At 40.0% G+C, this 288,358-nt stretch overlaps 2 protein-coding genes across 8 annotated transcripts; one reads left to right on the forward strand and one right to left on the reverse strand.

Annotated features, from left to right (window-relative positions):
* Positions 1-7,948: 7,948 nt before the first annotated feature.
* Positions 7,949-157,375, reverse strand: mcc (MCC regulator of WNT signaling pathway). 5 transcript variants are annotated; one of them, XM_053230472.1, is made up of 18 exons: positions 157,052-157,375; positions 152,272-152,596; positions 123,292-123,431; positions 114,416-114,567; positions 112,365-112,528; positions 104,889-104,969; positions 98,424-98,630; positions 50,043-50,195; positions 43,676-43,765; positions 41,976-42,124; positions 31,325-31,465; positions 29,362-29,462; positions 27,236-27,419; positions 25,169-25,403; positions 24,804-25,010; positions 21,201-21,289; positions 16,637-16,759; positions 7,949-9,119 (listed from the first exon to the last, which is right to left on the reverse strand). In XM_053230472.1, exons 4-18 carry the CDS (start codon positions 114,435-114,437, stop codon positions 8,939-8,941), a joined length of 2,127 nt encoding a protein of 708 aa, XP_053086447.1. In that variant the 5' UTR covers positions 114,438-114,567; positions 123,292-123,431; positions 152,272-152,596; positions 157,052-157,375; the 3' UTR covers positions 7,949-8,938. The 5 variants fall into 5 exon arrangements, with proteins under 5 accessions (XP_053086447.1, XP_053086446.1, XP_053086445.1 ...); XM_053230471.1 differs by lacking the exon at positions 152,272-152,596 and having other exon boundaries at positions 157,052-157,373; XM_053230470.1 differs by lacking the exons at positions 152,272-152,596; positions 157,052-157,375 and adding an exon at positions 150,692-152,258.
* A 44,257-nt stretch (positions 157,376-201,632) lies between these two features.
* fer (fer (fps/fes related) tyrosine kinase) lies at positions 201,633-272,107 on the forward strand. 3 transcript variants are annotated; one of them, XM_034300946.2, is made up of 19 exons: positions 201,633-201,781; positions 222,552-222,825; positions 223,088-223,261; positions 223,430-223,529; positions 224,625-224,808; positions 231,524-231,661; positions 231,735-231,854; positions 232,701-232,823; positions 233,427-233,616; positions 233,999-234,094; positions 234,292-234,495; positions 234,724-234,846; positions 235,164-235,220; positions 235,315-235,430; positions 235,665-235,759; positions 237,714-237,837; positions 262,146-262,300; positions 269,754-269,876; positions 270,706-272,107. In XM_034300946.2, the coding sequence occupies exons 2-19, from the start codon at positions 222,616-222,618 to the stop codon at positions 270,768-270,770; spliced, it is 2,397 nt and encodes a 798-aa protein (XP_034156837.1). In that variant the 5' UTR covers positions 201,633-201,781; positions 222,552-222,615; the 3' UTR covers positions 270,771-272,107. The 3 variants fall into 3 exon arrangements, with proteins under 3 accessions (XP_034156837.1, XP_026778177.1, XP_034156835.1); XM_026922376.3 differs by having other exon boundaries at positions 201,634-201,781; positions 270,023-272,107; XM_034300944.2 differs by lacking the exon at positions 201,633-201,781 and adding an exon at positions 203,101-203,120 and having other exon boundaries at positions 270,023-272,107.
* Positions 272,108-288,358: the final 16,251 nt, after the last annotated feature.

A 288,358-nucleotide genomic window follows, 5' to 3' on the forward strand; every position in this document is an offset into this window, starting at 1 on the left:
GTTGTAGCCTATCCATCTCAAGGTTGACTGTGTTGTGTGCTCTGAGATGCTTTTCCAGACACTGCAGTTGTAAAGAGTACCATGGTCTTCCTGTCAGCTTGAACTAGTCTGGCCATTCTCCTTTGACCTCTCTCATCAACAATGCGTTTTTGCCTACAGAACTGCTCCTCACTGCAAGTTTTTTTATTTTTATAAAATTCTGTGTAAACTCTAGAGACTGCTGTGCATGAAAATCCCAGGTGATCATCATTTGCTGGAAAAACTCAAACCAGCCCCAGTCATGTCACTAGGGTATATCGATGGAGGCTTCTGCCCAAAATAAAATAATAAATAATAAAATAAAAATTCACATGGTTGACTGCTGGTTGACTGCTGGGATACCCCTGTAATGCAAAAAATGCTAATTAAAAAAAATCAATAAATACAGAATATTTAATGCTTGATCTAATATTGATGTATTCATAGCTGCTAATACTGGGTAAGGCAATTGCAATTAAAACAGCCTCAATTCTTCATAGCATGGATTCGACAAGATATTGGAAACATTCTTTTGAGATTCTGGTCCATGTTAACATGACTGCATCACACAATTCCTGCAGATTTTTTCAGGTGCACTTTCATGCTGCGAGTCTCCCATTCTACCACATCCCAAAGGTGTTCTATTGGATTCAGATCTGGTGACTGGAAAGACCACTGAAGAACACTGTATGGGACAACTTTGTTTTGTGACATGGTGCATTATCATGCTGGAAGTAGCCAGTAGAAGATGGGTAAATTGTGGCCATGAAGGGATGCACATGGTCAGCAACAATACTCAAACAGGCTGTGGTATTCAAGCAATGATTGATTGGTATTAACTGGCCCAAAGTGTGCCAAGAAAACATTTCCTACACCATTTCACCACCTCCACCAGCCTGGACTGTTGACCAAGGCAGGTTGAGTCCATGAATTCATGCTGTTGGTGGCAAATTCTGACCCTACCACCTGTGTGCCTCAGCAGAAATCAAGATTCATCAGACCAGGCGACGTTTTTCCAGTGTTCAACTGTCCAGTCAGCCCACTATATATATATATATATATATATATATATATATATATATATATATATATATATATATATATATATATATATATATTTGTTGGTGAGGACCATGCAATTGAATTGTTATTTAGGCCCTGATAAATAAAAACATAGTATTGAATGAGTGTGTACATTATTTTTCCCCTTGACTGTATGTATATATGTATATGTATATATATATGTATGTGTATATATATATGTGTGTGTATATATATATATATATATATATATATATATATATATATATATATATATATATATATATATATATATATATATATATATATATATAGTGACAGCGGGCAAGCAGCCCACGCACATAAAACACAGCGCACAACTGCCGATGGGGTGCTGAAATGACAGCACCACTTCAGCACCCCCAGTGTTCTTCCCTTCACTGTAAATAAAGAGCACAATTCTCTGATTCAAGGACCTGTGATATGTTTTGTGTTGAGATACAGGTCATGCTTGTCACAATATTTTGGAATATATATATATATATATATATATATATATACAGTCAGGTCCATAAATATTGGGACAGTGACACAGTTTTGGTAATTTTGCCTCTGTACACCACCACAGTGGATTTGAAATGAAGCAAGTCAAGATGTGACTGAAGCGTAGACTTTCAGCTTTAATTCAAGGGGTTTAACAAAAATATTGCATTAACCGTTTAGGAATTACAGCCATTTTTACAGAGTTCCTCCATTTTCACAGGCTCAAAAGTAATGGGACAATTGACTGATAAGCAGTTTCATGGCCAGCTGTGGTCTGTTTCCTCCTTATATCATGATAAATTAAGGAGATAAAAGGTCTGGAGCTGATTCCAAGTGTTGAATTTGCATTTGGAGCTGTTCATGGGAACTCTCAATATGCTGTCCAAAGAGATGTTGATGCAAGTGAAGGAGGCCATCATTAGGCTGAAAAACCAAAACAGACCTATCAGAGAGATAGCAGAAACTTTAGGAGGGCCAAATCAACAATTTGGTACATTCTTAAAAAGAAGGAATGCACTGGCGAGCTCAGCAACACCAAAAGGCCTGGGAGATCACAGAAAACAACTAAAGTGGATGATTGCAGAATTCTTTTCTTATTGAAGAACAACCCCGTCACAACATCTAGCCAAGTCAGGAACACTCTGGAGGAGGTAGGCGTATCTTTGTCAAAGTCTACAATCAAGAGATACCTTCATGAATGTAAATACAGATAGTTTACCTCAAGATGCAAACCGCTGGTAACACTCAAGAACACAAAGGCCAGATTAGACTTTGCTAAAAAACCTCTAAAAAAAAGCCTGACCCGTTCTGATGCAAGATTGACTTGTACCAGAATGATGGGAAGAGAAAAGTGTGGAGAAGGAAAGGAAGGGCTCATGATCCAAAGTATACCACATCATCCGTCAAACATGTGGAGACAGTGTTATGGCATGGGCATGTTTGGCTGCCAATGGAACTGGGTCACTGGGGTTTATTGATAATGTGACTGATGATAGAAGTAGCAGGATGAATTCTGAAGTGTACAGAGCTATACTTTCTGCTCAGATTCAGTCAAATGCAGCAAAACTGATAGGACAGCGCTTCACAGTACAGATGGATAACAACCCAAAACATACTGTGAAAGCAGCCCAAGAGCTTGGAAATTAAATGTTCTTAAATGGCCGAGTCAGTCACCTGACCTCAACCCAACTGAGCTGCTTTTCACTTACTGAAGACAAATCTGAAGGTAGAAAGACCCACAAACAAGCAGCAACTGAAGATGGCTGCAGTAAAGACCTGGCAAATCATCTCAAGGGAGGAAACTCAGTATTTGGTGATGTCCATGGGGTCCAGACTTCAGGTAGTCATTGACTGCAAAGGATTTACCTCCAAGTAATAAAAATAATCCTAATATTTATGATTATATTAGTTTGTCCCATTACTTTTGAGCCTGTGAAAATGGAGGAACTCTGTAAAAAAATGGCTGTAATTCCTAAACGGTTAATGCAATATTTTTGTTAAACCCCTTGAATTAAAGCTGAAAGTCTATGCTTCAGTCACATCTTGACCGCTTCATTTCAAATCCACTGTGGTGGTGTACAGAGGCAAAATTACCAAAACTGTGTCACTGTCCCAATATTTATGGACCTGACTGTATATATATATATATATATATATATATATATATATATATTTAAGTGTGATTAAGTCTATAAAAGCAGAACATTTGGCAGTTTGGAGTTCTGGAGCACTCAAGCGTATTATGCCAAGAAGAAAAGATATCATACCAACATTGTGGTGGGTGGGTGATGATTTGGGCTTGTTTTGTAGCCACAGGACCTGGGAAACTTGCAGTACTTGAGACAATGATGAACGAAACTTTATACCAGAATATTCTTGAGACAAATGTGGGGTCATCTGTCGAGCAGCTTAAGCTAGGATGAAATTGGGTCATGCAACAGGACAATGATCCCAAGCAAACATCAATGAACTGAAGAAATGTTGTAAATAAGAGTGGGCCAAAATTTCTTTAAAATGATGTAAGAGATTGATAAACTCATACAGCTTATCATCTATCATACTCATCACCATCTCACCGTTTTATGCAGTTATCCAATCAGCCAATCATGTGTCAGCAGCAAAATGCATAAAATCATGCAATTAGAAAATTATCTAATTAGATCATTAGAAAAAAAAAAATCACCTGGTCATTTTCCAGTCTTCAACTGTCCAATTTCGGTGAGTCTGTGCCCATGATAGCCTCAGATTCTTGTTCTTAGAAGCTGATGTGGTCTTCTGCTTTTGTAGCCCATATACCTCAAGGTTTGTTGTGTTGTGCATTCTGAGATGCTGTTTCTGCTATATATATATATATATATATATATATATATATATATATATATATATATATATATATATATATATATATATATATTACTCTAGTGCAAAACCATGCAGATACAAATCAAGAGCTTCTGTTAATGTTCTCACACACACACACACACACACACACACACATTATATATATACAGTGCTCAGCATAAATGAGTACACCCCACTACATTTGTCAGAAAACTTTTAGTTTCCTTTCAGAATCAACATTTTCTATGAGATACTATACTACAAAATACTCCTACAAATGTGGGCCATTGATTGCAAACAAGATTTGTTAATTTGCACACAAAAAAAGTGATTTTCCTAACAAATTCATTCAAGCCCATGTTGCAAAAGTGAGTACACCCCAATTATAGTCTTAGGAGAAAAGCCACACTTAAGACTACAAAATTCTACTTAACAGGCATTCAACCACAGGTGAGTCTAATGATTCATTTAAGAGGTGTCCAGCAGACAGGTGACTATAAAAGGGCATTACTTAACAAAGAAAAGCCCTTCCCATTTCATGCTGTCAGCAATGGCTCCCCATGGAAGAGAAATGTCCCAAAATCTCAGAAAGGAAATCATTTCTTTACACAAAAAAGGTGAGGGCTACAAGAAGATCAGCAAAGCTTTACATATCAGTCAAAATACTGTAGCAAAAGTGATCCAAAAATTTAAGAAAGATGGAAGTGCAACCATCTTACAGAGACGTCCAGGCCGGCCACTTAAGTTAACATCTCGACAGGAGCGTCTTCTGATGAGAAGGGTTGAAGAAAATCGCCATGCAAGTTCACAGAGGAATGGCATGTTCTGCAGAGGAATGGCATGCATGGGTATCGTCCACGAAGGAAGCCTCTCCTAAAGCCCATGCACAAAAAAGCATGCCTAGAATTTGCTAGGGCCCATGCTGAAAAAGATGAAGACTACTGGGACTCTATACTCTGGAGTGATGAGACAAAGATCACTGTTTTTGGAACTAATGAGTTTAAAACTGTATGGCGTCGTAAAGGTGAGGATTTCAAAGAAAAATGCTTGGTGCCTACAGTGAAACATGTTGGTGGCAGTGTCCTTATGTGGGGCTGCATGAGTGCTGCTGGTGTTGGGGAGCTGCATTTCATTGATGGTATCATGAACTCAACAATGTACTGCTCTATACTGAAGGAGAAGATGCTGCCATCACTCCGTGCACTTGGTTGTCGTGCACTTTTCCAACACGACAATGATCCAAAACACACATCTAAAGCTACTGTTGCATTTCTGAAGAAGAACAGGGTGAAGGTGATTGAATGGCCAAGTATGTCTCCTGATCTGAACCCAATCGAACACCTGTGGGGAATTCTGAAGCGACAAGTTGAGCATCACTCTCCATCCAGCATCCAGGCTCTAAAAGAGGTTATTCTTGAGGAATAGAAAAAGATAGATGTTGCAATATGTTGCCAACTTGTTCATTCCATGCCTAGAAGACTTGGTGCTGTCCTTAAAAATCACGGTGCTCATACAAAATACTTTTTGTTGCGGGGTGTATTAATTTTTGCTTCAACCAATTTGAGTAAAACTGAAGATTTTGTGATCTAAGTTAGATTATTAACCTTAATTTCATGTTATGGAGTTAAATAAGTGTTCAATAAAACTCAGCCTTGTGAAAACTTTGGAAATTGTTCTTTTGTTCATTGAGCTACTGATTAAATTCTTACTTTTTAAAGGGGGTGTACTCATTTATGCTGAGCACTGTATATAATGTGTGTGTGAGAACATTAACAGAAGCTCTTGATTTGTATCTGCATGATTTTGCACTAGAGTAAATATATTATGAAATCTCTCCACTTTAGGTTAGGTTGCAGCCTAAGACTGAGTCAAAGCAGTGACCACTGCATGATACAGAGACATTCTGCCACTGTTTTATAAGAATATTTGAGTTCTGTGTACCTATCAGCAATCCACGAAGAGTGTGAGTCACTCTTTTTATTACAACTGTGTTCTATTTCTGTAGCACCTGTTTTTATCAAGTTCTGCCATCCTTTCCCATAGAACACCAGCAAACAATCTGGGCAAAAAGTAAATATTATCAATGTCACATTAACATCAAAAAAAGATTCATTTGGGGTTAATTTTTTTAAGCTTTGTGACATCTTTATGTGGGTCATAGAGTGCCAGAAGCCACATAAGATAATTTACGATTTGACAACCCTGGTTGAGGTGAGTATGTGTAGCTCCAGTGCAAAACTATTAAATCAGACTGACTGGCCATTCCATTGATAAACATTTATGTAAAAAAAAATTGTAGAACACTTAATTTACAAATAACTTCAAAAATTTGCTTAAGCTCTAAAGCTGTAGCCTATTATTTGTCTTTTCATGGTTGGGACCACTACTTCTCAGGATGACTTCTCATTTACGGGCTGTAGTCAAATGCATCTTGGAACAGGTTTGGGCATGGCCCCTTATTCCAGTGAAGGGAAATCTTAATGCTACGGCATACAATGATATTCTAGACACCTGGGTGCTTCCAAGTTTGTGGCACCACATATGGATGTGATGGTCAGGTGTCCACATAGTATATGTTTAAACTGTCTGGCCCCACTGTTGATACAAGTAATAGGTGGATTCTTTCTGGGTGTGGCTTGGGTGTTTTGCATACATTAAATTAATTAAAATATACATGCCCAACAAGTCTTCTGTTTGTTAGTATGTATATGCAGCCTGTCTGCATCAGTAAATTGGTTTACTCATTCTTTAGTTCAGTAACATGAGACAATTTGTATGATCTTACAGCGATGATACAGCGTAACTGCAAAAACACACGTCATCTAGACATGACATACTGGTTAAAGTCTGAAGGTGTGGGTGAAGGCAGTGGTGATAAATTCTTCACAGTTGAGAAAAGGTTCTTTAGATTCTTTGCTGTTCTCCATATTTAGCTAGTTTGCTAAGCTACTGTCAGTTTGTTTAGATTGGGCTTGGGTGTGGTGTATCATGAACATTATTGGCTCTTTTGTAAATTAGTCAAGTACTTCAACATGCTTCAAGATGACTGAAGTCAAACTGAATTTCATCAGCATTTAAATGTATTTATTTAGCTTACTTTCAAATGCAGATGTGCATTAAAAGAAACTATTTTTTTGTTCTACAAAGGCAAACTGCAGTAACTAGTGATTGCTTGACAAAGCTTCATGAAGTGCTGAAGCTTTCCAGTAAACTGTGTTTTAAAATGGGTAATTTTTTTGTCAGTAAAGGCCAATAAGTAATTTTATGTTCATAATGTAAATATTATGTTCATAACTTATGATAGCCAGGAATTAACTTTAAATAATATATGGTACAAACCCTAATGTAGGCAGAGAAGTGGTGCAGTGGTGCCTACTTTCCTCCTCTATGTTGATAGAGCTATGTTAGTTGCACATTAGTTGTGTTATATAGATCATTGATGTAACCATGGCTGTAAGATTAAACTGAACAGTGACTGTTTCTTTAAATGGGTAGAGAATGGGGCTTTGAGATTGAATATGCTCAAACCTTAGAGTTCTCAAAACAGCCTGCCAAAGTCGAATGCATTCACAAACTGAGGCATTCCCTAACTGAGGCTTCAAGACATCACTGATGACTTTACTACAAGAAAACAACACAAGCATAGATACAGAGCTTTATCTTAAATTGCCTTTTTTGTCAGTATACACTTTGTAGCATAACCTTGCTAGCAGGAACTATGCCAACATTAACAAGTGGAAATAATGTGTAAAACAGCTCCTAATCCAAAGTGCCCTACCAAATGCATTGATAACAGTTAACTAATTTATACTCATTATAAGCTTTATGTATTGCTTAACGGCATTCATGCATGCTTAACAGATGAATAATGTTAGACCATAAGGCATGTGAAGTGGAGGAGTTGCTACAAATTTGTATAAATGTATTTTCAGCAAAACTTCATAATAGACTTGCCCAACACACTAATATAGTCCTGTTCAGTTGTATTTAGATCACTTTATCACACGATTAGACAGATGCCCAAAAGTTTAGTTTCAGTCAAAACTTAATTTTATTGAATAACTCTTTATGGCAGTATACAGATAAGTGTGTGCTTTATCTGGAGAGGCAGACATGAGATCAGCAACCAGGGCTCTACAGTCAATATAAATGGTTTGTGGTTAATAACTGTCCCACAGAGACGATAATCATCAGACATAACAGTTCTCTGATAACCTTTGGCTCAGTTTAGTCAGGTTCTCATCTAGATTTAATGAACAGCAAAATCCAGTGTTATGGTACTTTTATATTTTTACAGCTGAAACATGAATCCATGTATATGAGAATGTGGTTCATGAAATAGTTTTGACTTGTTCATGCACTTAAATTGAACCTCCTGCCAAGACCACATAGAAATCAGAGGAGCTGTGATGCTGCACAGTGACTGACTTAACAGATTATTATTATTATTATTATTATTATTATTATTATTATTATTATTATTATGGCTGCTGACTTCAGAGTTTTGAGTCCCACATTTTGTAATGTTAATACTTGATAAACATAGTTTCGTGTTTTGTGATGTATTTTCTTCAAAGATTCTAGAAAATTTGATGTCTGCAAAGGTTTGCAGTGAAATACTGTAGAACAAGATAGTAATTTGATAAATAAAATACTAAAAGAGGTTGGAGGTGATGTGTTTAGTAATATCCATATAGGCTTTCTTTTAAATTTCCAAAAAAAACCCAAAAAACGTGTTTTAAAAATACTTTCAGCAAAGGTGGCAGGTACATTCTGGCTTATAGCAAGGCTGCCGCCATATACAGTATGTGCCCTGAAGAATGCTCAATGCTCATCTGTTGATTATATTTGGCTCACTCATTGGTTGAGTAGTGGACACACACAAAGTTTTAAGGAGGAATGTGTGTAAGAACACACTGTTTTCTGTGAGCCTGTAGATCAGGATGCTCACCAAACTGTAGTTGTATTTCTCCATGAGAAGAGCCAGAGCTTGTATTATTGAGTCCTGCTGTGTGTATCAGAGAGAGGTCTCATTGGTGTGTGGGTGTGATGTCTCCTCCTCTAGAAGGGTGATGCGCTGTTTGAGCATGCGCACCTGTGTCTCATGTCTCTCCATCATGGCCATCATTTGGGACTCCAGCTTCTTTAGCTTGTTCTGATGTTTCTTTTTGGCTTTCTCATATGCCGCCACCAGGTTACTGTTGACACACACACACATACACACATTCATGAAGTCAAGACCCATCTGTTATAGACTACTGCCTATCACTATATAACCTGCATTATATGATGTTTTTGCACTTTAGCAGGTGCTATGCTTCATGATGTGATATAAACTACTGTCCAACTCTCGCTACAATGTGTCAGTCCCTCTTTACACTGTCCAGCATTGGTAGGGGACCCAGAAGATGTCTGAGCAGATATTAACAAAGTGGTGGAACATTTTCAGCATGGCAGTCATACGGATATGGTAGTCTGTGTTACTGGTAAAAGAAGAAGTGTTTAAAAGTGTTTCAGGTACAGCAAAGTTACGTACGTGTGTTATACACACCTACCTTGTTTGTCACCTGTCAGATGTACAGTTATAGACTGCAGCTCATCTTTTTCCCATGCACAGTGTGCATTAATCACCTTTTACACTTTAACCCAACACCCAGCAGAACCATGGATGTTTAAAAACCCCAACAATGCCTTTCACCTCACAGCAGCAGAGCTGAAACTCATACTGAGCAGCATGTGAAAGCAGTGTGTTTTGCTCTCACCCTGTTAGCAGCAGTGATGGGTGATATATAGTGAGCAGAAGAATTCCATCAACTCCTGAGCAGCCATTTCTTAAAATATTTCCTGTCTGTCCATTACATACATATATACATGCAATACGCACAGACATGGGCTCATTCCTTACCATCAGTCCCCTCAGAGCTGCTCATCAGTGACAGCACACACACACTCAGAGATGGGAATCACAACTGCACTGTCTGATTGACACATAAATTAAAAAAATTAAAAAATTAAAAAATAGCCATTTTGAATGCATTATATAAACACTCCTGGGGGGCACAGGGCACCTCATCATCATCATACATGATATGTATTTATAATGATTGTGAAAGGCTGATCCCAGCTCAGACTAATATGGCAATAAGCCTGTGTTTTGTTTAAATGATGACAATATGTTATAATTTAGCCAGTGAAGCACATACATTTATATATAGTTTATTTCAAATCTGGATTTCTCTGGTAGCTCTATGCAAAAATGCAAGCTGGATCAAAGCAAACACACCATGGCCACTGGCACATGCGAGCTGTGTGTGCTGGCACTGCATCCATGTAGACAGCCAACCTTTATGAAACAGAGAGTTCTGATAGGCACCATCCTGTCCAGGAAGGTGATCACATCAGATGTGTCTCTCCAGGATTGGAGAGCCACTCACAAAGACAGGGTGGTGAATGGAATATGGGACTCACACTTGTGGTCCGCTCAGATAGATAGATAGACAGATAAATAGAAGGACATTGCATTGCAGTTGTGGTAAAAACAAACAATTCCAGATACATAATACAAAAAGAATACAATCAAGTAAATAAGCACAGTACAATAAATCTATTAAGCAGGAGGGGGAGCTTATCTCTATACAAAAAACATGTAAACAAACTCTACAACTACTATTACTACTACTAATAATAATAATGGCAACAGCAGCATCAAAAGTTCTACTACTACTGCTACCATTACAGACAATAATAATAATAATAATAATAATAATAATAATAATAATAATAATAATAATAATAATACACTATTTTATTAATGTAATTATTTAATAAATTATTTGGAACTGCTGTATAAATTATCTTAGAACCTCCAATTTTCCTGGCCCTAAAACATTTTCTGCCCTCTTAGGAGGGCATCATGTTCTTGTTTGGACAGAAAAGACCACAGACAGACTATATCAACCACCAAGAGTCATGTGCCTGGGTTTCTAAATCAAGGTGCTGTACTATATAAACAGGTGGTGGATCAAATATGGATAGATAGGTAAATAGATTTATTTGCCACAAAGAAAAATGCTCAGTGCTTTTATTCCCTGATCAGACACAATGTGCCGGTGGGGGGTGGATGCACTAGCCACCCTTGGCCACAAGTTATCCTGTACACGTTCCCGCTGCATAGAAATCTACTGTCTCAGTGACGCAGGGAGATTTTTCATCCCCATCCTGAGCATCTGGCACTCTGGGCTTGGCCTGTAAGATATCCGACCTAATTACGGTTGGACTAACCAACACTGCCATAGCAAATTCAGAATGGTAGGGCCTCGTCCACTCAGTCTCTTTATGAGAGTAAATGGAAGTTCCTACCACATGGAGTGTTCATGGTATGGGAAATTGCAAGTGGTTCCATTTCAATGTTCAGTCCTGGAAATTGTAATTTTTACAGACTCTGAAAGAGATCTTGAGATGGGCAAGGCATTTTTCACCACTAAGGTGAATTTGGCTGCAATCTCTGCTCCCTCATGTGATTTGTCATTGGTTTTGGACGCCCTGTCAGGCCCACACTTTGAACCACTCCATTAATTGGATCTCTGCTGTTACTGGAGATGGCCTCTGTGATGTGGTATAGTGACATTCACATGCTCTTGCTGGACCCAATGTGCACCCAGTTCATGCCAGGAAATACTGGGTTACACTAAAACTTAACCTGGCTTTCATCCCCAAGGTTTTTAAATTACCTCCCCCTGGAACTATCAGCTTTAAATTCCCTACCATTTGCTTCAGAAGAGCAACAGGCGCTGCTATGCTGTGCCTGGTATGCACAGACATATTTGCGCAATGATATGGATAGAATAGGAAAGCTGATCAGCTATTCTTTTCTTGGGGAAAACCTTTTTTTGGGAAGCCTATAATGATGCAGCATCTGCCCCACTGGATAGCCTCTCAAGTTAGCACACACTATCCAAAGGCAGCAGCCCCAAATTGGTTTATTTGTGCTCTCTACCAGAAGAATGGCAATGTGGGTCCCTGGAGGACTTGTGGTTAGGCCACAGTACTCTCACCAGTGTGGCCTGGGTTCGGTTCCTGGCCAGGAAACCTACCCCAGCCCCTGGGGTTGTGTGCAGCAGTGTGCTCTCAGTGCCAGTCACAAGCCCAGAGGGTTGCGTCAGGAAGGGTGTCTGGTGTAAAAGCTGTGCAAAATCAGATAGGTGGACCAATGATCTGTTGTGGTGACCCCTAATGGGAGCAGCTGAAAGAAGAACAACTAGAAGAATGGCAATGTCTTTGGTCAAGTTTCAGGGAGCTTTATTCAGGACATGTGCTGTGGCAAATTGGGCCTCACCTGGGTGTGAGTGCTCCCACTCTGGGTCACAACATTTTAAGTGTAGGTGTGGCCAAGTGATGCACCATACAGGTCAGGCCTTGAATCACACATGACCAGGTGCTTGGAATCTTCAAACGGTAGCAGTTGGTCTTCAGGATGGGCTTGTCTGGCACTATGGGATTCAGCATATTCCATAGTGAGATACCGAAATGAATGCTCCAAAGAGAGCTTTAGGTTAAGACCAGGCAACTTCAACTGAAGGTAGCTCCTGTTTTCAATTTGTTTGCCAGGAGATTCTTGTCTCTGTCTGCATTTAAATGAAACATTTTTATCATCATTAATTTTAGCACTTTTGTTTTCATCTGTTGTAATTTTCACTTTCCCTATTTGCCTATTTTTTCAAGGAATGCTTTGTTGTTTTTTGTCTAAAGACAGTGAACAAAGGCTATCCATTTCACATCTGCCTAAAATCATCACCAGAAAGCTATTACTAAGGTACATTTAACATGGCAAACATTGAGCTTGTTCACTGTCTCGAGTGCAGGATGTTTAGTCATATATCCTCCATCATTAGCAATAGGTTTATTTATGATATAAATCTATTATAAGTGTATATTAGATAACTCTCTGACAGGAAGATTGCAGAATTAGAGGTGCACATGCAGATGCTAGAGAAGGCTGGTGAGAGTGAGAGCAGCATAGTTGCGGTAGGGGAAAGTCTTAGGCAGAGATAAGGAGCTCCAAACTCCTGCATTAGAGCCTTCATTAAAACATTAAAACAGGCCACTTGAAAGAATGTAAATGGTGTCAAACTAAATTGGTAGTATTCCAAATTGCATGGAGTGCCTTCATAGATAGAAAGGCTCTTATTGCTGTTAGAACATCATATCTCTCCACCCTAATTGAAGATAACAAAAATAATCCTAGATTCTTATTTAATACATTAGCCAAGTTAACTAGGAACAAGACCACCACAGAAGCAAAAAAAAAAAAACAGCTGTATGTAGTAGTGATGATTTTATGATTTTTTCCATGACAAAACTGAAAATATTAGGCAAAAAATTGAGTATTAATTTAAAGTCACACAATTTGATAATTAACTATGTGTAGAACAATTTAACCATCAGTAAAGCAATTAGAATCTTTTAGTCTAATCCAAAAGGCTGAATTAATTTTTCTAATTTCCTCATCAAAATCAAGAACTTGTGTACTAGATCCCCCATCTACACATTTCCTCATACAGATACTACCAGAATTGAACCTCTATTAGAAATAATCAGTTCCTCACTTAACACTGGCTATGTACCTAATCCTTGGAACTAGCAGTTATCAAACCCTTGAGCTAAAAAAACTGACCTAAAGCCAAGTCAGGTGTCTAATTGACAAGCAATAGCAAATCTCCCCTTTATCTCCAAGATCCCTGGAGATCAGAAATCCACAAGATTGTAGCTCATCAGTTAGGCTCATACTTGTATAGGAATATCATTCATGAAATCTTTCAGTCAGGACTTAGGCCTCATCACAGGGCCGAGACAGGTTAAATTGGTTAATGACTGGCCTCTGATCGGGGTTTTGTCTCTTTGCTTGAGTTGCTTAAGTTTATTGTAGCTTTTGATAATATAGATCATAATATTTTTCTAGATAGACTAGAAATTTTTGTTGGAAATAGGGGAATGGTTCTCTTGGCTCAGGTCTTATTTAACTGATCGCTATCAGTTTGTAGATGTAAAAGTATACGTCTTTATGCATACTAAAGTTTGGTGTTCCACAAGGCTCTGTTCTAGGCCCACTGCTCTTTTCTCTATATATGCTACCTGTAGATACAATTATTTGTAAATATGGCATTAGCGTCCACTGCTATGCCAGTAACACACAGCTGTATGTTTCATCAAAGCCAGATGACAGACAACAGCTTAACAAAGTTGAGGAATGTGTAAAGGACATTAGATACTGGATGCTGAGTAATTTCCTCCTACTTAATTGTGACAAGACAGAAGTACTTCTACTAGGACCACAGGCAACTAGAAGCAAGCTTTGTGATTATGCAGTAACACTGGTTGGCCTTTCAAATACATCATGTGCAGTGGTAAAAGACCTTGGTATGATTATTGACTTCACTCTCTCATTTGAAGCTCATGTAGATAATATTGCAAGGATAGCCTTTGTTCATCTCAGAAATATTGCCAAGAAAAAAAAATATAATGTCACTACAAGATGCAGAAAATTTAGTACATGCTGTAGTAATTTAGTAATGCTTTGCTGTCTGGATGTTCCAGTAGTTGCATAAACAAGCTCCAGTTAGTCCAGAATGTTGCTGCTGCTCAGGATAGCCCTGCATGGATAGCATAAAGTTTGCTGTGAGGTTGCTGTGGATGGTACCACATGGATACCCTAAAGATGACTGTGGGTTTTCTCAGTTGGACAGCCTAACGATTGCATTTGCTAAAAGCTATCCTCAAGACTTATTCATTATACAGTGGATAATTTAAAGCTAAAACGGTTATGACTCTAATGGCCATGATGCTTTTATTTGTAACTTGTATTGAATGGCTGCATTCTCTTAATTAGAGGCTGACGTGATGATTGGCTACCAGCATGGGGGCTGTCAATATAATGAAGTGAAGTGACGTGTGGACAAGTACGGTGACCCATACTCAGAATTTGTGCTCTGCATTTAACCCATCCAAGTGCACACACACAGTAGTGAACACCGTGAACACACACCCAGAGCAGTGGGCAGCCTTTTTTGCTGTGGAGTCCAGAGAGCAGTTGGGGGTTCGGTGTCTTGCTCAAGGGTCTCACCTCAGTCGTGGTATTAAGGGCGGAAGAGAGCGCTGGTCATTCACTCCCCCACCTACAATCCCTGCCGGACCTGAGACTCGAACCCACGACCGTCGGGTTACAAGGGGTTTTCTGCCACCTTCCATGTTCCCAGACTTCTCTTGAGTAGGACCGTCCAGGCCTGACCTGGTTGTTTGCACTTTGGCTGATAGATCACATCTATCTGACCACATATAGGAGTAAGTGAAACTCCGAAACCTCCTAAGAATCTTGTATATCATTGTAAATAAAATTAGATAGAGGACTGTTTCTTTGTAATATTTATCTCCTGTTTTTGTTAAAGAGTGAAGGAAGTTGCTGTATTTTCTTTTGGTTTGTAAATAAAAGTTAGGTAGCTCCCTACAATTTAATTTTAAATGGCTTTTGTTTATTGTTGTCTTTCCTCCTCTCTAACCTGTTATCCCCTTTACATGTATCCCCTGTACATATGGGCTTATATGTAAATAAGCCCAGTTCTGGGAGCTGGAAGGGCACGAGTACTTCCGTCTCATTATGTTATGGCCTGTCGGTAGATCAGGCCATAACAAAAGTCTACTGAAATCCAAAAATTACCCCGATGCTCACACTGAAGAGCTAAACACATTTAGCACCGCTTGACTCTATAGTATACAGTTAGAGTAGAGTAATGAATTATTTTCTCACTATCCGGTGTCACCCAGAAGAGGATAGGTTCCCTTTTGAGTCTGGTTTTTCTCAAGGGTTCCTCATGACATCTCAGGGAGTTTTCCTTGCCACCCTCCAGCTTGCTCATCAGGGTAAATCTAAAACTGTATGTCATGCAGATGTCTCTAAAGCTGCTTTGTGACAGTGTCCATTGTTAAAGCATAGTATAAATAAATTTGAATTGAATTGTCCAATTTCGGTGACCTGTGCCCACTGCAGGCTCAGACTCCTGTTCTGGGTAGGACCCCCCTTTGCTCTCAGGAAAGTCTCAATTGTTCATGGTGTGGATTTCACAAGGTGTTGGTAACATTCCTTTGAGATTCTGCTCCATGGTGACTGTATTACATACAGTAATTGCTGTAGTATTTGTTAGCTGCACATTCATGCTTTGAATGTCCCATTTTTCCACATCCTGGTTTTGGTGAACCTGTGCGCACTGTAACTTCGGATTCCTGTTTTTGGCTGATAGGAATGGAATTTGATGTAGTCTTCTCTAGAATCGACATGTGCATTCTGAGATGCTTTTTCTACTCACCATGGTTGTAAAGAGTGGTTATGTTACTGTTTAGGTCAGAGTTACTGTAGCCTTCCTGTCAGCTTAAACCAGTCTGGCCATTCACCTCTGCGTTTCCACCTGCAGAACTGCCCAGGAGATCGGCACTTAATACTTGATAAATACACAAACCAACCCATCGGGCACCAACCACCATGCTGCAGTCACTGAGATCAAATTTTTTCCCCATTCTGATGTTTGATGTGAACAATTACTTGAAGTTCTTGACCTGTATCTGCATGATTATATGCACTGCACTGTTGCCACCGTTGATTGGCTAATTGGTTAATTGCATAAATTAGCAGGTGCATTTGTGGGCATGTGTATGTGTGAACTATTACCTGTTGGCTCGTTTGAGGTCACTGACAAACTCTGCTGATTGCTGGTGCCGAATCTCACTGCTTTTGGTGAGTTTCTCCAGCGCGGTAACCAGGTCCTTCACCCGGACCTTCAGCTTCATTTCCCTGCCAACACAAATACACACACACAAGGAGACAATACTGAGTAGACAGAAACTTTTCAGTGGACAACCTGTTCACATTTTCCAACAGCAAATGGACAAATTTGTCATGAAGCCTTTAAGGGATTTTCTCATTGTTTCCAGAGTCTGAAGCAAGGCTTACATATTGAAATATGGAGGGGAGACACATATAGGGACATCCTGTCTAATAGAGCAAGGGGGGTGAAGAAAGACAAAAAGGCATAAACAATATCTAAAGTCATGTATTCACATATTGTATTGAGTTAGCTGAGGGATTGGTGTGAAGTTTTTAATTTAATTTATGGGTATTTATGGGCACAACTGAAGGCAACATGCCCCAAGAACTAGCAGGAACTGAAAGCAGGTGCAGTAAATGCCTGGCTGAGCATCACCAGGGAATAAACCCAGTGTCTGGTGATGTCTATGGGTTCCAGATTTCTGGCAGTCATTGACTGCAGAATTTGCAACAAAGTAATGAATGACAAAAAAAATTACAAATTAATTGATGATTGTTAGTTTGTCAAATTACTTTTGGGCCCTTAAAAAGGGGGGACCACATACATAAAGTGATGCAATTCCTACATTGTTTACCCAATTTGGATGTAATTACTCTTAAATTAAAACTGTTCTGCACTTTGAGCTCATCCTATTGTGCTTATTACGCTTATAATTTCTGCTCCAATATACTGTGGTAGACAGCTAAAAAAAACAATAAGTTTAACAATATCCAAATATTTATAGACCTGACTGTTTTTCGGCCTGATTGATGCTTAAATTTATTGTTGAATTTCTATTTTTATTGAATAATCAATTTTTGGTCTAGAAAAAGAGTTCTTTTCTGTAGGGCTAATTTACTTAGAAGTGTGTCCCTCATCAGCCAGAGATGGCTTAGCATCTAATAGATGATGTACAGGGCTCTCTGGATGTATTGGAACTGCAAGGACAATTGTTTGTTTTTGCTATACACTGAAGACATTTGGGTTTGAGATCAAAAGATGAATATGAGACAACGGATCAGAATTTCAGCTCTCATTTTCTGATAATTACATCTAGATTTGTTAAACAACTTAGAACATGGCACGTTTGCTGGCAGACCACACAATTTGTAGGTGAGCAAAAGTATTGGAACAGATAATCTTAAAGTAAATAACACTTAATATTTGGTTGCATATCCCTTGCTTGCAATAACTGTATCAAGCCAATGACCCACTGACATTACCAAACTGTTGCATTCTTCTTTTGTGATGCTTTTCCAGGCTTGTACCACAGCGTCTTCCAGTTGTTTTTGTTTTTGGGAATTTCCCCCTTCACTCTCCTCTTCAGGAGGTGAAATGCATGCTCAATTGGGTTAAATCTGGTGATTGACTTGGCCAGTCTAAAACCTTCCACTTTTGTCCCCTGATGAAATCCTTTCTTGTGCTGGCAGTCTTGTCTTGCTGCAAGATGTTGGTAGTTCCTCCCAATTAGATTGGATGCATTTCTCTGTAAATTGACAGACAATATTTCTGTAGACTTCTGAATTCATTCTGCTACTACCAGCATGAGTTACATCATCAGTAAAAATTAGTGAGCCCATTCCAGAAGCAGCCATGCAAGCTCAAGCTATGACGCTACCTCCATTGTGCTTAATCGATGAGCTCGTAAGTTTTGGATCATAAGCAGATCCTTTCTTTCTCCACACCTTGGCCTTTCCATTTCTTTGCCAGAGGTTAATCTTGGATCCAGAACCTTTGTTTTTCATCTCTGTATTTCTTTTTTTTTTTTTGACAATTCCAATCTGGCCTTCTGATTTCTGGCCTGCTGATGAGTGGTTTGCATCTTGTGGTATGGCCTCTATATTTCTGCTCTTGAAGTCTTCTTCGAATGGTAGATTGTACTACCTTCACCCCTGCCCCTGTGGAGGCTGTAGTTGATGCCACTGACTGTTGTTTTGGGGTTTTTCTTCACAGTTCTCACAATGTTTCTGTTATCAACTGCTGTTGTTTTCCTTAGCCGACCTGTTAGATGTCTGGTTGTTAGTATACCAGTGATTTCTTTCTTTTATAGGACATTCCACATTGTTGTATTTGCTATGCCCAATGCTTGTGCAATGGCTCTCATCGATTTTCCCTCCGTTCTCAGCTTCAAAATTACTTGCTGCTCTCCCATAGACAGCTCTCTGGTCTTCATGTTGGCTATCCTTTTTAATAACAGGTGATAACCAGGGCTCAAACCAAGAGTAGACATTTAGGGCTATTAATAGTTTAAACAATCAATCTAACAGGGCATTGTCATAAACTGTCATATTAAAAAGCAAGTTAATATGGTCTGAGGTGTAGCTAAACATGGTTTGCTTTGAGTCATAAAGGAGGAATACGCCAGGAGGATACGCCAGGAGGATAACCCACAACTTTAAAGACAGCAGAGACACAAGGAGCCTGTGGCAGGGAATCCAAACCATCACTGACTACAAACCCCCACCATAGACCTGCGATAATGACATCTCTCTGCTAAATGAACTCAATAATTTCTTTGCACGCTTTGAAGCACACAACACCATGCCTGCACAAAAGACTCCACCTTCTCTTGATGACCAGGTTCTGTGTATTTCTCCAGTGTGAAGAGATCCTTCACTAAGATCAACACCCGGAAAGCAGCTGGTCCAGACAACATACCGGGTCGGGTGCTGAAGGACTGTGCAGAAGAGCTCAAAGATGTCTTCACAGACATCTTCAACATCTCCCTGTGCCAGGCTGTTGTCCCCACATGCTTCAAAACTACCACAATTATACCAGTCCCTAAGAAACCATTCCCATCCAGCTTTAATGACTACCGTCCTGTTGCTCTGACCCCCATTGTCATGAAGTGCTTTGAGCGGATAGTCATGCAACACATCAAAGCCATCACCCCCCCCCCTCTTGACCCTATCCAGTTCGCATATCAGGCCAACCGGTCCACCGATGATGCACTCTCCACTGCTCTCCACTCAGCTTTCTCTCACTTGGAAACAAAAGACGCTTATGTGAGAATGCTGTTTCTGGATTTCAGTTCTGCATTTAACACCATCATCCCACGGCAATTAATACAGAAACTGGACCGGCTTGGCATCAACACCTCCCTGTGCAACTGGCTGCTGGACTTTCTCACCGGAAGACCACAGGCAGTTTGGGTTGGCAACAACACATCCAACACTATTACATTGAACACAGGGGCACCACAAGGATGTGTTCTCAGCCCCCAGCTCTTCACCCTGCTACCCCACGACTGCACACCAATGTACAGCACCAACCTCTTCATAAAGTTTGCGGACGATACAACAGTGGTAGGTCTCATCAGCAACAATGATGAGACAAACTACAGAAATGAGGTGCAACAACTGGCCATATGGTGCACCAACAACAATCTCTCTCTAAACATAGAGAAGACAAAGGAGATTGTTGTCGACTTTCGGAGAGCACACACCCAGCACCCTCCTCTGATCATCAACAGTGCTGCTGTGGAGAGGGTGAGCAGCACCAAGTTTCTGGGTGTGCACATAACAAAGGACCTCTCCTGGACCACCAACACTGCATCTCTGGCCAAGAAAGCACAACAACGCCTCTATTTCCTCCGCAAACTGAGAAGAGCCAGAGTCCCAACACCCATCATGTACACATTCTACCGTGGCACAAAGTATCCTGACCAGCTGCATCACTGTGTGGTTTGGGAACAGCACTGCATATACACACACACACACACCCACCCCAAATGGACAAACCACTTTTACTACTGCTGCTCTCTCTGATAGGAAGAAGTTGGCCAGACTATGCCCTTGCAAGCTCCTAAAGATCACAAAAAACATTGCAAAGGTGCTTCCTTTGAAGTCATAGAGAGAGTGAGAGGTGACCAACACAGAACAAGGAAGCATTAAGTTTGAAATTATTCATTCTTGTTCAGTAACAGCTTTATCCTGGTCAGGGTCATGTTTGATCTGGAGCTTATCCCAGGCAGGCTGGGCATCAGGCTGGCTGGGCATGAGGTGGGAAAACACTTTGGATGGGCAGCCAATATCATTTCTTTTTTTTGCCATTTTAAGTACAATTTATCTTTTCAGCTCTTGTATATTGAGGAGGGTAGATAGTGTGTTCCTGCTTTCCTTGGAGTGTGTTATGCTGCCCTGTTATGCAGTTTTGAAGGATGTGTTTGGCTGGCATCACATGTCTTGGTGAAAGCACATGTTAGCCTTCACCCTCCCTGGTTGGTAGCTGTCATATGACAGGGGAGTGCTGGCTGGTGGGTGGGAACTGGTAGGTGACCAAATTGGGAAGTAAATGCTGAAAAAAACCCTAAAAATGTGCTGGATCAGAATAAATCTGACTAAGAGTTTTGGAACTATTTGTAAAAATTATTTAATAATCCTTACAGATGTGTAGGATGTGTAGATGTGCATGTATGTGTGTTCTCACTTATGGAGGGCATTGGTGAGCTCTGCTGCCAGGTCACTGTCATTGAGGCTTCTCAGCTCTGACACATTAATCACTGAAGAATCAGAGTCCTGAAAACATAGCAAATGTCATGAGGACCAGAAGTCAAAAAAATAAAATGATCAGTAGAACATAGTCATCAGAAATACAGTAGACAGATGCATATAACCAGGGCCATGCAGTTTCAGTTTTTTGCATTTTATTTTGTCTGTGTTCTTCTATAAACTGTGTAATGCAAGAGAGTGAGTAAGTTCCTTAGAAATAACCAAAATAAAAATGTTTTATACAGTTGCATATGGGCATGTGGGAACTTTTTGCCCATGAGGCCCACTTCCCAGTTTATTGACAATGTGTACCCCAACACACATTGAGAGAGATCGGCTGTCTCTAATAACTGCTATGCCAGGCTGTTGTTTGCAGACTACAGGTTGGCATTCCACACTGTCATTCCAAACATACTACTAACAAATCTCCTAGGACTGGGCCTAAACACTACAGTCTGCACCTCTATTATGGACTTACTTACCAGCAGACCCCAGCATGTGTGCAAAAAAAAAGAGACAGGGCAAGTTTCGTCCAAGGTATCGTATAACTTTTCAGAAAGCATTGTTTTCACAACCTTTGCTTGACAGTTGGCACCTTCATACCCATTTTAAAAAACAATTTTTGTTTATTGGTTGGTTTGCTAGTGTCAGAGATCACCAGTGTGGTGTTTATGGGGAAAGTAACAGTAATCAATCAATTATTGTAATGAAGACCAGCTAGTGCTTTGATGCTGAGCACCCCTAATGGTCTGATCCTATATTCGCCCCTGGTTTTCACACAAATATTGACTTGTTAATTTATTACAGTTTACTACTCTTTATTTTATCTGCTTGTTAGGGACACTGGACACGGCTAGCAAACAACTCGCTAATCTCAGTAACATTGAATTTGCATTTGGTAGCTGTTCATGGAAACTCTCAATATGCGGTCCAAAGAGGTGTCGATGCAAGTGAAAGAGGTCATCGTTAGGCTGAAAAATTAAAACAGAACTATCAGAGAGATAGCAGAAACTTTAGGAGTAGCCAAATCAACAATCAACTACGTTCTTAAAAAGAAGGAATTTTGACATTTTCTTCCATTCTTCAATGCAATTTTTTTCCAACTCTGCCAAGTTAGATGGAATATGTGGGTGGACAGCAACTTCAGGTCATGTCACAGATTTTAAATGGAATTTAATTCAATTCAATTTTATTTGTATAGCGCTTTTAACAATGGACATTGTCACAAAGCAGCTTTACAGAAATAAATGGATTAAAAAAATGTTGTAAATATGTGAATTTATCCCTAATGAGCAAGCCAGAGGTGACGGTGGCAAGGAAATACTCCCTGAGACAATATGAGCAAGAAACCTCGAGAGGAACCAGACTCAAAAGGATAGTGCAATTATAAATAAATCCCTTCTATTATTGTGTACTATATGGACAAATTGTGCAAATGTGCAACCAGTATATTCATCACAGTTTTCGCAAGAAGTCCGGTTGGTTAAAATCTACTGTCCACTGATGGAGTCCTGAGTATGAAGCTGCTCGTGGCAACTGCAGCCCCAAAGCCACCACAGCAATCACAGTCCCAAGGAATTACAGTACAGCTCCCCATATGAGATGGATGGAAATGGAATTTAAGTCTGGGTATTGACTCTGCCATTCCAAAACACAAGCCTTCTTTTTTTTCCAAGACCATCCTTTGAAGTTTTTGCCCTGTGCTTTGGCTCATTGTCCTGTTGGAACATATATTTTTGCCCTAAATGCAGATGTCTGGCTGACTGGAACAGGTTCTCCTCAACAATTTGCTTATAATTGGCTTCATTAATGTTGCCTGTGATGACAACAGGCTTTCCAGTTCCTCCTGCTGAAAAGCAACTCTCAAGTATGATGCTACCACCAACATCCTTGATCACAAGAATGGTGTTACCTGTGTGTTGGGCTGTATTTGGTTTGCTCTAAACAGTATTCTTTGGCTTTAGACCGAAGGGCTCAAGTTTAGTCTTCCAGGCCACAAAAGCTTATAAAAGATCTCAGATTTTCTAACATGACCTTTCTCAGAAGAGGCTTCCTGCTAGGCACTCTCCCATAGAGGCCAGATCTGTGATGATCTGATCATGGACTGCACAGGTTCTCCTATTTCAGCCAGTGAGCTCTGTAACCTCTCTGTAACCTCTGCCACACAATCTTAATTTAAGTACTAACACCCAACCCCCCAAATACAATCTGGAACTCTGGAACTGTGCAATTAGCTTAATACTGTGACACTCATCTCTCAAGTGAGCAAACTGTGCAATTTGTCTTAAATGTGCAATTATGTAGATAATGTATGTTGCTGTGAGAGAACATGCAAGTAAGAATTTCTTTGCCTATTGTACACTGTACCTGCACACATGCCAATACAACCTGAAACTTGAAACCATTTACATTTTTAAGCTAATCTGCATAATATGTGAAACCTACTTTTGCAAACTAGTTCTACAATTTTTAATGAATCTTCACAACATTGGTAACACTCAGTAGAGTTACCTGAACTTCAATAATGATCTCTTCATATGTTGAGATCTGTAAACAATATGATCTGTAAACAGTAACCGTAACTCATCCTCCTATGTATTTATGGTCTTGTTAATAAAGTCATATACAAAAAGGTAAAGTATTGAATACTGAATAGCCAATGGAATGGAGATGGGTGTGTCTGTGTGTGTGTGTGTGTGTGTGTGTGTGTGTGTAGGTAATATTTGAATACTAGGACAGCAATGCAGAGTAAAAACATAAATATGTCAATAGTCAAAAATACTATCATTAGCTATTAGACTGAAAAGTGTATTTGCTGTAGACAAAGTTTTGGGGAAAAAACAGCGAGTCATGAGAATGTAACCAAGTAAGAATTGGTACTGCAAGGCAGAGGCATATCTGGCACTTTAGTTTTATACATTTTTTTAATTAATGCAAGCAAACTACATGGGCACAACTACTGATTGCTGGACAGCATTCATGTTACACCAATGTGTAACATTGGTGTAACATTCAGTTCAATTCAATTTTATTTGTATAGCGCTTTTAACAATGGACATTGTCAAAAGCAGCTTTACAGAAATACATAAATTAAGATATAAATGTTAAATTTATACTTTTATAAATTCATCCCTAATGAGCAAGCCAGAGGCTACATGTTAAATATTTTTGATTTGACAAAATTTTGTCAAAAAAATGAAAAATGATTTGAAATGATTTGACAAAAAAAAATGAAAGAAAGTATTTCATTGTGTACAAAATACCTTTTTCTTACATTTTAATGTATATTTTTTTGGCAAATATAAACATATATGTGGGTAAAGTCCAGTTTATTTTAATATACAGTATTTTAGGGCATATCACACTATCAGTATACCTCAGATATTAACTCTGTAAGTTTCTCAAACTTAGGCCTCGACAATGCTTATTTTTTTCAGGGTGGAAAAAAGTAAATAAATAAATAAATAAAAATAATAATACATGCATAATAACACATAAGAAGAATTTAATCTGTTTATGTGTGTGTTTGTGTATGGCTCACTTTGGCATTTTTGTCCTTGGTGCTGCTGCCTGTAGAACTGAGTGACCTTCTGCGCTGTTCCTGTTGCTCCTCTACTTCCGATTTCAGATGCTCAATGTGTACCAAATACGCCTGTTCTTGTGCCTCCCGGGTGCTCAGCTTCAGCTCCAGAGCCTTCTTTTCCTTCTCCAACAGATAAAGTTGAGCCTTCAGCTCTGCCATCTCCTCCTGCACATGGCAGGAAACAGGAAAGCAGGGAGAAAGGCTGTTGGTAATTCAGGTAATACCAGAATGTATGTCCTGTAGCAATGTGAGATTTAGACTGCTTTTGTAGCACCATGTAAAGCCTTGGCACTAACACATGCCCATGTGTAGGCTGAGTATACCTTCATAGCCATGAGCTCCTGCATGAGTACAGCGTTCTCCAGGTCAAGTCGGTGTGAGTCTGCACGAGGTTTGAGGTCATAGCTCAGAGGGTCAATGTGTACACTCTCTAGCTCCAGCATGGTGAGCTTAACAGCCGCCCCATCATTCTTCAGCTGCTGGATGTAATCCTTCAGACGCTGCTCGTCCTCTTTAGAAAAGTCTGTGTCACAGCTGCTGGCTGTGGAGCTGGTTGTGCTGGGAAAAACAAAGAAGTCAGCAGCATATTTAAAAACACACACAGACACACAATCAGTCAGTATAATCCTTTCCATACAGTATTGTGCAATGTAAAGAAAATCTGTGTTCATAAAAAAAAGGCTTTCAAAAAAAGTTGCTATGTACCTTTTTTTTTTTAATAAATGGCAGTAAGCAATAGTAGTGTAATACATACAATATGAGCACTAATGCAGATTAAAGCTTTAGCTTTACAGTACAGGGTTCAGTATAATGGTACTTTTTTGAGTATAATTTCAAGAGCAAATCATAAATGTAGCAGTTTCCTGTTGGAAGACAACACTTCAGGCACCAAATACTTTAGTCAGCAGAAAGTGGAGACAGATGAGTCTCCCTGGCCCAATTTATCAGCTATCTTAATTTTTAAATGCTTAATTTTTAAATGCTTCAAAGCAAACAGTGTCATAATGGCCATAATGGTATGGAAACATGTATGGATAAGCCATGATCTAGCTGAGTGAGCTAGACTAGATAGCCAGATCTTAAGGTATTACAGTAATGAAAGCTCTGTATTAAACTTAAGATGTACAACCCTGGAGTGGAACCCAGTGTGGTCTTCTGCTGTTGTAGCCCATCTGCCTCAAGGTTCAATGTGTTGGGCATTCTGAGATGTTTTTCTGCTCACCATGATTGTAAAGAGTAGTTATTTTGGCACCTGACCTCTCTCATCAACAATCTTCTCTGTCTCTCAGAATATTGCACTGCATTTTCATTGAGAAGTATTCTTTAGCATTACATAAGCAATGAGAAATCACCATAGCACTTTCATAGTACTTTCAAATAAAATCAGACATGGACGTGGCAAGTGGGGATGCTAAGGGCGCTTTCAGAATTCCTTTAACTGCAAATGCTAAAATAATAATAATAACAACAATAATAATAATAATAATAATAATAATAATAATAGATAAACAAATAAGAAACCTATTGTGCTTGATGTTGGCATTTGTGGTTGACATGCAGTCACGAAATGGTGAAATCAGCTAGGTACAGCACCAGGTAATTGCCTAAGCAAATTGCATCCACCAGTTGGGCCCAAGATGACAGTGACTGCAGCATCAAACCTAACCTCAATAAGGGAGAATGTGGCAGTAGCAGAGCCAGGATTTCCTAGCACTGGCTAACTCACAAGCATTTTCAACCAACAGATTTTGATTTCCCAGCCTGGTGTTTTGTTAACAAAAACTTTTCAAAAAGCTTAAAAGCAGGACGATTTCTCTGCTAGGAATCACTATGTGAAAGACATAGATAAAGCTGTGTGCTTTGTGCATCGCTCAGTCATAGAAAAGAAGCTAATCAGTGAAGATAGAGCAAGAGCTGACAACGCGTCTGTGAAAGGTGGCTTACATAATGAGATTTTGGATAGTGGTGACATTCAGGATCTTATGAGGGATTTTATCACTCCACCTTTGGAGTACTGCTGTCAACTGAAGGTAAGATGATTTTTTTTTTTTAAATTGGCTGCCATCTTGCAGTGTTCTCTTGTTTGTATAGGCAACTTATCTATCTGGAAGATGTGTGAATTTGTTTATAGCTTAAAGTTTAGTAGTGCTGCATACTCATTGCTCTTTTTCTTTTATGTGGTTACATTGTAAAATAATCATTGTAATCAACACACATTCTCTGTCAAAAGAAAAATTATTTGCCTATTGTTTGGGTGTGAAGTAATCACGCACATCACATGTAGGCTGCTTAAAATTTCAGCATTCCCAATATAAAACACTTTCCTGTATCCCTGTACACACAGAGTAAATATAAAATATATTTTTATATAAAACACACACCAACAGTACCTGGTGTGGCTGTTGGAGGACAGGCTCTCCCAGGGTTGCACACTGCAGCCAGTGACAGTAAATACGCCTCCACAGCTGCCATCCAGCCGAACCAGCAAATCTTTAGCTGCATTCTCTGCCGTCTTCCTGCAGTCATGAGCTCGCTTCAGCATCTGAGGGATGCTCTCCTCACTGCCCTGTTCTCCTAAGGGGAGCATAAATGTGGCAGATTCTAAGAATATACAGTTATGAATTACTTTGCAACTAATTTCCTTTCAATTACTTAAACCTCAGGACACAAAAGAGAATTATATTTAGAGGACACAGACAACCAGCTAACCTTTAGATAACTACTACAGCAATGCAGTATATTGTTTTATTTAGTGGATACTTTTAGGCCAAAGGTTTACCTACACATAGGCTAATGACATTCAAACTCAATTTTTAGAACTCCACTTTTCATGCATTTCCTGTGTTAAGTCAATTGGAGTAACTACTTTATTTCAGTAGTGAAGTGAAGTGAAGTGAAGTGACTTGTGGCCAAGTATGGTGACCCATACTAGGAATTTGTGCTCTGCATTTAACCCATCCAAGTGCGCGCGCGCGCGCACACACACGCACGCACGCACACACACACACCCGGAGCAGTGAGCAGCCTTTTTTTTTTTTTTTTTTTTTTTTTTTTTGCTGCGGCGCCCGTAGCAAAAATGTTTACATTTACATGTTCAAATGTTTACAAACACTGTTGCTATTTAGTGGCATTACTTTTTAATATTTTTAAATCATTTTTGAATCAAACATTTGGGTTATCCTTCCACAAGCTTCTCAAAATACTTTGCTGGAATATCTGCCCATTCCTCCTGAAATGAAAGAACTGGTGTAACTCAGTCAGGTTTGACGGCCTCCTTGCTCAGACATGCTTTTTTAGTTTTCCATGGGATTCAGGGCTTTGTGATGTCCACTCCAATACTTTCACTTTGTTGTCTTTGGGCCATTTTTGTTACAACTTTGGAGGTATGCTTAGGACCATTGCAACCAATTTTTAACTTTCTGGCTGATGTCCTGAGGTCTTGCTTCAGTAATTTCTAAATAAACCCCAGGACCAGGAAAACACCCCATAATATGATACTGCCCCCCATGCTTCACAGTTGGGATGGTGTTAAAAGCAAAACCATTTTTCCTCCATATATAGTACTTATCATTATGGCCAAAGAATTCAATTGTTGTTTCATCTGACCAGAGAACACCCCTCCAAAAGGCTGGTGATCACCTGCAAGTCTGGCTTTTTTATGCTGGTCTTGGAGTAGGGGCTTCTTGCTTATATGAGAGCCCTTCAGGCCATGGCAATATACGACTCTCTTAATAGTGGATGTACATACTTTTTGATACCTGATGCCTACAACTCCTTCTCCAATCCCTTTTCTGTTGTCTTGGGGTTCAGTTGAACCTTTTGGACCAAAGTTCCTTCATCCCTTGGAGTTAATTTGTGCTTCTTTCTTGAACAAAGTAGTGTCTGTATGGTCCCAAGATTTTTATTTTCATACAGTTGTTTGTACAGATGTTCATGGTAACTTACATTGTTTGGAAATTGCTCCTAAGGAGCAACCAGACTTGTGGAGGTCCACAATTTTTTTCTGAGGTCTTGGCTGAGTTGCTTGGATTTTCTAGTGGTGTAAAGGGCAAAAAAAGCACTGGTTCTGAACTATACATACATACTCCCAATTAACTCCTAATTATGACAACTGGCCAATCAGAAGCTTTAAAATTCATTATATCAATTTATGGAATCTGAAGAATCTGACACAATCAATTTAATGTATTTAAACTTCTGACCCACTGGAACTCTGATATAGTGAATTAAAGGCGAAATAAATCTGTCTCTAATAGATTGTTTTAAAATTACAAAGTAATATTAAAAATGAACAAAGTAAATGCCCTAATTGACTGCAAAATGAAATGTATGGTAACATGAAATGTGTGTGAGTTGTGAATAATTGATCTTGGAAATCTTTAGCCTAGGTGTATGTAAAGGTTTGGCCTCAACTGTACCAAGATCAAGTCACCGCATACTAAACAAAGACTGACAACTTCTTTAAACAACTATAAGTCCTTTATCTATGTGTACTACACATACTGTATATACTTACCCACATTGCTGACTCTAGCCACTCTATACTGGCTCAGCACCAGACCCTGCTCCGTCTCTGCCAGAGCCAGCAGTAGCTCATAGGCCTCGATACACTGCTCACTGAAATATCACATAAACAACTGAAAAAAACTAACAACCAATGTGCAACTGAACATCTCATTTTATATAATTAAAAACAATCTATACGAATTAACAAATTGTTGAATATATAAATAACAAATTGTTGAATATGTTTAATGCCTAAGAGATTACTAAAACAACATAAGAAAATCTCTTCACCTTTACCCTGATTAAAAATGCCATAATCTATAAAATCACATGAATGTAGAATGAAGCACCTTCACATCCTTCTGCCCAAATAGTTAGCCAGCTAGCTAACTGCTAGTAAACTAACTTTAATTTGGACATGAGTAATATTTCAATATCTGACTGCATGTGTATAAAATTTAAAATTATTTTCATTGTCATATTCTCAGCAATTTTTTTAATAGCAGCCTGTCATAACCACCGTTCTCTCCAGGAACTACCAGAATACCCAACCATTAGCCATGCCCCCTCACTGCTTTAGCTCACGTGCGTATAGTGATTGTACATAACACATATCTCAGGTGGTAATGCAAACACAGTTTGAGACCAAAACTTCAAAAAAGTACCACAATTTTAAATGTCACACCCCCTGTGTTCTACAGCCACAGTGCAGGTGTGTAAATGTCTGACCACACACAACCAGGTGAGCACACAATTTGAATCCCAATCCAATTAGTGAATATTTGGCATTATGTAATATATATATATATCCAATTGGCATTATATTTGCAGTATAAGGTTATAAATAGGTCAAAAAAATTTGGACATTGACAAAGTTACTGTTATTTTTGCTGTCAGTATATTGGAGATGAAATTAAATACTTAATATAAGCTTAAAGTGTATTTACTCTGGTGAAGCCTTCTCTTGATTGTTGGCTTTGACACAGACACGACTACCTCCTGGTGGGTGTTTTTGATCTGGCCAGCTGTTGTGTAGGAGTTTTCTTCACCAGGGAAAGAATTCACCATTGTTGTTTTCCATGGTCTTCCAGACCTTCTAGTGTTCCTGAGCTAACCAGTGCCTTCTTTCTGTTTAATAATGTACCAAATTATTGATGTGGCCACACCTTTTTGCTGTCTCTCTGAGGTGTTTGTTTTGATTTTTCAGCCTAATGATGGCTTGTTCAATTGCAGTGAGAGCTCTTTTCACTTAATATTGAGAGTTAACAGCAGATTCCAAATGCAAATGCCACACTTGTAATCAGACTCTAGACCTTTTTTTCTACTTACTTGTAAATGAAATAATGAGGGAATAACACACATCTGGCCATGGAACAGCTGAACAGACAATTGTCTAATTATATATATATATATATATAAAAACAAAAACAATATATACGAATTAACAAATTGTTGAATATATAAATAACAAATTGTTGAATATGTTTAATGCCTAAGAGATTACTAAAACAACATAAGAAAATCTCTTCACCTTTACCCTGATTAAAAATGCCATAATCTATAAAATCACATGAATGTAGAATGAAGCACCTTCACATCCTTCTGCCCAAATAGTTAGCCAGCTAGCTAACTGCTAGTAAACTAACTTTAATTTGGACATGAGTAATATTTCAATATCTGACTGCATGTGTATAAAATTTAAAATTATTTTCATTGTCATATTCTCAGCAATTTTTTTAATAGCATATATATATATATGTTGAATGTACCTCAGAACAATTTGGGTATACTCCATGATCTATATCTCTGACTTTTTTAAAAAGAAAAATCATTAAATAAACATCCAATTAGAAGTCATTTTTCACTAGATTATTTACACCTGACTTCTGAAGCTCCTACTATTATTTAGAGCTCAAAGGGAGGTGAACTGATCTGTTAATGTTTTGGTTATGACTGTGTTTGTGTGTTTATACCTGTAATGCAGAGCCAGGCGCAGCGCTGTTGCATTGGACTCATATTTGCCCATCAGCATGCTCATCCTCTCTGCATTGCTCTTACATTCCTCTAATGTGATGGTTAATAGATCATTCTGGGACTTCAGGTGCTCGATTCGACTGTAGAGACAACAACAAATAATACATTTATTATTGCTAAATATGATATGTTTTTCTACATGTGAAAATGTCTTGGGTGGACGTCTCTGTCACTAAGCTCAGTATACTAACAAGTGAATGTAATCTAGATTTTGAATTTGGTTACAGACAGGAAGACAAAACATGAAACACATTTCAACCTGAACAGAGGATACAGCCACACTGACTAAATGCACTCAAAATATCCCTGCTAATATCATTTCTTCTGGCAGGAATCTCATAACATATATGCAATTGGTATGAAGTATTTTACCTGTCTGTTTATTTTAACTTGAGAAGTCAGAGAAATATGTGTAATTCCATCAAACAACACAGCAGAAAATGACAGAGTGATGTATGATGGTTAAATGTTCATTAATAGAGAAGGGCAGCCGACCTCAGCCTGTGGAACAGTGTTAGTATATGGGATTTTAAAAAGTTCATATTATTTTCGAACTTGTACTTTGTTCACTGCCTGCAATTGCCAGATGCCATGAAAAGTTTGCAGCTATAAAAACAAGTGAAAAACTTTTTGTGAATGCACATATAAAATTTGTGCATAAATTCTTCTGACAATGAAGTTTCACAAAATGTCTAATTTCATGTGCAATTCCGAAATTACAAGCAGAAGCACTGAAATTACGCAATTACTGAAATGACTTTTGAACCTTGTTTTCACATTGCGTAGCTAAAGAGAATGCTACCAACTGACTATGCAATCAGAAAATGGGTTCTATTAACCAATCAAGCATGCAGAGAGAGGGGCAGAGAATTCAGCTCCCCTGTTTCCCTGTCCGGGCACATGTGTCATAACAATTTTTTTCTGTTGCTTGTGTTGAGAGGCTTGTGTATGCACAATCTGAGTGTTTTGTTTTTAGTGTTATTACTTTCTGTTCATCAGACTAAGGTACATTTCATGTTGCTTATAAAATAGTTTGTAATTAAACATGTTTTAAAGTGTAAAATGTTCTGTTGCCAGATGTTTTATTGCTCAATTGTTAGTCAGATAAACTTGCTAATTCCAGCTAATTCCACCCCATATTCAGCATCTCTGTGAAGCATAGCTAGGTTTAATGTCCCAAAGTATCCATAGTACATTTCTTCAGCGATGGCCCATGTAGCCAGTACAAACAGAGAGGTTAACGTTTACTTGCTCTGTACAGAGATACACCAGAAGAGATTCCCCAGTGGGACATGGAACTTCTTTGAGGCCAGCCATGGAAAGGGTGGTATGGGTGGCACATTGAAAATGAAAGCTGACAGGCTTGTTAGCCAAGGTGTGTATATTCTTTAAGGTACTAACTAAGGGTCAATCCACTGAGGCCGTTGAGGAGGCCATAAACGGAATGACAGCAAACCTTCCAGGCATACCAGCAACAATGAGACTCCATTAAGTGGTTACACTCACACCTGGGCAAATTAGTTAGCAGGACATCAGCTGCCTGTGTTCTACAATAGGGAACCTGGATTGTAACTGCTACAATATGAAGAGCTTCAGTTTCAATCAGACAACAGAATCTTCACACAATACATCAGACATCGAGTGGAAAAGTGAAGAAGTTGTGGGGAAATGGTGTGCTTTGCTTTAAGATGCTGTATCCGGGTATCATCTGTGCAGTAAATGAAACACACTGCCAAGTCAAGATTCTTCTGAAATATGAGAGATGACATCCACCATTGCCCCTTTGATGATATAGTGTCCTTTATTCCTGCGCCACAACAAGTTACCTCTCATCACATGGAAATTGTGAGGGATGTATAGGCCACCATAGTATGCCATGAGAATTAAATATAACCTAGATGGCCACAAAATATTTTGTGCAGAAAGGGAAATTCTGAAATGTCTAATATATATATATATATATATATATATATATATATATATATATATATACACGTTAGCAGCAGATAAGATGTACCATTATTGATCCCCCTTAGGGGAAATTCAAGAAAAGTCCTGTAAGTTGTGAGGTGGGGCCTCCATGGATTGGACTTGTTTGTCCAGCACTTCCCATAAATGCTCGATTGGATTGAGATCTGGGGAATCTAGAGGCCAAGTCAACACCTTGAACTCTTTGTCATATTCCTCAAACCATTCCTGAACACTTTTTGCAGTGTAGCAGGGTGCATTATCCTGAAAGAGGCCACTGTCATTAGGGAATACTGTTGCCATGCAGGATCTGCTGTACTTGGTAGGTGGTATATATCAAAGTAAGATCCACATGAATGCCAGGACCCAAAGTTTCCCAGCAGAACATTGCCCAGAGCATCACACTGCCTCCGCCAGCTTGCCTTCGTCACATACTGCATCCTGGTGCCATCTCTTCCCTAGGTAAGCGATGCACATGCAACTGGCCATCCACGTGATGTAAAAGAAAATGTGATTCATCACCTTCTTCCATTGCTCCATGGTCCAGTTCTGATGATCACATGCCCATTGTAGGCACTTTCAGCAGTGGACAGGGGTCAAAATGAGCATTCTGACTGGTCTGGTCTATGCAATCCCATATGCAACAAGCTGCGATGCACTGTGTGTTCTGACACCTTTCTATCATAGCCAGCATTAACTTTTTCAGCAATTTGTGCTACAGTAGCTCTTCTATTGGATTGGACCAGATGGGCTAGCCTTTGCTCCCCACGTGCATCACTGAGACTCGGGCACCCATGATCCTGTTGCCAGTTCACTGGTTGTTTTTCCTTGGAGCACCCCACAAGACCTACTGTTTTGGAGATGCTCTGACCCTAGTTGTCTAGCCCTTGTCAAAGTTGCTCAGATCCTTAAACTTGCCCATTTGTCCTGCGCTCCAATGCATCAACTTCGAGACCTGACTGTTCACTTGCTGCCTAATATATCCCAACCCTTGACAGGAGGCATTTTTCAATGATCTGCACAGAACTTGCCAGCAGACAATAGGCCTATACCACCCCAATGGGCGCTGATGCTAACTTGCTAAATGCATGACAGCCAAGCCACTGCGGCATCTACAAGGGGAACAAAAAATTCCTGGAATTCGAATGTAGTGTGCACACTCGATGTAGTTGCAGGTTTTGTGATTTTGCTCTCAGAACAGCCTCAATTCTTCGTGGCATGGCTTCCACAAGATGTTAAAAACATTCCTTTGAGATTCTGGTCCATGATGATATGATTACATCATGCAGTTCCTGCAGATTTTCAGATGCACTTTCTTGTTGCGAATATCCTGTTCTACCACATCCCAAAGGTGTTCTGTTGTATTCAGATCTGTTGATCGGGAAGGCCACAACACTGAACTCATTGTCCTGTTCATGAGACCAGTTTGAGATTACTTTTGCTTGGTGACATGGTGCATTATCATGCTGGAAGTAGCCATTAGAAGAGGGGTAAATTGTGGCCATGAAGGGATGCAAATGGTCAGCAACAATACTCAAATAGGATGTGGCATTCAAGCAATGATTTGTTGGTATTAATGGGTCCAAAGTGTGCCAAGAATACATACCCATCACCATTACACCACCACCACCATCCTGGACTGTTGACACAAGGCAGGTTGGTTCCATGGATTCATGCTGTTGGCACCAAATTCTGAACCTACCATCTGTGTGCCTCAGCAGAAATCAAGATTCATCAGACCAGGCTACATTTTTCCAGTCTTCAACTGTCCAGTTTTAGTGAGCCTGTGCCCACTGAAGCCTCAGCTCTCTGTTCTTGCCTGACAGAAGGGAAACTTTACATGGTCTTCTGCTGTCTTCTGCTGGTCTTCTGTCTTCTAGCCCATCCGCCTCAAGGTTCAATGTGTTGTGCATTTTGAGATGCTTTTCTGCTCACCACATTTGTACAGAGTTATCTGACTTTGGATAATAGCTATGTACAGTTGACCCTATTTCTGTTCCAGGGTCCACACATCCCCCTAACCCTTATAATCCATTGAAATGTGAATCTGAGAAAGCTACCATTAATATTATTCAGATGCCATTTTCAAAAGGCATTACTGTTCAATGCTCATCGCCTACTTTATCTCCCAGTTTGGCCTCTTGCAAAACTGGCAGTTATCCAACTCAATATCATGTGACTACTGCTTACACCACATGTAGGTCTGCATGGCAGGTCTCCTATTCCTGACAGAGTCAAAACATTAGCCTCTCTAGTTAAGCCTTCAGCTGATACAGGGCTGAGATATGCTATGGGGCTTTCTATTTGAGTAGACAGAATATACCAGATTTGGCCAAACCCTTAACTGATGACCTAAAAGGTGTCCAGCCAGGTAGCATTCACACCACTTGGACCCCAGAAATGGAGGCCTCATTTACTCTGCTTAAATATGCCCTGATCTCCTCTCCAGCTCTGAAACACCCAGACATATTTAAACCTTTTCACATTTGTTCACATGTGGATGTGCACACTGACTAAGCATGTTTTATCCCAAATTCAAAATGACAGTGCTCATTATGTTATTGAGCACTCACACCTGCTCCTATGGAGGTACAGTTGCTCTGCTCATTGGAACTGGACTGTGCAGATTGGGCCCTCAAACCTGTGGTCTCTTTTGTGGGCTATAATCATGTGTTTCTCCACACTCCTCACAGATTCCTCTCCCTCCTCAATAACACTGACCTCAAGTGCCAATCTCTAAACAGCAGCATGCTAAATGGGAATTTGCTCTCAACTCACTGCTGTAACTGACAACAAGACCAATGTTGTTATGCATCTCAATATTCAAGGCTCCACACACGACTGTGCAGACTATGTTATCACAAATAAAGGACATTTTGTTCACAGCTGCTCCTTCTCACATGGAGAGATACTTTTTACTGATGGTAGCAGTTTGTGTTGTGATTCTGACAGACCTTCTTGATGGGCAGTTGTGAATTCTGACCATGTCACAGTCTGAATGGCACTAATGCTTAAGTTGCTGAATGGTGCCCATTCACATGCCCTTGCTTTACTCTGACCTGTCACTGTGTACACAGTCTCAATTTACTCTTTCAAATTGGTACATTTTTATGCTACTTTATGACAAAGGCAAATTTTTTACCTCTTTGTGTTCCCCTACTGCCCATAGAGCCATAATTTAGTTTACAAAAAGATAGTTTCTCTTTGTGACCAATTTCCCCCTAATTATGTTGCTGTTAGTAAATTGAAGGGCCAGAGTACCCTTTCAAAACACAATTCATAAATACACAAGTGTGTTTGTAAATATCTGAATGTTTTCACATTTATGAATTAATTACTTTTTTCTAAAGCTTTAAAATCCATCTCATTGTATAATACATATAATGTTTTAGCATTCTCATAATGAATATTTGAATTATTTTGTACTGTGTTTACCCCTGGCCTGTTTCTAATAAAACTGTAAAAAAAAAAAAAAAAAAAAAAAAATGGCATTTCATGATTCCACAATTGCGGCTGATAACCAGACATCACCTCTAAGTGATGCAGTTTTTTTTTTTATAATGAAGTGTGACATTTGCAAGGTTAGATATCATAAACACCAGGGTAGAAAAGTAAAGAAAAACACGCATTATGTTAGTAGCTTGGTAATGAAAAAGTAATGATAAATCTTTCAGGTTATCGTTTAAGGATAGATTCCTTGTCATATTTCATGTTGGTGCACAGGCTGATATCTCGAGGTCTGTTTGTTTATTTGTTTATATTTGTTGTATTTTTTTTAATGTCATAAATAGTATTTATCCTGACAAACTATATATTTTATATATAAAGGGAGAGAGAGAGGGTGATTTTATAAAATGTACTGCCCTTGCTGATTTTCTCTCCCTTCATTCTCTTAAAGACTGGTGATCACTGGCATTCTCTTGGTGCCTCACCTTCTAATGGGGGATGCCCTGATTATGAGCTTGCTCCTGTTGTGTTTTGATAGACACCATGGATATGTATTTAATGAGGTTCTTTAAATCTCTCAGGATTCACATTTTCTGAGCACTCAAATTACTCGTGCAGTCTTGTTGACAACCCACAATTCTTTGCTTACTGAGCTAGAACTTCGTAGAACTCAATGACTGCACCTATCGCAAATTAAACTTCTTCCCAATGATACTAATATGCCTAAAAGTCTTACAAAAAATAATAAGAAAGAAGACTATTTTGAAATGAATTTTTCAGGTCGGTGGTTAAGCAATTGTCCAGTCTTTTCCAGGTGCTGCATTATGAGGGACTTTATTTTTAGTATTAGTGTTTTTATTTAAATAATATGTTTTGAGTGTTTCTTTCCTTCTGCCTCTCTCAGGGGTGTTCGACAGGGGGTCTGAGTAACAGGGGCCCTCATGGTGGGGGGAGGGGCAACAAAGGTATATTGATAATCCATAATATTATCATGACAACATTACATAGTTATAATATCATGCTATTGGTAGGAATAAAAATTTGCAAGGCTCAATTTTCCATCCGTAAAAATGAGATGTGTTCTTTATTTGCATGGCAGCTGTGCCCTCCCGTGTTAGCGATCCCCCTATCAAAAGGGAAAGTGGTCTGGTCTTGTAGTCTGGTGCAGACTACAAAACATGAAGCCTAAGTCCGTGAGTCCACCAAAGCGTTTTTTTTTCCTGAAGCCATATGAGGCATATTTTTTCAATTGTTTGCTTTGGGAGCGCCGCATATTTAAAAAAGCCAGCAGCGTGACGAGGCGCCGAGCATCTATTCCACGCTGAACGCTATGTGGTTGGCTTCCTAGTCGCCAAGAGTTGAAAAATGTTCAACTTTGGGCAAACAGCCGTCACATCCTACGTGTACAACAACTGAACAACAGGAGAAGTTAATACTGGTCTCTGAGTGTCCTTGTCTGTACCAGATGACATCCCCAGACTACCAGAATATTAATATGAAAAATAATGCTTGAAGGAACATTTCATTTGCCATGGGTCTACCAGGTAAGCAGCAGTCGGCTAGACTCAGCCAGTTGATCGGGAAAAAAGTCCAAATAGCATAGCTTGCTAACTGTCAATAGCTGAAAAACTGCTGTGCCTCCAAAGAGCTCTCAAACGCCCCCAGCCCAGCGTTTTCAGAAGAGCGCCTGGCATTTTCAGCTGGCTAAAAAATTCTTTGGAGGACACAGCCTAAATCGGGTTATCAAGAAAGAAAGGAGCGGAGAGAGAGGGAAAGAGAGCTACAGGAGGGCAGACAACGTCTGACTAGTTTTTTCAGAAGAAAGGTGAGCCTTTGTTATGCAACTTGCAAGAGAAAAGCGTAACGGTAGTAGTGTTGTCAAATATACCAGTACTTTGGTACCAAGTTCATAGTGAAATTGTAAAAATGTGATGACACCAGCCTTTCTGCAGTACTGGTAGTACTGAGTATAGACTTAATTTGGTACCCACTGATAGCCAGCTGCCTTCAAACGGTGCCATGCGTATTTGTGTTTGCACTCTGAAGGGCATCAAAGGTTTTATTTACAACATGTATTATTGCAGTGTAAATGCTGTATAGTGGCACAGACATCATCAGTTTCGTCTGTTTATGCTTGTAGAAGAGTCTGTTAGTGTAGCTGAGGGTGAGCAGAAGGAAGGAGAAAGAGAAGCTGAGGAAGAGAGTAGCAGCAATGATTCAGAGAAGAAGGATGCTGCAGGGAATATAAAGGTTGAGGAAAAGACAAATCAGAAAGCTTTAGCAGAAGACTGTTTGGCAGAAGATCCAGGATTATGGCCTGAAATGCTAAATTATATGCAAAGAGACTCAAGTGTTTGTAAAGTGGCTTGTGCAGGTGTGACAAAGCTATCAGACATGGAGCTGAAAGTTACTGAAGGCAAACCCTTTGCAAATTATCTTCAGTATGCAAAATCAGCAAATGGCCATGAAAAAAATCCAAAGAGACTGGCTAAAGCAATTTACTGCTTCCCATGCCTTCTGTTCTCCCATCAGCTGACCAAACCCTGAATAGCAAAGATGGATTTGGTTGGCAAATATCACCTGGAGAAAAATGAGCAGAAAATTGCCTACATTTAAAAGCAACCCACATAAGCAATGTTACTTGAAATAGAAAAGTCATGTGTATTCCTTAAACTGCAGCAACAGGTGCTGACAGTCACCTCCAAAAACAGTAGCAACAAGAAGTAGAGAAGAATCAAGAAATTCTTGAGAGGCTTTTGGATGTAACCCTCCATTTAGCCTCATGAAATCTTGTATTTAGGGGCAAAACATCAAATTTAGATGATGTCTGTAATGGCAACTTTTTTGGCACAGTTGAGTCGTTATTGCACTACGATCCCCTTTTGCATGAGCACTTAGTAAAAGTGGGAAATAAAAAAGGACTCACAATTAGCTCATTATCTAAGTGCTGAAACACAGAATAAGTTCAGTGAACTCTGCGGCAAAAGAGTCCTCAACAATATCCTAGCAGAGAGAAGGGATGCTATCTATTACTCTGTGATATGTGACTCATCACCTGATATATCACACAGAGAACAGAATGTGCTTATGGTGACATATGTGCATGAAGACAAAGAGAATGGTTTGTGGAAATGGTCTGAGGCAAATGGGCTCAAGACATACTTCAAAACTTTTGATTCTATTGTCCTCACTGTGTGAGTAAAGGTACTACAGTGAACTGAGAAAAGAAACATTATCCTTCAGGCAGGAGACATTTCTCACGATATTGAAGCAGCAAGCATCAAAGCACTGCAAGATGAAATGCAGGGCATCCGCAATGAATGGAACTCCTGGCTGGCTGAGGCCTCCCTACTTGCCCAAGCAATGGAGATTCCTGTTCAGTTCCACAAGGCAGATAGACAAATATGAAAAAGAAAACACATGCCAGATGAGAGCTCTCAAGATGATGCAAGTGAAGACAGTGCAGAGATAGCTTTCAAACACAAGGACTTTTCCTTGCACTTGACAGCATAATTAGTGAACCGAGTACTCAGTTTGAAATATGCGAAACATTTGCTCTCATTCTGACGATGACAGAAATGAATGAAGCTCAGATAATTAAAACAAGTCAGGCACTGATAACAAAATACAACAAAGACCTAACAACTGAATTTGAAAATGAAATCCTCCACCTGAAGTCAGTTTATTCTGCAACATTTCCACCTACACTGTCCCCATTTGAGCTTGTTAATGCCATCTTTAAGATGCAACTGCAGAGTATTTTTGGAGAGGTGTGCATTGCACTGAGGATTTTTTGCACTTTACCAGTAAATGTTGCAGGAGGTGAATGGGGTTTTGGCAAGTTGAGAGTGGTGGAAAACTACCTGAGAATGACAATGTCTCAAGATAGACTGAACAGCTTGGCATTACTCTCCATCAAAAGCCAACTAGCTAAGAAGTTGGACTTCAAAGATCTAATCAGTCCTACCTAACATGAAAACTGGGGAGGCGGTTGGTGTGGTGAGGGGCCCGCCTCTTAGTTCTGTGACAATTGCCCAACATTTGGTGCTACGCCCCTGATCTCTCTACCTTGCTTATACATCACCCTTCTGAGGAGAAAGGAAAGGGCCATGTGAAACTCTCGCAGGATAGCAAGCAGATGATAAAGGCAAACAGATGACGTGCTGGTAACCTCTCTCTGATTGTCCAACAGCCCTTCTACGTAGTGTAAAACCACGAGGGGCAGAAGGTAGAGATTCTGTACCAGAATTCAAAAGACCAAGATCGCATCAGAGTAAATACCCCTTACAGTCGTTCATTTACTGATACACTTTTTTGTAGTTATTTTTATTTACAATGTTCTTATTCATTCCTTGATTGTACTTTGAGAAAAAATGTTTATAATGTTGTTTGTATTGTTGGCTATCCCATAACGATATTGAGAATGCTGTTTTTTCAATGATGACTATCTTTGCCAAAGAAAGGCAGTATACTAATTCATGTGTATATTGCAGAAATTAGATTCGTTACTTCTGAGCGTTTGTGTTCTTCCACAAGTGTTTTTACCCCATATGCCCCCATATACCCTCATAGTTAAGTCTAGTAGATCAGAAATAGTGCTCATACTAAAGATCCTTTCAACACACTTAGCACTGTTTGATTCTATAGTATACAGTTGTGGAAGAGTAATGATTTACAATCTCACTATCCGGTGTCACCCGTAGGACGATGGGTCTGCTTTTGAGTCTGGTTCCGCTCAAGGGTTTTTCCTCGTGACATCCCAGGGAGATTTTACCTCTGGCTTGCTCATTAGGGATAAATCTAAATCTATATCCAGATTCTTGTGAAACTGCTTTGTGATAATGTCCATTGTTAAATGCGCTACATAAATGAATTTGAATTGAATTGAAGTAGTGTAGAGACAAGATCGAAGATTCTCCAAGATGCTCAGAAAATCTTACCAGCCAGTTTCCTTATAAAACTGTACAAAGTATACCTGAGAGCAATGATGTGTTTTTAAATACAAAGGGTTGCCATGCTATATATGGACTTTGTTTAGGTAGAAAACGCTTAATCTTTGAAAGTGTCTTTCCTTCACAGAATTTCTTTACATGTGCCTAAGATTTCTGCACAGTGTGTGTCTGTGCGTGTGTGTGTGTGTGTGTGTGTGTGTGTCTGTGTGTGTGCACCCTGAACCTGTTTAGTCGCTCGGTCTCAACCTCAAACTCCTGGATTTTATTATCTGAGATGGAAGAGCCATGGGAGTAAATAGTCTGGAAGATCTCCTGGATGTTAGAACAGTCCTGCAGAGAGTGTGCCAGATGCTCTGCTACATTAGTGGACACCTACACACACACACACACACACACACACACAAAGAGACTCTGGACTCTATTTTCATTATCATGGCACAAGCATAAAACATAAGCACTCTATGTCATACATGCTTTGTATTTTTGTGAACTGGCTTTATTATATGTCTTCATATGTGTCTAGTAGTTAATTAGGCGTGTTATAAATTAGTTATATTCTGAGTTAGGGCATGCCACCTGTTGGATTTACATTTAGTAGCTACAAATTTTTGATTGTTTTTATTTTTTATGGATAAAATAATTCAGTCTGTTGCATTCAGTTACTAGTTGGGTAAAGTAGCTTACTTACATTGTATTGTAGAACTCACAAAACTGGTTGTAAAAATGGGACATGGATTAAAAGGCTTTGCTTAAAGACGGGAAATTACTAAAAGGGTATTTCCGGAAATAATTGGATTAAAAAAAAACCCTTGGCTGGCAGATTTTGAATGTCACATCTCCTGTTGTGCCACACCAGCCAAATTAGCACAGTAAATTCTGACCACAAAAATAACAACTGGGCAAGAAAAATAAAAAAACTGGCTTGTGCCCAAACAAACTGGTAACACACACTCAGAGTGATGAGACTATACACTGTAACGATGTAATGTTGTACAGTAAAAATTGTCAAAACTCAAGACTAGTGTTCTGCCAATGCATTTTTTAAAAACATCTGCTGATATTAAAGTTCTACCAAATTATTGTCATAAGTGTAGATAAACCACCAATAATGCTCTACAGGAAAACCTCATTTATAAATGTGATGCTATTTTGAACAGCCACAATGCAGGATATGTGCGCTAATTCTTTGCAGAAAATTTGTTTTGCACATGAACACAGTTCACCACTATTTATTTCCCTATACAGCTTTTATCCTTATAATTTTTTTTAACAATTAAAAAATTATTACAGCTGAAACTTTTTGGTTATCATAATTATCTTCTTAAAGGCTTTATTGATTTTATGATAAAATTTTGAAAACCAACAAAACTATCATCACTTTCCTCCTCCAACCTCAGACTCCAAATTTGCGTATTTTGTGACACAAAGCACCTTAACTGAGCCACATTATTCTGTGATTTTGCTACACCCCTCTGAGGCCCATGTCTCATGGTCTGTCCATCAACCTTTCTTTGTTTCTCTTACGTGGTTCATTTCCTCACACAGACTCTCATCAGGAACCATGATGTGAATCAGTCAAATGACTCTGATCATTATGGAGGCAAGATAAATGCATAGTCCTCTAGACTGGCACCCAACCCCTTTCCCTTTAGACTGGCATCCAACCCCTCTCTCTCTTTAGACTGGCACACAACTCCTCTCTCTGTAAATAGCATTCAACCACTCTTTCCCTTTAGACTGACACCCAACCCCTCTCTCCCTTTAGACTCTTTTCCTGCAGAGACTCTCACCAAAGTGAAGTGTGTTATGAAAGGCTGTGCTCTCTACCCCTTTACCAAACCCAAGAGTATGAAGGAACTGTGGTTCAGTCAAATGACTTGTTCCCTTTAGACCAGCACCTAAACCCTGTCCCTTTCCCCTTACCCCAATACTGCTAATCTCTGAGCCCAGCACGGCTCTCTCCATTGACGATGACTCTGACCGGGTTTTGGAAAGCTTTACTCTCTCTGCCACCTGCAAGACATAGACACAAATAAGAATTTATATAGTAAATTGATTAATATAGTAATATACACAGTAAGGTTCAAAAATATTTGGACATTAACAAAGTTATTATTATTTTAGCTGTTTACTACAGTGTACTGGAGCTGAAATTAAATACAGTCCAGTCCAAAAGTATTGGAACGACAAGGCCAGTTCTTTTGTTTTTGCTACACTGAAAACTTTGGTTTGAGATCAAAAGATGAATATGATACTGTAGATCAGAATTTCAGCTTTCAGTTCCTGATATTTACATATAGATGTGTTAAACAACTTTACCTTTGGTGTCAGACCACCCAATTTATTGGTGAGCAAAGGTATAGGATCACATAGTCTTAAAGTAAATTAAAGTAAATAACACTAAATATTTGGTTACATATAACTTGCTTCCAATAACTGAAGGGTTAGGGTTAGGTTTAAACCAGCAATAAATTGACATTTAGTTTTTGTAATGCTTTCACAGCTTATTTCAGTTGTTGTTTGTTTTGGGGAGTTTCTCCCTTTAGCACCCCCTTCAGGAGGTGAAATGCATGCTCAGTTGGGTTAACATCTGGTGACTGAATTGGCCAGTCTAAAACCTTCCACTTTATCCCCCTGATGAAGTCCTTCGTTGTGGTGTTGTGTGTTGTTTTGATTCATTGTCTTGCCACTATTTCTGCTCTAAAAACTTGTGAGTACTCTCAGTGCTCTGTCAAGGCCCTTCAAGTCAAACTTGAACAGCTTGAGAAAGAAAATGTAGAGATGAAAAAGATTAAGTCAAAATTTCCATTTTTTTTACACTACTCATACCTGACGGATGTTATTTCTGTGTGTTCTCAAGTGATTATTCCAGATGAATTAGACAAACTAAAGGCACTGTGACTGTGAAGAGAAGGGAAAGCTCAACTCTCTTAAAGAGATGCAGATATGTAATAATGACTTCCTCCTGATTATTCACAACAGTATTGGTTCAACTGAATGCTGGCATAAAGTTGTCGATTGTCACCAGAATAAGAATGAGTCAGCGGGACAGTACACTCAGCTTTTTGTTGAAATCTTTCTGCTGCATGGAGGTAGTTTGTGTGCCACAGTTGATGAAGTTTTTGGCACCAAAACTCCTGTTAGTCAGTGGGCTGATGGTTTAAATTGTGATCTGTGTAAATTGCTGCCTATTTTAAAATCTACTAGGCACAACTGCACTCTGAGTGAAGTGTCAGAGAGTCTTATTACTTAGGAAAGTGACACCATTGTGAAACTGCTAAGATAAAGAGTGCTTCCAATCTGGGAAATTGCCAACAAACTCAGTGCGAAACTCTAGCATTTCTAGTGTTGCTATTGTCATAAGCACCAGCAATGGGAACAGAGTGGCATGAAATGTGTTCAAAATTCTGATGCAGCTCAGCCAGACTCACAGGGCAGAGCCATCTGACCAGAGGCAGTGGAGCAGGCAACACAGCTGCTACAGCATGCCTCCCTATCCTCAGTCTCTCTTCCTCCTCCTACTTTAAAATAGAAAAGAGAGCATGTGGTGAGAGCATATTTGTGAAGAGAAGGGAAAGCTCAACTCTTTTAAAGAGATGCCAACAGGCTGTATGTAGCTATCTTAGTGAATGATCATAAATGCAATTTCTTGGTTGATACTGGTGCACAAGCAACCATTAAGCTTTTAGTTATGTCAAATGATTTTGGATTCCTTTTAATGAGAACTCTTGTCTACTATGTTGTACTGTACTAATGAATTGCATTAAATTACAGTTATCTATCTGTTAGTGCCTGTGCTCCAGTCATGTTATCATTGCATCTCACTGTAGATTGCCCTTATGTTGTCATTGCCCTGTTGTCTTCAGCTCGTTTGATTGCTGTCACTACACAGAGATGTCACTACCCACAGAACAACTGGCTGGCTGCTCCTAACATTGGCCTTCAATGGGCTTAAATCTCCAATCCCTCATTGTTAATGATGACTGCAAAGTTTGATACACAAGATGAGAGTGAACAAGGTGATCCCTTCTATGATGTGTCTGTTGCAGCCATTAAAAACTCTGATGATAGTCCTGGTGTTGAGCAGGTTCCCCTCCTCACTGCTGCAGATGTACTCTGATGCTCCTGCATTAAAGGTCTGGTCCTGGATGGACAGGGGTGTGCATCTGGATTCTGCTGGCATCTGGACTAAAGGGGAAGATATGTGGCCACTGAGGCATTGTTGCCATATTTGGCCCATCAAATCCACAGTCTAGGACACATGAGTGTCCAGAGCATGGTCCAGAGCATTGATTTTCTTCAACATGGTGGAATCCTAAGTTCTTTTATCATGCATTTGATGTGATGCGGCATTTATGTTGTGCCAAGCTAACAACAAAGCTGCTGCTGAGATCTGACTGCCCACACACTAGAACCTGCAAGACCATTCAAACATTTGCAGGTGGACTACATCACGCTTCTCCCTGTCAGGGAAAACAGGATATGTTGGTAGTGGTCAATAAGTTCTCACGTTCAGTTGAAGCATACGCAACCAAAAGGGGAACAGCACTGCACACGGCCAAAGTACTCATCAGAGACTTCTTTCTCACATGGGAAATAGTGGAGATCATTATCTCAGACCAGGGAAAGTAGTATAAGAGGTCATGAGAATGTTGGACGTTCAACGGAAATTCCACTGAAGTGTCGACTTTCAGCTTTAATTCAAGAGTTTTAACAAAAGTATTGCATTAACAGTTTAGGAATTACAGCCATTTTCACAGGCTCAAAAGTATTTCGACAATTGACTAATAAGCAGTTTCATGGCCAGGTGTGGCTTGTTTCCTCATTATTCCATGAATTCCATTATTCCAAGTTAAGGAGATAAAAGGTCTGGAGTTTATTCCATGTGTTGAATTTGCATTTGGTAGCTGTTCATTGGAACTCTCACTATGCAGTCCAAAGAGGTGTTGATGCAAGTGAAGGAGGCCATCATTAGGCTGAAAAAACAAAACGGACCTATCAGAGAAATAGCAGAAACTTTAGGAGTGGCCAAATCAACAATTTGGTACATTCATAAAAAGAAGGAATGCACTGGCGAGCTCAGCAACACCAAAAGGCCTGGAAGACCATGGAAGGCAACTAAAGTGGATGAATGGAGAATCCTTTCCTTGTTGAAGAAAAACCCCTTCACAACATGTAGCCAAGTCAAGAACACGCTTGAGGAGGTAGGCGTATCATTGTCAAGTCAACAATCAAGAGACGCCTTCAGGAATGTAAATACAGACGGTTAATCTCAAGATACAAACCACTGGTAACACTCAAGAACAGAAAGGCCAGATTAGACTTGCTAAAAAAAACCTCTAAAAAAAAACCTGACCAGTTCTGATGCAAGATGGGAAGGGCTAGTGATCCCAAGCATACCACATCATCTGTCAAACATGTGGAGGCAGTGTTATGACATGGGCATGTATGGTTGCCAACGAAACTGGGTCACTGGTGTTTATTGATGTTGTGACTGCTAATAGACTGCTCATGATGTATTCTGAAGTGTACAGAATTCTACTTTCTGCTCAGATGAGCTTCTTAAGGCAAAGAAATTAAATGTTCTTAAATGTCTGATGACCTCAACCCAGTTGAGCATGCTTTTCACTTACTGAAGGCAAAACTGAAGGCAGAAAGACCCACAAGCAAGCAGCAACTGAAGGAGGCTGCTGCAAAGGTCTGGCAAAGCATTTCAAGGGAGGAAACTCAGCATTTATGTCCATGGGTTCCAGACTTCAGGCGGTCATTGACTGCAAAGGATTTGCTTCCAAGTAGTAAAAAATCATCCTAATATTTATGATTATGTTAGTTTGTCCAATTACATTTGAGCCTGTGAAAACAGAGGGACTCTGTAAAGAAAACGGCTGTAATTCCTAAACAGTTATTGCAACATTTTTGTTAAACCAGTTGAATTAAAGCTGAAAGTCTACACTTCATTCCTATCTTGACTGCTTCATTTCAAAGCCGTTGTGATGGTGTACAGAGGCAAAATTACAAAAATTGTCACTGTCCAAATACTTATGAGCCTAGCTGTGTGTGTGTGTGTGTCTTCCAATTCAATTCAATGACACCCTCACCCTCATTCAATTCTAAATAACAATTGTGTGGTCCTCACCAACTTCTATAAGCAAACAAATAACCTTGGGTGACAACAAAAAACACAACAGATTTCAATATGTAATCATTTTTTCCAAAAAATAAACCAACAAAAAATAAGTACAAGCTATAATTCATGTAGAACCACCTTTAGCAACAATAACTTAAAGTAAACATTTTCTGTTGGAGTTTTTCAGTCTCTCACATCATTATGGAGAAATTTTGCCCCACTCTTCATTGCTTCAGATCATTGATGTTTGAGGGCATTCATTTATGCACAGCTCTCTTATGATCCTGAGACAGAATCTCAATGAGGTTGAGGTCTGGACTTTGACTTGGCCATTACAACACCTTGGTTTTTTCTTCTTTATCCATTCAGATGTCGATTTGCTGGTGTGCTTGGGATCACGGTCCTGTTGCATGTCCCAATTTCAACTCAGCTTAAGCTGCTGGACAGATGGCCTCACATTTGTCTCAAGAATATTCTAGTATAAATTGGAGTCCATCGGTGTCTCAATGACTGCAAGTTTCCCAGGTCCTGTGGGCCACCTTGGGCTCTTCAGTCCAAAGAATATTGTTCCAGAACTTTTGTGGTTTGTTCAGATGCAATTTTGAAAGCCTAATTCATGCCATATTCTTTTTGCAGAAATGTGGCTTTTTCCTAGTCATGCTTCCATGAAAGCTATACTTGTTCAGTCTTTTTCTGATTGTGCTGTCATGAAAAGAAACATTTAATGTGCTTACAGAGCCCCGTAGGTCACATGATGTAGCTCTGAGCATTGAACGGTCTGACCTCGGACTGAATTTGCTGGGATGCCCACTCCTGGGAAGATTTGTAACATCTGTAAACAGTCCTTCTAACTGTAGAATTGTGAATTTCAAATTGTTTGGAAAGGGCATTATATACCTTCCTAGATTGATGAGCAGCAACAATTGCTTCTCGGAGGTCATGGCTGATATCCTTTTTCTTGGCATGATATAGCCACACACCTGAGTGCTCCAGAACAACAACCTGCCAAAAGTACTTCTGCTTTTGTATAGGTAGTCACACTTCTTGATGATTATCTAATCTTTCACACCTCATTAGTAATACCTGGCTGCTAATTACTCGCAAACATTTTGGAAGTAGGAAGGGTGTACTTAATTTTTCAACTGGACAGTTGCAGACTGGAAAAGGACCAAGTGATTTTTTTTTTCTAATTTTCAGCAATCCAGTTTGGCTGAGTCTGTGCCCATGATAGCCTCAGCTTCCTGTTCTTGACTGACAGGAGTTGAACCCAATGTGGTCTTCTACTGTTGTAGCCCATCCACCTCAAAATATGATGATTTGTGCTTGCTGGGATGCTTTTCTGCTCACTACAGTTATAAATTGAGTTACTATATCCTTCCTGGCAGCTCGAACCAATCTGGCTATTTTTCTCTGACCTCTCTGATCTATAAGGCATTTCCACCCACAGAACTTTCGTTCAATCAATGTTTTTTGTTTTTCGCACCATTCTGTGTAAACGCTCTTCTTCAGGGCTTCAGCCATTGTCATGGGAATTGCATATAGTAACAAGGGCCACAAAACTCTGGGAAGAATGGCATGCTGGTAGATACAGGCCTTGAACCTACAAGGGAAACTGGATTTGTTTACCTTGCTGAGCTAAGCCTCAAGTCTCTGCTGGTCTTGTGTATGGCAGCAGCATCCTTCAGGCTGCATTCTAAGAGTTTCCCCTAGGCTCTTGACTGGCTGTTCTGTCAGTATGGGGCTCATGGTTGCAGACAAAGTGGAACTTGTTCACTACCTTTCCTGGTAACACTTGATATCTATGCAGTAAATAACCGAGTATTAAGCAGTAGCTACTGAGTCTCACATTTCTTCTGCAAAACAATGGTTCTTTTATAATAATTACTGATTAATTATGATCACACTGACATTAATTCCCAATAGCTAAGCGTTACCCTTTTTGCTGATAGGACAGCGCTTTACAGTACAGATGTATAATGACCCAAAACGTACCACGAAAGCAACCCCAGAGCTTCTTAAGGCAAAGAAATAGAATGATATTAAATGGCCAAGTCAGTGAAGTGAGTGAAGTGAGTCAGTCAGAAGTGAACCATTGTATGATTACAGCTGTCCTCCCACCTCAATCCCACTGTGTGTGTGTGTGTGTGTGTGTGAGAGAGAGACCTTGGCTACAGGGATGTCATTGCTGCTGCTGCTGGTGCTGAGCTCGCCTGTGCTCGGGTTGATGGCTCGCCCGGCAGGAGTCACACGGCCTGGACTGGACTGACTCCCACCAGACTGGACACTCTGCTGTAGACGAATCTGCAGCTCCCGCACCTACAGAGACAGAGCAAGAGGAGAGGGAGAATTTGAAGGGAAGAAGGACATTTTAGGTTTGAGTAACATTTTAGTGCATGTCCCAGTCTCTACAAACATTGGGGTATTTTTGTTGCATTATTTACAAATAAATAATGTGAGTGTCACAATAAGAAAACAAGATCTACAAATAAAAAGTGAGGTCCACAAATAAATACAAGATACACAAATATTTTTGTAATTCACAAATAAGTATTTGGTTTCCAAATATTCTTTCAAGCACACAACCTCACTTTCCCTGTCGTTTATTTGTGAAATCAGATACATTTATGTGTAGATTGCTCCTTGTACATTTGCACATCACATGGCATTTGTAGAATGGACAGGATTTATTCATGGATTTCTGAAACCTTTCTCACTTTGATTCACGCAGTTTAATCCAAAAACATGCATTTTTTCACTGAGTCTGCTATAGCCAATCAGATAGCAATACAACTTTTTCTAAGGTCCACATTACTCCAACCAATCACAGCAGATATATACGGCCAAAAGTATGTGGACATCTGACTGTCACACCTATATGAGCTCATTAGATAGCTACTTCTGGGAAGTCTTTCTACAAGAATTTGGAGTGTGGCTGTGGGAATTTGTGCCTAATTGGTCAAAAGAGATTTTGTGAGGTCAGGCATTTGATGAGAAGGCCTGGCTTGCAATCGAAGTTCCAATTTATCCCAAATGTGTTCAAGCGTTGAGGGCAGGCCTCTATGCAGGCTGGAGTTACTCCACATCAATTTCATCAAACCATGTCTTTATGGACCTTGCTTTGTGCACTGGGGCACAGTAATGCTGGACCAGGAAAGGGCCTTCTCCAAGCTCCTGCCACAAAAGTGGAAGCATACAATGTTGTAAAATATTTTGCATGCTGTAGCATTACACTTCAATGGAACTAAGGGGCCTAGCCCAAACCCTGAAAAACAGCCCCAGACCATTATCCCTCCTCCACCAAACTTTACTGTTGGCACTGCGCATTCTCCTGGCAGGTAGCATTCTCCTGGTATCTGCCAAACCCAGATTTGGCCATCAGACTGCCAGATACTGAGACATGATTCATCACTCCAGGGAAGATGCTTCCACAGCTCTAGAGTCCAGTGGCGGTGTGCTTTACACCTCTCTAGCCAATGCTCGGCATTGCACAGTGTTCTTAGGCTTGTGTATGCTGCTTCCAGAGGCAGTTTGGAACTCTGCAGATAGTGATGCAACAAAGCATAGGTGATATTTATGTGCTACATGCTTTAGCACTTGGCAGTGCTGGTCTACCACTTTGTGGCTGAGCTGTTGTTGCTGCTAGATGCTTCCATTTCACAATAACAGCACTTACAGCCATGGCAAAAAAAAGTACATCATCTTTCAATTCTACGTTTTTATTTATGAGGACCTAACAAGTCTGTGGTCCTCACCAACTTCTATAAACAAACAAATAACCTTAGGTGACAACAAAAGGACATCAGATTTCAATACGTATTCTTTTTTTTTTTTCAAAAGTAAACCAACATTCAGAAAGCAGGTGGGAAAAATAACAATAATTTGAAGTAAAAGTTTTCTGTAGGAGTTTATCAGTCTCTCACATCATTTTGGAGATATTGTGGCCCACTCTTCTCTACACTGTTTCTTCAGTTCATTGATGTTTGAGAGCTTTCGTTTATGCACAGCTCTCTTAAGATCCTGCCACAGCATCTCAATGAGGTTGAGGTCTGGACTTTGACTTGGCCACTCAAACGCTTTGATTTTTTTTCTTCTTTAGCCAATCAGATGTCAAATTGCTGGTGTGCCTGGGATTATTGTGCTGTTGCATGACCCAATCCTGGCCCAGATTAAGCTGCTGGACAGATGGCCTCACATTTATCTCAAGAATATTCTGGTATAAAGTGGAGGTCATCATTGTCACAATGACTGCAAGTTTCCCAGGTCCTGTGGCTGCAAAACATGCCCAAGTCATCATATCTCCTCCACCATTGTTTGACAATTGGGTTAATGTTTGTGGTTATATGCTGTGTTTGGCTTTCACCAAACATGGTGTTGTGCATGATGACCAAACATCTCCACCTTGGTCTCATCAGTCCAAAGGATATTGTTCCAGAATATTTGTGGTTTGTTCAGATGCAATTTTGCAAACCTAATCATACTCCTGTATTCCTTTTGGAGAGAAGGGGCATTTTCCTAACCACTTTTCCATGAAAGCCATACTTGTTCAGTCTTTTTCTGTTTGTGCTGTCATGAACATTAATATTTAATGTGCTTACAGAGGTCTGTAGGTCACATGATGTAGCTCTTGGTTTTTTCCTTATATCTCTGAGCATTAAATGGTCTGAACTTGAACTGAATTTGCTGGGACATCAACTCCTGGGAAGACTGACAACTGTCTTGAAGGCATTCTATTTGTAAACAATCCTTCTCACTGTAGAATGGTGAATTTCAAATTGTTTGGAGATGGCCTTATAACCCTTCCCTGACTGATGAACATCAGTTGCTTCTCTGAGGTCATGCTTGATGTCCTTTCTTCTTGGCATGATGTAGGCACAGACCTGCTCCAGAACACCAAGTTTTATAGAAGTAGTCATACTTCTTGATGATTAACTAATCTTGTGCATTTCATTAGTAACATCTGCAAGCTAGTTACTCTCTTAATGACTGTGGAAGTAGGAAGGGTGTACTTTCCCCCCCTGGTTTCTAAATGTTGGTTTACTTTTTGGGAACAAATATTTATATTGAAACCTGTTGTGTTTTTTTTGTTGTCACCTGAGGTTATGTGTTGGTTTACAGAAGTTGGTGAGGACCACACAATAGTTATTAAGGCCCTAATAAATAAAACCATAGAGCTGAAGGAGGTTGTACTTTCCTTTTCCCATGACCATACAGTTAACCAGAGCAGGGAAAGGCAGAAGGGCAGAAATTTCATAAACTGACTTGTGGCAATGGTGGCATCCTATGACAGTGCAACATTTAAAGCCACTGAGCTCTTCGGCATGACCTATTCTAATGCCAATGTTTGTCTACTGAGATTGATTTTATGCACCTGTTAGCAATGGGTATAGCTGAAACACCTGAATTCAGTCATTAGGAGGGATGTCCACATACCTTTGGCCTTACAGTGTATATTGAAGAATAATTATCGTTTTTCATTTTTTTTCCATTTAACTTCATTCATAGTTCTTCTTACCTTTTGAAATTATTAGTACGCTATGGAATTTAATTTTCAGACTTACTGGAGCATATACTGTGTACAGGAATTTGTTTGCCAGTGCCTAGGGGATAGTTTTATCTTTGTGCTGACCTTGGGTTAGAAGCCTAGGTAAGATGTTTTGGGAAAGGGCTTTTTGTATGTGGATGGTTGAGGACTGAACCTTGAAGGGATAACACCAGTGTATGTACATGAGTGAAGCTTCAATAAAAAACTATTCATTCTCTCTTCAAGTTTGTGTCTGAATTCTTACTTAAGCTTAAGATTTTTCTAATGCAGTATAACATTCACCCAAAAATACTTCATAATCCATCAAGTGGCGTTGTCGGCAGGAAGCAACTGAGATGCAGTGAGTGCTTTTCTACAGGAAAAAACAAGAATGCATGCATTTGGGAGGTAAGACACCAATGCTTTTTCCTGCTGTAGGAACATTTAATGCCTCAGGCCATATCAAAATAAACTATGATGGGAAGTAAAGTCAGGAAAAGTTTGCAAGCACGTTTTGGAAATTTTGGGTGAATGTTATACTGCATGCATTAGAAAAATCTTAAGTTTAAGTAACAATGTTTCCTAGTGAAGAATTAGTGAATGAATTGGGATTCTGTAGTGTCAAATGTTGAATTGTTGTTGTAACGAATCCGGCCTCTGTGGTTCCCCCTGATCGTCATTAGAGGTCACCATCACCCGAGTATTGACTTTCCCCTCGAAACTACATTTCCCATCACCCCGCGCCCAGCACTGATTACGAGCTCACCTGCAGCCGATTACCGGGACTACTTAAGCCTCCTCCTCTCGCTCACTCTTTGCAAAGTCTTGTTTTGCCCCGGCTGACATTTCTGAGCGTTTGTATCTTCTTTGTTGGATTACCGTGTTTGACCTTGGACTGTTTTTTCTCGTTTCTGGATTCTTTGCTGCCTGCCCTGACCATCTGCCTGTTTGTTTACTCTGCCTTTGTCTCGCCTCTGATTACCCTGTTTCGCTGTTGCTCGACCACGCCTGTACGACTGTGTCTGCCTTTTATTAAACGCTGCTAATGGATCCCCACTCTGTTGACTCCTCGTCACAGTTGTTGAGAGAGCTGTGGAGAGAGCTGTGAGATTGGACGCTACAAAAGACATATATTGATATATGTAAATGAGTAGTGAGATACTGGTATGAAGGAAGTCAGAAGAAGGCCTTGGAAGTGAATTCCTGCAGAAGTATAAAAATTGTCAACAAGTTTTGTCTGCATCTCTGTTCTGTTTCATCTTTTAACTGTGTGTGAATGAAGACATCTGATGTGTGAGCTCTGTGACATTATCGAAGACACAACTAAGTTGATGCGATTTGAAGAGGAGTTGTCTCAGAAATGTGGCATAGCTAGAAAATCATTGTGGTGCATGGAGGAAATCAAGAAAGCATGTGAGAAAACAAAAGCCGCTGATAATAAGCAGAAAAAGCTGAAGAAAGCATTGATGCTTCTGTCGCATATTCGATGAAGCAGTGAGATCCAGACAAAGACTGTGATGGACAGATGAAACAAAGATTATGAAAGCTGCTTTTTGCTTTGAGTCATGTTGTCAGAAATGAAAGGGGCATGCAGTTACAACTAGCATACCATACATTAAGTCCCAAGCAAGTTTGAGCAGCAAATTCAGCAACAGCTTGAGTTGAAAGCAAATTCAGAACAACAGATTTTGTGGTTTAAGACTCGAGTGGCTAAGTTGGAGAAGAGAAAAAGTTGAAAAGCACTTTTTTTTGCTTCTGTGAGCTTTCCCTCTTTCCCAAAGGAGTCCAGTCCAAAGTGGTGAACTGCAATAATCTTGGGGAAAAAGATAAAATGGAACAAGATTAGCACCTGCTGTCAGAGTGCAAATGAACCATTTGCAATATATGAATCATGATTTAGAGAAGCTTGGTGCAATTATTCAGGCAATTATAACATCAATGGGATACAGTGGGAACCTAGGGTGACTTAGTTGCTGGTCTGGTCTGACTTGAATGAGACAGAGAGCCATCAAAGACAAAGATGAGAGAAGTTGATGAGGCTAAAGAAATTTCGGATATTGGTAATGCGCAAGAAGACACCAAGAAGAAGAAAGAAGTTAAGTGATGACAGTGGAGTGGCTAGCCGCTTTATGTCTCAGAGCACCCTCATGTCTGTGTTACCTTCTGGCTCTCCCTTTTAATTATGCTGTCAGAGCTTTTCTTGCCAGAGTCTCTGCTTACACTCTGTGCAAAATGTGCATTTTCTTAACCATTACATGACAAGAGCACACCTAATAATCTGTGTTCTCTCTCTATTCCCACTTCTTCTTCTTTTAGCCACATTGCTAAAAACTGCAGATCTAAAAAGAAAGATTTTGAGAAACTGGAGAGAAAGGAAGACAACTCAAACTTGAATACCCTGGATATGCCAAAAATATGGGGGATTTTTAGAAACCCCTTTCTTCAGGCCCCTGCTATTGCTAATGCAACATTGAGCAGATGGCCTATATGTGTGGGCTAATGTGAATGGTCAAAGACAACATGACTTTTTATTGGACACAGGAGCAGAGCTAACATGCTTACACAATTACAACTGTCTCAAGATTGTTCAGATGATAGAAGCAAAAATACAGCTCAAGGAAGAATCTCTGCACAATACAGAACTGTTTTTTTTTTTTTTTTTTTTTTTTTTTTTTTTTTACAGTTGGGTTGTATCAAGTGGTGAACAATCAGAGAGTAGCAGGCTGGGCAGTGATGTCAGCACATGAAGTGCTTGCTTTAGAGGCTTCTTTACAGCCAGTTCTTCAACACGACAAGCAGAACTGAAGGCACTGATTGCAGAACTGAAGGCACTTATTAACACAGACTCCAAATATGCTTTTGGAGTGGCTCATGATTTTGGGCAAATATGGGAACACAGAGGTTTCTTGACTGATGCTGGAACTCCAATAAAGAATGGACAGTTGGTCCAAGAATTCCTGGTTGCATTGCAACTACCAAAAGAAGTGTCCATCATTACAGTCAAAGCACACATGAAACAAACCACAGAATAAGCAAAAGGGCATGCACTAACAGATGGGGTTGTAAAGTTAGCCACAATGGAGGTGGTTAACAAAGCAGCGGATGATCAAATGATTCAGACAAAGACAAATTTGAAAGACCTACCAGCATGAATACTGACTGAAATCAAAGAACTACAAGAAGACTGTAGTCAAGGGGAGAAATGGTCCTGGATGTAAAATGGAGTAAAGATGCATGACAATGGATTGTGGCATGGAGCATGGAGACAAAGTTGTCACTCCTGCAAAGTTTCTACCATATCTGGCTACACAGATACATTCTGTGCATTACATTGGAGTGGAAAAGATGGTGTACAGAGTGATTGACTGGACCTGGACCTGGATTGACTGGATTGACTGGACCTGGTGGTCACTGTCTGGTTCCAGGACAGTGAGTTCTTGTTGCCAAGCCACAGCATTTGCAAACACCATTAGAGCCAAAGTTTAAGAAACCATATCAGATTATCCTTGTCACTGAAGCAGCAGTGAAGGTGAAAGGAAAACCAAGGTGGATTCATGAATGAAGTTGGTCGATAAACCAGCTGAAAAGAAGGAGCTACAAGACAAGTAAATTAGGTGAACTACTGGTGATCTCACCCTCATTGGCATATGAATGCTTGGTCTTCACAGAACAAGCATGCTAGTCATAAACAGGCCAGAAGAAAGAAGATTCGCAGAATTTTCAGAGACTGAGTAACACTATCACAACATTTAATCCATTCTTATTATTCATGTAGTCTTAGAATTATAATGTGTTTTGTAGAAACATTATAATCACATAACTTTATAGAGGTTTCTATCAGGCTAACCCTTCTAATCACAGAATGGTGTTTCTGAGTGTTTCTAATTGAAGAATCTATATAATTATGTGTTATTAATTGTGTATATTCAGTACATTTTAACAGATTCACGGTTGCATGCAAAAAAGTGAAAGTGTCATTCTTGAGAGTGCTGAGTGTATTTGAAGAAGCAATGAATGGAGGATAAATTACACATTTAATCGAGAGTTAATATACACACATTATGAGACAATAATATACTTCTTGCTCATAGTATGTAATAACCAAGGTAATTCTGAAGTCTTTGATGAACATGCTGGATTGGCTGTAGACAATAATTTCTTGCACAAGCCCTGGGAAGAGAACAATGTTGGATTTGGGGTCTTGTACCCCCAAGTGCTGAGTATATTCACAAACTGCCATTCCATTCTCTTTAAAAGAAACGTCACTATCTTCACGAGACTTGAGTGCCCATACTTTCAGCAAAATCTCACATTTTATTTCAAGCCAGTAATAGCTAACAGGGGACCCATTCCACTAGCTTATGTGCCTAAAGGCTTAATTTGTTTTGAGAATGAAATGGTCCACAAGTGGACCAAAGTTTTTGTTCTCATTACTTGTGTTATGGATCCCCACACGTTGAAATCATTAAGGGCACACACAGATACTTTCTTGCTAAGCACCCCTAAGGTGTGGGCGTGACACCACCTGGCATATAATGGTACTCTGTTCTGTTTGTGGCAGACACGCTTATCATGTGCTACCTACTAATTGGACAGGATCATGTTGCTGGGGTTATGTAGTGCCAGCTCTGAGACCCTAGACCCTAAACGTCCTAAAGCAAAATGTGATTTGGTAATGAAGAAGCTATAGCCAGCCCAACACAACTTTTTTTTTTTTTTTGGAAGCTTTAGTTCCACAATATGGTATAATAGTAGCCCTAGATGAGATTCAAAGAGTTGTTCATACTATGGAGCACACTGTTAAGTCATACTATGGTAGTAACACTGTTAAGGCTATTGCACAATTATCCTCAGAACTGGCAGCAGTTCATAAAATGACTCTCCAAAATCGGATAGACTTAGATATATTATTGGCAGAGAAGAGGGGAACTTGTGCAATTATTGGTAAGGAGTGTTGCCCATTCAGCCCAGACACAGCTAATAATGTTTCTTTTTTAGTTGCAGACATAGACCAGCAGGTGTGTTCTTTGAGGGGGGTGATTGGGCTCTTGGCTTATGGCTGTCCGATTGGGGTGGACCATGGGTTTTTCAGGATCGTTCAAAAGGCCATGCCTATCGTTCTTCTCTTGCTATTTTTCACAGTTGCTGCTGTCATAATGAGTACCTGCATTTCTGGCTGTCTTCAGACATGCAGGATTCACTACACAAACTACCTCAAGACACAGTCACATTTATGAATTATAATGGTCTTCCATTAAAGCACGCATGTAGAACCTCTTTTCTCAGTCTCACCATCAAGCTCAGAAATCTCAGCAATGAATTAATCATTTTTGGTCTGAATAATCAATTATTATTGAATCATCTCATTTAAACCTATATATACAGTCAGGTCCGGAAGTATTTGGACAATGGCAGAGTGTTTGTGATTTTGCATTTATACACCACAACAATGGATTTGAAATAAAACTATCAGGATGTGATCGAAGTGTAGCCTTTCAGCTTTATTTTAGGAGGTTCCACAAAAATATGGCATTTACCATTTAGGAGTTACAGCCATTTTAAGACAAATGAAGCAGATAAAAGGTCTGGAGTTGATATCAGGTATTGAGTTGGCATTTGGCAGCTGTTCGACTGGAGCTACCAATATGAAGTCCAAGGAGATCTCAATGCAAGTGAAGGAGGCCATCACTAGGTTGAAAAAACAACATAAGTCTATAAGAAAGATGGCAAAAACCTTAGGTGTGGTCAAATCAACAGTTGGGTACATTCTTAAAAAGAAAGAAAGCACTGGTGAGCTCAACAACATCGATAGGCCTGGAAGACCACAGAAGACAACTAAAGTGGATGATTGCAGAATTCTTTCCTTGGTGAAGAAAAACCCCTTCACAACATCAACAGAAGTCAAGAATACTCTGGAGAAGGTAGGCGTATCATTGTCAAAATCTACAATCAAGAGACGCCTTCATGAAAGTAAATACAGAGGGTTTACAACAAGGTGCAAACCACTAGTAATATAATTCAAGAACAGGAAAGCCAGAATAGACTTTGCAAGAAAACATCTAAAAAAGCCTCCTGTGTTCTGGAATAAGATTCTTAACCAAGATTAACTTGTACCACAATGATGGGAAGAGAAAACTATGGCAAAAGAAAAGAACAGCTCATGATCCAAAGTATACCGCATCATGTGTCATACATGGTAGAAGCAGTGTTATGGCATGTATGGCTGCCAGTAGAACGGGCCTCACTGGTGTTTATTGATGATGTGACTGCTGACAGAAGTAGCAAGATGAATTCTCAGGTGTATAGGGCCATACTCTCTGCTCACATTCAGCCAAATGCTACAAAATTGATAGGATGCCGCTTCACAGTACACGTGGATAATGACCCTAAACATACTGCGAAAGTAACTCAAGAACTCAAGACTTTTTGAAGGCAAAGAAATGGAATATTCTTCAATGGCCAAGTCAGTCACCTGATCTCAACCCAATAGAGCATGCTTTTCACTTACTGAAGACAAGACAGAAAGACCCACAAACAAGCAGAAACTGAAGGTGGCTGCAGTGAAGGCCTGGCAAAGCATCTCCAGGGAGGAAACTCAGAATTTGAGTTTTGAGAACATGGGTTCCAGACTTCAGGCAATCATTGACTGCAAAGGATTTTCATCCAAGTATTAAAATTACGGTTATATTTACAATTAGGTCACTTTGTCCGAATACCTTTGAGCCCCTGAAAATGGAGGAACTTTATTGAAAATGGCTGTAAGTCCTAAACGGTAAATGCCATATTTTTGTGGAACTTCTTAAAATAAAGCTGAAAGTCTATGCTAAAAACAACATCTTGATTGTTTTATTTCAAATCCATTGTGGTGGTGTATAAAGGCAAAATCACAAAAACATACACACACACACACACATATATATATATATATGTATATATATATATATATATATATATATATATATATACACTGCTCATGTGGCCAGAGTGTGTAGGCAGTTTCTAGATGACAAAAGCATTAATCCCATTGACTGGCCCTCACGTTCTCCCGACCTGAATCCAATTGAGAAGCTCTGGGACGTTATGTATCAGCGCATCCGAAGCCACCAAGGAGCACCACAGACTGTCCAGGAGCTCACTGATGCCCTGATTCATGGAGGAGATCCCCCAGGACACCATCCGCCATTTCATCAGGAGCATGCCCAGACATAGTCGTGGAGTGCATACAGGCACATGGGGGCCATACAGACTACTGATTTACATTATGAGTTGCCATGATGAAATTCATGCAAGTAAGCATTCAGGCTGTAATTTCAATTTTTTACTTTGATTTTTGGTGTGATTTTGAATCCAGCCCTCAATGTGCTGATGACTTTGGCTTCCATTGACCATTGTGACATCATTTTGTTCTCAACAAATTTTCATATATATATATATACTCACCATCTACTTAAATACATTCTGTGTAAGCTCTAGAGATAGTAGTGTGTGAAAATCCCAGGAGATTGCCAGTTTCTGAAAAATTCAAACCAGCCCACCTGGTACCAACAAACATGCCCGGGTTAAAGTCACTGAGACATGTATATAAATATATATATCAGGAAAAGAAAGTACACTCTTCTTCAATTCTATGTTTTCATTTATTTAACTATTGAGTGGGCCTCACCAACCTCAATAAACAAGCAAATAGGCTTAGGTGACAACAAAAAATACAACAGATTTGTTGAAAAAAAAAAAAAAAAAAAAACACATTTGTTCCCAAAAGGTAAACCCACATTCATAAGCCAGGTGGTAAAAAATAGGTACACCACAAGTACAGGTAATCCACAATCATTAAGAGAGTAATTAGCAGCCAGGTGTTACTAATGAAAGGCACAAGATTAGTCAATCATCAAGAAGTGTGACTACCTCTAAAAAAAAAAAAAAAGCATAACTTTTGGCAGTTTGGCATTCTGGAGCACTTAGGTGTGTTATGCCAAAAAAGAAAGGACTGCTCATCAATCTGGGAAGGGTTATAAGGCCATCTCCAAACAATTTGAAATTCACCATTTTACAGTGAGGATTAATTACAAATGGAGAACCTTCAAGATAGTTGCCAATCTTCCCAGGAATGGGCATCCCAGGAAATTCAGTCCAAGGTCAGTATATGCCTTTAATACTCAGAGATATAAAGAAAAACCCAAGTGCTACATCATATGACCTCCAGACCTCTTTAAGCACATTAAATGTTTATGTTCATGATAGCACAATCAGAAAAAGACTGAACAAGCATGGCTTTCATGGAAGGTTGACTAAGCAAAATCCCTTTCTCTCCAAAAAGAATAAGACAGCAATCATGCCATGGTCAAAATCACTGAGATCACATTTTTCCCTATTCTGATGGTTTATGTGAATGCTACCAGAAGCTGCTGACCCATATCTGCATGATTTTATGCATTGCTGCCACACATTTGGCTGATTAGATAAATGCATGAATGAGTAAGTGTACAGGTTCCTAATAAAGTGCTCAGTGAATGTACTGTATTTATGATCTAATTAATTCCATACATGCAAACTCAACGTATCCCTCAAAGTCTTGGGAACGTGACTTGGGTGTTACCATTTCAGAAGAACAATGGACATTTGCTTTAGGCAGGGTCCATTCTCCATCTCCATCTAATGCAATGCAAAGTATTTCACAAAACTCATGTCCCTAATGCCAAGCTGGCAAAAATATTCCAAAAATATCTCTCCTGGCAGCTCAAACCAATCTGGCCAGTTTCCTCTGACCTCTGTAATGAACAAGGCATTTCCACCCACAGAACTGTCACTCACTCAGTGTTGTTATCGTTTTTTTTTTTTTGCCTCATTCTGTTTAAACTCTAGAGACTGTTGTGTGTGAAAATCACAGGAGATCTGCAGTGTCACAGAGATCATACTTTTTCCCCATTCTGATGTTTGTTGTGAACATTAACTGAAGCTCTTGCCCTGTATTTGCCTTATTTTATGTATTGTGCTGCCACATGATTGGCTGATTGGATAAATGAGCAGGTGTACAGGTGTTCCTATTAAAGTGGACGGTGAGTGTGGATGGTTAGGGATTTTAAGACTTTGCAAAATTTGTTCATTTCATAAGTATCTGATGGGAATTCTCACTGATATAAAGACAAATAGAATTCTTTAAACACATTAGTCTCTGACCCAGTAACAATCAATAATGTGCCAGAGGAATCTTTAATCTGTGAAATATGGTATGATGCAGCTTGACGTCTTAACTGGTGTGCCAACAGTCGGCCCACCTTATCGCCATATTCATAATAAAAACTACAAGAGTGCAACTGCAAGCATTCAGCTTCATTAGTGGTAAGGAGCCCAAATTCAGTATTTAGATCGAGTCAGCGCTTTTACATTGTGGAGATGAGCTGTTTGCTCTTAATTGATCAACCTTTAAAATACTAGAAGTGAGTTCTTTGATCCGTGTTTTATGCCTTTTACTCACATATGCTGAATAGGAAATTATCTGACCCCATAGATATGCTTTCAATGATGCCCATAAAAGTGAGAATGTTATAGTACCATTTGAATTATAGCATTGCAATTATCAATAGATGTTTAAATGAAATGATTATAGTTGTCATTGGACAAGAGAATATGTCTAATATTTAATAGCTGGAGATCAACTAATGGCACTAGGAAAAACCAAGAGGGGAGACTGGCAGAGCCACAGTTGGGCCAACATCAGTGTTATGAATTCCTATTTCTTGAGCCTCCTTATTTGCAGTCCATCCAAAGCTATCCAATTGTGTATGCTCATATTCCCAGCTCTTCTCTAATATTATTTCACTGTATGACTAATAAGATGATCTTTTACAGACGTCCAACAAATCATTTTTATTTGAAGTCTACGAATGTCTAAAGGCATTTCCCCCATTTCTACCTGCAATGCTGATACAGTTGATGATCTAAAAGCACCACAACATACTCTCAGACCTTGATATAGAATCACATTTATCTTTTTAAACAATGATGTTGATGCTGAACTGTATATTAGTCCACCACAATCAATTGTTGATTAGATGTACTTGTTTAATTAATTGTTAATTAATGCACAGTAAATTCTTCTTAGTGAGTGACAGTTGGCACCCCAATGCACCTGTAACGAATCCGGCCTCTGTGGTTCCCCCTGATCGTCACCAGAGGTCACCATCACCCGAGTATTGACTTTCCCCTCGAAACTACATTTCCCATCACCCCGCACCCAGCACTGATTACGAGCTCACCTGCAGCCTATTACTGGGACTACTTAAGCCTCCGCCTCTCGCTCACTCATTGCGAAGTCTTGTTTTGCCCCGGCTAACATTTCTGAGCGTTTATATCTTCTCTGTTGGATTACTGTGTTTGACCTTGGACTGTTTCTTCTCGTTTCTGATTCCTTGCTGCCTGCCCTGACCATCTGCCTGTTTGATCACTCTGCCTTTGTTTTGCCTCTGATTACCCTGTTTCGCTGTTGCCCGACCACGCCTGTACGACTGTGTCTGCCTTTTATTAAAACGCTGCTAATGGATCCCCATTCTGTTGACTCCTCGTTACAGAAGACTTCGCCACCTCTCGATCCAGCAGCGGTCTACAGACTCTCTACCGAAGTCTCTGCCCAGGCTAACGTACTAGCCGCCCATCAACAACAGCTAGCACGTCTCACATCACTCACGGAGGAATTAGTAAAAACTTTGCAAGCGATACGGCTACCTCCTTCCGAATCTGCCTCACCGTCGGTAGAGCCAGCACCCCAAGCACCTCCCCCGAGTCATGCTACGGCTAGCCCTCGCTTAGCTTACCCGGAAAAGTTCGACGGCACACCGGCGAAGTGTAAGGGCTTTCTGCTCCAATGCTCCTTGTTTGTCTCGCAACAGCCGGCGCTATATCCCACGGAAGAGAGTCGCATCGCTTTTGTCTGCTCTCTCCTGTCTGGCAAGGCATTAGACTGGGCCACCGCCGTGTGGAATTTCACTCGACCAGCCTTTTCCTCGTTCGAGGCATTTTTGCAGCGATTCCGAGAGGTGTTTGATCTGCCTGAAGGAGGAGACGGAGCCGGTGAACAAATTCTCACGCTGCGTCAGGGGGAAAAAACGGCGGCGGATTTTGCCCTATCATTTCGCACACTGGCTGCACAAACCGGATGGTCTGATGACCCCTTAAAGCTGCTTTTCCGCAAGGGTCTAAACCTGGAGCTACAGGCTGAGCTCGCCTGTCGAGATGAGGGCAAGACCTTAGATCAGCTGATTAATCTTGCCATTCGCATTGACAATCTGATTCGCTCTAGGAGACCCAGCAGGGGTTCGGCGCTTCGTTCACCGAGCCCTCCGCTAATGCCTGAGCAAGAGGCGATGCAGGTGGGGCACGCTCGTATCTCCCCTGAGGAAAGAGAGCGCCGTTATCGTAGAAAACTCTGCCTCTACTGCGGCCAAGCCGGTCATGTGAAAGCTTCCTGCCCCACAAGACCCAAGCAACACGCTCCCTCTGCGGTGAGTCAATCATCTCATATTTCGAAGTGTATTAAGGTACCTGTTAAATTAGCCTTTAGTAATGGGATGGTAGAGACAATGGCTCTAATCGATTCTGGAGCAGCAGGAAATTTTATTGATGCGGGTTTCGCCAAAGCTCATGACCTCCCTCTCATACCTTGTAAATCTCCTTTGGCAGTGGCAGCGTTAGACGGAAGACCTCTGGGCGCCGGTCAGGTCCTACACACCACCAATGACATCTGCCTGACTACTGGCGCCATGCACTCAGAAACCATTCGTTTCTTCATCATACAAGCTCCCAATAACCCAGTTATTCTTGGACTACCCTGGCTTCAGCTCCACGAACCACAGATCTCATGGACTGAGGGTCAAATCATTCACTGGTCGGCCAAGTGTTTTGTACAGTGTCTTCAGACCCTGGAACCAACGTCACTTAAAGCAGTCATCGTTAAGAAGGACCCTCCGCCCTCAGCCAACCTTCCTTCGGAGTATGCTGATCTAGCTGAGGCATTCAGCAAGTCCAACGCTGCCCAATTACCGCCACACCGGTCTAGCGACTGCGCCATCGAGCTGCTCCCTGGTTCTACACCACCCAGAGGTAGAATCTTCCCTCTTTCGCAACCAGAGACTGAAGCCATGAAAGCCTACATTGAGGAAGAACTGGCTAAGGGCTTCATCGTTCCATCTACGTCTCCTGCTTCCGCCGGATTCTTCTTTGTCAAAAAGAGAGATGGGGGTCTTCGGCCCTGTATTGATTATAGAGGTTTAAACGAAGTAACTGTCAAGTTCTGGTATCCTTTACCTCTAGTTCCACCGGCTCTAGAGCAGCTTCGCTCCGCCAAATACTTCACCAAGCTCGATCTGCGCAATGCCTACAATCTGATTCGCATAAAGGAGGGGGACGAGTGGAAGACCGCCTTCTCCACCACTTCTGGGCACTATGAGTACCGGGTCATGCCGTTCGGCCTCGTCAACAGTCCCTCAGTCTTCCAGGCATTCATAAACGATGTATTCCGTGACATGCTGAATAGATGGGTCATCGTCTACATGGATGACATTCTCATCTACTCCGCCTCTCTTGAAACACACATTCACCATGTCAGAGCCGTACTACAACGTTTGATCTCCCACCAGTTATATGCTAAAGCAGAGAAATGTGAATTTCACCAGACTTCCACCACGTTCCTGGGATATGTGGTCAGTCCTGAGGGAGTGGCGATGGACGATCGTAAAGTGCAGGCCGTCCTGAACTGGCCCCAACCTACGACTGTTAAGGAGATGCAGAGATTCCTTGGATTCGCCAACTTCTACAGACGATTCATCAGAGACTTCAGCTCCATCGCAGGCCCCCTGACTTCAATGACCAAGAGGAGGGGAGGACGCTTAACCTGGTCGCCCGTAGCCGACAGAGCCTTTAATCACCTCAAGGACATTCTTGACCCGTCTCTCAGGAGGGGGGCTCTGTAACGAATCCGGCCTCTGTGGTTCCCCCTGATCGTCACCAGAGGTCACCATCACCCGAGTATTGACTTTCCCCTCGAAACTACATTTCCCATCACCCCGCACCCAGCACTGATTACGAGCTCACCTGCAGCCTATTACTGGGACTACTTAAGCCTCCGCCTCTCGCTCACTCATTGCGAAGTCTTGTTTTGCCCCGGCTAACATTTCTGAGCGTTTATATCTTCTCTGTTGGATTACTGTGTTTGACCTTGGACTGTTTCTTCTCGTTTCTGATTCCTTGCTGCCTGCCCTGACCATCTGCCTGTTTGATCACTCTGCCTTTGTTTTGCCTCTGATTACCCTGTTTCGCTGTTGCCCGACCACGCCTGTACGACTGTGTCTGCCTTTTATTAAAACGCTGCTAATGGATCCCCATTCTGTTGACTCCTCGTTACAGCACCCCTGCCAAACACCTCAAAACATTTACTCTTTTCTTACATTTGTCTACTACTTTCTGTATATGCGTCCCAAATGTTAATTTAGAGTCCATCCACATGTCAAGATACCTGATTAGTGATACTTGTTCTAATATATGATTAATATAAATTTAATTCAACTATGGGAGTTTTCTTTTTTTTGATTAGCACTCACTGTCTTGGTAATGTATGCACACAAACAAACAAATTACTGAGTTTGCAGGATTTGGTAAGCTATATTTCTTCCCCAAATGTATTAATCAGAAATATAACATATCAAAGTTTTCATTTTTGACCAAGAAAAAGCAAAGCAAATTTCATCTTCCTACATCAAACGGTTCAGGAGATATTTTGTAGATATTTGACTTTGTAATCAGAAAATTCAGATCTTTTAGTACATACATGCAATGGCCTGAAATTTCAATGACTTGAAATTTCATAGAGGCCAAACAATTTGGCCAATCAAACACTCTACTTGCTACATTTCATATTTTATGCTGATCAGATCAATGACTTAGTGGTTAGCACATTTGCCTCACACCTCGGGGTTGGGGGTTCAAATTCAGCCTCCGCCCTGTGAGTGTGTGTGTGTGTATGTGTGTAGGCAAGCAAACTGTTCTCCCCATGCTTTGGGAACTACCTCCAGGTACTCTGGTTTCCTCGCCCAATCCAAAGATATGCGCTGTAGGCTGATTGGCATTTTCAAATTGTCCACAGCATGCGACTGTGCCCTGCCCTGTGCCCTGAGTTCCCTGGGATAGGCTCCAGGTTCCCCTGCAACCCTGTACAGGATAAGCAGTACAATATATGTGCTTTGAAAATATATGTGCTTTTAAACAATGTATATGTTAATGCTGTAACCATTTGATATCTTGAGGTAACAAATCTCTTAATAAAGTATGATTTAAAAGAGAAAATGGATGGATGTCAACCAAAGGTAATCTTTTTCCTATAAGATAAACCATATAGGAAAAAGATGTGGGAGGACTCAGGAATTTTGCTGATATAACAAGTTTTACTCTATTCCCTACACTCACGAAGCTATAAACCAAAAGGTAAATTCATTTATTATAGCGCCCCCCTCCTGATGAGTATGAGTCATTTTATTTGCCTCAGTAGGGGGTGGCAAATTAGGCTCCCCCTCATTAGAATTGATTAACTTGTGGTGACCAAATTGGTTACAAATGTCAACATTTTTTTGATAATTGATAATTGAGGTTCACACTCTGCTGAGTAGTTTGACAATACAGTTGTGAAGATCAGAAAAAAATCCTGGAACTAGTTTGCAAACATATTTCACATATTATGCAAATTTGCACAAACATTAAGTGGGCAGAACGAAATTCAATTAAATTCAATTCAATTTTATTTGTATAGCGCTTTTAACAATGGGCATTGTCACATAAAATCTTTACAGAAATAAATACATTCAGGATATAAATTGTAAATGTGTGAATTTATCCCTAATGAGCAATCCAAAGGCGATGGTGGCAAAACTCCCTGAGATGATATGAGGAAGAAACCTTGAGAGGAACCAGACACAAAAGGGTCTGCAATTATAAATAAATCCCTTCTATAACTGTGTACTACATTTACTGGTTACACAATTGCACTATTCATGTAGTACACAATTACAAATAAATCGCTTCTATAACTGTATACTATATGGACAAATAGTGCAATTTTGTAACCATTAAATTCGTTACAGTTTTCACATAAAGTCTGTTTTGTTGAACCTATCCACTGTCCACTGATGGAGACCTGAGTGCAAAACTGCTTGCGGCAACCGCAACCCCAAAGCCACCACAGCAATCGCAGTCCCAAACCATTACAGTACAACTGCCCATATGAACTGCAGTCCAAAACAAATATGTTTTCAGCCTAGAGTTAAACAGTGAGATTGTGTCTGAGTACCGAACACTAATTAGAAGGCTGTTCCATAACTGTGGGGCTTTGTAAGAGAAAGCTCTATCCAAGCCCCACAGTTATGGAACAGCCTTCCAATTAGTGTTCAGTACTCAGACACAGTCTCACTGTTTAACTCTAGGCTGAAAACATATTTGTTTTGGACTGTAGTTCATATGGGCAGTTGTCAGGTACTGAGGCACGAGACCATTCAGTGCTTTATATGTTAATAGTAGTATTTTATAATCAATGAGAAATTTGATTGGGAGACAATGTAGTGTAGATAAGATAGGGGTGATGTGGTCATATTTTCTGGGTCTCATAAAGACTCTCGCTGCTGCATTCTGGACTAACTGGAGCTTGTTTATGCACCTACTGGAACAGTCAGACAGTAAGGCATTACAATAATCCAACCTAGAGGTAATAAAAGCATGAACTAATTTTTCTGCATCGTGTAGTGACATTATATTTATTATCTTAGCAAATTTATGAGATGATATAAGGCTATCCTAGTAATATTAGCTACATGAGCTTCAAATGAAAGACTGGAGTCACCACCTCACCAGGGTCTTTTACTGCACATGATGAAAAAGAAAGGCCATCCAGAGTTACTGTGTAATCAGAAAGCTTACTTCTACTGTAGCTCCATGTGGTCCTAGTACAAGTACTTCCATCTTGTCAGAATTAAGTAAAAGGAAGTAAATAATGTCCTTTACACATTCGTCAACTTTATTAAGCTGGTGTCTGTCATCCGGCTTTCCTGAAACATACAACTGTGTGTCATCAGCATAACAGTGGAAACTAATGCCATGCTTATAAATAATTTTGCCCAGAGGTAGCATATATAAAGAAAAGAGCAGTGGGCCTAAAACAGAACCTTGCAGAACACCAAACTTTACCTTAGTATGCATGGAGAAGTCACCATTTACATCTACAAACTGATAAGGATCAGTCAAAGAAGACCTGAGGATAGGGCTGTTCCCTTAATGCCAACAACTTTTTCTAGTCTATCAAGGAGAATAGCATGATCAATGGTATCAAAAGCTGCACTAAGATCAAGCAAAGCAAGCAAGGAGACACAACCCTGATCAGAGGCCAGTGGTAGGTCATTTACCACTTTAACCAGCACTGTCCCTGTGCAATGATGAGGACTAAATCCTGACTGATACATTTCATGAATGTTATTCGTATGTAGGTATGTGCATAACAGCTGGGCTACAACCTTTTCTAGGATCTTGGTAATAAAGTAGAGGACAATTGTTGGACAACTGAAAGGGGTTGAGTCCTTTTTTTTTTAAATCAGGGGATTGATAACTGCTAGTTTAAAAGATTTAGGTACATAGCCAGTTCTAAGGGAAGAACTGATTATTGTTAGAAGAGGTTCAATTGCTTCTGGAATTATGTTTAAAGAAACATGTAGATAAGGGTTATTGTTGATCTGATATTGTTATGTTATTATCTACAGTTATAAAACTGTCTGGTTTAAAATTAATTGTCTGAATTTTTTGCCTGATATTTTCAATTTTGCCATTGAAAAAATTCATGAAGTCATCATTGCTATATAATGATTGTGTGCATGTTTCAGTTGTGGTCTTATTCCTAGTTAATTTTGCTACAGTATTAAATAAGAATCTAGGATTATTTTTGTTATTTTTAATTAGGGTGGAGAGATACAGTACATTGATCTAGCAGCACTAAGTGCTTTTCCATAGCTCAGGAGGCTATCTCCTTCCATGCTGTTTGAAATACTACCAATTTAGTTTGACGCCAGGTACATTCTAATTTTCAAGTGGTCTGTTTTAAGGTGCATGTGTGATCGTTATAACAGGGTGCTAGCTTTTTCTTTCTAATTACTTTTCTTTTAAGTGGAGCTACCTTATCTAGCGTGTAGCAGAACACTGACTCTAAGCATTCAGTTGCCTTGTCAAGTTCTTCATGATCAGTTGGTGATCTATTCATGGTTGGTAACTCTGGGAGATTACGCATAAAACTCTGTGCAGTAGCTGACATGAATGTACGTCTGACGCGGTAACATGGCAAAGTGCATATATTATGATTAAGACACTTTTTGAATGAGATGAAATAATGATCTCAGATAGCTTCAGACTGAGGAAATGTGACTATATTTTCTATATTTAATCCGAATGTTAGCATTATATCAAGAGTGTGACCACCTCTATGAGTGGGTACTAATACATTCTGATTAACCCCTACTGAATCTTGAATTGACACAACCACTGTTCTCAGATGGTCTTCCGTGTTATCAAAATGAATATTAAAGTCTCCAACAATTAAGACTTTGGGGGTCCCTTGGGGTCTGTAAATAATAATTAGCGGAATCGACTGGGTAGACTTATTTTTTGGTGGCTGCGTAATGTTAGTATAAAGAACTACAAACGTGTTGAATTTATGACTAGGTTTTTCTGTTTAACCCCTACTGAATCTAGAATGGATCCAACCACTGTTTTCAGAGGGTATTCTGGATTATCAAAATGGATATAAAAGTCTAAACAATTAATGCTTTGCCTAAAGAAACAACGACGTTAGAGATGAAATCCGCAAATTCACGAAAGAATTCAGAATATGGGCGACTGTAAATAAAAATTTGCGGAATTGACTGGTAGATTTATTTTTTGTGGCTACATATGTTAGTATAAAGAACTTCGAACGCATTGAATTTATGACTAGGTTTCTGTGTGACACCTAGATTATCATTATAAACTGCGACACCTCCTCCTCTGCCAGATTGACTAGGCTGATGTATGTAACTGTATACAGGAGGACAAGCTTCATTTAATTCTACATACTCATTTGGTTTAATCCATGTTTCTGTTAAACACATTGCATTAAATTCCTGATCAGTAATGGTTTCATTACCAATAAGCGCTTTCGACACAAGAGATCTAATATTTAACAGTCCTTAGCTTCAGTTCAAAGGTGCTGGCTGTGCATTCAGTATGATCTAATTTTATGTAAATTAGTTTACTAAAACAAACTTTGAGTATTTCTACATTTCTGCTCCCTAGCCTTGGCTCTGGATTGTCACTGATTAACTGGGACTTTTCTGACTATGAGCTATGCTGCAAGAAATGAGAGTAGTACCTTTCCAAGTGGGATGGACCCCGTCCCACCCTAAAAGGCCAGCCTTGCCCTCAAATCAACTGTAATTATCTATAAAGCCCACCTTTGTTTTCCAGTTCACCATCCAGCAGTTCAGCGTGGATTAATTTCACTAATTTACAATGTTACTCTTAGTAACCTCTGACTGACAAAGGCATATATCATTAGCTCCTACATGAAAAACTATCTTTGAAAACTTGTGCTTGTCTAAGACCCTAAGATTACCTATGTACAGTGAGAGTAAAAAGTATTTGATCCCTTGCTGATTTTGTTGGTTTGCCCACTAATAAAGAGATGATCATTCTATACTTTTAATGGTAGATGTATTCTAACATGGAGAGACAGAATATCAAAACGAAAATCCAGAAAATAACTTTAAAGAATATATTTTAATTGATTTGTATTTCATTGAGGGAAATAAGTATTTGATCCCTCTAGCCAAAAGCACTTAATACTTGGTGGCACAGCCTTTGTTTGCAAGCACAGCGGACAGACGTTTGTTGTAGTTAACCACAAGGTTAGCACACATATCAGGGGGAATTTTGGCCCACTCTTCTTTGCAGATCCTCTCTAAATCATTAAGGTTGGTGGGCTGTCGCTTGGCAACTCGGACCTTCAGCTCCCTCCATAGATTTTCGATTGGATTGAGGTCCGGAGACTGGCTGGGCCACTCCATGACATAATGCTTCCACCTCCATGCTTGACGATGGGCACAGTGTTCCTGGGGTCATAGGCAGCATTTTTCTTCCTCCACACATGACGAGTAGAGTTTAGGCCAAATAGTTCAATTTTGGTCTCGTCTGACCACAGAACCTTCTCCCAATCACTTTGTACATCTTTGAGGTGATCATTGGCATACTTTAGGCGGGCCTCCACATGTGCCTTCTTAAGCAGGGGTACCTTTCGGGCACTGCAGGATTTTAATCCATTGCGGCGCAAAGTGTTGCCAATTGTTTTCCTGGTGACTGTGGTCCCAGCTGCCTTGAGGTCATTCACTAACTCCCGCTGTGTGGTTGCAGGCCGATTTCTCACAGTTCTCATGATCATTGCCACCCCACGAGGTGAAATCTTCTGTGGAGTACCAGACCGAGGTCTATTGATGGTCATGTTATACTTCTTAAATTTTCTCACAATTGCACCAATGGTTGTTACTTTAATACCCAGCATCTTGCTAATGTTTTTGTAGCCCATTCCAGATTTGTGCAGGTCAACAATCCTGTCTCTGAGGTCCTGAGAGAGTTCTTTGGTCTTACCCATGTTGGAGAGTTTGGAATCTGTCTGATTGTCTGATTCTGTGAACAGGTGTCTTTCATACAGGTGATTAGTTAGAACAAAAATACAAATCAATTAATATATATTCTTTAAAGTTATTTTCTGGATTTTCTTTTTGATATTCTGTCTCTCCATGTTAGAATACATCTACCATTAAAAGTATAGAATGATCATGTCTTTATTAGTGGGCAAACCAACAAAATCAGCAAGGGATCAAATACTTTTTACTCTCACTGTATATGCTCCTGGTATACACCTCAATAGTGCTGCTGTTGCCCCTAAACGCCTAGCCAATTTCACGTGCCTTAAGATAGAGTCTTCTATAACAAGAGCTCTTTCAGGTTTCTCAGCGGGTGCCTCAGTGAGGAGAGCAAACCTGTCAGACACGTGAAGCAGAGAGGAGTGATGCTCCCTGGGTGAGCCTTAGCGTTAGCTTTGGCTTTGCCATTATGCGTCTGAGTCGTCACCCATTCGCCCCACTGTAAAGGCTCTAATGCCAGAGTTGGTGGATTACTATCTCCGCCTAAGGCATCCAGACTTTCCCCTATGCTGCTCTCGCTAACCCTCTCTAGAGTCTGTCTGCACACCTCTAACGCTGCAATTTTCTCCGTCAGAGAGCTAACTAATATACGCTTATACAATAAAGCACAAATAAAGCTATTACTAACGACAGAGGAAGAATGACTAAACATCCTACACTCAACACACTGAACAAGCTGAATGTTTGCCATGTTGTTGGTCAAACCTTGGTCGAAGATTAGTTGATATTATTTCACACTGATCTGGCGTGGATGGCCTCCGCTTGCTGTCTTTAGACAAAAATCAAAAGCATAAATCGTATCAACGTGAAACCTGATAGGTAGATGCAGTATCTCAACCGCTACTCAGGAAAATGAGATTGAAATGAGATAGAAATTTATTATCATTGCAATATACAACAGTTTCCAGTTTACCATGGATAACATACAATGTATATACAGTATGGAATAGTATATAATGATGACCTATAACATATACTATGAATCATTCAATTGTATAGAAATAATACAGAATACACAGTATACAATAGAATTAATAGGATGATAACAGACAGTAAAACATCAGTGGCCTAACAGTGTAGTGTAGAATTCAAGAGAGTAATGGTTGTGTGGAAGAAGCTGGTCCTGACCCTGCTGGTTCTGGTACAAATGTCCTCCTGCATGGAAGGAGGTTGAACAGTTTATGACAGGGATGGGAGGAGTCCCTGATGATGTTGCATGCTCTACACAGATATCTCCTGTGGTGAAGATGTTCGATAACTGCGAGTTGGGCACCAATGATGTGTTGGGCAGTTTTCACTACCCTATGGAGCTGCCATACCACACTGTGAAATAGTTGGTCAGGATGCTCTCAATGGTTCAGTGATAGAAGATGGCTGTTGCTTCAGGCATGTGGGGACAGTAGCCTGGGCCAGTGACATGTTGAAAATGTCAGTAAAGACCTGTGGCAGCTATCCAGCACATGCACCAAGCAGACGCCTGGGTATGCCATCAGGGCCAGCGGCATTACGCGTATCCACTTTGCTCAGTGCTGAATGCAGAATCTGCTGAATCTGTTGTGGAGAGTCAGAGGGTATAGTCAACAGTAGAAGGGTCACCATTTATAGTGTGCTGCCTGCTGTCTTGGTTGAAGCGAGCATGGAAATGTTTGAGCTCATCAGGGAGGAAGGCACTGCTGCCTCAGCAATGTTTGTGTAAACATGGTCCAGAGTATTTTCCCCTCTGGTAGAGCAGGAGATATTCTGGTGGAATTTGGGAAGTACAGTTCTCATATTGATTGAGTGATTGAGATCTCTAGCAACAATAAAAGCTCCATCCAGATGTACAAACTGTTGCTTGCTGATAGCTGATTTTTCTTCAATAGCTAGCTTAGCATTAGCATCTGGAGGAATGTAAGCTGCAGTCACAACAATGGCTGAATATTGTCTTGGTAAAAAAAAGTGTCTGCACTTCGTCATCAAATACTCTAAATTAGCAGAGCAATGACATTCAGTTACAGCAGAGTCCATGCACCATGATTTGTTAACATAAACACACAGATCTCCTTCTTTGCTCTTACAAGAGTCCACTGCTGTCCTGTCTGCCCTGAAGACACTGCGACCCTCTAGCTCAATGGTGCTGCTAGGAATGTTGTTGTTGATCCACATTTCCATAAAAATCATGACGTTGCATTCCATAATCCGTTTATGCAGTGTTATCCAAAGCCACAGTTCATCCATTTTGTTCGCCAGAGAGTGCACGTTAGCAAGAAAAATGCTTGGGAGAAATAGTGGATGCGCTTTAGCCTAGCTCTAAGGTCACCTCGCTTCCCGTGCTATTGTTTATCTCTTGGCACTGACACTGGGCTCTCTCTGCCAGAGAGCTGGATCAGCAGTCTATAGTGTCCTGACAATTTCCAGAGGGAGTTGAAAATTGTTGAATATGCCATCTGTGCAGCTGTAACTGATGTCTAGCAGTGCTTGTTGGCTATATGAAATACACACAAGGCTATTCTGAGTGAATAAGACAGTGACACAGAGCCTCGCTTTGTACATACCACCATCTTGGTCTAAATAGATGGCCAAATTGTACCCCTTGGTGGCCCTATAGTGCAAGTGTTTACATTCCTTCATATATCTTGAGAACCGTGATACCTAGAGTCAAATTTTTCCCCCTTCTTATTCCTCGGCTTAAGCCTACTTAAAGCCACTATTTTATGGAATGACAGATTTTTTGCTAATATGAATAATATGTAAAACCTACTTTTGCAAACTAGTCAGCAGTGTGTGAACTGCAATAACATGTTGAGATTTGCAAACAATATGGCTGCCCCATGGGGTCAGATTTAAGTTGAAATAGCTGTTTTTCAGGAACCAAAATTCCAATTGAGCTGAAATTTGGTGTGCTTCATCATCCTGCTAATCTGTAACTCTTTTAGTCATCACTGAATTATAAAAACATGCCTGCTTTCAGCCAATCAGCTTTCAACAGCCACTTTACACTTGCACTGAGCTATCATCACATAAGTATGTTATTGTACGTTCTCTTTATTGTTCTATGTATCTTCACAAGAACTGACCACTGGGGGCACTATTTGTGAAGACTGCTTGGACCCTACAGATCACCATTTGTGGCTATATTTAGGGGTCTGAAGATGCTGGAACCTTTTTGTTTTTGTTTTTGTTCGGATTTTTCTTACATTTAAATTTATGGCATCTGGCAGATACCCTTGTCCAGAGCAACTTACAGAAATGCTTTAAAGCCTCTATGAATAAATACATCCTTATACTGGTTTGTTAGGTCACAGACTAAGAGTACTATCAGTCTAAAAAAAAAACATTTGGCGAGGTAGTATAGTATGAAAAACATACAAACAAGATTTTTTTAAAAATAATAACGTACTCCATGAAGATGTAGGTCTTTAGCCCTCATTTAAAGACAGCTAGTGACTCAGCTGTTCAGATATCTAGGGGAAGTTCAGTTCCACCACCTAGGTGCCAGAATAGAGAAGAACCTTGATGCATGTCTTATTTGTACCTGAGAGACAGTGGGTTGAGCAGTGCTAGGAGGATAGGATGGATAGGAGGCAGTGTGGTGCAGTGCAGGGTGTGATATGTGCTTTAAGGTAGGTGGGTGCTGGTCCATTTTTGGCTTTGTAGGCAAGCATCAGTGTTTCAAATCTGATGGGGGCAGCTACAGGAAGCTAGTTGAGGGAGCATAGCAATGGAGTGGTGTGGGAGAAGTTGAGAAGGTTGAACAAGTTGTGCAGCTGCATTCTGGATCAGTTACAGAGGTTGAATGGTGTGCAGAGACAGACCTGCCAGGAGCAAGTTGCAGTACTCCAGTCTCGAAATGACAAGGGACTGAACAAGCACCTGAGTGACGAATCCTTCTGATGTTGTAAACGAGAAATAGGCATGAGCATGCCAGTTTAGCAATGTGAGAGGAGTAGGACAGTTGATTGTCTGTGGTTACCCCAAGGTTGTGTGCAGTGACAGAAGCTGAGATCTGAGAGTTGTTCAGGGAGATCACAAGATACTGATGTGGGGATGCATCACCTGGGATGAACGGCAGTTCAGTTTTGCTGGGATTAAGTTTCAGCTGATGAGCTGCCCTCCATGATGAGATGTCTGCTAGATATGCTGAGATCCAAGCAGAAATATGAGTGTCTGAGAGAGGAAAGAAGAGGATAAGTTGAGTGTCATCTGCATAGCAGCAATATGAAAACCCATGTGAGGATTTGACTTCACCATGTGATTAGGTATAGAGGGAGAACAGATGAGGACCACGCACTGAGTCTTGATATCACCGACCCTCCATGTGGGAAACAAACCACTGACAAGCAGTGCCATGAATTACAAGATTTGTGAGGATGGACAAGAAAATCTTGTGGCTGATTGTGTCAAATGCTGCTGAAAGGTCAAGGAGGATGAGGACTAATGACAATTTGGCTGATCTAGCGGCATAGAGCTTCTCAGTGATAGCCATAAGGGCAGATTCTGTGGAATGTGCCACTTTGAACCCAGACTGGTTAGGACCTTGGAGGTTGTTCTGTGTGAGAGACAGTCGACTGTAGACAGTGCGTTCGAGGACTTTAGAAAGAAAAGAGAGAAGTGATACTTGTTGGTAGTTGCTGATGTCTACTGAATCCAGAGTGGGTTTCTTCAGGATGGTAATAATCCTTGCTCTCTTCAATGTAGTTGATACATAACAGATGTTATGGAGTCATTAGTGATAGCAGCGATGAAGGGGAGGAGGTCTTGTGAGAATCCACAGCATTGTGGAAGGTATTGGATCCAATAGGCAGGTAGTGGGATTGCAGAATCTCTTCTCTTGATAGATGAGAAAAATATGTCAGCAAATGAGAAGGGGAATCCTGAAGGTGTAGTGTAGGAGTTGGGGTAGGAGTGAAGGTCTGACAAATTTTTTTTCAATCTTTGAAAAAAGGTTAAGAAATTAAGAAAAGATGTTGTGGAACTTGTGAGGATTTTGTGAAGAAGCTTCCAGCTTCCTTGTACATAGAAGGCAGTCTTAGCAGACGTCATATCAGATGAGACTTTGGACAGGAGCGCAGTAAGAGACATGACCTGTATCGAGTTGTGATTTCCTCCACTTTCTCTCTGCTGTTCTTAATTCTCTCCAATTGCTGTGCAACACATCTGATAGCCAAGGAACAGGGCAAGAAATATTCCTGGGTTTAAATATAGAGGGCAGAGGAGGTCCATGGATGAGGAAAGTGAAGAGAGGAAAGTGTCAGTGGTTGATTCCAGGGGTAGAGAGGAAAAGGAGTCAGGGTCTGACGGGTGATAGGGTGCAGGAAGCTACGGAGGAAGGGGGGTGCTGTGATTTAAATATTAATTTTGCTTTTATGTGTACAGAGTTAATGAACAATTACTTAAATATGTGAGTTATGAATGCATTATGAGAGTCTGTGTTTAACTTGTTTTTCTTTGTGTGTCTTGACGTTGAGAGTGTACATGACTGTTATACAGTAAGCACAAGAGATTCTCAAGGACGGTGCAGGTGCCATGAAGATATGAGTTACACCCAAGGCCATCTGTGCTAACCATATCTTGTTTTTGTCTTTGATGCAGAACTCTTGCTCTAGCAGTAGCTTTTCATTCTGTATGTGTCTTTGTTTTATTACCAAAGAGAAGCTGAGTTCTTTGTTCTCTATGCAAATGAATGTGTAAGTCTACTGCTATAAAAATTCTTGTAACCTCAGCCATGGTGAGGTGCATGCTGGTGGAATACATTCTAACTCAGGGTGGTCTGAGCTCATGATATTATGCTTAATAAAAATATCTCACTTGAGCAACTGGATTCTATGTAATTGTTTATCCCAGTCCAGGTTCCCTGATTGGAACTCAGGAAAGACGACCAAGGAGTGGTTTGTTCACAAGAAATGAGACACTCGCCTGAGATCCTGTCAGACATCTGTGCTGGGTGACAGAGTCAGGTAAGATTCCTTTTTGCTCAGGTGACATATTAGGTGGCCAGGGTCTGCAAAAAAAGTCTGAAGAGACTGTAAACTAAGGACAGAGATTCTCATAGCTGTATAAGGGAAAAATAGTTGGTATGTGTACCCAAACCTTTCAACAGACATGTTGAATTGTATAAGCACTAGCAGAAGTCAGAGGTCTTAAGAGAACAAGAGTTTTTGGTAATTACAAGAAGTAATTATTACTATAATATAAAATAAATAATTAAAAAAAAAAAAGAAAAATACATTTAGTAATAACATTGTTTTTATTGATTATGTACAATGCAGCAGTGAATGCATGTTTGACTAAACAGAACCTCTGAGATCGTGATCTGTCAGGGTGATCCCTGAAGCAACTGATGCAGCCTGAGTTTCTATTCTTCTTTCTAAAAAATTCCTCCAGTCAAACATACTTTGCCTAACTAGGCAATTGTAAGTTTGGTTCTAGTGGAAGTAAAAAGGGACCAGGTCCCTTAAATGAAATGAAAAAGGTATACACTGAGATTAATTTGGGCCAGACGACGCTATGGAACACACAATCTAAAGGCACATTTCCAGCTGGGGTGGGGACATTGAGTGTGAATAAACAAAAGGAATGCATAGATATTTTGAAGGCAAAGGGGGATAAGAAAGTAGATTGGGATGTGTTTGGAAACTGGGAAGCAGAAGCAAACTGTAGGTTGAAGAAATGCAAAGAAATGGGAAAAGAAAAAAGGGCACGTACACTAACATTGTTCCTGTTGACATAGTTCCTGTTTCCAAATAATTTGCAAGGAGTTTCTTGCCTATGTCGGAATTTAAACTATAAATTTTTTCTGTTTTCATGAATAATTTTGCACTATCATTTTGTTTTTTGTATTTTTCACTTTCCTTTTCTGCTGCATTTTCATTTTCTCGAAGAACGCTTTTGTTTTTTGTTTTGTCTAAAGACAGCAAGTGAAGGCCATCCATGTTGGATCTGTCTAAAATAATCTCAACAAATCTTCGACAAAGGTCCATTGTAGTTTGATATGTTCTCAGGTTGTGCAGTCCATGCCACCTCCCTACAGGGGCACACCTCCTACTCCCTCCAGCCAGCCCATCACTGCTTCACTGCTGTACCTCATACTCCATAAGTCCTACACCATGGGCAAGATGAAAGCAGAAGTACATCAGGCAATTGCACACTGTTAAAATGGCAGATGGTCTCACGAGGATGCATGAAAATAAAGGAGCAAGTGTCATTGGTTCCACAGTTGTTACCATCTGGCCACCACATGGTCACTCATTCCAAGACCCAACGATCACACAATTGTCCCTTGAGCACCGGTATTGTTTCAGATGCCTATGTTACAGTTTCCAAACCCCCAGGGCTAGACAACAGGTAAGGGAAGATGACCCCAATGTGTTTCACCCTGACACTATATCACCCATTGGAACTGTCAGAGCTGGAGGCTATGATCAAAGACATCTGCCCACCAAAATCTGATGTGGAAAAATATATCCATGTCATGGAGGTTTTGGAGAACATGTCCAAGTTAACGAATGCAGAGTGGACTAAGTTTTTCATCCAACTGTTTGGTTTAAATTGGAATGATATCAGAGGTACAGATGGAGGGGGGGGGGGGGGGGGGGGACCGAGTTGATCTGCCGTGTGCACACTGCATATCTTGTACAAAGAGACTGGGATGAAGTCAATAACACCAAACAACAGAGGAATGAGACAGTCAACTATTTTGTGGACAGATGGATCAAAGCGATAGAAGACCACAGTGTAACTGAACACACAGAGAGTTTTAACAACAACATTGCTCACGTTGCAAAACAAAGCTGCATTGGATGGGAAAGAAAGGATACTGAACTGGTTGAGCACACTAAACACACTGAATGCTTCCACAATAGAAACAAAAAAAGGTGACAGCCTGCAGAAAGCCCAGCTGATGACACAACAGCAAAGGAGAGGCAAAGTTTCACACAGAGGGAGAGGAGGACGCCCAAGGGGACGTAGGTCTGAGGTCAAGGTAGGCCCAGAAATGGTTTTATTTCTTGTTTCCATCTAAGTCACCTTGCTAACGAATGCACCCCACAATTTACTGTAAGAAACCCACAAAGTCACAGTTCACAATAGGAAGAGGTGGGAGAACTGTCTGGACAATGCATGAAACTAACATTAAACTCACAATCAGACCCCATATTTGAGTAACACATTAATGGTCCCACAATTCCCTTTATGGTTGACACAGGCACCCTACACTCAGTCCTAAAATTTGATGCACTTCCAGATGTCATGACTCAATTTTAATGATGGGTGCCTTAGGCTTATCCATCAGTGAGCCATATAGCCTACCTCTGTCTCCCAAACTGGGATCTTAAACTCTGAAACTTTGTTTTCTGGTATCCAAACACTGTCCCATAAACTTATTGGGCAGAGATCTCCTAGGGAGGTTTGAATTAAACATCTCATGTTCTACAAACAGATTTTCTGCATCCAGTGAGTCAACTGGCATGTTTTATTTAAACACCATGCCCAAAAACTATTCCTGGAATTTTACTGATTTATCTGTTTATCAATCTCTATATCCAAACTTTAACACTGAGGGTTGGCATACTCCAGATACCCGCTTTTTCTCCCACACAAGCCCAGAGGATAATTTTGAAAACACATGGTTCCAGGGCCCACACAGAGGAACGTTGATAATCAGAGATATTTATTATGGTGACACTTTCTGAGCAGCTGCAGTACATTTGCGGTACACCGGCACAGAAAGCAGTGTTTAAAGTTCCATATCACCATTGCTAAAAAAACAGGTGAATGGGCAGAAATAGGTAAATGTAATGGATGCAGGAAGTGGTAAAACATAAAGACAGGACAGGGCTCTGCCATGCTGTGGAGGCGGGGGCATGATCAAGTGCCACATAGTGAATGGAGGGCGGACTCGGGAATGTGAGTGGTAAGCCATTTCCTCTTGACAATTTCCCTGAGTTTGTTAAACAAATTCCTGAGCATTTTAGGGCAAGGGATGGGTTTGACATAGGTTCAATGTGGGGAGCACTCCCACTGCAAGTAAGACTTAAACCTAATTACTGCCCATTTAATTTGCATTATCCAACATTCCTGGAGGCAGAAAAGGGTTTACGTGAGATAACTTACTCATTGTTAGAAAAATGCACCATTATTCCATGTCAATACTCACTTGTTACATTTGCCTCTCTTGGCAGTCAAGAAGAGGAACAGTAAATACTATCTTATTCAAGATCTCAGGATGGTGAATGGGGCCATCCACCCTGCCACCCCAACTGTACCAAATCCCTCAACAATACTGTATAACATCTCACCAAATCCCCGCTGAGCCTGACAGCCAGTATTGGTTTGCTTTCACTGTCAAAGAGAAACAGTACACCTGGATGGTGATGCCACAGGGTTTTACTGACACTTCTAACATTTTCTCAACTCAATTGTTGTGCAACTGGGAGGCATTTGTGCCCCCAAAGGGAGCACATTAAGACAAGCTGCAGCTACGCAAACCTAAATAAAACATCAGAGCCACTTAATTTTGGCAGCAGGCTACCAGGTGGACCCAGAGTGCATCATGTGCATTCTGTCAATGCCCAGGCCTGAAACAAAGAAAGAGGTCATGAGTCTTCTTGATGTTATGGGGTATCTTGGAACATGGTTAATTGACTATGCTCTCAAACATTGTCTGATCTGGCACATAGTGAAAAACTTAACATGCATGATGCCGTGCACTGGACACCAGAAGCTCTTAATGCTTTTGGCCAGTTAAAACTTGCAATTGAATCTCCTTCTTGCCTCGGTAATCCTGACTACTCCAAACCATACTGTTTATACATGCATGGTTTTATGTCTGGCCTTTCAACACTTCATATGGGGAGAAAGAGAAACCACTGGCCTATTACTCTAAGCCTTTATACCCAGTTTTGCACGGTCATCCTCCCTGCATGTGCTCCCTTGCCTCCACAGCCAAGGCCATGCTCAGTTCAACTGATCTATTTGGAATGCATGAACTACACATTTATGTACCTCACGATGTTCATAAAATCATTACTTTGGCATGCAAATGCCATGTACCTTTCAAATGCCATACTGCTCACATTCCCTAATATTCTCTTTACACTCCAAAATTAACAATACATTGGTGTATCACTCTAAATCCCGCTTGCTTCCTACTTCTGAGAATGGAGCTCCTCACCACTGCTTGACAGTTCTGGACATTGTGACAAAACCTAGACCTGACTTAAGTGATCAACCAGACTTTAATGCAGATATGATATTATTTGTGGCTCTAGCCTCTGTTTAGATTATGGGTCACCTTCCTCTGCATATGCGATTGTCATGGAGCACTCTGTGGTTGAGGCTCATAGACTTACTGGTTTGCTCTCTGCACAGGCAGCTGAGCTGGGCATGTATCAGTTGCTGATGATAAATCTGCTACAATTTTCACTGACAGTAATTATGCCTTTAAAACCACTTATCACACAGGCATACTGTGGAAGCATAGGGGTTTCCTCACATCAACTGGCAAACCTATTGCTCATCAGTATCTTATCAATAATCTAGTAGACACCATTAAACTCACCGTGCGTCTAACTGCCACGCACACACACAAACAGGATGTTGTGTAGTTGGGCAATGCTCTTGCTGATTACACTGCCAAAACCACAGCCCTTTCAGGTGCCTGTCACATATTGCAGATGGTGTGCACTGAAAATACTGTTTCACTTTCTAATACAAATGATTTGAACATTTAACGATGAAGTACACTGAACTGACTCCAGCACAAGGCTTTAATTATTGCCATGTTTTCAAAATATCCTGACTGTGGCTAAGAAACTCCTGTGCAAAGTCATTCCCAGATGGGGCATCCCAAGGCGGATCTTGTCATTTTTTAAACAAAATCATTACTCATTTTTCGGAGTCACATTTTTTTTCTCAACATCTTTTTTTATTGGATTTTGCTGTGGTGAAATGTTACACTTGGCAGGCTCAATGTAGACCAATATATTACCACATTAAAAAAGAAAAAAATGGAAGGCACGTCAATGTATGCCCCCACCCCTTCTGTCCCAGTCCATGCCTACATGTCTACATTGGGTTTTGAGTATAGGAAGCTGGAAACAGATTAAAGCATGTAACAAACTTTGCGAGGAGGAGGTCTCGATATGGGCTCAGAGTGGATAGCTGTGGGAAGAGTTGGGGATAACCCAATAAAGAAGGTTGAGGAGGTTGCAGGCCCAGAAATAGTGATGAAAATTAAGAAGAGCCAGGCCTCCATCCAGTTTGGGAAGTTGAAGACTTCCCACAGAAACCATCATACAGAGGGCCAGGGTGCCCCAGCCTCTGTCCTGAGAAGAAATCAACAGAGGAAAAAAAAATATTTTAAATTATTCTGCTTTATTTGATTGACAAACATTTACACACATGATCTGAGAGCATGAGGTTATTGGTTTCATTGCACTTATTACAATGCACCCCCAAACCAGAACTAAGGCCATAAACAAATCTTGTATTAGGTGCAATTTTAACACAACATTCTACCAGTGACCATTTGCGAATAACGCGCGTCATCCTAAGGTAGTATGCCTGACCATACAGAGATATTATCTAACCAGAGAACGTCTACTAAGGTACTTATTACAAAAACTAGCATTTAATACTCATCATGAAGCTTTCAGTGACACTGTCACTGTTTACCTTTGCCTTTATTGTCATTTTACCCCCTGCAGAAGCTTGGGAAAGGGACGCTACATAGGTGTACCAAGGGAATCATTCTTAAATTCCACTGTGCACAGACACATCAACGAGTCATGTTATGTCTGTGCACACATGCCACACTCTGCAGGAGAACAGTTCCCTCTTTATCCAGTAGAAGAGAATTTAACTTTCGCCATATCCGTTAGCTCATTACAATCATTGGCATACACTAAATATGATGCCTCAGGAGTGTACTGAAATCAAGAACTGCTGTCTCAATGGCCCAGACAGTGCATTCCCCAGCTCAGGGGTTTAATGTCCGAGTCTGCAGAGGGAATGCATCCTTCGAGAATGCATCTAGATATGTCTCATGTCTCTGGTTGAAATCCTTTGATCACTGTTGCTTCTGTTTTGCTTTCTGTTTTTTTAGGTAGGGCAAGGTCATAAGCTGGCGGATGCAGTGTGATGCTCTGGGCAATGTTCTGCTGGGAATATTCTGGTCATATTATTCTGGTCATCTGATTCATCCTGGCATTAATGTGGATGCTATTTTGACACGTACCACCTACCTAAACATTGTTGCAGACCAGGTACACCCCTTCATGGCAAAGGTATTCCCTAATGGAAGTGACCTCTTTCGGCAGGACAATGCGCCCTTCCACACTGTAAAAACTGTTCAGGAATGGTTCGAGGAACATGACAAAGAGTTCAAGGTGTTGACTTGGCCTCCAAATTCCCCAGATCTCAATCCAATCAAACATCTGTGGGGTGTGCTGGCCATCAAGTCCGCTCCATGGAGGCCCCACCTCGCAACTTACAGGACTTAAAGGATCTGCTGTTAACGTCTTTGTGCCAGATACCACAGCACACCTTCAGGGATCTAGTGGAGTCCATGCCTCGATGGGTCAGGGCTGTTTTGGCAGCAAAAGGAGGACCAACACAATATTAGGCAGGGGGTCATAATTTTATGGCTGATTGGTATATTTCGTAAAAGCTCTTTCTACTTCATCATTTTTACTGGCAGATTTCATCATCAATTTCCATAAGTTTGTTTTGGGGGGAAATAGTTTGTCATTACACAAAGAATCAGGGATTCCTTGAAGAAAATTGATATTTATTCTGGTCATCTGATTCATCATACTAAGGTTGCCAACACATATAACACCAGACAATGTTTTCAGGAAATGTTTTGACAATGGCTCTTCACATTTTTCCAACATTTTGATTAAAAAAAATTATTCTGTTATTACTCAGTCTACAGATTGATACACGAAAAGGGCAGCTGCATAATTGCATAAAATCCAGGCACATTCATATTTTCAATACTACTGTTGAAAACACGTGAACAGAAAAAAAAAATATATACAGGCAGTTTAATAAAAAAAAATTAGGTAATAAAACATGCTTATCATACATAAGCCTGAACCATTCTGACTGTTGTTTGGCTGTGTGATGTTACAAGTTGTCTAGATTGATCCTGAATTTTCACAAGTCCGTTAACCAGGTCTATCAGTTATGTTGACAACTTCGAAACTGGGTATAATTTAGTGTTAAATATAGTGTTTTTTCCTTTTAAAGTTTTGTAAACATAGTTTTTAGAGCCTGCGCTTATGAATTCTACAATTTGATCACCAATTTCTAGATTGCTTGTAAGACCACCCAAGTAATCACTCAAAGGTGGCATCCAGCCACCTTCCTTATTTTTAAAGATGACACTGTCAGTGTCAATGTACAAACAACAACTGGTCCATCAAAATGTACAATTTATGTCTAGCATACACTGTAGTGAAAATGCCAAGGAAAACTTTAGCATTCCCCAGGAAAATCAGTTTCTTGTCTGCATAATGCCGCTATACAGTTGTAAACTCATCATTCAAAAAAGAGAAAGAGTTCACATTATATACTGTATAGCTGAGAACTTGAACTGTAAAAACTCAGTAGGATCACTGATCAATGTTGTCCTCAATCTGCCTAGTCTTTGACCCATCTTACCCCACAGCTAAGAATTTAGCTCAAATTTAGCCATGGATCTTTTGGCAGGATTAACGAAAATACAGTTTGGTAAGCTTGAGCCCCTCATTCTCCTTATACTGTACTCACATTTAGTGGCTTCATCAATCTAGGATGGATATATTGAACTTTCCTATTTTGTCTTTAGGAATATTTTAATGAAACCTTGTGAAACCAACTTGTAAGGAAAGTGTCACACTTCAATCACCTTCTACCACCCACCCCTTTTCGATAGCTTTTGCGATTTCAACAGAATCCCATGTTCCTATAAGCACTCTCTCTTGATCCGAATGATCACAATGCTTTTGTTGTCGTACGTTCTACATAGAGGAAGCAGGAGTTTGCTTTTTACAGGAAATGGTAGAGCAGGTGCCCACAGACCCCTAGATCATAATACTTTTCCTGGTATCTGATGATACCAAAGTAAGTTTCCAGAGGTTCAAAGTCACAGAAAATTATAATAGGGTGACCAATCAGGTATATCTTTGTCTTATTTACATATCACACTCAGAAAATAAGTATAGTCATGAGAAAAAGTACAACCTTCATCAATTTTATGTTTTTATTTATCAGGACCTAAATAGCAATGGCGTGGTCCTAACCAATTTCTATAAACAAATAACCTCAGGTGACAACAAAAAAACCACAGTAGATTTCAATATGTAGTCTTTTTTTTCCCAATAAGTAAACCAACATTCAGAAACCAGATGAGAACCACCATTAGCAACAATAACTTGAAGTAAACATTCTCTGTAGGAGTTTTTCAGTCTCTCAAATCGTTTTGGAGAAATTTTGGCCCTCTCCAAAATTAAATTGTAAATTGTACTTTCTTTTTCCCACAGCTGTATTTCTCATCCACTTGTTCCTCCTTAGCCAGCTGTATAAAAAAAATTATGCTCAGTAGATAGATAGATCACTTTATTCATCCCAGAGGGAAATTCACCTATTACAGCAGCACAGAGAGTTAGAAGTATAATAAAAGTAATTTTATATTATAAATAAAACAAAATAATAATATATAGTTAGGTCCTTAAGTATTTGGACAATGACACAATTTTCATAATTTTGCCATAATTTTTGTACACCACCACAATGGATTTGAAATGAAGCAAGATGTGACTGAAGTGTAGACTTTCAGCTTTAATTCAAGGGGTTTAACAAAAAAAAATTGCATTAACCGTTTAGGAATTACAGCCATTTTTACATAATCCCTCCATTTTCACAGGCTCAAAACTAATTGGACAAACTAAAATAATCATAAATAGTAGGATTATTTTTAATACTTGGATGCAAATCCTTTGCAGTTATTCACTGCCTGAAGTCTGGAACCCATGGACATCACAAAATGCTGAGTTTCCTCCGTTAGATGATTTGCTAGGCCTTTACTGCAGCTGCCTTCAGTTGCTACTTGTTTGTGGGTCTTTCTGCCTACTTTTGTCTTCAGTAAGTGAAAAGCATGCTCAATTGGGTTGAGGTCAGGTGACTGACTCGCCATTTAAGAACATTTCATTTCTTTGCCTTAAGAAGCTCTTGAGTTGCTTTCGTGGTACGTTTTGGGTCATTATCCATCTGTACTGTGAAGCGCTGTCCTATCAGTTTTGCAGCATTTGAATAAATCTGAGCAGAAAGTATAGTTCTGTACACTTCAGAATTCATCCTGCTACTTCTGTCAGCACTCACATCATCAGTAAACACCACCGACCTAGTTCCATTGGCAGCCTTACATGCTCATGCCATAACTCTTGCTCCACCATGTTTGACAGATGATGGGGTATGCTATGGATCATGAGCCCTTCCTTTCCATCTCCATAATCTTCTCTTCTCATCATTCTGGTACAAGTTAATCTTGCATCAGAACTGGTCAGGCACTTTTTTAGAGGTTTTATAGCAAAGTCTAATCTGGCCTTTCTTTTCTTAAGTGCTACTATTGCTTTGCATCCTGAGGTGAACTGTCTGTATTTACATTCATATTTACATTAATGAAGGTGTCTCTTGATTGTAGGCTTTAACAATGATATGCCTACCTCCTCCAGAGCGTTCTTGACTTGGCTAGATGTTGTGAAGGGGTTTTTCTTCACCAAGGAAGAATTCTGAGATCACTTTAGTTGTCTTCTGTGGTCTTCCAGGCATTTTGGTGCTGCTGAGCTCACCAGTGCATTCCTTCTTGTTAAGAATGGACCAAATTGTTGATTTGGCCACTTCTAAAGTTTCTGCTATCTCTCTGATTGTTCTATTTTGTTTTTTCAGCATAATGATGGCCTCCTTCACTTGCTTCGACTCCTCTTTAGACCGGATAGTGGAAGTTGAACAGCTACCAAATGCAAATTCAACACTTGGAATCAACTCCAGACCTTTTACTTCCTTAATCTGTCATGAAATCATGAGGAAACAAGCCACATCTGGCCATAGAACTGCTTATCAGTCTATTGTCCAATTAGTGTTGAGCCTGTGAAAATGGAGGTACTGTGTAAAAAATGGTTGTAATGCCTAAATGGTTAATGCAATATTTTTGTTAAACCCCTTGAATTAAAGCTGAAAGTCTACACTTCAATCACGTCTTGATTTCAAATCTATTGTGGTGCTGTACAGAGGCAAAATTATGAAAAATGTCACTGTCCAAATACTCATGGACCTGACTGTATGTAAAAGAAACGAATACAGTGTAAGAGTCTGATGTGGTAGTTCACTGGGTGTAAACACTGTAGATACAAGCAGCAGGCTTGAGTGGAAGTAAAGTGGCAGTGCAATACAAACATTATCAACAGTGTAAACATTGTGAACAGTGTGAAAACAGAAAAATAGGGAAAAAATGGATAGGAATAATGAATGGTGGTAGTTCAACTACTCAAGTTCAACTATTGTCCAATGAGTTTATCCTCAGACTGGCTCAGTGCAAAATAGTGTCCCAGCACAGTGATAAACTGTTGTACAGTGTAATTCCTGTTTTATTTATTTATCAATTTATTTGGCTTTTATTTGATTTTGGAATTATTTTGTTGTGTATGGATCATGATTCATTATAGTTGTGTATGGATCATGATTCAAATAAAAAAAAGACTCTGGGTATTTTTTGGCCTCTGTAACTTTAAGGCTGTTTCTGTGCCATGTCTATTGTAGAATTTTCTAATCAAATGTATGTTCCCTGTGACACAACTATTCAAGAATTCAAGGGTACTGTACAGTGATTCCCTTACCTGGACCTTGTTGGAATGTATTTTCAAGATGTCCAAAGCTTTCCAATAAAGCTGTCTTTAGCTGGAAGAATACATTCAATGCTATATTGATCTGCTCAAGTTCATTATCGGCTTCTCTGACGTTATTTTATTCTTCTTGATTATCCTCCTCTTGTTCTTTTATCTTTGGCATCACTCTAAAAGAGAAAAAAAAGTCACAGATAATGTGAAAGAAAGCTTTTAGCACTGAGTGGATGGGTGAAATAGAATGAAACAGAAGGCGAAATATAGATATCATCATCTCACCTGAAGCATTTGATTCATCATAACTAATAATTGGGATATCCTCAACCTTTAAACATAAAATAAATAAAATATTTTTGCATATAATAATTGAAAGACATTAAAGTTTGAAATATTCACACTTTTATGTAGTTTCTTACATGGAGTTTGTACGACCACTAGGCTGGGGTAGTACAGAAGCTATTGGTCTTTGAATAGAATTATTATGTGAAGATAATATTAATAGCAAAATAAAATATAAAATGACTTGAACATTCTAATACAGTTATAATTTAACAATTTTAAACACTATAAAATTACAATTTCTTACCTGCTGAGAACTCCGTGATCTCTTAAAGGTTTTGAAGAAGAGCTTGGAAGTTCTTTAATCCTTTGCTGGATTTCCCGAAGATGTGAAATTTCTTGGCAGGATCCCAGAATGCGAAATTCTGGAAGTTTCAGCCTTTTCTAAGGAGTTTCCACCATGTTTTTTTTTGTTTTTTTTTAGTTTTTGTTCGTGTTTAAAAAAAAAAAAAGGTAATGCGTGTGTGTGCGCATGTGTATGTGTTTGTGTGTTTACTCATTTTTAACCACTGAGGCTAATGAAAACGTTTGTATCATTTTTACCATCTATCGAACACCCAGACCCCAGACACCCCAGACCGAGTCATCCCAGGTTTATGACAGATACTACAACACTTTCCTTAAACTTTTAACTTACGGAACACTTCCCATGCCCATTACAAACAGGATGGATTGTATCCAAGCAAAGAAAGCAATGGGTTAAGGGACGGGATGGGACAGCTCCAGCTAAAAAAAAAGGAAGAAAAAAAGTGTTGGGGTGTTTATTTGTTTCTAACCATTTGGGCAAAAGAAAACATGTTTTTTGTCATTATCACCATCTATGGAACACCCAGGATACCCTCACCCCACCCTAGACAGAGACACCCCAAATTTATTACAGATACTACACTTTCCTTACACACAGAACAACATTTTCCTTAAACTTTTCATCTATGGAAAACACAGAATATCCACTTCTCATCCCCATTGGTGTGGGGCCAAGTAAAGAATGGCTTAAGGGACCTTATTCTTTACTTGGATGGGTTAAGGGATGTGACAGGATGGCTCCAACTAAAAAAGGTAAAGTGTGTGTTTATTTGTTTCTAACCAAATTCGTGTATCAAATTTAACCAACCCGTGTTGGGAAAATGGTGTTTGTGTGTGTGTGTGTGTGTGTGTGTGTGTGTGAGTGTGAGAGAGAGAGACATTACTTTACTCATGTAACACATTTGTGGAACACCTCAGGTTTATGATTTGCAACAGAGGGAGGTTATGTGTGTGTCTAATTGAGTTATCCCTTTTTGGAAGTAAAAAATGGCAGGAAAATTGTGTGTGCACATGTGTGTGCATGCATGTGTGTGCTTGTATGTTTGTGTGTCTAACTGAAACAACCCCTTGGGGAAAAAGAAAATGGTGAGAAAATTAATGTGTGTGACATTCTTTTACAGATATGTTTTTAACATACAGTCAGGTCCATAAATATTGGGACAGTGACACAGTTTTGGTAATTTTGCCTCTGTACACCACCACAGTGGATTTGAAATGAAGCAGTCAAGATGTGACTGAAGCATAGACTTTCAGCTTTAATTCAAGGGGTTTAACAAAAATATTGCATTAACTGTTTAGGAATTACAGCCATTTTTTACAGAGTTCCTCCATTTTCACAGGCTCAAAAGTAATGGGACAAACTAATATAATCATAAATATTAGGATTATTTTTATTACTTGGAGGTAAATCCTTTGCAGTCAATGACTACCTGAAGTCTGGACCCCATGGACATCACCAAATGCTGAGTTTCCTCCCTTGAGATGATTTGTCAGGTCTTTACTGCAGCCATCTTCAGTTGCTGCTTGTTTGTGGGTCTTTCTGCCTTCAGATTTGCCTTCAGTAAGTGAAAAGCAGCTCAGTTGGGTTGAGGTCAGGTGACTGACTCGGCCATTTAAGAACATTTAATTTCCAAGCTCTTGGGCTGCTTTCACAGTATGTTTTGGGTTGTTATCCATCTGTACTGTGAAGCGCTGTCCTATCAGTTTTGCAGCATTTGACTGAATCTGAGCAGAAAGTATAGCTCTGTACACTTCAGAATTCATCCTGCTACTTCTGTCAACAGTCACATTATCAATAAACCCCAGTGACCCAGTTCCATTGGCAGCCAAACATGCCCATGCCATAACACTGCCTCCACATGTTTGACGGATGATGTGGTATGCATTGGATCATGAGCCCTTCCTTTCCTTCTCCATACTTTTCTCTTCCCATCATTCTGGTACAAGTTAATCTTGCATCAGAACTGGTCAGGCTTTTTTTAGAGGTTTTTTAGCAAAGTCTAATCTGGCCTTTGTGTTCTTGAGAGTTACCAGAGGTTTGCATCTTGAGGTAAACCGTCTGTATTTACATTCATGAAGGTGGCTCTTGATTGTAGACTTTGACAATGATAGGCCTACCTCCTCCAGAGTGTTCCTGACTTGGCTAGATGTTGTGAAGGGGTTGTTCTTCAATAAGAAAAGAATTCTGCAATCATCCACTTTAGTTGTTTTCTGTGGTCTCCCAGGCCTTTTGGTGTTGCTGAGCTCGCCAGTGCATTCCTTCTTTTTAAGAATGTACCAAATTGTTGATTTGGCCCTCCTAAAGTTTCTGCTATCTCTCTGATAGGTCTGTTTTGGTTTTTCACCCTAATGATGGCCTCCTTCACTTGCATCAACACCTCTTTGGACGGCATATTGAGAGTTCCCATGAACAGCTACCAAATGCAAATTCAACACTTGGAATCAGCTCCAGACCTTTTATCTCCTTAATTTATCATGATATGAGGAAAAAGGCCACAGCTGGCCATGAAACTGCTTATCAGTCAATTGTCCCATTACTTTTGAGCCTGTGAAAATGGAGGAACTCTGTAAAAAATGGCTGTAATTCCTAAACGGTTAATGCAATATTTTTGTTAAACCCCTTGAATTAAAGCTGAAAGTCTATGCTTCAGTCACATCTTGACTGCTTCATTTCAAATCCACTGTGGTGGTGTACAGAGGCAAAATTACCAAAACTGTGTCACTGTCCCAATATTTATGGACCTGACTGTATGTGTTTAAAACCACATTTAGATTTTCAGTGGGATCCTATCATCATTAACCTGTCAACATTCATTTGATTAATGATGACCTTTGACCTAGACCTGTCAAATTTTACGATTACCACATACTAAAGTGAAAGCCACATACTAATATATATGATATGGATATGATATGGAATGAAATGGTTTTATTTATGGAATTATTTACCCACAATATTTTTTTGTTGTCACTAATATTAAGGTTGATTTCAAGTTGTGCCCAAGATCCACATAAAATCTGTGTTCAACTCACCTTTAGACACAATTATAGGACAGAGAAGAAGAGATCGGCAGTGATTCTGAGAAAGGTTCTCTCTCTTAACACGACATTTATTCATTCATCTTCAGTAACCCAAGCTCACGACTGAACCCAGGACCCTGGAGCTGTAAGGCAGCACTGTTACCTACTGCACTACCATACCACCCTTCTGACAGGACAGAGTATGTCAAAAAGACAAAGAACTGAGTGCTGGTTCATTTTGAAAGTGAGGAAAATTATAACTGTGCAAGCTGAGAACGTGAATGTATGGTAACTCACCTGTCAGCTTCATAATCCAGACCACTGTCTCTAGCATTCCCTACACCACAGGGCTCAAACGTAACTCAGATTTCTGTCAATTATACATCTATTTCTCTAACTTGAAAACTTTCACGTCATAAAAAACAAGAAAATCAAGTACATAAAGTTTAATTGATTTGGAAACTGCACATGGCGGTTATTTCAGAGGTCTCTACAGATACGTGTCATTTACTGTTAAGACAGGCCAGTAGCCTGCGCCAGAAAACCAGCAAGCGCTCCTCACACTACTGCCGAACTGAACGACCTGCCCGTCTGCCAGCCGTATTCAGAGCCCACTGGGAGCCCACCACTGTCTCCGCTGCTGCTCACGCCGCCAGCTTCCGTCCTCACGCCGCCACAGTCAGTGCACAGAACACCACTGCACGTCCTCTGAACTTTATTTTTGAAGACTACACCAGCAGGCCGTGACACAAGATCTGGCCCAGGGATTATGGCTGGCCACCCAGGAATTGCAGCGTCAAAGACAGTCAGCGGCTGCCATCCCTCTCCCCGACCCCTGCTGAGAAGCACAGCACCTCCTGACCAAGATGACGAGCAACAATGACATGGAGGCATACCTGCGCACGTTCGAGCACACAGCGCTCCAAGAGGGCTGGCCAGAGGAAGATTGGGCCCTCATCCTTATCCCTTATCTCTCGGGGGGGGAAGCCCAGCTGGCCTACCATGCTATGGACCCGGCGGAGGCCGCAGACTACAACCAGCTCAAAGCCGAGATCCTCACCCATTGAGGTTTATCCCCGGTGAAAGCGGCAGCAGAGTTCTGCTACCATCGGGGAGACACCTGGAGAGTATAAAAGGAGACGGCGGCAGATGACAGGGGGTGAGTTCTGGGCTCCGGCCTCTTGCTAACAGTGTTGTTTCTGTTTTTTCCAGACAACGAGGAGGAAGATGCCACGGGAGGCTGCTGCTAACCCTGCCCGTCTGCTGGCCATATTCAGAGCCCACTGAGGGCCCGCTGCTGTCGCCGCGCCAGTCCTGCTGTCCACACCGCCAGCCTCCGTCCTCACCCCGCCATACTCAGCAAACAGAACACCACTGTACCTCCTCTGAACTTTTTGAAGATTTTAAAAATAAAAACATGCCTTTTGCACCTTATCCCTCTCTCGTGTGGTTCCTGCTCACTATCTCCCACACTGGCAAAGTGTGATACTTACAAAGACAAAGACATGTCAACTATTAAGGAAGAAAGACTGAACTGGAACAAAAAACTGAATTGAACAATAAGGCACGCAAGGTAGCTAGTTGGAATTTAACTCTGTAATGAATTATAATATACATGATTTCCTGTACAGAAAAAAAAATACTTTATCATTAGAGTGAAAGTCTGGTGCTGCCTACAGTCATGGGAAAAGAAACTATACTTTCTTTCAATTTTATGTTTTTATTTATCAGGTCCTAAATAACAATTGTGTGGTCCTCATCAACTTCCACAAACAAACAAACCACAGGTGACAACAACAACAAAAAAACCACAATAGTAATTTTTTCCCCAAAAAGTAAACCAACATTCAGAAACCAGGTGGGAAAAACTGTTCTTTGACTGTCCTTTCTACAAATTTGAGGATTTGTAGGAAATGTGAAGAATCTTTCACAAATGTTTATTATGTCAAATCTTTAGTGTCAATCACCGCAGTAAATTCTTTGTGGGTATAAATTTAAGGCCTTTAAATAACACAGATACCTCAGTGAAATTTAGTTCTAAATCACTGCGTATGGTGACAACTTTTTCAGATGGGAATGAACAGGTGACTTTGTTCTTTCAGTCTTGTTGTCTTCGTAAGTTCTTGTAGGTGAAGTAAGCCTTTTGTTTGAAATGAAAAATGTCCAAATTAAGTTTGTGGATTAATCTGCAGCACTTAAAGCAGATCAGAAATATCAAGTCACTTTTAAGATGATCTATTTTCTTATCAAGCTTATGGATTCTATAAACATTCCTGCTGACAGTTTTTCCTCAGGATTCTTATGCTACAGAGAATAAACTACACTGACCTGTAGTAGTAGATGTTGTCTTTGTTGGGTCTAAAGTTGAGTTCAAACCCCTTATGTTGGAAAAGCCAAGGTGTAGAGAAAGAAACAATCTGCTCATGATCCAAAACATAAAAGATCATTGGTCAAGGACAGTGGAGGTAATGTCATGGCCTGGGCTCATGTGGATGCTTCTGGAACGGGCTCACTAATCTGATGATGATGAAACTGAATGCATTCAGAAGTCTACAGAAACATTCTGTCTGCCAATTTACAGAGAAATGCATCCAGAAATGCATCCAATCTAATTGAGAGGAACTTTGTCATGCAGCAAGACAATGGCCCAAAATACACTGCCAACACAACAAAGACTTCATCAGGGGAAATAAGTGAAAGATTTTAGACTGGCCAAGTCAATCACCAGGCCTTAACCCAACTGAGGATGCATTTTACCTCCTGAAGAGGAGACTGAAGGGAGAAATACCCCCAAAACGACAGTTGAAAGAACCTGCAGTCCAAGCCTGGAAAAGCACCACAAAAGAAGAATGCAACAGTTTGGTGATGTCAGAGGGTCACTAACTTGATGCAGTTATTGCACACAAGGGATATACAACCAAATATTAAGTGGTATTTACTTGATTGACTATTTGTTCCAATACTTTTACAGTCATGGGAAAAGATTTTTTTTTTAATTTGGTGGTCTGCCACAAAAAGTCCCATGTTCTAAGTTGTATAACACATCTAAATGTTAATATCAAGAAATGAAAGCTGAAATTTTCACATTTTTACACATCATACTTCCGAATGGGGGAAAAATCTCTGTGACTAAGTGTGGCATGGTTGTTGGTGCCAGATGGGCTGGTTTGAGTATTTCAGAAACTGCTGATCTCTTGGGAATTTCACACGCACAACAGTCTCTAGGGTTTACACCGAATGGAGCGAAATGATTGGAGCGAGTGATTGGAGGGTCTGCCAGCTGAAACACCTTGTTGATGAGAGAGATCAGAGGAGAATGACCAGATTGGTCTGAGCTGACAGGCAGTCTACAGTAACTAAAATAAGCACTCTTAACTACTGTGGTGAGCAGAAAAGTACATCTCAGAATGCACAACACATCAAACCTTGAAGTGGATAGGCTACAACAGCAGAAGACAACATCAGGTTCCAATCCTGTCAGCTAAGAACAAGAATCTGAGGCTATCATGGGCACAGACTCATCCAAACTGGACAGCTGAAGACTGGAAAAAGACAAGGTGATTTCACAAGGTGAAGACAAGGTGACTGCCCAGTTTCTGTGAGTCTGAGCCCATGATAGCCTCAGATTCCTGTTCTTGGCTGACAGGAGTAGAACCCAATGTGGTCTTCTGCTGTTGTAGCTGTTTCAACAAGTGATAGTATGCTTGCTCTTAAAGTAGTTTAATCTTTTATAACACAGTTGCCAAGCAGATTTATATGGAACCTTCTGGTAGACACAGTAAACACAAAACCTTATTTAAAGACCAAAACAATCAGACATCCTATTAAATAAATGTTTGTTTATTTAATAGAAGAATGAGAGAAATGTTCATCTAATAACTGCAGATTTATTGCAAGAGCCTTAATGCCCACCAAGATTCTTTGGACACATGTTCCTCACAGAGGCAGCAATAATTCTTTTAGCAGAGAGATGGAACTTTAGCAGTGTTAAATGTGAGACGTACAGAGGTTTCTATGCCTGGCATCTCCATTTTTGTTTGAAAATTAGTTTTTCAGTAAATAAATCAAGCAACCTGAAAGCAATATAATGATATAATGTCTTTTTATTTTGGTATGTTTTAACCATATCATGTAGTAAACATAATATAAAGAGATTAAAGTGCAAAAAAAAAAACCTGAAATTTCAAGGCAGAAACTGAAATACTTAATAATGTTTGAAAATGCAGCAGTGAAATCAGCAGTGAAATCCTGAATTATTTCAGGAATTATGTACAATAAAATTATAGGTGAACTTGAGTGACTTGCGTGCCACTAACCCCCTAGAACTCCCAAAATGATTGTAGTTGCATACATTTTTGAAAATATGCCAACTTCAAAAATGTCATCTACCATATCAATATGATAGCGATGTATATCTGCATTTCAGATTTTTCCACCGTAAAGATTTAAAAGTAGTATGGATTTCTCTCTGTATAAACCATATTATATAAATCAGATGTTTGGGAGTTCTGTAACTAACTTTCACTGTTAGTGCTTTAAGAAAATCCCTAAACCCTCAGTTCTTTCAGCAATAATGTGCAATGTTTGTCCCTGCACTCTGATCCCAGTAACCTTCAAAATCAGGACATGTAAAAAAAACTTTGGTTTTCAGTAAAGTATTAAATAGTCAGATAAGGTAAATGCATTTGGACACTTAATTCACCCACAGTAGTGACTGGTGTGTTGAAGTGTTTTGACTCACACGGCGGCGGAGACGGTCTCTCTCCTCACGAATGGCACTCATGGTGGCTTTGGTGCGATTATGCTCTTCATCTTTGCTGCTCAGCATCGCTGTCAAACTCTCATTCTCTTCTTGCAAACCTTCCAGCTCCTTCTCCCAGCGAACACGCTCCTCACACAGACTTGGGTAAAAATCTTTGCCCAGTGCCCCCTCGATCTCCTCTACAGTCTGTCTCTCACACAAAAGCATGCACGCACACACACACACAAACACACACACAAACACACACACAGCATTACCATTTCCACATCACTGTGTCAACAGCATTGTGCATCTATGAATAAGTACTTTATAAGATTAAATTAAACTTAAGTACACTTGTTTGGGTGTCCCTTTAAGCCTCTTGTTCCAGGCCGATCACAGTCTGCCTCATGAATAAAGATGATATTGTGACATTCACCACCAAGGCTGAACAATACTGGGCATCATTCATCAAATTGGATATGAATGGATTTATACGTAAAATGTTCATACAAGCAAGAAATTTGTTATTAGTGAAACTGTAAACTCAGGAAAACTTTCATATCTGACTCATGCCGCTGAATGTGCGTAAATTTCGGCATAAGAAAACTAACTAATGTAAACCTCAACTTGACTAGCATTTTTTTTTTATTACGTTTACAGAAGTTAGCAGACGCCCTTATCCAGAGGAACTTACAGAAATGCTTTGTAGTCTAGTTAACTAGATCAGGGATTAAGAATACCATCAAGAAAATTTTGTGCAAACTAATTGTTTGTATCGTATTGGCATTAATTAAAGAATATAAAAAACAAAGAAAGCGAGCCAACACAAACCTATAAATTAAGACAAATAAAATTAATCATTCAATTATGACAAAATAAATGCCACCATATAAACAGAGGACGGGCCGGTCTGTCTGCACACAGCCATAGGCCATAAAAAAATGCCTTAATAATATTATATATTATTAAAAAAATGTATTGGCATACTAGTGAGTCAAAATAACTTCCAGTTCTGCCTTTAAGTTTTTACCCTTTTAGTTCATTTAACTTTATAGATCAATTCAAAATAACTTCCACTACTTAACAGAGTTTTGTGGGCATCATTACAAATAAGCAAATGTAAATGAGCTATAGCGGGACACACTTTGTACTTTACATGTGATCAACATATGCATACATACATACATACATACATCCACTGCATAATCCCCCTTTCCCTGTTGCAATCTTTGCAGTATATCTTATAATAGATAGATTCTGTACATCACACTGTCTACACTTACTCTTTGCCTTTTTGTGAAAACGTAGTTAATTTTCCAATTATTTGCTAGCACAGGGGTTCCCAAATGTTTTGGGCAAACAAGCCCAAATGGACATTATGAAAAAACCTCATGTTCATGCAACTTACTTTTTGCTTCAACTCAACCTACTGTATGTATCTGTATTTGTATTTGTTTACAACTCATTATCTGTTCAATCTGTTATAATGTATTTATATTCAGTGTTAAATCAAGAGTTGCCAAATATCCCTTACAACACTGGATCGTCCGGTACTGAAAAATATTATGCTGCGTCCCTTACAGAGTCAATAAGGAATGTGATTTGTCCCATATTCTCAAACACATCATTTCATACATACACTGAGTCTACTCAGTGGTGAGAAAAACATAATAGTGGATAATATTAAACTAGAAGCTCATATGGAGAGAATGACATGTATGCGCTGCGTGAGATTGCGTGTCAGTGTCATTGTTGCCCTGGTTATGGAGACTCAATCATGCAGTTCCAGGCATAGAATGAAATACTTGTGCAAAGTATATTTCTTGTTAATTCTTACTAACTGGGTCACATTCAAGAGAATTTCTTTTTTTTTCCCCTTTCAGATTCACCCATTACATTAGGAGTTATGGATGTCTACCAGCTGGTTGAGTTGACCATTTAAGGTAACAGTAGAAGTGCCTATTGAGCACAATGAACCAGTATTATGGTTTTATTTTTACTGATACAAATTTAATGTTTTAATTGTACACTTTTCGTCTCCCACACACAAGACAGGATGATATCATGACTATCACCTTCCATAAGAGAACCACTTTCTATATCCCCTTTTATAAAAAATGAACAAAAAATTACAACAAAATAAAACATACTACATATGCTACACACATAGTTGGAAACTTCTATTCTACATATTTTAGTAAAAAGTTTAAACCATAGCTGCTCAAGTTGTGAGCTTGCCCAGTTTGTAGCTTTTTCTTTTTGTTAAATATGGGAAATAGAAGCTGTCAAGGTAAAAGTATGAATGAAAGACGGAATATGGAGTCAGTCCTACCCCTGTCAATGAGTACAAGACAAACTGTACAGTTTACTGTGGAGCATGCAGCATTTGATAACCATGTCTGAGTGGTTAAAGAGCAGAAGACAGAGTGGAATCACTGAATTCCTTTCATCTCAGACTTGCCCTGAGGAGGATATGGTAAGTTGTAAATTTTTATTTATTTTATTTTTATGTTATGTACTGTTCTTTTTTTTTTTAGATATTTGATTGAATAATGAGAGAGTTTTCCTGAATATCATTAACTGAAAAAATATCCATAAAATAATTAGGTTCTTAGGTCAATTATTATAGCAGGGGCACTATGATGCTAGCTAATATTATATTGTGTCAACCAGAAGCCAAGTTTGCTAACAAGTTAGCTAACATCATGCTAACTATTACAGTCATGGGAAAAGGAAAGTACACCCTCCTTCAATTCTATGTGTTTATTTCTCAGGGCCTGAACAACAATTGTGTGGTCCTCACCAACATCTACAACAAATAAATAACTTCTGGAGACAATGAAAAAAACAGAATAGATTTCAATATGCAGTTATTTTTTTGCCAAAAAGTAAACCAAACTTCAGGAACTAGGTGGGAAAACCCTTGCTACTTCCACAGTCTTTAAGAGTGTAATTAGCAGCTAGGTGTTACTCATTAGTTAATCATCAAGAAGTGTGACTATCTCTATAAAAGCAGAACTTTTGGCAGTTTGGTGTTCTGGAGCACTCATGGTCGTGTCTAAATCATCCAAAGAAGAAAGGACATCAGCCATGACCTCAAAGAATTGCTGCTGCTCATCAATCTGGAAATGGTTATAAGGCCATCTCCAAACAATTTGAAATTCACCAATCTACAGTGAGATCTCCTTCCCAGGAGTTGGTGTCCCAGCAAATTCAGTTCAAGTTCAGACCGTTTAATGCTCAGAGATTTAAGGAAAAACCCAAGAGCTACATCATGTGACCTATAGGCCTATTGGAAGCACATTAATTATTTATGTTCATGACATGTTTCATGGAAAGGTGGCTAGGAAAATGCCCCTTCTCTCCAAAAAGTATACAGCAGCATGATTAGGTTTGTATCTGAACAAACCACATATGTTCTGGAACAATATATTTTGGACTGATGTGACCAAGGTGGAGATGTTTGGCCATCATGCACAGGGCCATGTTTGGCAAAAAACCAAACACCTCATACCAACTGTCAAGTATGGTGGTGGAGGAGTGATGATTTTGGCTTGTTTTGCAGCCACAGGACCTAGGAAACTTGCAGTCTTTGAGACAGTGATGAACTTTATTTTACTTTATATCAAAATATTTTTGAGACAAACGTGAGTCCATAAGTCCAGCAGCTTAAGCTGGGACAAAGTCATGCAACAGGACAATGATCCCAAGCACACCAGCAAATCAACAGCAGAATGGCTAAAGAAGAAAAAAAAAATCAACATGTTGGATCTTAAGAGAGCTGTGCATAAACAAATGCCCTCAAACATCCATGAACTGACACATTGTTGTAAAGAGCAGTGGGCCAAAATTTCTTCAAAATGATGTGAGAGACTGATAAACACCTACAAAAAACATTTATTTCAAGTTATTGTTGCTAAAGGTGGTTGTATACGTTACTGAATTGCAGTATATGGTGTGCTTATTTTTTCCTTTACTGTTTACTTGTTTACTTTATGGGAAAAATGACCACATTGTACTGACTTCCAGAGGTGACTGGTAACTACAGTAAGCAAGTAACTAATGCATACAATAAATCCAAATCCTTTTTTTTTTGTAGTACTTAAGTATGTATATTTTGTATGTATGTATATTTATCCCACACAAACATGTTCACAACACGGTCAAATCCCAATCCCAATCACCTGACTTACTACATGCAGGTGCTTAATTTATCCCCTTGAGTCTGCTGCCACTCAGAGGCCAATCAGAGGCCACTCAGAGGCCTATAATTATATTGCCACAGGAATGGCTCCAACACACTGGCCCCTTAATTGCTTATGGCATACTGACATCATAATTACAAATACATACACAATTTACATTTACATGTTGAGAAAAACAATATACATAAACCTCATAAAACAACAACATCCTCTATTTGTTGTACCTTAGGTTTAAATCTCAGTATGTGGCCTCTAATAAGAGGCAAAGTTTGCTTACAGGATGCTCGAAAACACCGTTCTTAGTTCTCACCTTTACTGAACACAACAGACCTCTACTATCTGGAAATGTCTCAAACTCTTCCAAGTAACCACAAGCCATGTGGTGCTATATGATCTACAATAATGACAATGTCTACAGGAATAAAGCTCCTTCATTCATTGGTCCATTTTTGTCATGTCTGAAGTAAGGGTAAATACTCTCGTACCCACCTTTTCCAGAAGAGATCTGAAAGACACTATACTTGTTTACATCTTCTTTTTACATACAAATCCGGCTTTTCAAAAAGACCAAGTGGTAAAGCAGGTTTTCCTCTCCTAAGAAGAAGATGGTTGGGAGTGAGAGCTTCCAGGCCATTAGGATCATTGGACAGCTTTGTTATCATTCAAAATGGCATCTGCTTCACACAAAAGAGTGTGTAATGATTCAGTGTGCAATATTTGCTGATGCAGAACTGAACAAAGGATTCTTCTCACCAAGGGCATATGAATGATGCACTCCCATACACTTCCATAATGAGAGCCTGTCGGTGGATTGAAGCTCCACTGAATTCCTTATTGCAATAAGGCCTTTAGAATCTTGCTGTTATTCAAAGCAGAGAGAGCCTCTCTTAGCTGTCTGTGGGCACAGATGAAATATGTACCACTGTCTGACCTTATATGAGCCACTTGTCCTTGTTGGCAGATAAATCTGTGAATGGCATTGATGCACGCATCTGTAATCAATGGGTAAGTGACTTCTAATTGTATTCTAAAAGTGAATTCTAAAAGGTCTGCCATCTTTTGCTCACCTACTTTTCCTCTGTAACCTCTACAGACAACATACTTAGAAATAATCTTCCTTGCAATGGAATTAGCATTTGTAACCCAGTACCCTTGATGAAGCTTAGAGAGCATTTGATTTCTGCCACAATTACCCAGTTTTTCATGTGTGTGTCCAAGTATAAGATATGATACATGCTGATTCTTGGACAGTATGATAGGATGTTTAGTCTCGATAGGCATTGCTGCCTAAGTCTTCCCCCCACTCTCAGCAATCCATTGTCTAATACAGGATCCAACCTATAAATGGCACTATCCCTTTTAACTCTAAGATTTACATCTTTGAGTGCAGCAATTTCCCCTTGGAACTGTTCCTGTTGACTAAAGCTAATAATGGCAATCTCAGCTTTAAACAGAGCCTCCAAAGACAAACTTTGTTCAGCCAGGGAAGTTTTAAACTCCTTCATTTAAACATGTACAGTAGATACAGCAATGTTGTTATTCTTTTCAAATGTTACTATTTCCTTTCTTTTATGACTTAAATCCCTCAATACTTTTTTTCAGCCTCAAGCACCAAGCAACTGCAACTGTCAACTTCTTCCACTCTGAAAAATAATTGATGAGCTGCTTAGTGGAATTCTGTGCATTACGCAAGCTGACGACATTAACTTTCAGCTCCCCTTTGACCTCTGGGTCATCATTTGTCAAAATCATCTCCTGGCTTCCAAAGAAAGTCGAGGCCCTCAATCCATTGCCTATTGCTCAAAAAATTGTCAATGTCTGCTGGGTCTTATTTAGTGGGAACATACCTCCAAGGCATGTTGGCTCTCTTATATAGGACACCCTTTTTGCAACAAAAGGGTGAAAATGTTTATTCTCATTCCTTATGTAATTAACCACAATCACGCTGTCAGTCCAGAAGACAGAGTTCTCCAGTGCAACCTGTAACTCCAACAGTTTGTCGACCTTAACAGCAAGGACAGCAGCTGTGAGATCTAGACGAGGAATAGATAGTCATTTCAAGGGCGTTGCTCTGGCTTTACCGAGAAGGAATGCTACATAAACCTTGTTTATATAGCAAGGAATGCTACATAAACCCGTTCTGCATCTTGCAATATGTGACAGTGCCATAACCATTCTCACAAGGCATCTGAAAAATTATGCAAACACGCAAGTAAGTAGGCAATCCCAAATCCTTGGGTTTGAAACATCTGCTTACTTGAAAATCTGCCACTCTGTCCAAATCAGAAGGTCCATTGACTCTGGAGGTTAGGGGGTATGTCATCAGCCCAGCCGTCTCCTGCAGAAGCAATTTAGCCGGAATTGTAAGAGGTGCAAGAAATCCCATAGGATTGTAGACTGAACTTACTACAGACAGAATACTTCTCCCTGTGCATGGCTGACTCTTCACCTGAATCTTAAATTGAAATGTGTCAGCTTCCACGCACCACTGAAGAACCAAAGCTCTTTCAACTGGCAGCTTGTCTTGATCCAAATCAAGCTCTATGTTCTCTATGTTCCTCAGGATCTGACTGCAACACCTTCCGGTTATTACAGCTTTGTCAAACAAAAACCTCCTTTCTGACACAAAGCACTGAGATCTTTAACCATGGAGATAGATGCTTCCTCAGAGGAGACCCTCTTCAAAAGAACTTCAACATAAAAATGGGAGTCTTAGGCAGTAATGTCCATCCTGAAGTATGGCTGAACTGTTCATTATCTGCATAAAGTGAAGATCTTCTCTGGACATCTCCTCACTTTCATCAACAGCCCTTTCACTGAAATCATGATTATACTGATTGTTAAATAACGCTTCTAACTTAACAATAGAAATTCTGTTAACAGTAACAGAGGGATGTCAACTTTCATTCCTACAGTCACTGCTTTCTCCTAAGGGCCCACCCTAACAACCCACCCCAATAGAGTTCTAATGGCATTACCATAGTTGTTTATTATTCCCCAAGGTTCCATCACTTTAGATGCATTAGTTCCAATCAATCCATACTGGCATGGAATTTTATCACTGTCCAGATATGGCCAGTTAGATAACTCCTCCTGTGTGACAATGTCAGCAGAAGTAACAGCATATGTTCCTGGGCGTACACATCAGGAAGTGAGAAGAAAAGGTTGGAGTTGATAGCATTTATTTCCAAATCTGAAAATGTTCAAGTTCAGAATCACATGAACATGCTCAGAACACAACACAGTCAAAAAACTGTGTACCTCTCTTACTACACACAGGTGCTTAATTTATCCCCTTGAGTCTGCTGCCACTCAGAGCCAATAATAAAATTGCCACAGGAATAGTTCCAAGAAAGAAAGTGTACTTTCTTTGTCTGTCTGGCACTGCCAGGAAGAACCACAGTTGACAATTAATTGATTCGGCATCAGTAAAGATGTCCACCTGCACCATGCATTTCCCACATCTAGGATACCACTTCTAGGTGCAGATACTCTCCATGGCGTATGCAATGTCTTGTCAACATTTACACTGCACCTCAGTTCAGTCCCAGTAGATGAGTTGCTCGCAGTGAAATTAACCGTGGGTGCACCTAAGGACCATTTGTGCAGAGGGAGCCATCCTATCTTATGCCACCCTGGTGATGGATGTTTCTGACTATTACAACATCCAAGTGTGTGGAAATGACTGCCCTTTGTTCCAGCTGGATGATGTGTTCTGATCTCACAAAGGCCTACACACACCACCTGTGCCTCTGTGAGGCCAAACTGCCCCCATCGAGTGAGCAAGCTGCGCATGGTCACTTTGTTTCCCCCTAATAACTTGTGTTCTCTCTCTCTTCCCTCTCTTTCTCTGTTGAGCTACACATGCTACTCCTGTGTTACCAGTTATCCTGACTCCTGCACTCTGGACCTTCCTGACCCATAATGATGCCCTACTTCTGTTCTTGTTACCTCGCTGCTGCTAAAGATGGCCCCACATGGACAGCCTAAAGATCACCATGAGACTACTGTGAATGGTACCACATAGAAACCATAAAGTTGACTGTGGATGCTCTTCTTTTGATTGCCTTAGAACTACAATGACTAAGAAAAATTTGCCCTCAATTCTCCATTATTGAACAGTTAATAACTTCAGTTTGATATAATAGACTTTAAGTTAAAACTATAATGAATTCAGAAATGACTGATGATTATACTCATAAATTGATCATAACCTCCTGTTTACACACTTATATTTTTTGACTATACAGTATAAAGTTATAGAAGAGAAATTACTTATAATCTGCTGTCACCCAGATGAGGACGGGTTCCCTTTTGAGTCTGGCTCCTCTCAAGGTTTCTTCATTATGTCGTCTCAGGGACTTTTTCCTTGCCGTTGTTGCCTCTGGCTTGCTTATTTGGAATACATTTATAAATTTAAAATTTATATTCGGAATTTACATTCACTGAGCACTTTATTAGGAACACCTGTACACCTACTCATTCATGCAATTATCTAAACGGCCAATCGTGTGGGGGCAGTGTAATGCACAAAATCAGAAGATACAGGCCAGCAGCTTCGAGTAATGTTCACATCAAGCATCAGAATGGGGGAAAAATGTGATCCCAGTGATTTTTGACAATTGTTGGCACCAGACAGGCTGGTTTGAGTATTTCTACAACTGCCGATCTCCTGGGATTTTCACACAGAACAGTTTACTCAGAATGGTAATAAAGAAAAGAATAAAGAAAAAACACCCAATGAGCAGCAGTTCTGCGGACGGAAACACTTTGTTGATGAAAGAGGTCAACGGAGAATGGCCAGACTGGATTGAGCTGACAGAAAGGCTACAGTAACTCAGATAACCACTCTCTAAAATGGTGGTGAGCAGAAGAGCATCTCAGAATGTACAACACATCAAACCTTGAGGTGGATGGGCTACAACAGCAGAAAACCATGTTGGGCACCACTTCTGTCAGCCAAGAACAGAAAGCTGAGGCTGCAGTGGGCACAGGCTCACCAAAACTGGACAGTTTGAAGACTGAAAAAACATAGCTTAGTCTGATGAATCTCGATTTCTGCTGAGGCTCTCAGATGTTAGGTTCAGAAATTGCCACTAATAGCATGAATCCATGGACCCAACCTGCCTTGTGTCAACAGTCCAGGCTGGTGGAGGTGGTGTAATGCTGTGGGGAAACCAGCCCACTGCATAGCACCATACACACACACATTCACACTTATGGGCAACTTAGCATAGCCAATCTGCATACCTGCATGTTTTTGGACAGTGGGAGGAAACTAGAGAACCCAGAAGAAAACCCACATAAAAATAGTTTGCTGTGGTACCTGGCACCAAGACGTTAGCAGTAGATTCTATAAGTACTGTAAGTTGCAAGGTGGGGCCTCCATGGATCAGATTAGTTTGTCAAGCACATCCCACAGATGCTCGACTGGTTTGAGATCTGGGGAATTTGGAGGCCAGGTCAACACCTTGAATCCTTCAGCATGTTTCTCAAACCATTCCTGAACAATTTTTGCAGAGTGACAGGGTGCATTATCCTGCTACTGCCATTAGCAAATACCGTTGCCATGAAGGGTTGTACTTGGTCTGCAACAATGTTTAGGTAGGTGGTACATGTCAAAGTAACATCCACATGAATGCCAGGACCCACAGTTTCCCAGCAGATCATTGCCCAGAGCATCACACTGCCTCCGCTGGCTTGCCTTCTTCCCATAGTGCATTCTGGTGCCATCTCTTCCCCAGGTAAGTGACACACATGCACCCAGCCATCCACATGATGTTAAGGAAAACATGATTCATCAGACTAGGTCACCTTCTTTCATTGCTCCATGGTCCAGTTCTGATGCTCATGGGCCCATTGTAGGCACTTTAGATGGTGGACAGGGGTCAGCATGGGCACTCTGACTGGTCTGGGCTACGCAGTCCCATACGCAGCAAGCTGCAATGCATTGTGTCTTCTGAAGCCTTTCTATCATAGCCAGCATAAACTTTTTCAGCAATTTGTGCTACAGTAGCTCTTCTGTGGGATTGGACCAGACAGGCTAGCCTTCGCTCCCCACACGTATCAATGAGCCTTGAGCACACATTACCTTGTCGCCAGTTCACTGGTTGTCCTTCCCTGGACCACTTGTGGCAGGTACTAACCACTGCATACCAGGAACACTCAGAAGACCTGCTTTGACCCATTCGTTCACGATTTGGCTCTTGTTAAAGTCATTCAGATCCTTACACTTGTGCAATTTTCCTGCTTCCAACACATTAACTTCAAGAACTGACTGTTCACTTGCTGCCTAATATATTCTGCCCCTTGACAGGTATATCCCACCTTAACGAGCGAATCAATGTTATTCACTTCACTTGTCAGGGGTTCTAATGTTATGTCTGATTGGTGTATGCTTCCCTTAATTGTCAGCTATATAGCCTTGTATTAGCTAGTACAAAATTAAAAAAACTTCAGGACCAAGTTTATTTAGGGGTTAGAAATTTTGTCTTTTAAGGGAATAAAAAAAGGTGTGTCACAAACAACATACAATAAATGAAGTAATCATTACACAGAAATCATAAAAAGTAATTTAAAAAAAGACTCAACCAGTAATGATCTGTATCCCAGTCAGATGCAGAAGAAACCTCTTGATTCATTCAAGTCAAGTCAAGTGGTTTTTATTGTCATTCCTCTATATAGCTAGTATAGATTAGAATGAATGTCGTTTCTCCAGGACCATGGTGCAACACAGAACAGTACGCAAAACTGCATAAATTGCAATACACAACAGAGTGAGATGAGTGCAGGACAATAAATACACAGAACAGAACAACAGATACACAGGACAGTGAATATACAGGACACAAAATATACAGAACATGGGCTGTAAACTATTTTGTAGTGTAGCAGCCATAAGTATAGTAGCAGTATTGGCAGTAAAAACGAATTCCATAATCATAATTCCATAAAGTGACTGATGCAGGTGTGCAATGTTTTTGAGTCATACTGGGTTAGGTATTTGATTAGGCCAGCTGAGCATTGGGAGGTAGCAGGGTGTTGAGTAATCTGACTGCGTCAGGGAAGAGACTGTTGTGCTGGTGGTGGCACGGATGCTCCTGTACCTTCTGCCAGATGGCAGGATGGTGAAGAGTCCATGAGTGGGGTGGGAGGGGACATCCGCAATACTAGTGGCTTTGCACAATGCAGCTGTTGTTGTACGAGGTGTCGATGGTGAGTATAGAGACTCTGTTGATCTTTTCAGCTGTTCTCACTATTCTCTGTAGGGTCTTTTGGTCAGAGCCTATGCAGTTCCTGTACCATACAGTGAGACCTCTAGTCAGAATGCTCTCTATCATCCCTCTGTAGAAGGAGGTGAGGATGGGAGCGGGGTGCAGTGGTGAGTGGTCTACTCGGGTCCTCCTGAAGTCAACAATCATCTCTTTAGTCTTACAAACATTAAGATATATATTATTTTCTCTACACCATTCTGCAAGCTGGTTCCCCTCCTCTCTATATGCTGACTCATCATTGTTGCTGATGAGGCCAACAACTGTAGTGTCATCAGCAAACCTGATGATGTGATTTGAACTGTACTTTGCAGCATAGTCATAAGTCAACAGGGTAAACAGCAGTAGACTGAGCACGCAGCCCTGGGGAGCGCTGGTGTTCAGTGTGGTGGTGCTGGAGGTGGAGTTACCATGGAGTTACCATCCTGATGGACTCCCAGTCAAAAAGTCTAGAATCCAGTTGCAGAGGGAGATGTTCAAACCCAGCAGGCTCAGCTTTGTTATCAGTTTCTGTGGGATGATTGTGTTGAATGCTGAACTGAAGTCTATGAACTGCATCCTTACTAGTTGTCCTTTTTATACAGATGGGTCAGAGAAAGGTGGATGGTAGCAGATATGCTGTCCTCTGTTGAGCAGTTGGGACAGTACGCATACTGAAATAGGTCCAGTGTGGTGCTCTTTATGTGTTTCATGACTAGCTGCTCGAAGCATTTCATAATGATAGGGGTGAGTGTAACAGGCCAGTAGTCATTCAGGCAGGACAAAGATAACTTCTTCAGCACAGGTATGATGGTGTCTCATTGTCTCAGGTTTTAAGCAGAAAGCGCACTTCAGCAGTCATCCATGGTTTCTGGTTTGCAGGTGTGTTGATGGTCTTCTCCTGTTCTCTCCTGTTTCAGAACCGTTTGGGACATTTCAGGAGTGGTCTGTATGCTGGAATTAGCATAACAGAGATCTGGTCCGAGCAGCCGAGGTGGAGGCGGGATCCCGCCTTGTAAGCACCGTGAAAATATCCGTGTGAACAACTTCTAAAGTGTTTGTAAAACAGATTGCGCAGTGGCGCAGTGCGCAGTTTTGCCAGCACTGATTTCAGATTTGCATGGTTGAAGTCTCCAGTGACGATAAAAAATCAGTCGGGGTAAGCTGTCTGTAAGTTACTGACAGTCCCATAGAGTTCACTTAGCGTTTCCCTTGCGTTAGCGCCAGGTGAAATTTACACTGCAACAATGAGCACGATGGTAAACTTTCTGGGCAGGTATTATGGCCAGCACTTCATGGTTATAAACTAAACCAGCAACAAACAGTAGCTTGAAACCACAACAGCATTCCTGCACCAATTGTTGTTTGTGTAAACACACAGACCACTGCTGCGAGTCTTACCAAACAGTGCTGATTTACTGTCAGCGTGATGTGCGGTTAGCTGAACGGTTGCGTCCGGAGTGCTGTCGTTGAGCCATGCTTCCGTAAAAACAAAAACACAACAGTCTCTGACTTCACGCTGGATAGTCAGCTGTAGTCTGAGTAAGTCCACTTTATTGTCAGCTTTGTACTCAGGACTCCAGCAGTGGACAGTGGTTAGGTTTAACAAACCGGATTTCTTGTGAAAACTGTGATGAATATACTGGTTGCATAATTGCACTATTTGTCCATATAGTACACAGTTATAGAAGGGAATTATTTATAACTGCACTATCCGCTAGCACCCAGATGAGGATGAGTTCCCTTTTGAGTCTGGTTCCTCTCAAGGTTTCTTCCTCATATCGTCTTAGGGAGGTTTTCCTAAATAACAGTGTACCATTTCCTAAATAATAGTTTACTCCTATTTATTTAGGAGGTTTTCCTAATTGAATTGAATTGTCCATTGTTAAAAGCGCTATACAAATAAAATCGAATTGAATTGTTGAGGGAGCAAACATTGGAGAGGAGAATGGACTGTAGAGCTGGGTGGCTAGGGTTAGCCTTTAGCCTAGCATGGATGCCGGCTCGCTTACCGCGCTTCTGCTGCCTCACACATCATTTCTGTCACCCTCTATCCCGCCCAGCAGCATCAGACAATACTGCGGTCCCAGGGCCTGATTCGCGTAGCAGCCTGAGGTTGTGTAGCTCTTCCCACAGTCCATCATTTATTCCTCCTGAGCTTTATTTTCCAATGTTCAGCAAAAGTTGGCAATGATAGTTCACCAGTGTTTCTGATGCACATCTCTGGTAAAAGTTTCCCTATTGGTGTTGACTACATCTAACATGCACCATATTTGTGGACCTGAAGGGTCTGCTGCGTGCTACCAAACCTGATCTGTACATTGCAGAAGGGACAAATGACTAATTAAAAACAAATTATACCACCAAAATAAAGTCCAATAATCATAGTTCACCAGTTTAACAATTACAACCATGTGTTGTAACTGACCTAGCTTTTACTGAGAAAAATTAAAATCTACCAGATTCCCAGAATTCTGCTGTACCTTAATGGCGAGGTCACAGTGCTGGCTGGCTGTGGTGAGCTGCTCAATGTGTCTGTCCACCTCAGCCACTGAGAGGCTGCAGGCGCTCTTCTTGCGGCCACATACCACACTCTCGAGGCCCATCAGCACTCGTTGCAACTCTGAATTTAGATCACTGCAGTTATCTAATGAGAAAAGAGGACATGGCTCAGAGGATTCAACATATTGTGGAAATGTTAATCTCACACAACAAATGTAAGTCATTATTGCACCTAGTGGTTAAAAAATGAGAACTCCAACAAGCACTAATAAAGCTTCACTGGGGCAGGAATCATGCTGCCCCATGCTTGCTTTATGAAAGTTTTGTTTATGAGTGGGGGGTGGGGCAATGGACAGGAGAGTTAATGATATTACTTCTGTGTTTGTCTCAAACACTGACAATAGCAAAAGGAAACACAGCTGCTGTATTGAAAAGAGTAAGTTAACAAAAAGTTAAAAAAAAAAAACAAACACTCCACAGATTTCAGATTAGAAAGCCTTCAATTAGCAAGTTTAACCTGTACTACTATCTAGCTAGTTATGTAACTAGCTACATTGTTAATGTGTCTTTGGAGTGCAATTAGAAGCAACGAGAAATGATCATAATTGCACCAACTGCTAAAAAATTTGTAATGTCTGATTTCAAATAAAGCCATCATCAAAAAATTTACACATCTGAAAGACCACAGTGAGGTGGCAGTGTTATGTCATAGATTTTAAATTTTTGTAAGGCTGTTCTGTGCTGGGGGCAATGGCCTTTAGACCAGACTACTTCTTTCTCTTCTCTTGGTGTTCGCTGTTTCTTTTTGGTCAAAAATCATTCTTGTCAATTCCTGCCTGCCTATTATGGGGTTACTCTATTCACAAGATAATGGTCCATTAAAGCAAAATAATAAAAAAAAATCATAGTCACATGCAGTTGACTGGAGCATTTCTTCATCTAGTCTGAAATATTTTCAGACTAACAAAGTTTATTTAGCTGTTTTTTTTAGTGTCTGCCTTATGTTTTCCACCACTCGACTAGTTGAGATCCCCACAGCGGCGACTAGTTAAAGTATTATTTGACTACTCTGTGCAACCCAGTGTGATAGAGATGTGTGATAGAGCTTTCAGGAGAAATTTCATTTTTCAAATACGTTTAAATTTTTATAATAGATATATGTAAAGGCTAAAAAAGAGAATGTTTAAGATTCCATCTTCAACTTTTAGCCTACTAGCATAAGTCTTTTCAAAACAGCATATACTGCACTACATAGTTTCTTATATTATACTTCATCTGATCTCATGAATAATTCTAATGGATTCAGTTAGATTTCATTCTGCTCCATACTAAAGAAATAATAAGAAATGGTGTGACTGCAACCCCACTCTATAACCCCAGTCTAAACCCTGAATATAAATGGCTCCTTCCTATCTGCTGACAGATGTATATATTCAGCTCAATTGAACCGGAAACCAAAAAAATGTCTTGAGAGCTGAAAAAGATTACAAAAAGGTTGAGAATTTGACACAAAGCGTGATAGAAAGAAATCATGTATGAATGAATCTACCAGTGGTTAGAAAAAAGCATTAAAAATGTATGTGTGCACACAGACAAACCACACTTACTGAAAAAGGCTCAGATCTATTACAGTTTAATGGACACTGCTATAAATCACTCTGCTTCCTTTAGCCAACACTGAACTTATTACAGTCCTACAGCAAGGAAAGAAAGATAATATAAGAAAACTGATAAATGCTGGATTGGTTGTCCTACTGACTCAGAGCTGGGGAAAAAAAAAAAAAAAAAGGGCAACTAATATGTGCTAATGACAATCAGAGGTAATATCTCCCTTGAGTATTCACTGTTTTTAAGGATAGCGATATAATAAACTCTCTGGGTTAGGACTCTCTTAAAAGCAAACTCATATTGATGATATTGTAAAAATAATAATTTTCCAAACAGACTATCTTTACAATGTAATTACCATAACTGCATCTTAGGATCCAAGAATCGGTAACTCCATGCATGTATCCTTGTTGAGACTCCTTACCCATGTCTGCAGTGACCAGCATTGACTGGTTTTCAGGAAATGACACATGAGATGCTTGGTCGGGGTACTGGTCCACACTGTGCTCATCATCATTGGCTTCCTGTTGGCTATGGCTGAGCTCGGAGCGCAACTCTGAAAACTCATCTTCTTCTCTGAGAGAGAGAGAGAGCGAGAGAGAGGTAATAAGGTCAGTGTTAAAATGTGATGTATTAAACAAGATTAACAAAATGACAAATGGAGCATTATTGCAATAAGAGAGATTAAAAAATAGTTTGTCTTCTTTTGGTTGTCTATTAGACTAGTCTATGTCTTTTGAAAAGATATGTGATGTGTGTTCTGATGTGTGGAATATATATTTAAAGCAGCCCACAATTCAGTACAAAACAGTGTGATTCAGTGTAGTGCAAACAGTTTGTGCCTCCTTCATAATGACTTTCAGGCACACAGAACTGCGTCATTCACAATGGCTGAGGGGCATACAGGCCACCCCTCCTTCACTGGGACTAACAGGCACGTAGAAGCATGGAGGGGGACAGAAAGCAAGTGAGAGAGAAACACACTATCAAAGGAAATTAATTTGACTTTATTTCACATGCCTACTTGCAAATATATTCATAATATATGTGTCGGGGTACCTGATGTTACCAATATGTTGCCTCCCAAAAAAATTATGTCAAATACTTAGACTGGTATTGCATTACATTCTTGCCTGAAGTCGAAAGCAAAATAGTTTAATCCACAAAAAAAAATCCATCTACTTTTGTACAGATTTCTTTTGTTCTCATACTAACTTAGACCGCAGGTAAGTTAATTAATTAGTTCAGCCATATTAAAGCCTTATGACATTCCAACAGTAAAACTACTCAGCCAAAGTTGGAATACAGATATAAATTGAGACTTTGTTGTGGTGAAGGGGCTTGTGCATTTTACTTGTCGCAGTGGACAAAAAGAATACCTCTATGAGATATCGAGTCTCAGGAAGGAAAACTCTGAATGTTGTTTGTGTATATACACCAAATAGCAGTATGGAGTATTCAGCATTCTTGGAGAAGCTGAGCTGGTGCATGAGAGAGCACCTCTTAATGACTCCATAGTGACCCTGGGTAACTTCCTCTGGAGATACTTGGAGGGGAGTGATTGGAAGGATGGCCTCCTGGATATGAATCCAATCCAAGTGATGAAATGACATTAGACTTTTATGCAAGCCATGGATTGTCAAAAACAACCACTTTGAGCACAAGGTTACTCCTAAGTGTATTTGGCACCAGGGAACCTTGGACCAGAAGTCAATAATCGATTTTGTGATTGTATCATCAGATTTAAGGCCATATGTTCCCGTCACTCAAGTAAAGAAAGGGGCTGAGCTGTTACTTGGTGCTGTGTTAGATTCCTTAATATTTACATTGATATTCATCGATATTTACATCTAGATGTATTAAACAATTTAGAACATGGCACCCAATTTTTTAGGTGGGCAAAAGTATTGGAACAGATCTTAAAGTAAATTAAAGTTTGTTTTTTTTTAAAAAAAAAAAAAAAAAAAACACTTAATATTTGGTTGCATATCCCTTGCTTGGTTTCTCCCTTCAGTTTCCAGGAGGTGAAATGCAAGCTCAATTTGGTTAAGGTCTGGTGATTGACTTGGCCAGTTTGAAACCTTCCACTTTTTTCCCCTGATGAAATTCTTGGTTATGTTAGCTGTGCGTTTTGAATCTGGTTGTTAGTACTCTAGTGGTTTCTTTCTTTTTCAGGACATTCCACATTGTTGTATTGGCTATGCCCAATGGCTGCAATGCTATGTGCAATGGCTCTGATCGATTTTCCCTATTTTCTCAACTTCAAAATGGCTTGTTTATCACCCACGCTACAAGAATCATTCCACTGCATGTTAGTTAGGTCTCTGATGGAGAAAATTGCAGCATTAGAGGTGCACATCCAGACTTTAGAGAGAGTTAGTGAGAATGAGAGCAGCGTAGTTTCTGTAGGGGAAAGTCTGGATGCCTTAGGCGGAGTTAGTAATCCCCCAACTCTGGCATTAGAGTCCTCACAGCAGGGCGAATGGGTAATGACTCGGCGGCATAATCGCAAAGCCAAAGTTAACGCTGAGGCTCGCCCACGGGAGCACCACTCCTCTCCGCTTCACGTGTCCAACAGGTTTGTTCTCCTCAGTGAAGCACCCGCTGAGAAACCTGAAAGAGCTCTGGTAATAGGTGACTCTATCTTGCGGCATGTGAAATTAGCTAGGCCTTTAGGGGCACCAGCAGCACTAGTTAGGTGTATACTGGGAGCCAGGGTGCCGGACATAGCAGGTAATCTTAGGGTCTTAGGCAAGCACAGATTCTCAAAAATAGTTATTCATGCAGAAGCTAATGATATATACCTTTGTCAGTCTGAGGTTAATAAGAGTAACATTGTAGAGGTGTTTAAACTAGCGAAGGCGATGTCCGATGCTGTAATATGCTCTGGCCCCATCCCAATGTTGCGTGGCGATGTAGCTTACAGCAGATTTTGATCGCTGAACTGCAGGATGTCCAGGTGGTGCTCTGAAAACAATGTGGGCTTTATAGATAATTGGACTATCTTTGAGGGCAAGGCTGGCCTGTTAGGGCGGGACAGAGTCCATCCCACTCGGGAAGGTGCTGCTCTCATTTCTTGCAGCATAGCACATAGTCTCAGAACAGGCCTAGTTAATCGGTGATAATCCATGGCCAAGGCCAGGGAACAGACAAGCAGGCTAAACCCTCTGCTAGCTGCACTGAGTCGTCACTTAGGTTCCACCGTATTGAGACTGTGTCTGTTCCCCGAGCTAAACAAAATTATAGACATACTCAGACAGTTTGTTTTAGTAACCTAATTAACATAAAATTAAATCAAACCGAATGCATAGCCAGCACCATTGATCTGAAGCTAGGACTGTTGAATATTAGATCCCTTATGTCTAAAGCGCTTATTGCTAATGAAACCATTACTGATCAGGAGTTTGATGTACTGCGTTTAACAGAAACATGGATTAAACCAAACGAGTTTGTAGCATTAAATGAAGCTAGTCCTCCCAGGTACAGTTACATACATCAGCCCCGTCTAACTGGCAAAGGAGGAGGTGTCGCAGTCATGTATAATGATAATCTAGGCGTCACACAAAAACCTAGTCATAAATTCAACACGTTTGAAGTTCTTTATACTAACATGACATATGTAGCCACTAAAAATAAGTCTACCCAGGTGATTCCAGTAATTATTATTTACAGACCCCCAGGGTCATATTCGGAATTTCTATGTGAATTTGCGGATTTCATCTCTAACCTGACTGTTTCCTTAGACAAAGCATTAATTGTTGGAGACTTTAATATTCATTCTGATAATCCAGATGACCCCCTAGGAACAGCAGATGTGTCCATTCTTGATTCAGTAGGGGTCAATCAGAATGTAATAGGACCCACCCATAGTGGTGCTCACACTCTTGATTTAATACTAACATTTGGATTAAATATAGAAAATATAGTCACTTCCACAGTCTGAAGCTATCTCAGATCATTACCTCATCTCATTTAAAATGTGTCTTAATTATAATATATGCACCTACGTCACCATGTCAAACGTACTTTCACGTCAACAACTGCACAGAGTTTTATCAGTAATCTCCCAGATTTATCAACCATGATTGGATCACTGTCTGATCCCAAAGAACTTGACCAGGCAACTGAATTCTTAGAATCAACATTCTGCAACTCACTAGATAAGGTAGCTCCACTTAAAAGAAAAATAATTAGGGAGAAAAAGCTAGCACCCTGGTATAGCGATCACACATGAACTTTAAAACAGACCACTCGAAAACTAGAACGTAAATGGTGTCAAACTAAATCGGTAGTATTTCAAATAACATGGAAGGAGAGCCTTTTGAGCTATAGGAAAGCTCTTAGTGCTGCTAGATCAATGTATCTCTCCACCCTAATTGAAGATAACAGAAATAATCCTAGATTCTTATTTAATACTGTAGCAAAATTAACTAGGAATAAGACCACAATAGAAACATGCACGCAATCATTATATAGCAGCGATGACTTCATGAATTTTTTCAATGGTAAAATTGAAAATATCAGGCAAAAAATTCAGACTATTAATTTAAAACCGGACAGTTTTATAACTAACCCTGTAGATGATAATATAATAATATCAGATCAACAATTACAATGTTTTAGCTCCGAGCTCCCCAGACCTGCCTGACCCATCCTGATGCCCTACTTCTGGATGGAGCTCTCATTGGTTGAGTTCGCTTGCTGCTGCTGGGGGTGGCCCCATATGGATGGCCTGAAGAACCGCTGGATTGCTGGGGATAGTACCACCTGGGGGCTGTGGAGATGGCTTGGGGGTCACATATGGGGAGCTGTACTGTAATGGCTTGGGACTGCGATTGCTGTAGTGGTTTTGGGGCTGCAGTTGCCATGAGCACCTTCGTACTCAGGACCCCATCAGTGGACAGTGGATAGATTTTAACCAACCGGACTTCTTGCAAAAACTGTGATGAATTTACTGGTTGCACAATTGCACTATTTGTCCATATAGTACTCAATAATAGAAGGCATTTATTTATAATTGCACTATCCATTGCACCCAGATGAGGATGGGTTCCCTTTTGAGCCTGGTTCCTCTCAAGGTTTCTTCCTCATATTGTCTCAGTGAGTTTTTCCTTGCCACAGTCGCCTCTGGCTTGCTCATTAGGGATATATTCACAATATATTTTTTTTAATCCATTTATTTCTGTAAAGCTGCTTTGTGACAATGTCCATTGTTAAAAGTGCTGTACAAATAAAATTTAATTGAATTGACGGGAACTCTTAATGCTACAGCATAAAAAGACATTCAAGACAATTGTGTGCTTACAACTTTGTGGCATTAGTTTGGGGAAGGCCCACACATGGGTGTGATAGTCAGGTATCCATATACTTTTGACAGTATAGTGTATTTAAGTGTAAAAATGATCATTTAATAGTCTTCCTCCACTGACGAAGCAAAACACTGTCTGATAACTTTAATATGTAGTCACAAAAAAGAAAGGTAGTCAGCAGCAGATAGTACTCCAGGAGCAAGCAGTATAGAGGCAGATAACAGTGCAGCAAAATATCAGGTCAAGTAGACTTTACTGTCTTTCCTCTCAACACAGGCAGACATTAAGTTGAATGAAACATTGTCAGACAAGAGGATAAATAACAGAGTGACAGAGTCACAGTGCAAGTAACACTGCAAAACTCAATAAATACAATAAATACAGACAATAGTATACTATACTATAAACTATACAATAAGCAAAACAGTAAACACTAGTTTATTTCATGTCAAATTTAGGAGATGATTTAGGAGATGTCTGAAGTTGATTCCAAGCGTTGAATTTGCATTTGGTAACTGGTCATGGGAATTCTCAATGTGCAGGCCAAAAAGGAGTTGATGCTTGAAGGAGGTCTAAAGAGGTGTCAAAGCAAGTGAAGGAGGCCGTCATTATGCTGAAAAAACAAAACAGACCTATCAGAGAGAGCAGAAACTTTAGGAGTGGCCAAATCAACAATTTGGTACATTCTTAAAAAGAAGGAACGCACTGGCAAGCTCTGCAACACCAAAAGACCTGGAAGACCATTGAAGACAACTAAAGTGGATTATCGCAGAATTCTTTCCTTGGTGAAGAAAAATCCCTTCACAACATCTGGGCAAGTCAAGAACATTCCCGAGGAGGTAGGCGTATCTGTGATCTGTGCCGTATTAATGAAGAGATGCCTTCATTAATGTAAACACATACATGTAAATACAAGTTTACCTCAAGAAGCAAACCACTGGTAACACTCAAGAACAGAAAGGCCAGATTAGACTTTGCTAGAAAATATCTAAAAAAAAAAAAGCCTGCCTAGTTCTGGAACAAGAAGACTACTGAAGTGCATAGAGCTCTACTTTCTGCTCAGATTCAGTCAAATGCTGCAAAACTGATAGGACGGAACTTCACAGTACAGAAGGATAACAACCCAAACCCAGGGGGCAGTTGCAGCCTAATGGTTAGAGTCTCGGACTTGTAACCCAAAGGTGAACCTGAAGGTCGTGGGTGCGAGTCTCAGGTCCGGCAGGGATTGTAGGTGGGGGGAGTGAATGACCAGCGCTCTCTCCCACCCTCAATACTACGACTGAGGTGAGACCCTTGAGCAAGGCACCGAACCCCCAACTGCTCCCCAGGAGCCGCAGCAAAAAAGGCTGCCCACTGCACCGGGTGTGTGTGTGTGTTCACTACTGTGAGTGTGCACTTGGATGGGTTAAATGCGGAGCACAAATTCCAAGTATGGGTCACCATACCTGGCTACACATCACTTCACTTTACTTTAGAAATCATACTGAGAAAGCAACCCAAGAGCTTCTTAAGGCAAAGAAATGGAATGATCTTAAATGTCGAATCAGTCACCTCACCCAATTGAGTATGCTTTTCAATTACTGAAGACAAAACTGAAGGCAGAAAGACACACAAACAAGCAGAAACTGAAGGCGGCTGCAGTAAAGGCCTGGCAAAGCATCTAAAACTCAGCATTCAGTGATGTCCATGTGTTCCACACTTCAGGCAGTCATTCACTGCAAAGGATTTGCATCCAAGTATTAAAAATAATCCTTATATTTATAATTATATTAGTTTGTCCATTTACTTTTGAGCTTGTGAAAATTTGACTATGTCAAAAATGGATGTAATTCCTAAATGGTTAATGCAATATTTTTGTTAAACCCCTTGAATTAAAGCTGAAAGTCTATCACATTTTGATTGCTTCATTTCAAATCCATTGTGGTGGTGTACAGAGGCAAAATTACGAAAATTGTGTAACTGTCCAAGTACTTTATATCTCACTGTATATTATGTAGATATTCATTCTCTTGATTGATATGGCTGTATTTTATTTGTGTAGGTAAGTATCAAATTTAGGGCATCTAGAGTTTGTCATCAATATTCAAAATCTACCTAGCACCATGCTAGTTAGTTATTTTCGGTAACTCTTACTTTTCATAAGTAGCTAAATGTGCTTGAGACTCTATGTATTTACAGTTAGGTCCATAAGTATTTGGACGGTGACACAATTTTGGTAATTTTGCCTCTGTACTCCACCACAGTGGATTTGAATGAAGCAATGAAGATGTGACTGAAGTGTAGAGCTGCGTTGAGCTGCTCAAAAGTTACAATAACATGCCAAAAATGTTTCGATCTAACCGCCATGTTTGCTACTCCTCCTCCAAATTTTGTCCAATTTTCACCAAATTTGGCTCATGTCATCTTGAGACCTGTCTGAACAAAAGTGATCAAAGGAATTTTAATATTCAAAACTGTTCTCCTGTAATGCACTGGCAAATACAAAAAACAGGATGTGAGAGTGTATCTCAGCAATGTATCTATGTATCCTCATGAAACTTGATAATTGTTTTCAGGAACATGCCCTGAATGTACCTAAGAAGTTTCGTGACTGTGTCACCTTGTGGTCAAGAACTGTTACAACTTTCAATTTTTGGGATAAATTAATAGTTAATTTCTCCTATAATTCCCTGGAGTATACTAAAGTGAACGCACACCAAATTCAAGTGTACTTCCTGTCAACCATCTTGGATTTTGTTAAAAACTGTTTTTTGCTCCTACTCCTCCTAGAAACTTTGCCCAATCATCACCAAATTTGCACACATCATCTTCAGAGTAATCCTCACAAAATTTATCAAGGGATAAATTTTGTCAAACTTGGTAGGCATCTTCAGGACCACGACCTGAGGCTATGCAACAGATTCCGTGCCACCTACTGGTCAAAAGTTACAATAACTGTAACTTTACAATACAATAAAAATGCTTCCATCTAACTTCCACTTTTGCTACTCCTCCTCCAAATTTTGTGGAATCTTCACCAAATTTGGCTGACATCATTTTGAGACCTGTCTAAACTCAGACTGATGAGAAAAAAACAACAATACCTTAGATATTTTTAAACTGCAATAAAAAAAAAAATTAGGTCAGAGCAGTAGCAATCACGACCACAGGTCCAAGTAGCAACAGACAACACCACTGGTCACAGCAGTAGTGGCAGATGCAGCAGCAATACCAGCCAGCTGCCCATTTGTTCATCTAGACCTTTCCTCCTACATTCAGAGAATGCCACCACTGTCCGTGGTCAAAAACATACACATCATGAGTGAAACTACAAATCACTCTCGAATCCCTTTGCCTAAAGTCATGGCTCTGCTTTCCTTTGATATCTTAGACAATAATTGTAGTGTATCTGTCAATGTGTAGCTCACTGTGTCTGGGTGATTTACCTCTGAAAATACTGCTTGCGGCTTTAATTTTAATTAAAGTTATTGTGGACAGTGTACATCTTGTACCTCTGATTTCATTTATGTGAACCTCATTTTCTTATAATGCTGGAATGGCTAGTAGTCAGTCTTACTAGATGGCTGCTCCAGCATCCTAGCCAACTTATTTAGATTAACTAGTTAGTTAGTAAGTTTGTGTAGGACTTCACTCATTTTAATGATATTAACACTAAATTGTTTTGAATGGTCAGACAAGTAACTACATACTTAGCAATTTGTAATGAAAGTTTTTTTTGGTTAACAATGTGTCTGATGTGTTTTAGTTCAATTGTGATAAAATGCAAATGTTATGTTATTTTGAAAATGTTATTTTCAACTTCTAAACTGAAGGCATTCAAACTATTATATCAATAATAACCAATTCATATGTATAAAATGTAAGTAATCCAGCTCAAAGCCAGAGAAACATGTCCTAAGTCCTATTTTATGGTAATTGCACACACACTACCAGTGTAGTATATAAAAAGCAGGTTGAAAAATGCTGAAGTATTCCTTTAATGAGAGCAGACCTGATGGTGGTGCACTGCAGCAAGCCGATCTTCTCATTGAGTTCAGCGATGATGCTGTGGAGCTCAGTTATCCTCTCCTCATAGTGCAGTGACTGCTCCTGCACCTTCTCATGTTCCCGCAGAAAATGAGACTGTTCACACTGCACACACACAAATATATTTTAACAATTTAGTTGTATCCACTCAACAAAGCAGTAATACTGGACATAAATAACAAAAGGTGCAAAGGTGCATATGTGATAGCTGGCAATAATAGCAGACACTGAACAGTATTTTGCTAGCCATTTAGCTCTCTTTTTGGGCACCAAAACCAGCTGTAACCCCCTAATGACCTAGGCTGCCCAAAAAGAGAAAGACCAATGGTCTGCACCTATTATGGATGGTACAATACAGACTACCTAAAGATGGCTGTGGATGTAAAGACAGTGTAAAGACTGCAATTGCTAAGAATAGTTTACACTCAAGTCTCCATCATTGAACAGTTAATAATTTCAGTTTGATATGATAGACTTAAAGTTGAAACTCTAATGATGCTCATTATCTACATTCCTGTTAACATAATTAACAATTTTTGACTCTACTGTATACAATTATAGAAGAGAAATTATATATAAATCACACTATCCGGTGTCACCCAGAAGTGGATGGGTTTCCTTTTGAGTTTGGTTCCTCTCAAGGTTTCTTCCTTTTGTCGTCTCAGGGATAAAGTTAAAATTTTAATTTTAATTATATATCCAGAAAAATTTATATATTAGGCTAAGTGCTGGAAACCTAGAATGAAAGAGTCTGGTGGGGAGGACTAACATACTCAATGTACTCATTGAGTGCAGTGTTCTTGAAGAATGAATGAGATACAGACTGGTCAGCACGGAGGAGACATGCCAGTTTCCCCTGTAATTTCAATTCAGTCCAGTTTCCCTCCTAAACCCAAGGAAGATGGGGATCTGCCTCCCTGGCCAATGGCACCTTGCATCTCTTTAAGCCCAAACATAGAGCAGAGTGAGCCAATTCCCAAACAGCTCTGTCATCATTGTTCAGCATGTTCAGAAGGTGGGCTATCTGTGTGCTGGTGTAAATCCATGTTACATTCAATGTCCCAGGGGTGAGACATTGAAAAATAATGTCCTGGGCATGCTCGGGGGTTGGGGTTCCAACCCAATCGCGCACACACACTGTGGACAATTTAAAGATGCCAATCAGCCTAGAACGCATTGCTTTAGACTGGGGGAGGAAACTACAGTACCCAGAGGAAACCACTGAAGCACAGGGAGAGCTTGGAAACTTCACGCACAGGGGGGAGGCAGAAATTGAACCTCCAACCCCAGGGGTACAAGGCAAATGTGCTAACCACTAAACCACCGTGCCCCCTCAGGACATTCCATATTGTGGTATTGGCTATGCCCAATGCTTATGCAATAGCTCTGATCAATTTTCCCTCTTTTCTCAGCTTCAAAACAGCTTGCTAGACAGCTCTCTGATCTTCATGTTGGTTTATCCTTTTTAACAACAAATGCATGCTTCACAGTCGAAACCAAGAGTAGACATTCAGACCTATTAATTGTTTAAACAATCAAAACAACCAATAACAGGGCACACCAGGGCAACAAGAAACGCCTGTCAGTCATGTTCCGATGTATTTGATTTGAAAAATGGGTAGGTTCAAACAAAAAGTGCCATATTTTAAGTTGTTTAACACATCTACATGTAATTATAAGGAAAAAAGGCTCAAATTCTGGTCTATGATCTCATATTCATCTTTTGATCTCAAAGCCAAATGTCTTCAGCCTATAGCGAAAACAAAAGTATTGGCTTTTTGTTCCAATACTTTTGGAGGGGACTGTACGTTTCTTGGAAAGAGTACACACATTGGTTGCAATGCTTTTGTAAATAAACGGGGTGCGTCAGTTTTTGAGTGGTACCACCGGTCCCCCTCTCCTTTAATACAAGGCAGCACAATTTGTGTTTTTCACCTCCAGAGCTGACCATTCTAGAAATAAATCTGTCCTGGCGAGCATGTTCTTAATAATACCTTCCACTCTGGAGGCTAACTGAACATCATTGACAGACTGGCACATCCACTTTAGCAACTAATGAAATTAATTTAAGAAAATTAACTGTGCTCAATAGACAACCAATTTTAGTGCCTGTTTGAAGTGGTGATGGGTGAGTGAGACATTTTCCACAGATGTATTTCCTCTAGTGACCTAATCATGACACCATGCATCTCCAAATGCATCTCTAAAATATTCTGTCAATGCATAATCCCATACAGCACCTACTACATTAACAATGACAGTTACAAGAGGTGTGGTTACTTAAATTGTGAAAAAAGGCAACAGGCTGGTGTTCACTGGCATTCACCTGCAACCTGCCGCCATCATGCAACACACACACAAACACTGAGAGAGAGAGAGAGAGAGAGAATCAATGATGCAATAATACTCCAGAAACAAAACCTCGAGGCAGGACAAAGAAAAAAAAAACAAAGTGAGAAGTATTTCTCATTAGAACACAAAAGTAGACACACAAACAACTCAAGGCAGCCATGCATGCATACATCAGTTCATAATAAAGCATCCACACTGTAAGGCATGTAGCTAAATTTTAAATAATTCACCATGTTAGGCCTTGATACAGACTAAGTGACTAAGTAATAGAATATAAGATCACACCCTAATGCAGCACTGCCAACAAACTTTCAGCCACCTGCAACATTACATCAGCGAATGTTCTATAGTGTTCTACAGCAGACTGTCACACACTATACTGATAGATGGCTGAATTAGCAGCAGTGGAATTAGCTACTGAGTGCCTCTGGGATTTCAATTCATCTCATGTTAACGCAATCACTGCAAGTGCTGGAGATAAAGCATAGAGAACTGCCCTGTTCTCAGAGAGAAAGACAGTAACTTCTTGTAAAGACAATAACCTTGGAAGCATAAGCCAATAGGAACACAAAGAGATGAACAAAAATGTAGAAATACTCAGAAAGTTTGTTCTAATAATGTAATTAACATAAAATTAGATCATTTTACAAGCATAGCCAGCACATCCGATCTGAATCTAACATGCTTGCTGTAGATGAACTAGCAGAGGAGCAGGAATTATTTATGATAACACTTTAGGTGTTAAGCAGAAATCTGGATATGGATTGTGTTCTGAATTTCTACAGGAATTTGCAAACTTTATCTCTAACCTAGTTGTTTCAATAGAAAAAGCAGTAATTGTTGGAGATTTTAATATACATTTTACTAATCTGCAAAACCCTGAACACTGTTTTTGTCTATTTTAGACTAAGTAGGGGTCAGTCAAACATATAACAGGACACACCCTTGATACTACTATTTGGATTAAATATAGATAATAGTCTGCTGCACACTTCTCAACAATATCACCTTCAAGCAGATCACCACCAACGAAGGCTGGCCTAAGGGAGACTGGAACCAGGTCATAGCACCCTTCCTCTCGAGAGAAGCTCAGTTGGCTTACTATGCCCTCCCACAGGGAGATGCCACCAAGTACAACGTGCTGAGGGAAGAAATTCTGGTGTGCTGTGGATTATTCCCCCACCAATGTGGCCTCCATGAATGGGCACCACCAAGAGGTGGCTGACTCGGGAAGCACAGTCACCTTGGTCTGCCCATCGGTCCTACCTCAGACTGTTAGGGCATGTGGGAGCATTACTTTGGTCTCCTGCATACACGGGTATGTCCAGAAGTTCCCCACTGCTGAGGTCCAGGTTGGGAACCAAAGAGATGAGTGGCCATTATTAGTCGGATTGGTGCCGGAACTACCTGTGCCTCTACTTATGGCATCTACTTACTGGCTGGCGTTCCCTGCAGAACCGCCCACAACATGAAATCAGAACCAGATCCAAAATCAACCTGCTGATGCACCTGACCCACTTGCACCCAGGGGAGTGTGGCCATCTGGAGGCCCGCAACACCATAGAAAAACTAAGGGACCGCTTCCACTGGCCAGGTATGGAGGTAGAAGTACAAAACTTCTGCCAGCGGTGCCAGCGCACCTCCCCCAAGAAGCCCACACCTGCCCCGTTCATTCTGCTTCCTATCATTGGTGTGCCCATCGAAAGGGTGGACATGGACCTCATAGGCCGCTCCCAAAATCCGCTCAGGGCCATGAATACATACAAGTCATTGTAGACTATGCCACCCGGTACCCTGAGGCAGTCCAACTCTGGAAAGACACCTCATGTAACATCACCAGGGAACTCGTCAAATCCCCAAGGACCTCTTAACTGACCAAGGTAACTGATCAAGGCCCTTTGTCTCCAAGTTGATGTCTGATCTCTGTTGGTTGTTGTAGGTTAAGCAAATCAGGACGTCTGTCTACCACCTACGGACAGACGGCCTGGTCGAAAGGTTTAACAAAACACTGAAGAGGATGCTGAAGCAGGTGGTAAAAGAAGAAGGGATGAACTGGGACCTCCTCCTGCCCTATGTCCTGTTTGCGGTCCATGAAACACCACAGGCATCCACAGCCTTCACCCCGTTCAAGCTCCTTTTCGAGAGGAGACTGTAAGATCTACTAGACATGGCCAAGGAAGCATGGGACAAGCAGCCATCCCGGTTCCGGTCCGTGATCAAATATGTCCAGAATATGCAAGAGCGGATTGAGCTGGTAGCTCCATCATAAAACACATGGAGGAAGCGCAGGCGGAACAGAAACAGAACTACAACCGGCCAGCCCAACCCGACCGGGTGCTCCTCCTGCTGCCCATTGCAAACTGCAAGTTCTTGGCCCATTGGCAGAGCCCGTACACAATCCTCAAATGTGTGGGCCCAGTGAACTACCTCCTGCAACAGCCAGGTAAGAAGAAAAACACACAACTATACCATATCAACCTACTTAAAAAGTGGATTGAACCTGTTCCTGCCTTGTCAGCCCATGTTGATGTTTAATCAAAACCGCCAGGGCATACCTTTGTCCAAAAGGGAGAAGATGGATCCACCCGGGTGGATGACCAGGTGGAGCACCTGGGGAGAGCCTGGTTTATCTCGACCCTCGAACTTACAAAAGGCTACTGGCAGCCCTAGCCCTGGACACAAAACCCAAGACTGCGTTCAGCACCTCCAGCAGCCACTGGCAGTTCTGGGTTCTCCCCTTTGGGCTCTTTGGGCCATTAAGGAATTGGGCCATTAAGGTTATAAATAATTATTTAATTATTTTTCTCCATATACACCTTAAAACAGACCACTGCTTCTAGATAAGCATCCCTCTCCAACCTAATAGAAATCAGCAAAAATAATCCTAGATTCTTATTTAACACAGTAGCAAAGTAAATTGTTTTAACTGGAAAGAGAGATCTGAGATATGGACCAAAATGTTTCACCATTAGGCTGACCAGTCCCATCTCACTTGCCTGAATAGTGGGAGGATGTACTACCTATTTGGCCAAGTTTCATGTCTCTACAACCTATGGTTTGTCTGCACAATTTGCTTTAATGGAAGAAAGAACAATAATCATAATTAAAGCTGCAAGCAGCATTTCTGGGGGCCAAGCACCCAGACTCTGTGAGCCGCACATTCACAGATGCGTTACAATTGTTGTATAAGCAATCAAAGAAAAGCAGAGCTATAACTATAGGCAAAAGGAATCAAGAACGATTTGTAGTTTAATGTATTTGCCAATCCGTTATGGGAGAAAGGACTGAATATCAGAGATCCTTTGATGACTTTTTTTCAGACAGGTGTCAAGATGATGTGGGCCAAATTTGGTGAAGTTTGGACAAAATTTGGAAGAGGAGTAGTTAGCATGTTGTTGTAACTTTTGACTAGTAGGGGAGCTGTCATGAAATTTACTGCATAGCCTCAGGTCATGGTTCTGAAGATGCCTACCAAGTTTTGTGTCAGTGCGCAAAGTCAATGCTGAGATACAGCCTCACTTCCTGTTTGGCGGCGTTGCCATCAGATTCGTTGGCCCTTTACAGGCAAACCATTTGGAATAATCAAAATTCTTTTGATAAATTTTGTGATTTTATGCATATTATACAAATTTGCAAAAAAAATTTAAGCAGGTGGAACAAAATAGTTCTTGCAGAAGACCCCAAGGAATAAGTAACAAAGAGAATTTTCACTGTAGGAATTACAGTATTTGAATTATAAACCAAAATATAAAATGCTTCACCATAGCGCCACCATTAAGCTAATCAGGCTGATCTCTCTTTTCTGAGTAGCAGGAGGGAGTACTACGTACTGACCAAGTTTCATGTCTGTAGGACCTGTGGTTTGGTCTGCACGATCAGTTTTAGTGGAAAAGAGGAAGAAGAAGATAAATATGGCCATAAGCAGCAATCTGGGGGTTGGGAAGGTGTGGCTGGCAAGCAGATAGTTCTTGCCAAGTTGCATAAAACACTAAAGCAACCATAGATGAACATACTATTAAAATTTCATGATGGTACTTTAATGCTAAAACTGTGAAGTGTATGCTGCAATGTGATTGGCTGATGGCCCCCATGTTTTTGAAGTAATCTAGTCAAGAGTAGAAATCCACTCACAGATTAGCACACCAGTGCAGTACAACAAATTTTAGCTTCATTTGAGCAAAATGAGCAATCGATATAAAACTTGAATGGTAAGTCCCTCTAGTGGCCAAGAAAAAAAATCCTGCATGGTTAATCAAATTGCCCCTTGGGGGGCACTGTTCAGTTTTTTCCACTTATAAACAAGCATATCTCATAAAAGTGGACAGTGAAAATTTTCTGCAGTTTGATTAATATGCAAACCTATCTTTTGCAAACTATTCCTAGGATTTTTGCCAGATCTTCCAAACTGTGATGTCAAATTACCCAGCAGAGTCTGTCCATCAATAATTATTAAAAATCTGTGGATAAGAAAATAGATTTGTAAAGCATGTGTCTGCTGAATATCAGTCAGTCACTTCATGACGGGGCTTAATTTACTCAAACAGCAATAACACATGATAGGTGTTTATGCACAAGACTTGAAAAGCATATTCAGGGCTATATTCTGAGGCCGTGCTCTAAAGCTGGGGTGTGGCTTCGGGGGGCGTGATTAAATACAAGCACAATTTTCTCACATACGATACATCTAATAGAAATGAAATACTCTTATAACCACCCAAGACAAGCTAGGAACCATCAGGGATACCATAGGCACCACCTGACAATGGTCTATCAACCCATCAGCCCCACCAGGGAGTTGTGTTGGCTGTGCAATCCCTCTGCATTTTCTTCACGAAATGCACTTTTCTAGTTAGGTGGCCAGGCACCAAAGGTGAGTAGGCATCCTACTGTTATTCTACCTTTTCTTCTTCTTCTTCTGGCTAGGTTGTCTATGGTAGCCCATAGAACCATCTGGTAAAAAGCTGTGAAATTTGGCACGCTGATTGGGGAGGGTCTAAGGAACATTCTGACCAAACGTGGGTCAAGTGCTGCCAACGCATCACAGTACTGGTACGGAAACTCACTAGAAAACGCTTTGACAATTAAAACAAAACATAATCATCAGAGAATTCCAAAAAATGAAATGAATAATTTTAAAAATGCACTACAGCAAATAGATTGGTCAAATCTTCTGCACAGTGAAGACGTTAAGAACAGTAGTAATATGTTTCTCAGAACTTTTAATAAAGTAATATTCTCCTTTGCTAGGAAGGTTAAAAAATAAATCCAGACAAAAGAATACTTCACCATGACTCAATGATGCCCCTTGGCAACAAATGAAAGAGCGAGATTTGGCATTGAAAAGAGCACTTAAATCAGATCATAGCAGCAATAAGCACATTTTTACATCCCTAAGAAATAAAGTAGCTAGGAACATAAGGAAGGCTAAAGCTGAGTTTTATATCAGAATAATTGAAGATGCAAGGGGTAATGGGAAACCTGTCTGGAAAAATCTTATTAAAATAACTGGAACAAATACTGATCATAGAACAAATGAAATTGAACTCAAAGGTAATGGAATTTTAAGTCAGGATCAGGAAATGATAGCAAGCACTTTCAATAATTTTTTTACAAACTCAGTTGAGGAGCTGGCCAAGAGCTTCTCTTCCAGAAATATTATGTGTAACCCAATCAATGATGATAAACCAATTTTTAGAATATATGAAATATCTGAATCTAAAGGGATAAATAAGTTATTTCAGAGATTGAAAAGCAAAGGATGCATATGGTTTAGATACTACATTTTTAAAATCATATAAGAATATTTTAGTTTGTCCTATCTCTCATCTGATTAATCTCTCAATTATGCAAGGCATTTTCCCAGATCCCTGACAGTCAGCCATTGTAACACCGGTGATCAAACAACTGTAGGAAACTACAGACCTATTAGCATTCTACCTGTAGTTTCCAAAGTGTCTCAGAAATGGATAGCAAAACAGCTGACTGCTTACCTGAATGAGGGACACACCCCTTTGCATCCAATGCAATTTGGATTTCGTTTTAATCATTCAACTGAAACAGCTAACTGCTATTTTCTTGAAAACTTAAAATCTAAATTAGTTGGTGGCGAGGTAATAGGAGCAGTTTTTTTGGATTTAAAGAAGGCTTTTGATACTGTGAACCATGAGGTACTCCTTTCAAAGCTCACACTTCTTAATTTTTCTACTGATGCCATTAAATGGATGAATTCATATTTATCAAACAGGAAGCAAAGTGTACATGTTAGTAATAGTCATTCAACATATCTTAATTCTAATACCGGAATTCCTCAAGGGTCAATTTTGGGCCCTATTCTGTTTAGTTTATATATTAATGATTTGCCTTTAGTCTGTCCATCTGTTAACATTCAAATGTATGCTGATGACACAGTTCTCTATGTGCATGCTAAAAAAAAAACAACAAGCAGCAAACAATTTAACTGAAGCCTTGGTTCATGTTTCTGACTTTTTAAGTAATTCATATTTACATTTGAACATAAGCAAAACTGTTTGTATGTTCTTCTCACAAAAATCTACAGTGACTCCCCATTCTGATGTATTTGTCAGAGGAGAAAAGCTCAAGGTTGTGTATGATTTTTGTCTGATTTTGCGGTTATTTTAGAATCTCATTTGCCATTTCGAAAGCAGGCCAAAAAGGTGGCCAAAACCATTAAATTTAATTTTGCTGACTTTAGGCATACAAGACCATACCTAACAGAGGCAGCACAGCTTTTCATGCATTCTATGGTCTTCTCTCATATCACATATTGCTTCACTAGTTGGTCACAAGCAAGCATAACAATTTTAAAACCAATTGAATCCCTTTATAAACAGACACTTAAAATACTTGATCAGAGAACTAATAGTTTCCATCATTGCAATATAGTACAAAAATATAATCCATAAAGTTTTAATAATTTTAAACATTTTGCTGATGCTTGCTTGATTTTTAAGATCTTAAACGGATATGCACCTCCCCCATTAAACCAGTTTATAATGCAGAAGGATAATAGTGGAAGAGTAAGAAAGAGCAACTAATAGAGGTGACTGTTGTACAATTTAGACATACTACGTTTGGACAATCAGTCTTTTCAGTTAGAGCCATTCATTATTGGAATTCTCTACCAATTGAGTTAAGAGAGAGTACAAATTATCTAACATTTAAATATAAACTAAAGATATGGCTAAAAGCAAACCAAATTTGTAATCATGTGTAAATAAACCATCTTATCTCTGACATTGCCATTATCATCTTTAGTAGTGGTTATGTATGTATCTGTTGATTTGGTATTATTCTTTTTTTTTTGATGTTTCTGTTTTGCTGTATGTTTAAATCTGCTTAGTTTGTTTGTTTGTTTGCTTTTTGTATCATTACTTAATCATGGATATGTTTAATTTGTACTATTTTATTGTATTGATACATGTTCGTTATTGGTGATAACTTATTAGATTTTAATTTTAGGTTGCCACCTTAAAATCTGGCAAGGAGCAACAGATTAAAGTTAGCCTGCTGGGCTAATTCTGGCTTATTTACAGTATTTGACTGTTGATTAATGAGCACTGTCCCAATTAAATTAAATTAAATTAAATTAAATTACCATGCTCTCTAATTTCCCCAAACCCAACTTTAAATACCACCTTACTGCTTTTTTCCATATAAACATCCACCCAAAGCCCAAAGATAAATACCCCCATAACTGCTAATTGCTCCTATACCCATAAATACTATACTGGACTGCTAAATACATTCAAAACCCAACATAAATATATCACTGAACGGTAAATCACCCAAACCAAAAGATAAATTGCCCTGACCCCATAACCTATAATTGCCTCAAATGGAACTATAAATACCACCCTGACTGCTAATTGCTGCAAATTCCAAAAATAAATGTCCATGTCGACATATCGAAACAGGGCCAATTCCAGATTGTTTGGTCTGGTTGGGAAAGTTGTGCTTGTATACAGGTTTTTGTTCATTAATGCAATTAGCCATTGGGGAGCGCTATTCATTTTTTCACTTATAAGAATGCATATCTCATGTAAAATAAGGGTGGGCAGGAAATATTCTTTTTTCTTCTGAAAATTACTCAGCATAGTCTGTCCTTCAATAATTATTAAAAATCTGTGGACATTTGTAAAGAACACCTGTGTCTTGTTAAAGCGTTTGTTAAAACACCTGTGTCTTGTTACAGTCTACTTATTTGTGTCTCTGTGGCCTTTCAGTGACTCCCGTGACTTGTGAGATCTGTACGCACGCACGCGCACACACATACACACACACACAAACACACACACACACAAATTTCTGGGGCCAAAAGCATAGAGTAGGCAGTTAGTCATTGCCTCACCCATCCACTAATTCTTGGGACAAATTGGCCAGTGCTTCAGGCATTTGTACCAGAAATGTTTGTGGATGGGTCCTGCAGGAGCAAGGCATGGTGTGGAATGTGCGCAGTGTTGGCTGTGGAGGTGGTGCCGGGGCAGACGACCTCAGCTCCACGTTAGGGAGAGACGGAGGGTTGGGAGGGCTCCACACGTCCACCTCTTGCGGTGATTACCCTTGGGTATTTCCCCTTGTAGCAGTCGTGCGACAAGACCCTGAGGCACACCTTCGACCAAGTGAGAGTAATATTGATGGTCAGCAAATTCAGCCTAATGTTGCACTATCCCACCCATATTTTTCAATTATTAAGGAAAGGTTATATCGATTGACGCAGGACACTTAAACCAAGGAAGAGACAACCCAGTTGTTGGTTTCGAAAAGCTGTAGGGAACTTCTGTTCTATGTGGCTCATCATAATCCCATGGATAATAATCCCATGGCCGCCTAATGGCTCATCTGTTTTTGGCTGGGCATTCAATGCAATGAACACAGGTGGTGTGCGGCATGTCGCGAATGTCAGCTTGTAAATCCACCAGCTACCCCAAAAGCATCATTGCACCCATTACCCTTAATTAAGGTCCCCTTCAAAAGAATTGGCATGGACCTCATCAGGCCATTCGAAAGGTGCACACAAGAATATCGCTTTGTGTAATTTCTGGTGGATTATGCAATGCAATATCCAGAAGCAGTGCCTCTGTGCAACATCTCAGCAAATGGTGTTGTGGAGGCAATCTTCAGTGTAATCCCAAGTCGGGATCCTGAGATTTTGACTGAACAGGGCACTACGTTTATGTCACAGACACTACGCGAACTTTACTAATTATAAGGAATTAAATCAATTTGCACCAGTGTTTACCATCCAAAGACAGACGGCCTGGAGGAGTGGTTTAATCAGACACTAAAAACATGATTCGTAGTTTGTTCAAGAGGATGCATGAAATTGGGATAATTGGCTCGAGCCTCTGCTATTTGCAGTAGACCTCTGAATTACTTGCAAAGTGGCAAGGACCCTTTGAAGTCACACGGCAAGCTGAAGAAGTTGACTATGAGGCCCTGGCGAATGGATAGAGGTGATGCACTTCAAATATACCACCTCAATCTCCTGAAATCATGGAGAGAGGCTGTGGAGAGAGGGCTGTGGCTCTGGCAACAGTGGTTCCCAAGAGGGAGGAGCTTGGGACCGGAGGCAAATCTAAAAGTGCAGCCCAATTCACCTTGGTCCCATATGGAGACCACCTCTCACCGTTCCAGGCAGCACAAGTTGCCAGGTTGCAAGGGGAATTTTCCAATGTGTTTTTGCCTCTACCCAGTCCACACTGACCTCATAAAGCACCACATTGAGACTCCTCCTGGTTGTCATTGTATGCAGCCGCCCATACCGGTTGCCTTAAAACAAAGAAAATGTGGCTCGGGATGAACTTAAGGCTATGCTCAACATGGAGATACTCGAGGAGACCCACAGTGATTGGAGCAGCCAGGTGTCAATGTGGTGTCTAAATTTGACATAGTTTTATCTGATGCCTAGCATTGATGAATTGCTCAATCAGTTAGGCACGGCTCACTTATAATTCGACACTGGCCTTAACCAAGGGGTATTGGCAGATTCCCTTGACTCCAATATCTTGGGGAAAAAAATGGCCTTTTCCACACCGTTTGGGTTACAACAGTTTGTCTCCCTTCTGTTTGGGACCCCAGCAATGTTTCAACATCTCATGGACAGGATCCTCTGTCAGAACCTTGAGACAGGTGGGGCTTACAGTGAACCCAAGGAAGTGTGCACTGGGTGGGTGGAAGTACGGTGTCTGGGCTTCCACTTGGGCCATAGGCAGGTGTGTCTCCAAATTGATAAGACAGCAGTGACTTCGGCCTGCCCGAGACCCAAGACCAAAAAGGAGGTGAGGCAGTTCCTGGGGCTGGCTGGCTATTATAGGAGGTTTGTACCAAAGTTGTCAGGTGTTACCAGCCTGCTGACTGATCTCACTAAAAAGGGGGCGCCAGATCTAGTCCAGTGGACGGAGCCACGTGAGCAGGCTTTCTGCCAGGTAAAAGCATTTTTGGGGGGGCTCGCTGTTGCATTCACCTGAATTTTCTCTCCCTTTTGTTCTACAGACCGACGCATCAGACAGAGGGCTGTGGCCGTTTTGTCTCGGGTGGTGGAGGGGGAGAAGCACCCTGTGCTGTACATCAGACAGAAACCTAGTACAGCACTATCGACAAAGACTTTCTGGCCATCAAGTGGGCGGTCCTCACCCTCCGATACTACCTACTGGGGCACCCTTTCACCCTCTGTTCCGATCACACCCCGCTCCAGTGACTCCACCGCATGAAGGATGCCACCGTGCAGATCACTCGTTGGTATCTGGCACTTAAACCATTGAAATTCGAGGTGATCCACAGGCCGGGGGCTCAGATGGTGGTGGCAGATTATTTCTCCCACCAGAGGAGTCAGCTGCAGGCTGGTTGGCTCCCCGTCCTGAGTCGGGCACTGGGGGGTATATGGCAGCAGGGGCATGGTCGAGCATCAGCTGTGAACAGAGAAGAGGAAGGTCTAACCGGCAGTGACTCCCCTAACCCATAAGCGAGAGAGAGACAGCGTGCAAGACTATGTGGCAAGAGCTTGAGAGACACACAAACACACACATACACGCCAAAAAGCATGAACTTGACAGAGCAAATGTGTTTTCTTTTGAGTTTTGAAAGTGCACTGAAAAGCACGGTCAGAATAAATGTGAGCCCAGAGCTCAGTTAAGATTCTAACTGTCTCTCGAGTCTTCCTCTACACCCTCACACACCGGGGTTATACAACATTATTTAAACATATTCATTCTGACTGTGTACATGTTATGTAATGTTTGTTATGGGGAGCTTGTTTGTACTCACTGAGCTCAACACACTGGCAGTATGCCGAGAAGGCAAAGGACCAAATTACAGGCTGCTGGGAAATGTAGTTTCAGTTCTTGCCAAAAAGATTTTTGATATTTATTTGTATTTTATGTATCTTATTTTTTAGGCTGAAAAAAATTTCAACCATTAAATAAATTTTTTGTTTAGAATGAAAGTGGCTGTCATCCCAGGGACTGTTTATTTTTAAATAATTTGCTTAAAATTATTTTCAATGATTTATTTTTACTTATTTTAATTAATGGTTTGGTTTTAGTGCAGAAGTGGGATGGCCTCAGCTGATGACAACAGGAGCTGTGGCATGGCGATGTAGCTTACAATGTGTTATGGTCGCTGAGCTACTGGATGTCCAGGTGGTGCTCTGAAAACAATATAGACTTAATTAGAGTATTAATTAGATAATTAGTGTAGTTTTGAGGGCAAGTCTGACCTGTTAGGGTGGGATGCAGAGGCGGATTTTACCATTAGGCAAAGGTTGGCAATTGCCTTAGGCCCCAATCTACCATGGGCCCCAAAAAATTCTACATAAACTTATGGTTAAGAACATTTTTTTACTTTTTGCTAATTAAGTATGTCTTTCTAAAAATCCATACCCTAAAATGGCATCAGAATGCTTTTTTCATGAGTGTCTCAGGGTCCCCTCTCCTCAGATCCCACTACATTGGACTATTCCATGATCCTACTGCGCATCTGCGGAAATGGTTCAGGAAGACAGTAGCCAAGTCATGTAAACAAACAGCTCAACGAGGTGTACAGCTATAGTTCAGGTGAACCAAGATCTAATTGCTCTTGAAGTAAACCGCTGGTATGAGATTTTAAGAAGACTTATTGCAATTGTGAACCATCTGGCAGAGCATAATCTTACATTTTGTGGCCACTCAGACAGGTTGAGTCTGGCAATGGAAATTTCCTAGGGCAAGTAGAACTAATGGCTCAGTCTGACCCAGTCATGCAAGAGCATTTGAGGCAAATTCAGGCAAAAGAGCTAAGCAAGCATATTCAAAATGAACTAATTTCCCTTGTGGCAAAATGTACAACTGATGAAAATTGTAGAGAGAGTAAATACAGCCAAATATTATGCTGTAATCACGGACTGCACGGACTCGGTCACAATGAGCAGCTATCAGTGGTGCTACAAACTGTTAATTGTGAGACCTCAAAAGGTATCTCCTTTCATGAGCACTTTGTTGGTTTTCCTCAGGCACTTGACACAACAGGAAAAGGCTTATGTGACTCAATTTTAGGGCACCTAGAAACACTAGATTTGGATATTTCCAACTGTTAAGGCCAGTCTTATGATAATGGGAGTAACATGAAGGGTAAAAAGCAGGGGGGTCCAAAAGAGAGTGCTGGAATTAAACAGCAAAGCATATATGTGTTCCTTGTTGAAGTCACACACAGAACCTTGTTGTTGGTGACGCAGCCAAGTCATCTGTCATATCTATCAGATTTTTTTGGTCTGTTACAATGACTTTACACTCTGTTCAGCTCTTCAGGTCACTGTTGGACCATTCTCACAGAACATGTCAAGAACTTTTCACTGAAGGCATTGTCAACAACCAGGTGAAAGAAAAACTAGACAGTTTGAGTATGAAGGAACAGAGCACACTCAGTCAACTGCAGAAGAGCTCTTCAAAAGAGAGTTTTTTCTGCCTCTTATAGATATGGCCCTTGTCACATTAGAGGACAAATTTTCACACATGAAAACCTTCTATGAGCTGTATGGATTTCTCTACTCCATTGACATAACAAGAATCACTCAGAAGTGAGGGAAGCTGGATGAATGCTGCCATAGATTGGAGCAGAGAACAGATGCAGAGGACCTGAAGCCTGAGGTAAAGGGTGCAGTTACAACCTTCTGCACACATCTCTCTTCACCGAGATGCTTGATTTTATATATAAGGAGAATATCCTTGACAAACATACAGGTCAAGAAGTATTTGGACAATGACAGTTTTTGTAATTTTGCCTTTATATACCACCGCAATGGATTTGAAATAAAACAATCAAGATGTAATTGAAGTGTAGATTTTCAGCTTTAAGAGGTTCCACAAAAAATATGGCATTTAGTATGGCGTTTAGGAATTACAGCCATTTTCAACAAAGTACCTCCATTTTCAGGGGCTCAAAGGTATTTGGACAAAGTGGCATAATTGTAAATATAACCATAATTTTAATACTTGGATGAAAATCCTTTGCAGTCAATGACTGTCTGAAGTCTAGAGCCCATGGACATCACCAAATTCTGAGTTTCCTCCCTTGAGATGCTTTGCCAGGCCTTCACTGCAGCCACCTTCAGTTGCTGCTTCTTTGTGGGTCTTTCTGCCTTTAGTCTTGTTTTCAGTAAGTAAAAAGCATGCTTTATTGGGTTGAGATCAGGCGACTGACTTGGCCATTGAAGAATATTCCATTTCTTTGCCTTCAAAAAGTCTTGAGCTGCTTTCGCAGTATGTTTAGGGTCATTATCCACCTGTACTGTGAAGCAGCATCCTATCGGTTTTGTAGCATTTGGTTGAATGTGAGCAGAGAGTATCCAGAGAGTAGCCCTATACACCTCAGAATTCATCTTGCTACTTCTGTCAGCAGTCACATCATCAATAAACACCAGTGAGCCCGTTCCATTGGCAGCCATACATGCCCATGCCATAACACTTCCTGACACATGATGTGGTATACTTCGGATCATGAGCTGTTCCTTTCTTTCGCCATACTTTTCTCTTCCCCCCATCATTCTGGTACAAATTAATCTTGGTTTCATCAGTCCAAAGAATCTTATTCCAGAACATGGGAGGCTCTTTTAGATGTTTTCTGGCAAAGTCTAATCTGGTTTTGCATGTTACCAGTGGTTTGCACCTTGTTCTAAACTGTATTTACATTCATGAAGGCGTCTCTTGATTGTAGATTTTGACAATGATACGCCTACCTTCTCCAGAGTATTCTTGACTTCTGTTGATGTTGTGAAGGGGTTTTTCTTCACCAAGGAAAGGAGTCTGCAATCATCCACTTTAATTGTCTTCCGTGGTCTTCCAGGCCTTTCGATGTTGTTGAGCTCACCAGTGCTTTCTTTCTTTTTAAGAATGTACCCAACTGTTGATTTAGAGAGATAGTTTTGCTAGTCGAACATCTGCCAAATGCCAACTCAATCCCTGATATCAACTCCAGACCTTTTATCTGCTTCATATGTCTTGACGTAATGAGGGAATGGACCGCACCTGGTCAATTAACTTCTTGTCAGTCAATTGTTCAAATATCTTTGAGCCCCTGAAAATGGAAGTACTTTGTTTAAAATGGTAAATGCCATATTTTTGTGGAACCTCTTGAAATAATGCTGAAAGTCTACACTTTGATCACATCTTGATTGTTTTATTTCAAATCCATTGTTGTGATGTATAAAGGCAAAATCACAAAAACTCTGTCATTGTCCAAATACTTCCGGACCTGACTGTATATCCAAATTTGAGTATAGCTCTCAGACGACTTCTCACTCTCCCTGTGACAGAAGCTTCAGGTGAGAGATGTTTCTCATCACTGAAACTCAATAAATCTTACCACAGGTCAACTATGTAGCAGGACAGGCTGTCTGTACTTGCTGTTTTCTCTATCGAGCATGAGGTCAGAAAGTCACTGGAAATGGAATTATTCAGAAAGTAATAGGACGGTGGACACACTCTTGATTAAATGCTAACATTCAGATTAAATATAGAAAATATCGTCACATTACCCCAATCTGAAACTATCTGAGATCATTTCTTCTTCTCATTTAAAATGTGTCTTAGTCATAATATATGCACTTTGCCATTCTACCACATCAAAACATACATTCACATGAGCTATTGTACATAGTTTTATCAATAATCTCCCACTGGTATCAACCTTGATTGAATCACCGACTGACCCCACAAAACTTGATCAGGCGAATGAATACTTAGTCAATATTCCATTACACTCTCAATAATGTAGCTTTACTTAAAGGAAAAACAATTACAGAGAAAAAACTAGCACCCTGGTATAATGTTCACACACATACCTCAAAACAGGCTAGAAAATTAAAACATAAATAGTGTCAAACTAACTTGGTAGTATTCCAAATTGCATGGAAGAAGAGCCCCCTGAGCTATAGAAAGGCTCTTTGTGCTGCCAGATCTGTATACTTCTCTACCATAAAAGAAGATTAAAAATACTACTAGGTTCTTTTTTAATACTGTAGCAAAATTAGCACAATTAAGACCACCACAGAAGCATACACACCATCAGTTTGTAGTAGCAATGACTTCATGATTTTTTTTCAATGAGAAAATGTAAAATATTAGGCACAAAATTCAGACAATTCAGTTTGGAGCTATTCAGGAATTTATGCATAAAAAAATCTGAATACTCCAAACTTGAAACAGTGCAAGCACTTCACTCCCTTTGTATATGACAAACAACTCCAGCCAAGCTGACCTATAAGCTCAATCCAGTGTTCATGGGTGTAACAACTCTGAGCTGGCTACCTGCTGTTAGCACTAACCCAGTCCAAACCTCACTAAAAAAAAGCTTTAGTCTGAGTCTGGCTTTAGTTTAGCACTTAGCACAATGTAGTCTCAACAAACACAAAAGTGCACTAAAGAGTAAATTTAGCACGAGTCTGACTTAGCCTTGTATTATACTAAAGCAGAACATCTATGACTCAACTCACAGCACTGACAGATCCTCAAACTCGCTCTCATTCCTTAAGGTTGGGCAAGGTTTAACGCATCCTCCATTACACACACAGAATACAGCCAAGCTTATTCAGAGCTAGTTTGTCAACCCGAGTCTCCATTGGACTCGCCAAACAAGTCCACAGAACTCCTCAAACTCCTACTTCTCAGGCTTATTTTTGAAAGTGTAAGGCTTGTAAAGACTTTAAAACCAGTTATATTGATTTTAGTGAAAAACTCGTGCTCGTGCTGCTCACTCAACTTTGGCACCATCTTCTCCCTTGGTAATAATAACCATGCCCCTAATAAGGAAACTATGCCTCCTTATTGGTTACCATGCCACAATTATGTTAAACCTTACGTGTCCTGGCTACTACATACACTCACCCTTCACTTTAATAGGAACACCTGTACACCTGCTTATTTATGCAGTTATCTAAATCAGCCATTCATGTGGATGCAGCACAATGCATAAAATCATGCAGATACAGTACACAAGCTTCAGTTAATGTTCCCATCAAACATCAGAATCAGAGGTGAATGACCAGACTGGTCTGAGCTGACAGGAAGTCTATAGTAAGTCAAAAAAGCACTCTTTACAACCACGGTGAGCAGAAAAGCATTTCAGAACACACAACACTTTAAACCTTGAGGTGGATGGGCTACAACAGCAGAAGACAACATTGGGTCCCACTCCTGTCAGCCAAGAACAAGAATCTTAGACTATCATGGGCACAGACTCACCAAAACTGGACAGCTGAAGACTGGAAAAAGACCAGGTGATTTTGTTTCAACTAGGCTTTAACTTTAGCCCATAGTGTCTCAGACTGTGGAACACAAGCTCTACTCTACTCATATGACTTTCAAAATCCTTGGAAAAGATGGTGTCATCACCGAGATACATCAGTAAGACATCAAAGGCAAGAACACCAAGGACTACCTCTGTAAGACATTTGAAGGTGGCCAGATGCATTGCAGAGGCCCAATGGCATCCAAGTCCATTCAAAGAGCCCAAATGGAGAAATGATGGCAGTCTTTTGTCTTCGCCCTTCCCAGCTACTTGGAAGTATCCAGCTGTTAAATCCAATGTAAATACAGCTGTGCATTTTCTAGAGCATCGAGTGATTCTTCCACTCATGGGAGAAGGTATGCATCCTTGTGTGTCACCTGGTTGAGTCTTCTGTAGTCATAGTAAAAGCACATTCTACCATCTTTCTTGACAATTATCACTGCAGGTGATGCCCATGGACTACAGCTCTCTTGGGGGATCCTAGGTCTTGCACATGTTTAAATTCCAGAAATACCTGGGGTGCTACTCTTTGATGTCTTTGCTTTATCGACAGTGCACTGCCTGTGGCAATATTGTGTGTCACTGCAGTGGTGTAGCAATAATCATAATTGTTTTTTGAGAAGACATCCATCAGTCACACCATATTGCCAACCATGTGGGCAGGAACAAGTAGCTAACAGTTTTGCTAACAGATCCAGCTGTTACACTGAGATGGGGTAAGCCCTTCCAGATTCACATGAACAGGAACAGGTAGCTGACCCACCTCGCATTCCTGTGGTTGGCAGTATGGTGTGACTGACCGTACATGAATCCCCCCATCCTCTTCAAACACTACAGTTTCCCCACAGCACCTCCTGTGGCTTGCACACCACTGCAATGTTATGTTATAAACCCATAATATTATGGGTTTTCCAATTGAGCACCCTTACTGGGACTCTACTTCCCACTGTCTTGGCCAATACATTTGCAACCATGAGCCCTTTTAGAAGGCTTGTTTCAGGTGGCCTTCCAGCACTTTTTCACTGAATGGGTGAATAGTGACTGCCTCTCTTCCTGCCACTTTAACGAAACCAATCCTGCCACTAGAAGCAAGAAATTAGGACTCTTTCTCTACTCTTGCTAGCACACACACCTCTCACTAGTCTCGCCTGCCTGCTGACCATATCTATCCGTCTCCTTTAGTTCTGCTCCAGTCATAAAGGGGTCCTGGAGTCTGCTGATCGCATTCATGCCAATGATGCCAGGGAGTGCCTTCATCTCCTTCACATCTGGGTTGGTGTTCGTTAGCACAAACACACACTTCCCATGGAGTGTCATTCACATGCACTCAATATTTGCTTCCAGGCATCCAAGAACAGGTATATCCAGTCCATTTGCAGCTGTAAGCCACACCCAGTTGGCTGATGGCCTGGAGAGCTATTAGCTGTCACTTCGTCCATATCGGTCACATGCTTAGGTGTTGCAGCTCTATTTCCTCTATCTTCACTGTGTAGGCAGCTTCAGCTTGTGTGCCCCACCCCTTTACATGTGTAACAAACATATCTCCCTTCACTGTCTTTTAGAGGTGTCTTTCTGGGCCATGAACAACCTGATATAACTATTCCTGGTGGGCAGCTATCTTTTGTATAGCCACATGAAGTGTCTCATGGGTTAATGTGGGTGACGTATCCGCCATGGCTGCAGCTGAATTGACAATGCCTCAGGAATGGGTACTGTCCCATGGGTTGCAGCCTGCACCAGCTCAGCGAAATTGCTGGAATGAGCAAAAGGAACAGAGAACTAATAGAGGCCCCAGGGTGTCCAGAATGCAGTCAGCTCTCTGGATCAGGCGCTCAAGGGGACTGCTCAAATCAGAGGTGGTCACACACTTGGCCATTCACTTTTTGATGGCTCGATGCACATGGCCAACATCTCATCTAACTCTGTCTTCAATGCTAACAGTCCCTTGAAAGACATCTGGTCTGCACAGTCGCCAGATATACGCCATCTGTGTCTTTGAAAAGTGGTCAAGATCAAGGTCAGGCACAGTCAAATTGTGTCCAGGTCTGGCAGGTTCCTCTGTCATCTCCTCATCTGCCACACATCTGATGAACCTCACCCCAGCCTATTTGCCAGGTCAATCAAACTGCTTCTTTAACAAGTTGATATGTAAAACTCAGAGTGGCTAGTCTATAGGTTGTAGACCCAATTTTCTGTACCACCTCAAAAGGTCCTTGCCATTGACTTACTGGGATCACTAGTTAAGAACACCAGTCCATCTGTCTGTGGATGATAAAGTGTGGTCCTTATGCTTTTATTACATAATAGCTTGTACATGTGTTTCACTAGCTGTGACAAAGTTTGAACCCTGCTCAGGTATCATGGTTTTGGGTAAGCCCACTTTGTACAAGTCAACAAACCTAGCTCTAATATTCCAAAGTGGAAAAACCTCAGGAAAAACCCATCCTGCTTTTATCTAGGGGCCCACTATATCTGTACCCACCTGCTCACTTCCACTACAGGAGGTGACTTTGGGGGACCTTGAATGGATGTCTTCTGACACTCGGGGCAAGTTTGACAGTACCTAGTCACAACTTCCCATAGGTCTGGCCACTAGTATATTAAGATATACTGATATATTTACAAACGAGATATAGGATGAGACAATACTGTATATAACAGAATAGTTTGATGTTGCCCCCACTCTCCCTCTGCGCACAAACCCAGCCCCGCCCACTTGATCACAATTTCTCCTGCAACATGGAGAACACAGCGACGGTCTACACTGCCGAAGAAGACCTGATTAGTAAAGAGAAAAATGGTTCCATTATTTGGAAATGGTTCGAAATCAGATGAGCAGCAAAACAAAGTCATCTGTAGAGAATGCCATGAACAGGTTGCATCCAAATGTGGAAGCAGTTCAAATCTCTTCTACCATTTACAACAGTGCCTTAAACTGCAGTATGAAGAGTGTGTTAAACTTCATGCTGCTGCTGCAACCCCGGACGCTAAGCCTTCGCAACCCGAAAATTCTTCTGCTTCGAAACAAAGTACATTGCATGCTTCATTTACCCGTGCTCAAAAGAAAAGTGCCAATTGGAGCGATATAACTAAGGCGGTGGCCTACCGCATCACACATCACATAGCTGTGTATTTTGTTAAGCAGGGGAGGAAAACCTGTAACTGTACTGTTTTAATTAGTCTGCAATACTTCCCTACCAGTAGCAACCCAAATGCAGCAGCTATGTCCCTTCCTTTTCTGTGATCAATTATTTTATTGGTTTTAACGATGACAAAATACAAAGATACAGGTTCATCAAAACATTATTTGAACACACCCCATGCAAATCAATATTCCTGTGCCATGCCCCAACCCTCCCTTCAATATCTGTGACCTCCCTTTATGACACCAAAATCTTACAATCACATCAAAAATTAAAACAAATAAATAAATAAAATATAGATTTGCATACATAGTTCATTTACACCAGAGAGAGGTCACAGATTGAGGATGGATCAAGTTGCATATGGTTGCATATGGAGTTAGGTAAGCCTGAACTGGCAAGGGTATAAAACCATTTCTAAAGCTCTGAATGTGCCCAAGAACATAATGGGATCCATCACTGTGAAATAGAATAAGTATGGAACCACCAGGACCTAGAGCTGGCTGTCTGGTCCAACTCAATAATGGGGCTAGATGGGCCCTGCTTGGTGAGGTGAGCAAGAACCCATGGCCATGCCAACACAGCAGCAGGAGTCCTCCACAGAGATGAGAGAACTTAATGAGCGAATACTTCATCAGTCAGGCTTTACGGTAGAGGGGCTAGACATAAGGCACTCCTAAGTAAAAGGCATGTGTCAGGCACATGAATACTCTTGAAAAAAAAAAGTAAATTGACTCCATTTTAAGTTAAATCTATAGTTCAATAAAATGTGCAGAAACTGAAGGCGTCTGAATACTTTCTGAACTCTCTGATTCTGATCACCATTTTAATTCACCTGAAGGCGTGAGGAAATGTTGCAACAATATTTCAGGTGGAAGACACAGCTGAACTGTAACAGAATCATTCCAATCTGGTCTTTAAATGAATATTAGGGTTCTGTCTTCAGGAAATCTTGGGGCTAGATGATCCCTGAGCCATCCATAGCCAGAGATGATCCCTGAGCCATCCATAGCCAGAGATTGGTTGTTCTCTCTGGGTACAAGGGATGAGTTAGAAAAAAAAATGAAGGGAAAATAAGAAAAAAAAAACAATTCTTATTTTAGCTGTGTGGATGAGTTCTCTTAGGCCTACAAAAAAGGACAAGATGACACTTCTGACCAGACGACACTTCTGGTCCCTAAAACTCATGGAGGTCAGCTGCCCGTTCAACTTCATGCAGCAGCTCAAGGACTTCTGTTGGCAGTGGATGCTGGCAGAGGAGCAGGACACCAAAGGAATCTCCAATCTGGTGGTGCTAGAGCAGTTCATCATGCGGTTTCTGGCAAAAAGAGTGGAGTGGGTCCAGTGCAACTGACAGGCAGCGTACCTAGATGAAGCCATCCGAAGCCAGCAAAGGAGCATTTGGCAGCTCCCCATCCCTCTCCTTCCTCCCCAACTCCCCCTGCCCATTCTCTCTCCACAAAGGGGGAACCTTCTGTGCACACCAGGACTGCAGCAAAGCCTGGGCAGATTTGCTGGCACTGTGGGGAACCCTGGCATTTCAATCCCTGAGGCACCTCAGGCCTCCCCTTATCAAGCTGGGACATACCAAATACCAAATGCCATGCAGTGATGAACTGCTTGACCAGTTAGATGCAGCTTGCGTTATTCAACAATGGATCTTACTAAAAAGGGAGCACCGGATCTAGCCCAGTGGATAGGGCCAAGCGAAAATACTTTTTGCCAGGTTAAAAGCAGTTCTGTGTTAGGGCCCACTGTTGCATTCTCCTGGCTTTTCTCTCCCCTCTGGTCTTCAGACTGATGCATCAGACAGAGGGGTGGGGGGCATTTTGTCCCAGGTGGTGGAGGGGGAGAAGTGGCCAGTGCTCTACATCAGTCGGAAGCTCTTGGTAAGGGAGACCAAGTACTGTACCATGGAGAAGGAGTGCTTGGCCATCAAGTGGGCAGTCATCAACCTCCAACACTACTACCAATTAGGGTAACCCTGTTCTGATCATGCCCTACTCCACTGGCCCCAAAGGATGCCAATGCACAGATCACTCATTGTAAAGTAACTTCCTCTTTATCTCGAATCGTGTGAGGTTGCAGGGATTTAAAATTACTACACACTTTTCCTAATCATGTCAGCAGCAAGATTCCTTCAATTATTTTAAATGTATGATCTATGGGAGCACTTTGGCTTCTTGGTAAGTTATGACACTGACAGCCAGCATGTGGTGGACCAAAATGTTACAGTGTCCTGAATCTATCAAATCTAGATACATTTGAGGCCAAAAATTTACATAAACCTAGCCTACAGATTCAATCAGTTTTTCACTCCACACATTTCATGTTAACATGAAAAGGCTACTAAAAGTAGGCCTCCTAAAAGCAAGATCCAAGACCAGCATAAAAAAACAGACAGAAAGTTTACACAAAGTTTGCAGGTGATCAACAGCCTTTTGGAGGAGTCTTCTCTGGTCAGATAAAACAAAAATTGTACTGTTTGGCCATAATGATTACAATACACATTGTTAAAATGGACATTGCTTTAAATATAGATATATGGATATATATGAAAATATATGGATATAGATATAGATTTATTCTTAATGAGCAAGTCAGAGGCAACAGTGGCAAGGAACAACTCCGTGAGACGACATTAGGAAGAAACCATGAGGGGAACCAGGCTCAGAAGGGAACTCATCCTCTTCTGGGTGACACCAGATTGTAAGTATATAAATTACTCTTCTACAGTTGTATATTATAGTGTCAAGCAGTGCTAAGTGTGCTGGAAAGCTCTTCAGCATCATTGTCATTGTTCAAGCAATTAAAAGGTAATGCCACCAAATATTTAAAAAGTGTACATAAACTTTTGGCCCACTGAAAATCTGATATAGTAAATAAAAGCTGAAATAACCCAGTCTCTTGGTAATTAGTCTGAAATTACCTCCTAGGAAATACAGTAGATATTATAATTCACTTAACACAGGAAATGTATGGTATAAACGTGTGGCGGGTTTAAAAATTTTGAATGTCTTTAGCCTAGGTGTACGTAAACTCTGGTTTATATTGACAGTAAAATAAAATGCACATATTACCCATTGGTATAACAGATATATAATGCTTTCACTCATTTTCTAATATTACAAATACAAAAAGGCCATTTTGGGAATAGCATACAAATTCTGCATCCTCGTCTGGTGAATGTTAAAAGCTGAACTTTACTGAGGTCATTTCGCATCCTCCATCTGCCTCAGAATGTTTGTTTGACGCCCATCACACTGCTCAACCAACCTCACAATTATTTTAAATAGATTAAAACATGAGTAACATAAGCTGTGAACTAAAACCTGAACAAAAGTAGCAGAACATCCTGTCCACGAGTAACTGGTAAAAGTGTGCACACTTACTGTGGTGTCAGGTGTAGGATGGGAAATGGAGAAGCAAAGCAAATTAATGGCGATTTAGCATTTGTTCAAAAGAATCCCATCTACATCTTTAACAGAACTCTAAAGCTTTGGTACATGCTCAGTGTGCAAAATTAGAACCCCTTTAAATCCTCACATATTCAAAAGTGGAACAAAGGGGAAAACAAATCAAATCACTGCACAGATGATGAGAAATCATTAGCCATCATTAGGCTGAAAAAAAAAACAGACTTATCAGAGATAGCAGAAACTTTAGGAGTGGCCAAATCAACAATTTGATACATTCTTAAAAAGAAGGAATGCACTGTTGAGCTCAGCAACACCAAAAGGCCTGGAAGACCACAGAAAACAACTAAAGTGGATGAATGCAGAATTCTTTCTTTGTTGAAGAAAAACCCCTTCATAACATCTAGCCAATTCAAGAACACTCTGAAGGAGGTAGCCATATCAAATCAGATTAGACTTGCTGAAAAACAAGCCTGACCAGTTCTGGAACAAGATTAACTTGTACCAGAAAGATGGGAAGAGAAGAATATGGAGAATGAAAGGAAGGGCTCATGATCCGAAACATCGTGTCTTTCTAATGTAAATCTCTGTTCATGTTTTCAGAGTGAAGATATTCACAGCTTTATCTGTTTGGCAGCACAGACAAGGGAAGCTAAGATACATCAAAGAAAGATGTTTTGTTGCTCAGACACCAGGCTATAGGACACAAAATGGGCAGGCACCAGACTATAGGACACAAAGAAACACATATAATGAAATACAACACACTTGATCTTAAAGCTGTAGACACCTTGTGTCCAGCAGACTTTTAAATCTGGACATATCTGACTTGACAGATACCGTGATAATTGGAATCTGTCTGTGATTTCCAATACTACTGTCAATCGTCCCAAGCCTAGTGGAATTTAAATTGCATTATTTTATGGTTTGTTCACTCTCAGATTAGCAAGAATGCCTATGAGAGCAGACCGCAGTCACGCCTACAACACACACCTAGCCATACAGAGACACTTTTTAGCCCACTACACCTTTTTAAATCCAGACTGTTTAGAGGTGTTCCTTTACAGATTAGGATTGGTGAGAATGATTCCAGATCACAAACCAATTAAGACTTAGATTAGCTAGAGACACAACTGAAAGTGATTGTGCTTGATTAGGAACAAAATCATCTCAGTGTAAAACAATTAAACTAAAGTAGGTGCTGCTAGTGCATCTTACCATTTTAGGTACCATGCATACACTGTGAATCAGTTTCAAATGGTCAATTTATTAGGTCTAATTAAAGCAAACACTCCCTTGTAATAGTTGTAATTTATAATCTAAAAGATTCCTTTAAGGCAGAAACTGAAAATTCTGAAAAATAAAATAAACCAGTATGCCATTTATACAATTAAATGGTACAGGCACTCACAGGCTTATCAATGCAGCAGAATAAACAAGAAAGGATGTGCACAGGAAAAGGTCATACAAGGCATCTGCATTAAAAGCTACATTACAAGTCATTACAGTGCAAACATGACAATGGCATGAAGGAAGGGTAGTTGCATGTGAAATGCTAAAGAGAATTTCTTCCACTCCCTCTATCTATCTCTCTCTCACACACACACCCATATCCTCCCCACTAAGTATACACCACACTTCAACCATTGTTTTTGCATTGTTGCTGCGACCCACCTACCTTTTTTGATATAATGTGACATGATGGCAGAAGCTTGTTCTCTAAATGCTTCTCTTGCCTTTCACGTTTCCTATGTTGAAACATTCGCCAGCTCTGCATTCTCTGGTGAAAGGCTTATAGTCATAGTCTGAGGTTTCAAGACTCTCATGGTTATTTGTGTGGCTCTTTGCTGGAATGTCACTCTTCCTTCCTAACAGGATGGGAAAGGATTGTGTATGTACTCATGTGTCTGCATGGGTTTGGTCTTCTGCTACACAATGTCCCTGCACAAATTTAGCATGTAAACTAAATTTATACGCATTTTTTAAATGTTCATAATCCCAACTATATCAGTTCTATATACAATATTATAGAGGAAACTGTTCTGTTTATACAGGAACCATAAGGTACATACCAGTAATATAGATGCTTCACTGTAAATGTAATTAACCAGTCTAATAAAATGATCAGTCTAATTAAACCAGTTCTATTAGTTAATCGAGGAGATTAAGACAATAAAGATGTATACTTTAATCAAAAAGATGTCATTTATTCAACTCAATGTCTATTCAACATCACTGCTCATTAGACTATGTTTAAGACAAAGGTTAAATAAAAAAAATCCATCATTTTCCATTTAAAACAAAGGAAGGCAAAGTGCTGATATGAAAAATTAAATTGAAAATCAAGTGCCCACTTTTTTGGTAAAACAAGGAGCAATAGAAAAAGTAAAAGTAGCAACAATAAAAAACCAGAACAAAACAACAAACGAAACTACACAGTTTTACTACTTGACGTAACCAACTAATAATCGACGACTAAATTCGTTGGCAACTAATTTGGTCATCGAATTTTGTTGACTACGTCGATTATTCATTGCACCCCTAGTGCGTGTGCAAGGGAAAGCTCTGCTCTAGAGCTTACGTGACAGTGTGACTGAGCTTATATAAAAATTATAATTAGAATTACCACGAATCACGCGAGATACGTGGCCATGCCTCCTGGTATGTGAAAAAAGGAGAACTAAAGGGAATACACATATGGCAGGGACTTTAAAAGACTTGCACTTGGTTGGATAGCCAGCGGTAGAAACAAAAAAAAATGTTTCCAATGACAAAATAAGTTCCAAAGCGCAGTAACATTAATGGGAATAACGCCACGGAATTTGGAACTTACTTTTCCTCAACATTAACGGAGCACTGAACAGAGTGAGATCACACGCAAATATAAGAAAGCGATCAAGGGAAGAAGAGAGTTTCGCGGTGGTGCACACAATTCCCTTTGTTTAAAAGAACGCCAATTTTAACAGTTTGCAGCTTCACATTTACTCGGCACAGTAAACCATAGGAAGAAACTATAGTAAACACTATTGTCCACACCTGCTCAGATGTACAGTTTTACTTGTTCTGACTTGTTTTTGTACTGTCTTGTGCCGTCTGCACATGTTTGCACTGTGCACTTTATGTAAATATATGTAATGTATCCTGTAGTTCTGTGTTTTGGTCTATGTAGCACCTTGGTCCTGGAGTAACGTTGTTTCGTTTCACTGTGTACTAACTAGCTGTATATGGTTGAAATGACAATAAAGCCACTTGACTTACTTGGAGTTGTCTTTAGTTCGCACGAATGCGACAATAATGGGACTCAAGCCTTTGAAGCATCTGTGTGAATGAGCACAGCCGCGGCCTTTGAAGGAGTCTTTTTGCAGTGTTCAGTGCTGATGAGTGGCAATGTAGCATGGTTTAGTTTGTCTTCACGTGCATTTTCGAGGCATAGACTCCACAAGACCCCGGAAGGTGTGCTGTGGTATCTGGTTCCAAGATATTAGCAGCAGATTCTTTACGTCCTGTATGTTGTGAGGTGGGGCCTCCATGGATCTGACTCGTTTGTCCAGCACATCCCACAGGCACTCGATCGGATTGAGATCTGGGGAATTTGAAGGCCAAGTCAACACCTTGAATTCTTTGTCATGTTCCTCAAACCATTCCTGGACAATTTTTCAGTATGGCAGGGTGCATTATCCTGCTGAATGAGGCCACTGCAACACTGGTCTGCAACAATGTTTAGGTAGGTGGTACATGTCAAAGTAGCATCCACATGAATGCCAGGACCCAAGGTTTCTCAGCAGAACATTGCCCAGTGCATCACAGCCAGCCTGCCATCCTGGGAAGGCTACATCCGCATGCACGATTTATCAGACCAGACCACCTTCTTACATCACTCCATGGTCCGGTTCTGATGTTCTGGTGTCCATTATACGTGCTTGGACAGGTGGACAGGGGTCAGCATGGGCACTCTGCCCGGTCTGTGTGTTCTGAAACCTTTCTATCATAGCCAGCATTAACTTTTTCAGCAATTTGTGTAGCTCTTCTGTGGGATTGGACCAGACAGGCTAGTCTTCGCTCACCACACGCATCAATGAGCCTTGGGCGCCCATGACCCTTTGGTAGGTACTAACCACTGCATACTTGGAACTCCCCACAAGACCTGCCCCACAAGAGATGCTCTGACCCAGTTGTCTAGCCATCACAATTTGGCTCTTGTCAAAGTAGCTCAGATCCTTCGTAGTAGGCTCTGATAGCATGATCTTTCTGGAATGTATAAAAAAACCCAAAAACTAAAGTAATTCTGATAAAATATTATTAGATTGCCATTGTTGTCAAATATAAACAACAGTTTCCTGTTTCCTGAAAGATATTTAGCTTGCTTACTTGGTTAAATTAGATACAAAGTTTGCTAGAAAGTTCCACGGGCCGTCTGTTTCAGGAGTTATGTTCTTTAAAAAGTTATGTTCTTTGTTATGATAATCTGTGAATGAAAAATTACTTCTTTTTTCAGCAGCCCTATTTTCAGTGTTTTGCAGTGTTTCCAGCAGGGTACATGTTAAATAAATAAATAAATACATACATACATACATACATAAATAAATACATACTTCTGCTATAAACCATGCCCACTTCCGGTTTAAATCTGAATATGAATACAGATATGAATATCTGGAGCACTAAACAAATATAGATACAGATCGTGGAATTGTGTTACACCCCTACAGTACACTCAAGAGGAGTGTTAGCAGAGGACTAAAGCACCTCATAAATACGAGTAAATACATAAATACAGAATAAAAAGTCTTTACTTGCACTGAATGTGCACCTTTGTTCCAGTGCTTGTGGAGGGGCCAAGCTTGATTTTCTTTGTTATATAATAAGACATTTTAATCTGTTTATTATTAGGCTTAAATTATGTAGAGCTTCCACCACACAAGTCCATTGTCAGGTCACCTCCGTCCTTGAACTCCAATTCCAAGAACAAACCACAGCCTACAAACATGGCCGCCATGGACTACAATCCCCAGTTCAACACACCACTGGCACTCCAGAGTTCTAATCACGCACATCTGTTGCCAATTACACACACACACCTTAAAAAGAGACATTCAATTACACTAATTTTGCAAAGTAAATGCTTAGCAGTGCCTACTCTGACTTTACCAAGCCTTTTGTTTGTACATCACAATTCTGGTTTTTGCTACGATATACTGTTTACTGATCGCCTGACCCTCTGCCTGTATTGACTTTGAACTTGCCTTAGATTTTGGAACTGTTTGTTGATTATCATTAAACTGTCTCAATTGCACTTGCATCCATCTCAGCCTTTCCGTTGTGACATCCATGTGAATGAGCTGTTATAGGGACAATAACATATTTACAAAGAGCGCATTAACATAAACCTATCGTTTATGCTACAGTCATAAATATTCAGATGTGGTGCTATAGAAAATTAATCAACACCTTCTGATTCAAAAATTGAACCATGCTGTGGTGTCACTGCAATCAACACATGTTCTCTGTTAAAAGAAAAATTATTTGACTATCATTTTCATATGTTCGCTATTTTGAAATCTGTTTTATGTTAGATTTTGCCTTTTAATAATTATATTTTATCAGTTACACATAGCCTTTTAAGAAATAGTAACTATTCTGTATTTTAGCAAGTTAGCGTTAGCTAACTAAACGTATTGCTAATTCGTTTATCTTGCTAACCTCGCCATTTTCAATAAAGCTGTTATTTGATATTATTTGTGTGTGCACGCACAAGACTGTGTGTGTGGGTGAGTCAGTCATGCTCCACAACAGGGATCTGATCAGTCTGAGATGAGAAACATCCACTATTTATACTGTATATTGATTAGCAAACAACATAATAAATATACCATATCCATCCATCCATTCTCTGTGCCACTTATCCTACACAGGGTCGCAGGGTAACCTGGGACTAGAGGCACAAGCCGGGGGACACTCTGGACGGGGTGCACACCCATCACAGGCTACAACTGCAAACTCCATGCACACAGAGCGGGGGCAGAATTTGAACCCCCAACCCCGGAGGTGCAACAGTGTTAACCACTAAGCCACTGTGCCCCTGGGAGTGAAGAATTGCTGTCAAGTGTTGGTGTAGCGATTTGAAGCATGTTGTAAAGGTGACTGATATTGGACCTCAGTCAACTCTTGCTCAGTGTCATTATAAAAAATGTTTGCTTGTGTCTATGTGGAGCCAAAAAAAATTATTTTTTTCTTGTTCAGCACCAGTGTGCGACTTGAAAAAGTGTTATTTCTTTTCATAGTGTCTCTTAACAAGTCCCTTTATTACGGCAGCTGATTGCTAACAAACTTCCCTCTGAATTCAGTGATAAATATTAAATTTTGTCAGTGAGCCTGCAATCTTTTGGATTCACTTTGTTTTTTTTTCTTTGTTGTCCCCAGTAACTTGGCAATATTAATGTAGCCGTAATTTCAGGTTCATTCTTATGTGATAGCAACACCCAATGTTCAAATTAGGAACCTAATTTGTAAACCTTCTTAATAGTCGGTCAAATTTGAACTTAATTTAAAAAAAAATCTCAGGCAATTTAAAAATGTAGTTTGGACAACCCTGCTATTAGAGTATGGCACAACTGTAATCAGTTATATATGTATTTAGTTGTGTTAGGATCTGTATTGACTTTTTTATTATTATTATTTTATTTATTTTATTTTATTTTTTTTAGAAAAATAATATGAGGATATACTAATATCCTCTTAGGTCAATAAACTGAAATTAAAGTAAGCCAACTGAAAACATTTTTATTTAGGTTTAGTTGATATAGTGGAAAGATATAGCTCTATAGTAAGATATAGCACTAATATTTTTATATAGTGAGCCTAGCTGTGATTTGCCTACAAATATATTCGTATGTATGTGTGAGTTTAGTTATACTACAAGCAGTAGGGACGGTAGGAGAAGAGAACCATTTAATAAAATGTTAACGTCTGGCCTATGTAAATCAGACGTATCGCAGATGTATGAACATCTTATAAACATCTTAAAAAGATTGGATTAACATTATTCATAACTCCTGAACATCGCGAATGCCTTGAAGACGGGCAAACGCCTTAAACCAGAAGTGTTCCAGATGAAAACAGAAGTCGCGAAGATGTATTTATTTTCTTATGGGGTCTGAGAGACACTTCCTGTTTGACTGTGAGCCGACGGTTGAACCGCAATGTCCAACTCAGGCTCCAGCAGCATCCGGAAGTGATTCTGACTTGCTACGCCAACAGGCTCCAAACAGGCCGTGGTAGCCACCCTCAAAATGGAACCAGCTCGGATTGAACTGGATGCTAACGTTCGGCTCAGAGCACCAAATGCGTTGTTCAGTGCAGTCCAAGCCACAAAGGCTTTCGCTGCGCCACAGTGCAACGTACATTAAGACAGTAGCGCGTCTTAGCTAGCATGACCGATCTTCATTGGGTCAACCTGGGCCACATATCTGCGCGAATTATAGTTGAGGGGAGTAGGTATACAAGTTCACTTTACTGTCTAATCAAACGTTCTCAATATTGTATGGATTTTTTTTATTCATTAAAGAAACTGAGTTAGTCAAGCTCTTTAAAGTGGCTCTCGCCTTTCTGGGTCTAAAATACGGCTGCTGGAACGTTTTTCACGCGTGGAGAGCCCGGTGCATGCGGATGTAGCCTTCCCAGGAGAGTTCGTCAGGAGGCTGGGAATAAAGTTCTCATCATTCTTGGTGTGTGTATTGCAGCGCAAGCTCCTGAACATTTCAGTCAAGCTGTCACAAAGTTTAAGACAGAAAAAGCAAGATTGAGAGAGAGAAAGGAAAAGAAATGGGTTAGACAGTAGGATTGTGAGAGTAGTGGCACATAAGAGAAGAAAAGGAAAGGGCAGTTTCCTGAGGTGGAATGTCCTGAGCCACTTGGGTCTTAAGCTAGCGCGAGGTTCATTCAAGTGAGTTGATTTCAAAACGAAAAGGGAGTGAGAGAAAACGACCGCAGCTTCCCACACACCCTCCACACACGCTTCCTGTACTGAAACCCGTCTCACCTTGCTGTCTGCGTGTGGTTCAGCCACGGCTCCCACGGCCACTCCCGAATCCATGGTGTCTGAACTGTACAGTCCCTCTCTAAATTCCTCGGCTTTGTATTCCACAGTTGGGAATAACGGCAGCACAGACGGTTTGTTCTTCCGTTTTAAATCCCGCTGAATTTAGGTATTTGCATACGATGAATTCCCTGAGTCATCTTAGGCTCATCCGGTGACAGCTGAAAGAAAGAGACGAGGAGTACGATTTCGAAAGCCTCAGCGCTACAGCTCTGCACTGCTTATAACACTGCGTGTGTGTGTGTGTGTGTGTGTGAAAAAAAGAGTTGGGGGGCGGCGGCGGTAGAGGAAGAAGGACCTCCCTGGGGCCTCCGTGCTTTAAGGGAGAACAGAACAGAGACCAATGAATGAGTGTGTGTTGATTCACTGCCTGACTGTCACAATCAGTCTGTCAGCCACAGACCTCCAGGAGTGAAGAGTATAAGCTTGTCTTAGACATAAAACATAAGTATGTATTTTATATTGTATCATAGACTCATCTCTTCTATCATTTTCACTACATATTTAATTCTTTTCATCTCTCCATGTGCAAAATCCTTTCAGCATTCCTCTTGCCAGAGCTCTGGACAGCTCACACTCATAGTCTTTACTCCTATACACACTTGTTCCTCTCTCCCAATGGCCATGGTGAATGGTCATTTCAACATTCTCTTGCCTGAAGTCAAGTATGGTAACATCAACACAGATCTGTCTGTCAAGTGTGTCCTCTGTTAATGACAGCCAGACAATTCTAACAGACAATTTCTTATCCTATATGCCCCTTTTTCCCATTTTTATCTCACAAAACTTGGTACTGTTCCAAAATGGTGCTTTGCTCTCCCGCTCTCTCCTTCTCCAAGAATTAGTGAGTAGTGCTTATAAATGACTCTCATGTGAATCATGCGGTAGCAGCACAATGCTTAAAATCATGCAGATACAGGTCAAGAGCTTCGGATAATTTTCACATCAAACATCAGGAAAAAGTGTGATCTTTGTGAATTGACTGTGATTTTGGCATAGTTGTTGAGCATAGTTGCCAGGTGGGCAGATTTTAGTATTTCTGCTGATCTCCTGGTATTTTTATACACAATGTTGTGTTCTGTGGGTGGATATGACAGGTCAGAGGAAAATGGCCAGATTGGTTTGAGCTGCCAGGAAGGATATAGTAACTCATACAATCACTTTTTACAACTGTGCTGAGCAGAAAAGCATCTCAGCATGCACAAGACATCGAACCTTGAGATGGATGGGCTACAACAGCAGAAGACCACAAGAACAGCCAAGAACAGGAATCTGAAGCTATCATGGGCACAGACTCACCAGAACTGGACAGTTGAAGATTAGAGAGTCTTCAGCTGTCCAGTTTTTGGTGAAATGGTGTGTGGAATGTTTTCTTGGCACACATTGTGCCCGTGAATACCAATCAATCAATCAATCACTTGAATGGCACAGCCTATTTGAGTGCTGTTGCTGACCGTGTGCATCCCTTCAATTTACCTGTCTTCTAATGGCTACTTCCAGCATGATAATGCACCATGTCACAAAGCAAATGATCTCAAAAGTTCAGTGTTCTTCAGTGGCCTTCCCAGTCACCGGATCTGAATCCAATAGAACACCTTTAGGATGTGTCACAAAGCACAGGAGATTCACAATGTGAAAGTGCACCTGAAATATCTGCAGGAATTGTGTGATGCAATCATGTCAACATGGACTAAAATCTCAAAGGAATGTTTCCAACATCTTGTGAAATCCATGCCATGAAGAATTGAGGTTGTTTTGGAAGGGAGGCCCTACCCAGTATCAGTATAGTGTTCCTAATAACATGCTCAGTGAGTGTATGTTCTAACTGTCTAAAACATACACTGAATATATCAATAACTGTCTATACTGTAGGATTTTTAAAGAACACAGTGGCATGAAATCAAATAATAAAAATAATAAAATAAAAGCCTCACATTATCATCATCTACACCGCCTTATTACTGTGGTCAAAGCAGCCTGCAAAGAGAGAAATCTAACCACTGTCTCTGCACACTACAATGGCAGACCCATGGAGAGTCAAAGCATTAGTATGGCCCAGGGCCAGCGCTAGCTATAGGCAGAGAAGGCAATTGCCTAGGGCCTTGGGCTTGGACGCGGGGCCTCCATAACCATAACAAACCTATACTCAAAAGAAGCAAAGAAAGCGCAGCTCTGATGCAGGTATGTGAGCTGTCATCATGTATTTTTGATAGTAAATGTATATTAAAATAAACGGAGCCTTATTCTGCTGATTCATGTCAGCGCCATTTGAAGATGGATCATTATTTGCAGCCGGTTTGTACTGTGTTCAAAACAGCGCGAGCGCCATGATGCGTTAAATTCACATATTACACTTTGAATCCGAGCTGATCGACTGTACAGTGAATCAGCAGGAGCTGATTTTCAAAATACTAAAGAAAATGTAAAAGTTTAATAAAAACAGCAATCGCAGTTAGGCTAGACCATTGTTTATTATTTCAAAAAAGTACCTCAACTGTCTGTATAAATTCTGGTGATGTTTACATTATCATAATAACCTACTTCATACTTTTTTTTTAGTTTTCAAATAAATTGTGCTGTTGTATTTACTGAAAAAATACAATTTAAGTATACAAATACAATTGATGAAGTTAACTATTCTTTCTGCTTAGTAGTTTGTCTTCTTCACTTCCACTGTTGATTTGGTTATAGTGCATATTTAAGGTTTATAAATGCAATAGATAATATGACAATCTAGCCTATATTGCTTCAGTAGGAGGGGAAATTGTGTCCATCTCCAGCTAGAAAAATGACATCTTACCCCATTTTACTGTATAGAGTAGGCAAAAATGTTATCCCAAATAGTGGGTTAGTGTGTTACTGTAAATAAATTACTGAACAAGAAGAAGAAGAAGAGCTGGTCCAGATGACCTTTCATATTTTTTTTAGTGTTGACCTTAGTTAAAGTTTAATTAATATGCACATTTAAGTAAATATATACAAATAATGATAACAGTTTTTGTATAAATAAAAAGGTTAGAAATTTTATTTGTTTCAAGTGCTTTTGATTTATTCTGAAATGTGGAGGGAAGGAGGCCAGGGGGCCTCCAATATAAATTTTGCCTAGGGCCAAATGTCTAGAACAGGCCTTGGTATGGCCTCTTTATGCATGTGCACAGTGTGGATATAAAATGTCTACACACCTCTGTTAAAATTGCAGGGTTTTGTGATGTAAAAAATGAAACCAAGATAAATCATATCAGGTCATTTCCACATTTAATGTGATATAGCAACCACCAAAATTTTTCCCCCCAATACTCCAAAAGTATTGGAACAGTATGGTCAATTCTTGTGTTTTTGCTATACACTGAAGATATTTTGGGTTTGAGATCAAAAGATGAATATGAGACGATAGATCAGAATTTATTTTTTTTATTTTTTATTTCAGCTTTTATTTCTTGATAATTCCATCTAGATGTATTTAACAACTTAGAACATGGCACCTTTTGTTTGAACCCACCCATATTTCAAGTGATCAAAAATATTTGAATATGTGAATGACAGGTGTGTCTTGTTGCCCAGGTGTGCCTTATTAGATTGACTGTTTAAACAATTAATAATTCAGCTACTCTTGGTTTGAGCCCTGGGTTTTGCCTGTGAAGGCTACATTTGTTGTTTAAAGGGATAAACCAACATTAAGACCAGAGAGCTGTCTATGGGAGTTAGAGAGCAGGCATGTAGAGACCATACCACTAGATGTACACCACTCAACAGCAGTAATAATCGGAAGGCCAGAGTGGAATTCACAAACAAATACAATTCAATTCAATTCAATTTTATCTGTATAGCGCTTTTAACAATGGACATTGTCACAAAGCAGCTTTACAGAAATAAATGGATTCAAAAAATATATTAGAAATATGTGAATTTATCCCTAATGAGCAAGCCAGAGGCAACGGTGGCAAGGAACAACTCCCTGAGACAATATGAGGAAGAAACCTTGAGAGTAACCAGGCTCAAAAGGGAACCCACCCACATCTGGGTGCAATACAGAGATGAGCCACAAAATTTCTGGAACCACGATTAACTTCTACCAAAGTGTGGGGGGAAAAAAAGGATCTGCTCGTGATCCAAAACATACGAGCTTATCGGTCAAGCATGGTGGAGGCAGTGTCATGGCTTGGCCTTGCATGGCTGTTTCTGGAATGAGCTCACTAATCTTTATTGATGATGTAACTCATGATGATAGCAGTAGTATGAATTCAGAAGTCTACAGAAACACACTGCCAATTTACAGAGAAATGCAACCAATATAATTGTGAGGAACTTCATCATGCAGCAAGACAATGAGTCAAAACACACTGCCAAAGCAACAAAGGACTTAATCAGGAAAAAAAAAATAGAAGGAGGTTTTAGACTGGCCAAGTCAAACACCAGAAATTAACCCAATTGAGCATGCATTGTACCTCCTCCAGTGGAGACTGAAAGGAGAAACCCCCCAAAATAAACAAAAACCCAAGAAAGATGCGATACAGGCCTGGCATCACAGAAGAAGAATGCAAAAGCATCACAGAAGAAGAATGCAACAGTTTGGTGATGTGGGTCACCAGCTTGATGTAGTTACACTTCACTTCACTTCACTTACTGCAAGCCTGAGATATGATTTACTGTAAGACAATCTGTCCAATACTTTTGCTCACCTAAAAATGGGGTGGAATATGAGATGTATCATCTCATATTCATCTTTTGCCCGCAAACCCAAATGGCTTCAGTATATAACAAAAACAAAAGAATTGGCCTTGCCATTCCAATACTTTTGGAGTCCAGTATCTTTTAGAATTATCCCCAAAAAGTTCTACCTTGGCCTAATCAAACCATAGCTCATTTTGCCACAAATGGTTTGGGGTGATTTAGGTGGGCGTGGGGTTTTTTTTTTTTTTTTTTTGTGAGGAAGGGCTTTGGTCTTGCCACCCTACACCTTAGCCCAGACATGTGAAGAATATCAGAGACTGCTGTCATGCAGGGAATGAAGAGTACTTGCCAGATATTCCTACAGCTCTTTTAATGTTGCCATGGGTCTCCTGGCAGCCTCCTTAAGAAAAACTCACATTTCAATTTAAAAAAAAAAAAAAAAAAAAAAAAAAAAAAAGAACAAATGAAATGTTCACTCAAAAAGGGGGTGTACCATTTTTAATGGATGCCCCAATTCTATTTTTTTTTTTTACAGTGGCACCTCAAACATTGATGACGACAAACTCATCCGTGAGGCTGTAACACTTCCAAGTGATAATGGAAGTGATAATGGAAGATGGAAGAAATAAGAGGGTGGGATAGCATCTAATGCAAAAGTCTGTAACACCTGTTTAATTCAGTCACCATATAGAGCCCATAGACCAGGGAGCTGGAAGAAGAGTTTGGAGAAATTCAGTAAAAACCAAGAAAGAGGGGGAAAAAACCTTGTGTGACCAATGGGAGTCAAAAGTGAAGCCAAAATGTCTCTGATGCCCTCTAGTGGCTGGCTGCAGTACAAGTTTTAACAGATGTGTGGGACAGATGGTAATCTTTCAACAGTGTTCTGTCATTTTGTCACCCTAACCCTAACCTTTTTAAATGAACTCCACAGACAATTTGATTAAAATGATGGATAATATCAGCTAGCTAGCAAATGGCAGCTCAGTCAGTCATGACTGAAAGCTCTAAAGTCTTTTCATGAAAGGGGTAAAATCAATATAATTGTGAAAATTATACAACTACAGTTTAGAACTTTACATATTAATTAATAACGCTGTACTTGCCACTTTGAGTTGGCTGATGTGCCATCTTAAATTGCACTTCAGTTAATATCAGTGTGTGCTCTCAGTGACCAGTGTCTATTAGTAATATGGGTAGGCAAGAGATGGACCCACTGCCCATCCAGCCTGTACAGTGCATGCTTTGGCTAAGTAATTAATTAATATCAAAATTCCATGTTATGAATGAGGTTCTGAATCTGTATTTGTCAAAAAAACATTTTGCCAGACAACAGATTCATTTAATCTGCCCATTCAAATTGAGAGGGAATAGCCCCATATTTTTGCCATGTAGAGCCAGTAGTTTTCAAGTAGTCAGATTCTTTGAAATGCTGGTTACATACATATGCGCTGCCTTTTAAAATACTGACTCTCATCTCAGCTAATGCCACAAAACCCTTTCTTTCTCAGAAGCACATCAGTGGGAAATTACTGAAGCTCAAGTAGAGATGGTTGCTTGAATTATTTGTGCATTTAGGGATGCTGCAGTGGTTCTTGCTAATATTTCCAGGCCACCTGCATGATAATTAAGAGTGCTTTCACATATGCAGTGTTTAGTCAGTTTGAATCAATCCCTGTTGCAATTTCCTCTTTGGCACAGTCTATTTGTGCAGGTCAGAACACAGCAATCACACTTGGGTGCTGACCTGACACTGTATATACCTTCATTGATGTGGACCAAAATAACCAGTCCGAGACTACCTCGCTGAGGTACGGTTCCAGTCAAAATCTAGTGGAATACAATTGCAGTGAGAAAGCGATTCTTTCCTCAATCCATCCAGAGACAATCTGTCTGCAGCCAGCCAGAAATACAGGACCTCATTATGACAACATCAAATGTGAAAAATAGCAACAGAATAATGACTGGCCTGTAAATTTGAACAATCATGGAAAACCGTGGACCACCTCAGGATGACAGCCATAAGCTTAGCGTCCAATCACCCTTTCAGAGATTGCACCTACCGGTGTATGTCTGCTAATAGAAAAGAAATGTTCTTAGATATGTCTGGGTTGAATGTGCAACACTCCATTCCAATGATAGCACAGGTACCCCCCTTTTCCGCCAGTAATATATCTAGGGCCATCCGATTCTGAAGAGTCATTTTACGTACTGCTTCCAATTCTGATGATAATTCCACAAGGGCTTTAGCAGTGTCATTACCAATGAGCTCCATAGTATGAACAACTCTCTGAATCTCACCGAATACACCTACACTCCTTCTCTTCCTGTATCTGTTTAAACTCAGAAAGTACACAATTAATAACACATAAACACTGAAATAAAAACAACAGTTATAAGCAATATTATATATTGGATTAGCATAACATTTAAGACTACATGAGTAATATGGATTAAATGTTGTGATAATGTTACTCAGTCCCTAGAAACACTAAATTTTCTTTCTTCTGACCTGTTTACTACTTTACATCATGTAGAACAAGCAGGCATAGGCCAATCAGGGAGAGGTCACCATTACTTCACCTGACTGAATTGTCATCTTGCTGCTGCTTCTTTTCAGCTGGTTCATCGACCAACTTCACATAGGTGGCATGAATCCACCATGGTTTTCCATTGACCTTCACTGCTGAGTCAGTGACAAGGACAATCTGATAAGGTCCCTCAAATTTTCGGCTCTAATGGTGTTTGCAAGTGCTGTGGTTTGGAGACAAGGACTCACTGTCCTTGAACTAGCCTGTGACCACTAGGTCTCGGTGAAGCCCAAGCATCAATCACTTGCTTTCTCGCTGTTTTAATTGAGTCTGTATGTTGAGAACAATACTTTACAATGCATTACTAGTCAAATGGACATCAGCAGTGCACAAGTCAATCGTTCCTGGCATTGACATTGGTCTGACTGTGATGACTTTGTATGGGCTAAGCCCGGGGTCTTTGTTGTGGGTGGCTCTTATACTGCATAACACAATAGGAAGATCTTCTGGCTATGGGAGCCCTTCCTGATGCATTTTGGATAGTCTCTCTTTGATGGTTTGGTTCATTCTCTCCAACATTCCTGATGACTGAGGATGATGGGGACAGTGGAATTTCCATTCCACACCTAACATCCTGCACAATTCCTTGCAGACCGCTCCTGTAAAGTGTGACCCCTGCCTGGTCTGAGTCCATGACCTCTGGGACACCCCAACAAGTTTGGAAGATTTTTAATCTTTAATTTATACATCATTTGTATTGTATCTTATTTTCTCTTAGCCATTTTACTGAATCCTATTTTCTGAGTAATCAAGGTGTAAATCAAAGGCTTATGAATGTAACCATTTAAGAATGTAACCAGTTTGAAGTGTTTAGTGAAATATGTAATCCAGAAGGGAGTGTAATATGATCTTGTCTTATGTCAAGTGCTAAGCCAAGTATGCATGATACATGTAGTGGATTTCAAATAAACTGATGTGACCTGGTTTGTGGAAAGTACCAAATAGTACCAAATATGTAGAAGTTTTATGTCATATACTGTCTTATCTTTTAATTGGCTCTTTTTAACTCTTTTTAAAAAATAGGCTCGCTGAGCTCATGCCACAATTAAAACTAAATCAGTGGGCCAATGAAATAATTGTGGGTGAAAGGAAGGAGTATAATTTAAAAGAAAAAATGAGAAAACTCTGCCTGATGATATCATTACTTTTAGAATTGTATAAAAGCTTGGGCCACGACTATGTAAAGCGGGTGTTCTGCAGACATCTTGGCTTTGCTGGTTGATTCAATAAAGTGTATTGATTTTTGGTATCCAGAACCCCTAGTCTTTGGAATTCTTTTTTCTTATTCTGAATTGAAGAGTTTTTGTCACAACAAAAGGAATGATGTCTTTGACCAGCACTTTTGCAGTATGGGTAACTGTGCCTCGTCTTGTTGGAAATGCTTACACCCACCTTGAGAATTTGTCACCACAACTAAGACGCCTGAGTAGCTGTGTGATTTTGGCATGGTTATGTATTCTACTTGCAAATGTCAGAATGAGTTTTCATCCCAGGAGTTTTGGTTCTACAGACAGTTCCATCTCTGTAGACCATCTTTTCCACTCCAATGTGACCCAGAGAATGGATCTGTGTAGCCAGATATGGTGGTAACTTTGCCAGGGCGACAACTTTGTCTCCATGTTTCCACAGCCAATTGTCGTGCATTTTTGCTCCACTTTCCATCCAGAATAATTTCTCCTCTTGACTACTTCCTTTCTGTAGTTCTTTGATGTCGGTCAATGTTTGTACTTGTAGAAATTTCAGGTTTGTCTTTGTCTCAGTCAGGTGACTGTCTGCCTCTTTATTAACCCCTTCCTTAGTGGCTAACTTTGCGGCCCCATCTGCTAGCGTATTTCCTTTTGCCTCTTCCATGCTTTGTTTCATGTATGCTTTGACTTTAATGAAGGACACTTCTTTTGGTAGTTGCAATGCAGCCAATAGTTCTTGGACCAGCTGTCCTTTCTTTATTGGAGTTCCAGCAGCAGTCAAGAAACCTCTGTTCTTCCACAACTGCCCAAAATCATGAGCCACTCCAAAAGCATATCTGAAGTCTGTGTAGATGTTCGCCGTTAGCCCGTTGGCTAAGTTACATGTTTCAATGAGTGCCTTCGGCTTGCTGTGCTGATGCTGATTCGCTAGCAAAGCCGCTGAGGCTAACACTTCATGTGCCAATGTCACTGCCCAGCCTGCCACTCTCTGATTGTTGACCACCAGAGAGGATCCATCTGCAAACAAAAACAGTTCTGGATTGTGCATAGGTTCTTCCTTGAGCTGTCTTTGCTCCTCCATCAACTGAACAATCTCAACAAAGTTGTGATCATCCTCTTCGGTCACTTCACTTTCTTGTAAAAAGATGTTATCTCCTCTGATAAAGAACTTGAATTTTATTGGAAACAGGAGCAGAAGTAACATGCATTCCCACAAAACAGGCAAAAAAATTGGAATTCCACTAACAGCAAGAACAAAACAAGCTGTTTTTTATGTCCATTCACATTAACGCACACATACAAGCTATCTGCTCAATGTTGAATTAGTGCTAGAAGGAGCCTAAGGGAAGGAGTTTCTAAAAATCCCCTGCATTTCTCTGTGACATATTTTGCAGCACACCTGTTGGCTACAACAGCTGCTTAGCCAGGAATGTATTTACTTCCAGGGTGCTTGAGTTTGAGTTGTCTTCCTTTTCCTCTGACTTCTCAAAATCCTTCTTTCTTGATCTGCAGTGTTTAGCACTGTGGCCTTGCTTCCCAGAATGAAAACTGTTAAAATCTTTCTTTTTAGTGGTGGTGTCTTCTTGACCATCAGATGTCGCTTTAGCTGCATCAATCTCGCCTTTGGCTTTGATGGCTCTATGTCTCGCTCAAGGTGGACCAGGCCAGCAACTAAGTCACCGTAGGTTCCCACTGCATCCCATTGAGGATTTGTGAGGCATTTGACAATTCAGTTCTTGTTCCATTCAGAAGAGATTGTTTCAATGCTCCATGACTACTGTTATCCACATTGTCATTTCTGTTATCAATGCCTAATAGTTGCACCAGGCCTCTCTGAAGTGTGCTTCATATATTGCAAATGGTTCATTTGCACTCTGAACACAGCTTATGATTTTTCCCCAGCAAATGCATGAATTTGCTCGATTGTGAATCCATAACTCTAGTGCAGCCCATGCAGCATCAATATTTTGTATGTCTTTGCCCATGGCTTCATCCAAGGCTCTTGAGATAGTAACATGTTCTCGCAGAGTCAGTAAAGCATTCACAATCATCACTCCTTCATATGGATGTATATTGTAAATACTTTGAGTCAAAGAAGTTCATGCCATATTTTCATCCCATCTTCTCTAGGATGTTTCATGTCTTAATTCCACTTATCAATGTCAGCAGGAGTAGGCACCTGATGTTGGTGCACCATTGCTCCACCTCTGACTCTTGTTTTCAGAGGTCTCAGCTGCATTTCTTCTTCTTCTGTTTCACTGAAACTTTCACATCCATTCCTGGTCCAAGATAGTGTGTCACCTCAGACAGCAGGTGGCAGATTAATGCAGTTCACCCTTTTTGTCTCCAGAGGGCGACTTTGGTCTGAACTCACCTCGGAGTAATGTAGGGCATTGGGTGGTGTGTAAGGAGGGGAGAAGGGAGGGGTGCTTGGGAGATCAGGGAGGCTCACAGAAGCAGCACCTATGTTTTGCAACTTTTTCTTTGGTTTCTTTGACAATTTCTGTTGCAATTTGGCCACTCTAGTCTTGAACCACAAAAGCTGTCGATCTGAACTTGCTTTACCAACCATGGAAGTCTCCCCACTCAGCAAGATCGTCAAGTTCCTCACCAGCTGACCAGGGGACTCTGGGCTGACCCTGTGAAGTAGTTCCTGGTTTCAAATCATTTGCCTGGTGTTTCTTGCCTGTGTCATGGTTAAATTACACTGTTTTGTTTTTTTTTTGACTTTTTCATCAATAATTTTGTGCTATTGTTTTCATTTGCTGTATTTTTCACTTTTCCCTTCTGCCGCATTTTAATTTTCTCGAAGAATGCTTTGTTTTTTGTCTAAAGACAGTAAAAAATAAACATTTTAAAAAAGGGGGAAAAAAATCAATAAATCTTTGACTAAAGTACGTTAAACAACATGGCAAACATTCTGCTTGTTCAGTGTGTTGAGTGCAGGATGTTTAGTCATTCTTCCTCTGTCGTTGGTAATAGGTTTATTTGTGATAAGTGTATATTATTTAGCTCTCTGACAGAGAAAATTGCAGCATTAAAGGTGCGCATCCAGACTCTAGAGAGGGTTAGGGAGAGTGAGAGCAGTGTAGTTTCTATAGGAGAAAGTCTGGATGCCTTAGGTGGAGTTATGAATCCCCCAACTCCAGCAATACAGCCCTCACAGCGGAGCAAATGAGTGACAACTCAGCAGCATAATCGCAAAGCCAAAGTTTACACTAAGGCTTGTCCATGGGAGCACCACTCCTCTCCGTTTCACGTGTCTAACAGGTTTGCAAGCATAGGTTTTCAAACTTAGTTTTTCACTTAGGAGCTAATGATATATGCCTTCGTCAGTGAAAGATTACTAAGAGTAACATTTTAGAGGTGTGTGTAAATTAGTGAAGGCAATGTCTGATGCAGTAGTATGCTCTGGACCCATCCCAAAGCAGCATGCTGATGTAGCTTACAGCAGGTTATGGTTGCTGAACTGCTTTATGTCCAGGCAGTGCTCTGAAAACAATGTGGGCTTTATAGGTAGTTGGAGTAGTTTTGAGGGCAAAGCTGGCCTGTTAGGGCGGGATGGTATCCATCCCACTTGGGAAGGTGCTGCTCTCATTTCTTGCAGCATAGCACATAGTCTCATAACAAGCCTAGTTAATCTGTGACAATCCAGAACCAAGGCCAGGGAGCAGATAAGCAGGCTAAACCGACTGTCTGCTAGCTGCACTGAGTCGTCACATAGGTTCCACTATATTGAGACTGTGTCTGTTCCCCGAGCTAAACAAAAATATAGAAATACTCAGAAAGTTTGTTTTAGTAAACGAATTAACATAAAATTAAATCATACTGAATGCACAGCCAAAACATACATAAACTCTAGATAATGTAGCTCCACTTAAAAGAAAAATAATTAGAGAGAAAAAACTAGCACCCTGGTATAATGATCACACACACACCTTAAAACACACAACTCAAAAATTAGAACGTAAATGGCATCAAACTAAATTGGTAGCATTTCAAACATCATGGAAGGAGATCCTCCTGAACTATAGAAAATCTCTTAGTGCTAGATATCTCCACCCTAATTGAAGATAACAAAAATAATCCTACATTCCAATTTAATACTGTAGCAAAATTAACTAGGAATAAGACCAGCACAGAAACATGCACACCTTCACTATGTAGCAGCGATGACTTCATGAATTTTTTTCAATGGCAAAATTGAAAATATCAGGGAAAATTCAGACTATAAATTTAAAACCAGACAATTCTATAACTAACCCTGTAGATATAATATAACCATATCAGATTAGCAATTAGAATACTTTACTTCCCTTCAAGAGATCATCAAAATAATCAACTTGTGTCCTTGATCCCCTACCTACATGTTTCTTTAAACAGATAATTCCTGAAACAATCAAACCTCTGCTAAAAATAATTAATTCTTCCCTTAGCACTGGCTATGTACCTAAATGGCCTCATCATAGCACAGACACAGCACTGGTTAAAGTGCTAAATTACTGACTACTGGCCTCTGATCAGGGTTGTGTCTCCTTGCTTGTGTTGCTTGACCTTAGTGCAGCCTTTGACCCCAATGATCATACTATTCTCCTTGGTAGACTAGAAAATGTTGTTGGAGTTGAGGGAACGGCCCTCTGCTTATTTGACTGATCATTATCAGTTTGTAGATGACTATGACAGTTTGTAGATAAATGGTGACTTCTCTATGCATTCTAAGGTAATGTTTGGTGTTCCACACACTTCTGTTTTAGGCCCACTGCTTTTTTCTTTATATATGCTACGTCTGGGTAAAATTATTCATAAACATGATATTAGCTTCCACTATTGTTCTGATGACATACAGTTGTATGTTTCAGCAAAGCCTGATGAGAGACACCAGCTTAATAAAGTTAAAGAATGTGTTAAGGACATTAGACACTGGATGCTTATTATCTTCCTTCTACTTAATTCTGACAAGACAGAAGTACTTGTACTAGGACCACATGCAGCTGCAGCTAGAAGTAAGCCTTCTGATTATATAGTGACTCTGGATGGCCTTTCTGTTTCATCATGTACAGCAGTAAAAGACCTTGGTGTGATTATTGACTCCAGTCTTTCATTTGAAGCTAATGTAGATAATATTACTAGGATAGCCTTTTTTCATCTCAGAAGTATTGCTAAGATCAGAAACATAATGTCACTACATGATGCAAAAAAACTAGTTCATGCTTTTGTTACGTCTAGATTGGATCATTGTAATGCTTTATTGTCTGGATGTCCTTACTAGAACCAGAAGATATGACCACATGACCACTGTCTTATCCACCATGCATTGGCTCCCAATCAAATTTCGCACTGAATATAAAATACTACTATTCACCTATGAAGCACTAAATGGTCTCGTGCCGCATTACCTGAGCGATCTTTTGGTATTTTATGATCCGCCATGCCTACATCGATCAAAAGGTGCAGGCTATTTGTTGGTACCGTGAATAGTGAAGGTTACAGCAGGGAGCAGAGCTTTCTCTTACAAAGCCCCACAGTCAAGGAACAGTCTTCCAATTAGTGTTTGGGACTCAGACACAGTTTCAGTGTTTAAGTCTAGGCTGAAAACATATTTGTTTATTCAAGCTTTTTGTGAATAGTTTTTTCTTAGGTAAAGGAGCTGATCTAAAAGGTTCACAGGCATAGAGTGTTGTGGTGAACCTATACATTTGGATGCCCCCGTGTTCACTCAGAGCCGTGACAGTAGAGTGGCTGGCTGCTTTATGTCCCAGGATGCCCTAATGTGTGTGTTACCTTTTGGCTCTCCATTTTAGTTATGCTGTCATAGCTAGTACTGCTGGAGTCTTAAGTAGTACTGCTTAAGTACATGTCCTTAACCATTACGTGGCAATTAGCACACTCTTAGGTGTAGCATGTGTAGCTCAGACAGAGAGAGAGACAGGTGTGCTAATTGCCACGTAATGGTTAAGGACATGTACTTTGCATGCAGAGTGCAAGCAGAGACTCCAGCAGTGGAGATACCAGTGATCCTGATCCCTTCTGCTCTCCTGACCTGCCTGACCCATCCTGATGCCCTAAAATGCTTTAAGTTATGATGTGCTAACAACATCTCAAAAACCTGACATTATAACCAGGTGTGTACACTTTTTATATACCTAAGATCTGAAGGAACAGTTTAATTAAAAATAGAAAGTTTTAGTATTAGTTCGTGTGTAAACTTAGGACTTTCAAATTTTGCAGCACTTTGCAGTTGATTAAAATCATTAACAGTATTCTTATAAATTTTTAGGAAAGCCTTGTGTTATTTTTACATCTGTTATGTATGCAAGACACTAAAGTTTGTGTTTGAAGTTATTTTTTTATTTATTACATATTTCATCATAATAAAGACAATGTCATTTGAAGTCTGCTAATCTATTTAGTTCAGCATAGACCGAATACAGAGAATGTGGTAATTTGGAGAACATTTGCCCATATTTATGGATGTTCTCTTTTCCAAACAGAAACCTATGCATCTGCAAGAATCAAACTATTGAAGGCAGATGTCACCTCTGATCTCCAGACTGAACCACACACAGAAGGGGAAAAAATGAAAAGGATGGTAAAAAATTTAATTACTTACGACTTAGGGGTACTGATAAACAGTTTAAGCAATAGCCCCATTTTGAGTTGAGTTGTCCCAACCCTGGCTCCCATCTCCTCATTTCAGGTCCACCCCGTAAAGTGTCACAGACTGTTTTTGTGGTGTTTAGATTACAAAAGCCCCAAAACTCTTAGCTAGGGTAATGAGTGTTTCTAGTAATGACATGCAGCAAAAATGTCCTTTTTTGCACATTATTCTTCTCTTTAGATATCATATCTTTTTTAAGCACATCATTATGTAGCTTATTATTTATAATTTTTGAACAAAGAAACAAATGCATAGGAACATTCAAACATTCTAGTATTAAAAATCAGCAGCTAAATATCTAATTTCTTTCTGAGTCTCTGACTGAGTTGGTTTGAAACAGTGTCACAGCACATACCAATACGATTGCAGCAGGCCAGGGAAGGGTTACAATATGCACATCCTTGTAGTATTATATCTTTTGCAGTGATAGATGTGTTTTGATCAATTTAAGATATGTTCCTATACATAGTGAAGTATGGCTTTAAGTATGTTTGGATCTTGTATCTGCTACCATCTCTGGCAGTGTCTTTGTTGACTTAAATAATGAGACGTGGTGGCAAACCAGTGGTGGCTCCAGTTTCACATACAATTGGGTAGAGCTGTATAGAATATTGACTAGCTTTTGATCTCAATACTTTATTCTAAAGATTAAATGTAGACTGTTGGCTTACGTAACAAGACTGCACATTAGTGATCTTAATGTCTGACTTTGTTCCCCTCTTGAAGGTGCTTGAAGAATGCAAGTACAAAAAGCATTAACCACAAAGATGGAGAAAAAGCCATGTCCAAGTGATGTGATCCTGTGATGGAGGAGGGGGAACCATGCACACAGCATCTACCAGTAGCTAACTCTATGAGGTAACTTTCAGAGTTAAAGAATTAGTTTTGGATTTTGACTCTAAATTGTTTCCCTTTTATCTGAACATCAGTGCTCCAGAGCCTGGTATAGCCGGCTGGTACTCTAGCAGTGGCCCCAGCGACTGCCTCCACCCCAACCTACATCACTCTGTCCAAGATGGGGTTGCAGGATGATCCAGAAGCATTCCTCGATCTGTTCGAGAGTGCAGCCGCAGCGTGGGCCTGGCCCGAGGCCCATTGGGCAGTGTGCATGCTGCCGCTCCTCTCCAGAGAAGCCCAGCTCATGGCCCAACAGCTTCCAGTGGTGAACCTGCTGGAGAATCCAGACCTGCAGTTGGCATGTCAGCCACACCCCGAACAGAATCATCAGCGCTTCCGCTGTTAGATCAGCAGCCCATTTGCATTCGCTGAACAGCTCTGGGACTCCACTCGAAGGTGGTTGCTGGCAGCGGAACGCGGCACCGAAAGAGTTGTCGACATCGTGGTACTGGAGCAGTTTGTTTCCCGACTACCAGAGGGGGTGGCGGAATGAGTCTATTGCCACCAACCAGCACTGCTGGATGAGGTAGTCCAGCTGGCTGAGGACCACTTGGCAGCGTATCCGGGGACAGGGGAGCCCCTCCCTTCTGCTTCTCCCTCTCTCTCTTTCTCTCGCTCTCGCACTCACCCCCCTCACCCTGCACGACGAACAACAGTTCCCAGATTCCGTGTTTCCCTGCACCCTCCCTCTCCACCTGTGTCTGTCTCTTTTTCCACTCAGGTTGGTGAATCCAGAGCCACAGATGTGGGAGTAAGGTCTGGGACAGTCTGCTGGCGTTGCGGGGAACCTTGGCATTTCCAGGACCAGTGTCAAGTGATGGGTGTTGGTCCGGATGGCCGACGTGCCACAGGCCACCCTGATCAAGCTAGAACATACTGCACACTGGAGAGTCTCCGAAGATGTACATACCACGCCTTGGTGGATTCTGTAACCAAACCTCAACTCACCAATGCCTGGTTCAAGGTGAGGCATTGGGGAATGTACGTGTGGTGAAGGTGAGGTGTATGTACGGGTATTTTCACGAATATCCACTGATGCCTGTCATCATCAAATTCCAGGGCGGCAGATAGTACTCACCTCACCCATCCACTAATCCTGGGTCAGGGTTTCAAACATTAGTAAAGGAAATATTTGTGGATGGGTCCTGCAATGTGTGGAATGTGAGCAGCATTGGCTGAGGTGGTGGTGCTGGGGCCATCAACATCAGCTCCCCATCGGGGGACATGGAGGGTGGGGAGGGTGGGGAGGGCCCACCCTTGGCAGGAATTCCTCTAGGGGATTACCCCTAGGAGCAGTTGCGCAACAAGACCCTGAGGCAGCCTTCAACCAAGTGAGAGTAATTGATGGTCAGCAAATTCAGCCTAATGTTGCACTATCCCACCCGTATTTCTCAATTATTAAAGATAGATTATATTGAGTGATGCAGGACACTCAAAGACAGGAAGAAATGACACAATTTTTGGTCACGAAGTGCTGTCAGGAAATGTTATTCCAAGTGGCCCTCCATTATCTGATGGTGGGGCACTTAGGACAGGATAAAACACTAAACCAACTCATGCTCCATTTCTATTGGCTGGGAGTTCGCAGGTGTGTCGCGAATGTCAGCTGGTGAATCTGCCGGCCACCCCAAAAGCGCCATTGCGCCCCTTACCATTAATCCCCTTCTAAAGAAATGGCATGGACCTCGTCGGGCCATTAGATCGCACTGCATGAGGGTATCGCTTTGTGGTAGTGGAGTATGCAACATGATACCCGGAAGCAGTGCCTCTCTGTTCCATCTCAGAACACAATGTTGTGGAAACACTCTTCTGTGTTATCTCCCAAGTCAGGATCCCAAAAGAGATTGACCAAGCCACTACGTTTATGTCATGGACACTGCGCAAACTTTATGACTTATTGGGAATTAAATCGATTCGCACCAGCATTTACCATCCGCAGACAGATGGGCTGGTCAAACAGTTTAATCAAACACTTAAAAATATTATTTGTAAGTTCGTAAGTTCGATGATGCACGGAATTGGGATAAGTGACTCGAGCCCTGGTTATTACAGTACAAGAGTTCCCACAAGCCTCCACAGGTTTTTTCACATCCGAATTGTTGTATGGGCACAAGCCTTTTGGTGTCTTAGACATCATTAGTGAAAATTGGGAGGAGGGACCAAAAACGAAATACAATACTTTCTTGACCTGAAAGCAAAACTCCACACCTTAATTCACATAACACAAGAGTTGTATTTTCATCAGGCGCCAGAATGTCAATCCTGGCTGTATAACAGGGGTACTTGGCTACGGGAATTTGCAAAAGAGCTCAAAATTTTTTATTTTTTTTTTCCTCTCTTTATTGACTTTTCTTATTTATGACCCATTAACAAAAGAACACATGAACAGGTACACCTGCACTCAACCTTCTATACATACAGTTTACATAAATTAAATACTACAATAACAAATTATAATAAAAATAAATAAATAAATAATAATAATAAATAAAAAAATAAATAAATAAAAAAAAAGTACAATAATAAATAATAAGTACATAATAAATCAATAGATGTATTTTCAACGTTTACAATGCCAAGTAAACATCAGTATAATGTTAAGTAAAGTCTATATCCCCACTTACATGATATTCATGTATGGTTCCCAAAGCCGATCAAAATCTTTTCGCTTGCCCTTTGCAATATAAGTTAGTCTCTCCAGTCCGATACAGTTCAAGATCTCCTTTTTCCACATTTTCAAGGATGGAGCGTCCATGCTCTTCCAACACAATGCAATAGCTCTCCTGGCTTGGAGAAGACCGAAATCTAGGAGCTTAGTTTGTTTCAAAGTAAAATCCAGTGGATATATTCCAAGAATACAGAGTTTAACATTCAAAGGAATTTGGACATTGAATATGTCTGACATACATGTAATAACCTCTTTCCAAAATTGTTTTACTTTTGAACATTCCCAAAGGCAATGGTATAATGTGCCCTTCTCATCCAAACATTTAGAGCACACATCTGGGATGTTACCAGACATATGGTGAAGCTTAACAGGAGTTATGTAGGTTCTCATTAACCATTTATATTGAAGTAATTTAAACCTTGTATTTATTGTTTGTGTTTGTGCTTTTAGACATGCATCTTTCCAGTCTGCTTCATCTATATCTTCATTCATATCCAATTTCCAAGCATTTAATTTATCTAATGTTGACTCAGTACTATACTTAACCAATAAATTGTAATACCTAGATATATGCCCCCTTCCTTCTAAATTTCCGAGAGTTGTTTCCTCTAGTTTTGATAAAGATGGTATACAACTTATCTGTTCTTTTTTTGATGACAAAAAACTTTTTAACTGTAAATATTTAAAAAAATGTTTTTTGGGGATTAAATATTTCTGGCATAAATGATCAAAGGGAAGTAAAACTCCATCTTCATATAAATCCATAATTTTCTGAACGCCTCTTGTATTCCATAACTTAAAGCCTCCATCTTTATTACCTGGTATAAACTGAATATTACCCCAAATAGGAGTAAATTGGGAGAGTTTCGGCATATCACCTATATGTTTATGTGCAGCATGCCAAATTGAAATTGTATTTTTAAGAAAAGGATTTTTTGTGTTTTGTTTCAATGATTTAACATCTGAAGAATATAGATACATTTTTAATGATAAATCTGGGGTGTGTGATTGTTCAATGTCCACCCAAGCTGGAGGTGGTGCTATACGGAAATAATTTAATGCTGAAGTCAGCTGGGCAGCCATATAATACCATCTAAAGTTAGGAAGCTGAAGCCCTCCCCTATCATAAGGTAAATATAAGAGTTTAAGGCGAAGTCTAGCTTTTCTGTCACTCCAAATAAATTGGGCAAGCAATTTGTCAAGTTTATCATAGAACGTGTTTGGTAATGGCAATGGGAGTGTTTGAAAATAATATAGAAATTTAGGTAGAATAGACATTTTTATTATGTTAATTCGTCCAATCATGGATATTGGTAAATTTTTGAAAAACCTCAGCTGTTCTGTCCATCAGGGGATCATAATTTATTGAAATTATTTTACTAAGGTCGTAACTGATTTTGACTCCTAAATAACTAAAACCATCCGTAGTTGTCATGAATGGGGTGTTTATAATAGGTTTATGTCTTTCATCTTTATTAAGAAATAGTAATACTGACTTGGAATTATTTATTTTATATCCAGAAAATTCTCCGAAGTTCACATTAGGAATACTGTCTTTTAAACTAGTTAGAAAAAATATAATATCATCCGCAAATAAAGAGATACGATGATCCCTCCCCCCTATTGTAACACCTGATATTCCTGTATGGGCTCTTACTGCCATAGCTAAGGGTTCGACTGCCAACACAAACAACAATGGGGACAGAGGACACCCTTGACGGGTTGATCGTTGAAGATTAAAAGGTTTTGAGATGGTGTTATTAGTTAATATCTCAACAGCTGGTTTTGTATATAGAAGCTGGATCCACTTGAGAAATGTTTTACCTAATCCAAACCTAGGAAGCAGTTCAAAAAGATAGTCCCATTCTATCCTGTCGAATGCTTGACATGCATCTACAGATAGCATTGCTGTGTCTTTTTCATTGTATCTCTCGTATAGTATATTCAAGACCCTTCTAATATTATGATATCCTTGTCGTTTTTGTATAAAGCCTTGTTGATCGTCAACAATTAATTGGGGAAGATATTTATCTAATCTTCTAGAAAGTGCTTTACAAAGTATTTTTGTATCACAACCCATTAGACTAATTGGTCTGTAAGATGAGCATTCAGTTGGGGACTTATTTGGTTTTAATATTAAAGTTATAATAGCTAATCTTAATGAATCTGGGAGCGTTCCTATCGTAAAAGATTCCTCATACATATCAAGTAATGGCCTTACAAGCTGTCTCTTAAATGTCTTGTAAAATTCTATTGGAAACCCGTCAGGTCCTGGTGCTTTACCACTATTAATATCTCCTATAGCTTCACTAAGGTCTACTATTGTTAATGGGCTATCTAATGCTATTTTCTCGTCTTCTGATATCGTCTTAAACTGCAGATGATCAAGAAATATCTTCTGCTTTTTTGCATTTCCATTACATTCTGATTTGTATAGTGTTTGATAAAAATCTCTAAAATGATTATTTATCTCTACAGGATCCGTAGTTAAATTACCAGACTTCAGCTTTATATTATTAATCATTCTTTCAGACTGCATCTTCTTTATCCGCCATGCTAACAGCTTGCCCGCTTTTTCCCCCTGATCGTAGTATGTTTGCTTAGTCCACAATAGACTTTTAGCCACTTTATCCGCTGTTAATTTATCATAGTTAGCTCTCATAATAGATAAGTTACGTATCTTTTCAGGGTTATTATCAATACTAATTTCAGTTTCAATTTTTTTTATATGATCTTCTAACATTTGTAATTCCTGATTATAGTGTTTGTTTTTAGCACTTGTATAGCTAATAATTTCTCCCCTTATGTAAGCTTTAAATGCTTCCCATTTAATACTCGCTGTAGTTTCATCTCCATTTAGTTCAAAATATTTATCAATACAACTCTCCACAAATTTAATAAATGCTGGATCTTGTAACAAACTAGTTTGCAACCTCCATCTTGGACAATGCTCATATCTGCCTAAGTGAATCTCCATAGATACTGCTGCATGATCACTAATTACAATACCACTGTACCAACATTCTTTTACATTAGACAACAAGTCTGTAGATAATATAACATAATCAATTCGTGAATGAGTTTTATATGAACTTGAGTAACAAGAATATTCTCTTTTATTTGGGTTTAGCATTCTCCAAACTTCAGTTAATCTTAGATCTTTCATATAATCAATTATTGTTTTCCTAGTTTGTATATGAGTTGTATCAATTTGAGTGGACCTATCCAATATTGGGTCGAGGGTACAGTTAAAATCACCTCCAATTATATTAAATCCCTCTAAATCACAAATACTTAAAAATAATTTCTCAAAAAATGATGGGCTGTCATCATTGGGACCATAAATATTTATAAGATTTAATTTTTGTGTCAAAATACTCCCCTGAACAATTAGATATGTTCCAGAAGGGTCTTGAATAGTTTTTGTAACTTGGAATGGCAATGATCTATGAATAAGGATAACCACGCCCCTTGCATGGGAGCTAAAATTTGCATGGAATACTTGACCTGGCCATCTTTTATTCAAGCAATGCATATCTGATGTAATTAAATGTGATTCCTGTAAAAACACAATTTTAGATTTCAGATGTTTCACCCTATTTAATACTTGTTTCAGTTTGGCCAATTTTCTCATTCCCCGGACATTCCAACTTGTAATTTTAATACCCAAACTAGCTTTTGATTTTGTTTTCTCCATAAGTTACTGTCTTAGTATATAAGGGAAAACAGAGATTAAAAAAATAAATAAATAAATAAAAATTTTAAAAAATGGTGCAGATGTAAAACAAACAACCCCCCTCCCCCTCCCACACTCAATGCAACAAGCTGTTCCACTTTCAACACTGGCATTCTCAACAGAGATGCCAACCCCTCCCACTAATTGAAAGTCTGGGGGGCGCTGATCCACAATATTTGAGGAGCAACTAGCCAACGTAGCTCAGGTCAAGAGCACTCAACAACTGTCTGTTCCTTTTAACCGTGCAACTTAAACATGCAATTCAACTTAGTATATAAAATTTCACTTTTAACATAGAAAGAGGGGTAACAAGCATACCGCTTGACCCCATCAAGAACAATACCCTTCATATATGCATAATCAACGAAATAAATATATATACTGTATATAAATATATGACAAATACAACTCAGTTGTACCCAATCAACTGGTTGAACATATACAGTAGGCATAAAACAACACATCAACTAAAACATATTTCAAATGACTTGAACTCACTTCCACTGCACATCTTGATCGTCCGCTGTATTCTACAGCTAATCAAATATCTCTACGACGTGTTAGTAGTTCACTTAACAGAAGATTCTATTTTGGCTGTGAGATGCTTCTGTAAAACTTTTCAGCTTCTTGCGGCGTTGAAAAAAGATGAATCTTGCCGTTATGTAGCACTCTCAGCTTGCAAGGGTTATGTTGAAAACCACGGAACGCGTTGATATCAACAAATAACTTCGTAACTGAGTTAAATCCCCGTCGGATCCGTACCGTCTCAGCTGAGAGGTCTTGCGCGAAGGATATCTTCACCCCGTCATGGATGATGTCCCGCCGCCTTGATTCACGGTATACGAATTCCTTCTCCTGAAACTTTGAGAAACGGATGAGGATAGCTCTGTTTTGGTTAGGCTTCCCGGTTGCTAGTGTGCGATGAACCCGTTCCAAATCGAACAATTTGTCCGGCCCCAGCCACTGTGACAGCCTGTCGCTTATAAATTCAAGGAGTGTTTTCTGGCCTTCGGCGCCTTCGCGTATACCATAGAGACGGAGATTTTTTCTTCTGCCCCGGTTCTCTAAGTCATCCGTCTTTGATTCAAGATAAGCGATTCGCTTGATGGCTGAGTCAAGCACGGCTTCTGTTCTTTCCAGTGACTTTTCCGTACCGTGAATGCGGCCTTCAGCCTCTTCGATACGTGTTGCGTTGGAAGAAACATCTCGTTTTACATCTGACACTTTGTTTTCCAACGCAACCTTTGAGCTCGCCATGTCGATCAGACGAGTGTCAATGTTATCCAACTTTGTTCCAATTTCTGCTCGAAGCGATTTCAGTTCGTTTAAAACTTCGGCTAAGCTATCCATTTGATTAGCTTCCACTTCACTCGGTACACTTGTCGAAGTTTTTACCGCAGTCTTACGCCCTCGAGTAAAGATTTCACACTGTTTAGTTACGGAAGGTTTTGACATATCAATGCCGATGTTGTGCTAAATGATTCGCAGCATATATGAAGGATTGTTATATTAAATTGTGCACGTTTACTCAGAGCCTCTCCATTAAGCTGCCATCCTGGTCCTGGCCACGTGACCCCCCCAAAGAGCTCAAAATTACTTGCCAAGTGGCAAGGGCCCTTTGAGGTCACACGGCAAGCCGGGGACATAGACTATGAGGTAAGGTGAATGGATAGAGGCGAATGTAAGGGAATGTAAGGGAATGTAGACCATTATCACTTAAGTAACATCACATCACATCACATCTTAGCTTCCACTGTTATGCTGATGACACACAGTTGTATGTTTCTGCAAAGTTGGATGACAGACACCAGCTTAATAAAGTTGAGGAATGTGTAAAAGACATTAGAAACTGGATGCTTATTAACTTTCTCTTACTTAATTCTGACAAGACAGAAGTACTTGTACTAGGACCACATGCAGCTAGAAGTAAGCTTTCTGATTACATAATAACTCTTTATGACCTTTCTGTTTCATCATGTGCAGCACTAAAAGACCTTGGTGTGATTATCGACTCTAGTCTTTCTTTTGAAGCTCATGTAGATAATATAACTAGGATTGCTTTCTTTCATCTCAGAAATATTGCTAAAATAAGAAATATATTGTCACTACACGATGCAGAAAAATTAGTTCATGCTTTTGTTACCTCTAGGTTGGATTATTGTAATGCCTTACTGTCTGGATGTTCCAGTAGATGCATAAACAAGCTCCAGTTAGACCAGAATGCAGCAGCAAGAGTCCTTACTAGAACCAGAAGATATGACCACATCACCCCTATCTTATCCACACTGCATTGGCTCCCAATCAAATTTCGTATTGATTATAAAATACTACTATTGACCTATAAAGCACTAAATGGTCTCGAGCCACAGTACCTGAGCGAACTTTTGGTCTTTTATGATCCGTCACGCCTACTCAGATCAAAAGGTGCAGGCTATTTGTTGGTATCTCGAATAATGCGGGCTACAGCTGGGGGTAGAGCTTTCTCTTACAAAGCCCCACAGTTAGGGAACAGCCTTCCAGGTAGAGCTTTCTCTTACAAAGCCCCACAGTTAGGGAACAGCCTTAAACACAGTCTCAGTGTTTAAGTCTAGGCTGAAAACATATTTTTTTAGTCAAGCCTTTTATGAATACTTTTCTTAGGTACAGGGGCAGGTCTGGAGGGTTTCACAGGCATAGAGTGTTGTGGTGAACTGGGATGTTTGGATGCTGTTGCCCCCCCACTCTCACACGTTCACTCAGGTTTGTCCACGGTGGAGTGGCTGGCTGCCTTATGTCCCAGGGTGCCCTCATGTCTGTGTTAGCTTCTGGCTCTCCCTTTTAGTTATGCTGTCATAGCTAGTCTTGCCGGAGTCCCTGCTTGCACTCTGCACGCAAAGGACATCGTGCTTAACCATTAGAGGACAAAAGCTCACCTAACAATCTCTTCCTTTCTCTCCATCTCTCTCTCTCCCTCACTCTCTGTCGAGCTACACATGCTACTTCTGAGATGCCAGAGATGCCAGTGATCCTGACCCCTTCTGCTCCTCCTCGCTGCCTGACCCATCCTGATGCCCTACTTCTGGTTGGAGTTCTCATCGGTTGAGTTTGCTCGCTGCTGCTATGGGTGGCCCCATATGGATTTCCTGAAGAACTGTTTGGATTTCTGGGGATGCGCCACCTGGGGGCTGTGGAGATGGCATGGGGATCACATATGGGGAGCTATACTGTAATGGCTTGGGACTGCGATTGCTGTACTGGCTTTGGAGCTGCAGTTGCCATGAGCACCTTCGTACTCAGGACTCCATCAGTGGACAGTGGATAGATTTTAACCAGCCGGACTTCTTGCAAAAACTGTGATGAATTTATTGGTTGCACAATTGCACTATTTGTCCATATAGTACACAATAATAGAAGGGATTTATTTATAATCGCACTATCCGTTGCACCCAGATGAGGATGGGTTCCCTTTTGAGCCTGGTTCCTCTCAAGGTTTCTTCCTCATATCATCTCGGGGAGTTTTTCCTTGCCACCGTCGCCACTGGCTTGCTCATTAGGGATAAATTCACAGTGATAAATTCAAATATTTACAATATATTTTTGTGAATCCATTTATTTCTGTAAAGCTGCTTTGTGACAATGTCCATTGTTAAAAGCGCTATACAAATAAAATTGAATTGAATTGAATTGAATTAGCTTAATTGGAATTTAATGCCAGCAACCTGCCTCAAAAAGTTGGACAGGGGCAACAAAAGGCTGGAAAAGTAAATAATACTAACAACAAACAGCTGAAGGAACATTTTAAAACTAACTGGATTAATTGACAAACAGGCCGGTAACATGATTGGGTATAAAAAGAGCATCTTATAGTGGCAGAGTCTCTCAGAAGTAAAGATGGCCAGAGGTTGACCGACCAGTGAAAAACTGTGCGGGTAAGTAGTGAAACAATTTCAGAATAATGTTCCACAGTGTAAAATTGCAAAGAATTTAAACATCTCATCATCTACAGTACATAATATCATAAAAAAATTCAGAGAATCTGGAGAAATCTCTGTGGGTAAGGGACAAGGCTGAAAAGCAATATTGGATGCCTGTGATCTTCGGGACCTCAGACAGCACTGCATCAAACACAGGCATGCTTCTGTAATGGATATCACTGCATGGGCTCAGGAACACTCGTTGTCATTAAACACAGTTCGCTGTGCCATCCACAAATGCAGACTAAAGCTGTACCATGCAAAGAGGAAGCCACATATCAACATGATCCAGAAACGCCACCGTCTTCAATGAGCCAAAGCTCATTTAAAATGGACTGAGGCAAAATGGAAAACTGTTTGGTCAGATGAGTCCAAATTTGAAGTTCTTTTTGGAAATCATTTTTGAAAATTCTCTGGACTAAAGAAGAGAAGGACCATCCAACTTGTTATCAGCACTCAGTTCAAAAGCACCTTGGGATGCATTAATGTGTTTGGCATGGGCAGCTTGCACATCTGGAAAGGCACCATCAATGCTGAGAGGTATATACAGGTTTTAGAGGAACATATGCGTCCATCCAGACGACGTCTTTTTCAGGGAAGGCCTTGCATATTTCAGCAAGACAATGCCAAACCACGTACCGTACGTCCTACAACAGCATGGCTTCATAGCAGAAGAATCCGGGTGCTGAACCGGCCTGCCTGCAGTCCAGACCTTTCACCAATTGAAAATATTTGGCGCATCATGAAGTGAAAAATACGGCAAAGAGGACCCCAGACAGTTGAGCAGTTGGAATCCTATTAGGCAAGAATGGGACAACATTCCACTCGAAAAACTCCAGCAACTCATCTCCTCACTTCCCAAACATATACAAGCTGTTGTTAAAAGACGAGGAGATGCTACACAGTGGTAAACATGGCCCTGTCCCAACTTTTCTGAGGCATGTTGCTGGCATTAAATTCCAAATTCCTAATATTTTTCATAAAATAATAAAATGTCTCACTTTAAACATTTCATATGTTGTCTATGCTCTATTGCAAATAAAATATGGGTTTATGTGATTTGTAAATCTTTGCATTCTTTGGAAACTTTGGAAATGGGGTTGTAGAACTGAGGAAGAATATTATTTTAATAGACATAAGACAGCTTTGTCCGAGTGACAGAGACCTAGAGGCTTTGTATCGCCCTTGTTGTAAACACGTGATAAAAAAAAAAAAAGAGTCCCTTTGAACTCCAAGAGTATGTGTGCTCGCCACTGGATCTGTAGCTTGTGTGGTGAAAGAGTCAATTATGACACAGAACACAAATGTTTTAAACAGCTGTTGAAGGAAGAGAAAGCAGACGAGAGTATTCTATGATTTTATGAAGCTAGACAGGAAACAGGGAAGCATATAGCTAATTTTATATGCTGCATTAATTTTCATGAGTGGGTGGCCAAAGGGGTTGTGTCTGTGCTTTTTTTCCAAGAAGTTCCACCATAATAAATATTACAGTTACATGTTCATCACGCATAATTCAAGAGGTTATGATTCATACCTTTTGTTAAACATTGTTAAATGTCATTTAGTGAAGGAAAGGTGCCTGATATTATAGCAAACAAGTACAATTTTGTGCTTTACCAGTCCTGACTTCAATCAATTCTACAATGAGAGTCTTTCGTTTCTACTGATGAAACTCAGCAACCTCCCCAAAGGCATGGGATTCATGGAACAAAAGAAAGGCTATTTCCTCCATTTCTGGAACACAGTAGTACATCAGATGTATATAGGTCTGCATCCCCACCCAAATATTACAGTTTAAACAGCATGATGGTAAAAGACAGGGAAGAATTTTTGGTGGTACAGAATGGTCTTTCACAAAGTTTTTGACTTCAAGCAAGAGATGGCCGCGTACTGTGTAAACAATGTTGACATTTTTAAGAAGAGTGTATTTAGAAATGATATACTGCAAAGCACAAAGGTAGATCTATTTAAAAATCGTATTCATTTTAGAAATTTAGAAATCATATTCAATGGCTTCTATTCAGTGGCTCTAAAACCTCTCTGCCATGCATAATTTACCCATTCAACATGTGCTCAGTGAGGTTGAAGTCAAGTTCAGGAACTATTTTGTAGATGGTTACTGCAAAGATGGTCACTGCTGAGAAAAGTGCATCCCCTCAAGCAAAATACATCATCTAATGGCAACTTTGGAGAAGATCGTCATAAGTCATTGGATAAAATTCAGAATTTGTGTCACACACACAATTTACAAGTTACTATGATATGGAAACATGAAAAACAATGACAGTGTAAAAACTTTCTTAAAGAATCTGCACTCTAAAAAAAAAAAAAAAGCTGGGTTATTTTAACATCCTAACAGCTATGTTAGTGAAATTGGAACATATGTGTTATTTTGTTATCTGTAGGGTATTTTCAAACAGCACTGCTGGCTTTGCAGTGCAGACGTGAAAGATAGCATGCAAAATCATATTTCTTTAGTCAAGCCTTTTATGAATGGTTTTTCATAGGTAAAGGTGCAGATCTAGAGGGTTCACGGGCATGGAATGTAGTGGTGAACTGGGATGTTTGGATGCTGTTGCCCCTCTGAAAGAAGGTAAGCAAAGAAAAAAAAGATTTACTTTGGTCTTATTGACTTCTTATTGACTTCTCCTTGCAGTTCTAATGTGAAATTCAGGGGTGTGAGTTACACATGAGTTAGTTTGGTTTTGTTTAAGAATGTAGGTAGGAGAATGTAGGAGAATATAAACAACTGAGGAAAAATTCGGGTTAAATAGCTGGCTAGCTAATGTGTAACTGTAGAGTTCCCTCCCCAGATTCAGACGAGTGACCTTGCTCGCTGGCCTTGAAATCTATAAAGTTATAGTTATATATATATAAAGTTATTATCTGAAATATAATGTCTATTAGAAGTGTCAGTCAATTTTTGTGTTTTCATAAGTCCATTATATAATTCAGGTAGCAAATCCTATCCTAGCTGAAGTAGCTTACTAGGTAGCTAACTATAGCACTAATCTGATTAGCTATAAAGAGACAAGCTTGGTATCTAAGTTAGCTAGCATTGCTAGCATTAACTTAGCCAATGAGAAGAAGCAGTATTTTGTTTCAATCACAAATGTACATGTAGCGGGACCAAGGTACCAATAAGAATTTAGATTGCCGACCACGCCACCTAGGGGAGTTATTCCCCCCTTAGGAAAACTAACTATACAAAAAAAAAAAACACCAACATTAAGTCCACATAAGGAACACTGGTTCGTACACAAGTGAACAGAGACAGTAAACAATTTCTTTATTTAATTCTTTTCAATGGTTTTGTTACAATTCATAAAAAAAAGAGAGTAGCAAACACTGTAAATACAACCAGGGTTCAGTTCAGCCAATGAGAAGAAGCAGTACTTTCTAGTTTCTTTTATCATGCTTAAATATGATATTTATTTTCATGCTTGAACGAGCTGATAAACCTACTGGGATTTCTAGTAGCATCAAATGAACAAAGTATAAAATGAACCCAAGGTGCACATGCCAGTAGTTAGTTAACTAGCTAGCTTGTTCCCATGATTTTGACCTTGTTAAATATTTGCCGTTTAGTGTTAGAAAATGGCCGGCATCCGCTGCCTGCCCTTGGCATTGTTAACTAGCTAGCTAGTTACCTCTGAACTACCTCTGAAAAACGTTTCCCTTCATTCTTTGCCAGCAAAATCCAAAAAATACTGTTGCACATAATGATATCCTAAACTATATATGTTGGCTACAGGTTAATTAATACTATATTTTTCGTCTTCTGTTCCCTTCAATGGAGACGTTCGTCAGACAGAAGCTGAGTGAGTGGAAATGGGAAAATCTAATTCCCCAGTTTGAATGTAAGTTACAGTAGCATGAAAGTAACTTGGAGGGATTTAATGCATGAAAACTGTTCAAATATTCATTTAATACTTTTGTAAAGAATTTTATGGATATTACGAAATGTGAGATGAAAATAAACAGTAGAATTCAGACATACTGTATGCCTACACCCTATAGTCACTGACATAAGCTGTTTTTAATCTCTGCTTAAAAATTTCTTTTTTTTTTTTATTTCATTGTAAATTTACATTGTCATTTAACTAAAAATATATAATTATTTCATTTTTATTAACAATGATTAACAAGCAGCAGGTCCCTGGAGGACTAGCAGGTCCCGGGTTTGATTCCTGGCCAGCGAACCAACTCCAGGCACTGGAGATGCACACAACAGTGCACTCAAGTGCTGGTCCCAAGCCCGGATAAACATTGGGGAGGGTTGCGTCAAGAAGGGCATCTGGCATAAAAACTGTGCCAAATCAAATATGTTGACCAATGGTCAACTGTGGTCACCCCTAACAGAACAACAACAAATGATCATCACTCAGCCATCACCTCCCTTAATCCATTGTTTCATTTCTGTCTCTCCCTTTTATATATGCACACACACACACTTAGGTGAGGAGATAGATAAGGAGAGTTTTCTCATTTTGGATGATGCTTCCATTGCGGCACTGGTCCGAGACTTAAATTGAAGTCACATCTGAGAAAACTTCATGAGGTAATCCATAAACAGCTGATGTGTGATGGGGTATTCCTGTTTTAAATGTAAAAAGTTGCTGGGTGCAATATTAATCATCTTTTGGTCCACTGTTGGTCTTCATTTGGTCCACTGAATATTTTTCACCCAGAGCAGAGACTGAAGTATCTGATGATAGAACAGTGGCCATGACAGAGTAGTTAAAAAATAACATCTGGCCACTAAGCCAAGTAGAAGAATACATGTTACAGCCATCCATCCACAGGGCTAAGTGGATAAGAGAGCATGGTGCAAAGTCAGTGGAGGAGATCAACAGAGTGTGTCCACATCTGCTGGATACTTCAGGCATGATAAGATGTACAAAAATATTAGGCCAGAATTATATTGTTTTCTGCAATTGTTTATGGAAACTATGGGAAACTCATAATTCGTTTCTACAAGATTGCTCAAGACTTTGCCATTCTACACCCAGACTCTGCTGTGAAGCTTACAGAGAAATGGATGATAGTCTTCAAAGGGAAAAATTTATGTTTTGCCCACCAAGAGAAGCAGGCCTTGGATGTTCTGTCAAAGTGGATTGTGTGTGTGCACATACTCTTTAAAGAAGTTGTCATTCTAGGTTTGGATATTAGAAGCTCTGCTCAGTATTTTGCTGCAGTAAACTTATTTGCTAGTCAGCACATTGCTTCAACCCAGAGGTGGAACCAAGTAAAGCCTGAAAGTAGTGAAATGTAAAAACTGTTACTACATTTATTTTTTTTATCTGAATTTGTCCATCTAGTTACAAGTACCTGTGTTGATGATTGTGTCAGATGCTTATTCATGAACACAAAAAGTGTATTGCCAATGAGGTATTCTTCTTAGCAGATGCAAAAGGTGACATGGCATTGAGATTACTTCTGGTAGCCCTACCAGCTCCAGTCTGCTGGGTTGGCCAGAAGACCTTTCACCCCAGCTATGAGGAGATGATCTACAGCCTGTACATTAAAGTAGATTAATTTGGTGACGTTTGGTAGTATGTTCTACTCAAATTTACAGTTAAGAGTCTGTTGCAATCACAAATGTACATGTAGCAGGACCAATAAGAATTTAGATTGCCGACCACGCCACCTAGGGGAGTTATGCCCCCCTTAGGAAAACTAACTATACAAAAAAAAACACCAACATTAAGTCCACATAAGGAACACTGGTTCGTACACAAGTGAACAGAGACAGGATTCACACTAAACAATTTCTTTATTTAATTCTTTTCAATGGTTTTGTTACAATTCATAAAAAAAACAGAGTAGCAAACACTGTAAATACAACCAGGGTTCAGTTATTGTGTAGGCCTACAGGACAGAACACACACAAATTAGGATGGGGGCTTACCACAGGGAGGCGATCTGGAAGGAGGGTCCAAAAAGACCACACGTGAAGCACACACATATACACTGCACAGCACACCCAGGTGACACTACACTGCCAGAAAGGTGAAACACACACAGACACAGGTACCCAGCCACCAGGTGCCAAGCCTCCCTGCCGGCGTCCCCCAGCTCCTGAAACAGAATACACAAAAAGAAATGAACAAAAATACAGGAACAAAAAAAACAAAATAAAAAAACAACATATACCAACAAAATTAAACCAACATGCTCACATGCACACACAAACACACGCTGGCAACACACACCAACACGCACACACAAGCACACTACCAGCTACCCACAAAAACACACACTCGCACAAACATTACCGCTCTGATGATTCTAGCGCGCTGATTATCTAATCGTACACACCGCGCAACATTTGCAAAAAAAAACTGAGTACACAGTGCAAAAGAAACAAAACAATAAAGAAATTCGCTAGAAACAAAACAGCAGCTCGCCGTCAGCAGACGGCCCCAATGGCATGAAGTCAACAGCAGCAAATCAGCAGCAGAAGTCACCTGCTAAATGAAGAACACCGGAGGCACCTATAAGCTCATATGTAACTGGCTGATTAAAAAAAAAAAAAAAAAAAAAAAAGAGATAAGAATTAACATAGCGACATACCGAAAGCAGCGATGCAGAGGAACTTCTTTTTTAAAAAAAAGGGGGAAACCTCCCAGTCAACCGACCACACAGGCTAATGGGGGCAGGTAACAGTGAATCAAGTGGCATACTACAGCCAATATACTAATATAGCAAGAGAGCTACATACCGGAACACAGGAACCGATGCAACACAGCCTCAGGCTTACAACACTCACAGTTGAGATATACGCACTATAAGCGCAAACAAGCAGCAACAAACTCCTGGAGCAGGACTCCAACAACTGCACCCTTTACAGTCAAGGCACAGACCTCTACAGGCTCTGACTCACAGGAGAAAACCCAAACGGGACGAAAACACACGGTAGATGAGCAAACCAACAAAAACTGCCACTTACCTTAGCATCGCCAGCGCCGTGCTTTTAAAGGAGCTCCGAGGCTAACAATTGCTACAAATCAGTCACATCTAGTTGCTGTGGCTTAAAGACACAGGCACCTCAACATCTATCCACTACATACACCTAAAGATGTGGGAAGGAATCAATAGTTTCAGGTGGTATATTTATAGTATATTTATGGTATATTTATGCATCAATAAGTTGCTTGTAATGAATAGTAGAATATCGTGAACTGAAGAAACCTTGTACTGAATTCTTTGTGGGGTAAAATCTGTCAAAGACCAGAAAGGTTTGCATAATGTGAGTCACTTCTCTTTTTTAAATTACGAGGTGTAAGGACTTATAAGGACAGGAGATATTATTACTTATACTTATTAATGATTACAATGGGTAATGCTAATGTTTTTATAGGCATCTTCACCACTGCCTATGCTAGAGATGTACAATTTGATGGATCGATTGCAGCAAGACTGTAATCTAGCCATGGGGGTCACAGTCCAGTGACTTCTGTGCCAGTCCCAAGCCCGGATAAATAGAGAGGGTTGCGTCAGGAAGGGCATCCGGTGTAAAAGATTGCCAAATTTAATCTTGCGAATCGTCAGTACACTGAATTTCATACCGGATCAGTCGAGGCCCAGGTTAACAACGACCGCCATTGGTGGAAATTGGGCTACTGTTGGTCGAAGAAGTAGAGGAGGGAGGAGAGTGCATAGACAGAGAGAGATGAGGAAAGGTAAGAGTGTAGGACTGAGAATAGGAACTCTGAATGTTGGTACTATGACAGGGGAAGGTAGAGAGCTGGCTGATATGATGGAGAGAAGAAAGGTGGATATACTGTGTGTACAGGAGACCAGGTGGAAGGGTAGCAAGGCTCATAGTATAGGAGCAGGATTCAAGCTGTTTTATTATGGTGTGGATACTAAGAGAAATGGGGTAGGTGTGGTCTTGAGGGAGGAGTTTGGGAGAAATGTTCTGGAGGTGAAAAGAGTGTCAGACAGGGTGATAGTCTGAAGTTAGAGATTGAAGGGGTGATGTTGAATGTTGTTAGTGGTTATTCCCCAGAGGTAGGTTGTGAGTTAGAGGAGAAAGAGAGATTCTGGAGTGAATTAGATGAGGTGATAGAGAGTATTCCCACGGGTCAGAGTGTGGTGATAGGAGCAGATTTTAATGGACATGTGGGTGAGGGGAACACAGGTGATGAGGAGGTGATGGGCAGGTTAGGAGTTAAGGAAAGGAACCTTGAAGGTCAGATGGTAGTGGACTTTGCTAAGAGGATGGGCATGGCTGTGGTTAACACTGTGGTTAACACATTTCAGATGAGGGAGGAGCATAGAGTGACTTACAAGAGTGGAGGTAGGTGCACACAGGTAGACTACATCCTATGTAGAAGAGGCAATCTGAAAGAGATTAGTGACTGTAAAGTGGTAGTGGGAGAGAGAGTGTAGCCAGACAGCATATGGTGGTGTGTATGATGGTGTGTAGGATGACTTTGATGGTCTGTAAGAAGAAGAGGTCAAAGATAGAGATAGAGAAGAAAACCAAGTGGTGGAAGCTGAAAAGGGAGGAATGTTATGAGGACTTTAAACAGAAGTTGAGGCAGGCTCTGGGTGGTCAGGTAGTGCTGCCAGATGACTGGGAAACTACAGCAGAAGTGATCAGGGTGACAGGAAGAAAGGTGCTGGGTGTGTCATCTGGAAGAAGGAAAGAAGATAAGGAGACTTGGTGGTGGAATGAGGAAGTTCAGGATAGTATCCAGAGGAAGAGGTTAGCCAAGAAGAAGTGGGACATGGACAGGACTCAGGAGAGTAGACAGGAATACAAGATGTTACAGCGAAGAGTGAACAGGGAGGTGTCTAAGGCCAAGCAGGAGGCATATGACGAGTTGTACACTAGGTTAGACACTAGAGAAAGACAGAAGGACTTGTACAGATTAGCTAGGCAGAGGGATCGAGATGGGAAGGATGTGCAGCAAGTTAGAGTTATTAAGGATAGAGATGGAAGGGTGCTCACAAGTGAGCAGAGTGTACAGAGGAGATGAAAGGAGTACTTTGAAGAGCTGATGAATGAGGAAAATGAGAGGGAAAAAAGAGTAGAAGGGGTGACCTCTGTGGAACAGAAAGTAGATAAGGTTAGAAAGGATGAAGTCAGGAAGGCTTTGACGAGGATGAAAAGTGGAAAGGCAGTTGGTCCTGATGACATCCCGGTGGAGGTCTGGAAGTGTCTAGGAGAGGCAGCAGTGGAATTTTTAACTAGTTTGATTAACAGGGTTTTAGAGAGTGAGAAGATGCCTGAGGAATGGAGAAGTAGTGTATTAGTCTTTAAGAATAAGGGTGATGTGCAGAGTTGCAGCAACTACAGGGGGATAAAGTTGATGAGCCATACAAGGAAGCTAGGTTAAGGAAGGTAGTGAAATTTGTGAGCAGCAGTATGACTTCATGCCCAGAAAGAGTACAACAGATACAATTTTTGCTCTGAGAATTTTGATGGAGAAGTATACGGATGGTCAGAGGGAGTTGCACAGTGTGTTTGTAGACTTGGAAAAAGCGTATGACAGGGTGCCAAGAGAAGAGCTGTGGTACTGTTTGAGGAAGTCAGGAGTAGCAGAGAAGTATGTCAGAGTGGTGCAGGACATGTATGAGAGGAGCAGGACAGTGGTGAGGTGTGCTGCAGGTCAGACAGAGGAGTTCAAAGTGGAGGTGGGACTGAATCAGGGATCGGCTCTGAGGGAAGTCTCCTTGCACAATGAAGGAGTCCTTGAAGGAGTCTCCTTGCACAATGATGTTTGCAGATGACATTGTGATCTGTAGTGAGAGCAGGGAGCAGGTAGAGGAAAACCTGGAGAGGTGGAGGTTTGCGCTGGAGAGAAGAGGAATGAAAGTCAGTCGTAAACATTGTACACCCCTTCATGGCAATGGTATTTCCTAATGGAAATGGCCTTTTTTAGCAGGATAATGCACCCTGCCACACTGCAAAAATTATTTAGGAATGGTTTGAGAAACATGCCAAAGAGTTCAAGGTGTTGCCTTGGCCTCCAAATTCCCCAGATCTCAATCTAATCGAGCATCTGTGGGATGTGCTGGACAAACAAGTCCTATCCATGGAGGCCCCACCTTGCAACTTACAGGTCTTAAAGGAACTGCTGCTAAGGTCTTGGTGCCAGATACCACAGCACACCTTCAGAGGTCTTGTGGAGTCCATACCTTGAGTCAGAGCTGTTTTGGCAGCACAAGGGGGACCTACACAATATTAAGCAGGTGGTTTTAATGTTATGGCTGGTGTATGTATAAATGTTTATTTTGTTGTTGTTTTCTTCTAGCATCCTCAGGGGGATGAATGTGCCTAGAGTACTAGACTGTAACTACCCTTTTCATGTATAGTACGTGGACCTAGCAATAGCGGGAAATCTTTTTTTAAATACTGCTGGAAAATTGTATAGACATAATATCAAAGTTCCTGAAAACATTGTATGGTGTTATATGTGTTGGCAACCACTGTGCAATGAACTGATGACAAAAATAAATAAACATTTTTCAAAGAATAAATAAACTTTATTCAAAGAATCCCTGGTTCTTTGTGTAGAAAGTAGAAAAAGCTTTTACAAAATATACCCAACACAGAAATCAAATTACAAATCAGCATACTAGCCTGTCAAATGTATCCAGGTAACAGATACCTAACCTCATACCGTTTTGCCTTCTCAAAATTGTTCAGATCAGTCATATGAAAACGCATTGCAGTCAAAGGCAAACGCATCAGCCCTGCAGAGGTTTTTAAACTTGGTCAAACTAGGACACCAGGAAACAGCTCAACTGACCCTGTCACTTCCTACACTTAAAATACGCCAGTGAGAAATGTCGATGACTAAAGGTCCACAACCACCCAGAGAAGATTAAATCATACAAGAGGTGCTTGGTAAGATTTCTTTAAGGGCAAGAAAAATTGCTTAGTATATTATGGAAAAAAATTTAAAATCCAGTGACACTGCTTCATGGAATGATAACATTGAATTTCTTTATAAAGGGAAAACTATAAAAGTGTTTCACATGATGGATTTACCCAGCAAAAATGGCCCTTTATGGGCAAGTTGTGGGCTGTGTGGGCAGTGTGGGCAAGGGCTAACGCATACAAAGCGGGTTGTCTTTGGACAGCCCACACTTTGGCATACACATACGAATTCCATTATGGACCATTTTGGGCTAGCCTGCATTGGGTCAATATCTATTTTACCCACATCGGTCCAACGTGGGTTTTCTGTGGGCAGCCCAAGCTTTGGCATGCCCACACAAATCCCATGCAGGACCACTGTGGGCTATTCCACATTAGGCCAATACCTATTTTACCCACATTGGCCCAGTGCAGGTTTTCTGTGGGCAGCTCGCATTTAGTTCTTATAGGATTCACTTGAGGCAGAAGAATATGCAGTCTCCCACACAAAATTCACATTATTGGAGAAAATACATGTGATTGACAGGAGTTTCAAGTAACAGTGTCTAATATGTAAAGGGTAAAATGCCAAAAATGCTGAAACATGTTAAAAGGTAATGAATGCTAAAATGCTGGTATGATATTCCATGTGGTTGCTAAAGTGTTGCTAGGTGGGTGCCATGCAAAACTAGTTTGTTGCTAGGGTATTGCCAGTTAGTTGCTAGGATGCTGCAAGGTCATTGCTAACAATTTTGGTTGGTAGAGTGTTGCCAAGTGCTGCTATGCTATCCCAGCTGGTTGCTGCGGTGTTGCTAGCTGGCTGTTAAAATAAATAGTTTGTTATCGTTAAAGAAAGGGTAAATTTAATTTTAAAAAAGTACAAATATAAAGCAAAAAATAAAAATAAAAAACATAAAATATACTGAAGGTCTTCATAGTGATTGAGTTTGTGAATAACTTTTTATGGGTGGATGGACAGATGAAATATTGAATAAAATTAAACTGCATTGAAACGATACATCTGTAGTTCTGTACAGGAGTGTATGAGAGAGTGAATGATGGAAGCGTAGTAGTAGTAATTTGCAGGCATAGTGGTATTTATACATGTGAGTGAATAGACAGAGTATTACCTTTGAGGATAAATGCCTGTCTGTGTCAAAGTGCAGGCCCACACACCTGTGCCATGTCTGTGTGTGTGTGTGTGACTGGCCCTCTCTGACATTCTGGAATGCTTAACTGAAAACAGTCAGTCTGTGTACTATTATTGCATATTAAAAAAAATTCTTACAGCACCCCAGTAGTCTAGCGGATAAGGATCCCATGCGCTCACTGCCATGGCCTGGGTTCGATTCCCAGGCAGCAAACCACCCCAGCTACTGGAAGTGTTCTCCCAGTGCTGGTCCCAAGCCTGGATAAAATGGGAGGGTTGCATCAGGAATGGCATCTGGTGTAAAATTTGTGCCAAATGAAACATGCAGACCCATGATCTGCTATGGTGACCCCTAATGGGAGCAGCTGAAAGAACAACAAAATCTTTACAGCAGACTGAGTTTTGTCACCATAAACAAATGCTCAAAACTCATAAAATATTAACCAAATTGTTTACTTAATGATACTTTTTGTGTACGGAGGCTTTGCTGATAAATCTGAGGCAAAAAAAAGGAGATTGATCAGGAATTTGATTTATTGCTATATAAAACCACATGAACATTTAGTAAATGCCAAAGCTGATGGCACCAGATTTTGTGGCTCTACATCAAAAAATTGCAACCCATGTAAACTGAAGAAAGTTGCAGAGAGAATAAGAATAAGACCAGAATGGTGGCTCTTTCAAGCCAAAATAATGATAATAATAATAATAAGAAGAAGAAGAAGAAGAAACATAATCACCAAAGGGTGTCTATGCACCTTCAGTGCTTGACCCCCTAATTAGATATATTTATTATATAGTTGGTTAACTAATATACAACAGAAATAGCAGATGTTTCTAATCTCACACTGATCAAATCCCCGGTGTGGAGCATGACAGGCTCACCTACACACACACAGTCTCTCTCTCTCTCTCTCTCACACACACACACACACACACAGAGAGAGAGAGAGAGAGAGAGAGAGAGCCCCTTCTGCTCAACCATTAACATTAGAAAGACACGTTCTTAACAATTAATAGCTTTATCAAAAAATGGCAAGGCTAGTATCGAGATAAATTGCAATTTTTTTGCCAAAAGTTTCAAATAAATTAATAAAATCCACAAGCAAAATATTAATTATCAAATGTAAACAAATATTTTGCAAATTCAAGTAATGAGAATCAAATCAAAATTAATTTTTCAAAAACTTCTGATTCACACTCTCATTTTTTCTATTTTGGATTTTTCTGATGCATTTTTTTTGTTTGTTTGTTTGCTTCAGGAATCTTTTTTTGCTTCTGACTTTTGGCACATTTTTTACAGGGGGTGGGGGTGGATCTTGGAAGAAGGCGTTGACCTTAAATCTCTACTGGTCAACTGATTTTGGAGTGGGAAGGGTGCTAGAAGATAGAAACACCCACCCCATTAACAGTGGAGTTGCTCAGCAGCAGGGAAACTGTGTTGTACTTGCATTAAAAAGCTGACAAAAATATGAAGAGCTACTGAATTGTTTGTAAATGCATTCACACACATTTCTTTATCACACAAGTGTCTTCATTCTATCCAGTTTGAGTAACAGTTTAAAAGGATAACTAGGTGACAAGGCTTAAGCTGGCTTCTTATTCCCTACTATTCTGATTTTTTGTTTCCACTTTCTGCCTAATTACCATTATCTCTTCATTATGAAGTCTCATAATAGCAAGGCTGAAGTTGGCTTCTTATTCAGATTTTCCGTTCCAGCTTAAAAAGGTCCAGGTAGATGGCGCCAACACTAATATCGCATACAAACTCCTACACCATTATCTCCTCATTCTCAAAACATCCCAAAGATTTTTTATAAATGGGCTTGTGAACATGGCATTTGAGACTATTGAATGCAGGAAAATTGCACTTTCTGCCTAGTTCCTACACCATTATATCATTACTGTTATAATAATACATTACAAATATTTTCATAGGAAATGGTCTCAAATGCCAAGTTTATGGGGCCATTATTTTAAAAGATCTACAGTAAATTTCTTCATATTGAGCATTTTGAAAATATATTATATACATCATGCAGAACTGTCAGATTTTTTTGAGACATTTTCACAATGAAGAGATAATGGTAGTGGAAAATGGAAAAAAAATCAGAATAAAAAGTTGGTGAATAAGAAGCCAATTTCAGCCTTTTCACTTTGTTATCCTTTTAAACTGCTACTTTACTGGATGTAATGAAGACACTTGTATGATAAAGAAATATATGTGAATGCATCTACAAACAATTGAGTAGCTACCCCTATGTTTTTGTCAGTTTTTTTTGTCAGCTATAGTTTCTTCCACCATGTCAAAGGATGCTCCTCCTTTAATTGAGTGGGCGTTTAAAAAAAAAAAAAAAAAAGTGCCAAAAGTCAGGAGAAAGAAAGATTGCAGAAGCAGAAGAATGATTCCAGAAGCCAAAAAAACCCCAAAAAAATCCACAAATAGAAAAACATGAAAGCAAAATGAGATTGTGAATTGGAAATAATTTTTTTTGAAAAATTTATTTTGATTTGATTCTCATTATTTTATTATTTCATTTGAAACTTTGACACAATATTAACCCACACTAGTACACTGAAGAGGATCAAAAGAGCATGTAGGATGGCCATATTAGTAAGTTCAATTCTGTAGCCCTTTCACTTTACTTTGAAATTGGCGTTTAGAACAGCATGTTGAGAATAGTGTTAATTATATAATTTAACACAAATATGGCTGATTTCCTAGAAGATTGTATATGTATGCCCATGCGCAAATAAACTTTCCATTAAACCTATTCTCATACAGCTGCTCTAACAACAAAAAACCTTAGCTAGCTTGTTTAATGCATTTAACTCATACGTGCACCAATCAGCCATAATATAAAAACCACCTACCTAATATTGTATAGATCTCCCTTGTGCTGCCAAAACAGCTCTGGTCCATTGAGGCATGGACTCCACAAGACCTCTGAAGGTGTCTTGTGGTATCTGGCACCAAGACATTAGCAGCAGATCCTTTAAGTCCTGTAACTTGCAAGGTGGGTCCTCCATGGATCGGACTTGTTTGTCCAGCACATCCCACAGATGCTCGATTAGATTGAGATCTGGGGAATTTGGAGGCCAAGTCAACACCATGAAATCTTTGTCATGATCCTCAAACCATTCCTGAACAATTTTTGCAGTATGGCAGGGTGCATTATCCTGCTGAAAAAGGCCACTGCCATTAGGGAATGCCATTGCCATGAAGGGATGTACAATGTTTAGGTAGGTGGTACGTATCAAAGTAACATCCACATGAATGCCAGCACCCAAGGTTTCTCAGCAGAATATTGCCCAGAGTATCATTATGCCTCTGCCGGCTTGCCTTCTTCCCATACTGCATCCTGGTGCCATCTTTTCTCCAAGTAAGTGACGTACACGCACCCAGCCATCCATATGATGTAAAAAAAAATTATTCATCAGACCAGGCCACCTTCTTCCATTGCTCCGTGGTCCAGTTGTGATGTTCATGTGCCCATTGTAGGCATTTTCAGTGGTGGACAGGGGTCAGCATGGGCACTCTGAGTGGTCTGCAGCTACGCAGCCCCATATGCAGCAAGCTGCGATGCACTATGTATTCTGACACCTTTCTATCGTAGCCAGCATTTTTCAGCAATTTGTGCTACAGTAGCTCTTCTGTGGGATCAAGTTTTTTTAACTTAACTTTTGCAGACATGGATCCTGAGGTTACAAAAGAAAAATCCTGAGGTTACAAAAAAAAATCCCCAAATAGAAAAACATGAAAGCAAAATGAGATTGTGAATTGGAAATAATTTTTTTTGAAAAATTTATTTTGATTTGATTCTCATTATTTTATTATTTCATTTGAAACTCATTATTATAAAGAGTGATTATTTGAGTTATATTTTTACTTATATCCTTTCTGGCAGCTCGAATCAATCCGGCTATTTTCCTCTTTCCTTTCTTACAATGATATTCAAATAATTCTCCTTAAAAAACAGTATCATATGCAACTGTACCCATATAAGCATCAAATATTCAATGTTGTTGCAAGTATAAATTATTATATATATATATATATATATTTTTTTTTTTTTTGTGGCATCCTGCAAGACTTACTATCAAATTCTAAGTAGAAAATATTGCACGGCTTAGCCTGAAAAGGTCCAACTGAGACATGCTGATAGGGTTGCAGCAAAATCCAGGCAGAGAAGAAGAGTAAGTTAAAGAATTGGTTATACAATTGATTTAACATTTTAATATTATTTCTAAATAAATCCTAACAAAAACTATAGGATTCCAGCACTACATGCTTGGACCCCCAATAATCCGAACAAAAACAATAGTATTCTAGCACCCTTGGTTCTCGAACCCCTGAATATTATAGTTTTCATTAATATACACTCACCGTCCACTTTAATAGGAACACTGGTACACCTGCTCATTTATGTAGTTATCCAACCAGCCGATGTTGTGACAGCAGCACAATGCATAAAATCATGCAGATACAGGTCAAGAGCTTCAGTTAATGTTCACATCAAAAATCAGAATGAAGACAAAGTGTGATCTCTGTGACTTTGATTGTGGCATGGTTGTTGGTGCCAGATGGGCAGATTTTAGTATTTCAGAAACTGCTGATCTCCTGGGATTTTCAGTCTCTAGGGTTTACACAGAATGCCGTGAAGAACAAAAAATATTGAATGAGTGGCATTTCTGTGGGTGGAAATGCCTTATTGTTAAGATTGCTTTGAGCTGCCAGGAAGGATATAGCAACTCATATAATCCCTCTTTACAATTGTGGTGAGCAGAAAGCACAAAACATCAAACCTTGAGGTGGATGGGTTACAACAGCAGAAGACCACACTGAGTTCATCTCCTGTCAGCCAAGAACAGGAATCTGAGGCTATCATGGGCGCAGGGGACGCAAACTGGACAAATGAAGATTAGAAAAAAAAAATCACCTGATCTTTTTCCAGTCTTCAACTGGATTCTTGTTCTTGGCTGACAGGAGTGGAACCTGATGTGGTCTTCTGCTGTTGTAGCTCAACCACCTCAAGGTTTGATGTGTTGTGTGTTCTAAGATGCTTTTCTGCTCACCATGGTTGTAAAGAGTGATTATTTGAGTTACTTATATCCCTTCTGGCAGCTCGAATCAATCCGGCTATTTTCCTCCTTCCTCTCTTATCAACGAGGTGCTTCCACCCACAGAACTGTCGCTCACTCAATGTTTTTTGTTATTTGCACCATTCTGTGTAAACTCAAGAGACTGTTGTGTGTGAAAATCCCAGGAGATCGGCAGTTTCTGAAATACTCAAACCAGACCAACTGGTACCAATATCCATGCCACAATCAAAGTCACAGAGATCACACTTTTAACCCATTCCGATGTTTGATGTGAACATTACCCAAAGCTCTTGACCTGCATCTGCAAGATTTTGTTGCATTGCGTTGCTGCCACATGGTTGGCTGATTAGATAATTGCATGAAATTGCAGGTGTACAGGTATTCCTAATAAAGTGGACAGGGAGTGTATATAATTTACATTGACATGACAAATATGTAAATTTGCAATACAATTACATAACCCTTTCAGTCTATCCTATATTATACTTCATAATAGGATATACTGAAAAAGTTTTTACAATCCCAGACAAAAATCCCTATGTTGGTGATTTCTAATTTTCACCTGCCTCACTACACTACTCACGCCTGTGCCCTTACTATACAAACTAAACACAGACTACAGTCCACACAAACACATTGGATTTGGTCATCTGTCATCTGCAATGCGGACATCAATTTAAAAATTGGATTTAAGAAGAAAACAAGTTTGCCATGCAGTATAAATAAATACGTGAGTATGCGCCGCTGAAGAGGTGGCTTCTATAGTGCGCCATCTTTCGGCTATCTAGTATGTGGAGGTCACACATCACTGAAAAATTACACCATTATCAACAGCGCAAATCGCGCTTGATTACTTATATATAATCTGAAGATTCAATGAAGCATCAAGAACAAACACGTTAATGCATACTGAAACAATACTGACAAAGACAAAGTAAAGGAAAAGTAGATACTCCAACAAATTCTTCTCTCTCTTACTTAAACCGTAATACCAGTAACATATTCATGCTATGAGCAGCAGGGGCAGAACAGGGGCAGAACGGGGGCTCGGGGTAGTGCTGTAAACGTCATGATCCTAATCCAGAGCGGAAACTCCTCCCGAATCCCAACTCCGGCAACGGAACGAAAGAAAGAGGAATACCGAGGAATCAGGAAACACGGAGAAACAATGCAATAAACGACTTAAGTAAGTGAATAAATATTTTATAGTAGACCTATTTAATTAAACGGAAATCAAGTTCTGACGGATCAAAACTACCTAATAACTCTCAATCTTGTCCAGCGATTTGGCTGTTTTGTTTTTTGTTGTTTTTTTTTTTAAAAAGAGAAAGGCCACACGTTAGCAGGATTGCTAGTTATTTAGCTATCTAATGTTAACGTATTGCATTGAACTGGGTAATGTCTGTTTTTATTAACCCAACAATTACTCTGCAATGTAATATACATGAACTGTTAGCAAATCCTTTACATAAATATTTTACGTAATATGCTATTTTTAAATTAGCTTTCACATTAGAGTTAACTAAAACGCTGGCAAGATGGTTCATCACTTTCCCGAGATAAACTTAGCTGTGATGACGGTCACTGTAATAAGGCAGAGTACTTCTGATACTTTTGGTCTTGGTTAGTTTGTTTGCTGTAGTTGGATACATACACCAGAGACTGCATCGTCCCAATGGTGGTCTTAACGATTTTTTTTTAATATGAGTCAATAGTCAGAAGCAATATAATGAACAGTTTCCGGTCGGTTAGTGAAACTGTGCCTGGGTCGTTGTCCTTATTTTTTATTTATTTATTTATTTTTTACATCTAAGGTGGCAAGCCTACTTTCTTTTTCCCCCAACTTTCTTCAGTTCTTTTCAAGTACTGTGTATTTCCTTAAGGAAATGCAAATCTAGTTTTTAACTGTCATTCAAATGCAGTCGTTAAAGAAATTTGACATCTTTATTCGACAACAAAAATCTCTATGTCGGTGATTGCTAATTTTCACCTGCCTTACCACACTACTCACGCCTGTGACCTTACTATATAAACTAAAAATAGACTACAGTCCGAACACATTGGATTTGGTCATTTGTCATCTTTAATCAATCTAAAAGCGGATTTAAGGACAAAATTTGATTTGCTATGCAAGTCAACAAATACGTCCCGTGAGTATCCGCCGATAGAGAGGTGGCTTCTATGGTGCGCCATCTTTCAGCTATCTAGTATATATGGGGGTCACACATCACTGAGAAACTACACCATTCTAAGTGCAAATCGCACTTGATTGCATATATCTGTTCTGACTAAATGGGGTTGGTTACTTACACCGGAGACTGCATAGTCACAATGGTGTTTTTAACGGTTTCTTTAATATGAGTCAATAGTCTGAAGCATTATAATGAACTGTTTCCGGTCGGATAATGAAACTTCGCCCATTAGAACTATCACAACTGAATGAACTGAACAGAGTATTTCCACCGTTTTTTAAGGAAGGTGAGACAGCAACACAGTTCAGAACAGGCTACAGCAACGCAGGTCTGGTGAGGTCTTTCTTTACTTCTCTTATTTGTTGTCCATAAGCCCAGTTGAATAACAGGTAAATGACATTCCACAGCCAGGAGTTGAGAGACAGAATTTCTTAGTTTTCTTGTATTACATCCTAAGTAGTAATTCGCCGGTCGGAATTATGTCATTTTTGACCTCAGCACGTTCAAAAGACAAAGTGGGAAAATGGGCGCCCCCATGTTCGTATTTTGTTAGCAGCAAGCTAGGCAGCTAACTCGGATGAGTGATTTTTTTTTCTCAAACAGCGACCTGTATGGTCAGTAACAAATGAATATGTCTGTATTTTGATTACTCTAAAGTTAGTACTTGTATACAGTATAACTCATTTAAAAGGTAAGAAGCTTTACTTTGTTTATTTCTGATACGCATCCATGTTGATTTGACGTCACTCGGTAACCGGGGAAGGAACTCGGATTTGAGAATACCACCCCAAGTTGACTTCAGTTACGGTGGCATTTCATGTCACGAAAGACATGGTCCCTGTTTACTCTGTCGAGAAATATATATGCAAATAATGTGTGTGTGTTTTTTTTTAATATATCCTATATTTAAAAGAACCATTTTGTTTGCACTATTTGCTATAAATAAATAAAATTATAAATATAATATATAAATAAATAGAATTTTTCCAAAATCCATTCAAAAAATAAATTGCATAATTTTTCAATTGCATTATGTAAGAACAAAAAAGTCGTAATCAAGAATCGTTCATAAAGTTGAAAAAAATCAAGATAATTTTTTTTGCAATATCACCCAGCCCTAATTGCAATCCTGCTTTCTTTTTTCAATAATTCTTTCAACTCTTTGCATGATTTGTATTTCCTTCAGGAAATTGCCATTCAAATGCAGTCTTTGGGAAAAGAATTTGGTATATCTCTTCAATGACAAAAATCCCCATGTTGGTGATTGCTAATTTTCACCTGCCTCACCACACTATTCCTGCTTTTGCCCTTACTTTAAAAACTTGAAATAGACTACAGTCCAAACAAACACACTGGAGTTGGTCATTTGTCATTTGCAATTCAGACATCAGTATGGATTTAAGAATAAATCAGATTTGCCATGAGGTTTAAACAAATATGTCCAGTGAGTATGTGCCGCTGGAGAGGGGGCTTCTGTAGTTTCACAAATTTCATACAAATGATTAATAATTTATCATAATTTAACTCTCATGTAGATAAATGCATATTTTATTTTTGCAACATAATAAGCTCATGTAACATATTTATCAAACAATTTAGAATTTTTTTTATGTTTTAACATGCCTCTCTTCAGTTGAACATGATCACATTTAAGAAAGACGGCGGAATGCTGTGATGACACCACATACGAGGTGATAGAAAAAAGTTACTTCAAAAATCTTTTAAGGAATAAAACATGACAGGGCATGCTGTAATAGGAAAATCAACGACCAAGCCGTCCATAGGTATATCTCTACTCTGTTTTGTGATGATTTAGCCAGCGGGTTTTTCAACTTGTGTAGGGAATATGAGCCATGGGTTGGATGTAAAAATATGTTTATTATAATGTTTTTCATTAGGGGACAAGCACCAAAGGTGCATAGACACCTATTGTTTGTTAGTGTTTTTCTTCTTCTATTTATTCTTCTTCTTCTTAGGGGTCAAGCACAGAATGTGTGTAGTCACCTATTGTGTTTGTTGGTTTTTTCTTCTTCTTCTTCTTCTTTTTCTTGTTAGGGGCCGAGCACCTGGCTAAGTTGTGAAATTTGGCACACTGATTGGGGAGGGTCTAAGGAACAATATGAACAAATTTGGGCCAAGTGCTTCCAGCGATCCAGCGCCACCATCGGGTCAAATTTGAGCCTAATTTGGAAGTACATTTATGGTCATAACTTTTGAACCATGTGTCCATGGTTCAAAAGTTAAAAGCATATGACGCACCCTATAACCTCAGTTTCTGCCTAATTAGCTTTTCTGCCATCTTGGATTTTTTCAAAAACTGTTTTTTCGGTACTCCTCGTACAAATTTTGTCCAATCATCACCAAATTTGGCACACGTCATCTTCAGAGTAAGCCTCCCAATGTTATCTTAGAATGTTGATGCTCCAAACAGGTTGTCCATAATGGGCCAACGAAACTGACAGCAAAGCCGCCAAACAGGAAGTGAGGCTGTATCTCAGCAATGACTTTGCACACTGACACAAAACCCGGTAGGCATCTTCAGGACCATGACCTGAGGATATGCAACAAATTTCATGCCAGTGCCCCACATACTAGTCAAAAGTTACAATAGAATGCTAAAAATGCGTACATGTAATTGCTATTTTTTTCTACTGTTCCTCCAAATTTTGTCCAGTCTTCACCAAATTTGGCTCAGATCATCTTGAGACCTGTCTGAACAAAAGTTATCAAAGAATATTGATATTCAAACCATTCTCCTGTAACATGCTAGCAAATGCAAAAAACAGGATGTGAGGGTGTATCTCAGCAATGCATCTACATATCATCATGAAACATGGCAAGTACCTTCATGACCATGCCCTGAATGTAGCCAAGACATTTCGTGACTGTGACACTTTGTGGTCAAGAACTGTAAAAACTTCTATTTTTTTCCTTATATCATGTGACGAGTTTGTGCTAAATTCACAGTTATTTTTTCCTATAATTCCCTGGGGTATGCTGAAGTGAATGCACTCCAAGGTCAACACAGGTCGTACTTCCTGTCGATCATCTTGGCTTTGTCAAAAACTGTTTTTTGCTACTCCTCCTACAAATTATGTCCAATCAACACCAAATTTGGCATAAATCAGCTTCAGACCAACCTGGACCAAAATCATCAAAATAATGTTGATATTCCAAATGGTTTGCCTGTAATGTGCCAACAAATCTGATGTCGAAGCAACCAAACAGGAAGTGAGGCTGTATCTCAGCAACGACCTTGCACACTGACACAAATCTTGGTAGGCATCTTCAGGACCATGCCCTGAGCCTATACAGTGACAGTGCCACTTCCATCTAACTGCCATTTTTGCTATTCCTCCTCCAAATTTTGTCCAATGTTCACCAAATTTTGCTCACATCATATTGAGACCTGTCTAAACTTTCACAAGTGGGGAAAAACATAAATACCTTAGATGTTTTTAAATTGCAAGAAGAAAAAATTTTTTCTTATACTTTCCTTATACAGTCAGAAAATTCCACCACTGTCCGTGGTCAAAACATAAACATCATGAGTGAAACTACAAATGAATTTCGTGGAATTTTTCAAGAAATTTTGAAATACAAAATTGTTGTCCTGTAAAGCGCTGGCAAATACAAAAAACAGGATGTGAGGATATATCTCAGCAGTGCATCAACTTATCACGAAAGTTGTTAAGTATCTTCAGGACCACGCCCTGAAAGACGTTTCATGACTGCGCCACCTTGTGGTCAAGAACTGTAACAACTTTCATTTTTTTATTTATATCATTTGAAGAAATTTATGCTAAATTCAGTTCTTTTTTCCTATAATTCTCAGGAGTATGCCGAAGTGAACGCACACCAGCATCTGAAATTCAAGTGTGACCATGTTGACCATCTTGGATTTTGTTAAAAAAAAATTTTTTTTGCTACTCCTCCTACAGATTATGTCCAATTAACACCAAATTTGGCATACATCATCTTCAGACCATCCTGGACAAAAAATAATGTAGATATTGCAAACAGAGTGCCCATATTGTGCCAACAAATCTGACGGTGAAGGAGATCTCATATGGGGAGTTGTACTGTGATGGTTAGGGGCTGTGATTGCTGTGGTATCCTTGGGGCTGCAGTTGCCACTAGCAGCTTTGTACTCAAGACTCAGTGGACAGTGGATAGGTTTAACAAACTGGACTTAATGTGAAAACTGTGATGAATTTACTGGTTGCACAGTTGCAGTATTTGTCCATATAGTACACAGTTATAGAAGGGATTTATTTAATTGCATTATCCATTAGCACCCAGATGAGGATGGGTTCCCTTTTGAGTCTGTTTCCTGTCAAGGTTTCTTTCTCATATCATCTCAGTGAGTTTTTCCTTGCCACTGTCACCTCTGGCTTGCTCATAAATTCACATATTTACAATTTATTTTGATTTAATATAATTTGAATGTATTTATTTCTGTAAAGCTGCTTTGTGACAATGTCCATTGTTAAAAGCGCTATACAAATAAAATTGAATTGAAGCCGCTAAACAGGATGTGAGGCTGTATCTCAGCAACTACTTTGCACACTGACACAAATCATTGTAGGCATCTTCATGCCCTGAGGCTATGCAACAAATTTCATGACAGCGCCACTTACTGGCCAAAAGTTACAGTAACATTCCGAAAATGCTTCTATGTAAATCTGAGCCCTAGTTCTGCATTCCTGTGATTTCCTAGGGAAAGCTGAAATGAATGCTCATCAGCATCTGAATGTCAAATGTACTTCCTGTTTGCCCATTTGAAATTCATTGAAAGTTGTTTCATGCGTTACAAAAGTTATCAAATGATTGTTTATATTTTATATAGTTTTCCATATTTTATATACTTGAATCCATTTGCATAAAGTTATGGCTCTGTTTTCTTGTGATTGCTTAGGCAACACCTGTAACGGATCTCTGAATGTGTGGTTCACCGAGTCTGGGTGCTTGGCACTCAAAAATGTTGCTTGCAGCTTTAATTCTTCTTCTTCTTCTTCTTCTTCTTCTTCTTCTTCTATTGGGGAAGTCTATGGCTGCCCCTAGAACCATATGGTAAAAAATTGTGAAATTTGGCACACTGATTAGGTAAAGTGCTAATAGTCATTGCTCCATTTTTGGACTCTGTCCCATATTGCCACCATTGGGTTCATGCTACATTTATGCTTATAACTTTTGAACCATTTGATATAGGAATGAAATGGAGGTATATCTTTTCCAGATATACCTTGACCCATGCTGATTTCAATGAACCCTGTGCTGTTATTTTCTGCCATATTGGATTTTCCATCATTTTGAGTGTTTTGGAAAATATTTAAAAGTTTTCACAGCTGACAATTTTTTGTTCAAACTTCACCAAATTTGGCTCAGATGATCTTCAGACTAATCTACATATAGGTTATCAGAAGGTTTTTTTGTTATTCGAAACATTCGCCTGTAACACAGATGAATTTGACTGCGAAGCCACCATACAGGATGTACAGGCATATCTTGACAATGGATCCATGGGTTGACATGAAACTTGAGAATACTTATGATTCGTGAGAGAAACTGGGGGTCAGTAAACCTGAAAGTTTTATCTAAATGCAATAATTTTCCATCCACCATTTCTTAATTTTCACCAGTATGCAAAAAAGTATGTTAGGCTATATCTCCACAAAGCTCTGACATTTTTGGACAAAACGTGGCACATACCTAAAAAATGAAGTCTTGAGAGATCCTTTTATGTTTTGTCTAATTTGACTGCTAGGTGATGCTATAAGAAGGAAAACTTTTTTTCAGTATTACTTATGAATTATTTATTTATTAAAAAAATAAATAATTCATAAGTAAATTTATTTTAGAATCATAATTCCTTTTTGTCAGATTCCTTGGAAGCTTCTAAGGTCAACTGATGTAAAACTGATGTTTCATGCCCACCATTTTATTTTATGCACCATTTGGCATTTCTTAAAAATCCTTAAAATTTTTCACAGCCCACAATTTTTATTCAATCCTCATTGCTTTTGGCTCAGATCAACATCAGACCAAGCTGTACAAAAGTTATCAGGTGGATTTTTGATATTCAAAAGTGTTCACAAATTTGACAGTGAATGCGTCAAAATATGGCCTCACTTCAAAACAAGAAGTGAGGTCATATTTTGAAAACACAGGTATTAATTTACAAGATCATAAAATGAAATCTACTCATCAAAACAAATCCAGCAGTACATCATATGTATGTAGACCCACAGCAAATTGGAAAAGCAATGCTGGGACCTTGCATGTGTGCACAGTATACAAAGATTTTCTAGAATGTTAAAAAAACATAACATTAAAAGTACAGTGAACTCTGAAACCTGATATTTTAACAGATTGTTTTCCTCATGTTGTCTGTAGAAAAAAATGCATTGTCCTCTATGGAGATGGACACAGTGGAAAGTGCATCCTGTTTGTTTTTTGTATTTTAAAAAAGCACAACATTTTGTTTTTATCGTGAGTAGATACATAAAAGTAGACACTTTACCATTTCAAATGATGTCTTCCTCTTTTCCATATGACCTCATGTTGTCTGTAGAAAAAAATGCATTGTCCTCTACGGAGATGGACACAGTGGAAAGTGCATCCTGTTTGTTTTTTGTATTTTAAAAAAGCACAACATTTTGTTTTTATCGTGAGTAGACACACAAAAGTAGACACTTTACCATTTCAAATGATGTCTTCCTCTTTTCCATATGACAGTATTTCTACTAGTTGTTGCTATAAGAAATAAAAAATCCAAGTGATCCCGCCTGCACCTCTGTCAACTCCTAAGGGTTAAAGTGCTAATTTAAGTACTTTCGAAAGGCATAATTCTTTAGACATCATTTGAAGACTGCCAGTGACTCAACTGTTTGGACATCTAGGGGAAGTTCATTCCACCACCTAGGTGTCAGAACAGAGAAAAGTATTGATGCATGTCTTCCTTGTACCCTGAGAGATGGTAGGACCAGTCGAGCAGTGCTAGAGGATTGGAGGGAGTGTTGTGTAGTGTGGGATGTGATAAATGCTTTGAGGTAAGTGGGTGCTGGTCTGTTTTTGGCTTTGTAGGCAAGCATCAGTGTTTTAAATCTAATGCGTGCAGCTACAGTGGGGGGAGCGCAGCAATGGGATGGTATGGGAAAATTTAGGAAGGTTGAAAACCAGTCGTGCAGCTGCATTCTGGATTAGTTGCAGAGGACGAATGGTGCTCAGAGGCAGACCTGCCAGGAGTGAGTTGCAGTAGTCCAGTCTTGAAATGACAAGGGACTGAACAAGCACCTGTGTGGCCTGTGTAGAAAGAAATGGGTGAATTCTTCTGATGTTATAAAGGAGAAATCGACATGAGCTTGTCAGATTAGCAATGTGAGAGGAGAAGGACAGTTGATCGTGCATGGTTACCCCAAGGTTGCGTGCAGTAACCGAAGGCGAGATCAGAGAATTGTCTAGGGAGATTGTAAGATCCTGAGATGGAGATGAATCACCTGGGATGAACAGCAGTTCAGTTTTAGTGGGATTAAGTTTCAGCTGATGAGCTGTCATCTGTGATGAGATGTCTGCCAGACATGCTGATATCTGAGCAGAAACATGAGTGTCTGAGGGAGGGAAGGAGAGGATGAGTTGAGTGTCATCTGCATAGCAGTGGTATGAAAACCCATGTGAGGATATGACCGCACCAAGAGATTGAGTATAGAGGGAGAACAGGAGAGGACCAAGTACTGAGCCTTGTGGGACACCAGTGGAGAGTCTGCGAGGAGCAGATGTGGATCCCCTCCATGTTACCCTATATGACCGACCTTCCACATAGGAAGCAAACCATTGCCATGCTGCACCACGAATTCCTAGGCTCATGAGGGTGGACAAGAGAGTCTTGTGGTTCACTGTGTCAAACGCTGCTGAAAGGTCAAGGAGGATGAGAACTGAAGACAGGTTGGCTGATCTAGTGGCATGTAGCTTCTCAGTGACGGCCAAAAGGGCAGTCTCTGTGGAGTGTGCCGGTTTGAAGCCAGACTGGTTGGGATCTTGGAGGTCGTTCTGTGAGAGATAGCAAGACAGCTGATTATAGACAGTTCGTTCAAGGGTTTTAGAAAGAAAAGAGAGAAGTGGTACCGGTCTGTAGTTGCTGATGTCAGAGGGATCTAGAGTGGGTTTCTTCAGGATGGGAATAACCCTTGCTCTCTTGAATGAGGTTGGTACATGTTATGGAGCCATAGATGATAGTGGTGATGAAGGGGAAGAGGTCTTGAGAGATGGTCTGGAGCATCATGGAAGGGATTGGATCCAATGGGCAGATGGTAGGATTGCAGGATAAGATGATTTGCAGGATCTCTTTTGTTGTTAGTTTAGAAAACTGTGTCAGCGAATGAGAAGGAGAATCCTCAGTGTGTAGTGTAGGGGTAGGAGTAGAAGTGAATGTCTGGCAGATTTTTCCAATCTTCTCATCATAAGAAGTTGCAAAGTCTTCAGCAGTCAGGGAGGATGGAGCAGGAGGAGCCGGAGGGTTGAGTAGTGAAGAAAAGATGTTGTGGAGCTTGCGAGGATCTTGTGCAGAGGATTCCAGCTTTTCTTTGTAGAAGGCAGTCTTAGCTGAAGTCACTTCAGATGAAAATTTGGACTGGAGAGCACGGTAGGAGACAAGATCTGTGTCGAGTTGCGATTTCTTCCACTTCCTCTCTGCTGTTCTTAATTCTTTCCGATTACTGCGTAACACATCTGATAGCCAAGGAGCAGGGCTGGAAATCTTCCAAATAAGACCTGAGCCAGGAAAGGGCCGTTCCCTTAATGCCTACTACATTTTCTAGAGAATAGCATGATCGATGGTATCAAAAGCTGCACTAAGGTCAAGCAGCACAAGCAAGGAGACACAACCCTGATCAGAGGCCAGCAGTAAGTCATTTACCATTTTAACCAGTGCTGTCTCTGTGCTATGATGAGGCCTAAATCCTGACTGATACATTTCATGAATGTTATTCCTATGTAAGTATGAGCATAGCTACCGAGCTACACCTTTTTCTTGGAGATAAAGGGGAGGTTTGATATTGGTCTATAGTTAGACAGCTGACGGGTAAAGGTCAGGTTTTTTTAATCAAGGGCTTGATAACTGCTAATTTAAAAGATTTAGGTACATAGTCAATGCTAAGGGAAGAATTGATTATCTCTAAAAGAGGTTTGATTGTTTCAGGAATTATCTGTTTGAAGAAACAAGGAGGTAAAGGATCTAGCATACAGGTTGATGATTTTGATGATGAAATTAGCGAAATTAGTTCAGTTTCTTCAAGGGGAGTGCTGATCTGATATTATTATATTATCATCTACAGGGTTAGTTATAAAACTGTCCAGTTTTAAATTAATAGTCTGAATTTTTTGCCTGATATTTTCAATTTTACCATTGAAAAAATTCATGAAGTCATAATGATTGTGTGCATGTTTCTATTGTGGTCTTATTGCTAGTTAATTTTGCTACAATATTAAATAAGAATCTAGGATTATTTCTGTTATCTTCAATTAGACAAAGTCAAAGCCTGCTTTATTGTGAATTCTGCCACATGTTCAGCACATACAGAGAATTGAAATTACGTTACTCACTCAGGTGCATACAGATAACACACAATAAAAAAAAATAAAAATAAAAAAAAAATAAAAAAATTAGGGTGGAGAGATACACTGATCTGGCAGCACTAAGAGCTTTCCTATAGCTCAAAAGGCTCTCCTTCCATGCTATTTAAAATACTACCAAGTTAGTTTGACGCCATTTACGTTCTAGTTTTCGAGTGGTCTGTTTTAAAGTTCGTGTGTGATCGCTATACCAGGATGCTAGCTTTTTCTCCCTAATTATTTTTCTTTTAAGTGGAGCTACCTTATCTAGCGAGTTGCAGAACGTTGATTCTAAACATTCAGTTGCCTGGTCAAGTTCTTTGGGATCAGACGGTGATCCAATCATGGTTGATAAATCTGGGAGATTACTGATAAAACTCTGTGCAACTGTTGACTTGAACGTACGTTTGACGTGGTAGTGTGGTGAGGTATACATTATGATTAAGACACATTTTAAATGAGATGAGATAATGATCTGAGATAGCTTCAGACTGTAGAAATGAGACTATATTTTCTATATTTAATCCGAATGTTAGTATTAAATCAAGAGTGTGACCACCACTATGGGTGAGTCCTATTACATTCTGATTAACCCCTACTGAATCAAGAATGGACACAACTGCTGTTCTTAGAGGGTCATCTGGATTATCAAAATGAATATTAAAGTCTCCAACAATTAATGCTTTGTCTAAGGAAACAACCAGGTTAGAGATGAAATCCGCAAATTCACATAGGAATTCCGAATATGACCCTGGGGGTCTGTAAATAATAATTACTGGAATCACCTGGGTAGACTTATTTTTAGTGGCTACGTATGTTATGTTAGTATAAAGAACTTCAGAACTTCATAGATGACTGCGACGCCTCCTCCTTTGCCAGTTAGACGGGGCTGATGTATGTAACTGTACCCGGGAGGACTAGCTTCATTTAATGCTACAAACTCGTTTGGTTTAATCCACGTTTCTGTTAAACACAGTACATCAAACTCCTGATCAGTAATTGTTTCATTAACAATAAGCGCTTTAGATGTAAGAGATCTAATCTTCATCAGTCCTAGCTTCAGATCAATGGTGCTGGCTATGCATTCGGTTTGATTTAATTTTATGTTAATTAGGTTACTATAACAAACTGTCTGAGTATGTCTATAATTTTGTTTAGCTCGGGGAACAGACGCAGTCTCAATACGGTGGAACCTAAGTGACGCAGCTACAAGACAGATGATTTAGCCTGCTTGTCTGCTCCCTTGCCTTGGCCCTGGATTGTCACAGATTAACTAGGCCTGTTCTGAGACTATGTGCTATGCTGCAAGAAATGAGAGCAGCACCTTCCCGAGTGGGATGGACAAAGTCCCGCCCTAAAAGGCCAGCCTTGCCCTCAAAGATAGTCCAATTATCTATAAAGGCCACATTGTTTTCGGAGCACGACCTGGACATCCAGCAGTTCAGCGACCATAACCTGCTGTAAGCTACATCGCCACGCCGCATTGGGATGGGGCCAGAGCATACTACTGCGTCGGATATCGCCTTCGCTAATTTACACACCTCTACCATGTTACTCTGAGTAACCTCTGACTGACGAAGGCGTATATCATTAGCTCCTACGTGAATAACTATCTTTGAAAATCTGTGCTTGCCTAAGACCCTAAGATTACCTGTCCGGCACCCTGGTTCCCGGTATACACCTAACTAAAGCTGCTGGTGCCCCTAAAGGCCTAGCTAATTTCACTTGCCGCAAGATAGAGTCACCTATACCCAGAGCTCTTACAGGTTTCTCAGCGGGTGCTTCACTGAGGAGAGCAAACCTGTTGGACACGTGAAGCAGAGAGGAGTGGTGTTCCCATGGGTGAGCCTTAGCGTTAGCTTTGGCTTTCCAAGCATCCCTGGCATTGCCCAAAGACAACTGATTCTCTACCTTATTTGAATAATTTAGTGTGTTTCGGAAGCAACACACAAATTGTACTTCGATTTTATTGTTCCCCAAATTTATTATGTTGGCTTGAAAGAGCCAATATTCTGTTCTTCTTGATCTTCTTCTGTCTGCAAATTTCTTATAATTTAACAGGTCATCATTTTTATGTAGAGCCACAAAATTTATCGTAGATCCTATAATGAAATAGTGCACTTGTGCCATTGAGATGGACCAAAATTACAGTTGCCACATAGCAATGCTCCAAACAGCATGTTCCTCTCATAGATATACATAGAAAATTTTTAAAAACTACTAATTCAGCTACAATCGCCAAAATTCACAACCGATCAAACCTGGGTACACCAGGACCCGTCATGCCAGATTACAGGCAGACGCCTGCCAATTGCCACAAAACCCAAAAATAAATATTCCACTGACCTCTAATTGCCCCAAACCTATATATAAATACATCCTTGACTGCTGTCATTTGTCCCATAAATACCACAATGAGTGCTAATTGTCTCAAATTCCAAAAATAAACGTCTGTGTGACCTCCCCAAATCAAAATCTAAATATTTTTCTGCCTGCTAATCAATTCAAAGTCAAACAAACAAAAAAATATTTATGAAAAGAAAAACAGAGATGAGGCACAAAAGTTCTGGAGCCAAGATTAGCCTTTACCAAAATGATAGAAAGACCTGATCAGAAGGTGGTAAGTTCAAATCCCAGCACTGCCAAGCTGCCACTGCTGGGTCCTTGAGCAAAGTCCTTAACCCTCAACTACTCAGTTGTATAAAAATGAGATAAATGTAAGTCTCTCTGAATAAGGGCATCTGACGAATGTGATAAATGTAAATGTGCGTGTGTAGCAATCGGCCAGCATTGAAGATCTGTGTTATGACACAGTCACAGTTTCTGCAGGAACTGCACTATCTAGTTCTGTTTACCTGTCCTAATCATGCTCAGAGGTTCCATAATTTTTTCCTTTACTAGCTTCATGTTTCTGTTAACAAATTATTAAAGCCTTTCCATCACTGAGACACTGCTTCACTTCCTTAGAAACCTATCCTTATTAGGGTAAACCTTAATAGTCTTTGAGTGGATAACATTTTCCTCACACAATTTTATGTAATCTGCTATAGTCTCAGTAATTTCATTCACATTTGTGTCACAATAAGGATCTTCAAAACAGTCTTGCAGCTGTTCCATGCTGTTCTCATTCTAGATTTTGATCATTTTAATAATTGGCCTTGCTTGCTTTACTTTAGCATTATGATTTGGGAGCAGGTGTATAATATTATGGTCCAATTTCCCCAGTGGTGGACGATATCGCTTTATATGCATCAGGCACGTTTCCAAAACATTGATCAAAGATTCGTGACTGGTGGGTTGGACAGTCAGTATGCTGCTGCAGTCAACCAACATGAACACTGGCTGATCTGGAGTATAATTATAACTCTTCACTATATTCTCTGCAACAACCAACATGCATTATATAGTATATGGTTACATGACCACATTATAACAGTTAAAAAGAGCTCTTCAGTAGCTTTCAAACAACACCACAGGCTGCAGAAATTGGTCATTTTACCCGACTTTGGAGGTCTGTTTCTGGTACAGAGTCCATTTCCAATGCTCAGTTGAGTCCCCAGGTCGGACACACTGTTTATTCAGTCAAAAATTTGGGGAGAAATTATAAATTTATTTATTTATTTTTAAGATATGGTGAACCTGTAGTACATTTTGTTTACAGTATTAAACCTCTGTTTGTAGAACGTAGTTAGTTTTATACATACAAAAATGCACAGAGGTTTGCATTGTTTATGATTCAGAAAATAGAAAAGAGTCTCTTTGATCATAACTTTTCTCTGACATCCACTATGAGCACATTACACTCATCAATTTAATTGTACAGATCACAGAAACTACTGTGATTTATATTTAGTATATACAGTATACCCTCATTTAATTGAAATAAATTTCTGGTTATACTGCCAACATATGTTTTGGAACTGTTTTTAGTTGTGCAAACTTACAGCAAACACAACTAGCATTTCAGCACTGTGAAATGTGAGCCCATGCATACTATACTGCTGTGAATTCCAGTCAAGTAGTAGTTACTATGGGCCATTTCAATATTATTTTTTCCAGGTTCACGTGGGCTGAATAAAACAAGTCAGCATGCCGTATTTGGTCCACAGGCCCTGAATTGGACACATGGCTTAGAGGGTGACTAATACAAAGTATGCATGAAAAAAACGAGTGACAACATGCATTCCTGCAAAATTACCAGTAAGAGTATTGTTGGAAACTTTTTCCAGTGAAGACCAGGAGACTTGGATTCTCTTCAGCAGGATTCTTTATTGAGAATGCGCTGGTCGGTCGCTGCAGTCATCAAGTCTAACTAAGGCTGTGATACATTAGAGTTTTATACATTTCAAGGAGGATTGATACATGAAGGTGGAGACAAGCATGCAAATGCACTACAGGAATCAGCTGGTTACCCCAGCCCTGATCTCATCAGCATAACAGTGTCATTCAAATGCATGGATACTAATCCAATCAGCCTGACAGTGTCACCCATACCTGAGCTTAGTTTTCACCTTTAACTTAGGTCTCTACACAATTGTCAGGAAATACATAAAGACAAAAGGTTAATGTTTCAGACACCTGGGCTGGCTGACTTAATTTCCTTAGAATATCATCTTTACCTCAAAATGTAAAACACAATGTGCACAACCTAGTTTTAACATTTTATAAATTTGTAATCCAACAGTATACATGAGATTTTTCTTTTATTATTGTAACTTTAGAGCAATTTTAGAGAAGTCGTCAGAAAACAATGTAAAACTCACTTCTTTTCAGCTAGCCCAGTTCTGCTGTTCACTGTCTGTCTGTCTGACAGCCAGACACACTTACAGCTCACTGCTGCACACACAGTCACAACTCACAGCTCAGAGTAGTAGCTTACTGTATGTGCATGATTTTCAAGTCAAGTCAAGTGGAGTTTATTGTCATTTCAGCCATATACAAGTACATAGTTTCTCCAGGACCAAGGTGCTACATAAGAAACACAGAACAACACAGAACTACAAGGGACTACATAAATTATACAATAAAGTGCACAAGTGCGAACATGTGCAGACAGCACAAATCAGTACAAGACAGTACAATGACTACTGGGACAGACAATGAGCATAGTAAGTCCCAGTGCAGTGCCAACCAGTACACAGTTCTGTTTAAAGTGAACCTAGTGACAATAGTGCAAATAGTACAAGAGTACAAAACAAGTAGCTGAAATAGTGTAAACATAAGTGTAAACATAAGAGTAGCAGCCTATGAACAGTATAATATAATGAGTAATGTAGCAGCATAAACGTGAAAAAACTTGCAAAAAAATTGCAGAGAGGATGATCAGTTGTGTGTGTATATTGGTATGTGTGTGTTTGTTCCATCAGTCCAGTTTCTGAGTATTGGAGGTATGTGTGTGTGTTCCTTCAGTACAGTTACTGAGTATTGAGGAGTCTGATTGCATGGGGGAAGAAACTATTACACAGTCTGGTCGTGAGGGCCCTAAAGCTTCGGTACCGTTTACCAGACGGCAGGAGGGTGAAGAGTGTGTGAGAGGGATGTGCGGGGTCATCCACAATCTTGGTGGCTTTGCGGATGCAGCGTGAGGTGTAAATGTCTGTGATGGAGGGAAGAGAGACCCCGATGATCTTCTCAGCTGTCCTCACTATCCGCTGCAGGGTCTTGCGATCCGAAACTGTGCAATTCCCAAACCAGGCAGTGATGCAGCTGCAGAGGATGCTCTCGATAGTCCCTCTGTAGAACATGGTGAGGATGGGGGGTGGGAGATGTGCTTTCCTCAGCCTTCGCAGAAAGTAGAGACGCTGCTGGGCTTTCTTCATTATGGAACTGGTGTTGAGCGAACAGGTGAGGTTCTCTGCCAGGTGAACACCAAGAAACTTGGTGCTCTTGACGATCTTCACGGAGGAGCCGCCGATGTTCAGCGGAGAGTGGTCTCTCTGTGCTCTTCTGAAGTCAACAACCATCTCTTTAGTTTTGTCCACGTTCAGAGAGAAATTGTTGTTGGCTCTGCACCAGTCCGTTAGCCGCTGCACCTCCTCTCTGTATGCTGACTCATATGAGACCCACCACTGTCGTGTCATTGGCGAACTTGATGATGTGGTTCGAGCTGTTGTGAGTCAGCAGAGTGAACAGCAGTGGACTGAGCACACAGCCCTGTGGGGCCCCAGTGCTCAGTGTGTTGGAGATGCTGTTCCCGATCTGGACTGACTGAGGTCTCCCAGTCAGGAAGTCCAGGATCCAGTTGCAGAGGGAGGTGTTCAGGCCCAGCAGTTTCAGCTTTCCAATCAGGTGCTGAGGAATGATTGTGTTGAATGCTGAACTGAAGTCTATGAACAGCATTCGAACATAGGTGTCTTTATTGTCCAGGTGGGTGAGGGCCAGATGGAGTTGATGATGGCATCATCTGTTGAGCGGTTGGGACGGTAAGCGAATTGCAGGGGGGTCCAGTGAGGGGGCAGCAGGGTCTTAATGTGCCTCAGGACGAGCCTCTCGAAGCACTTCATGATGATGGGTGTAAGTGCAATGGGACAGTAGTCATTGAGGCAGGACACTGGAGACTTCTTTGGCACAGGAACGATGGTGGTGGCCTTGAAGCACGTTGGAACAACGGTGCTGCTCAGGGAGGTGTCGAAGATGAACATCTGCCAGCTGGGCTGCACATCCTCTGAGCACCCTGCCAGGAATGTTGTCTGGTCCAGCAGCCTTCCGCGGGTTGACTCTGTGTAGAGGCTTCCTCACATCGGCCGTGGTTAGACACAGCACCTGGTCATTGGAAGGAGGGGTGGTCTTCCTCGCCGTCACGCCATTCTGTGCCTCAAACCAAGCATAGAAGTCGTTCAGCGCATCTGGGAGGGAGGCATCACTGTCACAGGCAGGTGATGTTGTCCTGTAGTTGGTGATGGCCTGGATGCCCTGCTATTGCGCCACGTGTCTCTGCTGGCCTTGAAGTGGTTTTGGATTGTCTGAGCGTGTGTGCTTTGCCTCTCTGATGGCCCGGGACAGTTTGGCCCTCGCTGTCCTTAGGGCCGCCTTGTTGCCTGCTCGGGAGTCCTCAGCAGCACACGCACCTCTGCAGTCATCCACGGCTTCTGGTTGGAGCGTGTGGTGATGGTCTTGGAGACAGTGACGTCATCAGTGCACTTGCTGATATAGCTAGTCACTGATGTCGCGTATTCCTCCAAGTCAGTGAAGTCGCTGTCAGTTGCCGCTTCCCTGAACATGTGCCAGTCAGTGTGCTCAAAGCAGTCCTGAAGAGCAGAGATGGCTCCTGCTGGCCAGGTTTTCACCTGCTTCAGAACCGGTTTGGAGCGCCTGACTAGCGGTCTGTATGCTGGGATTAGCATAACAGAGATGTGGTCTGAGTAGCCGAGGTGGGGGCGGGGCTCCGCATGGTACGCACCGGGGATGTTTGTGTAAACAAGATCCAGTGTGTTCTTCCCTCTCGTTGCAAAGTCCACATGCTGATGGGATTTAGGGAGCACTGACTTGAGATTTGCATGGTTGAAATCTCCGGCAACAATAAACAGTCCGTCAGGGTTTGAATTCTGCAGCTCGCTAATAGCCCCATACAGTTCACATAGCGTGTCTTTAGCATTAGCACTGGGGGAATGTATACACCGATTATTAGAACTGTGGTGAATTCCCGTGGTAAATAAAAAGGTCTACATCTAACAGTTACAAACTCCACCAGCGATGAGCAGTAACTAGAAACTAGCACCGAGTTCTTGCACCATTCCGTGTTGATGTAGACACGCAAGCCGCCGCCACGAGCCTTACCGCACAGAGCTGTGTTTCTGTCAGCTCGAAACAAGGCTAGCCCGCCTAGCTGAATGGCGGCGTCCGGAACTCTGTCGCTGAGCCACGTCTCCGTGAAAACAAAGACGCAGCAGTCTCTAAACTCACACCGCGTAGTTTGCTGGAGTCGGACGTAATCCAATTTATTGTCCAAGGAGCAGACATTGGAGAGCAGGATGGACGGGAGCGCTGGCCGGCTAGGGTTTGTTTTTAGCCTAGCACGGACCCCCGCTCTCTTACTGCGCTTCTGCTTTCTCACGCACCGCTTGCAATGTCCCCTCCCCCGGCCACCGGCATCAAGCGACGCAGAGGGCTGGAGGCCTGGTCCCCGCAGCAAGCCGAGATCGCGTAGCTTCTCCAGCAGATCATCATGCAGAACAGCTGTAGTGTAGTTTCTGAAACTTGTGAGTGTCTGGCGGTGGTATACACGAACACCGGTAGCTCCGATGTCCACGTGCCGTTAAAAGTCGGGCTAAAGACAAAAATAGCACCATTTTGTATCCTGCGTGCTACTGCTGTGCCGCCATCTTATGCATTGTGCTGCTGCTGCATGGTTGGTTGATTGGAAGAATGAGTAGGTCTACAGGTGTATCTCAAAGCCATCAGTGAGTGTGTACTGTTATAAACTATCCAGGGTCACTCAGAAGAAGATGACTTCCTTTTGAGTCTATTTCTCCTCAAGGTTTCTTCCTCATGTCAGCTCATCATTATCTTTGTGCCAGGAATGTTGTCTACAGCTAGGACCATGTAAACGGTACATTGCTTTGCTAGGGGGGACCCACCCTGTCCTATATGTGCTGCCAGCTGAATAGAGACAGGCCACTTCTTAAAATATGAACAGTGAAGCATGTAATGGTCGATGGCAGTTTTATTGCCTAAATCCTTCCCTTTAGTATAAAGAGTCAGCTTGTTGGTGATTGCAGAGCGTTAGCAGAAATGCCTGGTCAATCAGATTTGTGTGCAGGTATTGGGGGCTTTAAGCTGCTGTAGATCCCGGTGTGTATGTGTGTAAAGGAAGACTATGGAGACAGGCGGACTAGGGACACACCCCGCTTTTCGGCATGTTTTCAAAAACTCAACAAAAAAGGACAAACCAAGAGAAAAGGTGCCATCGCTAGCTGGCGACTTTCGCCCCATTCAAGGTTCAGTTTCACTCTTCCATCAATGTGTATGTATGTGTTGCATGCTCCTCCAGCTATGCCTCTCTCTCTCTCTTTCTCTGGTTATGGCAGTTAATGAAAGTACAAAGAAATAAACATAAGTAGGCAGGCGGTAATAAGACGCAGGTGAGAATCATCATGCATTACCTGCCGGTTTAGCCCGCCTCCTCTCCGTCTGCAGCTGATGCTCAAACACGCCCCGCTGCTACATACCCCCCATCACCCGACTCAGACTGGAAAGCTGTCTGGCCTGCAGCTGACTCCCATGTACCATCTCAGGGATCTCAGGACAGCTCTCAGATGTTGTGAATGCTGCTGCCAATCATTACTATAAATAATAACGTCATCTAAATAAGCAGCGGCATATGCATTGTGCGGGCAGAGTATTCTGTCCATGTGATGGTGAAATGTTGCTGGGGCTCCAAACAAAATAAAAACGGAGTGGTGACAAATTGGTGTGGCCCAAACAGAGTGGAAAAGGCCATTTTTTTCTCAGGATTTTGGAGTCAAGGGAATCTGCCAATACCCAATGGTTAAATCCAGTGTCAAATAAAGGTGAGCCACACCTAACTGATCGAGCAGTTCATCAATGAATGGCATTGGGTGTGTGTCAAATGAATCCTCCCCCACCGGAAACCACCTTCGCCAGAATCACAGGAACTGACTCTTTCCATGGTTTCAGGAGACTGAAGTAGTATATTTGTAGTGCGTCACCTTCATCCATTTGCTTGACCTCATAGTCGACTTCTCTGACTCGCTGTGTGAGCTCAAAGCATCCTTGCCACTTCATGAGTAGTGTAGAGATCGCATGGGTAGTAAAATGAATAACTTATGCAAATTCCCTTGTGGGACCTCTTGTACTGCAGAGAACAGGGGTTTGGGCCAAACTGGCAAATGCACAACAATATAGAAGGAAAAAGCCCATAATGGCAATGTGCATTTGAAAAGCCGGTTGGTGTTTTATTTAAGATGTAATTAAAATTTGAAATTTGTATTTGTGTTTTGGAAACTTAAAAATGTCCTAATAAGGAAGGAAAATGCTAAAAGTTTTACTGGAGTAAAACAGTTTTAGTTTACTAAAATCAGTTAAATCTAGTCTAAAACTAACAGTAAATATAACTATAACTAATTTGACATTATGCTGATTGACTTAAATTTATCGCTTGGCTTTAATATATTGCTCTCTCTCTCAACTTTATAGTACAAGAAATGCAGACTTGAAGGCAGCTTCCTGGTGAGTGAGAGATAACCGTGTTCCTGGTGAGATGGGGTTCGGTCAGGACTTGAGAAACTCCCACGAGGGCCTAATCAAACTGCAGGACTGGGAGCTGAAGCTACTAGAAACAGTGAAGCGCTTCATGACGCTTCGTGTTAAGAGTGACAAGGAGTATGCATCACTCCTCCTCAACATTAGCCAACAGGTGGACAAGCAAGACAACTCCTCGCAGATCCACTACATCAGCACTGTCTCCAAGGTAACTAGTGCTTCCTAATTTGATACCTTGGCTTTATTTGGAGTACAGGTAGAGGGTGTCATTGGCAGAAATGAGCAATTGTGTCCATGGTCCATTACAGTGTTGTGATACATTGTCTTGAAGAAGCAGATGGTGTGACAGAATTGGTCTTTGTTTGCTCAGACTACAGTAAACATAATGTGATTGCTCGTATGGCAGTGAATAATGTAATGTGTAGAACTGACACTGGTATTCTGATGATGCTATGCTCTGCTGCTGTTAGTCATGGGCTCAGATGGTACAGCAGACAGAACAGCTTAGTAAGATCATGAAGTCTCATGCTGAGGAGCTGAATTCTGGCCCACTGCACCGCCTCACCATGATGATCAAAGACAAGCAGCAGGTGAAGAGAAGCTACCAGAGTATACACCAGCAGATTGAGTTTGAGCTGAACAAGGCAAGTGCAGAAAACATCTTATAGAAACTTATTTTTTTCCCTGCATTATTTTTCCATATTTTGATTTCCATCAAAAATATTTTTCTACATATGATACTCTGATTCAAGCCTATGAAGCAGGTGATAATGGAATACTATGATCTCGGGACATGCTTTTATTGTTTCCAGGTTACAAAAAGTGACATTGAAAAGCTGAAGGGTACATACAGACAATTAACTAAAGATGCCCATACTGCCAAAGAGAAATACAAGGAGGCAATTATAAAAGGTAAGGAATCTCTATTCACTGTAAACTATTTTATTTGAGCCTTAGTGCTTTATTGTATCTTCTTTATTCTTTCATTGACTCAGTAAAGCCTTTTCCACTAAATATTCCCCAATGCTACCAACAAGTGGAAATAGTACATCTGAATATATATTTGTGTTAGTCTCTGTCATTAGGTCATTGAGAAAGGTAAGAAAACCTTGTTTAGACATCACAGTATTCAGTCTACCAGTTTGAAGCCTTCATACATTATCTGTTTTAACATCCCAGATGTTTAAGACCAACCCAGATATTCCAGAGATGGTCAGTAAAGCTGAGTGACCCTTACACAACTTTACAAATCTCAGAAATGCTATGCTGCTCACACTACACGACTTTTCTCACTTGCAGTATGTTGCTTTATGGATATAGCAGTGTGCACACTACACAATCCTCTACACAATCCCTGCCGAAGCACGACTACTCCCTAAATTATCTAATCCGTAAATCTTGCCTTCTTATGAAAATAAACGCAAGACCTGTTTATCTCTGACTTTATGGCTTTGTCACATTTTGTATGGAAGCAGAAAAAGGGGAAATAAAAGAAAATGTGGATCAAATATTGTCTGGGGAGACGTGCAGTGTATAACGAAAAGAAAGTTAGCTATTTTTATACTGTGCACTGCTGGCAATCATGTTGTGTTTTGCAGTTCCTATCAACCATTTAGGTATTACATGCCAAATAATTTTTTATAGAATTAGTATTATTGTGCTTTTTTGCCCTCACCCTCCCACACAAAAGATGGATGATAACTTGGTTTCAGGGATCTGCAGCGCATGACAGCATATTAATTTCCTCTGTAACTCTCTCAGCACTGTTCTGGAAACTAGTTGCAGATGGTTGAACACTACAAGATTCATCACAGAGAATATCAAAAATGCTTGAAAATATTTGAGACATTTTTGCACTATATGAACATTCATTGCAAGGCCACAAACCAAGTAGTCACTGTGCTGCGGGGTGTAGTAGCCAAGCCCCAAAGTTAGTCAGTGACTGGTAAATTGGGGCTAAAGTCTTGTAATGTGCCCTAGGCTTAACCTGAATGGTGCTTTCTTCAGGTAAGGAGCCAGAGAAGGCCCGTGAGCGATACGACAAAGCCACCATGAAGCTGCACAATCTGCACAACCAGTATGTGCTGGCAGTGCGTAGTGCACAGCTGCACCACGAGCACTATCATGAAAACGCACTCCCTCTCCTGCTTGATTCTCTGCAGAAGATGCAAGAGGAGATGGTCAGCGCCTTGTGAGTCTTGCACATCAGCCAAAGCTCACACACTTACAAGATGGGTTTTTAAGTTTGTTTTCAGTCACTTTTGTCATTTCCAATCAAGGAAGGATGTTAAAATACATAGCTTGATCATTATGTGGATAGGGATGCTAATAGTTGGTAGTTATGGTATAATTTTAACAGGGCTCAGGCCACATCAGTCAGGACATTATTTAGATCACATTTTCAAATTTGTCAAACTTTTCTTAGTATAAGTATATATTTTTTAAAAAAAATTATATTTATATAAATTATAATTTCAGATTAAAGTTTATTTGTCATGTGCACAAAATATCAGGGACAGTAATACATTGAAATGCTTGATACAAATACTATATATATATATATATATATATATATATATATATATATATATATATATATATATATATATATATATATATATATACACATACATACATACATACATTCAGTCAGGTCCAGAAGTATTTGGACAATGAGTTTTTGTGATTTTGCCTTTATACACCACCACAATGGATTTGAAATAAAACAATCAAGATGTGATCGAAGTGTAGACTTTCAGCTTTATTTTAAGAGGTTCCACAAAAATATGGCATTTACCATTTAGGAATTACAGCCATTTTCAACAAAGTACCTTAATTTTTAGGGGCTCAAAGGTATTTGGACAAAGTGACATAATTGTAAATATAACCAAAATTTTAATACTTGGATGAATCTTTTGCAGGCAATGACTGCCTGAAGTCTGGAGCCCATGTTCTCAAAACTCAAATTCTGAGTTTCCTTCCTGGAAATGCTTTGCCAGGCTTTCACTGCAGCCACCTTCAGTTGCTGCTTGTTTGTGGGTCTTTCTGCCTTCAGTCTTGTCTTCAGTAAGTGAAAAGCATGCTGTATTGGGTTGAGATCAGGCGACTGACATGGCCATTGAAGAACATTCCATTTCTTTGCCTTCAAAAAGTCTTGAGTTCCTTTCGCAGTATGTTTAGGGTCATTATCCACCTGCACTGTGAAGTGGCGTCCTATCAGTTTTGTAGCATTTGGCTGAATGTGAGCAGAGAGTATAGCCCTATACACCTCAGAATTCATCTTGCTACTTCTGTCAACAGTCACATCATCAATAAACACCAGTGAGCCCGTTCCACTGGCAGCCATACATGCCCATGCCATAACACTTCCCCCACCATGTTTGTCACATGACGTGGTATACTTTGGATCATGACCTGTTCCTTTCTTTTGCCATACTTTTCTCTTCCCATCATTGTGGTACAAGTTAATCTTGGTTTCATCAGTCCAAAGAATCTTATTCCAGAACATGGGAGGCTTTTTTAGATGTTTTCTGGCTAAATCTAATCTGGCTTTCCTGTTCTTGAATGTTACCAGTGGTTCGCACCTTGTGTAAACCCTCTGTATTTACTTTCATGAAGGCGTCTCTTGATTTGTAGATTTTGACAATGATACGCCTACCTTCTCCAGAGTATTCTTGACTTCTGTTGATGTTGTGAAGGGGTTTTTCTTCACCAAGGAAAGATTCTGCGATCATCCACTTTAGTTGTCTTCCGTGGTCCTCCAGGCCTTTCGATGTTGTTGAGCTCACCAGTGCTTTCTTTCTTTTTAAGAATGTACCCAACTGTTGATTTGGCCACACCTAAAGTTTTTGCTATCTCTCTTATAGATGCCAACTCAATACCTGATATCAAGTCCAGACCTTTTATCTGCTTCATTTGTCTTGAAGTAACAAGGGAATGGACCACACCTGATCACCTTGTCAGTCAGTTGTCCAAATACCTTTGAGCCCCTGAAAATGGAAGTGCTTCATTTAAAATGGCTGTAATTCCTGCATGGTAAATGCCATATTTTTGTGGAACCTCTTAAAATAATGCTGTAAAGGCAAAATCACACATTGTCCAAATACTTCCAGACCTGACTATATTTTTGTCAGGATTTTTTCTTCATATTATTGTTAGTCCAAGCTAGACTTGAGTTGATAATCAATATTAATGTATTTTGTGATTATTTAAATCAAATCTGATATTTCATATTTTTAATGTGAGTAGTTCAGTTTTATACAGTAGGAAAGATTGTACCTAATTATGTAAACAGAATATCACTATGTAGTGATATACCACAAAACGACATTTTAACCTATAACCTAGATTTTCAGTATAACAAATGAAAGTTAATTCAATGTTTCAAATTTCGTAGAGTGTTTAATGATCAGTTAATCAATTGATCATGTATCAGCAGAGTACAAGCATCCAACATGGGGCTCTGCCAATGAAGAGCAGTGAGCTGAAATAAATATGTATGAACTATCAATGGAAACTGTTCAGTTGAAATAGTGGTGTATGAACAAAATCTTCTGTAACAGTTGCATGTATCTACTGTTTTTGTGTTTTTAAGAAATGATTTGATCATTATAAATATATAATTACTTAATAAACAAACACATTTCTGATTTTATATATAAAATCAGAAATGTGTGTAATGTATGTAACCTGTATGTGTGTGTGTGTGTGTGTGTGTGTGTGTATGTATGTATATATATATATATATATATATATATATATATATATATATATATATATATATATATATATATATATATGTATGTACACACACATATATAATTTATTGACACCCTCGGTAAATATGAGCAAAGAAGGCTGTGAAAAATTGTCTTTATTGTTTAACCTTTTGATCTTTTGTTAAAAAAAATTCACAAAAATACTCTGCTCTAATGGATATCAAACAATTGCAAACACAGCACAGGTTTATCCAAAAAAAAAAAAAAACCTTGTTAAATATATGTGTGCCACAATTACTGGCACCCGTATGAATTCATATGAGAAAAACATATCTGAAGTATATTCCCATTAATATTTTACATTTTTTAGTACACTTGGGTGACTAGGAACAGGAAATTGTTCAACCAAGACTTCTGGTTCACAGAGGTATAAATATGAGGTAACACATAGGCCAAATTCCCTTAGTCATTCATCACAATGGGTAAGACCAAGGAAAATAGCTGTGATGTGCAGCAAAAGAGGGCAATAATTAAGACGGTCCATTCAACTGTAAATGTTATGAATCAACCTGGAAGAGGACGCGTGTCTATATTGTCTGTTGAGGCACTGTGAAGAGGATGGTTCGAGTGGCCAAAAAATCTCCAAGGATCACAGCTGGAGAATTGCAGAAGTTAGTTGTATCTTGGGGTCAGAAAGTCTCCAAAACTACAATCTGATGTCACCTACATCACCACAAGTTGTTTGGAAAGGTTTCAAGAAAAAAGCCTCTACTCTCAAAAACAAACTCAAGAGTCTTCAGTTTGCCAGACACTATTGGAACTTTAAAGGGGATCGGGATCTATGATTCTGTCGGGTTCTAATAGAGCTCTTTGGCAATAAACACCAGAGGTGGGTTTGGTGCACACAGAGAGGTAGCCATATGGAAAAGTACCTTATGCCCATAGTTAAATATCGTGGTGGCTCTTTAATGTTTTGGTGCTGTTTTTCTTCCAGAGGTCCGGGACATTTTGTTAGGACACATGGCATTATGGACTCTATCAAATATCAACAGATATTAAATGAACACCTGACTGCCTCTGCCAGAAAGCTTAAAATGGGCCATGGGTGGATCTTCCAGTAGGACAATGATCCAAAACATACATCAAAATCAACACAAAAATGGTTTACTGACCACAAAATTAAGGTCCTGCCATGGCCATCCCAGTCCCCTGACTTGAACCCCATAGAGAACCTGTGGGATGAACTGAAGAGGAGAGTCCACCAGCATGGACCTCGAAATTTGAATGAATCTGCAGCGATTCAGTATGGAGGAATGATCTCAGATCCCTTGCCATATATTGTCCAACCTCATCAGACATTATAGGAGAAGGCTCAGGGCTGTTATCTTGGCAAAGGGGGAGGTAGCACAAAGTATTGACTAAAAGGGTGCCAATAAATGTGCCACACATGTATTTACCTGTGTTGTGTTACCTACCTATAACCTTTTTTGAACAAAAGATCAAAATGTTGAACAATTTTTCACAGCCTTCTTTGCTCATATTTACCAAGGGTGCCAATATTAGTGGACGGCACTATGTGTGTATATATATATATGTGTGTGTGTGTGTATAAACATGTGTACATATGTGTGTGTGTGTGTGTGTGTGTGTGTGTGTGTGTGTATATATATATATATACACTCGCATACAGTCATGTGAAAAAATTAGGACACCCCATTAAATATTCAGTTCTTTATTAAGAAATGTCAACATGTCAATTTCTGATCTTGTTTTAGTTTGTACCTGTAGATGAAAGTGATATAATTGTAAACAACAAAAAATCACTTTGTTTTCACCTATTAAACAAAAGAAATCAACAAAAATGAGTACTTCAGCTGAGGAAAAAGTTAGGACACCCTATGCCCAAATAGCTAGTGTTTCCCCCTTTGGCTGAAATAACTTCAATGAGATGTTTCTTGTAGCCATCTACCAGTTTCTGACATCGACTGGAAGAAAGTTTCCCCCACTCATCAATGCAGAATTCTTTCAGGTGTGTGATGTTTGAGGGGTTTCTTGCATGCACAGTCTGTTTCAAATCACCCCACAGGATCTCAATAGGATTTAGATCTGGGCTTTGACTTGGCCATTCCAGAACTCTCCATTTTTTACTTTTCAGCCAGTCCTTGGTGGATTTACTGGTATGTTTTGGGTCATTGTCATGTTGCAAGGTCCAGTTCTGCTTTAGCTTAAATTTTTTGACAGATGATCTCACGTGTTTCTCAAGCACCTTCTGATACAATGTAGAATTCATAGTGGATTCTATGATGGTGATCTGGCCAGGTCCTGCTGCAGCAACGCATCCCCAAACCATAACACTTCCGCCATACTTGGCTACACGTCACTTCACTCCATGTTTCACAGTTGGTATGAGGTTCTTTTGCTGAAATGCTGTATTTGGTTTACGCCAAACATGCCCTCTGTTATGGTGTCCAAATAATTCAATTTTAGACTCATCTGTCCAAAACACATTATTCCAGAAGTCTTGGCCTTTGTCTATGTGTTCATTGGCAAACTTCAGTCTTGCCCTCATGTTTTTCTTAGACAGCAAAGGTTTCCTCCTTGCACACCTCCCATGATAATTAAAGTTGTGCAGTCTCTTTCTGACTGTAGATTCATGCACTTTGACATCAACTGTAGCAAGAGCTTGCTGTAGGTCCCATGACGATACTTCAGGGTTTTTGGAGACTTCTTTAAGCATCCTGCGGTCTGCTCTTGGGGTGAATTTGCTTGGACGGACTGACCTGGCCATGTTGGCAGTTGTTTTAAATGTTCTCCACTTGTAAATGATTTTCCGGACAGTGGAATGGCTTACAAATTCTTTTGAGATCTTTTTATATCCCTTACCAGACTCATAAGCATCAACTATCTTCTGTCTGAAGGCCTCAGAGAGCTCTTTGGATCTCACCATGGTGATACCTCTCACTTCAACAATTAAGAGCAAACCAAACTAAATGTCTGAGGTTTAAATAAGGCAAGCCTCTTTCAAAATGCTCTGTAACGATGTTCTAATAATTTGCACCTGATGTGATAAACCTGTAGGTAATTTTAGCCAGTTTAAGTACAAATAAATGTGGGGGTGTCCTTACTTTTTCCTCACAAGAAATTGGATTTTTTTTTTTTTAAATTACATTTTACAGATCATTTTAAAAATACTTTTCTTTGGTTTTATGTGTTTAGTTATATTACTTGAATCTCCCAATATTGTTAAAATGAAGATCAAATGTCCATATGTTTAACTATGTTAAAAAAAAAAACAAAAAAAACACAGGCTTTCATGGGGTGTACTAATTTTTTCACATGACTGTATATATGTATACACACACACACACACACACACACACACACACACACACACAAAAGTATGTGTTTTTAAATTTAAATCACTACATGCATAAGTTCACATTGTGTCAATAGGCCAATCCAATGGATTTGTGTAATATTATCCTACAGTGAGGGCAGGCATGAACAGGCAAATTTAAAATGTTGCTTTTACAATAAAATTACAGTCATGATTAAATTAGAATAATCATGCCTGTATTAAAATGTAAATTAAGTTTGGAAAATTGCTAAAAGAAGATTAGACTTATTGTCATTTAATTGTATAGTACATGGTTTAAAAAAAAAATAAAAAAACAGCCCAGTCATAGTTCAGCACATGGTTCTTTATTGAAGAAAGGCAATCTCTCTTGTTAATGTTTTTTGCATATGTTGTAATTCTTTATTTTATAATACATACATGTAGTCTGAGAGACATTACCATGCTCTACCAATTTCATAAAGGGACTATAACAAGCCTTTTGCCTTGGACTAGACTCAAAGTTTCTTTAAATTTGGAATGGACCCACATACATATATTCTTATATTGATTTTAGTTTCCTCTTTTTCAGACTTTTCAGTATTTAGATTTACTTCTGTGTACTGTATGTAAATGTACAGTATGTAATATGATTCTCATGTCATTTTACATGCATCCTCAATATAATACTGACCAGATTTGTCTTAATTGATTGACTAAAAATGGCAGTATAGATTTTGAATGCTGATATTATATATTTTTTGTTAAACGAAGCTCTTTTTTTGTTTTAGTAATTGTTTTATTTAAAGGATAAGTATATATTCTTGTTGTGCTTGTCTTGTCCTCTCTTCTAGGAAGGGGATACTTGAGGAGTACAGTGAAATCACCAGTCTCTTAACAGATGAAATAGTGAAGGTCCACAAAGAAATACACACCTCTATTGATCAAATTGATCCTGCATCTGAGTATGACAACTTCATTGAAGCGTACAGGTATGTGAAAGGACCTGCAAATACAAAGCCTAGCTAATGCTCATTAACTTATTATTATTACTATTTTTCCTAGGTCACCTGAAACCAACGAACCTAATGTAGAATTTGATGTCTCACTATTAGAGGAAACAGAGAATCTTCAAGCCAATGAGATTCTATGGAATAATTTGACAGCGGACAGTTTACAAGCAATGTGAGTTCAGGTGTCTTCTAATTTTGAGACTGAAAAGGTTTAAAGCATAAATTTTAGACAAGCAAAATTTTTTTTGTTTTTAGCAAAACAATCCTTTTTCTCTTACTAAAAATCCTTTAAATGTCTTTAAAGGAATTGTTTAAGGGGAGGTTGCTGTAGAGGTGTGCAGTGGGACTTGCAATTCCATGGGACTTTTGGGACCTAATCAAGAAGTTGAGGGTGTGGGACCATTTTACTTTTATGTAGACAAGCAGAAATAAAGATCTGCAAAACAAGGAGAAATTGCACATAGCTGATGTAAATGCAACTTTAAAAATAGCATTTCTCCAGCCTCTCCCGTTGTTTGACATTGATCATGCTACCAAGGTTTTGAAATTTGTAGGGTTAAGGATCACCTATTTGAGCTTGGCTCAATTTACTGGTACTCGAAGCAATTTTTTGTGATGATGCATCATCGCAAATGAAAGTAAACTGGCCTTTCACTAGGCAAACTTAAATTTGTTCTGACTGCTCCTGGTTTGTTATAAAGTGTTGATCGGAAAGTAGTGCAGGTTGGTACAAAAGAAATTAAAGCGAGAATGGGCAGGAAAATATCAGGGTACACGCACCTGTAGATGGCTGTCAATAGGTTGATAGTCAACAGTTTTTGAGACTGGCTGGATACGGTTTCTGCCGGAAGGAGCAGAATGTAGTTTGTAGCTATATGTCTAAAAATAGAGGGCTAGTTAGCTGTTGGCTAGCAGAAATGTATGAATAGAAGTGTATGTTCATAACTTAACTATGGTCAGCTTTAATCACATGTTGGAGTAGGGTATCAATGCAGATTTGTATTGTGACTTTTTCAAGGCTAAAGTCTACAACTGAGGAGCTTGTCTTGACCCAAAAGAGTCTACACAGTAAAGAGGACCTTATGGTAGACCTGCAGAGCAAAATTGAAGAGTACACCAAAAGTTGCGAGAAGAAGTCTGAGTATGTAGAGCACCATACCACACCTGCAATTTTGACCACATTTTGTTTCAGCTTTTTGGGAAACATTGCGTTTTTATTGCATGTTGACAGTGTCTTTGTACTATAAGTTACAGGAAGGTGAGTGGTAAGTAAGTGAAATGTTCTTAAGCTTTTAAAACAGAGCACATCAGATATGTAGCCTATATTCCATCCTTATTTTTACAGGCTTTGAGTGGTACCACCGCTGCGTAGTACTGAATCTAATAATACTAGCCTATTTTCATAGGTAATTTAAAAAACAGTGGAATGAATTGCCCAGCTTGGTTCACACTGCAGATTCTCACACAACCTTCTGAGATTATTTACATAGTGATGCAGAAACTGTGTTGTATTTGTCTATAAGGCTGTGTTGTTTTAAATGCTATAGTTACCTTTTAATTATATGTACTTAGTCTGCTTTGTGATGAATGTTAATGTTCACTTCAGCACTTGTGCTTAGTTGTGGCTCTCTCATATTCTGCCTAAATTGTAAGTCATGTTACATAAAAATGTTTGCCAAACAAACAAAGTAAACGTAATAAGTGTACAAATAGGCTTGCATGTTCAGTATTGTCTCTCTTTTAGTAAGGTGCTGTTGCTGAGTCAGAAGCAGTCTCTGGAGGAACTAAAACAGATGGTGCAGCTCCTGCGCTGTTCAGAAGCCAAACTGAGCTCCCAGAAGGAGATGCTGGAGCACAAGATGCAGGAGAATGAGGGCAAGGAACCTCCAACTGTGGTCAATTATGAGGAGGATGCACGATCTGTCAACTCAATGGTCTATCTAAAAATTAGTTTTTAGTTTTTGTTAATTTCATTATTAGGTTAGTCATTTGGGAGCAAATACTCTTCCAATTACTAATTACTTCCAATATGTAACATTAACTAATACTGACTGTCTTCCCACTGGTCAGTCTGAAATATTTTGCTCTCCATCGATGCACTGTCGGTTTGAATTTGAATTTTTACACAAATTGTAATTCTCCCTTCCTTGTTGCAAGCTTGGCTGTAAGATGGTTGTACTGATTACATACAGTATATACCATACCATAACACACAATAGGAACTAAGCTTCTAATTTTTTTTAATATTCTGTCAGAGACAGTTTTCGAGTTTGAATGTATACATTGTGGTGAAATGTATTTTTTGTAATGTACCAGGACAAAAGTAAAGACAGAATATCAAAGTTTGACACCCTCCGCCACTCTATTGCTGGCATCATCCGTTCGCCAAAGTCTGTATTGGGCTCATCCTCAGTAAGTACTGTCACTTGTCCTTTAGCAATTTCTGACTGTAATTTGAATACAGTGAAATTAATTTCATAGCCCATTACGTAAATAAAATTGATATGCACCGATCTTTTTGTATGCTTTTTGTAATCAAAAGTAAACTGAAAAAGAACCAACACACTCTAATTTACTCACTTTACGCTTTCTGTCTCTCTCCCTTTGAGTTCATTGATGTGATCCCTATCAGTGAAAAACCATTGGGGGATCAGGAGTGGTACCATGGGGCGATTCCACGCACAGAGGCCCAGGAGCTGCTTAAGCAGCAGGGAGACTTCCTGGTTCGCGAGAGCCATGGCAAGCCTGGCGAGTATGTACTCTCTGTATTCTCAGATGCCCAGCGCAGACACTTCATCATTCAGTTTGCAGACGTGAGTACTGCCAAACAATTGGTGTGAAATACATTATTATGTCAGTTGTAGCAGATTTTAGACATTTTTAGAAGATTAATTGGACTACATCAGTATATGTCAACAGGTCAGCAATAGAAACATTTCTAAAACCACCTCTAAAGATTGATACATTATTGTTACTCTGTTTGTTTCTGTGTTTTTCATTGGATATTTTTTTACATGGTTTCGTTCTCTGTTGTTTCGCAGAATCAGTATCGATTTGAAGGCACTGGATTTCCCACCATTCCTCAGTTGATTGAGTACCATTACTCTACAAAACAAGTCATTACTAAAAAGTCTGGAGTCACACTTTTAAATCCTGTCTTGAAGGTATTACACTTGACTATTATGTCCCATGTGTCCCATTTTGTTTTCACAGATTCCTTAAGATCTCTTTTAAAAATGTTTTTTAGATTTTATTTTGAATTTATGTTAAATTTAAATTGGAAGTGTTGTTGGACACTTTGGTTGTATCCATGCATCAGTGGTTGTCAGTCTTTGTCCCTTGCACCTCATAAACTATGCTCTAGCCCTGGGTGATAGGGAAATGTAATTCTTACTAGAAAAAGATATTCTGTCTGTGTGTGTGTGTGTATGTGTGTGTGTGTGTGTGTGTGTGTGTGTGTGTGTGTGTGCTGTTTTTTAAGGATAAAAAATGGATTCTTAATCATGAGGATGTCATTCTTGGAGAACTTCTAGGAAAGGTAAGTCCTCTCTTTCAAATTAATATCTTTTAAATTATTTAGATTTTAAAGAACTCTCCAAGCATTTTTTTTCATACCATGAACTGTGATTTAGGGCAATTTTGGTGAGGTGTTCAAAGGAATGTTGAGGGACAAGACACCTGTGGCTGTGAAAACTTGTAAAGAGGATCTCCCACAAGACCTCAAGATCAAGTTTCTTTCAGAGGCGAGGTGAATGGGGCTTATTGAAAAGTTACATTAAAAAGGCTGGTGCTGCTAATAAAAAATAAAAACTTGTACTACCAGCATTATGTATATTAGATTATGCTAACTGATTTCCACTGTATTTAATTTATTGTTTGCTGTATTATTTGGTCATTCTACATTTTATCTCCAAAATTTAGTATGCTGTCCATTGAATATTCAGTTGAGTCTCTTAATGCTGTGTTTTATTTTATCCTTAAGGATCCTTAAGCAGTACGATCATCCCAACATTGTGAAGCTAATAGGAGTCTGTACACAAAGACAGCCGATTTATATAGTGATGGAGCTTGTGCCAGGTATGCTCCTCTTCACAGTAAACTTCACTGTAACTGCAGTATATATACAGTCAGGTCCATAAATATTTGGACATTGACAAAGTTATTGTTATTTTAGCGGTCTATCACAGTGTATAGGAGATAAAGCTAAATAATTAATATGAACACTTTCGGCTATATAATATAAGACTTTCGGCTTTAATTTGAGGCTATGTACATCCAAACTGAGTGAATGGTGCAGGAACAAAAGTGCTTTTTGTGTATGCCCCCCCCCCCCTTTTTTTTTAAAGGGACCAAAAATATTTGAACAATTGGCTGCTCACCTGTCCCATGAACAGGTGTGTTTTATTCCTGCATTATTTCACATACAAGTAAGCAGGTCTAGAGCTGATTTCAAATGTGACATTTGCATTTGGAATCTGTTTCTGTTAACTCTCAATATGAAGTCCAAAAAGCTGTCACTGTCAGTGAAGCAAGCCATTATTAGGCTGAAAAATCAAAACAAACTCATCAGAGAGATAGCAAAATGTTAGGAGTGGCCAAATCAACTATTCTCTACATTCAAAGGAAGAACACACTAGGAACGGCAAAAGGCTCAGAAGTCCACAAGAAGCAACTGTGCTGAATGACAGAAGAATTCTTTTCCTAATGAAGAAAAACCCCTTCACAACAGTTGGCCAGATCAAGAACACCCACCATTAGCTAGACATATCTCTATCAAAGCCAAAGGCTTTATCAGAGTAATTACAGAGAGTTTACCACAAGATGTAAACCACTGGTAAGCCTCAAACACAGGAAAACCAGATTAGAGTTTGTTAAAAAGCTAAAAAAAAAAAAAAAACACCCATACAGTTATGGAGCAACATCCTATGGGGACAGATGAGACAAAGATCACTTGTACCAGAATCAAAGAGTAGAGTATGGAGAAGGAAAGGAACTGCTCATGATCCAATACATACCACCTCATCTTATGGCATGGGCATGTACAGTGCTGTGAAAAAGTGTTTGCCCCCTGTCGGAATTCCTGAATTTGTGCGCATTCCAAACACTGAATGACATTACATCTTAAACCAAAACCTAACAATGCATAAAAGGGACTCTGAGGGAACAAACACAACAATATGATAGATGTTTTATGTATTTGTTAAGATAACACCCAATCCCCCTGTGTGAAAAAGTGATTGCCCCCTTCCTTTCAATACAACCCCCTTAGCAATAACTGCAACCAAACACTTTCTGTAGTTGTTAGTGTCTCACAACAATGTGGAGAAATTTTGACCCACTGCTTCTTGCAGAACTGCTTCAGCTCACTGACATTTGTAGGCTTTCATGCATGAACTGGGTGTTTCCGGTCCTGCCACAACATTTCAGTAGGGTTTAGGTCTGGACTTGGCCATTCCAACGGTTTAATTTTTTAAATTATTTAACCATTGTGAGGTAGACTTGCTTGTGTGCTTTGGATCATTGTGTTGTTGCATGACCCAACTGTGCTTCAGTTCACAGACAAATGACCTGACATTCTCTTGAGGAATTCTCTGATAGTTGGTTCTTTTCACACCTGAAGATTGCATAGTTGTTGCCTTGCACACCAAATAGAGGAAAGATGTACCAAGCTTTTGTGTCAATTTTCCTGCGAGATTATATCTATATACCACTAAAATCCATTATAAAATCAGACTAAATATACTGTGAAAAATGTGCACAAATTCACGAATTCTTTTTCATGACACTGTATGGCTGCCAGTGGAACTTGTTCCCTTGCATTTATTGGTGATGTGACTGCTAACAGAAGCAAAAGGCTAAATTCTGAAGTGTATAACCCTATATTATTTGCTCAGATTCAGCCAAATGCTACAATACACAGCTAAAATAACAGTAACTTTGTCAGTGTCCAAATATTTATGGACCTGGCTGGAAGATCTTCTGATTACACAAGATACAACTTATTTGCCTTCTCACTTGCCCTCCTGAACAGGTGGTGACTTTCTGTCCTTTTTGAGGAAGAAGAAGGAAGACCTTAAGACAAAGCAGCTACTAAAGTTTGCTCTAGATGCAGCTGCAGGAATGGCCTACCTGGAGCTTAAGAACTGTATCCACAGGTAGGAAGCACCATAATGGAGCTAAAGAACTCTGTCCACAGGTAGGAACCAACAAAGTTGAGCATTTAACATGGCTCATCATCCAGATCCTTTTATGTCAGTTTTTGTGAGTTATAAATGGTAATTTGTTTTAATGAGCTTAGTCACAACGACATGCTTTGTCTTTCATACATACAAATTATATTATATGAATCATCTATACAGTATATTACAAACTAATGTAATATACTGTATAGATGATTCATATAATATAATTTGCCTCAGAAATGCATCATACTAATAATAATTGGAGACTGTGGGTGAGCCCCATGCCAAGCTTAATTCAAAGAATGGGGTGGGGAGTGGGGGTGGAGTTATTGTGAGGAAAAAGCTACATATATTGTATTATATTATATTTTATTTATTTATTTATTTGTAGTATGGTTATTATAGGGCTGATGTCTTCAGCTTCTCTCGTTCTACCAAGTACAGTGGCTGAAGAATTCTGAAGCTTGTTTAGACTCTTGCTGAGACTAACTTCTGCACTTGATTGAAAAAAACATCAAAATATCACATATAAACAGGGAGTTTTTTTTTTTCTTTCTAGTCCGGTAAGTTGGAACAGGAAGTGCTCAGAATATTCTTCTTCTTGTTAGATTTTTTTTTTATTATTATTATTTTTTTCCTCTGCTAAAACTGACCATGCAGACCAAACTATAGATTGTACAGTTGTTAAAGTCGGTCAGTCGGGAAGTACTCCCTCTCGTTAGTCGGCAGCACTATAGCGCAGTGTTTTTTTTTTGTTTGTTTGTTTTTGTCGTCCCCCCCCCCCCCCCCCCCCTTTCCTGATTCCTTGGGTTCTGCTGTAGGTATGAAGGACCTCCTGTGTTGCACATTGCTGCACCATGGCTGGGTCAGGTTGCAGCTGAAAATACTCCACTGCATGGTTAGGTGTTCAGGTGGTGGGGGACATTGTCCATAATGAGCAGCACTTTAGTCAGCACTTTTTGTGCTGCTCATCACCTGGTCCAACACAATGTTTTGCAGATGTACCAGCTGGGGTCTGGCTGTCAGGTAGTTAGTGATCCATGTGATTATGGTAGTATCCACTTGCTCCACCTTAATATTTCTGCCATCAGAGAGGGCTGTATGTAGGCCTGTCACGATAATTACTTTATCGAACTTATCGTACAATATATGTACATGACCTCATTTATTTTTGCTGACCTCGATATCGCCCTTTGTGTTTACATAAGAATGAATGTCACCGTTTCATTTTCAGTGAGTAGAGATGGATGTAAATGCAGTTTGAGCATTTTATTTGAGAGGCAAGCAGACAAATCCAAATCGTGAATCAAAATGAGTAAACAGAACACAGGCGCAGGTCAGGCGATCATCTAGGTCAATAACTTGGAGAATAACACCATGAAACAAAAGGCTCAGCAAAGTCAGGCGGCAAAACACTGAACTGCACGCAGCCTTTGGTGCGAGGGGGTGATTCCTGACACACAAACATTTTAGCCATTCGCACTGCTTCTGGCCTCTCATCTGCTCTATGGCTGTCTAATTAACATTCCAACTTTTAATATTCGTTGAATTTAAGATAAAAATGCACATTCAATGCACATTTGAATGCAAAAACTGTGTGCATTTGAATTTAAGATGTGTAGCAAGTACTAGCACCGATTTTAATTAAAACATACTGGTGAAAAAATGACACACAAAATATTAACAGTGCCTTAACAATGTTTTTAGTTCTAGTGTTTCGAATAATCCAGTCATAGTCGATAATGTTGGTGATTGACCCACATAAGCTGCGTGAGCTTAGTTTTTTACAGACAAAAATGCACATTCTTTTGCATTGTTTATGATTCAGAAATTAAAGAGTCTTTTCAGTCTTAATTTTTCTTCTTTCAAATTTTGTTCAGAATATTCTGAGAAACGAATTGAATTGTGAAGCCAGTATCATGAATGGAATCGAATTGTGAATGGAGTGTATTGTCACACACCTAGTAAACACTGAATAAGCTATGTACATCAAAGGGAATTCAAACAAAAATTAGTAACTCTGTTTCTGATTTAACCAAAATCATTCAATATATTAGCTACAAATCCTTAAAAAAAAAAAGCCTTTAGCAGTCAAGCACAGTTAGTAGTTCGTTAATCTTTTTGCAGATTATGGCACTCCTTTTGTGCTCACCGCACTCTGCTTTCACAAGAAGTCTAGTTTGTTAAACCCTTCCACTGTCCACTGATGGAGTCCTGAATCTGAGAGCTGCTCGTGGCAACCGCAGCCCCAAGGCCACCACAGCAATTGCAGTCCCAAGCCATCACAGTCCCAAGCCTCCCCATGTGAGATCCCCAAGCCATCTCCAAGGCCCCCAAATGCCACCATCCCCAGCAATTCCAATGATCTTCAGGCCGTCCATGGGGGGCCACCCCCAGCAGCAGCGAGCGATCTCAACCGATGAGATCAGGCACATCCCGAGATGGATCAGGCAGGTCCCGAGAGCAGAAGGGGTCAGGATCACTGGTATCATGTAGTATCATGTGTAGCTCGACAGAGAGAGACAGTAGGGTTAAGGTTAGGGCTAGAGCTATGTATTTTTGTTTTTTATAACATATTGTTAGGGATCTCCCCTTGCTTCCCCTGCCATGAGCAGAGGCGCTCAGCGTGCATAAGCAGCCCGCGCTTCCATGTTGTCGTGTTTTGTTTACTTTGCCACGTGTGTTGTGTTTTGGTTCATGTCTTGTAAGAGTGCTTCAGCAGTTCAATCAGTGGAATTTCACACGCAAGAAAATTTCTCTGATTGGTTTGTGTCATTGCTATGATTAGCCGTGCAGCTTTTTTCCGTGTTCCAACTTCCCTAGTTTTGACCTGTGCCTGTTTCTAGTTTTATGATCATGGATAGGCCTGATTTAACCCTTTCCGCCTTTTGACCAGTGCCTCGATCTGTGACTATGATATTTGGACTTACCTAAATAAAATCAATCTCTCACGATTGTATCCTGCCTCTTCACCTCCACCTGTTATAAAATCAGCATGTTACAAAATCACTAATGCAGCTTCTATATGTATACTACATTTATGTTATGTATATTATACTGTGTATATGTAGAAATATATGTATATTTGTGTGTGCTCATTTAACAAATGCCCTTATACAGAGCAGCTTATAATAATATTTTTTTATTTTGTATATTTTTTATTATTATTATTATTATTATTATTATTAGGGGTCCAAGCACCAAAAGTGCTGGAACCCTATTGTTTTTGTTAGGATTTTTAGGGATCTGATCACAAAGTGCTTGGAACCCTATTGGAATTGTTAGGATTTTTCTTGTTAATAGTTATTAGTTCTTTTTATTAGCTGTTATTTCTTTTAATTCTTATTATTTTTCTGCCTTACAATGAATCGTGCAGACCAAACTATAAGTCGTAGAGACATGAAACTTGGTCAGTAGGTAGTGCTCCCTATCATTACTCAGGCAAGTGAGATGGGTCTGATCTGCCTAATGGTGGTGCAATAGTGCAAGGTTTTATGTTTTGGTCCATATCTCATGAACTGTGAGGCCTACAAAAATTCTTTTTTCTGCTGATTTCGCCCAAACAAAAATAGCTCAAGAAACATTTAGCTCCACCCATGGAGATTTTTGTTGGCCTAATGGATAAGGATTTTTTTTTTACCTATTTTCAGAAATTTAGTGTCAAACTACTCAGGAGAATGTGAAGCTCAAAAACATGCTGACATTCAATTTTTTGTTAATCAATTCTAATGAGGCAGTGGTGGCAATATGGTTAAAGCTCTGGGTTACTGATCAGAAGGTCAGGGGTTCAAGCCCCAGCACTGCCAAGCTGGCACTGTTGGGCCCTTAACCCTCTCTGCTCCAGGGGCGTTGTGTCAGGGCTGACCCTGCGCTCTGACCCCAGCTTCCTAACAAGCTGGGATATGCAAAGAAAATAATTTCACTGTAAATTCTTCGCTGTAATGTATACGTGACAAATAAAGGCTGCTTCTAATTTACTCAAACAGCTGTAATTCATGATTGCTTGCATTGATTCACACAAACCATGAAAGCCATATACATTCTTTCATAGTCATACATAGGGTGTGGAGCTAAGGTCAGATAAGTGTTTCTGAGGAATAGTAAGTCCCATCAAGCTGAAATTTGGTACTTTAACCCACAGTGAAATTTCTTGTTAATGTTAATTCCTTGGCTCAACCTATATAAATTTGCCATTTGAATTATTTAGCACCCCCACTCCAATTTACAATAATTTGCATAATATGCAAAACCTATTTTGTGAACTTGTCCTAGGATTTCTGTTTGGATTGTCGTAATTTTGGTGTCAAAATTCTCAGGAGAGTGTGAAACTTAATAATCATCAGAAACATTTTGAAATTTGTATGAAATTTGTAACAGTATGGCTGCCACTTACCAATCAACCAAAGTGGGGTGGAGCTGGTTTACACAAACAGCTGTACTTCAAGGATGCCTCCAAGGAATTACACAAAACTTGACGTGTACGTATGTAAATATACGTATCATGAAGGATTCTAAGGTGCACAGTTTGGAGCATAACTATTGAGAAGAGGTGGAGTTAAGTTAAAATAGCTGTTTCTCAGAAACTAAAAGGTGTGCTGCATGAGTGGGCTAATCTGTAACTGGATTTTTAATCATCACTGAATTACTTCAAAAACATGCCTTTCAGCACACAGCTAGCATTGCGCTATTGTCATAAAACTTCATAAGTATGTTATGGTCTCTTTATTGTTCTATGTACTTTGACAACGTTGACCAATGGGAGCGATGTTTTGCTAAGACTGTTGGACCCCACAGATCCTACCACTTACGTAGAACTTGTGCTAGGATTTTTGTCCTGTCTTCACAATTTTGGTGTCAAACTACTCAGCACAGTGTGACCCTCAATAATTGAAAAACATGTTGATAGTTGTGAACAATACGGCCACCATATGTCAGTTAATTCTAACGAGGCAGAGCATAATTTACTCAAACAGCTCTAACTCATGACTTTTTGCATGGATTTGCATGAATCTTGAAACATATATACAGGACAAGTTTTTAAGGTAATGTTAAAAGTTAGGGGCATGGTCATGCATAAGGGCGGAGCTAAGTTCAGATAACTTTCTCAAGAACCATACTTCCAATTTAGTTGAAACTTGGTATGCTGCATCTCTATGCTAATCTGCACAACAATATTTCATGAAGTCTTGGTGACTTAAAACATAGCTGAAATTGGCCTATCAGTTAATCAATCAATTGGCTAATCAATATGTTGAGTTATTTTTCTAATGAATACATGTGGAGAAGAAATATAGCCTACCAAATACTGTATACTCAGAAAATGGCAGACCTTTGGACCCTGAGCGGTGTGCATGTGTTTGTGTACGTATATCATCAGGAAAAAAGAGATGAGAGTTTGTGTTTGTTTTTGGCTGATATAATTATGTGCTTTAAATGGGCTTCACTGGACTGACCAATCGGAGTGCACTATTCATGAGCACAGAACTCCATGCTACTGTGAGAGGATTAGCAACTAGTGCGACATTCAAGAACTACTGAGTGCAAAGTTTATTTCTTTAAGTTTATTTAGGTTGGTTAATTTACTTTCCTTCAGTAAGGAGTATTTTCCATGCATATTGAGTAAGTAAGACTGTACTTTTTTCAGTGTTTGGCATAATTTAGCCAAATGCATTTTCTGGTCACGTTAGGGTGATGTACACGGTTATGCTTCTGGCATTAGTATGGTTATTGCATTGAATTCTGACACTACTTTGTATTTAAATTGTATTGTTGACTTTAAAGTATATAAATTGGTGTATTGTGTTTTATGGCTTATGATATTGTAGTTTATATTTAATTACTATATAGCTGCACTGTTATTCATGTGCGCTGTGTCAATCACACAATCAGCACATGAAGTTTGACACCAAAATTCTGTATCCACCTACCAGGGATGCAGTGATTGTTATAGGGAATGTTATAGAGAATATAGAGACCACAGTAAAGTACATTTAGTTCATTAATTCATGTTTGCCTGAAATTGAGGCATAAGGATCCTGTGGTTGAAGAAAATATGACAAAATGCCAACAACATTGCTGTTTGAGGGCATTCGTTTATGCGCAGCTCTCTTAAGATCCTACCACATCATTTCAGTGGGGTTGAGGTCTAGACTTTGACTTGACCATTCCAACACCATGATTTTTTTTTTCTTCTATATCCATTCAGATGTTGATTTGCTGGTGTTGCATGACCCAATTTTGGCCCTAGTTAAGCTTCTGGACAGATGGCCTCACATTTGTCTCAAGAATATTCTGGTATAAGGTGGAATCGTTGTCTCAATGACTGTAAGTTTCTGAGGTTCTGTGGCTGAAGAACAAGCTCAAATCATCACCCCTCCACTACCATGCTTGACCGTTGGTATGAGGTGTTTGTGCTGTGTTTGGTTTTTGCCAAACTTTCACTGTGCATGATGATGAAACATCTCCACCTTGGTCTTATTAGTCCGAAGTTCCAGAACTTATGTGATTTATTCAGATGCAATTTTGCAAACCTACAGTCAGGTCCATAAATATTGGGACATCGACACAATTCTAACATTTTTGGCTCTATACACCACCACAATGGATTTCAAATGAAACGAACAAGATGTGCTTTAACTGCAGAGTGTCAGCTTTAATTTGAGGGTATTTACATCCAAATCAGGTGAACGGTGTAGGAATTACAACAGTTTGCATATGTGCCTCTCACTTGTTAAGGGACCAAAAGTAATGGGACAGAATAATAATCATAAATCAAACTTTCACTTTTTAATACTTGGTTGCAAATCCTTTGCAGTCAATTACAGCCCGAAGTCTGGAACGCATAGACATCACCAGACGCTGGGTTTCATTTGAAGTTGAAATCCATTGTGGTGGTGTATAGAGCCAAAAATGTTAGAATTGTGTCGATGTCCCAATATTTATGGACCTGACTGTAAATCATGCTGCCTTCAGATTGTTTGGAGATGGTTTAATGGCCCTTCTCAGATTGATGAGCTCTGAATGCCTAGGATAAACATAGGCATAAACAACATAAAGACCAGAGAGCTGTCTATGGGAGAAAAGCAAGCCATTTAGAAGCTGAGAAAGAGGGGAAAGTCAACAATCATCAACAACAACATCAGCAGTTACATCAGCAACAATCTCCAAAGGGCAGGGTTGAAGGTATCACAATCCACCATTTGAAGAAGACTTGGAGAGCAGAAATATAGAGGCCATACCACAAGATGCAAACCACTCCTCAGCCATAAGAATTGGAAGGCCAGATTAGAATTCACAAGAAATGCAGATTTATGGTTGCAGTGATGGAAATGCCAAAGTGGGGAGAAAGAAAGGACTGCTTATGATCCAAAACATATGAGCTCATCAGCCAAGCAAGGTGGAGGTAGTGTCATGGCTTGGGCTTGTATGGCTGCTTCTGGAATGGGCTCACTAATCTTAATTGATCGTGTAAGTTATAATGGTTGCAGCAGAATGGATTCAGAAGTCTACAGAAACATTCTGTATGCCATTGTACAGAGAAATGCATCCAATCTAATTGGGAGGAACTTCATCACGTAACAAGACAATGAACCATCACACACTGCCAACACAACAAAGGACTTCATCAATGGGAAAAGTGGAAGATTTTAGCCTGGCCTAGGCAATCACAAGACCTTAACCCAACTGAGCATGCATTTCACCTCCTGAAGAGGAGACTGAATAGAATAGAATAGATTTTTATTGTCATTGTTTTGAACAACAAAAGACTGTTTAGCAGCTCACAAGGTTTTGGCATAATAGACAAATAGAAATTAAAAAATTTTAAAAAATAACAAATTAATTAATTAATTAATTAAATAGACAAGAAGACTGAAGGGGGAAACCCCCCAAAAAACTGAGAAAAGCTGCACAACAACACAACAACTAAAAAAAAAAAGCTGCAGTACAAGCCTGGAAAAGCATCACAAAAGAAGAATGCAACAGTTTGGTGATGTCACTGGGTTGCTGGCTTGATGCAGTTTTTGCAACCATGGGATGTGCAACCAAATATTAAGTATTATTTACTTTAATTTACTTTAAGATGATCTGTTCCAATAATTTTGCTCACCTAAAAATTGGGTGGTCTGCCACCAAAGGTGCCATGTTTCTGAGTGAGCAGCCCTGTGGCATAGCTCTGGTGTTCATAGACATAAAGAGTAAAAGACAGGCTGTAATCAGGGATAACCAATGCAGGAGCTTTTTGCAGGGTCTCCAGATGGGATGTATAGGCTCTATGCATAGCATCAGTCCACTGCAGCTCATTTAGTCAGTCTTTGTGAGGGCTTGGATCACGCAGTGCATGATCATGGAGAGCATACTCGGGAATCGACTGATGGGAATAATTCACCATTCCCAGAAAGAACATCATGTCTTTTTTTGTCACTACAAAGGCAATCTTTTAGTGCCTTTATTTGCTCTGAGGAGAGGTATCTCTTTCCGTTTGACATAATATGGCCTAATTATTGCACCTGACACTGTGCAAACTGCAACATGTCCAAAGAGGCACGATGATGACCTTTGTAAGCTAATGTGAAGAGGAGTTTAAATGAACCTTTGACACATGCATCATCTCATGCAGCAAACTGGATAAGAACTTTTCCTTCAAACATGTCCAAGTCCTCTAAGTCCCTTTTAACAGTGGCTGCCTAAACAGCTGGACTGTCTGTGAAGCCCTGAGGCAATCTTGTCCATGTGTATTACTTGCCATCATATGTGAAAGCAAAGAGATACTGACTATCTGGAGGCAATGGAATTGAGAAAAAGGTAGAACACAAGTCTACTACTGTAAAATGTGAGGCGTTAACAGGAATGGATGTTACGATCATGTCAGTGTTCTGCATTAAAGGCATAATGGTAAGGGCATAAAGGCATGGACTTTTTGTCTCTATTAAAACACCTCGTTGTAATAGTGAAGAAGAACTGGCCGTATCCTTTAAACAGCTTCTGGGGCTAGGCAGTATTGTTTCTCACATGGCAATAGGACTCCAGCATTAAATGTGACTACATGTGGTTTGGCAGTTGAAGCAAGACCCATGTGATGCTTGTATTTTTCCCACAAGTTAGGATTAACAGCAGATCACACAGGCAGGCAGACGGTGGAGGTTGTCTCATGTGCAACGAGAAGTGTGTCGCACATAGAGTAAAAAAGAAATTTTTTGGAAAAATGCACTTAAATTGAACTTTCATTTGTCATTGCACCAAACTTCTGGGTTGCAAAGAAAGAGAGACATGCAGGTGTGAGTTTCATACTTTCCATTCGCTCAGGTGTTAAATCGACTCCAAAAGCACAGTCTTCATGCCCGGTGCAAATATCAGACAGCGAAAGGTCAAAAGGTAAGCTTTTAAGCATTTTTCTCTTATCCCTCTTCCATGAAACGTTTTCTGTACTTTAGTGTACAGCTCAGTGAGAGCAGTAACTCTTCTATATGTGTATAGGTGGGGGTTTGTGTCAATTGAGACTGTCTTTGAGGGGGAGGCTGCTATCCCATTTCCTGTTCTGCATTTCTGTTTAAGACCAGCAGTTGTGGCTGTTATGCTGGCACTGCAGGAATTGGCAGTGGCAGCTGTGGCGCCGCAGCAGCTGGCAGTGGCTGCTACTGTAGGACAGTGGTGGTTCTCTTTCATCAGATGCAGGAGGTGAAGAAGGCAGAGGAGTTAATTCTGGGTAGAGAGGCAGGGCTGCAGTAGCATGCACGCAATAATGCAATACAGTAATACAGTAGTTTGAACGTGCTCAAGACGAGGCTTTCTGCCACAACAACCAGTTCAATCACCCAAAAAGGTCACTTTAGACTGAAACAACTGTGCTTTTTTTTAGGTCTTAGTAAAAGTTCAGCATTGTTTAGGGCTTATAAGTACTGCAGTCACTACCTTGAAGAGTGAGGGGGCGATTAGAAGCTACAAGTATATCATCACAATATTGAACCAAAACTGAACGGGAACACAGAAATTACAGGCGCTAAAATCTTGGCCACAACACCCTGGAAAATGTTGAGTCCAGGTACACTGCTGATGTTCCAAAACAAGGAATAGCAGTTGTGTCAATTTTACGAAGACTTTCATCTAGTTTCTCTGATGACCATATTTCAGGAAACAAATTTATAAAATAAGCTAGCAAAGGCTGGTCAGTGCTGTTTGATCATGCAAAGTAGAAGCCGCAACACAGTGGTCTCCCAGATGGCGAATAGGAATAGGTGTAGAAAAAAAATCTAGATGCAGTACAGTTATCAGAGAGAAGTAAATTTACTCAAAATATCCATGCCAAACAGGGCAACCTGATTATTACCAACCCAACCTGATTATTACCAACCCAAAATTGAGTCCACGTAACAGATTCACAGCCCTCAAACTGGATGGGCACAGGTTGTGACAAAGAAAATTGATTCTCACTAGACATGCCCAAAAGAGTATAAGACTGTGAAGTGATAGGTAAAGGAAGAGTTGTAACAGAAAGTCCATACCAGTATCCACTAAACAATCACTGCCACTGTGGTCTCCAACAGTAGCTCTTAGGAATGAACAGCAATCTGTTTGGTCTGTCTCTACGGAGGCCAAAACCAGTCAATAATTACCATCCTCCTGACCATGCAGGAGGATGATAATTATTCTCTAAAGCTGAAATATGTTGCTGCAATTTGACCATTTCACCGCTATAGGGAACACTAAGACGGATCATCTTAACAGTAGAGAAGGTGTCAACCAGAGGAGGGGTAGGAGGCAAAGCCTGCTGTTTGGGGAGTGGCTATAGAAATGTATGGGAGGAACCTGAAAATTCAGTACACTGCGGCCATGTCCCAGCCCTCTCCCTCATCCTCAAGCACGATAATTAGCAGGACGGTTAGGGTAAGAATTGGCCCAATGACCTAACTGAATGGCCCAGTGACCTAAAAACAGCAAGCTCCAGGCTAAAAAAGTTGGGGCTGGAGTAACATATGATTGGAGTTGTTGATTGGGCTTACCAGAATCTACAGAAGCCACAGAAGAGCTTCAAGTCATGGACTTAACCCAATCTAAAAAAGCCATCTTTTAACATACATACAGCTCATCTGTCCACACAGATGCTTGCACACTCTCCCTCTCTCTTTCTCTCTCTCTCTCTCACACACACACACACACACACACACACACATATTCCTTCCTCCCTACCTCTCTCTTTCGGTTATACACTCCTTTCTCTGTCCCCATTTAGAAATAGGTTCTTAGTTAAGTTCTTAGTTAATCGGTGTTTCTTCTTTCTTCTCTGTTTGTCAATAAATTCCATTTTATTTAATATTTTATTGCTGTGTTATGGTGGTTATTAATTTGATATTTCAAGCCAAACTACTCAGAACTATGCTTTCAGTCATTATTAGTGCTCTGAGCTAAAACTGAGGTTTTATTAATTTTGACATTTGAAATTTTGTAATTTTAATTTCTAATTAAAATTCTAAACTAAGAAGGAGATATTTTATGAGGCGAATTTCCTAATGCACATGTCAAACACAAGGTCAAATCCGGCCTGCAATCTCATTTGATTTGGCCCACATGAACTTGGAAAAAATAATAATGTAACTTGTCATACAGTACTGCTCAGCATTTTCACAATATCCAGAATTAACAGCATATCCATAACGTAGCAACCACGAGCTCACATCTCATAGTGCTTAATTAAAATAGACAGCCTTTTTCCTCAACCCAAGGGCAGTTATTGTAAACCACCATGTATACGTGCACTCTGGTTTTTTACCACGGCTCATTTGCCCATGGTCTGAATGCTGGCTGTGTGGTGTGACTTGATGTAAGTCACACTCGTGTCTAAAAATGAGTCATGTGTTCGCAGTGGCGTAACCAGAAACTAATTTTGGTGGGATGAGGAAATAGACAAATAAAATAAAATTTGTTTTGTTTTCCTGATCTGTATAATTAAATTGGTAAGCATGGTGTGCTCAAGCATTTCAGGTGGATGTCAGACAGCAGTTAGAGTGGTGATGACACGAATTTATTTAATCATTTACTCTGCTCTCAAACAATCTTTCCATTTTAATGTTGCCATAAAATGCCTTTATGATAGTTCCACTGAAAAGAATTCAAATAAGATGTTAATAATAGGGGAAAATTACACCTTATAAATCCTGATCTACTTTTCTCTTGCGGTAAACTCCAGCAGGCTCTCACCTTGATATCTCTGCGGCTATCTGGCTAGTAGCTTTCAGACAGAAACAGGAAAAATGCATCATCCCAGCTGGCTTATCCTGTTTCTCAACAGATACAACAGCAACAGATATCCAATAAAATGTGATTTAAAACATGCATTCATAGAAAAAAAAATTATTAGAATTATAGCTTATTATAACTTAATAAATGTTATTATTAGATAATAACCACATTTTAATAGTTTCTGTTAGCCCTTATTTTTTCTAGAAACATCCTTTTCTAATTTCAGAGTCTAGGTTATTGGTGTTAGTTGATAGAAGATGTTAAATAAGTTTTCCCTGTGTACATCACCACAATGGATTAGAAATGAAGCAGTCAAAATGTGATTGAAGTATAGACTTTCAGTTTTATTTCAAGGGGTGTAACAAACATATTGCATTAATCATTTAGGAATTGCAGCCATTTTTACATAGTACCTCCATTTTCACAGGCTCAAAAGTAATTGGACAATTGACTAATAAGCAGTTTAATGGTCAGATGTGGCCTGTTTCCTCCTTATTTCTTGACAAAATAAGGAGATAAAAGGTGTTGCGTTGATTCCAAGTGTTGAACTTGCATTTGGAACAGTAGTCAAAGAGGTGTTGATGTGAAAAAGTGAAAGAGGCCATGATTAGGCTGAAAAGACAAAACAGACATATCAGAGAGAGAGCTTTAGTAGTGGCCAAATCAGCAGTACATTCTTAAAATGAAGGAATGCACTGGTGAGCTCAGCAACACCAAAAGGCCTGGAAGACCATGGAAGACAACTAAAGTGGATGATCACAGAATTCTTTCCTTGGGGAAGAAAAACCCCTTCACAACATCTAGCCAAGTCAAGTCACTCTGGAACTTGTACCAAAATGATGGGAAGAGAAGAGTATGTCAAACATGTGGAGGCAGTGTTACGGCATGGGCATATATGGCTGCCAATGGAACTGGGTCACTGGTGTTTATTAATGATGTTACTGCTGATAGAAGTAGCAGGATGAATTCTGAAGTGTATAGAGCTATACATTCTGCTCAAATTCATTCAAATGCTGCAAAACTGATCAGACAGCATTTCACAGTACAGATGGACAATGACCCACGTAAAGCAATGTACCACAAGAGCTTCTTAAGGTGAAGAAATTGAATGTTCTTAAATGGCCAGGTCAGTCACCTGACTTCAGCCCAATTGAGCATGCTTTTCACAACTGAAGGCAGCTGCAGTAAAGGCCTGGAAAAGCATCTCAAAGGAGAAAACTCAGCAATTGGTGATGTGCATGGGTTCCAGACTTCAGGCAGTGATTTGCATCCAAGTATTAAAAAATAATCCTAATATTTATGATTGTTAGTTTGACCACTTACTTTTGATCCTGTGAAAATGGATAGACTATGTAAAAAAAAATGGCTGTAATTCCTAAATGGTTAATGCAATATTTTTGTTAAACACCTTGAATTAAAGCTTCTAATACTCTAATCATCTTGATTGCTTCATTTCAAATCCACTGTGGTGGTGTACAGAGGCAAACTTATGTAAACTGTGTCACTGTCCAGATGAACCTGGCTCTGTGTGTGTATATGCCTGGGTCACATCAGCATTCTTGTGAGACATATATATCTTGTGAGATATATATATAAATAATTTTGAGACTTTTTCTATTTTAAAAGCATAAAGCCTGTTTACATGGGTAATGTCCACATGGTGAACAGAATTTACAGAGTTAGAACCTGTGCTGCAAACAGTTTAAACACTGATCAGTTCTAAGCTAATTTACAGATAACTTCAGGAGAGATAGAGTAGAACAAACTATTATCATAATAGTATTAGTATATATTCATTTAATAATAATAATAATAATAATAATAATAATGTAACGTGGGGGTCGACAACGGAGTTGGGGATCCAAATGCAAGGCTTTTATTACAAACGTAGAATAGATGAACGTATTCCTCAATGGATAGGTCCTTTTGCCGAAGGTGCAGTAGTTGATCGACTGGGTCCATGATTGGCCTGGAATGCACAAAAAAGCCGCTGGATCCAGGTGTGGCTGATTATTCTGTAACGTGGGGGTTGATAACGGAGTTGGGGATCCAAATGCAAGGCTTTTATTACAAACGTGGTCAAAACAGGCAGGGTCGAGCACCAGCAAACAGTACTGACAAAGGCAGAGACAAAAGAGTAATCCGAAACACAGGCAATGGTCAGGGCAGGCAGCAAACGATCAAAAACAAGGAGAACAGTCCAAGGGTCAAAACACAGGTAAACTAGGAGACACGGAAACACGGAAACTAGGAATGGGTATAAACACACAAACACATACAATAATCAGCAACCTAGGAGCAGGTGTGAGCAACTTTCATACAGAACAGCAACCAATGAGAACATGACACACGAAACAAAGGAACCAATCAGAACATGACACACAAACAAGGGTAGCACATGGGAAATGGAGTCCTGAGAACAATGGCAATGGATGGAATGGGTGGAGTGCCCTCTAGTGGAGTCCATGGGCACTCCAGCTGGTGATCGTAACATAGCCAGGGCGGAGCTGACGAGCATCAGGGCAGAGCAGGCGGAGCTGAAGGGCACCAGGGCGGAGCTGAAGGGCACCAGGGCGGAGCTGAAGGGCACCACAGCTGAGCAGGTGGGTCCGAAGATCCCCACGGCGGAGCAGACGACCACCACAGCAAAGCAGAGGAGAGCAAAGATCCCCACAGCGGAGCCGACAGCCACCACAGCACAGCAGATGTCCACCAATGTAGAGCTAATAAGGCAGGTGCCCACCAAGGCGGATCAGGCTGGACTGGCACAGAGAGGTTAATAATGGCCTTTGCGGTTGAGACAGGACCGGCTGAGAGTTCAAAGACGGCCTCCATGGCCGTGACAGGACAGTCAGAGAGTTCACAGAGGGTCTCCTTGACCGTACCAGAACAGGCAGAGAGTTCAAAGAAGGCCTCCTTGGCCGGGACAGGGCAGGCGAAGAGCTCGGAGACGGCCTCCTTGGTCGTGACAGGACAGGCAGGGTTCAGAAGTGGACACCGCCGACTCGGGAGGTTCTGCAGTGGAAACTGCCACCTCAGGAGGAGCTGGAGCAGACGCCGCTGATTTGAGAAGCCATCTCAGGAAAAGCTGGAGCAGACGCCAACGACTTGGGAGGTTCTGCAGCGGGAGCTGCCACCTCAGGAGCTGATGCAGAGGCCGACGACGTGGGAGGTTCTGCAGTGGGAGCTGCCACCTCCAGAGCTGGAGTGGGCTCTGGAGCGGATTCGAGGACTGGAGCAGGCTCTGGAGCAAACTCATGGACTGGAGTGGACTCTGGAGCAGGCTCAGGAACAGATTCACGGACTGGAGCAAGAACAGAGCAATATGTATCCCAAACACACAGGATGGTGACTGCCATTACAGGGAGCACTGAGGATAGGGGAAGTGTCTCTATGACGACCAGTGCTGAAGCTCTTGGAATGCCTGCTGCAGGCTCTGGGCAGGCGGTCATCTTGGGAAGAGGCTCTAGGCAGGCGGCCATCTTGGGAAGAGGCTCTGGGCAGGTGGCCATCTTGGAAAGAGGCTCTGGGCAGGCGGCCATCTTGGGAAGAGGCTCTGGACTGGGGATCACAGAACAAGAAGGTGCAGAAAACACAGGAGTGGCGACCATAGTCACAGGACCTGCATGACAACAGTGCATAGTCCATAAAGTCTCTTAAACTACTGTTGAATTAATCTCCAGGTAACAATGATTTCGTTTCGACCAAGTCCTTAAACAAAATCTCATCATATTGCACTATATATAGTATAGTACTTGATATGACAACTCATGACACAGGTGGGGCAAGGAACACATGGGAAATGGAGTCCTGAGAACAATGGCAAGAGTCCGGGGTGGAGTGCCCTCTAGTGGAGTCCATGGGCACTCCAACTGGTGATCGTAACAAATAATAATAATAATAATAATTTGTTTAGCATAATGAACTAATTTGTAAGTATTAATCATTAATACCTAGTCTTGCTTAGGCTCTAGAGTGGATCCCCTACCTACATAGCCTGTGACTTGAGAATAGAGGTGTTATTCAGTGCTTTATTTGACCTTTATAATTAACGCTAATTAATTAGACACTTTAAATGACAGTATGTCATGGTCCCTTGTGCGGTACTTATATAAAGTAAGATGTAGGAGATCTTCTACCCGTATAGCCCAAAGTTTGGTGGAGGCTTTAGAATATTAGTGTTCTTCTGTGCTTTGACTAGCTGTAATTAATTTAGTTAGTACTCATGGTCCTAAACCATGGCGCTTCACAGTACCCTGTGTATCGTTAATATAAACGAAGGATCCAGAGTAGATTCCCTACCCGCATAGCCAGAAGTTTTGCAGCGGTATTAGTATATTGCAATCATTCTAATTAATTAATTAATCAATTAATTACACAGTCATATAAAAAGTTGATAAAGGCATTCAATAGAGGGCAGCAAAGATAAAATAAATAAAATAGTGTCCTTCATCCAGCATGGACCTCAAAACATTAACACTCACTATGCTGTTGAATATTCTTGCTGTTCTACAGAAAGACTAGCCTAGAAATCAGTGTCCTGCATGACAAAATTAACATTTGTCCCAATCTCAATGCAGATGGCAAAACAATAAGAAGAAGAATGAGAGTCCAAAAAACAGTCAGTCCTGAGTGGAGGAAGGGAAATCAGCTGCAACTCATCGTCCTGGGTCTGAAAGCTTTTAACAAAGTTTAGGTTATTTCTAAATAACCAGTGAGAATTAATTTAGTAGCAATGCAGGGAACCGTTACACATGCTAACTCCCAGTTAGGCATAAGAAGAGCCCTATTTAAGACACATCAAACAACTACAAATTTACAAATTTCAATAATTCAGCAGGGCCCAGGCACTAGTGGCCCTAGTGAGCCCTAGGCTCTAGTGTTTACTCACAGCATGTTTAAGTGAGACAGCAAAGGGTACTTTTGCTTATAACACATCATTAATTGTGTATATTAAAACCTTATATATTTCTACCAACTAATCAACATAATCACTATTTTAAGGCAATTGTTAGCTTACCCTACAAAAACCTGAAAAATAATTAGATCATACTAATATCTAATTGAGGTAACAAGTCAACTTATCTATCCCCAAATGTAAGGCCTCACACCCAGTTGTAAAGGATTATAGAACAATCACTCATACAGTTACCAGTGACCCCTAAGACATTGTCTTCCTTCTCTGAGCATGCAGAACGTACAGCAGAGTGACAAGCAATAACAAGACTAACAAGACTCCATGGTTGTACTCCTCTGGTGCCTGGACATTGCAAATCTGGAGTTCGCTTCGCTGATCACCAAGGAGAAGCATATTTAAATAAACTACAAGCCCTACAATGTACACCGTCTTGTTGTCACACATTTGATTCACTCCACGGAGCAGCAAAACATTTTATCATGAGCAATATGAGGAGGACACCTCACTGCCCTGTAGGCCCAGATGCGAATCACACTATTATGATTAGCATTGGGACTAGCTATGTTCCAAAGTGTGCGCGAGCGTGCAGCAGCCTGTTACAGTTGCTCCCCTTCCTTTTCGTAATTTACCTATTATTTCTTTATCTTTCTCGTTTAAATTTTTATTGGTAACCAGTAATAAGCTTTTACCTCTCTAATCATGCGATTTGTTTTTGTCTTAAGTTTCGCAACGGGACTTCTGTTTTCAACTCTCCGAGTGACCGACGCGCAGCAACACAGTGCCGGCTCTTTTGTTTACACCAGAGATCAGCTGATCGCATTGCAACCGGCTGGCATCCCTGATGAGATACGAAGGAGGACAGTGAGAGGATGCAGAGGTGGAAGAAAACGGCGGAGAGGAAAAGCTGAGCAGAGCCAAGCAGCGCGCAAAGAGAAGGCGAGGAAATATAAACCGTATCTCCTATCTCTCATTATGGGTAATGTGAGGTCACTGGACAATAAGATGGACGAGCTGACAGCTTCAGTAAGAAGGGAGAACATCTTTGGAGAATGCAGTCTGACGTGTTTTACGGAGACTTGGCTACATGATGGCATACCTGATTCCAGCATTAATATAGACGGCTTCAGTGCAGTGCGGGGAGACCCGGAGACGAGAGGAGTGCAGTAAGAGGAGAGGAGGAGGACTGGCTGTTTATATTAACAACATGTGGTGCCACCTGGGTCATGTAACTGTGAAAGAGCGTGTTTGCAACCCCGATATTGAACTTTTGGCTGTGGAGCTTCGCCCATACTACATGCCCAGAGAGTTCTCTCACGCCATTTTAATAGCCGTCTACATTCCTCCATCCGCTAATGCTGCGGGCGCATGTGATCTCATACACTCAGTCACTGCCAAACTTCAGACCCGCCACCCCGATGCCTTGTACCTCATCTCTGGCGACTTCAATCAAGCATCCCTCACGAAAACTCTTCCCACCTTCACTCAGTATGTGGATTGTCACACCAGAGGTGTCAAGACCCCAGACTTGATGTATTCAAATGTTAAAGGGGCCTACAGCTCTTCAGCCCTCCCCCCGCTAGGCAGGTCAGATCACAACCTGATCCATCTCCTTCCAACATACAAACCTCTGGTTCAGTGGCAATCTGCTACTGTCAGGAAGGTGAGGAAATGGTCTGAAGAAGCCAATGCTGCCCTGCAGGAGTGCTTTGAGTCTACAAACTGGGAGGTGCTCTGTGAGCCACAGGGTGAGGATATTGACCAACTGACTGACTGCATCACGGAATATATCAATTTCTGTGTTGACATCTGCATGCCCCTGGAAACTATTCATTGCTTCCCTAACAATAAACCCTGGGTCACCAAGGACATTAAAGCTGCTCTCAATGATAAAAAGAGGGCTTTTAGGGCTGGTGATAGGGAGGACGCTAAGAGGGCTCACTAACAGGGCCACTACGCCAGATTCCTCTGGAACCATTACCATCTCAGAGGATCAAGTAAGAAGGGAATTGAGCAGACTTAGTCCTACAAAGGCTGCGGGCCCTGATGGAATCAGCTCAAGAATACTAAAAGTCTGTGCCCCGCAACTTTGTGGTGTGCTACAATACATCTTTAACCTGAGCCTACATCTGGAGAGGGTCCCGGTGCTATGGAAAACATCCTGCTTAGTGCCGGTACCAAAAGTAGCACGGCCCTGTGTCCCCAGTGACTACAGGCCAGTAGCGCTGACCTCTCACCTAATGAAAGCTTTCGAGAGACTGATCCTCAGATCCATTCGGCCCCTTGTCAAACCCTTCCTTGATCCATTACAGTTTGCCTACCAGCCTCAACTTGGAGTGGATGATGCCATCGTCCACCTGCTCCATCGAACCTATACTCACCTAGAGAAATCGGGGAGCTCTGTGCGGTTTATGTTTTTTGACTTCTCTAGTGCCTTTAACACCATCAGGCCCACCCTACTGGAGGAGAAGTTGAAGAACATGCAGGTGTACACTCCTTTGGTCTCTTGGATTATGGACTACCTCACTGGCCGCCCCCAGTACGTCCGCATACAGAACTGTGTCCGACACTGTGATCTGCAGCACCGGTGCTCCTCAAGGGACAGTTCTTTCTCCCTTCCTCTTTACCCTATATACATCTGATTTTAGTTACAACTCTCAATCCTGCCACCTTCAGAAGTTCTCTGATGACTCTGTGATTGTTGGATGTATTCAGGGTGGTGACACCTCAGAATATCAGATGGTAGTGGACAACTTTGTTACCTGGTGTGAGCTCAATCACCTACAGCTCAATGTCAGGAAAACAAAGGAACTTGTAGTGGACTTTAGAAAATCCAGGACCCCCGTCACTCCTTTGTCTGTCCATGGTAAGGAAGTTGAGATTGTTGCAGATTACAAATACCTGGGAGTCCATATAGACAACAAACTGGACTGGACATCAAACTCAACAGCACTCTTCAAGAAAGGCCAGAGCAGGCTGTATTTTCTGAGGAGGCTCAGGTCTTTCAATGTCTGCAACACCATGCTGCAGATGTTCTATGAGTCTGTGGTGTCTATTGTCATTTTCTATGCAGTGGTCTGTTGGGGAAGTGGCATGAAGGTGGCAGACAGAAACAAACTGGACAAACCAATCAGGAGGGCTGGATCTGTACGTGGCATGGAGCTGGACCCTGTTCACGTTGTGGCGAAGAGAAGGATGTTGTCAAAACTCCACTCAATCCTGGACAAACCTTCTCACCTGCTACACAGTGTGCTGGTCGACCAGAGGAGCACTTTCAGCCAGAGACTGATCACTGCCAAGTGTTCCACTGAGCGCTTCAGAAGATCCTTTATCCCTGTGGCCATCAAGCTGTACAACTCCTCTCTATAAGTGCTAGGACTTTCATGTGTAATGCATATGCAATACATGTTCAATTCATGTGCAATAAGGGACTTTCATGTGCAATACAAATTTAGTATGTATATTTATAAAATGGGTATATATTTATTTTCTTTTTCTTTCTTTCTTTCTTTCTTTTTGAGAGCAATTGTAACATGGCAAAGCAATTTCCCCCTGGGATTAATAAAGTTCTTTGAATCTTGAATCTTATGCCTATCACCAGGCTCAAAAAGTCTGCAAAGTTACTCTACTCAATGAAAGAAGTTCAAGCTTATCTGGAAAACAACTTCCAGAACAGTCCATGCATTTCTAAAGACACTGCAAAACCTTTAGCTAGTTTAGTGACACATTTGCCAGAAGAAACTTCATCCTTTATTAATTAAACTTTCGCCATGATATCTGCAATGAACATCAAACATGGTCACAATAAGCACTCTTAAAAGTTTTATAATCCCTTAAGGCACACATATTTCCAAGGAAGGTATAGACCAGGCCTTGAAGAAGTTAAATTTTTTTTTAAGATTCTCTTCTTGTATAACCTCCGCCCATGTGTGCAGACACATGTAACCCTTCTAACACCAACAGGGAAATCTGTCCATGCATAACATTTCTGTTACTCTGTGCTTACTAACATGGTCACTCAGTCAGTTATCTCCGTTTACTGAGGAAAAATAAAAACCAAACTCTGTAACGTTATTCCCATTACGCTTCCATTGCGCTTTGGAACTTTTGTCATCAAAAATATATTTATATTTTCTATCGCTGGTCATCTACCACATGTGGAGACATTGAAATCCCCACCAGTTTTCTCTCTGTTGTTCTCTTTGTTTCACATTCCAGGAGGTGTGGCCACATATCTCACATGGTTATTCATCTTCATAAGCTCAGCGCGACTGAGCTCTAAAGCAGAGCACACATCTACAGACACTTGCATTTTATTGCTTCGTTGTTATTACTCTGATATTGCAAGAAGTCAGACTTTTCAGAACTAAGCCTTCAGAAACCAGGTCATTGATTATTATAGCTCTCCGCTAAAACTGGGGTTTTAATAACTTTGACTTATTTGACAGTTGTAATTTTAATTTCTAAATAAAAATGGGATATTTCATGAGACTGATTAATTCAATTTACTGTGAGGCACCTATATGGCTGGTATGTACCTTGTCTTTTTAGTGCTTCCTGTATAAACCGACCCGTTTACCCTAAAATGTGTTTTGGGTTTAGTGAGCAAGATGTTATTTAAAAGGAGCCATGTCTTATAAAGGCCTTGAAGTACTCACCATCTCTGTCATCCTGCAAGCCTCACAGTGGAAAAAGAAGACAAGTTTGAGAAGTTCAAAGCGAACACAATTAATACAAAAATAAAGATTTGTCATAAGCTGACCACAAAGTACCAAAAGTATTTACTTAAAAATATAAATACCCGGTATGTAAGGGTGCGGAGGAAGACTTGTGAGGCAGGTGGAATTTTAGCAATGCATTTATTTACACCACACTTTTTCAGGGCACTTTCAGTGCATGAATAAAAAAGGGGCCATTACTAGCTTGCAGTTTTTTCCTTGTTCATGTTCAAGTTGATATTCATGTGGATGTGTGTGTCTGTGTGTTCTGCATGCTCTGCCAGCTAGATCACTCATTATCTCTGGTTATGACAGTCACTGAAAGAACAAAGAAACACACATAAGTAAATTGGTGGTAATAAGACACAGGTGAGAATCATCACACATGATTGCCTGCAGCTGACAAGTGAGGTCAGTCAGCGGGCTTGGGACATCAGAAAAATTAGGCACAAACCTATGATAATAGCCAGCCAGTCCCAGGGACTGCCTAACCCCCTTTTTGGTCTTGCATCTCAGGCAGGCCACAATCGCTGCTGTCTTATTAATTTGGGGATGCACCTGCCCATGGCCTAAGTGGAAGCCCAGATACCATACTTCGACCTATCCAATTGCACACTTCTTTGGATTTGCTGTGAGTCCCGCCCATCTCAAGGATCTCAGGACACCTCTCAGATGTTGTAAATGCCCCTGCCGGTTGTTACTTTAAATGATAATGTCAACTAAATAAGCAGCGGCAAATGCATTGTGAGGGCGGAGTATTGTATCCATGAGACAATGAAACTTCGCTGTGGCTCCAAACAAACCAAATGGAAGGGTGACAAATTGATGGTAACACAGAGTGGAAATGGCTGTTTTTCTCAGGATATCAGAATCTGCCAATACCCCTTAAGTCCTGTGTCGAAAAAAGCGAACCACACCTATCCGATCAAGCAGTTCATCAATGCATCACAATGGGTATGCATCAAATTTAGCCACTGCATTGACTTTTCTAAAGTCCACAGAAAAAAGAGTCACAGCTTCCGGGTATTACGTTGCGTAGTCCACTAGAACTAACACAAAGCAATGCCCTTGTGAAGTCCATTTTAATGACCCAATGAGGTCCATGCTAATTATTTCAAAGGGGACTTCGATTAAGAGAAGAGCGCCAAAGGAGCTGTTGGGGTGGCTGGCGGATTCACCAGCTGTCATTCGCAACATGCCACACTCCACCTGCAAGCTTTGCCGCGAGTGCCTGGCTAATAGAAATGGGCCATGAGATGATTTAGTGTTTTAATCTTCCCCATGGGATTATGATGAGCCACATGGAACATGAGTTAACGACAGCTCTTCGGCACCGACAGCTGGGTCATCTCTTCCTTGGTTTGAGTGTCCTGCATCACTCAATGTAAACTGTCCTTAATAACTGAAAAGTACGGGTGAGAGAGCACAACATTAGGCTGGATTTGTTGACCTTCTCTGACTCTCACTTGGTCGAAGGCGTGGGTGTCATCGCATGACTGCTCCAAAGGGAAATCGACAGCTCTGGGACTGCCTTCGCAGCCAACGCTGCACACGTATACAGTTTAATCAGTTTTCAGTGATGTGTGAGGCAAATTATTTTCAGTGTGTTCAATCAACTCCAAAGTTTTCAATCACAGAATCAGTTAATCTTTTTGGGATCAATGATGTGATGTGAACTGAAAGCAGGTTGGAGACCTGACACACCACAATATATTTAAAAAATATGTATTGTGTATACTAAAATATGTATTGTGTATAAGAAAATTAAATGATGTAGCATTTGTCAACAATAAAAAAAGTGAATTTATTTAAATATCTTCACTATGTACTGCACAGCACTGCATAATGCACATACTTCATGATATGAGTTTTGAAATGATAAAACATTCATTTGAGAACTTATTCACAGACTGCCAACTTTTTGGACAATGTAGCACAAGATAATGTTTTCTGGCAGGACAGGTTGATAAATATGACCATAAATGTGCAATACATCTAGAAAACTCAATACATGGCTGTTAATAAGTATGATTCTAGCAGGTACATCATATTTCCACTGTTTCTCCCACTGATCACAATCAAGTGATTACAAAACAAAATATTGCACACTCAAAAATGTCATGAGGCCAGCAGCATTGCGTAAATGTTCCCATACTTTCTGTTGTAACCTGTTCCACAATTTCTATGAAATGTGAAGTGATGTAGCATGCCACTGCCAACTAATCAGTAATGAAATTCGTTTCCAACTATTTTTATTTTTTATTTTTTATTTTTTTTTGTTTAGTTGTTGCAACCCTTCAGTGTAGTATACAGTAATTTGGGGCCCGGATATGCTGACACACTGGTGGTGTTTGTGGTGGGGGAGGGAGAAAAAAAATCACATCACTATCTCACTCTTGATGTGTCTGTTACAGGGATCTAGCTGCCCGGAACTGCTTGGTGGGGGAGAACAACCTGTTGAAAATCAGTGACTTTGGCATGTCACGTCAGGAAGATGATGGGATTTATTCATCTTCTGGCCTCAAGCAAATTCCTATCAAGTGGACTGCACCAGAGGCACTTAATTATGGTAAAGATCTTGGTCTTAATTTCTTAATTCCTCCCCGCATTCCTTTTAATGTTGAGTGTGCAACATTTTTTCCAGGTGCTGGAGTTTTAAGCAGCATCAATGTGGCAAGTGCTATGTTCTGAACGATAGTCAAATCATCTAAGGTGCTGGAATTTTTATTTTTTTTATTTTTTCTTTCCTTATTCTGATTTTCAAGTAGATCTTTATTGCTTGCACAACCATATACAGTGTGCAGTACACAGTGAGATGTAACGTTTCTCCTGGACCCATGGTGCAAGATACATGTATGACATACACAGTGCCGACAGGACATAAATAAATTGCAACAAGAATAAGAAGAGTGCAGGGGAAGAGGTATTGGAAACAGTGAGGGTGAGTACACGGAGGGGCAGTAGATCATAAATACTCCAATCATATAGAACAATGTACATGACAAAAAAACTGAACTGAAGTGACACTGAAGTACAGCTACAACTATAATGAAATTGAGTATAAAGTGACTGAAGTAATGGTTGCGAAAGCAACCTGAGAGGACTGAAATTTAGGGGTCATCGCAGTACTGTAACGAGTCAGTGCAATCAAAGTGTTAGTGTACTATAAACAGTATGTCAGTGTAGTAAATGAACAAAGTGACGTACCTCGTCACTTTTGATTTAAAGTGTCTGTGCAGTAGGGTTACTTGGATGCAGGGTGATGTGTGTAGAGAGGGAAAGCACAGTGTTCAGGAGTCTGGGAGTAGAAGCTGCAATTCCCAAACCAGAGCTGAACTGAACTGAGCCATAACACACTGTGGGACGACTGCTTGACTCGGAGATGTTCAAGAAATCAGTCAGGACATCAGCCAGCTGATTAAAACAGTCTTTGTGCACTCGCCCAGGTATGTTATCGGGTCCCGCGGCTTTGCGAGGGTTGCCTCTGGAAAGCGTCTTCCTCACATGCATTGAGGACAAGCAGTGTTTAGTGCTTCAAATGGTGCATAGAAGGTGTTGAGTGCAACTGGGGTGGCATCTTTGGTGTAGTTGATGTGGCTGGAGATTTTCTTTGCATGATTGTGCTTCGACCGCCTGATGCCATAGGACAAGCTTGTTCTTGCCATCCTTAGCGCCGCCTAATCTTCTGCTCTAAATGTGGCGTCCCAGGTTTTCAGCAGCTTGTGGACCTCAGCTGTAAACCATGGCTTCTAGTTGGCACATGTGGTGATGGTTTGTGTGACTGTGACATCATCAATGCACTAATTCACTGTTGCTGCATATTCACTTAAACACAATGTGAGATGACAACTTTGGTAGCTGCTTCTCTGAAGATACTCCCATCTGTGCACTCAAAGGAATCCTGTGCAAATGTAGCTCAAAATTCCATAATTTCCACCTGTTTTTTAAATAATTCTATTTATTTTTTAAAAATTAGCACAAATTTAGTCTCCCAATTTAAGTACGGCATAGCATTGAATACTCAATTTAATTAAAGGACAGACATGTACAATTATAGATCATGGTTTTCATTTCAATCGTTGGCCATCTCTTTGTGGGGAATATAGCTGTTAACAACTACAGTATCCAATGATACTGTGAATGAACAGTGTCTTGTACCAGAAAATGGTCTCCTGATTGACGCTGATGTACTCGATGAGGGCATCTAACAAGTTGTCGGGGCAGCTTATCTTCCTCGGAACCCTTAAATTTTTTGCAAGGTTGGTAGGTTGTATGTTAAAAAAAATCTATTATTTAAAATAAAGTGTTTATTTTGGTGCTGAACAGATACCACACCAAAGTGTGAATGTGTTGAGGAGGTCATTTCCACCTACCCTGAGAATTTTAGCTGGTATTCCATCAGGGCCCACAGCTTCTTAATCCATTCCCATTGTTCTAGCTGGTTTGGTCATGCCCTCCTGTGTTGCGTGTCGAGGGACATGGTTGAGCATAGTTACATCAACCACTGTCTTATGATTGGGCAGGTTTCATTCCTGTCATTGTTAACATACCAGCCTTGGTGTTTATTGTTCTTGTAGCCCAGTGCTCTACTGCTAGTGTGTAGTATGGCTGCCATGAGCATGTTTCAGTGTGCCTTATCATCCTCAGAGTGCTTTGATGCTTCAGTTAGGGAAGCTTGGAAGAGTTGTTGTGTAAATGGCCATATTGACCACCAGATTAACATGTCTTGCCATTGTATATAATTATGTAAATTTCACTAATCCAGTGAGATCTTCATTTCATTATCTGTTGGCAGTTAAACAAAGAAAAACCTTCACAAAGTTTGTATTTTAACTGAGAGGAGTGCACTCACTGTTGCAGTATAAAGTATACCCATGTATTTGCCTCAGCCCATTATATAATTGAGATGAATTGTTATGCCAGGCTTTCTTGCCCAGCGACAGTTGCTCACTAATGCTCTTGAGTCTGAATGGGCACAAATCCCCACAGCCTCATTCCAAAATCAAGGGGAAAGCCTTCCCAGAAGAGTGAAGTCTCTTATAGCAGCAAAGAGTGGACCAACTCCGTATTAATGCTCATGGTTTTGGAATGGGACATTCAGCAAGGCCATATGAGTGTGATGGTCAGGTGTCCACATACTTTTGGTCATATAGTGTATGTTGGGTATATATCAAACATATTTTTTACATGATTATGACCCATTTCATATACTGTAACTTAATTTTCATTTGTACTACAGTGAATTTTAAAATCTGGTCAGGTGTTGAAAAATTTTCCATCAAATCAGTTTTAAGCAATTTTATATTAATGTGGTCATTCTAATACATTATCGTTTCTATAATTAACAGCTAATTCACAGGGACTTCTTTGGCAGAAGCTCCACATCTAAGTCTAATAATAATTGAATTTAAAAATGTGTGGTTATTTAACAAAGATAATGGTGATGCTTTCATGTTAATTAAACATTTATGGAAGGACTCTCCGGTGTCAGGTCAGTCAGATTTAAAGCTGATGTGCCATTACAGGAACATCTTCAGGACAAAGGACATTGTCCTTTGCTGGTTCTTGGTAACAAACTGAACAAAACAGACAAACAAAACAATTTTTTTGTCTCAAGACTGAGAAAAAGAGAGGCTTCTGAGGGAACAAGAAGTTATAAAAGAAACTAAGTTGTTTTGCAGACATTTCACAATAAAATATAACTAACGAATAAAAATTGATTTTCTTTAATAAATAAAAAAATGTAATCATTGTTAATTGCTGTGGTATAAAAGGAATGATTCACTTTAGGATGACATATTCAAGAAGAAGATTACTTTGCACTTAATAACACCCACAAATCTCCATAAAAGTAAAAGCTTGCAGAGAGCTACAAAGCATCAAACAGTGAAAGAAATGGAATTTTTTCAGAGGCAGGAAGTTATTACTGGCATCCTACTCACATCTATAGAAATTTAAAAAATATTTAGCTGTGTAACAGCACCTGAAAAGGCCAAAATCTGAAGACAAGTTATAGAAAAGTTGAATTTGGTGTGAATTACGTGGGGTGAAAAGAAATTGATTTGACATGAAAACAGAGAAAAATTGAGATCTACATTGTACCCAGGTGATCATGGACACCAAGCACATCACATGGAGAAACTGCTGTGTTTTATTGTTTGAATGCAGCATTCAACTTACCTCATAAGTGGTAATTCACAGGTCAGAATCAAGTCATTTTCAACCACAGTGCATTTGACATAAAAAGTGGGGGGAAAAAATTTATGCCTCCATGTTCATCTTTTGTTAGCAACAAGCTAGCCAGCCAAGTGGTGATCAGTGATCTGTATAGTCAGTGTTATAGGTTTAACAAGCGACTATGTCTGCATGTCTGATGCTGTGCACAGCCATGCTGATGTGATATCATGCCGTAAACTGGGCAGAAACTCATAATTGAGAAGACTACTCCAAGTTGAGTAAAAATTTCATGTTAAGAGAGCATTTTCTTTGGCTTTTCCTGGTTGGAGTTTGGAAAGTTGCAACCTCTAGTCAAACTCAGCATAAGTGTCTCAGTGACTGTCAGCCAGAAGTCTGCCAGATTTGCTGTTTGGCCGTCATTCTTATATATACAGTTAGGTCCGGAAGTATTTGGACAATGACAGAGTTTTCGTGATTTTGCCTTTATACACCACTACAATGGATTTGAAATAAAACAATCAAGATGTGATCGAAGTGTAGACTTTCAGCTTTATTTTAAGAGGTTCCACAAAAAAATGGCATTTACCATTTAGGAATTTAGGAATTAGGAATTAGGTTGAGTGCATTACTTATTGTTTTCTTTGAAACAATTGTACCTGCTAAATTCCAGGTGTTTCTGAAGCTCTCCATAAGTGGTCCTTGGCTCTTGGACAACTCTTCTGATAATTTTTTTCACTCCTCTGTCAGAAATCTTGCGAGGAGCACACGGTCGTGGCTGGTTTATAGTGAAATGATGTTCTTTCCACTTCCGGATTATGGCCCCAACAGTGCTCACTGGAACATTCAGAAGTTTTGAAATCCTTCTGTAACCAATGCCATCAGTATGTTTTGCAACAATAAGGTTGCGAAGGACTTGAGAGAGCTCTCTGCTTTTACCCATCATGAGATGTTTCTTGTGTGACACCTTGGTAATGAGACACCTTTTTATAGGCCATCAGTTGGGACTGAACCAGCTGATATTATTTTGCACTGACAAGGGGCAGGATTGCTAATTACTTATTGCTAATTGCTATTGCTAATTACTTATTGATTTCAGCTGGTGTCTTGGCTTTCCATGCCTAATTGTAAGTCGCTCTGGAAAAGGGCGTCATGTAAATGTAAACAATAACATGCATTTTGTATGATCCCTCTTATTTTGGTAAAATAATTAACATTTTGCAGATTCTGAAAGAGGGATGTAAACTTTTGACCTCAAATGTATGGTTTGATTTCTTTGCATGTGTGGATTGCATGGGTTGTTACCAACATCTGGTGAAAATTTCATGTCAATAGCACCTTTAGAAATATATTTACTGAGAAAAATGGTGATGTGTTCAATACTTGTTTTACCCGCTGTGTGTGTGTGTGTGTATATATATATTTTTTTATATTTTATATTTTTTTACCCGCTGTGTATATATATATATATATATATATATATATATATATATATATATATATATATATATATATATATATATATATGTATATATATATATATATATAGTTGAGGTCAAAAGTTTACATACCCCTTTCAGAATCTGCAAAATGTTTATTATTTTACCAAAATAAGAGGAATCATACAAAATGCATGTTATTGTTTATTTAGTGCTGACCTGAATAAGATATTTCACATAAAAGAGGTTTACATATAGTCCACAAGAGAAAATAATAGTTGAATTTATAAAAATGACCCCGTTCAAAAGTTTACATACCCTTGATTCTTAATACTGTGTTGTTACCTGAATGATCCACAGCTGTGTTTTTTTGTTTACTGATAGTTGTTCATGAGTCCCTTGTTTGTCCTGAACAGTTAAACTGCCTGCTATTCTTCAGAAAAATCCTTCAGGTCCCACAAATTCTTTGGTTTTCCGGCATTTTTTGTGTATTTGAACCCTTTCCAACAATGACTGTATTTCACACTGAGGACAACTGAGGGACTCATATGCAACTATTACAGAAGGTTCAAACGCTCACAGATGCTCCAGAAGGAAAAACCATGCATTAAGAGCTGGGGGGTGAAAACTTTTTGAATTTGAAGATCAGGGTAAATTTAATTTATTTTGTCTTCTGGGAAACATGTAACTATCTTCTGTAGCCTCTGAAGGGCAGTACTAAATGAAAAAATACGATATTTAGGCAAAATAAGAAAAATGTACACATCTCCATTCTGTTCAAAAGTTTTCACCCCCCGGCTCTTAATGCATGTTTTTTCCTTCTGGAGCATCAGTGTGTGTTTGAACCTTCTGTAATAGTTGCATATGAGTCCCTCAGTTGTCCTCAGTGTGAAAAGATGGATCTCAAAATCATACAGTCATTGTTGGAAAGGGTTCAAATACACAAAAAATGCTGGAAAACCAAAGAATTTGTGGGACCTGAAGGATTTTTCTGAAGAATAGCAGGCAGTTTAACTGTTCAGGACAAACAAGGGACTCATGAACAACTATCAGTAAACAAAAAAAACAGCTGTGGATCATTCAGGTAACAACACAGTATTAAGAATCAAGGGTATGTAAATTTTTGAACGGGGTCATTTTTATAAATTCAATTATTATTTTCTCTTGTGGACTTTATGTAAACCTCTTTTATGTGAAATATCTTATTCAGGTCAGCACTAAATAAACAATAACATGCATTTTGTATGATCCCTCTTATTTTGGTAAAATAATAAACATTCTGCAGATTCTGAAAGGGGTATGTAAACCTTTGACCTCAACTGTATATATATATATATATATATATATATATATATATATATATATATATATATATATATATATATACATTTTTTTCAATAGGGTGGAAAAAGAAAGTACACCTGCCTTCAATTCTGTGTTCTATTCTGTAAACAACTTATATAAACAAACAAATAATCCCAGGTTGGAAACAATAAGTACACCCTATAATTCAGTAACATCTAGAACCACCTTTAGCAAAAGTAACTTGAAGTCTTTCACATCTTTTAGGATAAATTTTGGCCCACTCTTCTTTACAACATTGCTTCAGTTCATTGCTGTTTGAGGGTATTCAATTATGCACAGCTCTCATAAAATTGTGCTACAGCATTTCATTGAGGTTGAGGTGTGGACTTTGACTTGGCCAATCCAACATCTTGATTTTCTCTTCTTTAGCCATTTCATCTTTAGCCAATCGATATTCTGGTGTGTTAGGAATCATTGTCCTGTTGCATGATCCAGTTTCAACCCAGGTTAAGCTTCTGGACAGATGGCCTCACATTTGTCTCAAGAATATTCTGGTATAAAGTGGAGTTCATCATTGTCTCAGTGACTATATGTTTCCCAGGTCCTGTAGCTGCAAAACAAGCACAGATCCCACCCATCACCTGTCCACCACCATTCTTGACAATTGGTATGAAGTGTTTGTGGTGATATGCTATGTTTGCTTTTTGCCAAACATGGTGCTGTGCATGATGACCAGACATGTCCACTTTGGTCTCACTAGTCTAAAGGATATTGTTTCAGAACCTTTGTGGCAACTGTCTCGACGGCTCCCCATTTGTAAACAGTCTTTCTCACTGTACAATGCTGAAATTCAAATTGTTTGGAGATGGCCTTATAACCCTTCCCAGACTGATGAGCAGCAACAGTTGCTCCTCTAAGCTCATGGCTGATGTCTTTTCTTCTTGTCTTCTTGTCATTATGTAGACACACATTGAAGTGCTATAGAACACCAAACTGCCAAAAGTTCTGCTTTTATAGAAGTAGTCACACTTTTTGATGATTAACAAATTTTGGTAAAGGGTATATATATATATGTGATTATATATATATTTAAATATTCCACAGGGAGATACAGCTCAGAGAGTGATGTGTGGAGCTATGGGATCCTGCTGTGGGAGACATTTAGCCTGGGAGTATGTCCTTACCCAGGCATGACCAACCAGCAAGCCCGTGAGCAGGTTGAAAAAGGTATAAACCCCTATCAGCTTCACACAACAGACACATCCATGTTATGCCTTTATCCACTACTTTTATTTTAACTAGATGAAAGGTTCTCATGAATTTTTAATTCACAGCTGCCATAATTTTGATCAAAATTGTTACCATGAATGCAGGTTACAGAATGTTGTGCCCACAAAAGTGCCCAGATGAGGTCTACAAGATCATGCAGAGGTGCTGGGATTACAAACCTGAAAACCGTCCCAAGTTTGCCGAAATTCTTAGGGAACTCTCTTCAGTCAGGAAAAAATAGCTCCAAATTAGATCATGGCCAACAAGATGAAGCCATTCATGTCGTTTCTCTCCCGTATTTACAAAGAGAAATACCCAAATATTTTTCCCTCATGTCCATTGCTACATATGATACTATTTTGCACATTTTTTGTCACATGACTGAAAGAATTGCTGATGCAGCAGTTGTTTTTGAGGCAATGCCAGGGAGATTGGTATTTACTTTTCATGTAAAAAATGTCAGTATTTCTACCATGTACTGTACATTTCTATAACTGCAGATAGATAGTGAATAGAGGAAAAGGTATTCAAAATTAGAGAATTTTTATGTCCAAGTTGCATTCCACTTGCCATGTTGTTGATAACCATGACACCAGAGAGAAACAAGGTTGACCAATTGTTTTGCATTTATTTGACTGATATTTTTGCCACATCCTCTTAAACACACACACATTCACATTAAGTGCAGTCATTCTTTGTTACTTTGTGCTGAATGGACTAATGCATAATGAAGTAAAACCTCTGTCAGAGATAACCTCTCTGCTTAACTCAAGATTTTTCATTTTAGAGGCTATTGCACATCATTTTGATAACTGGACTGCTACTGTTCTGCATGGGCTTCTAAGCAAGTAAGAGATCCAGATGTTACATTATTATGTGTGTATTTTACTTTAAAGTTCTCTGAATTATCAACCAAAGCCAAATAATCTCAAATAATTTATCTCTATGAACGTTTCAGTTTGTGATTATTATTTTATGACAATGTATTTTGAAAAATGAACTTGGAAAGTAATTGATGCACAATTAGCTTCGGAATAATTACATGAAATCATCCATTGTCTACTGGGAAAAACTGAAATGCCCTTTGCGGTTTAATTCTCTCTTCTGATTGTTAATCTCTGCTACTTGGTTGAACAGTGCCTTACAAATGATTTCCTCTGAACTCCTGAGTAATAAATGAAATTATTACTTTTATAAGGTGTACTCTGACCACATTCATTTGGTATTTTGTAAATACTGTTGTAGATTCTATAATGTAATAATTTTGTAGGTGTTTTTTGTGCAAATCATAATGAATTGAAAGTGTCAATGACTTTTTAGTTTCTGTGTGGCCAGGCATCACTGTGTTCTCATATAATAAAAACATTTGCACGTTTGGAATATGTAAAAATCATCCTGGTGTCACCTATATTGTTTTGTTTGAAAGTGTTGGCCGTCTTGTGAAATGTCTGTACTGACTGATCCAAGCTCTTGACAGAGTTTATATCATTCAGCACTGATTCATGTACTCATTCAGGTTCCTCCATCACATGATAGAATACTACCAGTGGTTTCTGGTCAGATGTGGTGACCTTACATCATTAAAACTACTGCTGAGTGAGGTCTTATGTTTTCCCCTTAATTTTATATTTGGATACCAGACATTTTATTTATTTCAAATAACTGTTTTTCTTTGTAGTTTTCTTATTTTTATATTGTTCATCATATCTCTTACTGTCAATGTATGTTACGTGGTATATTGATTTTATCTCACTACACTGACCTGCCTATTTTCTTACCTTGTTGCACCATATGACTTAATATTCCAGCTGTAGAGAAATGCCAGTTGTCACAGTGCTGTACAAAAACATAATGCATAATAATATTACCATAGTGATTCAAGAACTAATTTTTGGCTTGGTTGGGAATTATGTTTGTGATGTGTATTTAATCCTATATTACTGGTGTTGCCATTTATTACCATGTGTAGAAATATTTTCATAGACTTAGCTTGAGTATTTTCCCATAACAGACCTTTTCGAATTTTGATACTTTGATTGCACCTTTGGCCATGTAGGAAAATATTCCATTGCTAAACATTCCTATAAAGCTAATGGTAGGACTGTAGTCAACCCCTACAAATTTTAGATGGAATATGCATTGTTGTTTTGGTTTTTAAATTATGTTAAATAAACTAACTACAAAAAGCATATACTGTATATTTGAACACATTTGTCAGCACCTCTGTTCAAAAGCATGGCTTTTATAAATATTTGTATTTATAAAAACTACTATAGTTGTTAAATACTCCAAATTAGTTAAGAAATAATTTCAGATTGTTAGGAGAATGCTTTTTTTTCTTCAGCACTCTATGAAGTCTGTTATATGAAACATGCATAGGAATGCATGCATGAATGTATCAGATGCTACATATGGAGATACAAATATCCCAGTGCAAAGAATTTTATTAACTGGTATGATTCCCAATTGAACTGGTGTTTATAATGTCATTTATTTGTGTTTTTATTTAGGCCAGAAAGCTCTAATTTGTGCCTTTAAAACAAAATGAAATTTAATATCTGGCCAAATATTCCATTAATGAATGCCACAAAGCTTTTTATAGTACTCCACTGTAACACTTCACATCTCACAGGTACTTGGGAGTTTTCTGTGAGTCATGTATCCACTATATGACCAAAAGTATGTGAACACCAGACCATCATGCCCATATTTGAGCAGAGTTAAGGGCACACAACTATCTAGAATGTCTTTGTATGCTGAAGCTTTATAAATTTCCCTTCACTGTAATTAAGGGGCGAGCACAAACCTGTTCCAGCATAACAGTGACCCTGTACACAAAGCAAGGTCGATAAAGGCAGGCTTTTTGCCAAGGTTGGTGTGGAAGAATTCGAGTGGCCTGCACAGAGCCCAGACCTCAACCCCACTGAACACCTTCTGGATGAACTGGAACACTGACTGTGCAGAAAGCCTACATGAGTGCCCGACCTCACTAATGCTCTTGTGGCTGAATGGGCATAAATTCCCACAGCCACGTTCCAACATAATTTGGAAAGCCTACTCAAAGAATAGAGGCTGTTATAGCAGCAAAGAGTCGACCAACTTTGGAATGGGATGTTCAACAAGCACATATGGGTACGATGGTCAGGTGGCCACATTTGGCCATATAGTGTAGTTAAAAGGGTTTGGGCATATAAGGGTTTGAGGAGTTTAAAGCTTTCTTGAGGAAGAATGTAATGCAACATGTGGCATCAGCTTCTAACTATCCTTCATCGAACGGTTCAGCAGAGCGGGTGGTTCAAACCTTTAAGGAGGGGTTGAGAAAGATCAAAGGTGACACTATTGAGACAAGAGTTGCAAGATTATAGTTTAACTACCGGATTACCCCTCATACAACAGCAAGGTTGTCACCAGCTCAGATGTTAATGTCAAGGAAGTTGACATCCATATTTGACTTGCTCCTTCCTGAGACAAACAAAACAGAACGAAACTCATGACAAAAGTTACAAACTGAGAAACTTCAACCCAGGAGATGATGTCTACATTAGGAACTACAGCTATGAACCTAAATGGATTCTTGCAGTAGTGGAAAGTTGCACAAGACCTCTTTCATATACAGCAGTTTTGGGAGGTGGACAGACTGTGAGAAGGTATGTGGACCAAATCGCTGTGGAGAGGAAATGCTTTTAGAAAAGGAGACTGAACAGTGTGAACACTGTTCCTGAAAATATATCCTCCCAGGTTGTGAAGGGTAGTGAGACATGAGCAAATATCTGCACCTGTACATGTTAAAGGACAACAAACTGAACTGGCTGTTGCTGAAAGAAATAGCAGTCAGACCAAAACACTGAGACGTTCTGGAAGAGGAAGACGTACCCCTGCTCACTTAAAGGACTTTGTAATTTAAGTATTTCATACATAAGCAGTATGCCAGAAACTGAATTGTCAGTGATATTTAGATTTTTGATTCTAAAAAAAAAGGAAGAGCAAAAGGAACATAATAATGTGTTGATAACCTTACAATGTTATGTTAATTATTACAGCCTAGGTTTTTTGTTTGTTTCCTGTCTTTTTAGGGATTTTTATTCAAATTTGAATTAATTGAATTACATAAACTTCAACAGTGTTTCAAAATAAAAATAAAAAATTTAAAAAAGCAACTAAACATTATAATTACTACTTTATGGTCACTAACATTTTTAATGGTTCTAAACAGAAGTGAGAATCCAAAGCGTAAATATAACCATGTCACCCTTCATAAAGAGGAGACTAGCAAACACAAAAATGATTAATTAACTAAAATGTGTACATGCACACACCATAACCTGACCAAGAAACACAAAGAGGGTGACCCAAGAAAACCACCTAAACACTTGATCTTTCAAAACATTTCATAATACTTAGGCCTTAAAGCTGACACAAAACAAGAAATACTGAAAACAACCTATCCATAACACTCAAAATTAAATCAATTTAAAGTTCATGTATGCAAATCGAGTTTAAAAAAAAACATGCCCCCACTTTAGTATGCAATCAGTTAAACATTACTTCTTTTTTTCTAGTTTTGTGAGCACTTGCAAAATAATAGTAAATTTAACCCAGTAAAGTAAGTAAATTATACACTTTGGGTTTTACATGAATTAATTTAATAAAGCATCAGTATTTTTAATAATTTAATTTTTTGTGCTTTTTTTGTGTTTTCTTTTTTGTGTTTTTGTCATATTTACTGAACCACTGAATCTTTTTTTTTTTTCAGTGTAGTTCCGTGTTTGCTTTGTTTCTGGTGTCTGGTTTGATTTAAATAATATAAAATATCATAAAGTCAGGGCTTGGAGGTGGGGACTCCATTACAAACATATACTCAAAAGAAACAAAGAAAGCGCAGCTCGTGATGCAGGTATGTGAGCTGTCATCATGTATTTTTGATTGTAAATGTATATTAAAATAAACGAAGCCTTATTCTGCCGATTCGCATCACCGCCATTTGAAGATGGATCATTATTTGCAGCCGGTTTATTCTGAATTCAAAACAGCGCGAGCGCCGTGACGCGTTAAATTTACGTATGACGCTTTGAATCTGAGCTGATCGACTGTACAGTGAATAAGCAGGAGCTGATTTTCAAAATACTAAAGAAAATGTAAAGGTTTAATAAAAACAGCAATCGCAGCTAGGCTAGACCATTGTTTATTATTTCAAAAAAGTACCTCAGCTGTCTGTATAAATTCCGGTGATGTTTACATAATCATAATAACCTACTTCATACTTTTTTTTAGTTTTCAAATAAATTGTGCTGTTGTATTTACTGAATAAATACAATTTAAGCATACAAATACAATTGATGAAGTTAACTATTCTTTCTGCTTAGTAGTTTGTCTTCTTCACTTCCACCGCTGAGTTGGTTATAGTGCATATTTAGGGTTTATAAATGCAATAGATAATATGACAATCTAGCCTATATTGCTTCAGTAGGAGGGGGAAATTGTGTCCAGCTAGAAAAATGACATCTTACCCCCCATTTTACTGTATAGAGTAGGCAAAAATGTTTGTTATCCCAAATAGTGGGTTAGTGTGTTGCTGTAAATAAATTACTGAACAAGAAGAAGAAGAAGAGCTGGTCCAGATGACCTTTCATATTTTTTTTTAGTGTTAACCTTAGTTAAAGTTTAATTAATATGCACATTTAAGTAAATATATACAAGTAATGATAACAGTTTTTGTATAAATAAAAAGGTTAGAAATTTTATTTGTTTCAAGTGCTTTTTATTTATTCTGAAATATGGAGGGAAGGAGGCCAGGGGGCCTCCAATATAAATTTTAGCTCGGTCAGGTTGTGGTGAATCGATGAGTGCTGCTGTTCAAAACTTGCAGTTAACGCTTCTGGGGTGAGAGGCAGAAGGGGGGGTCTGCAAGTCTCTCGAGAGTAGTATATAGCTGTATAATACTGTAAACAAGGTTTGGGTTGTTAAAGAGCTCTTCTTGCTCTGGCTTCTGTCTGTCTCTCATTGGCATTGTATATGCTATCCCCAGTTTGGGGTTTCTGTGGGTGATTGTTTGTCTTCCTTTTGAGTGCTTTTTGTTTGTGTATTGCTCACTGCAGTGTGTGTGTGTGTGTGCGTGTGTGTGTGTGTGTGTGTGTGTGTGCGTGTGAGCAGCAGAGGTGAGAGTCGGGTTACACTTCTGGAATCCAATGTCGAAAAACACATCCCCATAGTCCTCTACATGATACCTAGTGTGAGTGTATCCAAGTTTGAGTGTGCATGAAAAAATAAACTCTGGGTTTGGCTGGATATTAGACACGTGTTGCATCTGGATATTAGATGCAACAAGCAAAATGACATGGCAAAACTGTCAAGCACTAAATTGGTTATTAGCTGAAAAAGGAGGTGTGTGTATTTTGTTTGGGGATCAATGTTGTACTTATATCCCTAATAATACTGCAAATACTGCACCAGAAGGAACATTTTTTGAAGCCATGAACAAACTAAAAAATCTCAGACAAGAAGTGACTGAAAACGTGGGCAGAGATTCCAATGCATGGGACTGGTTTGAACTAAACTTAGGAAAATGGGGAGCTTGGTTAACTAAAGTGGGAATAATGAGTTGCGTAGTTGTAGTTGTTGGTGGGCTGTTGGTTTGTTGTGTCCTACCTACTTTTAGAACTTTAGTGGCCAATGCGGCTGCTAAACAGATGATGGTGATGCAGAAAGTACCAAAAAAGGACCCATGGGACATTCGGCGAGATATAATGGATATTACACAAAAAACAGAAGAACCCAATTCCTTAAGTGATGATGAAGAAGATGAATGATGAGCCATGCCCTGGGTGTAAGTGCTAGCCTAACCTCTCCCCCCAGGTAACGCTCCACAACATGTAAAGTGTTTGAGTTGAAGACCTCTCGGCGCGCCAAGATATGGCTACTGCATATAAAAATACTGTATGTACAACGGGTGTGTTTGTTATAGTATAAAGATAATTGAGTGGTGTATAATCTACATAACGGGCAAGCGCAGAACCTATTGCACGCTCATGCTTCTAAAACCCAGTTTGATGGTTAGGGAGACGAGATCTTTTACTCCTTCCTAGTCAAGTGGGGGGGGAGGTTGGGTGATCTACTTAGGTCACTGGAGAGGGGTAATTGAAAGTACTGGATTGTACGATTACTGTCTTGAAGAAGATAATGAAAGTGAGACATAAGTCTCAGAGGGGGGAAATATATAGAAATATTGTAACCTTAAAATGTTAACCACGAAATGTATACTCATTTGATAACATGTAATCCTCAACGTTGTAGAGGTATGCAACCAGTATAGTGCACAAGGTGACATGGAGGCCTGAAAGTGATCTTTATGACCCTACATAGGCATTGGTATTCTGCTAAGTGGGGAGAGCAGTAACAAGCTGTAAATTTAAGTGAGAAAGGCTGCCTTAAACACTAACATAATGTAACCCCCATCAGTGCAAATTAGGAGCTTACACGCAAAAATCTGAATGATTATTTATGGGAATACCATAAACCCAATTTACCTCAATCAGAAGACGGAAGGATTCGTAGGAGGCAAGGAGACACACACACGGATACAGTTTCAGTGCACTTATTTATATTTATATCTATTTATAGGTAAGAAAGGTATTTGAATTTTAACAGAAAAAAATTGTGTCAATAACACTGTATGGATAGGAAAGGAAACAGAGCAAAAGAAAATGTAATCTGGAAAAAACATATAAATCAACCCCAAATTGTCATATGACCAAATAAATTACACAAATGAATTAAAATGAAATCTTTAAATACCAGAAATTCCTTCCTCCGAAATGAACTTAAAATTTATGTCTCGAATGTTATGCTAGGCTTGATCCCCCTTTTTTTTTTATATTTGATCTTATATCAATATTAACTAAATTTTAGCACCTTAGAGTCCAATTTATATACATAACCCAAATATACATATATTCAAGTCCAACAAATGCAAAGCAATAGACCCAAACATCAGCGGTTAAATGGAATCGCATACACAAATTGGCACCCTAAAGAATTATACACAAATTGGATGTGTATCAGCCCAGTATCAGCAACTCTTGAAATGCACAATCCAGTGTCAGTCCAAATAATAACGAATGATATTTCTTTCCTTACAATGAATAGCCCAGTACTCAAAAATATAGTGGATACTTCAAACCTCCAGAAGTCCGGCGAAACCTTGCTAGAGGTGATGCAAAAAATGCAGAAGTCCACGGGGAAAAACAAAAAGGGGTAAGTGTCTCTCGTCGTCTCACGGGTGGCTCGCCATCTTTACACGATGCACATGTGAAGCGTTCACATCAATACAGTCTACGAATAGGGAGGTCCGAAATCTAGATTTCTAGAATGACAAAACTGGCCTGCACACACACAGGACAGCATTCTCAATCAATCCACACTTTACATATGTTTTGCCCAACTTGCAAACATCTTTACAACTCTATACATATTTCTTACAACAATGTATACACTTACTCCATACAAAACGAAATACATCAATACCCCATTTGAATCACCATATTTCAACATACATACTGAAATAGACATTTTAACTCACCGATTCCCTTATGTATAAATGCTATTTCTTATTCCCTTTCAGGTTTTCAGCGGATGACGAAATGATGGCCTACTCCACTGAATTCCAGCGCGATGCGACACGGATCAACAGGATAAAAGTAAGTTCTTTTAAAAACTACTAAGAAATTTTGTTTCTCAACAAAATAACTTACACTGCTTGTTCCTCGCAAGTGTATTTCCTGATAAAATCAAATAAATCAAGAGTTCTGCGTAGCTCTTCGCTCACGCTTCTCTTCTCGTGCTCTCTCCATCTATCTTTCGCCTTCGCTCGCTTCCCTAAGGGGCGGAGTCAGCTTTTCCTAATTACACTCAATTGGCTGCTCACCTGCACAGCAGACCAAGAGCTCGGATTGAAGTAGTTTGACTGCAGTTTTTTCCTTATTGCCTTATACTGTAAATAAAGCATATTTAACATGAGATATTTTATATTTCATCTTTTATCTGAACTTTTTCTTTACATGCCTTATATTTTTTTTCTTTAGTCTAACTGCATTCATAAACTGGCTCAAACTACAAATGTTTTTGAGCCTGGGTTACAATAAGCACATATGGGAATGTGGGGTCTTGTGAAAAACTGGATGTGGAAGTTTTTGTTCATGCAAATGTATATAAGAATGGCCCTCTGAAGAGTTGCTGATGCTAACATAACTTTTCATATAGGGCCATACTGGGACATTGCTCAAACATTCCCTAAAGGGATAGAGGTTTCTCTAATATGTTCGGTGTATAATGGTACATCACTCCATTCATGTTTCCTTCAATGACGTAATTTTGTCTGACGTTCTAGTTTTCTGATTTGTCTAAATGCTTTTAGATGCTAAAGGCTTCTTTTTTTTAGCAGATGAATAGTGTAGGACTGGAGATGATTGCAGTGCAGTTCATTGCTTGCTTGTTTGAAAATAATCTATTTTGACTACAAACAATTCTAATAGCTGTTCTGTCAATGTAGACGAAGAGATATTTGTAAATAGAATTTACTGTCATATCTAGCACCTGTAATGAACTTTGAAGCACATTCAGGTGTGTCCTAGTCCTCTAATGCTGGAAATCAGCATTTGACTGTTGATCAGCTCCAGCAATAAATGACCGTCAGGTAGGGGACCAAATCCTGGAGTTCTTAAACGTTCACTAAAGGGAACATAAATAACATTTCATATGGGATCATACTGGGAAGTTGCTTAAACATTTACTAACACTGACATAAATAATGTTGTAGTCCCTGTTAAAAAATCCAGCTGCTGCATTTTGCACAAGCTGCATGTTTGATAACCTGTGGGAAAAAGTCACTGAACTGTTAGACACACAATTGCTTATGTTGTCTTGCTTGAAATTCAAGTACCTTGAAACACTCTAAGCAGCTTATAGTGTATGTATGTCAGCATAGGGATTTTTTTGAGAAAAGTGTGTGCTGGAGCAAATTTGCTGAATACTTGCTTACTACACTCCATATCTATGATTTTTTTTTCTGATTTTATTATCAAATTTTTCATTTTATTATAAACAGTGATGTTTGATTTCGTTTGACATCTTAAGATTTGAACATGTCTTTTAACATTAAGACAAGCACCTGAATATCTTCTCTTGCGTGAAAACTAACTCTCCTGAAATCCTAGAAGCTTGAAACACTCAAAGCAGCATTTTCAGTGTAGAAAGCAAATATGTATGTGAGCATATAGGGATTTGTTGGGAAAACATTGCATTGGTACATATTTGATGAATACTAGCTTTCGACAAATCGTTTTTGATATATTTTATTTTTTTCACTTTCTTATTAGAATTTGCATTTTATGTGATGTTTGCTAATATTTGACATCATAATGTGAAAAAGGTCATTGAACAGTTAGACACACAATTGCTTATGTTCTCTTGCTTGCCTCTTCTATTTCAGGAAGATGGCGCCACTAAGGAAGGCTGCCTATGTTAGTTCTTGCAACCCACACTGCAACTTTTCTGTATTATACCTTGTTTTTTATCTTGTTTTTTGCACTATTATTGAGCTCACCCACGGACACATACGACCGACAAACTTTAATCAACATTGGAATAGACCACTCTAATTCCGAGGAAAAAGAGCCTGTGTGAGGAACCGGGTATGAGCCAGTGCCTCCCTATCCAACTAACCGAACATCTTCTACTCGTGGTTCGAGGTTACCAGCACAGACCAGGAAAACTATGAGTATGAACCATCAGGTCTAGCTGGAGAAGAGGAAAGACTGGTCATTTCAGAAATGGATGTGCAGAAGATGTTACACAAAGTTAACACTAGGAAAGCATGCGGTCCGGACAACAACCCTGGACATGTTCTAAAAGTCTGTGCTAACCAACAAGCACCAGTCTTTACCACCATTTTTAACCTCTCCCCACTTGTTTCAAGTCCTCCACCATCATTCCTGTCCCCAAAATTGCCTGTCCTGCCTGCCTGAATGACTACCATCCTGTAGCACTCACTCCTATAGTGATGAAGTGCTTTGAAACACTGGTTAGAAACTACATCTGCTCCCTCCTCCCCAGCTGCCTAGACCCATTACAGTTTGCATACTGGTCCAACAGGTCCACAGATGACACCATCAAGTACACCCTACACACTGCCCTCTCTCACCGGGACCAGAGGAAAGGGAACTATGTGCGAATGCTGTTTGTGGATTACAGCTCTTCCGTTAACACCATCGTCCCCTCACACCTCTGCAAAAAGCTCCAGGATCTGGGACTAAACTCCTCCATCTGCCACTGGATACTGGACTTCCTGACCACACGCCCCCAGGTGGTCAGGATGGGAAACCACACCTCCTCCACGCTCACCCTCAGCACTGGAGCTCCTCAGGGCTGCATCTTCAGCCCCCTGCTGTAATCCCTCTACACCAGTGACTGCACGGCCACACACAGCTCCAACAGGCTGGTGAAGTTCGTCGACGACACAGTGGTTGTAGGCCTCATCACTAACAATGACGAGAAGGCCTACTCGGAGGAAGTGAATATCCTCTCCACATGGTGTTGGAATAACAATCTCTCCCTGAATGTCACCAAGACTAAGAAGATGATTACGGTCGAGAGGGTGAGCAGCTTCAAATACCTTGGGGTCCATCTCACAGAAGACCTGTCATGGACTACACACACATACAGCTTGGCGACAAGAGCGCACCAGCGTCTCTACCATCTCCGACGTCTGGCCAGGTTCAAGGACTCTCACAGGGTGCTGAAGGCTTTCTACACTGGGGCTGTGGAGAGTCTTCTCACCGGAAACATCAGCACCTGGTTCGGAGGCACCACGGCCAAGGCCCAGAATGTACTGTCCAGAATGGTGAGGGCAACAGAGAAGACCATCAAGACTTCTCTCCCCTGCATCACATACATCTACAACCAGCGATGCAAGACCAGGGCCAGGAGGATTGTAAAAGAATCTCATCACCCCAGAAACAGTCTCTTCTCAGTGCTCCCATCAGGGAAGTGCTACCGGATCCTGAGGATCAACACAGAGAGACTCAGGAAGAGTTTCTACCCTCAGGCAATCCAGCCACTGAATGAGGACACTTGATAGTCTGCATATTAACTACCTCACACACAGATACAGACACACATACACAAACGATTGCACTACGGACAAACAAAAACCCTTGCATCTTTTGCACACTACGTTCTCAAAAAGCTGCTAAAATTCCTTTTTTCAAGCTTCTAAACACATTTTTACATATTTTTACATATTACATCTATATTTTGTCTAATAGAGTCTATTCTATTCTATTTTATTCATTATATTCTTTTTATTATATTCGGCTTTTATTATATTCTGTTTTATTGTGTATCACAGTTGCACTGTGGGACAAGGCACTAAGGAAAAACATTTCACTACATTAATACATCACATGTATGTAATGTATGTAACAAATAAAGAACCTTGAACCTTACTTTAAAAGTGACTCTCCTGAAATCCTAGAGGCTTGAAACACTCTCAACAGTGTTTTCTGCACTTACAGCACACATTTATGTGAGCATATCATTTGTTGACAAAAGAGTGTGTTGGAGCCTATTTAATGAATACTTGCTTACTACACATCATTTTTGATATCTGTGAGCTTTGCTCACTTCATTATCAAATTATGTATTTTATTATAAAGAGTGATTTGATTTTGTTTGATATCCTATTTTCTTATTTTCCATCATAACAATGTGAAAATCGCTATTAAAAGTAGGGCATATATGTATTTGCATGAAAATGGCTTTTCTGACTGGCATTCACTGAGAAAACAGTGTGTTAGAACATAATTGATGAATAGCACATTTCTACTACACCCATCTATCCATTCATTGCCTGCATGGATTATCCTACACAGGGTCCTTTGGACTGGGGAAGGAAACCGGAGGAAGCCCACAAAGCACAGAGTATGCAAGCTCCATGCACACATGGTGTAGGCAGGATTCGAATCCTGGAGGTGCGAGGCAAAAGTGTTAGCCACTAAGCCAGTGTGCCCCCGTGCCTCCATGCATGTTTCATATCATTTTTCCATCATAACAGTGTGAATAACTTCTATTACAAGTATGACAGGCACCTGTCTGTGTTTACATAAAAAATGGGTTTCCTGAAGTCCTAGTGCCTTAAAACTCACTAAAACACATTTTTTGGCATCTAGTTCAAAAATGGGTTTTGCATGAGCACGTAGGCATTCGTTGAGAAAACAGTGTGTTAGAGCATATTTGCTGAATAGTAATAGTAACATTAAGAGTAGGAATGAGTGGCAGTGATGGCTGATATCCAACAAATGTTCCATTCCTTTTTAAATGCCAAAGAACTGGAGTACCAGAGGTGAGTACATGTCTTCTTGAGCTGCTCTCAAGGGTAAGAAAGACTATGGATCAGAGGCAAGGCAGTTTGTGGAAAGGAACTTTTATGTGGATGATGGCTTTATCTCCCTCCCCACAGAAGAGAAAGCCATCAAGCTCTGAAAACCTTTCTGGAGATGCTGGCTTTGCTAATCTGCATCTTCACAAGATCGCCTCCAATAAAGTGGAAGTCATGAGGGCATTTCCTCAAGAGGACATTGCAAAGGAGTTAAAGAACCTAGATCTGAGCACTGACTTCCCACCAGTTCAGAGAAGTTTGGAAGTGAGCTGTGTCTGAAGATAAGTTCATTTTCCAGGTTGCTGACCAGGCAAAACCTTACACTAGATGCAGGGTTCTGTGAATTATCAACAGTTTGTTTATTATCAAAGCCCTCTTTTCAGACTGTCCCCCTACACTGATAATACCAGCAAATTCAGGGTTAGTGGATGCCTTTCAGAAGCAAACATTGGGAAAGATGAAGTGTGTCCTCTCATTCTCCCTGGTTGTAGTCACGTTGTGTATCTACTCATTCAATGCTAACATCAGGGACGCATCTTCACTGAGGGTGTAGTGAGGGCGGCTGGTTTCTGGATTATAAGTGGAAAGAGTCGCACCAATAGTGTGATCTTTCAATGTGTCCAGTGTCGCAGACTGCAGGGGACGATTTTGACTCAGAAGATGTCTGACCTACCTCCTGAATGGCTCAGTATGGACCGTTGGATATTTTTGGCCTTGGATGGTCACCTCACTTCAAACCTGAGGAAGACAAGCAAAGTCAAAATGGTGGGCAGTGCTCTTCACATGCAAGAGCACTAGGGCTATACGTATCAAAGTCGTGGAGTCAGTGGATAGCTCAAGCTTCACAAATGCTCTCCGCCGATTCTTCGCTGTATGAGGTCCAGCAAAGCAGTTACGGTCAGACTGCGGCACCAACATGTAAGGAGCTGAAGATGGAGGTGGTCACAGGTGAAAAAAATGTATAAGAGTATATGAGTGACAATGGATGTTCATGGGTGTTCAACTCTTCTCACTCATCTCACATGGGAGGAAGTTGGGAGCGTATGTTTGTAGTCTCAATGCAGATCCTTAAATCTATGGCGTCATGGTGGAAGTCAAAGACATAGTCAATGCTCACCCACTGTTACCTGTGTCAACAGGTATAATTGTATATTTGCTGTATAATGTTTGTTGTATAATGTAAATGTAATGTTGTTGTATAATGTAAATAATTGCTCCATTCAATCTAACACCAGCAACTCTACTCACTCAAAAGACTTCTGCAGTTCCTCCTCCACCAAGCGAGTTCAGTGAAAAGGATCTCTTCAATCATCAGAGGAGGCAAGTCCAAAGCTTGGCCAACACATTCTGGCTTCCCTGGAGAAAGGAATACCTCACTAAAAAAGTTACAAAAAATGGCAGAATGAGAGCTCCAAGGACAGTCAAGCCAACGGGAATGACTGGCCCATGGGAATGGTGTTGAAGACCAGGAGAGATGGGAGATTAAGGAAGGTTGTCAGAGTGGTCAAAGAGGGATCGTCTAAGGTGTACCTGCGACCTATCTCAGGTGTTGTCTTACTGCTGTCTCCTGGGACTGAAAAGGGATTAATTTAATTCTGTTTAATGGTGGCATCTTACAGATACCAGGCTGGGAGTGTACTGTTCCCCATGTAGTTTATTTTTGGAGCCACTAGGTGGTGCTATTCCATGCATGTTTTTCATGTAGTCATAGTGTGCAACATCTGACTTTGGTAGCAGCCGTCTTGTTTTACTTGTCTGTAAGTATCAATGTGTTTACAAGATGTATATCTTAATCTTGTGACATTTGATGTAATTTGAATTTTAGAAAGATCATCTCCAGTTCAGTGGTACTGGAATGACATCATTATTGTGTATATTAGGACACTATACACAGCTATCCTTTAAGCAAACTGTTACATTTCATTAACAAACAGACTTTAGAAACCCACTTGAATGAGATTATCTGTCTGCCTAGTTGAAGAAGGGGAACTCTTTTATGAGGGCAGAATAGTGTTAGAGCATATTTGAAGAAAAGCACCTTTCTACACGATTTTTCATGTTTTTGACTTTTTAACATTTTATTATCAAAGTATGAATTTTAATGTAAACAATTGTTTCAAAATCATGTTTCATGTCATTTTCCATCATAACAATGTGAAAAACCTCTATTAAAAGTACGATACAGATGTGCATGTATGTGTTTGCATAAATATTGAGAAAACAGCGTTAGAGCAAATTTGTTGAAAAGTATGTTTTTTAAGTTTTTGACCTATTAACAACGATGATACCTTGTTGTAAATCTTTCTGGATGACCATAAAAATGCTGTAGTTTCATCAGAAGTAAGATGACTGAAGAATAAGGAGACCAAGAGCCAGGGTGTAATGAAAGAGATGGTTTATTTCAGACAACCTGGGTGTTCTATAGTCTAAACAAAAGTTGGGCCAACATATGTACGTGCAAAGGTTGTATTCTAGACCATACAGGTAATGCCCAAGGCTAAGAAGAGAAAAACATGAGCAAGGACAAGAATATCACGACTCAAGGAACAGACACATGTGCATCCTGAGTGATTCAGTGAACAAAGACATTTACAAAAATCACATTAAATGTACTTGATCTTAAATGATTAAATCGTGTAACTATTAACACATAATCATGGAAAAATAGAAAATAATCCCACAATCCCCCCACTGAACAACCTTAAAAGCATTCATTAAAGCAAGCTTAAACTTCCCGTACTATCCTACATACTTTAACCACTGGCCAGGTGATTACCCATCTACACATCTCAAAAATCGGACTTCTGTACACTTCTGTACTCATGTACATAGGACTTCTACCTATGTACAATGCATGGAATAATAATTGCATATTGAATGTAGGCATCAAGCCTCAGGCCTAACAGCATAACTCAACATAACTGTAGTTTCTGCTACCTGAGCCAGTTTCATGCTCTTAGAAACACACATGCAGCAACAGCAAAACATACGACAAAACAACAGCTAACAGGAGGGTGACAAAGAACACCATGAAACATAGTAGGATTTCATGGCAGTATCGCCACCAGGTACCTATCCAGGCACCTAAACAATCACTGTCAGCTTGATCGATATGCTTAACATGCTTAACTCATCTAGAGCTTTGATGTACTGAGTCAAATTTCTGGTTAGGTTGAAAATATCCATACAGCACTCAGGGCCTACCACTACACAGGTACCCCCTTGTTGTGCTAGGACATAATCTAAAGCAACCTGATTTTGCAAAATCATCATCAAGTGTGATTGCAATGTAATGGATATAAGACCTACGGCTTGTGCAGTATCATTAGCCAATTTCTCAACTTCACAAGATAATATACAGATTTGATGAAGACTAACCATGACTCTGTAATTAGGAATGAGAGCAGCTAGAAATCTACTCCACTATATTTGACTACAGGTAGGATACTCAAAACACGGGTTCAGGTCATTTGATATTGCAAGTGATATGCGAAGGGGATCTCTCTTATTGTTAAAGTCAGTATAGATTTCGTAACCCACAGGACACTATTCCCCATCAACATCAAAAGTAAATGTAGCAAAATGATATGAGAGACAGCAACAGGTTTCCCTGTTACTGTGGACGTAATATACAGTGGAATACAGGGGGAAGTGGTAGCTCAGTGGTTAAGACGTTGGACTCCTGATCAGAAGGTTGAGAGTTCAAATCCCTGTACCACCAAGCTGCCCCTGCTGGGCCCCTGAGCAAGGCCCTTAACCCTCAACTGCTCAGTTGTATAAATGAGAATTGTAAGTCGCTCTGGATAAGGGCGTCTGCCAAATGCCATAAATGTAAATATACATAGCCATAACATTAAAACCACCTGCCTAATATTTTGTAGGTTCCCTTTGTGCCGCCAAAACAGCTCTGACCCATCAAGGCATGGACTCCACAAGACCTCTGGAGGTGTGCTGTGGTATCTGGCACCAAGACGTTAGCAGCAGATCCTTTAAGTCCTGTAAGATGTGAGGTGGGGCGTCCATGAAATGGACTTGTTTGTCCAGCACATCCCACAGATGCTCGATCAGATTGAGATCTAGGGAATTTGGGGGCCACAGCAACACCTTGAACTCTTTGTCATGTTCCTCAAACTACTCCTGAACAATTTTTGCAGTGTGGCAGGGCGCATTGTCCTGCTGAAAGAGGCCACTGCCATTAGGGAATAAAATTGCCGTGAAGGGGTGTACTTGGTCTGCAACAATGTTTAGGTAGGTGGTACATGTCAGGACTAAGGTTTCCCAGCAGAACATTGCCCAGAGCATCACACTGCCTCCGCCAGCATGCCTTCTTTCCATAGTGCATCCTAGTGCCATCTCTTCCCCAGGTAAGCAATGCACACGCACCCACCTGATGTAAAAGAAAATGTGATTCATCAGACCAGGCCATGTTCTTCCATTGCTCCAAGGTCCAGTTCTGATGCTCATGTGTCAGCGTGGGGTCAGCATGGGCACTCTGACCGTTCTGCAGCTACATACACAGTAAGCTGTGATGCACTGCATTTTCTGACACCTTTCTATCATACCCAGCATTAACTTTTTCAACAATTCGTGCTACAGTAGCTCTTCTATGGAATTGGACCAGATGGACCTGAACTTCTCTCCCCACATGCATCATTTGGACTTCACTCCCCACACGCCTCATTGAGCTTTGGGAACGCATGACCCTGTCGCCCTGACCCAGACGTCTAGCCATAACACTGCGGCCCTTGTCATAGTCACTCAGACCCTTATACGTGCCAATTTTTCCTGCTTACAGCACATCAACTTTGAGAACTGACTCTTCATTTGCTGCCTAATATATCCCACCCCTTGACAATGAATCAATGTTATTCAAGGCACCTGTCAGTGGTTTTAACGTTATGGATGATTGGTGTAAGATCAGGGTCTTATGATAAATCAATGAGTATCGACCATTGAACTTAGTAGGTAATTCACTATAAGTGGTGCTTCCCCACAGGCAGTAAGTACCTGA

This window comes from Pangasianodon hypophthalmus, chromosome 27 (assembly GCF_027358585.1).
Source record: "Pangasianodon hypophthalmus isolate fPanHyp1 chromosome 27, fPanHyp1.pri, whole genome shotgun sequence".
Classification (NCBI taxonomy): domain Eukaryota; kingdom Metazoa; phylum Chordata; class Actinopteri; order Siluriformes; family Pangasiidae; genus Pangasianodon; species Pangasianodon hypophthalmus.

Coding starts and splice junctions, on each gene's coding strand:
- mcc (XM_053230470.1), bottom strand. CDS start 150,790: ATGCAGAGCTGGCGAATGTTTCAACATAGGAAACGTGAAAGGCAAGAG. Junction 112,529..114,415: donor GCTGGTCACTGCAGACATGG/GTAAGGAGTCTC, acceptor TTTTCTCATTAG/ATAACTGCAGTGATCTAAAT. Junction 43,766..50,042: donor ATGACATCCCTGTAGCCAAG/GTCTCTCTCTCA, acceptor TATGTCTTGCAG/GTGGCAGAGAGAGTAAAGCT.
- fer (XM_026922376.3), top strand. CDS start 222,616: ATGGGGTTCGGTCAGGACTTGAGAAACTCCCACGAGGGCCTAATCAAA. Junction 231,855..232,700: donor GCGGACAGTTTACAAGCAAT/GTGAGTTCAGGT, acceptor GACTTTTTCAAG/GCTAAAGTCTACAACTGAGG. Junction 234,847..235,163: donor TTTTAAATCCTGTCTTGAAG/GTATTACACTTG, acceptor CTGTTTTTTAAG/GATAAAAAATGGATTCTTAA.